The sequence below is a fragment of the Camellia sinensis genome, chromosome 1 (assembly GCF_055761805.1).
Source record: "Camellia sinensis isolate YWXY chromosome 1, ASM5576180v1, whole genome shotgun sequence".
NCBI classification, from domain to species: Eukaryota; Viridiplantae; Streptophyta; class Magnoliopsida; order Ericales; family Theaceae; genus Camellia; species Camellia sinensis.
The window spans coordinates 240101542-240328225 of record NC_138961.1 but is presented as its reverse complement, the minus strand read 5'-3'; the positions used below and the strand labels follow the sequence as shown (position 1 = coordinate 240328225).

Below are 226684 nucleotides of genomic sequence, written 5' to 3'. Positions count from 1 at the left end.
ATGTATACAAAATTAGTCGGAATGGACAGGGGTAAACAAAAAAATCTTAAGAGTAAAATTTATTTTTTTGTGAAGTTTCACAAAAAAATGTTTTGTTTCTGGCATAGCATGCATGAAGGCAAAGGAGGTATATATATATATATATATATATGTGAGCTCATTTTCTTTTGTAAGCTGATGAAATTAGTTTTACTTCAAGACTAGATAAGAACTTCCCTAACACATTTAATTTTTATTTATTTATAGATGATTCACTGTTTCTGCTAATTAAATTTGGTGGAAAAAAGCTAAGTGACGTGAGTAGTTCTTGACTTCTTAATCTGAATGTATTTGAGCTACCAATTATTAATATATGATGATGTTGCATAAGATTTGAACATAAAAAATTTATTTTCAAGACTAGATTAAATAAATTGAACCAAAGTGTGTACAAGTCAAATTATTTGTGCCTTACAAGGATTGATTATTTCTGTAGTTGTTTGTTTCTTTTCTATTTTGACTCTTTCTTAAGTAATTGTTAGTGTTTGGTTTGCAGATTTGTATTGTTAGACTTTTTTAAATGGTTGATTATTCAGTTTGATGTGATTGTATTGATATTTGTAAAATATTATATTCCCATACTGATTGATAACAATAAACTTCAAAAAAAAAAAAAAAAAAATCTCTATATTATGCTAATAAAATCATTTTGCTACAACATTATGGCCATCAAATAAGTTATTTCAATTTGCCTCCCAAAAAGAATTTTGGTGATCAAATGGTTTAAGCGACCAACATCGATTCATTGCCATTTTGTCACCGAACAATCATCAGTGTTGATTTTCAACGATCAAACACAATAATCGTCCTCAAACATTGAAACCTTTAGCATTAGTTTTGGATCATTGATAATAATCAAATTTATAATCGAGCCATTCCTTCAAAGTAAGAATGCAAAAAGAATTTGTGTTTCCAGTTTCTAAATAAAATAAAATAAAATAAAAAAACAAGAACAGACTTTGAAGACCCCTAAGCAAATCAAAACCAACCAAAGTAAAGTACTTTGGTGCCATAAATATTAAGTTGTTTGGAGGATCATTTTTTAGTTTGTGTCTATTTAATTAGGGTGGTCAATGGATGATAAATACAGTAGCAGCCCTCACAATTCACACCTTTTTTTATTAAAATCAATTTAATTTCATTGTCCCCAGACTTTTGTAATGACAAGATTAAACCTTTTTTTTCCTGCTTAGTTGTGTGGTTAACCCTATGAAATATAATTATTCAATTTTTTATTGCTCTTTGGAGACTTTGAGGCCAAGTTGTGATTATTCTATTCAACTAGGTCAATGGTTTAGATTAGGCATTGAATTGGGTAATTTAATCTGAGATTTGAGTTGTATTTGCACTATAGAATTAATTACTTAATTTTATGAAAATTTAAAAAATTGCTCATTTTGCCGCAACTTAAGACCAAGTTTTTTTTATTTTTTATTTTTTAGCTTAACAGCCTGCATTTATAGATATATCTTTTTATTTAATTTTTCCTAAACAAAAAGACCAACTTAAAGTTGATTTGCAAAAATTGTTTGTTTGTCATCCGTTAAAAAGATCTAATGTGAGATCAATTTTTTTACTTATAAAAAAAAATTATCAACTTCCTAACTAATTTTTTTAACTTCTAAAAAAGCCCCCCCGCCAAAAAAAAAAAAATTACTAAAAAAACTCTAATGCTGTGTTTGGTTGGAGATTTGGAGAAGGATTTGGAAATGGAAAGAGAAAAGGTGTGTGAAACTAGATGAAATGTAGGTACATTTTATTCACATTTTACCTAACTTTTCTCTTTCCCTTTCCAAATCCCTCCTCAAATCTTCTAATCAAACACAGCGTAAATGAGTGTATCATAACTATTTTAGTACGAATCATATCTAAGTCTTTCAAAGTAAGTAAAGGAAGAAGACTAGTTTAGAGATAATTGACTTAACCATGTTAATTTATGGAACCAGCCATCTGATAGCTGAAATGGATGTTTTGTAATGTATTACTTTAAGAAGATTATTTTAAGTTGCAACTATCACATATAAGCAACCATGATGGAGACATAAATGGTCAACTTAATATTCCATTTTCTTAACAAAATTTAGTAACAAATCAAGTGCTATCTGTTGCCCTGACTTATAATATTAAGACCTTAAAACATGATTTTTTAATATGAAAATAATTTTCATAAACAAGTGATAGTGTTTAACCATAAATGTTAAAGATCCTAAAAATTTTATCAAAAATTCTATATGAGTCCCACACCCATGTGTTTATTGTGTAAAAATTTTAATAATTTTGTTAAAATTCCTGTCATTACTCATGTTTAACAAGGTGTTAAGATACAAAACTTTAATACAATCTAGTTATTTTTTCATTTTTAAATATATAAAAAATGATATTCCATCTCTATGATGGCTTAGCGGTGTTTGGAAAGCCAAAAGTTAGCTTTTTTTGAAATTACAAAAAATAAAATAGGTTAAAATAGTCAATAAAACAAAATGTCACATTAAATCCATAATTGTTTTATTTTTCTCTCACAAACATGACATCCAATTACAAAAAAATCCAACTCTCTTTCCAAACACAATTATTTTATCCTACTAAAATAGCCAAAAACTAAAATAGTTAATTAAAATAGCTAACTTTCCAAACGAGGCCATAAATGGGCGAAAATTTGGGAACCCAACACCACAATTCATTATCTATACTATATATAGGGGTATTTTGGAAAGATGGTTAAAAATTAACTTTTGATTTTTTTTAAACTTTTTTAATGTTTCATGTGAGAGGTGATGTGACTCAAAATAGGTTAAAATTTGATTTTTAACTTTTTTAATATGTTGACAAAACACCCCATAAATCAAATGTCCTTCCAACATATTTAAAATACAAAATTACATAGATGAGGTTAAAACCCAAAGACTTTGAGCCTACTGCAACACAAGTATACTTTTAAATCTAAATCAAAATTGATATATTTCAATTTTAATAATACATCCATCGGCATCAGGTGGACAAACACCACTAATGTTTTGATAAATCTTACAGATAAATCAATTATGTTTTGAGTATTTTGAAAATTCAGTTAAAAGTCAGTTTTTTAATTTTTTGACTTTTTGAATTTTTAGATTTTTGGATTACATTAATTTTTTTACTTTTTTATATAATTTAAAAAAAATTAAAAAATTAATTTTTAACATACTTTTCAAAAGCCAAATAAGAACGTACTTTTTTTTTCAACTGGACAAATGATAGCTTACAGGGTAACCCAATAATTGCGTCTTTGGCAGGCTCGGATCCATCAAATCAAGCATATTCTCCCCTTAATGGGCTGCTAGAAATTCCTGGATTTGGGCTTCTGTCTAGAGCATCTTTGGGCTTCGGTATAGGATATGTTTGGTTCTGGGTTTTGATTTTGTATAATCGTGTTTGGTTCACGTGTAAAAACTTTAGTCAATCCAAAAATCACTCTATAATTTATTTATGAATATATTTGTATAATAAAAGTTAAATTAATAAAATATAAAATTTATGAATAAAATGAATTATTCATAATTAATAATTTATTTTTTAAAAAAAAATGAATTATTAATTATTTTTTGAGTAAAGTATAAGGGTTTATAATGTTGTTAATAATTTTCACTTATAATTTATTTTATTGACGACGTCGTTTCGTGGTTTAAGACCAACGGGGAAGTGGTGATTTGGTAAATCGACCGGGCTCCTCCATCCAACGAAGGCGGCGCGAGAATCCGGTTGAGAATTAATCTGTATTGTATGATTTTTGTTCGTCTGGGAATAATTTTATCGGCCATCTCTTTGAATCGATCGTGGTTTCGATAAGGGTTTCAAGATTCAATCGCCGAGAATTCGAAAGATGGTGGATCCATCACCGTCGATCGACCAGAGCTCCTCTGCCACAACCATTACGGATCTCAATATCGATTCTCTGGTCCACTGTGCTACCTACCTCAACCTCCGAGACGTCTCTAGCGTGGCCATGTCCTGCAAATACCTCAGAAGAGCCGCCTATTCTGATTCAATCTGGAAACGCTTTTCCAGGTCCCCCTCTCTCCCTCTATGTTTCTGTGTTTCAAAGATGAAGAGAATTTGCAATTGTTTACTGAAAGACGATTTTCATAAATGTATTGGACTACCTAGTTCATGATAATGAAAAGCATTGCAGTTTCAAGGACTCATAACAATCAAATTAAACCATTTGAAAAACTTACCAGAGATCTATATCAATATTTCGATCAGACACTTTAAGAAAATATAATGACTGATGCTTAAATGGGAACAAGGAACAAAATGTCTTTTTGTTTCCATCACCAGTGCCTAATGCTGTGTTTGGCTTGTGGATTTGGAAAAAGATTTAGAACGAGAAAGAAAATAGTACGCGTAATATGAATGAAATATACTACATTTTACCTAATTCACATATTTTTCTTTTCATTTTCTAAATCCCTTCTCAAATTCCCAAACAAGAAAAGCTCAAAACACAACGATATAATAAATTGTGTTATCATGAATTGGAACTCCTTATTTTATTGTATTAACCAAAAAAAAAAAAAAAGTAGGGATTTTTGGTGAAAAGCCCCCTTTTTTGTGTGAAGCCCACGTAATAAAATATTGGTTCCAAAAGTCTCTCAAATAAAAAAATATGGTGAAAAAACTGAAATATCCTTCCATAAATATCAAACTATGGAACTGTTTGTCACCCTCACTCTGTTTCATCACTTGAACTTTGTTGTTTTGAAAACAAATAACAGAAGTACACAATAATAGAGTAAAATTTTACTGTCATTGTATCCAAAAAAAAAAAAGAACAAAATAGACACCAGAGTAAAATTTTACTCTCATTATATCAAACAAAAACAGAGCACATACCAGAGTAAAATTTTACTTTCATTCTGTCAAACAAAAACAGGATTTCGTCAAACAAAATCAGATCATACGCAATAAAAAAAAAAAAAACACACTAATCAACAAATTAACATACCTGATTGAACTCAAACAATAATCAAACACGTGATTGAAACAAAACCTCTAAAACTCCATCAACACTCACGAATCTCAATGAAACTCTCTAAATCTGATATAGATTTGTACATATTTGAAACGCAATCTCTCGTTTAATTGAGAGTGTTGATCATTGATAGCGAGATCATGTATTGTTGACCAAGGACGAGATCTTTAGATTTTGAGATTGTCTTCATGGATTTCACAGATCCTCCTCACTGATTCAAATATATAAAATCCGTGTATACATGAGCTCAGATTTTCAAATATGTGATATATATATATATATATAGAAGGGCAATATGGTAAAAAAAAATACAAATTATAGAATGTCCTTATTGTGCCACGCGTCTCCTACTCAGAGGCTTTTTGAAGGAAAATTCATTGAGTTGTCCTTTATCCTGAAAAAAGGTCCAAAAAAGGGGGTTTCACCAAAATTTTCAAAAAAATTTTAGTAATAATTTATTTGACTATACTTAACAATTCTTTGCTCATTGCACCATTTACCTTTTGACTTTACAGTTGTTCCTTCGTATGAATGAGTAAATGAGTCTATGAACCTAGTATGCTTATTTAATTAGATACGTTTTAGTTTGTGTTTCTAAAAAAATTCATGTATATTCAAATTATTTTTCTCTCTTTCAAAATGTTTCTGAAATTGTTTCTGTGCTAGCCGAAACAACATATGGGGGAAAAAATTGATCCTTGATTAGAACTTAAGTAACCTCATAAAAAATCAAATGCTTGCTGTTTGTTGTGTTATGAAATTTTCAGGGAGCAGTGGCCAGAACAAATATCTTCTAGCTTTTCACAAACATCAAGCATGAGGGAAGCTTACTTGGCTAGGCATACTGCTTTGCATAAGTTTAAGTTTTCTGATCCCTTAGTTGCTGACTTCTATACAGAACCAAAACCTTACAACCATTTATTCTTGAACACAAATGAAATCATTTTCTCACAGGTATGAAATTTGCTTTCCTTCATGATTTTTTTATTTTTTATTTTTTATTTTTTAAGTGCAATTTAGAAGTTTAGTAAGTTGGTTGCAGCACAGGACATTGATTCAATGCTTTAAGATTTTTCTAATAAGCATCTATTATTTAAGTTGCTCTATACTTTCCTAAATCATCATTGATCTATAGGTTTTTAGTTTGCTGCAGAGGCATGTAAGTGGCTTGTCTTTGTCATTCTCTGTATTGTGTTTTGTAATCTGAATTTAAACAATAAGTTATACATTTATCTCACTCCCTTTTATAATGCGTTCTCAAAATTTTCCTAAATATCCTCCATTTTCCATGGTTCTTTCCAGCTTCTGGACTATTGATATGAAGTGCTTTTGAATAGTAGTTTCTTGCTGCAAGCCAAGTCATTTATTGTCCTGTTGTTTATTGTATGGCTTTAATATGTGCTACTCGATTTCTGAGCAGAGTTCACTGGTACATATGATGAGGATTGATAGCTTTTTGAGCGGAAAAGATTTCCTTGTAACACTGAGTGATCATCATGCTAGAATTACTTGTGTGAGGTGAGAAGTTGGATCATATTCTCTTGTTTCATTATAGATTTGTTTATATTTTGCATGTCGTTTACGTGTATTATGCAAATGTTGAGATGGTATGCCATGAGTTCTTCTAATCCCTGTATTCTTTTAATGGTTGATATTTTAACTCTCAAACTTCTTCAGTTGTAAGCATTTTGCTTAATTCTGACAGTTGCATGTGTTTTTTATTTTATTTTTTATGTGACTGTGTTAGAACTAAGCAAAATGTGTGCAATTCGATAACTTTGCCGGTTTCTTTTTCCTTTTCTTGGGCTACATCTATATTCTGTGTGCCTTCGGCCACTGTTTACTCAATAAATGATTCTTTTTTTATTAGCACACATACCTGATATACATCTTTTTTTGTCTCAAATCCCTTCATAGCATGCTGATTTGTTCTCACATGCCTAATATACATATATTTTCACATAGTGGGCATGAACAAGTGTTCTTTACTATTTAGTACGTGATGTGATCTTCATATCACATGTTCAATCTTTTGTGGGTGAAATGCATGTGTGTTACAGAGAAACCTAAAATTGGAAAGAAAATAAGCTTTCTTTGGCATAATTTGCATTTTTATTTGCCAATGTGATGCATTATTTTGTGACAATGGGAAGTCAAAAGATACAGAATCCTTCTTCCTGTTAATACGTTGGCTTTGCTTGGTATTAGTTTAATTCATTGTTTTGTGACAATTGGCTATGATGATACCATATGCAGATTGTTTCCCCTCTATGAAACATCTTTATTTCGAAGTGAGACTCAAAGAAATGAAAATGTTTTGGTAACATCAAGCTGTGACCATTCTATTCGTCTATGGTGGAAGGTATTGTGAAAAGTAATGTTTGGTTAAGCTTTTTAGGCATACTTTGTTCTTGGATTTCTTGTTGATTGAATTTGGAAGTATCCACATATGTGATGCATTGCCTTAAATCAACTGGATGGAATCAACAGATATGTTCAGTAGTACATTCATGCATAAACCTATATATGTTTTGGTGTAGTGGTACCATTACGTTTGTTGGTTTTGTTGTTTTTACTATTCCGAGTTTTGGTTCCAGTATAGAATATATAACTAATTTTTTGGTCATCACTTTACATCATTGCCATGTTTTGATTCTAGGGAAATTGCCAAAGGTGTTTCAGAGGTCATAATGGCCCTGTTTCCACCCTTTCAGATAAACTGTTGGGTGATGGTAGTGGAAAAATATTTGCCAGTGGAGGTGTAGATGCAACTGTTCGCCTTTGGTCTCTCAGCTCTAGTGGAAAGCGTGGCCAGCATGCTTTGAAGGCTACACTATATGGGCACGAGAAACCTGTAGTACTTATGTCAGTTGCTGGGTATGTATATGTTGCTCAATATAAGTTTATGCAGCTCTTATTATTCTAACAGTTTTAATTGTGAAAGATGGTTGTCAGATTTACTTATTCTATTTTAGCTGTTGATAGATAGATTGCTATACTTCAACAATGAACTAATTATCAAAGTTTCATGCAACTTAGCTGTTCACCTAATGCATGTTCCGTTTTTTTTTTCTTTCAGGCACAAAACCTCTCTTTTGGTGAGCATATCAAAAAATTCTAAGGTATCATCATCTTTTAACGCAGGTTCTGATTCATGATTTTTAGTTTTACTAGTATCAATCTTTAATTAATATTTAAATGTATATTCAAATTTTTTTCATATCCTTGGTGCTTTTGCCATGTTGTAGGTTCATAGCTTCTAATAGATCTAAATCTTTTGCTTTTTAGGCCTTTATTGTGTCTCACTCACTGCATAAGTGCCCTGCTAAGAGGGTGCGTGAGTGCAATTGTGTCCAATTTAAAATACCTAGTATTTTGTTAATATTTATTAAAGGAATTTTCATATCATTTTAAAATCCTTCTGCTTTGTCTCTCAATATATTTTCTTCCAATACGAATCACTTAGTTATACACTTATTTTAAAATCTGTAAAAAACTTCTTTATAAGCAAATGATGGAGATGACAAAGACGTTTTGAATGGATTTTCTTAATTGAAAATCAAGGAAGAATCATTTAACATTTTGGTAATCAAAACCCTCAGGTTGAACTCTCTATCAGTGGTGACATTGGCGTTGCTGGTCTGCTTTCTTTTTTACTCTAATTATGCTCAAAATTCTATCCTTTGGTGGATCAACTAATATTTTAAGGGCTTGGCATGTTTTCATCCTTTCTGAATGCTTCAAGTTTTCTATGTTTCTTAATGTTACATTTCTCTCCTACTCATCACCTTGAATACAGAATGTGACAGCTACATCTTGGATCTGTCTTATTAGGCAGTCAGAAGCACCTATGTGCATCGTTTCTGCGCATTTAACATATAAGCTGAGCAAATCAGAGCCAAGCTGAGCTTCTCTGGAATTTAGGGAGATAATATTGAGCATATCTGTAGGGTGATTGTTCAGTATTTGGCTCAGCTTGGTTGATCTACAGTCTATTTAGCCACAAATAGAAACTTTGGTGACGTTGATTACTGTGTGTGAGATAGTAGTAGTGCTAATGGCAGTGAAAGCACTAATTTTTCTTTTGGTAGCAGATGTGGATGTGGAGACTCCCAAATTGTGGTAATTGGTTGTATAGTGGTGGTGGCCGTGGGGGGGATGCTATCCATTGGTGAAAAAGAAAGAATAAAATATGAAATGGTGATTGGTTTTTCTTTGTTATGTATTATTTGGGGTGGGTTGTATTTTTTATTATATCTCTCACTGACATGTGGGCTAAGGCCTAGTCCCTTCTTTTATTTCCCATGCACCAAAAAAGATTACAGCTTCTTTAACAAATGCAGAACAAACATTAGAATATACATGTTGGTTGACCATAACAGCTACTCAACTGATGGGTGGACAGCATTGCTGACCATTAAACTGGAAGGGAAGTCAAGATGAGAGTTATTGGCAGTAGTTTCATGCCTCAGGAAGTGTAGTTTATAGACGTTCAAATTCTAACAAGACAAGGTGAAGCATGGCTATGCTAGCCCAATGCCTGCCATGGGGTGATCATTAAATCTAAGATAGGCAGTTTCCTAGAAATTTCTTTTCTTTTTTTCAGGTGTGCTATCAATAATTTGTTGGTTCATCTAATGATCTAACAATTCTATTGTCTCAATTAGGTAAGAGTTTGGGATACAACTGCATCATCTGCTGTTCGTTCTTCTTGCTGTGTGGGGGTTACTTCTGTGCCTGGTGCACCTGTGGGTTTGAAATGCCATGAATCATTGGTCTATGTCGCTGCCAGTTCCTCTGTTGTGGCAATTGATTTGAGGACGATGCAGAAAGTTTTCACCACAGCATTCTGTCAACAAGAATTGCATTCGTTTGAAATTATGCCCTCAAAATCATTAATCTGCACAGGTGGAACTGACAGGTAACATGCCCTCAAAATGATCCTTCATATTAATTTAACTGAATATATAGTGCTTGACAGAGCAGTATGACAAAAAAATATTCATGTAACTGACCTCACTGGACTGGGCCACACGGCATAGTTTGGTTTTGCTTGGTTAACTATATGTGTACATGTGCATCCACAATGTGTTGTGTACATCCTTCTGACCAATGTTGGATGTCACTGCTTCATGGTCATGGTGTTGTTTTGAAAATTGGAAGAGTTATGTATGCATTATGCAAATGAAGTTCATCGATTATGCTTTGAATTTGAGATCTGTCCCTGGTGTTTCAATTATTATCTAATCCATTGCATCTATCAACTTGTGTGCTCTAATGTTGTAGAAAACACAGTGACAGGTTCAATTTCTATTGACTTGAAGTGTTTTAATTCTACTGCCCTATGTAATTAGACATTTCTATTAAAATGTAATATTTTGTAAACAAAATTCATTGGAATTTTTTTTGCGTGTATTACTTCCTTTAAACCTTTCAAATATCTAGTAAATGTAATTGTTTGTTTGACGAGTTCTGTTTTTCTTCTTCTTTTTACCCCCTTCTTCTTCTTCTTTTCTAATCAGATAGTGGGTGATGAATATATCTTTTTATATGTATGATATCTTGTTACGTATAAAAGAAGCCTTCTTGATGGATTCTATAGTATTAGAGTTGTTGAACTTGGGACTGTATTTTTATTTAAAGATGTTCTAGATATGATTACTGAGAAAATAATTGCAATTTGCAAATTAATTCTGCAGAGCAATGCTTTGGGATACTAGGAGAAGCAGTGAACCAGTGGCGGAGTTAGATGGGCACACAGGTGCAGTAACACACTTGCACATGGATCCGTATAAAATAGTTACTGGAGGCCCAGAGGATTCTTACATTAATGTTTGGGAGACCGATACTGGTTTGCAAACAAATTCCTTGATTTGCTCCTCTCCTGATGTTTTGGGTTCTGGGCCTTCTGGCCCCAGTTGTTCCGCAATGGCTGTGAATGGGTGTCAAATTGTTACTGCTGGTTGTAGCGAAGAACAGGGTCTTGTACGATACAGGAACTTCACCAATGCGACTTGTCATGTTTCATCTGATGAGAGTGAGCTTGTTTTAAAGTTTTGGGGTCCACAATCTTATAGTGATAGTGATGATTAGATTTACTTTATAGGAAAATTAAGGTAGCATTCGGTAGAATTTTGTAAATATGATTTAATAATAGAGTTGTATTTTGAGTTTGTGAGTTTTGAAATTATGATTTGAGTGTGGAAAATTTGCTTGGTAAATGAGTTTTGAATTGAGTAGAGAATTTTTAATATGACATATTATATTTGATACAAAAAACTTATAACTCATAACTAAATACACAACTCAACATAGTATTCAAAGTTCATAAAAAAAAATTAAAATTTTGGAATTTTTTTATTTAAAATATAAAAAATAAAAGGTGGCAATTGTTAAAAAAAAAAATGTGCACTGTTCTGATCAACCAACCGGATGTCCGGGGGATGACCGGTTAGTCCAAATTTTCATGCCTTCAACAGAGTTTTAAAAAAATGAGTGTAGAATTAATTTTTGAAAGCTATAAACAAACACCACGTTCAAAATAAAGGGTAGAGCTAAAGTTTGAGAGCTCCACCAAACAGAACCTAAGGTTCTCTTTATTTTATGTAGGAATTAGGAAAGATGTTTTGTAAATGGTGGGTGTTGTGATTAGTTGTTGTCATTAACAATTAATACCATTGATAAACAACTCTACCAAATTTAGTTTAATGTAAAGTTCTTGTTTTGTCAATAATGGTTCAATTATTTTTAAATTTTTTATAGATAATTCAAGAAGACTTGAACTTGAAACCTTTTTTATTTGTGAGAGGAACTATGGAACTGAGATGTATTCCATGTCAGGTATGTCTGCATGGGTTATCCTCAGTAGCAAGTCAAGGTTTTCTTGAGTTATAAAAAATAGTTATTGCATATCCATGCCAATTATATGGCTTGAAAAAAAAGTAATGTTACACCAACACAAAAATAATTCTTAGTAATGTGAAAATTCAGCCGGCCATATTAGGAAATAAAAAAAATAAAAAAATAAATTTGACATGTATACACGGAATCATGTTTTTATTTTTCCATTTCATTTTCTGTGTCTTAGGTATGATATGTAATCCTTTCCCTCCCAATGTTTTCCTGACAAAATAAAACAGAAAATAAATGATATCACAAAAATCATGAACTGATTTCACAAACAATGATACAAATTTAAGACAAATATCACAAAAATCAACTTCATATAAATCAATAAATCACAAAATATTACAAAATTAAAACAATACCAATAGATCAATACAAATGTAAATCAAGATATCAAGGTGAACTCAATCGCTTGTGAGAGTGAAGGGAGTAGATCATAAACCTATCATCATTTATATTATTTTAGATCTTTGTTGAATTCATCTTTGATAGGATTATAAATTTGTTGTTGTGAGGCTCTACGTTATTTAGATTGTGATTTCACTATCATCATCTAGATTGTGATCATTAAGAGTAACTGTTATTCAAAGATTACAAGAATTATGATGAAAAAGAGTTAAAAGTTGTTAGTACCATTATCATCGTCTAAAGATTAAAAAGATAGTTGAAAAGTAAAGAGAGTAAAGAGATGGAAAGAGAAAAGTTATGAGAACGAGAGAATTCTCAAAACGAATGTTAAAACTTAAGAGTAATCAAATATTATGAGTTTAAAATGCAATTTAAACAAATGGTTAAAAAGAAGAATATAATTGTGCCAAAATCACATTTGCATATGTGAATTAACATTAACCCGCGAATATTTTGGGAAGATGATAAAAAGTAATTTTTTGATTTTTAATCAAATTCTTGACTTTTTTAGATAAATGATTTGAGAAGTTGGTAAAAAGTTGTATTTGACTTTTTTAATTAATATTTATTTATGATGTCAAATTATAATAAAATGATCAAATTATCCTCATTAATTTAAAATATTTATCATTTCACTAATATAGCGCATTTTGACTCATGAGAGATAGAATTGTAATTTTATCAGTTTCTCAAATAAAAAAAAAAAATACAAAAAAACTAACTTTTAACTTCTATTACAAATCAAAAAAAAATAACTAAAAGCCCACTTTCCAAAATTACCCAGGAATCGGGATTACACGGATAACCCTGATACGAATAGGATAGGAGAAATAGGGATTGCACTAGAGAGAGTGGAGAGCCAAGAGAAGCAGACTCCGCAACAGGCTGATGAATACCAAATTGACCTGCTTCCACTACTCCAAGAAGACTCTCTCACACACACTTGAAGTCTGCTCCTCCCCAAAACAATGCTTCCCTCCTCCGCCGTCTTCGGCGGCGCCTCCCTCCTCCTCCTTCTCCTCCTCACGACCACCATCTCAATCACCACCACAGCCTCCGCCCCAATCATTGGCCTTGACTCCTTCCTAACCCAACAAGCCCGCCTCGATCCCCAAGCTTCCAGCGACTCCTTCCTCTCTCTCTCCTCCTCCCTCAAAAAATCACTCTCTCTCTCCCACCACCATCCCCCCTCCATCTCCTCCCTCCTCTCCCTCCAACTCTCCGTCCCCGTCACCGTCAAACTCGTCGGCCCCGATTTCCCTTCGTCCGCCCCCTCCATCCTCCACTCCTTCCTCTCCGCCTCCATCTCCTCCGACAACTTCCACATCATCGCCCCTTTCTCCCCCCACCTCCACCACCTCTCCCTCACCCACTCCCTCCACCTCGATGTCTCTCTCTCCTCCTCCTCTCTCTCCTCTCTCCTCTCCGACACCCTCCGATCCGAAGTCGCCAAATCCCCTTCCTCCCTCCGATCTCCTCTCCTCTCCGTTCCTTACTCCTCAATCGACCAAATCATCAGACAAGACTTCGAAAAAGAGAAGCCTGTTCAAGGATTTTTCATCTATTTGCTCAATCTAGGCGCATCCAAATCCAAACCCTACGCTTACAGTTACGGTTTCGGTGACTCATCCCCTGCGTTTACCAAGTGTTTGGGGAGCGTTTGGACCGGTAAAGATCGTTACTTGTGGATCGATTTGGCCGCCGGTCCGGTTGATTACGGGCCGGGCTTGTCCGGCGATGGGGTTTTACCGAGGGGCGAGTTTCATCCGTTGGCGGCTTTGCACGGTCGACCTAAGTCTCAGAAAGCATTGCTTGCTGATCTTGCTTCTCTTGTTTGGAGTGCTTATCAGGTACTTCTTGTGCCCTCTTTGAGAATTCCTGTTCCTTTTGAGAATTCATTGATTATACAGTTCATACACATATATGGGTCGGATAGTAAGGATATAAATGGTTTGGATTTTAAATCGATTGAGAGGACTTTCATGGACGAGGTTAATGATGGTGCGTTGTTGTTGGGTGATCAATCATTGAGTTTCAAGACTTATGATGTGCGTTATTCTGAGTGTTCGATTTGTTCGTTTGCCATTTCGAGGGCGACTACTTCATATACTTCTAGGTACTTGTTTGATAACTATACATTGATTGTTAATGAGTACTTGGATTCGAAGCGTTTGCATCAGATATTATCAGAATCGACCGATGAGTTCAGGAGGTTGGCAGGGTTTCCAGAAGAGGATTTTGGGAGGGTTCTTCCTGTTTATGTTTTCGATTTGGACTTCAACACAATATTGTTGCTTGATCGGTATCACCAATCTGTTGCATTTAAAGATATGGTTGTTGCAGTCAGGACAAAGAATACTCAAACTGTGAGCGATTATAGTTGTAATGGTCGTCATGTGTTTACACAAACTCGGGAGCTTGAGAGACCACTCGTCGGTTCAATTTTACAGAGTATGTGGGGAGTTTCACCGACTCATCTATTGTGGAGCCCTAGGCACAATAGCACTTTGGTGGATTATACATGGAGTGTTGGGCAGACTCCATTTGGGCCATTCTCGGAGATTTCGTCGCTGTCTTTCGTGCAGAAGGATGCAGCTCGTAGGAATGTCCTCCTGACGTCGTTGAATTACAGTATTACTAGTGCCATCGATGTTCTTGAATCCATAGCATCACATGGTGGGGATAGAAAACTTCTTAAACAGAATCGGCATACTGAATTTATCCAGAGGTGGAATTTGTTCAAGCACAAGCTGGACAAAGCGGTTTCTGCCTTGTCACATTTGGATTTTGAGATGGCTTTGTGTTTCTTGAGATCTTCAGATCATGATCTGTATGCCATCCACTCTCTTATTTACCAGGCATCCCAAGAACTTGAGGCATCACTTGTTTGTTTCAAGGACCCTCCATTTCCATGGACATCAGCTTCAATGTCCGCAGTTGTTTTCTTCGCCATTATTTTTGCTTATGTGAAAAGAGACAAGTTATTTAGGAACAAAAGAAAGCAGTTTTGAGGTTCTAAAGCATCGGATGATTGTAATAGTTTAACATGAGGACATGTGTTTTCATAATAGAGGTAGGTTGGAAGGTCAGGAACCAGTTTTCAGTTTGATCTTAAAATGTACTCCAGTTTGAATTATCAAATTGGCTTCTGTTCATTTGTTTGGCAACTTCATGTAAATTTCAGGTTTGTGCTCTTAACTTTTCTGCAAATGTGCTTGCATTTGAAGTTGCATGGTACTTATGTCACATGTCTTTCTTCGAATGCTGATAACTTCTTTTTTTACTTGCCTTTTGGTTGCATATAAATCCATGACGTATCATATATCTATTCTTGAAGATTGTCCTGTTGATGCTTGAAAGAACATGGTATTCAGAATTTCTTAGTACTATTATTACTTCAGAGCCACACCAATTTTTATTTTTTTTTCTTTTTTTTTTGTGCGTGTGTGTGAGCATGCATGTCTTATTTTAAGTCAACATTCTTGGTTAGAGGACTAAAACCCCAATAACTATGTTTAAAGTTTGAAGCCCTGCAAGTGCAAGGTGGCTTAGGTAGTGTTAGCAAAAATCTGGTTTAGATGAAATCGATAGGGAAAAGTCGACAGACAAAATCAATTTTCACAAACAACCAACAATCAAGCAATGTGGTTGGTGTTCTTTGCCTTGACAGTTTGAAGGACTTTTTTGGAGGTAATCAACTGAGAGAAACAAACTAAAAACTAATATTGTATTGTTGAAATTGTTACTTGTTACAAAGATTTGAGCAAGAATAAAAACAAAAATACAAAAGAACCATAAAAAAGTTTATTGATTACAAGAATTAGAAAATAATTAGAGAACCACTAAATTAAAACTACTCCTAAAGGGAATAAACTACTCTTAAAAGTTAAGGTAATCTACTCCTAGATTAAGATAGACTACTCCTAGATAAAGAACTCTGATGAGTTTGATGTTTTGTTGATCCTTTATTTGAATTTGCCGTAGCCTATTTATAGGCTCATGTCCATGTTTCCTTCAACAACTGCTTCGGCAGTTCTTCCATGTTTCCTTCAACAACTGCCCTGGGCAGTTTTCTTCTTCTATGCATGTGATGTGGCACATGAGAGAGAGGATCCAGTGTAACTTCCATACCACTTTCTTGAGTAAACTTCTTGCCAATCATGTTCGATAATCCCATGAATCAATCCACATTCCTTGCATGAAGCCACACGTGTCCATCTTTCATTTTGTCACCAACTACTCCTGCACAAACGACAATAACAAAACAACATAATAATAATAATAATAATAATAAATGTCGCCATGTTTATTTGTGAAAAGATAATTCATGGTCTGAATCCGACAAACCATAATCGATAGGCCACAACCAATTAGATTAGATTTGGCCTATTGACAAGCCACAATCGACAGAAAATAAAATATAGTATCAACCGGTAGTAAAGGCCAAAGGGCAACTGGAGGCCAATTAAAGCATATCAACTCATCTTGCTCGTTTCCCTAAGATTCTAGGTCACCCTTATTGATCTCTCTCAGCTCTTTCAACTTAATGCATGCTATACAATCATATGAATGATACAGAACTTATGATCTTTCAAGATGTGTGTTGTTGATATACATTCTTTAGCTATGGAAAACTTAAATCGATAATACTAGTGTGAAAGGCAAAATCTCATTTAGTGACTTGAGACCCAAATTTTGGCCTTTGATGTCACAAGGAAATGAAACATATATAGGATAAGGTCCAACTATAATCTACTTTAACCCGTCAAAAAACATTGACCCAAATTAGTTACCCATTCATGACCCACCTAAAATTTAAACAATCCTCAGTTGGCAGATTTGGGTGGGGACTGATAGGTTTGAGTTGGGATTCTCTGACTTGTAACCTGAGACAGATTGACCTGTTTCTTGGGATTTTGAAAATGTGGTTGCTCTTACAAAACTCTGGTCACAGGGTTACCTTCTTCTTTTGTCTTTTTTTCTTCACGTGTATCCTATAATTTATTTGCTATGTCTAATTTTGAATTTGCAGAAAAAATGGGAAAGATATAGAAGGAAAATGCAGCGACTCAAAAAATACTCTTTGAAAATGAATGTCTTATCAATTATGTTTGTCCACATGTACACTGCATCACTCACTAACACCCACAGTTTACTCCCACCCACAGCTTCAGTCCTCCAGCCTCTGCCCCAGTGGGTGCAGCGCTGAACATGAGTGCTGGCCAGCCATGCTCGACTCCCTCAGCTTCACCTCCGATTTTAGTACACACGTGGCTCTTCGTTGCAGAAACAGAGAGTTGAAGAAAGGAGGAGAGGTAGAGATGGTACATCTTCCCTTTAGTGTATTCATCTCAGATTGGTTAGTGTTGCACCGTAGTTCCTTAGCAGAGACAATAGTCTTTTACAAAATCTGCATTTATTATAGTTATCCTTTTAACTTGATTTCAATTTTTTTAATAGTTTTCTAGAAGTCTTATTTTTCGTATTTTTTTGTTTTTAGTAAATTTTTTTAAGGCACTCGGGTCAAATATCTAATATTTAATTTTCTAGGTCTAAAGGTCCAAGCGCTTATTTTCTTTGTCAAAAAGTTCATACAAAAAAATCAAACTATCCACGTATATATATTATACAGTAGACAAAGCAAAACAACCCCCCCACTCTCTCTCTCTCTCTCTCTCTCTCTCTCTCTCTCTCTCTCTCTAATTCCACCATCACCATGTTGCCCTCGCCCTCACTGTTCTTCACTCTGCCGATGGCCTACGATCGCTATCCTCCATCACCGTGTTTCTGCCACTATCGCTGTCGACGTCCTCGCCAAAACAAATCCTCTGTCTTCGTTGCCGCTGCCGCCGCCTCCATTCCGATCAGTCAGTCTCAACTCCAATCTCTTCGTCTATTATTGCAAGCACTGCAGATCTCATGTCCTCATCACTGGTTTGCTTCTCTCTCTCTCTCTCTCTGCAATCGATTTGCTTCGGACATCATTGCTCTGGTTTCACGACCTCTAGATACAGCTTTCATGCTTTTATACGCAGGTCTATTGATGTAGATTTCGCTGTGATTGTGGTAAGAATGTTCTCCATTTCCATTTTTATTTTATATATTTTTTTAAAAATTTATTTATATATTAAATTTGTTGGATTTTGAGTGATTGATGAGCTTGTTAAGTTGTTTTTGATTTTGTGTCTCTGAAGGTTGATGATGCTTTCTTGGTTATTTTGGTTGGTTGTCCGTGCTGATCTTTAAACCTGATGAAGGGTTTTGAAATTAGGGCTTGTGTGGGGTCTTTGGATGAGATGGAGAGGTTGAGATGTAGGGTTATGGCTGTGAAATCAGATTATGGTGAACTGCTAGAGAAAGATACAGTTGATTCACATCTAAATCATAAGCCATTGTGGCAACGACAAAAAAGGACCAGATTTAGTTTCAATTGAACTTCGCATTAAAGAAATCAAGGGTGTGTCTAAACATGTTGAGTGTGGAGAAGAAGTTGAAGAGTTTTGAGGTGGCTTTGAATTTATTAGTAGGGAGGTGAGAATATTTGGAAGGAGAAGAGAAGTTGCCATGTTTAGAGAGAGAGAGGGAGAGAATTAAGGGGGGGGGGGGGGGTCATTTTACTGGCACAAAAGTGATCCGGACTCCTTTTTTTTTCCCACCTCCACGACCCTTTCTTGGATTGATTAGCCAGATTTTATTTATTTTTTAGGACAAAATAAGCTACAGGTGATAATGGAGGATCCATTTAAAATTTGTACAAAACGAATATGGGAAAAAACATGTGAAATTTGTTCTCTCTCTGTTGATTGGATGATGATGGGGAGGAAATGAAAATTTTGCACAGATAAAATTTTGACATAAAGAAAATTTACATAGAAACATTTAAACAGATATGAAATTTACATAGAAAAAATTTAAACAAATAGACAAAAAAAAAAAATTGAATAGATAGAAAATTATTTGAACAAATAATCAACGAAAAGCTCGATCAGATAAAAAAAAGTCAAGGGGTAAAATTAGAAACAGAATGTCTTCTAGGACTTCTTACCAAATTATTTCACAAACTGTGAACCTTTCATCAATAAAAAACAAAAAAGCACTAGACCTAATGCCTTAGACAGTTGCTAGAGTAGATTTTTCATCAATTTTCTCATTTTTTTACTATTTTAAGCAATTTTTTTTATTTTTTAGATACACAATATAAATATAATTGAAAAGTATAATATTTGTGAAAAAAAACTTTAGAAAAATCATTTAATACCAAAAATATGAAAATTTAATATATTGTTGTATTGTTTTGTATTTATTGATTTTTTAAATACATTTATGTTAGGTGTATTTAAAAAATAAAAAAAATTAAAATTAAAAATTGAAAACATTCATTAAAAATAAAAATAAAAATATATGAAAAATAAAAAATTAAATTTTTAAAAAATTAAATTCTGATAATTGAAACCAAATAAGATAATTGACTTTAGATTTTGATAAAATAAAAATAAAAAACTAATAATACAGTTCAAAAAATGGAATGATTAAGGCGCCAATTACGATAGATTGGTTAATGTGTACAACAGAGATTTGTTTGATCCCGAGTTTAACTCTTTTCCGATACTTTTTAGCAGCAATCTGCTTATGGTGAGTTCTTTTTTATTTTTTTATTCATAACATTCAAAACTGCCAAATACTCCTGCATCTTAGCCATTTAAAAATAAAAATAAATAAATAAATAAAAAAGCAACTTCAAATGGACTTTGTTCAGCAACTATCTGCTTTATTTTAAGAATAATGCTTGAGGGCCCGAAATTAGTGGCTCGAATTTGGCTCAAAACCCAAAACGACGTCGTTTTGGGTTTTGATTTTTGATTTTTTTTTTTTTTTTCTTCTTCTTCCTCAGTCTGAGAGAAAGAGAAAGAGAAGGAGAGAAAGAGAAAGAGAGGGAGAGGGAGAGGCCGTCGTCGTCGCCGATCGCCGCGCCTCCGCCTTCGCCGCCTCGCTGCTCTGCTCTGATCGTCGACGTCGCCGGTCGCCGATCGCGTCGCCGATCCGATCGCCGCCTCTGCTCGTCGCCTTCGCCGCCTCTGCTCGCCGCCTCCGCCTCTGCTCGTCGCCGATCGCCACCTCTTCTTCCTCCGTCTTCTTCCTCCATTTTTTAGGCCCCCTCCAGTCCTTCCTCCCCCTCCTCCTCCTCCTCCCCCTCCCCTCCCCTCCCCTCCCCTCCCCTCCTTCTCTTCTTCGTCTGCTGAAAAAAAAAAAAAAAAAAAAAATTTCGGGGCATTCGGGCCACCCCCTTTCAGGCCCTCTATCACTGCCGTTATTTTAAACATCAACTGAAGTGTCATAAAATGCAAAATTCGATGAATGGAAAAAATTCTAACAAAAGTTCAGATTCTCACATAATAACAATGGTTTGATCTCCATAGGGCATTCAAACTCTGTTTGGGAAGAGGTGTTTTGGGTTTTTTTTACTAGAATAGTCACAAAAAATAGAATAGGTTTTTTAATCCAATAAGATAAAGTATCACATCCAATCTATAATCATTACATTCTTTCTCTCACAAAAAAATCAAAAAAACAAAAAAAATCAAAAGCGCTTCCCAAACTAGGCTTTTTAATCCCAGGCTAAAATAGTCAAAAAAATAAAAAAATAACCTACTTTCCAAACGACTTCTTAGTATGACAAACTCCACTTTCCAACCAGGATAGTTAAAAGAATACACTTTTTTTCTTTTTTTCTTTTTTTTTTGAGCTTTGACCTTTCTCTTATACGTATAAACATTCAAGTAGTTTCCACCTACTAGGGGTGAGCAGCGGATATACCGATCCGCCAAACCTGACCGAATCGAACCGATCCGCCGCATTTTGGACGGATGCGTGATGACGAGCGGACGGTTGTGAATTAATTTTCTCCAATCCGCCAATCTAGCAGACGGATGACGGATTTTAGATTCCTTTGGCAGCAACCGAACCGCCAAACCGCGAGCACCCCTAGTAATTTATAAGACTTTGTGTTTTCAGTTTGTTTAAATATTCTGTTTATGTTTTCAATTAAAAAATAGTTTAAATATTCTATTGAAAAAAAGTTTTCAACTTGAATATCTTTTTTGAATTGAAAAAAAGAAACGTATTATTTATCTATATTTTTTTATTTTTAAATCTATCTCTAAAAATAATAAATAGAAAATATGATATATGCTGGTTGGTTTTTGTTTTCAAAAACAGATATAGATATAACAATACAGAGACATACAATTTCTACTACTGCTATGTTCATGGTTATAGCGATCCCGGGTTTTCCCCTTTGTGTACTGTGTACTAGACTTGGGTTCCGTGGTTGAGTATTGTTGTATATGTTTCATTTTCGTCCTTTAATTCTTTGTATATGAGTTTTAGGATGTGTTGGGCAGGTTTGTCACAGGTGGGTTGTGATTAAAAACAAAATGTTGCTGTCCAGATTTTTGTGTCTTCGCTCGAGCGAGGCTTTTGTCGCTCGAGCGAGCTCTGTGTTTTAGCTCCTTTGCTCGAGCCAGGGTTCCTTCGTTCAAGCGTGCGTCTGCGTCTAGTTCTGGACCTGAGAGTCGCATTTCTTGGCTCGAGCGAGTGAGGACTATGTTTTGGATTTCTTCGCTCGAGCAAGCTTTTCTTCGCTCAAGCGTGCTTCTGGGTTGCAGACCTGAAGATTCGTGTTGTTGGCTCGAGCGAGGCTTTCTGCGCTCGAGCGAGGTTTCCTTGTGTCTGGTCGCTCGAGCGACCACTCCTTCGCTCGAGCGAGCCTCGAATATATCAGTTGGCAACAGCGGGTTACACTTCACTTTTTTATCTCCTTTTTCTCTCAAACCCTAGAACATTTGCCTCTCTCTCTAAACCATCACTTCTCTCTACAAATCCATCTAGTTCTAGTGGTCTCCTACCCTAGTTCTTTTGTATAAAGTGTAGAGCTTGGTGTAAGCTTCATTTCAATCCGAAAATCTTTGGGTTTGGAGCATTTCGAGTTTCATCATCTTCTCCATTTGGTTTCTCCATTTGAGGTAGGGATAACCTACTCCTTTCTATAGGTTTTGACATAGATATTATGTATTTTGTATAAATGGTAGATCATGGTGATTTTGGGAAAGTTAGGGTTTGTTATGAGGTTATGAAAAGGAGATTTTCAAATGTTAAACTCCATGTGTATGTGAGACCTTGGAAAATGGGATTATTGTTGTTAAATTGATAAAATTGAACCTTAGGGTTGATAATGGAAAAATGGGGGAAATGCCCTAATTATGTTGGATAATTAATTTGAATAATTAATTTAGGGAAATATGCAATTGAGTAGGAAATTATGAAATCGGGAAATTATGAGGTTGATTGGTATAGTTGGATAAATTAATCACTCACCTATGAAAATGTTGTTATTTTATCTGTTGATAAATTTATTATCCGTTTAGAGATAATTGCTTTGGGCTATCGGTGAAGGATAGTCGTGATTGTTGTAGACACTGTATGTTGATTAGGGAAAACTGAAACTAATCACTTGGAATATGTCATTGAATATGACGGTTGGAATAATACATTGAATATATGTATTGATTGATCATTGTATATGGTTGAATATTTAAATATATTGTATATGTATCTTGTTTGGGAGGAGATAGGGGATGTACTCCATGGTTTGAGGGAAGATAGGGGATGTACTCTCAAACCTGTTTAGGAGGAGATAGGGGATGGACTCCATTGATAACTAAGTTGGCCGGAGTGTCTAAGGTGAAAGTCCCGAAATTCTAATTACGTTTGCATAACGTAGATAATTGAAGTATTGGAAGTGTTTTTGACATGAGTTGTAGTCTCATTTGAATTGTGAATAAAGAAAGTGTTTTAATATGGGATGTAGTCTCATTTAATTGTTTGGCCAGGTTCTGAGCCATGTTTATAAATTGAATTGGTTAAGTAAAGGAAAGTGGAATGAAACATGTACATATTTGTCATGGAACTGAATTGTGTTGTAAGTTGGTTTATAAGTGTTAGCCATTTATCAAATGCTAATGTTTTAGTTATTGCTCATATCTGGTTTAGTATATCTCTGCTGGGCTTTGACTAACCCTATATGGGACATCATTTTCAAGTTCAGGTGATATGTCACCTCCAAGGACGTAGCTTGGAAGGTTTTGGGAGTTGAAGACTCTTTTGGTTGTTTTGTTATTTTGGTATTACATGTAAATTCAAGCAAAGGGCTTAATGTGTATTTGAGTTAGTACTCTCTTTTTGTAACCAAGTGTTAACTTGGAAAGTTGTAAGCCCATAGGGCATTTACTTTTGTTGTCAAATACTTTTGTAATGAATACTCTGATAAATGGAGATATGCTTTATTCTCGTATGTCTATGGATATCTTGAATGTATGATTTATGGGTTTATTTTGAGGGCGTTACAATGGTTTTGGTGGTTTAAATTGTTTTTATATTTTAAGAACCACAGATTGTATTACTTTATGTAGATGAGGCATGCTGTGATTGTAGTATGTGGATGAGGCGTGCAGTGAATGTGATATTCTAAAGTTTCAAACTTTCTTACTTTGGATGATGCATGCAATGATTATAATATTTTTTTAAGTCATTGACTATAATACTTTCTTCTTCTTTTTTTGAGGAAGTGCACAAGTTGAATTATGTTAAAAATTTATAAAATTTTAAACCGCCAAACCGATTCGCATCCATCCGCCAAACCGCTCAATCCACGTCCGCCGGATTGGCGGACGGATGTGGATTGATTTTTTTCAATCCGCCAATCTGGCGAACAGATGGCGGATTGGATGTTCCGTAGCCACAACCGACCCACACCCACCCCTACCACCTACCAAAGGAAGACAACTTAACATAAATAATAATAAAAAAAAATTAATAATATATATACCTAATCCAATATTTTTGGAATAAACTAAAATCAACACAATGTCAAAATAGGGTAACACCAATTGATATTCTCCTTTTATATATTAGAGATCATTGTATATGTGTGTCATGGAAATTAAGATTTCTCACTCATTTTATAAAAAATAAAAAATAATAGATGAAGAGGAAAAGAAAACTAAAGAAATTATAATTAAAAAAATTGGAATAAAAAAAAGTGAGGTATTTATGAGGCAATTTAATAATGAAAAAATCGTGTCAAAATTTCACTAGTCTGTTTGCTTTTATATAATAGAATAATAAAATAGTTTAGTGTAGATAAAGATTTAGGTCAAGTTTGGCAAGTTGAAAAAAAGTTAAAAACTCAAAAAATTTCTCAAAAAGTTAAAAAGTTATTATTATTCACCAAAAGTCAAAAAGTACGGCTACACAATTCTCAATCCTAATTTTTCCATACACACTAATTTATACAAATTTTTAATACACATTTTTTCATAAAACGTCAAAAAGTTAACCCAAACAACCATATTTTTTTCCTCAACTTTTTAGTCTAAAAAGTCAAAAAGTACACTTATTTAGGATATCTCAAACAACTAAGGACTGGCACAAGATATTCATTTTTATCAGACATATTTTGAAATGTAGATTGATATAAGGGAACTTTTTTGATAAATCTTTTTTCTAAGAGTTTTATTCCATCCAACCCATATTCTTTTTTACTATTCCATTAGATCCTATTTGAGGTAAGAAGACTCTTTTCATCTACTTATGTTCCATTTAGTCCACATTATTTTCTTATGTTTCAATAAGTCCTATAGGTGACATAATTACCAAAATACCTCTAATGTGAATGTTCACATCCTATGGGTGACATAATTACCAAAATACCCCTAATGTGAATGTTCATATCGTCAATGTGCATGTTCACACTGTCAATGTGAATGTTCACACCGTCAATGTGAATGTTCCTATTTGAGGTAAGAAGACCAAAATACTCTTTTCATCTACTTATGTTCCATTTAGTCCACATTATTTTCTCATGTTTCAATAAGTCCTATGGGTGACATAATTACCAAAATACCCCTAATGTGAATGTTCACATCCTATAGGTGACATAATTACCAAAATACCCCTAATGTGAATGTTCACATCGTCAATGTGAATGTTCACACTGTCAATGTAAATGTTCATATCATCAATGTGTAGGGCATCGGCCTAGCCCGGGCCGGGGCCCAGCCCGGGCTGGGCTGGGGCCAACCCATGTAAAGCCTCGTGAGTGCTTGCCAAAATTCGGGCCAGGTTGGACCGGCCCACGAGCCAAAAAATTAGGCCTAGGCCCTAGCCCTGGCACAAAGGTATTCAGGCTTTGGGTGCCTCGGTGGGTCGAGCCAAGGGGCTTGGGCCTAGACTTGGGCTTGGGTCGGGCTTGGGTGAGCCTTGCCCTTTTCTTTAATTCTTTTTAATTTTTTCTCCCAAAATTTTATTATTTTCCACAAAAAAGACACCGGGCCTCTGGTGGACCGGGCCTCGGGCCGAACCTTAAATGGGCCTTATGCAGGGCAAGCTTTAAAGTGATGGCCCAGGTCCTATCCCAAGTTCTCGGGCTAAGCTCGGGCCCAGGCCCAAACAAGCTTCCCCCGGGCCGCGGGAGGGCTTCGGGTGGCCCACGGGCCGTGGACCAATTTTACACTCCTATCAATGTGAATATTAACATATCAATGTTAATATTCACATTGTCAACAGGTCGAACCTACTCCGGGCCGCGGGCCAATTTTACACTCCTATCAATGTTAATGTTAACATGTCAATGTGAATTTTCACATTGTAAACAGGCCGGGTCGGGCCCGGCCCACGGGCGGGTTTCGGGCCGCAGATCAATTTTACACTCCTATTAACGTGAATGTTAATATGTTAATGTGAATATTCACATTGGTAACGGGCCGGGCCGAGCCCGCCCCGGGCAGTCCACATGCTGTGGGCGGGTTTCAGGCCGACCACGGGTCGTAGGCCAATTTTACACTTCTATCAATGTGACTGCTAACATGTCAATGTGAATATCCACATTGTCAACAAACCGGGCCCGTCTCGGCCCAAGGGGGAGCTTCGGACCGCCCACGGGCCATCGGCCAATTTAACATTCTTACCAATGTGAATGTTAAAATATGAATATTTACAGCCCGCCCCGCCCCGGGCAATAGGAGGGCTTCGGGCCCCCCATGGGCCGCAGGCCAATTTTACACTCCTATCAATGTGAATGTTAACATGTCAATGTGAATATTCACATTGTAAGCGGGCCGGGCCGGGCCCGCCAGCGAATTTCGGGCCGCCCATGGGCTGCGGGTCAATTTTACACTCCTATCAATGTGATTGTTAACATGTCAATGTAAATATTCACATTGTAAACGGGCCGGGCTGGCAGGCAGGTTTCAGGCCGCGTACGGGCTGTGGGTCAATTTTACACTCCTATTAACGTGAGTGTTAATATGTTAATGTGAAAATTCACATTGTCAACGGGCCGGGCCGGGCCCGCCCCGGGCAACCCACGGGCCGCAGGTGGGTTTCGGGCCTCCCACGGGCCGCGGGCCAATTTCACACTTCTATCAATGTGAATGTTAACATGTCAATGTGAATATTCACATTGTCAACGGACTCGGCCCGTCTCGGCTCGGGGGTGATCTTCGGATTGCCCACGGGCCAATTTTATATTCTTACCAATGTGAATGTTAAAATATGAATATTTACAGCCCGCCCCGACCCGGGCAACGGGCAGGCTTCGGGCCGACCACGGGCCGCGAACCAATTTTACGTTCCTATCAATGTAAATGTTAACATGTCAATGTGAATATTCACATTGTAAACGGCCCAGGCCGGGCCCGCGGACGGGTTTCGGGCCACCTACGGGCCTCGGGTCAATTTTACACTCCTATCAACGTAAATGTTAATATGTTAATGTGAATATTCACATTGTCAACGGGCTGGGCCCGCACCGGGTTTCAGGCCATCCACGGGCCGCGGGCCAATTTTACATTTCTATTAATGTGAATGTTAACATGTCAATGTGAATATTCACATTGTCAATGGACCGGGCCCGTCCTTGCCTAGGGGCGATCTACGGACCGCCCACGTGCCACGGACCAATTTTACATTCTTACCAATGTGAATGTTAAAATATGAGGATTTACAGCCCGCCCCGCCCCGGGCAACGGCCCGGCTTCGGGCCGCCCATGAGCCGCGGGCCAATTTTACATTCCTATCAATATGAATGTTAACATGTCAATGTGAATATTCATATTGTAAACGAGCCGGACCGGGACCGCGGGCGGGTTTCGGGCCGCCTACGGGCCGCAGGTCAATTTTACACTCCTATCAACGTGAATGTTAATATGTTAATGTGAATATTCACATTGTCAACGGGCCGGGCCAGGCTGGGCCCGGCTCGGGCAGCCCACGGGCGGGTTTCGGGCCGCCCACGGGCCGCGGGCCAATTTTACACTTCTATCATTGTGAATGTTAACATGTCAATGTAAATATTCACATTGTCAACGGACCGAGCCCGCCTCGGCCCGAGGGCGATCTTCGGACCGCCCACGGGCCACGAGCCAATTTTACATTCTTACCAATGTGAATGTTAAAATATGAATATTTACAACTCGCCCCGGCCCAAGCAACGGGCGGGCTTCTGGCCGCCCACGGGCCGCGAGCCAATTTTACATTCCTATCAATGTGAATATTCACATTGTAAACGGGCCGGGCCGGGCCCACGGGCAGGTTTCGGGCCGCCTACGGGCCGCGGGTCAATTTTGCACTCTTATCAACGTGAATGTTATTATGTTAATGTGAATCTTCACATTGTCAACGGGCCGGGCCGGGCCCGCCCGGGCAACCCACGGGCTACGGGCGGGTTTCAGCCCGTCCACGGGCCACGGGCCAATTTTACATTTCTATCAATGCGAATGTTAACATGTCAATGTGAATACTCACATTGTTAACGGACCGGGCCCGCCCCGGCCCGAGGGTGATCTTCGGACCGCCCACGTGCCACGGATCAATTTTACATTCTTACCAATGTGAATGTTAAAATATGAGTATTTACAGCCCGCCCCGCCCCGGGCAACAGGCGGGCTTCTGGCCGCCCACGGGCCGCGGGCCAATTTTACATTCATATCAATGTGAATGTTAACATGTCAATGTGAATATTCACATTGTAAACGGGCTGGGCCGGGCCCGCGGGCGGGTTTTGTACCGCCTACAGGCCGCGGGTCAATTTTACACTCCTATCAACGTGAATATTAATATGTTAATGTGAATATTCACATTGTCAACGGGCCCGGCCCGGCCCGGGCAGCCCACGGGCCACGGGCGGGTTTTGGGCCGCATACGGGCCGCGGGCCAATTTTACACTTCTATCAATGTGAATGTTAACATGTCAATGTGAATATTCACATTGTCAGCGGACCGAGCCCGCCCCGGCCCGGGGGCGATCTTCGGACCGCCCACGGGCCACGGGCCAATTTTACATTCTTACCAATGTGAATGTTAAAATATGAATATTTATAGCTCGCCCCGCCCAGGGCAACGTGCGGGCTTCGGGCCGCGGGCCAATTTTACATTCCTATCAATGTGAATATTCACATTGTAAACGGGCCGAGCCGGGCCCGCGGGCGGGTTTCGGGCCGTCTACGAGCCGCAGGTCAATTTTACACTCCTATCAACGTAAATGTTAATGTCTTAATCTAAATATTCACATTGTCAACGGGCCGGGCCGGGCCGAGCCCGCCCCGGGCAGCCCACGGGCCTAGGGCGGGTTTCGGGCCGCCCACGGGCCGCGAGCCAATTTTACACTTCTATCAATGTAAATGTTAACATGTCAATGTGAATATTCACATTATCAACGGACCAGGCCCGCCCCGACTCGGGGGCGATCTTCGGGCCACCCACGGGCCACGGGCCAATTTTACATTCTTACCAATGTGAATGTTAAAATATGAATATTTACATCATAAAATTGCTAACCGTTCAAAAAATATTTGTAAGGGTATCAAAATTAAATATAAGGGCATAAGAGTCTAAAAAATAGTGTAAATCAAGAAAAAAGACTTTATGAAATAAAACTATACATACATGGTACTAAATGGGTTAATAAATTTCTTCATGGATTTTTTAGGTTAAAACACTTCTAAATGAGATTTATCAATAAAAATCTCTTGATATAATTTGGTTAGACAAATTAAGAGGGGAAAGGTTTCTCTCCGTCTAATTTAAATTGGAGGGTGTTGTTAGGTCTTTGTAGGCCCATCACATAATTCACATTAATAATCTGAACCGTCAATATGTAGAGCTCGTCGAGTACTTTATCTCTATTAAAAAATTACGTTAATCCGATATCGATAGCTATTTGATCGTATCACATTTGTGTCAAGTGACTATTAATATCTAATCTACTTGAATTTTTACAAAAATAAAACACTTGACAAGTCTTATATATTGAACAGTTTAAATAATCAATACGGGATCCGTCATACACCAACGTAGGCTCAACAAAATCCTCTAATTATGAAAACCAACTAGAGATAGGACTCTCTCAATCACTAACTAACTTAATAATTGTATCAAATTGATGATTTTAAATTCCAGAATCAAAATAATGTACTGAAAAAGTCGATCAATTTGGAGGTTGAATTAGTTCGACAATGGGATTATCAGATTTAAAAATTAAATAATTAAAAAAAAAAGAAGGCCACGTTCGGTTCTCTTTTAGAATCACAATTCCAATAAAAAAAATTTCAAAATTCATAACCAAACACACAATTTAAAACTACTCAAAACTCAATTTAAAAATTATTTTCAAAAACTCATAACCAAATACACAACTCAAAACTCAATTTAAAATTCTTTTCAAAATTCAAAACCAAACTCTTTTCAAAACACTATTTTAAAAGAAAAAATTCAAAAAAAATATTTTTTTTATTTTGTTTTTTAAAATTATTTTTAGAATCATGATTTGAGTGTGGAGTTGTATTTTGAGTTATGAGTTTTGAAAATAAAAAATTTGTTTGGTTATGAGTTTTGAAAATAAAAAATTTGTTTGGTTATGAGTTTTGAAAATAATTTTGAGTTGTAATTTGAGTTTTAAGTTGTATTTTGAAATTTTTTGGATTTATTTTTTTAATATTTTTTGAGTTATTTTGAAATTTTTTGGATTTATTTTTTTAAAATATTTAAAAATTTCTTAATTTTATTTTCTAGGGTAAATATTTTATATTTTAAGTATTTATTTATTTTATTTTAATGTGCACTATATTTTATATATTTATGTGCTGCATTTTTTAAAAAATATTTTAAAAAATTATTTTCTTATTTTAAATATATAATTTTTATTTTAAATATATTTTTATATTTTTATTTTATTTTATAAATATATTTGTAAATATTTTAATTTTTTTGTTATATTTTTAAATATTTACTGTGCAATTACCCATTAGGCTAAAATGGAAGTTTTATAAAACGGTTATTAGACCAGCGATATTGTATGAGATAGAATGTTAGGCAGCTAAGAAACAACATCTAAAGAAGATGAGTGTTACTAAGATGATAATGTTAAGATGGATGTGTAGCAAGACTAGAAAAGACAGAGTTAGGAATTAGTATATTGTACAATGGGTATGAGTAGTACCGATATAAGATAAGTTAAGGGATAATAGATTGAGATGATTTAGTCATATACAATGGGGACCAATAGAGGCAAAATGAAGAGATGCGATACAGTGACGGTAGATGGTAATGTTAAGGGAAGCGATAGACTTAGATTGACGTGAACTTGTGTAATAAATAGATATATGAATCTTCTTAATTTGACTAACGAAATGGCTTTGAATAGAGTCTAGTGTAAAAAATGGATTCATGTTGCCAACCCCATTTGATAGAACTTAAGACTTGATTTGGTTTGGTTTGGTTATGTGTTTGGTTACGATTTAAGTTTAAAGTTTTGAAAGTATTGTGCAGTTTCGAGTTATGTGTTTAGGAATTGTTTGGGATGAACTATATAAGTGCATTTTTTGACTTTTTGAATAAAAAAGTAGAGGAAAAAAAGATGGTGGTTTGGGATAATTTTTTGAGTTTTTACGACAAAAAAAATGTGTATTAAAATATTGTATAAAATAGAAAAATTAGGAAATTGCCCTCCCTGACACAGTCAGCATTACTGTGCTGACTTTCTATCTCTTTTAAAAATAAATAAATAAATTTATTTTTAATGGGAATGTGTGGCTTCAAGTGTGCCACGTTTTTTTTTCTTTTTTTTATATGAAGTTGTGGTTGCATAGTTTTGTGGCAGTACTGTTTTTATTTTTTTTCATCTGACATATTTCCCGCCAAAATAAAGGTAAATACTATATTTTTTTTTTTTAATGACTTTTTGGCTTGTTAGATTTTATAAATGATGTCAAATCAGTCCTTAGTTATAAGTTTTGAAAATAATTTTTGAATTGAGTTTTAAATTATGTATTTAGTTACGATTTAGAGTTGTGTGGAAAAAAATGATTCATGTTGCCAACCCCATTTTATAGAACTTATGACTTGATTTGGTTTGGTTTTATTTGGCTATGTGTTTGGTTACGAATTAAGTGTAAAGTTTTAAAAGTAGTGTGGAGATTCGAGTTATATGTTTAGTTATAAGTTTTGAAAATAATTTTTAAATTGAGTTTTGATTTATATGTTTAGCTACGATTTAAGTGTGGAGTTGTATTTTGAGTTTAAAATATTAGAATAAAAAAATTAAAATATTTACAAAATAAATATATATATATATATATATATATATAAAATTATATATTTAAAATAAAAAATAAAATTTTCTTAAACATTTTTTTAATATTAAAAAAAATAAATTCAAAAAATTCAAAATAAAATTCAAAATTTAAAAACTCAAAATTCAAAATACAACTTAAAAATCTTTTCAAAACTCAAAACTCCTTTAAAAATTCAAAATTCAAAATTTTGTTTTCAAAACAAATTTTAAAACTTATTATCAAATAATTTTTTTCGTTTCAAAATTCAACTTACAATTAAACACTTAGGCCCCGTTTGTTTTGGAGTGTAATAGATGAGAGGGGATTAAGATGGAGATGGAGTTATTTAGTGTTGTATTTGTTTGTAGAGTTAGGGAAGAGATTAGGATGGATGAGGGAATTAAGATGGAGGTTGTAAGAGAGATTGGGATAGAGGAGGTGGAGGTGGTATTAGAAAAATAGTGAGGGGACTAGAAATTTTTTTATTTTTTTTATTTTTTATATATTGAGAATTTTTATGTAAATATTAATGTTTAATTTTTTATATTTATTTTATTATTTTATATAAAAATAATTTAACAATTCCTACACTAATAACTATCATTAAAACAAACATAATTTTATTTAATTCCTTTACTATCAATTCCTTTACTTACAATTTTTTAATTATTAATCTCTTCCATTCTATCTCTAAAAACAAACGGACCTTAAATCATAGCTCTAAACTCAAAGTATAATTTTAAAACTTAAATCAAACGGGGCGGAAGTATTTTGTACATCACTCAAATTATTGTGGGTTTTAGTCAAACAACCTAGGACCAGTACACGAAGAAGACAAAGAAGTGGCCGAGGGAATTTGCAAAGCTGCGTTGGTAGAAAAGAGAGATACCGAATTTGCGCACCGCAAGGCTTAGAATTGTAGAGAGAGAGAGAGAGAGAGAGAGAGAGAAGGGGTGCATAATTGATAGGATAATTTAATGGCAGCATCGAAGAAATATGTTGTATTGATATGTATGTTCATAGCGGCGTCTTCGATTCGATACGTAGCTTCTTCGTCTTCATCAGCGTCTGTATGTACATCAAGGTGTAGTCCTCAATCCAATAAGTTTATCCACGATCTACAGTTTCAATGCCCCACTATGATCTCTTCTTCTTCGCCTCTTGAGGTATCAGCTTTCAATTTCCATTCTTTTTCTTTTTTCTCTTTTAATTTTGTATGTGTTTATGTGTATTATTTGGTTTTGAGTTCATAAATTTGATGAGCTTTTATACCTGTAAATTGAGCTTGACATACTTTTAAAGATGATACAAGGATTGTTCTTTCCTGTCATTAACATTTATTTATTTATTTATTTATTTATTGGGGGTTAAATATTAGATAAACTAAAATAGAACGACAAGAACACAAAAGGGGTTTTTGTTTCAGCTTTTCAGAGCTAACTTATGGCTTTTAGCTTTGCAAACGTTATTTTGGATTGTTTGGTTAAACTTATTTCAAACAGCTTCTGATTCTAACAGCTTATTTTAACTCAAAAAAGCTGATTCTGAGAAGCTGCTCATCCCTTGCTTCTGATTATCAGCTTCTGCTGTGGACATGTTAATTTATGGTTACACTCTTAAATTTTTTTATTTTTTATTTTTTTAAAAATAGAAAAAGACTCAAATGGACTATAGATTATTATTATTATTTTTTATGAGAAATGCAGACAAACAAAAAATAAAAATTAATTGAAAAAACTATTTCGCAGCTTATTTAACAAACACTACTCAGCAACTTAAATCTATAATCTAACAATTATACCAAACAGATTAACAACTTCTGATTAAAGTCATAATTTATAATCTATTAAGCTATAATTGATAAGCTGTTTTAACAGCTACACCAAACGGGGCCAAAGAGTTTAAAGTGGTTCGGCCAAGATTGGGTAGAGAGAGGGGGTAGAAGATACCAACCAAATCCCTTAGCTGTAAATAAAAAAATAGAAAAATCAAGATAAACACAAATCATAAGTTCTCTAATATGTTTGACATATGATCTTATCTTCAACACAATGCCTCAAGTTATTATAGCACGAAATGGTTGAAGTTGAAGTGTCCAACTTCAACTCAAAATTGTGATGATCATATAAAGTTGGTTGCAAATTTGCAATGAAGGTGTTGAAAAACGACATCAATGGTAATAACTCCCCCTCGAGAACCCTGAGAGAGAAAAATAGGCAAGGAATCAACAAATTGTGAAGGTAAGTCGGTAACAACAATGACTATAAGGATTGTGGTTTTTATTTAAAAAATAAATAAAATTAAGTCTATTATGGATTTGAGATTTCCACATGAATTGCTTGAACTACTTGACAACATGCAGATTGTTGGACTACTTTTTTTGTTTTTGTTTTTGTTTTTTGGGTGTAATTTCATTTTGTTATTTATTTACTTTCACAATTAATTTTGCTATCTTTGAAGATGGATGGGGAATCTCTTGACAGAGCTTTTAGCTCTGGTCATATACATGTATATACTGCCGTTTTGCTCTACGCCTCTGGATGCCCTTTTTCAAGTGTTGTTCAAACCAAGTTTGCTACCCTCAGTTCAATGTTTCCTCAAATCAAACATGTAATCATTGAACAATCTTCAGCCATGCCAAGGTGGGTTTTCTATTATTGTATTCCATTTTATCATTATTTGCTTATGTGGTGTGATAACCATCAAATTTTGATTTCGATTTTTTTTTTCATCGGGAAATTTTCATTCCTAAACACGAAGTAGATTTGGGTTTTTGGAATTAGTTAAGAAACCAGTAATTTAACATATGGTATGCACTGGAGGATCAATAAAAACTAACTATTCAAGGCAGTAACCAATCTTGATACTGTCCTAATAAAGTTGCTTTTATTTATCAACAAAAAATAATAATGAAAAAAAAATTACATAGAGGGAATGAGAGCATTGCTTTTCCATATCCTGCTGTTAACATTAATAATTTTGGCATTCTCATAAATTTTGCTTACCTGATTCGTGTGTCACATCTGCAATTTTGCAGTATTTTTTCGAGATATGGAATTCATAGCTTGCCCTCAATATTGATGGTGAATCGGACGACCAGGGTGCGGCATCATGGTCCAAAAGATCTCTGTTCCTTTGTGCACTTCTATAAGAGAACTACAGGTGGTGCTTCCAAGTAAATTACTTAATTGTGACCACAAAACCATTGGGGTGTCCTGTTGTTTTATTTTTATATATCAATAAAAATGTCTCTTCGCCTTCAAAACAATTTAACATTCAAAGGTACTCCTAGGATATAAATGAACCAATGTAGTGTCCTTCACATTTTTCTTGTGCCAGTTTCCTTTTCCCTAACGACTTCACGAAGGCTATGTTTGGATCTAGGATTTGGGTAGGGATTTGTGGAGGGAAAACAAAAGATAAGCTAAGTTAAATTTCATTCACATTCTCCTCGTCTTTCATTTTCTCTCCACATATCTCTACCCAAATTCTAGATTCAAACACAGCCTGAATGGGATTTAGATCAAATGGAGTACGATAGAATGATTACATTTACACTGGCTCTCCAGTTTTGCTCTGCATTTTATTTTTCAGGTAAATTAAATCATGGCTTTGCTCCATTCCCTTTTTCTGTTTCAGGACTTGACCCAGTAGTGGATTTGATTGAAGATCAAGGGAGCTACTCAGACAGTGGTCATAAACTGTTTCCCTCTTGGAAAGGGAACTCTTTAAAGGAGATATTGATGAGGGAACCTTACCTAGTTTTCTCAGTAATGTTTCTCTTTTTCAGGGTACTCCTATATTTCTTCCTAGAGATAATACATCATGTAATTGCTTTGTGGTCCACTTTCGTACCACATCTAAATGTGAGAATCTTTGGAGAGTCGAGCTAGATTTTGGGGCGTGTTCTCTACTTGATCGATGTAAAGAGAGTTTGGTGTAAACTGAAGCTGTGTAAAACCAGAAAATTCCATGATGGAGCTAGAAGTGCTCGGGTTTGGGCATCATCCTTGGCATCTGTCTCATTGGGTGAGACTTCGTCGCCAAGATTGTCTGCCTCGGTGGACTCCTAAAATTTGTATGAGTGGGCAAACCAACAAGAATGATGAACTTGGCTTGGATTGTGAGGAGGGTTTTCACTTTTTGTTTGTCATACTTTCCTTGCATGTTTCTTTTTCTTTTTCTTTTTTCTTGTATTTTCTTATAGTATTTATCTATATCAGAAAAAACTGAAGGTGTTACTTGTGTTTCAAAGCAATATACCAAAGATGTAAATTTGAGAACATTAATCTTTTGTGTATATTGTGTTGGTATTTGAGGAAACATATCCTTGTTTGGGAACAGGTTAATTTAATAACTTTTTAATTATTTGGCTAAAATATGAGCTAAAAAAAGCTAGTATGTTTGGGATGATTTTTTTGGCTTTTTACGAAAAGATGTGCAAAAAGTAGAGAGAAAAGAGAATCTTTGACTCTTTGGTATGAGTTGTTAGCTTTTTGGTATGAGTTGTTGACTTTTTGACTTTTTGATATGTTTAGTAATTTTTTGACTTTGTGACTAAAAAATTCGGTTGCCAAACGAGACCTTAAACCCCCCCCCCTCCGCGCCACTAGAACGAAAACAAGCTTGAAAGGAAAGAGAGGAAAGTGGACTTCTCCACATACATAAAATGGTACCCCCCCCCCCCCCCCGCGCCGCTAGAACGAAAACAAGCTTGAAAGGAAAGAGAGGAAAGTGGACTTCTCCACATGCATAAAATGGTACTTTTGTTAATACAAAATTTTAGGAGAAATTACATAAATAGTCTCAAGTTTTAACTCTTATAGCAAATTAAATCCTGCATTTTTAATTTTATCTAATAAAATTCTAAAATTTGTAGTCGTGTACAATTTTAACCATCTATCCTTGTTCCATTAACTTATCAACAAATTTTTTTTCCCAAGACATGGCAGACTATCATTTGCTCTTTCAATTAAATGTTAATCCTAAATGAAATCGACCACACTATATGTAACACCCCAACTTTCGAGCTGTTAAATACGTACAATAATACAACACAAATAGGATAAATAACTAAAGCATCTTAATATACATATATAATCGGGTGAATTACACTAATAGTCCCTGTAGTTTGGGACTTGTGTCACTTTAGTCTCTGACTTTTCAATTGTGACACATTTGACCATGAATTTTGAATCTTGTTCCAAATAAGGACAATTGAAAATATTATTAGATTTTTCAAGGGTAAAATCGTCAATTTGATAAAATATAAACTAATTTGACAAAAATAAATGTCAAACAAATATTTTTGGATTTTAAAAAATTATTTCTGCCCACTAAAAATAAAATTATGTAAAATTGATAAATCTTTTAAACATTTATTTATTTTTTTTATCAAATTAATTTTTATTATGTGTTTGGATGATGATCATGTAAAATTAATTCTAAAAAATTAATCATGTAATTTTTATTAATTTTTATCAATTTTACATAATTTTATCATTGGTGGATAAAAATAATATTTAAAAAATTAAAAATATTTTTTTGACATTTATTTTTGTCAAATTAGTTTATATTTTATTAAATTGACGATTTTGCCCTTGAAATTAAATAATGGTAACTTCAATTGTTCTTTTTTGGAACAAGATTCAAAATTCAAGATCAAATGTGTCACAATTGAAAAGTCAGGGACCAAAGTGACACAAGCCCCAAATTATAGGGACTATTTGTGTAATTTGCCCTATATAATTAGAGTTAATATTACAGATAATTCGTTTATATTTCATTACAGGATTACCAAAACATTGCCAAACCCATAGTCGAAGGGAAAAAAGAAAAACAACTAGTTTAAGTCTTCAAATGAACCACAGCTCCAGCACTTCATCTTATTTGCCTTCGAAATAACCTTCACCATTGTAAACTGCTTCATCACCTGACATGACACGCCATGAGCTTGGAATGCCCACACACCCTCACGTCTTCTATCAATCAGTCAACCATACATAGAACAAATCAGGTAACATAATATACAATCTTACAATAAGGATCTATGAATTAGTAGTTAGACTAGACATCTACAATCCCCCAAAGAGATCCTTCTACCCAACCACAAAGATTGAACACCGGACTATTCAGAACTTCCCCTTTCGCTGCTTTGTAGACCTTACCACCTATGCACACCTCCCGGTTATTTACTGGTCAGTGACATTGATAGACATCAAAAGGGATAGCCAAACAAGTGGGCTCGCTTACACCCAAATCGTGCCTAGGGCTCGCTTACACCCTGCACATACTATACCAAATCATGCCTAGGGCTCGCTTACACCCTGCACATACCATATCAAAGGGCTCGCTTACACCCTGAAACCACCGCAAAGAGTCTGAATACATCCGTGTCAACCTAGGGGCTTACTTAGACCACTTGCGCAAGACTTAACTCATTTGGTTTTAATCCCATCATAATTCATGTCATTCATATGTATAAATTATTCTACAACACTAGTGTGAACGTCACCCATTGCCAATCCCTTATCATTTTTTGTTTATTAGATCTTTTGTCAAGCAAGTTAGTCATATTCGGTAATTCGGTAATATAAAAGAGCATAAGACAAACAAGAGAGAGGAAATATAGTCCATGATAATCATACATAAGTATGGTAAGGCAAGCAAACAACATTAGGCATGCTTTGAAATACATGGAGACAAATAACACAATAAAACACCATTTTCAGCACTATTCAGTTCTGCAGGGCTAACAAGAATGCTTTGGTAAAAATACTTCCGGGTCAAATTAGGGGCTGAAATTGCACAGAAACAATAATCAACCTGTCTAGTTTCAGTTCCAATTCTCAGAATTTGCACAGCACCTCCAGAAATTCATTTACAAGCTATATTCAAAACATGTCCAGATTTGTCACCCTTTGGGAAAACTAGCTTTCCTCTCAATCTACCCAATGATTTTCACCCAAATAAATTCTGTTGGAAACAGGACTCAGAATTCTAAATTTTGACAGAAGAACCAACATGAGATGATTTTTATAGAATTTTATAAAATTGCAAGAAGTGGACTGTTTTTTAGAGACTCAGGACCAGATTTTTAAACAAAATATCTAAGCCCTAAAAACACACATTTAGGGGCTAATAAAATTATCACAAGCTCTAAACACACCAAATAGCCTACACTAAATTCAGATTTCAGAAATAAATAAATTTGACATTTCTTTTAAATTAGAGAAGTTACAGTAGTGCCTAATTTGACAAATTTGCAAGACAATGTCACTAGTTCATACCCACCCTTTCATACACACCAAAACCCTATTTAACATTAATATGCAACACAAGAGGGTATCTAAACAATAGGATGAGATGGTGAAAGAGATGGAGAAGACAAGAGGAAGAAGTGTTCTTACCTTGACTCAAGAAAGCACATTTTTTTCCTATTCTCCTTTTCTTCATTCTTCTTCTTCTTCTTCTTCTCTACTTCCCCCTAATCACACTCTCCTTCTCTCACCCTCTCCTTGGCTGCCTTAGAGATTAGATTTTATATTTCCTGTATTTTGGATAATCTTTTTGTATTAAGGAATTGATTTGTATTTAAAAACTTGAAGAATTTTATTTGTAACTATTATTAATATTTTCTTTTAGTGTAATTATTTGTATTTTGTGCTTAAAAATGATGTGTATCCGCTAGTTAAACCCTGGTGTATTGTTGTATTATGTTATCAAAATTTGGGGCGTCACACTATATCACCATTATCATTTATCAAAAACTATGGAGTGGATTACACAACATCACACCCATACCCCTCTTTTCTTCTATAGCCTAGCTTTTTATTTCCTTTTGATCACTTTATTCTCCTTTACCACCTCTTTTACATAGCTTATTATTCTTCTGCTCTCTATTCTAATGTAATGTCATATCTTCCTCTTTCCACAACCATATTCTCCCTCACTCTTCATTTCCTTTCTATTAACCACAATGGCATGATTGACAATGGATTTCATTAATTGATAACAACAACGAGACACTAGATCAATATCGACATTGGGAATCAACTATTATATCGCGATTAGTGATAGATCCCATGGATCAACTGTCACGACCCGCTTTCCGTACCCAAGGGTTAAGTATTGTGATGGCCAATAACTGAAGTTACCTCCGGCTAATTCTTGAATAAATTAATAAACACGAACGGAAATAATATTAAAGTGAGGGTACCAAAATAATCATCGGAGTTTTTATTTTTATTACAAAATTTATTGACCAAAAAGGCCAATATTTACATATAAAAATATTATAAAAGTGTTGTGTGTGTCTATTCCGCAACCTGACTTTCCAAAAGCTATTTATGAATTGCATTGTTTCCTAAAAATTGGTAAACAGCTATAAGCACATGGCAAAGTGAGAAATATTGTACCAAGAGTATAAATGACACAAAATAATCATGGATAGTTATGTAACTAAAATATTTAAGATAACTTAGTCTGAACAAATAATCATTTAAGTAGCAAAACTGAGATTATGTAAATAAATAACCATAACCACGGTACCGAACAGAACAGAACAGAGATCACAGGAGTGACAGTCAGAATAGAGGTACAGATTCAATAGGTGGCTCGTACGGATTATAAAGGTGGCTCTTACAATAGTGTAGCACTTATCTCTGCACAGAGCAGAGGTCAATAGATCCATGACAATAGAGGGTCACAAAGTGACCAAACAGAAGTCAATGGTTATTTAAGTCCCCTACGGCGTGAGACTCCCATGGTGGTGCTTATAAAACATAATTGTATATAAGGTCAAAGTCAAATAATCATTAAAAGTTAAACAAACGTATCCATGGGTTTCATTTTAAATAAATAGAGTTCAAAAATTAATCCACGTAATTGAAATATAAATATAATTTATAAAACACAACTTTTATAAAATAAATTATGGGTCAAAACATACGTAAAATATATTATGGTGACTCAAGGTATAATATAACGCACATTAACTTTAATACCTCACTCTTTCTTTCCACTATCAAGGCCTTATTTACTCCTAGTATTTTCTCCCCCCGTCTCTGTTTGTTTCTCCATGTTCTATCCATAGCATCACCGTTCCTTATATACCAGGGTACACTACTTGCTCATTAAGTTTTGAGTGACACGTAGTCACGCCACGTCACCTTGCCATTATTATGCCTTAAACTCAAGCTTATCCTCAAATGGATAAGTTTAAGTAATTGTTTTTTTTACCAATAATCTCATTTATAATTAAATAATACGAATATAAAATTTAAGGGACAACTTAAATTTTCGGGTTGTTATATCAACAACGACAATGAGACATTATATTAAGATTGATAACAAGAATCGACCATGACAGTGAATCATTAGGTTGATTTGATTGACAGTATCATCAACAAACGACTAATGATGTTAATGAGATTGGATCAATCATATGACTAGTGAAACTAAATCTATACTCTTTATCTTTGATTATGTTGATTTTTTTTAATTTTTTAATTTTTTTTTGTGGTTGATTCAATATGATTGCAATAAGTGGGAATAAGAATGAAAAAACAATGGAGGTAGTATTGAAAACAAAAGATGATGAGAGTGGTGCTGGAACGGGAAGTGATGGCATTGTGTTGGAACGATAATGCAATTTTATGACTGGCATTATAAAGGTGATGGGGATAAAGTTAGTGTTATAAACGGAAAGGCTTGAGAATATGAGTGATTGGGAGTATGTTGAGAAAGAAATGGGGATGAAGTAAGGTTGGCGTTAAAAATGGGAGAGACTGTGGTGGTGTTGGAAAGGAAATGAGATAGAGACAACACTATATATTGGTAATGGAATCAAGGTGGCAAAATGTGTATGTGCAATGACAATACTGTCCCTAATAATATGTAAAAAGACTATATTTTCTCCAGTAGTTTAGTTAACGAAATAACTATAGATGGTTAGAATTGTGCACAATTCAAAAGTTCATAATTTTAAATGCGGATCGATTTCCGCAATAGAGTGATATGGAATTTTGTGGACGAACCTTGGTGCACCAATGGGTGAAGGCCTACACAAGGAACAAACGATTAGGCTGCCCGACCAGGGATTAGTCGGAAACCCCTCCGACGGTCAAATCAGTCTCAGAATTTGGAATGGTAAAGGTAGAATATATGAGTAAGTTTAGAGTGTGAAGAGGTCGATCCCCTCTAAAGGAGAGTGAGGTTACCTTTTATAAGGACCGTTTAACTTGCTCACCAAGTTTCTTTCTTCGCCACCCGGCACTTAGTCGAAATGTTAGGTTGCTCCTTAATGGGAAGAGCAAAGAATCCGTTAAGCAATTCCGTTATTCACGGCAGATCAAGTACACCTTCCGTGTATTGGATGCGAGTTAATTTCCATGATTGGTTCGTACCAAACGCTTTTACAGTTGGTTCAGCGCCTTGATTCAAGTAGGGGTGCAACTCGGGCTGGTTCGGTCGGGTTGGGAGGTTGTCCAATCCTAACCCAAGTTGTGCTGAGACCTGCCCAAGCTTGCCCAAGCTCTAATTGTAACCCGAGGTTTCTTGCCCAAGCCCGACCTGAGTTAAATCCGAATTGTCCGAATTGTAAATGATTTTTTTTGTTTTTGTTTTTGCAACTACATTATTAAATTATTAAATTTTGACTCTATTTACATTTTTTTTTATATAGAAAATCATTAATATCATCAAAACAAATAATTTATATAATGTAATAAAGATGCCGCTATAGTAGTCTTTATAATTTATTAGTGAAAATAAAAAAAAGTAAGATTTTATATTATTTGTATATATAATATGTATTCAATATGATTTAATAATCTAAATTACTTTAATATCATGTAATGACCAATAATTTATATGTATATTTAATATTTTTATATATCTATATATATATATAATTCGGGTTACAGGTTGCTCGAGTTGTTTGACCTTTTTGCCCAAGCCTGTTCAAATTTAATTCGGACTTCTGAATTTTTGCTCAAACCCGACCCAAATCTGAAAATATTTTATTCAAGCCCTACAAAATTTCGGGCTGGGCTCGGGTTGTTCTGGTTGAGCCCGCCCAAATTGCACCCCTAGATTCAAGTTGGTCATCCTCCTTAGCTACGCTCGGCCCAGGTTCGTACTTGGGCTGCGTGGGTTGTAACGTCCCCAAAATAATACCAATAACCCAATTCACACGGGAAATAGATACAATAGAATTAATATATTTTCATTCATCAGAGTTTGAATTACAAAAGGTATTACATGCGCTATACATTCATAAATGTCCATCTTGAATATATGACATGTAATACTAGATAATGACAACAAAATAAATGCCCTACGGGCTTACATCTTTTCAAGACTTGCTTGGTTACAACAAAAGAGAGTCATAAGTTCTGTACATTTAATAGCTCTTGGCTTAAATAAACATGTAAACACAAAAGAAGAGCCTTCAGTCCCTCGGTCTTTCTAAGCTACGTCCTTTGAGGAAGCATGTCACTAGTACTTGAAAATGGTTTCCCAAGTAGGGTGAGCCAAAGCCAATAGAAACAGTCTATCACAATATATGAGATTTAACGAAGCTATAAGTTCAGCATACATATAAAATGTCAGGCGTAAAACATTTACGTCTTATATAATCATAAATGAATCAAGTCCATATCCTATTTCATTTCCTTTTTACTTATTTCAACAGATGAGCCAATTTTACCTATTTTCCATTAACACAAAATGAGATTACATCTCATTGGTTAGCAATCTCGCAAATGACATAAAACACTTCCACTGCCATTTTATGGATATTTTGTCCGCGGGATCGTCACCCATATATAGTTTTCAATTCGTCATTTTACGGATATTCCGTCCGCAAGATCGGCACCCATGTATAGTTTAGGGACTTTCACCCAAGACACTTTGGCCAACTTAATTATAATGGAGTCCAACCCCTTTCTCCTCCTAAATAATTATACATATGCAATGTATTTATACACATAATCACACATGGAGTGCATCTCTTTTTTTTCTCTCAAATAAACGTACATATACAATGTAGTTACATATCCCCATGTTCAATGATAATCATCAAGTGATTAGTTTCAATTTACCTAATCCACATGCAATTTCTACAACAATCAAAGCTATCCTCCACCGATAGCCCAATACAGATATTTCTAAACAGATTTGCAAACTTATGACAGATAATTTATTCGAAACTTTCAAGGGATGAGACATATCATCTATTCAATTTCGCCATCTATCTCCATATTTGTCCAATTCCATATTTACAACATCAATTTCATTTATTTGTACAAAATAAACATAATATCCATTCTAGGGCAAACCTTTCATTTTTCCAAAATCTCATCCAAGTACCAAAATCAACTATTTTGGCACCACAATAATTCATTTTTAAACTCCGTATTCATTTATTTCATTTCTATCAAAAACCCCTCTTTTACATCTCACCCAAACCCTAGGTTTGTGTTCGAAATACCTCTAAACCCATCATTGTTACATAACCACAAACGTCTAAGTTAAAAATCATAACAAGGTATAGAAAGAATTGAAGCTCCGAAGTCTAGTTTCTAGTGGTGGTGGTCTCATAAATTCCAACTATAAAAAGAGATATGATTAGGATTTTGGATCATATAGTAACACACTAAGTTCAAAAGAAGACTATCCCCTAACTCTTAAAACAAAATAAGGAAGCTCATAAGTTCTAACTTTTTGAACTACCACATGTATTTTTAAGTTTCACTCTAAGCATTTCTTATCAAGGCTACTAATGCAAGATGCAAACAAACAAACATGGATAATGTATGCTCATGTCATGGAAGAATGTCTCAGTTGTTACATTAATGCTATTGTTTTCAATTGAAGATTTTTGGAGATGAAATTGGAAAATGAGCATATGGTCGAGTTTACAAGGGTTTGGATTTGGAGTATGGAGACTTTGTTACAATTAAACAGGTTTCTTTGGAAAATAATTGCGCAAGAGGATCTCAATATTATTGAGAGAGAGACTTGTGCCGGACAGGTACGGCTGAGTTACGGTAACGCAGGTCATAACGGACCTTGCGAGAGCCGGGCTATTTCCTCGGTCGAGTGATTCCCCGGCCCGTCATCCCCGGCCGAGCTAGATTTTTCGACCAGAGCGCGGAATCAGGTGTGTGCCAGACCGGGCTGTGATTTGGCTAGGCATTCGGTGAGGTCCACAATGGTGTTCTAGACCGGGCCAAGCACAACCCGGACTGAATTTAGGCCAGGACAAAGGCCGGCACGCCTCACGGCTAGTCAGTCCGAAAAGACCGACTTCATACAGCTCGGCCGTGAGAATCATTGTTATGTTTCTTCCCAAGGGATAGGTCGATCATGGTATCCCGGTTTGGCGTACCACCTGGACCAATGGTGTAATGGAGGGAAAATTTACTCTTGGCACGCGTCAATACCGTTTGGCAGTTCCACGCATGCTGTTTGGGGGTTTTAGCCTTTACAAATGTAAGGTAGTGAGAGGAGAGCACGACCACCTGTCCAGGGAAGGACAACAGAGGTAGTGCGCGCATAATCCCTGAGGCTGCATGGCCAGCCTAGAAAAAGGAAGATGAGGGGACGTTGGAGGTAAGCAATTTTGAATAACTCTCTCTCTTTTTCTAAAAAAGAGCTCTCTACTTCCTCTTCAAGTGATCTGACTTGATCGTCGGAGGGTCTGTTCGGCAACAGACCGCCAGGCAACTCACCGTTTCTCTGTTTCTAGGTCAGACGTCGTTACGTGAAGCTTAAGTTCAAGGAGTACGGAAACCGAAGGATATTTCAACCCCGTACAATTGGCACCGTCTGTGGGAAGTACTTTGATATTCACACCTTGCTCTTCAAGCTTTTCCGATTGGCTCTATGGCCAACAACGATAAAACCCCGCTGTCCGTCGTCGATGGTGTCACACCAAAGTTCGCTCGACGGAGGGAAGGGCCCCCTACTATTTCAGCCATGGCGGGCCGGGATGCTTCTTCGAGAGGTGCGTGAGACAAACGCGCAAGGAGTACTGATCGCTCGAAGAGTCCAAAGGGCCGTCGATGGTGAGGGGAGTCGCACGCACAGCGTTTGGAGCACAAACTCAAAGACCAGGACGCCCTCATTTGTAAGATGGCGGCTGAAATGGAGGTGCTGAAACGCCAGATCAAGGGGAAGGGTGTTGCCGGAGAGGGCAACCTCAGTGAGCGCAGTACCCCGTCTCCTCATTCTGGCAATCGCTGCCAAGAAATGACGCACTCTCTTTCTATCACCAGGAGCTATGGGGTTGGGGACTCCGATCCACAGGTGGGCAAATCTCTCACTCGCGACAGCACCTACCGTCCCTCACGCCCATCGTCGACGTCGTGATACTCTTTTTTCGTCCATTCCAGAGACCTGAGGGATGTGTTGGAGGAGAGGGCTCGCCGTAGGAAGACTCAAAGATTACCGGCGTTACAGAAGCTAAGCTCCAAAATCCGTTGTAGTGAAGAAGTGGCAATGCCAGCGCCTAGAGTGGTGGCTCCAGCGCTTGTGCACAAAGAGCTGGCGAGACTTGCAGCTACGCCATTGTCTCTGGAGATCGAGAGTACACCACTCCCTGCCAGATTCCACTAGCCTAAGTTCACCTTGTACGACGGCAAGCCGGATCTGTACATGCACGTGAGCCATTACCGGTAAGTAATGGCTGGACACCGGCGCAATGACGCCTTGATGTGCCTCATATTCCCAGCAAGCTTAGGAGAACTGGGCCTGAAATGGTTCGAAATGCTTCCGGAGGGGAGTATCGAGGGGTGGCAGCAATTAGCGGAGGCCTTCGTCACCAGATTCAAAACCAACACTCGAACACCAAAGGAGGTCGACCATTTCCTGGTCGTTAAGATGGAGTCTGGAGGTTCGTTGAAGGCATACAATGCGAAGTACTGGAAAACTTACAATGAGATCCTCGACTGCCCCACTAATCTGGCGATCACTCAATACAAGTGAGGTCTCCTAGTCGGACATAGGCTGTGAAATTCACTTACAATGCACCCGCCCACAACAATGGAGTCCTTGATGCAACGAATAAATGAACACATCTGTGTGGAGGATGATGCCGCCTCCGCGATCGAAAAGGCTAATCTAGTCGCGGCGGACAGAAGAGTGGCGAGGAAGATTCACTCGGTCGGGCAGGAGGACAACCGCCCAAATGACCGATCAAAAGATCAACGTCGTGGCTCAAACCGCGATGATAAAAACAAAGGTCGCAGAAACGACCGAGCTAACGCTCCCCGTGATAAAGAGGTAGATGCCAGGAGAAAATTGAAGGCACGAACTAGTATCACCACGGTCTTTAAAATCCCTATTTACCAAATCCTGAGTGAAATCCGAAGTGAGCCTTTTGTCCATTGGCCGGTCAAGTTGGGAAGTACACAAAGAGGCTTCAACTCAAGATACCGGTGCACCTTCCATGAGGAATAGGGGCATCGAACGGAGGATTGATTGCCGCTCAAACAACATTTGGAAGAGCTGGTAGCGGCGGGACATCTGGACCAATACATAGATGGGGGGCATGAAAGCCGCTCCACCAGGACAAGCCGAACCGAATGGCCTAGCCGCCCTGGACGCAGCGTCACAAGGCGTAATCAATGTCATCCATGGCATCATTGAACCGGCAAAGGTCTGCAAGCTGAAAGGGATGATTAAGAAAGCCGAGCACATGAGGGAGGTGCTCTCCGTTCAGCCCGCTGTGAAGAAAGGGAAGACCGAAGAGAAGGATATCCTTACCTTTTTAAGTAAGGACTTGGAGAGAATTCAAATGCCCCATAACAGCGCCTTAATAGTGATTCTTCGCATAAAAGACTTTGACATCAAGAGGATTCTGATTGACCAGGGGAGTTCGGTCGAAATCATGTATTATGACGCGTTCGAACAAATGAAGTTGGAGGACAAGGACTTGACCCCTGCAACGTCTTCATTGGTCGGCTTTAACTCTTAACCAGAATGGCCGATTGGAAAGATCATACTGCCGATTAGAGCGGGATCAGTCACGAAGCAAGTGGAATTTTGGGTGCTTGAAGTTCCATCGGCCTACAACTTAATTTTGGGCAAGGGCTGGTTGCACGCCATGCAAGCAGTAGCGTCGACCTACCACTAGGTTTTGCGTTTCCCGGCACCGACCGAGCAGGTAGAAAAGGTTTGGAGAGACCAAGTAATGGCAAAACAGTGCTTCATTGCGGTGAATGGTAGCCGAGCCGCCAAGGGCTTCGTTCAAATGATAGAGGGCCTGGAGGGAAAGGAGGTCCTGGAAGACGTAGAAAGAAAGGCTGAGGAGAAATCAGTCGAAGATTTGGTGGAGGTGCGCGTAGACGAGAATGGCCCAAACAAGTTCTTTCTTTTGGGCTCATCTTTGTCCAACGCCGAGTGACTTGAGTATGTTGACTTTCTGATTTCCAATATGGAATCCTTCGCATGGACGCTTAACGATATGCCTAGCGTCGACCCTAATTTCATTTGCCACCCGTTAAACGTTTTTCTGAATGCACGGCCGGTCATCCAAAGGACACGTCGCTCGGCCTTGCACCATGCCGAGGTAGTGGCAGAAAAAGTCAAGAACTTGTTGGAAGCAGGGGCAATAGAAGAAGTGCAATACCCCCGATGGATATCTAATACAGTGGTAGTTCCGAAAAAGAACGGCAAGTGACGGGTGTGCGTTGATTATAAGACGGTCAACCGTGCGTGCCCAAAGGATAACTTCCCCCTCCCACGAATCGACCAGCTGGTGGACTTGACCGCTGGCCATCAGAGGTTTAGCTTCCTGGATGCATATCGCGACTACCACCAGATAGCCGTGTATGAACCAGACCGAGTGATCACTTCATTCACCACTCCAAGAGGCCTATATTGTTACAAAGTCATGCCGTTCGGATTGAAAAACGTCGGGGCAACTTTTCAAAGAATGGTAACCAAGATGTTCGCTCCCCTTTTGGGCCACACCATGGAGGCCTACATCGACGATATGGTGGTAAAGAGCAAGGAAAAGTCTCAACATCTCGCCGACTTAGCAGAGATGTTCACTACACTTAAACATCACAAGCTTTGTTTAAATGCCTCCAAGTGCGCCTTCGGAGTTGGCACCGGAAAGTTTCTGGGTTTTTCGGTCACGAACCGAGGAATTGAGGCCGACCTTTCCCAAATCAAGGCAATACAAGAGCTGAAGCGCCTAAACTCCACGAAGGACGTGCAACATCACAAGCTTCGTTTAAATGCCTCCAAGTGCGCCTTCGGAGTTGGCACCGGAAAGTTTCTGGGTTTTTTGGTCACGAACCGAGGAATTGAGGCCGACCGTTCCCAAATCAAGGCAATACAAGAGCTGAAGCGCCCAAACTCCACGAAGGACGTGCAACATCTTGTCGGGATGGCAACTGCACTGAACAGATTTATAAGCCGGTCTTCAGATCGTTGCAGATCCTTCTTCAAAACTTTAAAAACCAAGTTCTTCTGGGACGATGAATGTGACCGTGGATTGATGGACCTAAAAGTGTACCTTTGCTTAGCCCTTATCTTAGTTACACCAAAGTTGGGCGAAGAACTGTATCTCTACTTGGCAGTCTCTCAACATGCGGTGAACGCGGTTTTAGTCTGTGCTGAAGGTACTCGACACCTTCCCATCTTCTACGTAAGCAAGACCTTGCTCCCGGCTGAATCGCAAGAAAAATTAGCCCTGACCCTGATGATGGCTTCCAAAAAACTGGCACACTACTTTCATGCCCACACAATAGTTGTGCTGACCAAGTTTCCACTAAAGGTGCTCTTTGAAAAGGCAGACTTTACAGGGAGAATTTTGAAATGGGCCGTAGAATTGGGGCAATATGACATTAAGTTCCAACTGCGCACCGCTATCAAGGCTCAAGCTCTTGCGAACTTTGTGGCGAAGTTTGCCCCCGGAATGCATCCGGTTTGCCCGGTTGACTTGGCTAGTGCAGATTTGGCACAATCCATGGTTCAGGCAATAGAGACAAGTGTTGGATCACAAATGGAAGCAGGGCAAATGGCAGTCGAACTGGAAAAGTAGGATAATTCATCGAAAGACAAGCCCGACCAAGACATGGAAGGAGACTAGAATGAACCGACCGAAACCTTGGAGTTGAGAAGCTCCCAAAACCCATCAGATTGCTGGAAATTGTTCATTGGCGAGATGTGGAAACTCTTCGTCGATGGGGCCTCCAATAGACACAGCGCCGGGCTGGGTATCGTGCTGACTTCCCTGGACGGGCTGGTTATCGAGCAGGTAATTACGCTCGGCTTCCCAGCGTCCAACAATGAGGCGGTATGTGAGGCCCTCCTTGCCGGATTGAGAAGCATGTTGAGAATGAAAGCGTCGGCTCTTATGGTATTCAGTGACTCCAAGCTGGTGGTCAACCAGGTCTCTGGGGAGTATGAAGCTAGGGATGAAAGAATGGCCAAATATCAGGCGCTGGTCCGTGCAGAGATCAAAAAGTTCACCGCAATAAGAGTGGAACAAATAAACCGCGAAGAAAACAACACGGCTGATGAACTGACCGACCTTGTATCAACACAAACAGCTTTCCCAATCCTTTGATGATAGAATTCCTACCTCAGCCAAGCATTGAGGAACCAGAAGTGTCCGAAGTACTCTGCGCCGACCTGGGACCATCCTGGATGGACCCCATCATCGCCTTCCTAAAAGATAGAATTTTGCTAGAAGAGAAGAAGGCGGCCAACAAAATTTGGGCCAAATCAGAGCGGTTTTGGCTCTCTCCGTTCGCAGCCTTATACAAGAAGTCTTTTACTGGGCTGTATCTGAAGTGCGTCCACCCCGACAAGGTGGAAGCTTTTCTCTATGAGATCCATGAAGACATCTGCGGAGGTCATACTGGGGGCAGGTCTTTGGCTTACCGAGCGATTTCCCAACGTTAATGGTGGTCGTGCATGTAGGCGAACGTGCAGAAATACGTTCACAAGTGTGAAAAATGTCAGAAATTTGCTCACCAAATCTACCAGCCAGCCAGAGAATTGCTCCCCTTTACAAGTCCTTGGTTGTTCGCGCTCTGGGGGTTGGATATTGTAGGACCACTCCCAGTAGCTCCGGGCAACCGCAAGTTCTTCATCGCCACTACCGACTACTTCACCAAGTGGGTTGAGGCTGAGCTATTTGCAACCATAAAGGAAAAGGATGTGAAAAAGTTTGTTTGGCAAAATGTCATCGCTCACTTTTGTATACCGAAGGCCCTCATCTAGAATAATGACACTCAGTTCGATGGGAAACTCTTTCGCAGATTTTGCGAGGAGTTAAAGATCGAGTTCTACAACTCAACACTGGCTTACCCTCAGTCAAATGGTCAAGCAGAAGCCTCAAACAAGACCATCTTGGACGGGCTGAAGAAGCGGCTAGAGAAAGCCAAAGGGCAGTGGGACGAAGAACTCCCCAATGTGCTCTGGGCATACCGCACTACGCCGAGACGCTCCACCGGAGAAACACCATTCACCTTGGCCTATGGCATGGAGGCCGTCGTCCCACTAGAAGTTGGCATGCCAACCATCCAGTTTAAAAGTTTTCAGCCAGACTTGAACAATGAAACAGTGGCCTTGGAACTTGACCTAGTTGAAGAAAGAAGGGAACGGGCTCTGATCCATATAACAGCCTACCAGCAAGAGCTTTCCAGGAAATAAAACAAGGCCGTGCATCCAAGGCTGTTCAAGATCGGAGATTGGGTCTCGAGAAAAGTAATGGGCAACACAGTGGTCCCTGGCGAAGGCAAACTAGGTGCAAATTAGGAGGGGCCGTATAAGGTGACTGGCCTTGCAGGCAAAGGGGAATACCATCTGGAAGACTTAGATGGTAAAGCTATCCTCAGACCATGGAATGCAGCTAATCTTAAGATTTTTTACTTTTGAAATGTCATCGTTTTTTATACTTAGCCTTTTGAACCTTTAGCCTTTTGGCATTTGATGTAAATCGTTGATATGTAATCAAAGATAGCCCAACTTTTTTATATTATGTGTTTCTGTGCGATGACGTCACAAGAATATTGGGCCACTATGGATGCTAGGGGCAGGAAGACCAACTTTACACTAGATCGAACTGACTTTTTGTCGCGGTGTAGAGACAGGCCGTACAAACAGTTGGTTTTCTGTCCAGATTGCATGTAGGCCGGGTTGACTTTGCTCACCCGTGTAAAATGTTGGCGTTCTGACCAACTTGTAAGGGCCGAGTTGATTTTGCTTGCCTAAGTGAAATGATGGCGTTTTGACCAAATTGCAAAGGACCGAGCTGACTTTGCTCGCCCAAGTGAAATGTTGGCGTTTTGCCAAACTTCTAATTCGCCGAGCTGATTTTCCTCACCCACAAACTTTGTAGCCGAGCTAAAAGTTGGCGTTTTGCCCAATTTATGTAAGGGCCGAGCTGATTTTGCTCACCCACAAACTTTGTAGCCGAGCTAAAAGTTAGTGTTTTGCCTGACTTATGTAAGGCCCAAGCTGAAAGTTGTATTTGACAAACATTTCAACTTAAAGAAAATCTACACATTATAACCGAGACAATCACAATTGCACAGAAATGGATACATGGCGGGAAAAAAGTTAAAGTTTTCATTGATAAAGCAAGTTGGATTACAAAAGTGGGGCCAAGCCTGGTTACATTCAAAAAAAAAAAAAAATACAAAAGAAGATCAATCTAAATCTACAAGGGCATCTTGTTCGGCCACTCTCACATCGGCTTTATCTGTCACAGCATCAACCACCGCGACAACCTCCCGCTTGGCCTCATGATCCTCAGCAACTTCGGGGACCACAGAAGGATTTTGCTCGGTTGGTTGTACGGTGGATGCTTCTTCTTCGGTTGTCTGCTTCGCCTCTTCTATAAGCCTCTTCTGCGCGGCACTTGCATAAGCCTGCATATAGGCCGGAATGAAGGCAGCAGACGGGTTTTGGAACACTTTGGCGTCTTGACCAAGGCCAAGTTTTTCCATGGCGGCTTTCCAATCACACTGAAAAAAGATGTCCTTGGTCGTTTGAACCTGCCGCTCATAAGTCCTTTCACCCTCCGCGTACCCGCGGTCTTCAGCGTCTTCGACCTTCTTATCCACCTCGGCCTTGTGGGCGTCGCGGAGTTTGTGCAGCTCAGAGATGTAGCGAGTCTTGGTCATCTGGAGGGCCTTCTACTTCTCCTCATCAGTCCGGGCCAACCGTTCTGATTGTTCGTCACACTTAACCAACAGAGCTTCTTGCGCAGCCTTTACTTTTTCCAGCTCGGCCGTCTTGGCCTCGTTGTCAGTGATGGCCTCCCGCAGACTCTTCCTCATGGCTATCATTTGCTCATGGGCGAGATAGTTTTTCTGCGCGGCCTACAAACACATGAAGGTTGTCAGAATGGAAAAATCGAGCAACAACTTGATAAACTAAAGAGATTGCCAACTTACCAACACCATTGACTTTGCGGCCGAGCGGAGCACCTTCAGGTCGGACAACTCTTCGTGCTTCTTCATGTCGGCGGGAAGGAGCAACCCCTTGGTCATGTTGAAACCGAGAGAGTAATCCTTGTTCGCATAGACTGAGTCCGCAGTGGAGACAGCCCGGCCTTTGTATGATAACTCGGGCGACCAGACTGGGGGGGCACTGGATCGTGTGGATGGCCCGGTGATTGGTTGCTCGGTCTGGTCTCCCAAGTTGGTTAAAGCATGCTGTAGACGTCCCCGAACGTCCCAGTAGGGAATCCCCTCCCTCGTTTTGTTCATTGGGTTCACTACAGTTCAGGACTCAATGTCACAGTCCTGTATCTAATCTCGCAGAGTGCAATGCAAGACCAATGAAATCATTAAAGAGTCCAAATCCAACAAATCATTTTTGAAAACAGATTTTTTGAAAGAAGTGCCAAACATGGGCTGCTTTGCTAGATACAGAGTCGCCACCTGAATATTTTATTTTGGGAAATTTAGGAAACCCTGACTCGTTGCCTAAGGCCACGTGTCCGTCATCACCAAAGTTACCTCGGCTCGGGAACTTGGGTACGATTGGGGAAGGTCACTTCGTGAGCACCCCCGTTCGCCCGATCAAAGATCGGCCTCTACTGACCATGATATCAAGTTTTGAAAACATTATGTGATCTTATTCCGGTTATTAGCCTAGATTTACTACGTGATGCGCACAGCATACAAGTATAGACTGGGTCGCCTGAATTGGAACAAAACATTTCATGTTTGTTTATTTGAAAATGGTTTGATGGTGCTACCCGCAAGTACGCTAAGACGTGGATTTGCCACCCTCAGGTGGGCTTAGAAAACATGATGATTTACCACTCTCAAGTGGGCTTAAAACTTACAATTGATGAATTGTTCCAATTCCAATAACCCAACCTTCACCAACAGGCATTCAGGCAGTTATATCATATAAGCACATAGCCTCATGGTAAGCATGCTATCATGGCAGTCACTCACACATATGCAAGGATGCTAAAGTATAAACACTTACCGAGTACTCCAAGCCAAAACAAAAGCTATGTTAGAAATCAATGCATGATCCTAACTATGCTGAAATGCCTAATGCAACACATGCAAAATGCAACTAAGATAGGCTCGGCTATTCTAAACATAGCATATGATGATGCTACAGCTAGCATATATTCAATTTGGAATTGAAATACAAATGCAGTTAGTATGATGCGCCGAGCCCGGTGCATGCAAGACAGATGAATGAATGCAGACATACTATCATACCGTATGCTAATTGAAACATGCCCTAATCTAACCATCATAAGCTGGTAAATAAAAGGGAGAAAGACGTGGGGTTGGAAGACATACATCACACTCACGCACACTTACTACAATTGTGCCCTCGCTCGGAGGGTCCGAAAGAATAATACAGTCCGAATAAATAGTAAAGTCCGAAATGAATAATTAAATATTACAAAACCCTAATTAATTAACAAATTAATCTGGGAAAGCACGTAAATCGGCACGCAAATCCATGGACCGCCTCAGCTCTATTCCAAATGATGAATGATGCATGCTCGAGTTGCCTGGTGCGGAAATCCATTGCGATGCCCCGATTCGCCTCTGTTTGCAATTGTTTTTGGAATATTGCGCAACGCTCCAGAAGGTCGCTGATTTTTTGATTTACTGCAACAAAGAGCAACAAAGGGGCATGGCAAAGTATTTCACATATGTATGCATGACTGCTCTTCAGGGAGTGTAGTCTTCGATCCTCGTGCCACCAATCACGCATATCGATGCATGATGGCCGAGGAGCTGAATTACACAACTCGATATGAAATGAATGCACAGGAAAACACAACAAGACCTAAACTCCATCATGGGTAATTCGGAGTGTCGGTGATAGGGAATTGAGACACGTTCCGTCACTCGAAATACGAAACGTCCCTCGTTTCTCGTGCTTGGGTTAACTCCTATCCCAAACATAATGTAAATGAGATGGCATACACAATGCGACTAACATACAACCTAGCATACGCAATGCTATGAGATGGCATACACAATGCTCGATGTAATATGGCATACACAATGCTCTAACATGCAACCTAGCATACGCAATGCTATGAATTGAAAAGGCATACACAATGCATAATGGACTTACACCAACATGAGTGGACCTCAGCCACACTCACATCAATAGCCATTAGATGAAAATGAGACAACCGAAATGCGTGCACACTTGCACGCATACCGAGGACCGAACCTAAGGCATAAAATACAACTCTAACAAAGCATGGCAAGGCATGCAACATGGCATTCAAACATGTAAATTTCAGTATTGAAACATAATGCTAAATGGTCCCGAATCATGCAAACATGGCACCCGATGCATGGAGTAAGCCCTGAAACTCAAAACTAGACACATGTATTGACTTGTAGCTATACAAAGCATGCATTATTTGACCATGAAGCACAAAGATAGAGCCAAGGCAGTCCCAAAACATGAACATTTCTAGTTCAAAGTATGACCAAAAGATGCTAGCATGATGGACTAAAATAGCATGCAACTTTGACTAGCAAACATGGTTTATATGACATGCATATGAAGCATATGAAATCTCACCAAACCAGCAAAAATCAGTGAATAAAACATGACAAAATATGTCCAAATAATCACTGAAATGCAGCCAACATGTGCAAAAATGAGGGGCTTCTTTGGAAGGGCATACAAGGGGTAATTAAGCACATGCATCAATGACACTTAGCATGGCACAACCAACTCTGGAAATCAAATATGATAGCCCTAAAACTCACCAAATTGACCCTGAAATTGGTCTAGGAAACATGCAAGGAAAGACCTCTTTGAAGGGCCTTGAATGGGATTGGTCTACACATGCAACATAGACCTAAAATATGGCGAAATGGACCTCGGACAGAGCCAAGGCAGACCTCAAAACCCTCATAATGAGGCCTGGAAAGTGACTTCGATGCATGCAAAATAGGGTCCCTTTGAAAGGCCTAAAAGATCCCCAAACAAGACAAGGAGAGAGGGGGTCACCCCCCTCGAATTTTAGCCCTAAAAAATGCATCAAAGCCACTTAAAATCCACTGGATTTCAGTGGCTAAGAGGCCAAACCATGGCCAATGCAAGTGTTCTAATGCATAGCCTTAATCATGAAGGAATGAAGCATGCATAGGGGAAGATGACCCCAAACAGAGAATAGACCTTAATCAAACATAAAGATGACATCAAAATAAGATTTTTTTCAGTTCAGGTCGAGGTCTAAAATGGCTCACAAATAAGGCTAATGTATCATGCAAAAACAGCCCTAAAAGAGAGATTGAACAAACAGGCAGCAAAAGGCCTCAGACAGCAAAGAGCCCTTCAACAAAGTTTAAGAGGGGCTCAAAATAAGGTACTTCACAGTTTGGCTCGAAGCCCAGAAATGCTCAGAAATAGGGCTAATATATCATGCAAAATAAGCCCCAAAAGAGGGATAAAGCACAAAGGGGAGTAGAATACTTCAAACAGAGAAAAGTCCTTAATCAAATATGAAGATGAGCTCAAAATAAAACTGTTTTTAGTTCAGGCCGAAGCCCAAAAATATAAGAAAAATGGGCTAAGATATAGAACAAAATAGTACAAAAATTGGGAGAATAGGAGCTTACCCTTGTAGCCTAACTTTCCAGCAGCCTTTGGTCCAAGGAAATGAGCTTTCAACCTCTGCAAATGACTTCTAAGGGGCTGGAATGGATGATGGTGGTGTGGTGCTATGGGTTGTAGTGTAAATGGACCAAGGAAGTTAGGGTTTTGGAGCTTGGAATAGAAGCAATGGAGGTGGGAGGTGATGAGCCTTAAGCAAAAGTGTCTAACCCCTAGATACAAAAAGGAGGGCAAGCTTCTCTTGGAAGCTTCAAAGATCCTCCATACACGTGTATGGAGGATGCACCAAATGATCTCCAGCTGGCACAGCTGGATTACACTCAAAGAGAGGAAAAGCAATAAGCAGGCCGGCCAGTTCAAGTGGCCGGCCGGCCACTCCCCCTGGTCGGCCGACCAGGGGTCAAAAGGTTCAAGAACAATTGCTGGTTGGCGTACCCAGAAAGGTGGCCTCCTAGATGAGTAGAACACAGCCCTGTGGAGAAAAATCAGAAAATGTGACCGAGGAGAGAGAAAAGCTAGCTTTTAAGCAAGGTTTAAAAGGGTCAAAGTGAAATATTGGTCGGTCTACCCATATTGGTGGCCTCCCAGATGAGCACAACACAATGTGGTATGAAAAGCCAGAAAATATGGCTCAAAAGTGAGAAAAACTAGCTTTCGGTCAGAAAAACCGGCTTTTGGAGAGAGAAAAAAAGGAAACTGACTTTTCAGGGGAATAGGTGACCGGCTACCATCCTACTACTTCCCTAATAGTGAAAATAGGGTCCCTACCAAAAATGGACCAAAACGGATGTAAAACGAAGGTTCGGGTGCCAAAACGCGCGGTTCGAGACCCTAAAAACAGGCTGTTAGGCACCGGAAGTGGCGTACGACCACAAAGGTGGTCTCCAGGGCCACAGTGTTCCTCTAAAGGGAGGAAAAAAGATGTTTGCCAAAAATCGGAGCAAACGGAGGTAGTTAAGCGGTCCCGAACCGAGGCACATGGCCGACGGCTCGAAAAAATCGAAAACCGGGCTCCAAATGGGAAAAATGGCCTACGACCACGAAACGTAGTCTACGGCCACTGAGAGATGGTTTACGAGACCTCTCCCTCCCTTTGGGAAGAGAAAACAGAGAAAATAAGACCTGGTTCGCAAATCGAGGCAAAGCACAAAAGAGCTCCGAAGTCCGGAGGCAAGGCTCGCAGCCGAGACTCTGAAACCTCAGAACAAGAACAATATGCAACATCACCGAGCGCTCAACTGGTGACGTCTGAGTCTTAAGGTCGGTCAAAAATAGGATGTCTACACATGCTCGGTCGAATCCTCATCGGCCAGATACTGTTCGGTTTGATTCTTTCTTGGTCTCTTATTCGACTGACCCGCAGCTTGTTCGCTGACCAGAGCCAACACAACACCCTCTCCTTGCGCGGCCTACGTGGAAGAAGTCCTCCAGCTGCCTTCGGTGGCTGGGAGTCGCTCGCTTCGCCGGTGATCATTGACTTGATAGCTCGGATCTTTGCCATTTCTTGCTCGATTGTCAAAGGGACTAGTTTGATCGGTGGAAGGCTTGGATCTGGTTCTGGAGAAGGCACACGCAGAAAGTCGGTTACCCTGCTCTTGCGCGGCGTTGTGTAGTGGTAGGTCAGTTCGAAGCCAAGCCGCTTTGGTGATTCTCGCTCTTCGGCCGGATGACGCAGCAAAACCCTTATGGCTTCCTGGTTAGCGTGGGAGTAATCTTCTGCCAAGAGCTTATAATATACAAAAAGAAGACAAGTGTTAGATCGGCAAGAAGAAGACCAATGCAAAAAGAAGATAATACGGTTCGCCGAGATACTCACCGACACTCCCGAAATCTTTCCTAATGTACCAGCCCGGTATGGGTGCCTCGGTATCCTCGTAACGACCGGACACCCATTAAAAATCGTCATCATTTGTCTCTTTATCTGGATTACCTTCTATGAGTTTTGCTCGACCCTTTTTAACCTTCAAATACCAGCAAAGCCCACCTTTATTTTTGCTAAGACTGTATTGGTGAAATATCTCAGCAAGGCCGAGATTTAGACTGAGTCTCCTATTTAGCTCAGCCACACCGTTTATTATCTTGTAAGTATTGTTGGAGACTTGGGTCGGGCACAACGTGGTCGACCTTAAAAACTCGCAGATCAGCGGTTGGACCGGGAAACGCAGGCCTCCCTCTACAATGGACACCACCGTGAAGGGGCATTTGTCCAACTCGCCCCAGGGAGTGTCTCCTTTCTTGGCGAGCTCTAGGTGGACATCATCTGAAATGTTGTACTCTCTACGGAACTCAGCAAGGGCCCCGGGAGAACTCACCATGAACCGGTATTTCCCCATCTATCCCGGTTTTATTTATTGGGGTGATTTAGGTCGTATCTTGGTGAAAAGTTTTGTGTGTTTTCTCGGACTTTGAGCTTCACCGGTAGTAATGCTGAATGGGCCTGGTCGGTCCTAGTTTGTTCTGCATTATTAAGAAATAAGTCCAAGGGTTAGCGCGACATAAATTGCACGGCTTCTATGTGGAGTTCCTAGCTCGGTCGAAGTTTTCTGGGGCATTTGACCGGTCTGACTCTTACGTCGGCTCAACTATTTGGCCGATTTGGCCTTCCTAGTTCGGTTCCGATTTTCAGCTCGGTCTAGACCCCAAAGAGGGACCACAAACTAGTTTTTGCTCGGCCGAACCTCTATCTTTGGATCTAAGTGTTGGCTTTTCCTTGGTCCTACCCAGGGTTCGTTCTGTTCATCCAAAAAATGGAGTTCGTTCGTTCAAGCTAAGGGAAACCAGGGGCACAAAGGCCCCATCCGTTTCTTCAATTTCAGTTTCCTTAGTGTATACAAGTTTCTACGCAAAAAAGAGGGGATACTGGTAGGTTTCTAACGGTCCCAAGCAAGAACACGAAGAACAAAAATGAAGAAAATGAAGAACACAAGCATACAAATACGAGAGAGGGGCAAAGAAGCTTACCGATGACGAGTGCCACGCAGAGATTAGTCAATTGCGAGCTTGATTACAACTTCGGAAGGGACAGGAAAGGACGAAGATGAGGCAAAGAGCTATAACATCAATGACGATAGAAGCTTGGAGATTTGGAGGCTAGGGTTTTGACTCGAGAGATAAGGTGAACAGTAGGGGCGTGTGACCCCTCGTATGTGTATAAAAAGAGTGAAAAATCCAAAGGGCGGCAGCCGTTTGAATTTTGTGCGTGAGAGAGACAGCTGTGGGGCTGCACGGGTCCAATGACATGAAGCCACGTGGCAGCGAAGAGATGGTACTGTCAGTACGATTGTACGATCGGTGACAAGACTACTAGCGCAATTCAGAAGACTGACCAAATAGGATAGCTCGGTTGTGGTTGTAATCCCAATCACGCTCAGCTCGGATGGGATTAGGGGGTAATTAAGAGGAAGACTTGTGCCGGACAGGTACGACCCAGCTACGGTAACGTGGGTCATAACGGACCTTGCGAGAGCCGGGCTATTTCCTCGGTCGAGTGATTCCTCGGCCTGTCATCCTCGGCCGAACTAGATTTGTCGACCAGAGCGTGGAATCAGGCGTGTGCCAGACCGAGCTATGATTTAGCTAGGCATTCGGTTAGGTCCGCAATGGTGCTTCTAGACCAAGCCAAACACAGCCCGGACTGAATTTAGGCCAGGGCGAAGGCCGGCACGCCTCACGGGCAGTCAGCCTGGAAGGACCGACTTCATACAGCTCAGCCGTGAGAATCATTGTTATGTTTCTTCCCAAGGGATAGGTCGGTCATGGTATTTCGGTTTGGCGTGCCACCTGGAACAATGGTGTGATGGAGGAGAAATCCACTCCTGGCACGCGTCAATACCGTTTGGCAGTTCCACGCATGCTGTTTGGGGGTTTTAGCCTTTACACGCATAAGGTAGTGAGAGGAGAGCACTGCCACCTGTCTAGGGAAGGACAACAGAGGTAGTGCGTGCATAATCCTTGAGGCTGCATGGTCAGCCTAGAAAAAGGAAGAAGGGGGGACGTTGGAGGTAAGCAATTTTGAATAACTCTATCTCTTTTTCTAAAAAAGAGCTCTCTACTTCCTCTTCAAGTGATCTGACTTGATCGTCGGAGGGTCTATCCGGCAACAGACCGCCGGACAGCTCACCGTTTCTCTGTTTCCAGGTCAGACATCACTACGTGAAGCTTGAGTTCAAGGAATACGGAAAGCAAAGGATATTTCACCCCCGTACAATTATCATGCTACAATATTAGTCACTCCTACTATCTGTCCTTTTGCTTTCTTTCTTTCTTGATTATTTATGTTATGTTAGGATGTTTGGATTCGAAAAATGATTTTATTTTTCTGGGCATCTTGACCCTGTTGTTTCATTTGTATACTCAGTACTTGTCATATTTATTATTTATTTGGCTTAAAAACCTAGCTGAATACCCCTTGATGTTTATTATTGGGAATGAAAACTTACAACTATAGACTATTGTGGGATTTATGTATCTAACTATATCTATATATTTATTTAATTTCTCAAGTGGAGTTTACTTGATGACCATACCTCACCCACAGTCTTGTTTCGTTTTCTTGAAAATTGCCTTGTTGGCACGTTTGTATAATATCTTATTTGCGTCTTGTATTTGCATCCTTACTTTTTAGCCCTTTCTTTGGACCACTTTGAACACCATGTTGCTTGAACCAATGTACAAGAACAGAGATAGGGATTTCAAGATTGAACAAAAGATTTTTATTTTTAGATTGACCAGTCTTGAAGCAGTGAATTCATTAGGATTACAAAGAGGGTCTTGATTCATGGCTATAATTTAATTGTAAATATAGAAGGAGCTTTTTGGGTTGAAGTTAATAGGTCAAATTCAAATATGATGGTGGTTAAGGAATTTGAAAGGATTTAGCCTAATGGTAACTGAAGTGCCCAAAATGACATGGGCTCATTAATCAATAACAAGGTCCAAATTGAGGAGCCTTTTCATTCTTGGTGCGTAGTGCTTTGGGCCATGCTTCACAATGATAAAAAGGGTTTAGCCATTGGTAATATTGTGCATTACATTGCCATGCTTGGTAATTATTGGGCTTCAATGTCTTCTCTTCTCCTTTTAAAGGGATATTTTATTTTATTTTATTTTTAAAGATGATGAAACCCAAATCCAATTGGGTAGAAATGTAGACCTTGAGATGTTCTAACTTTTTCTCAAAGGTACAAGGGTGTAGAGATCAAAGAATCAAGGCCAAAATGTAGAGAGAGAGTATATTTTAGAGAGAGAATGTCCAAATATAGGTTTTTGGAAAGTTTTAGAGAGAGAAAGAACCGAAAAAGTGACATAAAACATCACTTTCGCGATATGATATACGCATAGTCTGCTCAAGCGGAGAAGTTGACGCTCGAGCGTCAGACACAAAGTTTTGTTTCACTCGAGCGCAAAATTGGCCCGCTCGAGCATAGAATATGCACATTTAGTATTTATTCAAACAACAGACAACCCGTTCGAGCATAAGGAAAGACGCTCAAGTGTCTACCCGCTCAAGCTTAGGAAATGCCGCTCGAGTCTGAAAAACACTCCTTCAGTACTTTTGCAGACGTGCCAAGTATTGAAAGTTTGCAACTTTCACTCGAGCACAAGAAGGCCCGCTCGAGTGGAGGACCAAAATTATGGGCAACAAAGTTTGGGAAAAACAAGCAACTAACCTATTCCAAACACAACCACAACAAACCCAAAGGCCAATTTTAAGAGATACAAGGGAGGCAAGAGGTAAACAACAATATGGAAACATTAAATCCAAGTCCGAAATACAACAATTGACGGGTTAAAAATTGAGATCGCTATAGGATCACTCGATCCGTTGGGCTTAAGATCATACTTGGTCTCTATGTTTGGTCCCTTGGTGGTTCTTTTCTGGTTCAAGTAAACGCTTGGCCCACACGATTTGGGCCATTAAACACTAGCTCGGCTCAAACTCGTGCTTAGGATTGACGATCTGATCTCGTAGAGTTACTAGGCCCAAGCGTCGCCTTTGGGCTTGCAGTCTTTCCCTTGTTCTGCTTATGCTTGGTGCAGAGTTGTAAATGACCCTCTTCATTTTATTTGATAAAATTAGGAATATAAAGTTTAATTTGTTATAAGGATTAAACCTTAGAGTTATTTATGTAAAATTTTCAAAATCTATTTTAACACTTAGATGTCAATATATTTAAATTAAACAAGAGGATTTTTCAAATCATAAGTATATTGTATTATATATATATATATATTATTTTTAGATTATTAATGATTTCATTTTGTATAAAAATATAACTTATTTCACTATAAAAAAAATCAACATAGGAAACAAAAAAATAAAATATAATTGATAATAGAAAAACATAAAAGAATCATTTAAAGGGATGAGAACTAATTTTTTATCCATATAACTCTAAATTATTAATAAAAAAATAAAAAAGAGTTAAAATATTATGTAAATTAAAATTTAAGAAAATTTAATATAATTATGTTAAATTTGTGGGGGCATATTATATTTTTTCAAAACCTATATAAAAATTTAATTTAATTTAATTTCATGTTGATTATATTATTTTTAAATTTTTAGTTAACTTATAAATTTTGTAAAAACAACTTTCGCACAAAGATTAGAATTAAAAGAAAATTTTAATTAAAGTAATTGATGCTTTTAAAATTTTAATTATTTTTGTCTCAACATAAAATAAAAAAAGAAAAAAAAAACCCAATTATGGAAGATTCGTAAAACAGGTAGAGATTAGGGTCAAAAAGGAAAAATCAAAAACCTTTAGCGGTGTCAAAGTGTAATTATAAAATAACACAGACTTCTCTGCAGCAGAAAGACGAAACAACAATTTGTACAAGCGAAAAAGTCGAAGAGCAAACCCTAACCGAGAGAAGAAGAAAAACCCTTCGCCGGAACTCGGTCGAAGCTTTGTCGGAGGTCGTCGATCGCTGTCTGGTATTGCTTCCTCTATCATTTTCTCTCTCTTTTTCCACTTCAATGGTTGCTCAATGTTACTGGTCTCACTGATGCTGTGTTGGGCAAGATACTTGGACATGATTGTTGATTTTTTTGTATATTTTATTTAAATATATACTGACTTGGCTCATATAATGCACTTGCATCTTCCATTTTCTGTTACATTTTAGTTCTGTATGCTTGTATGAAATAATTTTTAAGTTGTATGTTCATAGGATGTAACTGATTTTTCATATATAACTGTTACATCACATTTTCTGTTTGGTTTGGCTGCTAATAAGGTGATTGGTTAGGGAAAAACCCATCTTAAAGTTTTCCAATGGTGTATTCATGATATCCTGTGAGTATAAACTGTTTATGGGAAAATTTAGTCAATTTATTTGGGGTCAAAATAGGTGTTTAGGAAAGCAAAGAGTTATTCTGGTCAATTGGTTGATTTGGGTAAATATTTTGGGGATTGGTTTGAATTTTGAATTAATATACTTGTCTTGGTCAATTTACAAATAAAGGTGTTGGTTGTAAACACGTTTTTTTATTTATTTTTGGGCTAGGGGGTGTGATTAATTATAAACAGAAAGGCATTACGAAGTCATAGACAACTGATCTGAGTTGCCTTATCTGTAGATCCACTTTAATAGGATTATTTTTTTAGAGATTTTCTATTAAATTGATGGTATATAGCCTCATAATAATTATTTATGATGATGTGAAATAGGATTGCAGACATTTATATTAATATTTTTAATTGCCTTTAGGTTATTCAATGAGAATATATTGTAGTTAAGTTATTCATGGTAAATTAAATACTTGATCCATTCTTTAAGAAAGGAGGTTCTCAAAATATTTAAGGTTGTACAACTAAGGAATCTTCTACCCATAACATTGAAACTTCAGCTCCTCCCGAACAACGTTATTTTGAAGCTCGTAGAGTTGGATCCAAACAAGTTTGTACATCTTTGGTTAAAGATTTGAGTCTGCGACAATAAATCTGGGATTACTTATACCTGAGCTTGACGAGGTCAGACGTGCACATAGCAAATCTGGACTACATCAATTCAAGGCTCTGAAAACCAACCTTTGGAGATGATAAAAATGGCTGTAGCTTTCTAGATTCTAGGCTCTAGTTAGTTCCAAATTCGTTGGTTGGAATACTCTCGAACAAAAAATCATGTATTTTGCCTTCCAATCGGATGCCCTAGAGTTGCTGTCAATTGCTGCTATAATTTAACAAATCAATCTTAAGATATTGAGAAGACTGTTGAGAACAAACGTCTACAAACTGCTATAAATCACTTGCGTTGATGAAGCTCTTGGCTTCTTATAACTAAGCATTAAAGTGGCAACAATCGTATTGGAAAATGCTCCTCAAAATGCTTCTTAAAACCTGATTATTAGTATTTCTCTAATAAAATACAAAAGTTTACACCTCCTTTTATCCGATACTTATGGTTTGCAAGTGGTTGCACATATCTAGGGTTTACTCTGTAGGGTTGGGTCCAAATTGCGGGCTTTGGAGGGGTTCCATCCATTATATATATATATATATATATAATTGTGAGAGATCAATGATGGATAGTTGATGAATTTTAAGTCAAATCGAAAAATGATCCTTAAATTTTTGTATTGGATGTATGTGTTTATATCTAAATATATCTGTTTAGATACTATATTGATGATGTAATTCTTGTCTTAGATTACCTTATTTTTTTTTTGTAAAATTTGTTGTTATTGAAGAATTAACCATTATAATTTATTGTTCAGCCATGATTTCTAGCTTTAGGAATATAGTGGGAGAAAGTAGAAATTTTGGCTTAATGTGTGTTGAGTTCTTGAATCTATAGTTGTATGTGTAATGTGTTTCATGAGTTGTATCCTGGTTTAATCAATATTTCTATAAGTATGTATGGGTTAAGATTGTAATATATTTGGCTTGAATTGTATGAATTTTGAAAATTAACAACATCATAATATAGGAATGCAAAAGTTTAACCATGAATTTGTTAACAAAGAACTAGGGCTGACTTAAGCAGAAAGCCATTGCATAAGGCCCCCAATTATAAGAGCCCCATTTTTTCTAAGCTTTATATACTGTAATGCTTTGACATTTTATCAACCATTAGAAAAAAGTAGCAACTAGAGTGCAATAATAATCCGAACTCTAAAAATAAGGGATACTTTAATTAGCAAAAACTGGTTAAAGGTCATAAAACGAAGCAGTAAAGCTAATTGTTAAACAATATATGAGATTGAAAATTGTGAGTTAAATTAAATCTTATTCGACATGGCTATTTGGTATGATATATTTTTCGCTATGAATTTAATTAGTAAAAGTTTTCTATCAAAAGACAAGCGTATTGATGTTGCTAAATTAAAAGAGCTCATTTATTTTTCTGAGAAAATGAATTTACATTTGCTGTAATTTTTATCTAAATGATTGTAGATAAACTAAAAATAGAACTTATATTTCATGAAAACCATGTGATTTGTCAAAAGAAATAGCTTGATGAGAATGTCGATGATGTGACGACAAAATCGACTGAAGAATCTTTTAGAATAGATTATCCATAGTCTTAATCTCACCAGTTTTCTAAAACATGACATTTTTTTTTTTGAAATAGATAGTTTAGATTTGTTTTTTGAAGTAAATATTTTAAAAGAATTTATGCAGATAGGATAAAAAAGGAAAAACATCCCATTGGACGTGTTTGGATTAAAAGGAAGAAAAATGGATACCCAGGGGAGCGTGCTAATTTGCTCTTAATTGAGTTCCAAGGTTTTCATTCTTAAGAAGAGAGCAAAAGTGTTATGGAGGTGTGTCGTTTTTGCCATCTTTTGGGGCATTTGGTTGGAAAGGAATGCAAGAATTGTTGACGACAAATTCAAGGAGGCTGAGGTGTTGTGGGACAAAGTGTGTTACTGGGTGTTGATTTGGGTGTCTTCTTTGCCTCATTTTTAAAGGGGTCCCATTTTTTTCATTTCTAGAGTTGGAAACTTGTTTGTGATGTATAGGGTTTTTGTGGTTATTTGTTTTGATGTAATGGTCCTTGGTTCTTGGAGTGGACAACTTGTCAGTTCTTTGTAGTTTGTTTTTGCTTCCTCGTCAATAAAGCTTCTTTTGTTGCCGATAAAAAAGAAAAAGGAAAAAGAAAAATGAATACAATTTTTGCAAATTCTTTCTTCTTCATTGACATACTAGTATGTTTAATGGAATGCATAATGATTGACTTTGATTTCTTTTTCCAGTTGGTTTCCAGTTGGTCTGCCTAGTTAACATTGCACATCCAATTTTCTGGTATGGAGATATGCTCAAGGAATTCAATGTAAGTTCCAGGCTACGACATTTGGAGGGTTGACAAGTACTCATCACAACGAGGGCTTCAGCGTGTTTAAGTAATGTGGACAAATGTCTTCAAAATTGTATGATTCTTGCCTTGCCTAAGTTTATTATATGTTTCTTTTTCATTTCTTTAAAAAATAACATTGGATCCTATAGATTTTAGTGAGTTATATATTTATTTTCTTTCTGATAGGTATAGAAACTCATTGTATTGTGCCATGGGGGTATAACCCAAATGAACTTGGCTCATAATGATCAACTACTACAACGTGACATGACAACTGTTAATTGTTATATTTTGTTCACTTGCATATTTTTAGAACTAATATTCTGAATTAGAAAACTAAGAACTATTTAGAATGTTTTAGACTATTTTTTTGATCGGTTAAAAAATAACCAAACTAAGCCTTGTTTGTCAATTAGGTGGACACACTAATAAATTGAACCTAATTTAAACCACATAAAATAACCTGGTAATATAAATTTGCCCAAAATAAAACCCATGGCATGTCCAGCAAATATTGGCCTTGACTCACACAGGCCTACTAAACTCTAAAGTAAAATTATACCCGTAATCAATTAACCTATAGAACACAAAACAAGACTCAAATTTAACCCTAAATATTGCTATAAAATGTCCACGGTTTGCGTCATGTTAAATTCCAAATTTGCCCCATTTCTTGTTGGCTGCTATGCACCAAGAACACTAAAGTTATCTTATTTTTTCGCTCTTTTCGTGATGATTTTTAGTCAGGCCTTTTGAGGGGCCTGAAGAACCTGAATTGCAAGTTAGGTCAGAGTTTCAATATGTGGGGTATGAGATTAAGGCAAGTTTGGGGTATTTCTTGCTGCATAGTTTCATTCTGTTAATGTGGTCTGACTTTATTTTTATTATGCATGCTGTGACCCACTGATATGGGCGCTTGGTTATTGCTTTCGCCAACTTCTATTCATTATTTTTGCTTTTCATATTGACCAATTCTACAGGGAGGTTTTCATCAGGTATCGTGGTTTCAGTTTCTCCCTCATGAGTCTGATCTCAACCCTTTGCCTGATAAAAGGTTTGATTTTCGGACAATATGACATTTTCAAGTCTTATTGAATATTTTTCTTAATGTGGAATTAGAAATATATGCTTTGATACATTTTTAGTTCACTGTTAAAACTAGAATTTTCTTGCTATTTGGGCAGTGCGAAACTGGAGCAGAGAGATGCTGCTACTCTAGCGGTGCTTTCATCCCATATCCAGCTGCAGAAGGAGGGATTTCTCAGCACATGGACCAATTCTTTTGTTGGACCCTGGGATCCATCTCAGGGCCTCCACAACCCCGGTAAACATTATAAGTGGTGGTTTAAGACATGCTACCATCTCAAGGCTCTAGATCTCTAACTACTGATTGCTTGTATGAAATGCACAGATGAGAAACTTAAGCTCTGGCTTTTTCTCCCTGGGCGTAATTCATCAGTTGTAGAGTCTGCTCAGGCTGCTGTATCTAGATTAAGAGGTATATTTGTCCTCATAACTTCAAATAAAATTATAGATTTTTTTTGGATTTTCTGTTTTTTTTTTTTTATTTATAAAAGTTTCTTTTATTTCTGAATTGTTTCAAAACTTCTTCATGTTATTTAATTATAGAATTACACTCCTCTACTCGACTCAAATTAATTTTACAAAGCTTTATATTTTTTTTTGGGGAGGACTGCATTTTTTCCGTTCAGTTGTATCAAGTACTGATGTAGGACGAATAGGGACAGCGCTGTAAGGGCTGTTCTGGGGCGGTGAAAGTGCTGAAATTTAAGAAAGAAAGGAGGAGAAGAAGAAAATAGGCCTAGGAATCACTCATAGAATCACTCATAGAATCCCTTAGGCATCACACCTAGGGGTTAGGGTTGCATCACGCAATCCAAGCTTCAAAAGCTTTGAAAAATTCTCTAAAATATAAACTCTATTGAATTATAAGCATTACATGGCTTTATATAGAATTAGGAGACTTCCTAAATCAATTAGAACCAAAAAAAGAAACTATTATAATATTTTTGACTTCTAAAACTAATTTAAGACTAAATAAGAAACATAAATAAAACCTAATTAAATAACTTGACCCACAAGACGACTCATGCGCACCCCCTACAGCCCATGACAACAATAATGAAAATTATCAAAATACCCTTGACCTAAAAATCCTACAAAACATAAAAATAATCATAAAATAATACTCTAATAATACAAGAAACATAATTATATAAAATTCCTATCAGTTTCTTTATGAAATCATGCCAATGTCCTAATATCATTGCTTCTTTGAATTTAACATTCCTTGAGCTTCTTCTTTGCATCAAGTACCTTATGTAGTTTTCAAAAAGACATCTGAGTTAGTAATTGTAGCATTTATTTATTTTTAAAATTGTGGTGGAAGTTCTTGCATCTGGGCTCTGGTTGGCTCCTGGAGACTCAGAAGAGGTTGCAGCTGCTCTATCTCAGGCTATAAGGAATCGTATAGAAAGGTATATTTGTGCATTTCTGAGTTGTTATCATTATTTAGTTATTTCAATGGCCACATATTGACAAAAAATTTATTGGAATTGGCAGAGCCCTGTTGGGACTTTCCTACATGAGATTTGGTGATGTATTTTCAAAATACCGTCCATTTTCACAAAGTGAAGAACTTTACAGGTTTATTTTAATAGATGTCTTATTTTGAGTGTAAGGGGTTTAGTATCAATTATGATGGTTTCTATTGTTCAGAATTTTAATATTTCATTATTGTTTGAGTTTTTGTACTTCTAATGTCATCTACCTGCATGCTACATTTAATATGTTACACATGACATGTGCTAATCTACATAAAAAACTTTGACTCTTGTTCTGGGGTCAAGACTATGCCCAATGTTATTCAATAGGGTGCTGACTTGTGGCATTTCTTCATATCATGATCTGGAAAAAATTTAAAGCAGCTTGCTATTTACAGGGTGATAACTCTGATTATTGTCAGGAAATTTCTTGCTATTGATTTTAATGTGGTATTTGCTGTCATAGGACAAGGTTTTGGCAGTATGCTTTGGAGGTTGTCTGGTACATGAGAAATGTTTGGTTTAGTTTTTGAAAAGAGTTTTGAGCTATGAAGCACAGACACGGACACGGACATAGGACACGGGAATTTCTAAAAAATGGAGACACGGAGCAAATTTTTTAATTTTTTTATAAATATTTTTATTTTAATACACATTAATTATTTTATTTATTTATTATATTTTTTAAATAATGTGCTATTGTTAATTTATATTTTATTTTTAATTGGTATATATTTTATAAATAAAAAAATATAACAAATAAGGAATAATAAAATATGTTAAAATAAATAAAAAGAAAAATTAGATATTTTATTTTATAAGTTTTTTATTATATATGATTTAATTAGATTTCTTTTAAATAATTGGATGATTTATTTTATTTATTATATATTAAAAAGTTAAAAAATAATAATTTACAAAAATTATTATATATGATATTTTAAGAAATAACAATTAGATATTTTATTTTATGTGATAAAAATTATAATTTATAAATTTTATTATATATATTATATAACCAAACCAAACCAAACCAAACAAAACCAAGACTTAAGGCCCATCAAATGGGGTCGGCTACATAAATCCTTCTTCTCCACATGGCTTTATTAAATGCCATTTCGTTAGTCAAATTAAGTAGATCTATATCTTTATTTACAACGCTAGCCAATGTTAATCTAGGCCTATCTGGTCCTCTAACATTTTCATTCACTGTCACTGTATCACATCTCTTCACTACTGTCTCTGTTGGTCTGCGTTGAATGTGACCAAACCATCTCAATCGATTCTCTCTCAACTTATTTTCTATCGGGGTGCTATTCTTACCCATTTCCAAATACACTCATTCCTAATTCTGTTTTGTCTAGTCTTGTGACACATCCACCTTAGCATCCTCATCTCAGCTATACTCATCTTATTTACATATTGTTTATTGGTTGTCCATCACTTCATCTCATACAACATCGTTGGTCTAATAGCTGTTTTATAGAACTTACCTATTAGTCTAGTGGGTATTCGTTTATCGCGCAGTCTCCCAGACGCACTTCTTTACTTATACCATCCCGCCTTGATCCTATGGGCCACATCCGCATTAATCTACCACGTTGTTGTGATAATTGACCCTAAATAATGAAAATGTTCACTTTTAAGTAGTTCTTGGTTCTTAATCTTCACTTCTCCTCTTCTTTCATTGTTAGTGTTACTAAATTTACAATTTATATACTCTGGCTTAGTTCTGCTTATCCGGAATTCTTTAAATTCAAGTGTTTTTCTCCAAATTTTCAACTTTGTATTAATTTCTTCTCTAGTCTCATCCACTAGCACGATATCGTTTGCAAAAAGCATACACCATGGCACGTTATCCTGAATATTTGTCGTCAACTCATCCATAACTAAAGCAAAAAGATAAGGACTTAAGGTAGATCATTGGTGTAACCCTACAATGATAGAAAATTCATTTGTCTTTCCAGTAGATGATCTAATAGTGGTCACCACCTCTTCATACATGTCCATAATCACATAAATGTAACTTTTTGTCACCCCTTTCTTCTCTAACACCCGTCATATTATATCTCGAGGCACTCTATCATATGCTTTTTCAAGGTCGATAAACACCATATGAATGTCTCTTTTCTTTTCTTTATACTTTTCTATTACTCTCCTCAAAAGATAGATCGCTTCCATTGTTGACCTGCCAGGCATAAACTTAAATTGATTCTCTGACTTCTCTGACTTCTCTGTTATATCTCACAATTGGCGTTCCATCACCCTCTCCCACACTTTCATTATGTGACATATTAGCTTGATTCCTCTATAGTTGTTGCAATTCTGGACATCTCCTTTATTCTTATAGATTGACACTAAAATACTCTTTCCTCCATTCATCAGGCATGTTCCTAGACAACAAAATTTTGCTAAACAACCTAGTCAACCAAGCAACTCCCGTTGTACCCAAACACTTCCAAGCTTCAATAAGGATATCATCGTGTCCTAAAACCTTATTTGATTTCATCTTCTTAAGTGCAATCTCCACTTCAAAGTTCCTAACCCTACGATAGAATTTATAGTCTTGGTTTATCGTATTACTGGCTATTTTTTCCCTATTGACGTACCTCTATGTTTCTCATTTAATAGTTTCTCAAAATAGTTATTCCATCTTTTCTTAATCTCTTCATCCTTCACCAACATCTTAGAATACTCACTCTTGATGCACTTAACTTGATTAAAATTTCTTGTTTTCTTCTCCTGTATCTTAGCAAGTTTGTATATCCTCTTCTCTCCCACCTTTCTATCTAGTTTAGTGTATATGTCATCATAAGCTTTCAACTTATCCTCCCTCACTACTTTTTTGACCTCCTTATTAGCCAATTTATAGCTCTTAAGGTTTTTCTTAGTTCTATCATTCTGCCACTTCTTAAAGTACTCTTTTTTTGCCTTAATTACCGCTTGAACCTCTTTTCTCCACCAACAAATTTTTTTAGAGCTGGGTCTCGTTCCTTTCGACTCTCCAAGCACTTCCCTTGAGATTCTCCTCATACAATTGGCCATAGAGTTCCACATAGTGTTAGCATCATCTTCCAAGTCCCAAGTATTTTCCTTATCCATTCTATAATTAAATATTTCTAATTTATCCCTTTTTAGGTCCCACCATCTCGTTCTATGACACCCACCATCATTCCTAGCTTGGTATTGCCCTTTAAAATATAAATTCAGTACCAAAATCCTATGTTGAGAGGCTAGGCTCTCTTCAGAAATCACCTTACAATCATTGCATTTTAGGCGGTCCACTTTTCTCACTAAGAAGTAATCTATTTGGCTCTTAATTGACCCACTTTTAACGGTTATCAAATGCTTCTCCCTCTTCTTATACGTAGTATTAGCCACCACCAAGTCAGAAGTCAACGCAAAATCTAAGATACTCTCTTCAGCTTCATTTTTGTCACCAAAACCGTATCTATCATGCACCCTTTCATAGCCTAGTTTATCTATGCTTACATGGCCATTAAAATCTCCACCTATAACTTGGTTCTCTCTTACGGGTGTCTCATGTAAGATCTCATCCATTTGCTCCCTAAAATCCCCCATAGTCTGATCATCTAATCCTATTTGAGGGGCGTATGCATTAATAACATTCACTATATTCCCTCCAATACCTAGTTTAACTAACATAATCCTATTCCCTTTCCTAATGACGGCAACTACATTCTTCACAAAATCCCTAACAATTATGATTCCTACCCTATTCCTGCGCCTATCCTTATCACTAAAATATAGTTTAAAATCGGTATCTTTAATTTTCTTAACTTTCTCACTCGTCCACTTAGTTTCTTGTACGCAAGCTATACTAACTTTCCTCCTAATCATAACATCTACCAATTCCATCGTCTTACCAGTTAAGGTTCTTATATTCCAAGTGGCTACCCTAAACCTATGGTCTTGGACTAGCTTTTTTACCCGCGTTCGTTCAAAAAAACACGGGAACCTTTGCCCATTTTTTACTGCACCCAAGCGTCGATGCGGTGCCCCTTGCGCACTTTTCGAGACACCCGGAGGCAGGCGTAACGCGTCACTTGAGGGGAACGACCTAGCATTTAAATGATTCAAAGTAGGATTCATTGTCATGAGGGATCCGAGCGGCTTTTTTACGTGTTGGCTGTCGGCTACCTAACACACAACCTTTCTCCTTTACCCGGGCTTGGGATCGTCTCTGTTCTCTCTCTCTCTCTCTCTCTCTCTCTTTTATTATATATGATCAATTATCTTATATAAAGTAAATTATATGCAAACAAAGAGAAAGAGAGAGAGAGAACAAAGACGATCGAAGAGAGAGAGAGAGAGAACAGAGACGAAGATGATCGAAGCCCTCAAGGGACAAAGCCCTTAGTGATCGATGATCGAATCCCTCGGAAGATGATCCCATGGTGTGTCCAGATTTGGACACGCGTGTCCCGGCCGTGTCCCAAACAATTTTGAAAATTGATAAATCAAACATGGTCTTTGATTTTTTGATCCAAATGTTAATTTAAAAACTAAACCAAACAGTACCGAAATGTTTAGGGATTGCAAGAGTGGAAAAGGATTAACTTGTGGGTTAGATTTGGAAAGATATGGACTGATCAACTGGTTCTTATTGAGACATGATGATGGTGTTATAAGAAAAATGAGCAAAGAGCATGTTATTTGGACTTGCTATTGTAGGTAGTGCTGACTAGGTGACAGAGGGTCATTGGAGTGTGGAACATGTCATGGATGCCAAGGACAAATGAAATATCTGGGTGAGAGAGAGAGAGAGAGAGAGAGAGAGCACCATGATGTGAGCAAATGCACAAACTACGGAGCTCAGGGATGAGCTCTCTAGGGTTGTAGAAATCTCATACCTCCCATTTATTTTTTATTTTTTTATTTTTTTATTTTTTTGGGGGGGGGGGGGTATGCTAGCTTATTTTCTGTTCACCCCTCAATCAAAATATGCTACCTTACGTGTCAGATCGTATAAGTTTGTTGGATTTGTTTTTATCCACCAGTCTTCGTACACTACCCTAGTGGCGCAGTCTCCCTCTCATTAAGGTTGACTTAAGTTTGTGACACTCGTGGGGGCGAGATGCTGAGTGACACCTCTGTCTCTAGCCATCTAATCACAAGACCCCAAAGTCCCACGACCTTGCTGAAGATTTCAGTGTACCCAAATCGCGTGTCTTTAACTAACGCAATAGCTGATGCTTGCATGGCATGAACTCCCTTTTGGGATTTTATTTATTTGGGAAGAGGAACCAAGCGGGTGCCACCCATATACGTCATATAACAAGAACAACAAAACTTCTAGACATATGATGCATAATACTTACTAAAAAATCTCTACAAAATCCAAAAATTAGTTCAAGGATGATCATTAATACCCAAGAATTAACTGTACAAAAGGGATAGGAATCTATTTTTCAATTTTGAAAGTGGAACTTCCTTTCCATGAAAATTCCTTCTGTCTCACTCGTCTCAAATTATGAACATCAAACACAAAGGCACCAAAAACCAATTTCCCTTGGTGTTTTTTCTCTCTTGGTTGCTATGAAAAGAAAGGGGCATGCCTGTTTAAGTCTGAGTTTGAGGTTTCCAATAGAGAAAATTTAATTGGGGAAATGTAATGATGGTGGTTCCATATGAATCATTCTAAAGAAAGAGTTCGGATCCTATTGATTTATTTGCATTTCTTTACGTGTTGTTTGGGGAAATTTTCCCATTGATGTGCATATTTGTGTTTTTCTCTCTCCTTCCAATAGATTTCATAGAAGCACAGGTATGGAGGATTCTGTGCTTAGTTTAATAATTTTAACATTTATACATCATTGCCGTCTCTTGTTTTTGGAAAACATTTTATTCTTTTTCTTAATTTACACGTAGTTGATAAGCTTATTTTCAATTATTATCAAGGACAACGACGTCATTTATTTGTTCAATGTATTAATCTGGGGTTGTGTTCAGGTATCCTTACTTTATTTTTGGATTTGGTGGAATTATGGCCCTTTTTTGATGTCATTATGACCCTTTTCATTTTTTTTTTTTTGATGATTTTGTGATGAAGTTTGGTTTCTATTGTATTAATCACTTTGGCTTCTGATTTTAGCTAATTAATAGTTGGTAATCTTGTAGGAGAGGCCAGCCTGTGGTTGAGTTCATTTTTGCTGCCACTGAAGAGGCAATATTTGTCCACGTTATAATATCTGCAAAGTTCGTGAAATTTTCATACCTTTTATTGGTCATAATGGCATAGCATCTATTTGTATTTGAGGTTGATAAACATTTATGCTATAATTGGTGAATTAATTTGCATTTGTTCTACTTGTGTTTAGGCATATCCGGGCACTTTCAAGTGGTGACATGGAGAAAATATTGAATCATTCTTCTAATTACTCTGGTGACAGTCTTCCAGGTTGGTTTCTGTGTACGCTAGTTGGTATTGTCATGTGAACTTTTGTTTGAACACATAGTTCTTGGTCGGTAGAATTTTTTTTATGACTCTGTCAGCTAATTTTTCTGACTCTTTTTTATTTTTTACTTTTTATATTTAGTTTTTGCGTCATGGCATAAAATAAATACTAATTAGACAGGTAGTTTTTGACACAGAAAGTAGGAAGGAAGTTTTTTTTTTTTTTTTTTTTTGGGGGGGGGGGGTTGCTATTGATTTGAAATTAGAGAAGGTCGTATCCTGGCCATGAAGTTGGGCTGGTGCACTATGATCTGGCTTGGTCATAAAACAGCCTACTACCCGTCAACCCCAATGTTGATCCTATCAGTCTGCGGTGCTGGGATTCATGAACTTGAAGCATGCCTAATCGTCACACAAGCGTACACACAAGGCTAGCTGTTCCCGTACTTGGACCATATCATGCACTAATCTGTTTGAGCTAATTCTGTAGCATTGGAAGGGATTGTTGAATAATGCAATCACTTGGACCATACCACTTTATGATATAAAATGTCATGTCGTTGAGGAATTTGGTAGTCTATAAATGAGGACTTGTATCATAAGGATGTTGAGATGGTTTAGTGGCTATGTGAGGGATAATAATATTGTAAAAATGAGTGCATTTGGTACTTATTTGTTTTTTTAATTTTATTTTTATTGTTTTTGTTCTGTTTTGGGTAACCTGGAGGGGGGAGGGGAGCGAGTGAGCGGTTGAGGACAGGATGTGTAACAAAACAATGACTACTTCAATGAGTTGTTTGGTCCAAGTTGAATAACTAGATGACCCTTATGATAATATAAGGTTTGGCGACATGATTCTTATGATTTGATGGAAAACTTACCTTGAATTGGGTGTAAGAAGCCCATGTTTCGTATTTTTTGGTTTTTGTTTTTGTTATGTTTGTTTGTTTTTGTTTTTGTTTTTTTTTTTCCTTCTGTTTTTTCCTTTGTTATTTGATGTTTAATTTCATACTTGGCATTACTTTGTCAAAAATCTCACTGGTTAGTGGGTTAGATCAAATATGAGAAGTGGGAAACAATAGGAGAAACAAAAGTGGGAAATACAACCTAAAAATATGTAGGAGATTGGAAGTAGGTAAACAATTACAAATCAAAGGGAAATCTAATAGGAATTCTTGCAAAAACCTTTTCAAACTGGGAAAGGGAGCATTAAAAAAGCTTCGTGGAAAATTTAAACTTATATCAATACTTGAATAGATACATTAATAGAACATATCAGATGCTAAAATTGAAACATAAGGAGAAACAATAAGGAAACAAATGAGAATCATTTATGGAAATAATTATGAAATTTATTATAATTGTAAGGTTCTTTGGAGTAGTTACCATAGCGTTTTCCAGATTCTCCCTCGTTTCTTTGGAGTTTACCCGTAATTTTCATAATAGTATCATAACCATATTATAAATGCGCTTTTGTATGCATTTTCCCTTTCAAAGAGAGTTTCCTCGTAACTATAGGTTAGACCAAACTTAAGAAACATTGTTGGATGAAAGTAAGTGTTGGTGTGGTTTTGGTACTTGATGCATCAACTTCCATTGTCTGTTAGTTTCATGGGGTTTTAGCGCTTTAGCTCACGATGCAGTAGCTCTTTAATGCTAATTCTTATGTTCCGACAATGGGAGTTGATCTTGTTGTTGCTCCCTCAGCATGTTAGTTACGTACCTACTAATTTTAATCATTTCTGTGATTAAAAGATTCTTGGTATGGAAACTTTACTGCCATTCAATCTTTGTAGTGATTTCACTTTGTACTGTCTGTTTCTGCAGTAATTGTCTCACCTCATGGAATGCGTGGTAGGGTTACTGGATGTTGTCCAAGTGACCTTGTGAAGCAAGTCTATTTAAGGTTGTATTATTCTCTTATCATAAATATATTTTGTTTGATGCACTTACATACGTCTTCTTGTTCATGTCAAATAAATTACTCATCTTATTTAAGTACGAAGCTTGTGTTGATCTTTGTTTCTTCGTTTTATTCACATGGTTGAACAGTTCCAACAAGTTTAGGACTTCAAATGGAATCGTAGGTCTGCCAGGCCATGTTTCACAAGTTTCTGGTTGCCAGCTTAGAGGGCAAAGTTGTTACGTTGAAGTTACCCTTGGTTGCCCTGCTACTGGAAATGACAAGCCACTGCAACAGAACTCAAATTTGAAAAAGAATTTTCCCAAGCATCATATGACTGAATCTTCTGCTGTGATAAGTGGTGTTCAGAAGGGGTCGCCAGATCAATTTTCAGTTTGTGAAAGGAAATTCATCTACCCAACAGAGGCAGTGCTTGTTCCAGTATTACAGACGTCATTTGCTAGGTCTTCTCTGAAAAGGTATATATATATATATTACTGCATGCCTTTTGTTGCATTTTATACCAATAAACAATGCAGTGTCTTATAGCTTTGCCTAGATGAGGGCAGGTGAGTAAATTGGGGAGAACAGGTGGATCCAATCTAATTGGACTGATCAAATGAAGCTTAAGCCAATGATACAGGATTCAGTTTGGCTATCCACTTTGGGCTTCTCATGGACCCCTCTCCCTTCCCTGGTCGATCTGTCTGTGAGGGTAGACTAAAAGGTTGAGTTGTCTGATGCCTTTTGGTACCAACACCATTTGAGGTTCAATGTATTGAAGAATCCTTTTGTGGTCGGTCTACTGGTGAAACTGCCTGTTATTTTGTTGAGGTTCTAAACTTCACTTGTATGTTACATCTAACATTGATGTGGTTATCTTGCAGATTCTGGCTGCAAAATTGGATAGGGCCATCATTATTTGGTTCATCGTTCTATATGCATTGGTTAGTGCATTTATGTATCACTGTTTGTTCGTTGGTCATTCATGTGTGGTTCATCGTATAGTTAATTATGTTGGTGTTGAGAATTGGTCTCTGAAGTTTCATTTCATCCTCTCTAACTGCAATTTTGATTTCAACAGTGCCAGTGAGATAGATTCTGTGGATGGATCTTGGATAATACCCAATGGAATCCGCTCTGAACATGATTATCATAGTAGTAACAATAGTAATAGCAGTAGCATCAGCAGCATTAGTAGCACATCTAGTGATAGTGATTACAAGATGAGCACAGGAACTGGTGAGCTTGAGGCAGATGCTGATTCTTTAACATGTAGACAGTCAGGTTTATCTAGTGATCAGTTGCAGATAGATGGCCCCAAATCGGTACTGTATTTTTTTTTTACATTCATGAAAAAAATTTCAACATCTTATTTTTTGATGTGTACATGTGTCTTTTTACTGATATAGTTGTGCAAATGTGGGTGCATGCATTGTTATTTACTTAATTTTAATTTGAACGTGTTGTCTTGCATTAATTTTGGGAATTTCAACCTTAAATTTTTATTTCTTTGGAAAAATCACCTCAGAGGGGTATCAAATTTATGCCATAAATCTTATATATATGTTTGCCATATATATGTAAAAGTGATGGATGTAGTTCACTCTCTTATTAAGGCAAAAGTTAAATTGTTTAATTGAATTGAGAATAGTGGTATTTTTACATGGTTCCAGCAGTAGGATTCATAAGAGAGATGTCTTCTTGAACATTTTTTCACCTGAAATTTTATTTGTGAGAAAGGTCTATATGATATGATAGGAAGCATATACCATATGTGATGTGAGTAACTGAGGGAAGACCAAGGACTTGGAGAATGTTTTACGAGAATGCTTTTTCTGATCTGAATGCCAGGATTGAGTATTTTATTCCATTCTAATTCTTCTTTATTTGTGATAATTTATGGCAGTTGGCATATAAGATATCATATTCTCTCTGCAGGTTTCCAAGCGTCCTAGAACAGGGATGGCTGGGTCTTTTGGTCAAGCTGGTACGGTTGCAAATGCTCATATGCAAGATACATACCAGTCTGATTATGGTTCTGTTGAAGTTAACAATTCAGCGATTACTGGAGTTGCAAATGATGTTGGATCGCATTGGGATTGGGATGATGATGACCGAGGTGTCTGCATGGATATCCAGGCACTTCTCTCTGAGTTTGGTGATTTTGGTGACTTTTTTGAAAATGATGCTTTGCCTTTTGGGGAGGTAATTCCTATCATTACAGATGCAATGATGGCAACTTCTATTTTATTCAATATCTGTACAAAATTGTGGTTGTGGATCGTAGGTAGCCAAAATTATATTGCTTGTAAATTGCCTCTCTCTGTCTCTTGGGTGATATTTTCCACAAATGATCAATCATGATATCAAAATTTTTGAAACTTACTAGTAATTGGGATAGTTGATTCTAAACAGATATTGACCCCGTTTGGTAGAGCTGTGAGAAAGTGATTATAACTTATAGCCTAACAGCTTATAGCTTATAGCTGTGAACATAAGCAGATTTTTGACTTATAAATTAAGCTTCTCCTCCCCCACTCAAAGAATAAGTTGATTTTTGACTTACAAAAAGCTATAAGTTGTATTGTTAAGCTGAACCAAACACATCAAAATAAGCTTAAATTAAGCTAAAAGCTGAAATAAGCCCTACCAAACAGGGCCATTATGTTCTACTAGGTTCTTACATGGTTGATATACAATACATCTTCTGTAGCACATATTGTAATTTATGTTACAATACTTAATGGCCTGTGTTTATACAACTCTTAAGGCTTTATAGGTTTCCCCTATTTCATTATTGTTTTGAGGATGTGTATTTTTTGAATTTTCTGATTTGAATTTCCCATGCCAACTTAGTTCCACTTGATGAATGAACTGAATCCTGTTCCTCAATATTTTTCCTTTTGAATTCTTTGCTCTGCTGTTTCATCTTTGTAAGTTGTACTATATATCTTCTATTACTTTGATGTTTGGCTTCCTGTTTTCTTATTGATGTTTTCCTTTAGTAATGATATGATTTATCATAAGAAACTAATTATGATCCATTACTTGGTGAAGCCCCCAGGAACTGCTGAATCGCAGGCTCTTATGTTTTCTGTACCGGATTCTGGAGATGTGGGTAGCAGTCCTGGTACTGGGATTATGGATGTTGCAGATCAGATGCTTTTGCCTGCAGGTTTTCCATCTTTTGATATGTTTAATCCTCCTCCAGTGGCGACAGAGGAGTCTCTTAGCAAAAGTCAGGAAGCCCCAAAGAATCCCATGTCTTCAGGTGCAGTTAACTGTACTCCAGCATCCTCTACGGGTGAGTTTGTCCATTTAATGAAAGCTGAAGCACTGATGACATTTGCTCCAGAATATGGAGCTGTTGAAACCCCGACTAGTGAGTTCTCAACACCAATTTTCAGGAGCCCATACATTCCTAAATCTCGAAAAGTTGACAGTGCGAGTTCAAGCCCGAAATGTTATGTATATTGTGCAACACCACCTTCCTCTCCTTGCTTAGACGGATCTGATGAGAAGTCTGGCATGACTTTAAATACAAAAGCATGTCCCAGCAGGCATGATTCAAGTGCCACTCTCCATTCAAAGAAATATTATACTATTGTTGAAAGTAGGAAAGGGCAGCATGAAAAAAGGATATTTGCTTGCAACAATGGTGTTTCTAAACATGATGTGGCAGCGCCGTCTTCATTCCCTGGTTTCAATTCTACAAATGCTGTCAATTCCGTTCAGAAGAAAATGAATGAAGCAACATTTGGAGCAGAAAATTTTCTCATGTCTACGAGAACTTTGCTTGCAACTGAAGTTGAATGCATTATGTTCCAAGCTTCAATGTGCAGGATTCGACATACCCTGTTATCTTCTAGCAGCCTTCTGCCTATGGGCTTGAGTAGGTTAACTGGAAGTGCAGTTCAGAATCAACTGCATGGTGAACCAAGCACCACTACGGACAATGTTTTTGCTAAGTACGAGGTGAAAAAGAAAGAATCTATACCAATTAGAATAGCTGGTGATATTGATGGAGGACTGCTAGATGGTCCACTTCATGCTCCTGTAGGTGTTTGGCGCTCTGTTGGAGTTCCTAAAGGTGCAAAGCCTAATATGTCACCAAGTATGGAAATTTGCCCACCCTTACCACCCCATTTGTCCAACGAGGAAGGTATGCTTTCGTTCGGGATGAGGCAACCACTTCAGGAATTCCTTGATGGCTTGGCATTACTTGTCCAACAAGCTACTTCATTTGTTGATGTGGCGCTTGATGCTGATTGCGGTGATGGCCCTTACGGTTGGCTTGCATTACAAGAGCAGTGGAGGCGCGGATTTGCTTGTGGACCTTCTATGGTCCATGCAGGTTGTGGAGGAAGTTTGGCTTCATGTCACTCACTGGATATTGCTGGTGTGGAGCTAGTGGATCCACTTTTAGCTGACGTAAGCATACTTCTCCCCCTAAATACACACCCTCCCACCTGCCCATCACACACTGAGAAGCTTTCATGATGCAATAGTTCTTATGCAGAGTATCTTGATTTTTCAGGTTCATGTATCATCTGTTGTTGGTCTGCTGCAATCGGACATTAAAACAGCCTTGAGATCTGCTTTTGGCCCTTTGGATGGCCCATTGTCTGTCACTGATTGGTGCAAAGGCCGCAGTCAATCAGGAGATGCAGGAACCATGGGTGATGGATTTTCCGCTGAACTCACTGGAGGTGAATGTAGAGATTCTTCAAATACTGTAACTTTATCTGTTGGGGAATCACTAAGCCCATCCCAATCTTCTGTTGTTGGTTCTTCATGCCTCAAGGGTATGCATTTGCTTACATTATAGAATGATATTGTACATTTTCGATGTACTAACAGTTGGTCCATTGCTGCCACAGATGGAGCTAGGGTGGATGAGATAAGCCAAAGAAGATCAAGCCAAGAAAGCTGTGCATCAGAGTCAGAGCAGCAGCTGGGTTTCCGTCTTAGGCCAACCCTGTTTGTACTACCATTGCCTGCTATACTCGTGGGGTATGCATCGTGATCATGAAAGTCCTATAGTGGGGATTTACACATACTGACCATTGTTTTAATGTTACTTTTAATTTTCAATTTTTACAAATTTGTCAAGATCCAAGAATTAATTGAACATTTTTGTTTTCTCACTATATAGTAAAAGAGAATGCAACTAGTATGCTATTTATAGATGACAAAAGTAGAAGTTGGACATTACAATTGATATATGATAATGACACTCGGTTAAAGTTTATTAGAAGACTTCATGCAGTCTTTTGAATGTGAAAGACAAAAACTCCTTTAATGAATGAAACTACAATGTCTATCTTCATGGAAATTTGATAATAGTAATCCAAATTTTAGAAATAGTAGTAACTGATGACATTTATTAAGTATATAAAGGGGCAAACTCCATTTTACCCCTTTGTGGTTTGACCTTGGAGCACTTTACCGACTTTAAAAAATAGCCAAAAAGCCCCCACGTGGTTTTGAAGAAATAAAAATGATTCATGAGTGTGTCTTCTGGCTGTTTTGTATAGTTGGTTAGAGGTGAAAACTGATCCGGATATGTTTGGTTTTTTAGAGTTTTTGGATGAGGTTATGGGTTAAAGGGTGTGTTTTGTCCCCTTTGGGGTTTTTGTATTCTTTGGATCATCTTGTTGCTTTCTCAATAAAGTCCACATACTCATTTATCAAAAAAAAAAAGAAAAAAAGAAAAAAAAAAAAGAATGATTCATGGGTGTCTGCAGGCAAAACAGGACTAGGTAAGTCCCGTAGTTTCTATAAAAAGCTACAACTGCAGGAATAATTTAGAAAAAGTTGTTATGATTTATATTATGACTTAATTTTCTGAGTGGCTACGATTTAGTTGATAATGTTAATTGGGAGAGTATTGAATGATGGTTTCCATGACAGAATATTGCTTGAGGAAACCTATGTCTTGTTGCCTATGGTTGGATTTGTGAAGATTTTAGGGTTAGGGCTATATTAGGTAGGACCTTAGGAGAAAGCTTCTAGTCTTTCTAAATGGAAAATGGTGAAAATTGGCTTGGTTTGATGGATAATAGCTAATTTGCTGCTTTGAAGTATAAAATCAAACGCTAAAGTTATTAGGGTTAATTGGCGCTCAATAGGCCAAGGTCTTGGAGTTGAGAGGTGCTGTTTTGGGGCTGCAAATAGTGCCCTGAGAAAAATAACCTGTTGGTTTAGTGGCAGGAAGAAGAACCATTTGTATATCTGGTCTAGAATTCCTTGGAAATTACTCGAGTCTGTGTAATGCATCGCACAGTTTTAAACATGAATTCTCTGAATCTAACTCATCTATTGACTAGAATTATTACATAGATACTTATAGGTTGCTGGACTTTTTCTAATTTTTCTAGGATTAATACATGAAAACTATAAAATTCTGACCATTCAAACATTTTGGACCTAAATAAAATCACATGTAATGATTTGATAACATTCTTGACACATGAGATCCGTAGGCTTCATCTAGAACTCTTATCCAAATTATTTTTTTAAAACACATTTGCCTTAGATTACTTTACTAAAACCTAATAAAAACTGAAAAAGAAGCTATCCAGCAGCATACTAACCTATAAATTTCATAAAATGAAGACTCAACTTAACCCTAAACTCCACTAGAAGATTCCCTACATATGCTCCATGTAATTCTTTATTTTGTTGGAATCCATGTGAAATTTCAGATTTACCCTTTTCTTCCTTCTATGCTCTACATCTTTCTTGTTGCTTGCATATCTCTTGTTGTGTATGTTGATGGTTTGGTAACATGGCCTTCTTTCTGTAAGAGTTTACTGTAATTGCACATGGGATAAGGAAAAATATTGGTTTGTGCAATAGGTACCAGGATGATTGGCTCAAGACGTCAGCAAGCTCTCTGCAACTCTGGGAAAAGGCTCCTCTTGAACCATATGCTCTGCAAAAACCTGTAAGTTATATAAAACCAGTTGTGAAAAACAATTTTTTAGCACATTTTCATTATGATTTCTTTATATTCACCACTCAAGAGATCCTACTAAGTGGTGTTGAACATTTTTTATTTCCCAAGTGATTCTACAATGTTTTATTTTTATTTTTTCTAATTCTTCATTAAATGTTGCAGATGACTTACTATGTTGTATGTCCTGACATTGATCCCCTTACTGCCGCTGCTGCGGACTTTTTTCAGCAACTTGGCACTGGTTAGTGTGATAAAAAAGTTACATTTGTGCTTAAGTATTAGTGGTTGAATGTATGTAGACTAAATTAAATTTTGGTATTTTTATTTTTGTTTCTTTAAGTGAGAGAGAGGGCCATGCCATAGTCCTCTCACTATCTTGTCTAAGGGGTCAAGTCTTAACCAAAAATAGGTTAAATTTGCATGATGGATATTTTCATCATGTCTTCAGAGAATGGAAACTACTGAATGTTCTCCCTGAGGAAGGAGGGGAAAGCATGGGATATGGTGTTTACGTCTCCTCGGTTGCTAGGGATACTTCTCTCAAGGGGAAAACAGGGAAAAGTATGAAGTATGATTTTAATTGTTTTGTTCATGTCATTTGATCCAAGTAGACATTTTCTATTTATTAAAAAGTTCTTATACAAGTCGTTTGCCTCGAACATTATTTTTGGAATGCATGGTAAATATTTGCTGATTGTTCTATGAGTTCTGCTACTTGCTACTCCACTTGCACCTTAAGCTGTTGCATGCCTATGTATCTTCATCCTTGCTGAAACAGTTAGCACCTTATGGATTACATGCACACCTAATTTTTTAACATTTGGGATGATTGATAAAACTTGTGCTAGCTTTTCTTTAAGTTGCATCACATGTAGATCATGTAATACAAATCAGTGGTATGCTCTGTAAAATAATCAATGTATAAAGAGAAAAATACAGAGAGAATAAATGTATCTGATGAACTTATTATTGATTGATGTATTGTGTTGTTGTGTATTACAAATGGTGAGTGGCTCATTATATAGGAGAGGGTGAATGTAGTAGGTGAGGAGTAGGTGGTGGTAGGTGATGGTAAATTCTAACAGCCCCCCGCAAACTCAAGGAGGATAGAAACTAACCAACTTGAGTTTGAAGAGAGGAACAAAACAAGAAAATACAGAAAAATAAAAAAGGATAGGAGACACTGTATGGTCGTGTCAGACCATTGGTGAAGACACTGAATGGTGGTGTCATAACGTTGTAGATGACACTGTATGGGGGTGTCATAACGTGGTAGATGACACTGTATGGGGGTGTCATAACGTGGTAGAGGACACTGTTGTGACAGTTTACGGAGTCTTGCTGGACCCTTGTAGAAACTAACCGGAATCAATGTCGGGACAGTTTACAGAGTCTTGTCGGACCCTTGTAGAAACTAACCGGAATCTATGTCGGGACAGTTTACAGAGTCTTGTCGGACCCTTGTAGAAACTAACCGGAATCAATGTCGGGACAGTTTACAGAGTCTTGTCGGACCCTTGAAAAAGCTAACCGGAATCTATGTCGGGACAGTTTACAGAGTCTTGTCGGACCCTTGTAGAAACTAACCGGAATCAATGTCGGGACAGTTTACAGAGTCTTGTCGGACCCTTGAAAAAGCTAACCGGTATCAATGTCGGGACAGTTTACAGAGTCTTGTCGGACCCTTGTAGAAACTAACCGGAATCTATGTCGGGACAGTTTACAGAGTCTTGTCGGACCCTTGTAGAAACTAACCGGAATCAATGTCGGGACAGTTTACAGAGTCTTGTCGGACCCTTGAAAAAGCTAACCGGTATCAAATGTCGGGACAGTTTATAGAGTCTTGTCGGACCCTTGGAAAAGTGGCACCCTCAAAAGGTGTGCCCAATTTTGTCAAAAGGCGTGCCATCAAAAGGCGTGCCATCAAAAGGCGTGCCCAATTCATCAAAAGGTGTGCCGGACATGATGGCGAGGCACGTGGGCGCCTTGGCTTGCGTGCCCGTTTGTCGGCTGGTGGTAAGAGGCGCGCGATGCGCGTGGCGGCCTCGGCTATAAGACAGAGGCTGAGGCTGAGGCAAAAAACCTGCGAGAGATATTCTGAGAGAGATTTCTGAGAGAGATACTGTGTAACACTCTGGTGCCTAGAAAATGGCTTCATCGTCTTCCCGCGGGCTGCTCACCCTCTTTCCCGACCTCAACGAGTCAACGAGAGAGAGAACTGGTGCGGTGGCACTGGAAACTCAACCAAGCGCCCCGGAGTTTGCTCCGTTGAACTTTCCGATGCGGTCGGTGGAGCAAAGAATGGCAGTGCAGTCAGATGTGGAGGCCAATCAGTATACTTTGAAGGCATGTGTGGAAAGCATGACGGCGGTCACAAATTTGTCGAACCGGCTGCAGAGTAGGACAAATGAGGTGCAGCATGTAAACGCCCAACTGGCTCCGCTCCAACGCATGTATAAGGATGCGCGAGCAGAGATAAGTGTGCTAAAGGCGGAAAACAAGGAGCTGAAGCGGAAGGCCACCGTGATGTTCCGATTTGGAGGGCCGCCATATGCGGCAGTGGAGGAGCAGGCAGGAGGCAACTTGCTTGGTGGCCTAGGAAGCACGGAGGCAACACTGTCAAGGCCCGCTCAGGACGGAGGCAAAAAGAAGAGACCTGCAGTAGAGTAGAGAAGAAAAATCCCGCCTGTGGTTGTTTTTTTTTTTTTTTTTTTTTGATGTAAAAGTGTGATCGGGGTTGATCCCCTGATATGAATAAAAGGATGGGCTGTTGTGCAAATTTGGAAAGTGTGTTGTGTTTTTTTTTTTTTTTGGTTGAAGAAGAAGAATAATAAGAATAATAATAATAATAAAAAATAGATATCATGGAATGGGCGGTGGAAAAAATATGATGTAGAAAAAAAAAAAAAAAAAAAAAAAAAGAAAAAAGAAGGGAAGGTGGTGGAATGATGTGTTGTGTGAATAATAAAAAAAAATAAAAGGTGGCTCTTTTTTGCAAGCCAGGAATCTGTCAAAAAGTAAAATAAAAAAAAACAAAAAAAACAAGTGCACATGGAGGTGATAAGCTCAGTGGGTGGGAGTAAATAAAAAAAGAAGAATGGGATGTGTCCGTGAAGAGAGAGAGAGCCCGTGTCTGGTGAACATGGGTGATGTAAAAGGGGTGAAAAGAAAAAAATAAAAAAATAAAAAATAAAAAATAAAGGGAACAAGATAAGAGTGGATCTTAAAAGTATAAATAAAAGAAAGTGGTGTGCTAGCCGTGGGGTTGAAAGTGAGAGAGAGAGAAGAGTTATATATATATATATATTAAAATAAGAGAATTGTTAAATCTGTTTGTCTAAGTCATGAATTGGTAGAGAGAGGTCCAAACAAAACCACTACTCTTATCATCTCTCTCACTCGCACTCCAGCAACCAAGTAGAACAACCAGGAGAAGAAGAAGAAATGTCGGGTTCGGCTCTATTTGGTTCGAGAATGGTGGTCCTCCCAAACCCATCTTCTGGATTTGGTGGTGCGACGAAGGCGCCAGTTCCGAGGGTCGGCGGCGGAAGCTGCGGCGGTCTGGTGATAGAGTGCTCGTCTCGGCCGCAGAAGAAGGCGACGGCGCACCACTTGGGCCTATTGTCTCAACCTCGTCTTCACCGAACAAGACGAAGGCAGGGACGTTCTCGGTGAGTTCGATTTCTTTGGGACAGCGAAAGAAGGACCAATACTGTTTGTAATTGTCTGGGACTTTGTCGGCGGAGATGGAGCCGCCGGAGAGATGGACGATGATGGCTCTGGATCTTGCAGCGGTGGTGGTAGAAAGGAAATTTCAAGGTATGTGTGAAAAGTCGAGCGGACTAGGTTGAGGTCCGGCGGACGGCTAAGGTGAGGTTGCCGCCCGCCGGTGAAGCGAAAATATTAGGTTCTAAACCTGCTCTGATACCATGTAAAATAATCAATGTATAAAGAGAAAAATACAGAGAGAATAAATGTATCTGATGAACTTATTATTGATTGATGTATTGTGTTGTTGTGTATTACAAATGGTGAGTGGCTCATTATATAGGAGAGGGTGAGTGTAGTAGGTGAGGAGTAGGTGAGGAGTAGGTGGTGGTAGGTGATGGTAAATTGGTGGTAGGTGATGGTAAATTCTAACATGCTCTGATAAATTCATGCTTCTAGTTCAATAATAGAATGTCTTTATTATCTAGTGTCTGTGTGTAGACGTATCAGTTGCATATATGTGTATTTACTATGCCCTAACTTTTGTCATCGGTTGTTTCTTCCAGTTTATGAGACATGCAAACTGGGGACTCATTTGCCTCAAAATTTGGGAAACCAAATGGAGATAGACTCTGGAAAATGGTCATCATCGGGTTTTGTTCTACTTGACTGCCCTCAATCAATGAAGATAGAAAGCAACACAGCATCTCTTGTTGGCTCAATCAGTGATTATTTTCTATCTCTATCCAATGGTTGGGATGTAACGAGCTTTCTGAAATCTCTTTCGAAGGTTCTTAAAGCGTTAAAACTTGGTTCATGCTTTGCCTCAAACCCAAAAGAAGGAAATGGTGGTCCTTGTACGGTAAGTGGCAACTACTATCAACATAAAAATGTAGCAAGTACCATTCACCTTCATTTAGGCCTTGTTTGGGGTACTTTAAAAAAGTCAAAAAGTCATTATCCTATTTAAGTCACATCTTCTTATTTAAGTCACATCACCTCTCTACCACATTACTTCAAACCCAATCCATACCCAACCCATATTTCATAAAAAGTCAAAAAGTGTACTTGTTTAGATCATCCCAAACCACCCCTTAATTGTTGATTTAAAGATCAAAATTCACTATCATATTACATATCAATGAGCATTGTTCTCAATACTTGATTGATTCCAAATATCAATGTTAAATTTATCTTTATTTATTCTTGTTTTGTTTCTATTCTAACTAGCTTTATGTGTATTTTGAGTAAGGAGAAGTTGATGTATGACAAGTGTGATGAAGACTCTCCTACTAGTAGTGAGCCCAAACTCAATGTACAACAGCAGACAACTTAGGATTTGGGACTAATTTCAATTAGTTTTTATTGGCTGGATGGGTGGTAAAATATGGGGATTTTAGGGTTTCAATAGGTGCAACAAAGGGTAGAGTTTTGAAATGAAGATATTGAATTTTAGGTTGTTCTGGGACTATTCTAGGGGCTATGAATAGTACCTGGTGAACTATTACTTGGGGCTGTTACGTATTTTTTGTATGATAGGGTTAAGAAACTATGATGTTTGAGGGTTGAATAGGACTCAATACAGATATAGGTTTGTAGTTTAGAGGCTTAAACTTAAAGTGCAGAAAAATTTAAAAGAAGAAGAAAAAGCCTAGGGGATCACATAAACACCTATATTTCATATGCATCACACCTAGGCCATGTTTGATAACAGATATAGGTTCTTTGGGGTTTGACTGGATTTGTAAAACAATACAATTATGGACGAGTTTAGTATTATGTAGGATAATAGATGGGATTAGTAATGCTATGGGAGTTTTTGTACTATGTTTAATTAGGATAGCTTATATGTGTTGAATGACTTGATATACATTGTTGGGCCCATTTCCGAGTAGTTTAACCTTTTGTGGCAATTGGTGACTTAACAATAGGTGGGATAAGAGGGAGAATTATTTTTGACTATTGAATGGAGTGATGAGGCTAATCCTATGAATCCTATGGCCATGGGATTAACTATACCATGGGGGTATTGTTAGTCCCACCATTTGGCCGGATTGGTAGTCCCATGAGACTGTAAATTCCAAGGCTTTTGCAGACATCACAAAATATGTGTCCCATTGGGCCCCACATGTTTTTTAATCCTGGTTGCAGGGGATTGGAAGCCTCCATACGACTTGTCAAACATGGCCCTATGGTTAGAATTGTGTCACACAATACATAGACTTCCTTCACCAACTAGGACTAGGATTTTTAAAAAGACAATTACATGGCTTTTTTTTGGGTTTATAACTTAGGTTAAGTGTTTCTGTGTGCACATGTGCGTATGTTCTATTAACAATTGACGTGTTGTGTCTTTCATGTTCCTTTCTCGTGAAAATATGCATGATGCTTCTTCAGCCTCCTAAATATTCATATTGGAAATCATTTACTAAAACTGGTACGAACCTTCTAAAATGGGGAAAATTTGAAGAGAGAGCTTTCCTGGTGATTAAGATGATCAATTTCAGAATAGGGTAATCAAGACATAAGAAGATAGAAGAGAATGAAAAGCAAGAAGATTACATGTTACTTTATCAGCCCACCTTGCCAAATGGTAAGGGGGTCATTATGAATGATTGAGAGGTTTTCAGGTGTAGACTTGGTTGACAACATAAAAAAAACATCTATGAGGAGACAGCTTTATATGTTGTAGTGTCTAAGGATGACAGCCATTAGTTTAAGAGGGAATTACAGCACAGTGGGAATAAGAAAAAAAAATTACAGAAACATGCGGGGTGCAAGTGATTCTGTGATGAGGTGCAAGTAAAATGCTTGCACCCCTCCATATTTGTGTTTAAAAAAAAAAAAAAAACTGTCCCACTGGGATGTAATTCCCCCTTAGTTTAAATTGCTGAGGCATAGCAAAAGAAATTGTTGGTTGATTATGCCAACTTGTTTTCTTTATACATTTCCCTGCTTGCATTGACAAATAAAATTTACAGGGATTGCTCCAAATGCTCCATAATATCCACACTGATATTAGAAATGTTCATCTTTTTTCTAATTATTGGCATTTGCATCATGCCTTATTGGTAGTTAGTTAATTGTTGTTGTCAAACTGATCTCAAATCGCCTATATTTTTCTTTTTCCGGAGTTAGGTTATCTATGTGGTGTGTCCCTTCCCTGAGCCCATTGCAGTTCTGCAAACAGTCGTTGAATCTTCCATTGCTGTTGGATCAATCATTCTTTCATCAGATAAAGAGAGGAGATCTATAATGCACAATCACGTTGGGAAGGCATTAAGCTGCTCTGCTGCTGTGGATGAAGCATCAATATCCAATGTTTTAACACTTTCAGGATTTAGTATTCCTAAATTGGTACTGCAAGTTGTGACGGTTGATGCGATTTTTAGAGTCACAAGTCCAGCTCTCAGTGAGCCTGTCATTCTCAAAGATATTGCTTTTACTGTGTATAATAAAGCTCGGAGAGTTTCACGAGGATCCGCCCCTGATGTGGTCCAATCTTCGTCTATGTCAGGTAGATCTCATTCGGTTATGATGCAAACGACTTCTCCGATTTCAGGGATGTGGAAGGAGTGTATTGGTCCTCGAATTACAGGGTCTTCCCTTCCAAGAGAAGGTGAACTTGATCCTAGTTTGAGGTCTGGTAGTTGGGATAACTCTTGGCAATCATCAAGAGCTGGAGGCTTAGGTTGTGATCCACACAGAACTGGCGATTTTCTTCCTCAAGATGAAATCCGTTACATGTTTGAACCACTATTCATACTTGCAGAACCTGGTTCTCTGGAGCATGGAGTCTCACCTACAGTTTTTACTAATTTATTATCCGAATCTTCAAAGCCTTTGTCTGATGATTGTATTAGTGGAAACTTTGTGCAGAGTTCAGCTTCATCAGGTAGTGTAGATGCTGCATCAAACTCCCAACTTGATGGATCTGAGCCGGATGGATTTGGATCTGGCCATCAAAAGACACTTCCAAGTTTACATTGTTGCTATGGATGGACTGAGGATTGGCGTTGGCTAGTATGTATATGGACTGACTCTAGGGGTGAATTGCTTGACAGCCATATATTCCCCTTTGGTGGAATTAGTAGTAGGCAGGATACAAAGGGTTTGCAATCCCTTTTTGTCCAAATGCTGCAGCAAGGCTGTCAAATTCTTCAGGCATGCTCTGCTCCTGATAGTGGTGTTGCTAAGCCTAGAGACTTTGTGATCGCACGCATTGGATGTTTCTATGAGCTTGAGTGCCAGGGTATGTGATTTCCTTCCATCATCTTATGATCCCAACTTCTACATGTTATTTTTGTTTAAAGGAGTCATAATTTCTTGTTTTTCTTTATTTTATGATATGCAAGGTTTAATGGGTGTCTGCCTGATTTCTGTGTTCCTATTGCAGCAATATTTTCATTAAAATGACACTCTTTTTATAATGATGCATGACCTTTGAAATACTACACTTTTTGCTTGTAAGCTGGCATAGAAATTAGGCAGCCACTTGCGATTATCATTTTTTGGTCAACAATTTGGGAAAAGTAACAAGTGATGCAGTTGGTTGTAGTTGTTTTCTATTACCTTGTCAATTTGGTATTTGTGTTCCTTTCGCTAAACATCAAATGATCATTATAAACAGAATGGCAGAAAGCACTCTATTCAGTTGGGGGTTCCGAGGTGAAAAAATGGCCCCTGCAATTACGGCGATCAGCACCTGATGGGATGCATGCAAGTAGTAATGGGACTTCCTTGCAGGAACAAGAGATGAGTTTAATTCAAGAGAGAACCCTTCCTTCTTCATCTAGTCCTTTGTACAGCCCTCACTCAAAAGCTTCTGGTTACATGAAAGGTGGTTTGGGACAACCCTCTGGTAGAAAGCAGCTAATGGGTGGACATCCAGTCATAGACCAAACTAGGGGTTTGCTGCAGTGGGTGCAAAGCATCAGTTTCGTCTCGATTTCAATTGATCATTCCTTACATCTAATTTTTCAAGCTGATTCAACATCTCCTGGTAGTTTTTAATTTCCCTTTTTTACTTCATTCCACTTACACATGCTTTTATTGCATTTATTCCATATAAATCTTCATAATATGCCTACATGTTGAAAGCAAATAAATTCATGCTATAACAAATGCACATGCACATGTTAATTGACAACCATCGATGGTTGTTTGATCATCTGGCATGGATTAACATTTTTAGGAGATTTCACCATGGCAAAGAATTTAGGTATTTAAGTTGTGCAAATTTTCCTCATTTTACATCTGTAGGCCAAAATAAAAAAAGGTCCGTAGAACCTACAGTTTTCAAAATAATTAATTACCTTATTCGTCTTGTAAAGTTCATGTAATTAAGGTGCTTTATTACTTTTTTTTAACTTACAAATATCTTATATTTTTTCTATCATGACCTAAACTAAATCTAGTCTTCCAAATGTGTCAAGTAGCTAGCAGAAAATTCACCTACAATTTTGTCTGGTAATCAAATTTTCTCATGCAGTTACGGATAGGACATTCTTATTATGTTTCTTTTGTTTCTTGATTACTTAAAAGAAATCAAGTGCACTCTGTATTGCATGAATCATCATTTATCCTATTAAATAAAGGAAGAATGTTAAACAATTTGAATATTCAATTGTTTGATTGTCAACATGGTCTGGGGATTTTGTAAAAATGATCACTCGGAAACATATTTGCATTGTACCCTAACCAAGGAAACATAGCATCATGTCTATGTCTGACAGCCCGTACTGTGCCCAATATGTACTTACAGGGCATCGGACACAAGTCTTTTCTGGGGTGAGCATTGAGCACTTCTCCTTGGGAACTATATTAGAACACCTTTCCATGTTAAGGAGATGCTCAATGCATATATACATCACATGGAGTAGTTTACTTGAATTTTTTTGGGGATGTTTTCTAAAAATGTAGTTGTTGCTATAAGATTGATGTGGTAAAGTCAGATTGTCTAACTCATGCCAACTTCCTGATGTTACCACACTTCCCCTTAAAAGGGACAGAAATAATATATGTAGAAATTGCCACTCTTCAAAGTTTTTCTCTCTTCTACCTTAAATTGTATGTACAAGAGAGGAGTTGCTTATGCATGTCCTATTGTACTATCATCTGATCATTTGCAGGGGGTACTCAAGGTAGCAGCAATGGGAACGTGTCAGGTTATCATGAAGGGTTCACTCCTGTAAAGTCTCTTGGTACCGCATCTGCCTCTTACATTCTAATACCTTCACCGAGCATGCGCTTCCTTCCTCCGACTCCGCTGCAGCTTCCCACATGCCTCACTGCCGATTCCCCACCACTCGCCCATCTCCTGCACAGCAAAGGCTCTGCAGTTCCCCTTTCCACAGGATTTGTGGTATCCAGAGCTGTATCTTCCATGAGGAAAGACTCCAGGAGCAACTCAAAAGAAGAATGGCCTTCGGTTCTTTCTGTCAGTCTTGTTGATTATTATGGAGGTAATAACATTACCCAAGAAAAAATTATTAGGGGGATTGTCAAGCAGGGAGGGAGGGGTTTAAGCTCTGAGGCTAGAGATTTTGAAATAGAGACTCATTTGATCCTCGAGTCTGTAGCAGCGGAACTTCATGCTCTATCATGGATGACTGTTAGCCCAGCATACTTGGATAGGCGAACTGCACTGCCTTTTCACTGTGACATGGTTTTGAGAGTGAGAAGGCTTCTTCATTTTGCTGATAAAGAGCTCTCTCGATGGACATAAAAGATGTGAGTTTAGGTAATGAAGACGTATATCCTCCATGAGGGAACTAAGAGCATCCACCTTATAAGCTCAGTATTTGGACATGGTTTTGATCCGGTGCTTCTTGAATGTGCTGATGAAGAATTCTAATGATGGTCCGAACGTAATGAATCTAGGTCAAATGGAATCTTGTGGAAGCTGTATCCTCTGTATGGGATTACTTTGAGCAGCTATTTGATAGGTTGCTATTTTTGTCTGCCTGTATGCTTCTTTGTAAAATTAATTGTAACATGTAATTTGCACATAATTTAAACCTGCTGATTAGATGCAGTTTTGGATTTCCCAGAATTGAGTAGTCTGGGAAAGAAATATACAGATTTAGGGGTAGAAGTAGAAAAGTAGATCCCAAACTATGTATATAAACCTTCAGAAAAGTTATTCTTAACAAAGCATGATCTTGTCCCGTTCAAAAGAAAAAACAAAAAACGAAGCATGATCTTGTAGGTCTGATCAGTGTGGGGATGTCTTCTCCCAATGGTAGAAGGCATCTAATTGTAATGGAGGCATTTGAGTTTTCTTTTATCATTCATAAATACTATGTAAGCCTAGAGATATAGCTAATGATTTGTTATGGCTGTTTGTGTTTTTGTTAGGGAATGTTTGGTTACATGATTGCAGTGTATTTTATCGTCTTTTCTTTAGTAATTCTCAAGATAAGAAAGATGTGACCGCCTATATGTGTTGGTTAAATTAAGTGTTCTATATTGAATATGTTTGATTGGAGTAATTTACAAACAAGCTCATACTAGATGTTCTGGATTAGAAAAGTTTATGGTTTTTGGTTGTAGATTGTCCTGTGATCTTCAGCAACATTTGCAGAAGGATTTGAAAATTCAGGTATCTGCTTCATCGGAAATCACTGGATTTTTTATGCCAATCAGTCATCTTGCACTGCTTCGCAAGCTGAGCACCTTCTAGTGTGAGCAGCTGCATTAAAAGGGCCAAGTGAGGCCATGTATGTATTGTCCTGTGGTGCATTTTTGTTAGTTACACCTTATTGCGGAGGTAAGGCCTAGTAACACTTAATTTTTGTCTCACAAATTTTTCAGTCGAATGGTACGAGTTGTGTCTATCCGTGTTCATGTTTTTATTTAGCTAAATAACAATTTAACCTCCTATAGTTTACTCAAAAAATACAAAACCCTCTCTGTAATTTTATTTATAACACTTAAATCTCTAGATTTTATGGTATGTTGTAATTTTTGACAGACGTGATCAAAAACAAAAAAGAAAAAAAGAAAAAAGGGGAAAGAAGAGAGAGAAGGAGAAACATAAATATGAACATTGTATATATATACAGAAAGAAGAAGCCTATGATTTTATTTTCTCCAGTATCTAATAATCAAGAACCCTTTGGGTGGAGAAGTTATTTGGTGGTCTTGGATTTGGATATGGATTTGGGTGTGTATGTGTGTTTTCTGATCTCTAATCATTTCATATATATGGAAAAATATATATAAACATGTATATACATATACATATACAGGAAGAAGAAGTTTATGATTTCATTTTCTTCCATATCTAATATTCAAGAACCCTTTGGGTGGAGAACTTATTTGGTCGTCTTGGATATGGATTTGGGTGTGTTATATGTGTTTTTTAATATCTAATCATTCCATATATATATATATATATAGTTGTATAAACATGTATATATATATGCTCTCACTTCATATTTTTTTAACTCCATACTTGATAGTCCATCCTCCTACCTTATCTCAGACTCCAACTACATATTATTTAGAAGCCCATTTGAGCCAAAACCATAAATCTCCAACTATTTTTTTAGCTCAAGAACCTCTCCAAATAGAAAAGTGAAGTCAGCTTTCAGAAATTTCAATGAACATCAAACAATGGTAGGAAAAGGCAATGCATTTTCAACAACAAAATTATAACTTTTTGTAAATAGTCCATAGTTGCGAACACCCACCAACCTCATCTCATCTCCTCCACTCAACCAACACCCACCACCCACCACCTTTCCCTCTTACGGCACCCATGGTGGTAGCCACCATTACAATTTGAGTCTTGGCTTAGTTAATTGGGTATACATGAAGGATGATGGTGGTTGCTATGATAGAGAATGATAGACATAGATTTTAATTTATAGATTAACTTTATTTGAGTTAAGAGAATGATATACATAGATTTTAGAAAAATAATGAAACAAAAATGAAAAGGAAAGATGGAGAAATGAGGGAGATAAGCTAGAGAGAGAGAGAGAAGCAATTTAGAGAGAGAAGCAACGTCTTGGGTTTTCAAAAAACTTGGAAAGAAGAAGAAGGTAAGGAATTATCTAGTGTGATTGAGGGGGAAAAATTTTGGTTTTATGATCGTGCAACACATGCTCTGTTAAAATAAACGGTTCCGTCTGAAATTGCACTTTGATATGAAGTTCAGGAGGTTTAAGTGTTACAAATGAAATTATAGGAGAATCCGTGTTTTTTGGGTAAATCACAGGGGATTAAATTATAATTTACCTTTTTATTTATAGTTTTATGTCACTAGGAAACTTCACATGTTGAATATGCTAAACCAACCGTTTATAATTATATGATATGACCCCTATATACACAACAATTTAGTTTGTAATTTGTTATAATGGTTTTGATCATATGAGTTGCTAATATATATATATAGAATTGGTTGTTGAGTATAGTATTGATCCATTGTTCAACTGAAAGAATTTTAATCTCCACAAAACATGACAAATCACGACCCAAATTTCATGCTTGAAGTACCAGTTTTTTATTCTGTCCCCCCCCCCCCCCCCCCCCCCCCCCCACCAAAAAAAAAAAAAAATCTCCAGATTTTGATAGAATCTTGCGTTCCAATGAGGCGTTAGCTCATTTATTTGGTGTCACCATCACTTGATTATTTTCAGATGTTATTATTCATTGGATTGGCCCTGACGAGATCATCGAACACAAAAGGCGTAAAGTGACGTTCCTCCGGAGAAGGATGGAAATGTCACTCCCAAGCTTACCCTGTATCCATTCCCGAAATAAATGCAACCGTGGCTCACTGATACTCCACCATACACAGTGGCTCCAGTTTCCCGTGACCAAAGAATTTTTCCTGTTTTGGCGTTCATTGCGTATATGGGTCCTGTCCGATACGTGGAACCAGCAAAGAGGACTCCATTGGCGACAGTGACAGGGCCATAAGCGGTGGCATTGCTAGGATTTCCGGTTGACCATAGGATCTTGCCAGTGTTGGCATCCATAGCCACCCATCCACCGACAGTGGTGTTCTTCTTCGATGGTTTGAGAGTGAAGTTTTTGCCATCACTGTTGACAATGTTGGTGTACACCCTTTTCGCATCGGTGGCTGCTCCCCAGGTACCTCCTCCGCCAACACCACCTGGTCCAGCCTCCTACATCAATGCGCCTCTTAGCGTTAGCAACAATATTATGCATCTAGACAAAAATATTCCGCGAATCAAATTTATTGTAGGTATAAGTGTGACGTTTCGTTATACTAAATTAAATTTGAATATGCATCATACATTTTGAAAATATAGTCAAAATATATTAGTGGACTGAATGAATAACTTACCGTGGACCAGACTATAGTGCCATTATCGCGATCCAAAGCCCACGCAAACCCACTTTTCTGAACAGCCACGACGATATCACGCTTGGTTCCATCAACATGCACACTCAGCATCATCGGGGCTTCACCGAAATCAGCATCCACGCTGGGTCCAGGCGGGCAATTAGGGTTGGAACCAGAAGAGCAGGCAACGAACCACACGTCATAACCCCCCAATTGTCTATACCACTTGATCTCACCAGAGTCCAAATCCAGAGCCATCATAGAATTGGAGTGATTATCAGGCTCGATACACGGGTCTGGATGAGTAGGGACGGTTCGATTGTCCTGCTTTTCCTGGCATTGTCTTATTCGAAGAGGAGCGGAGTACAGGTTTCCGGTGGCGATGTATACAAGGTTTCGGCGAGTGTCTATGGAAGGGCTGCTTCCCCAGATGGCGGCACCGGAGTATTCTCCGGTGGAGCCGTGGTTGTCGGGAAGCATGAAGGTCTGCCATTGGATGTCACCTGTTCGGATGTCCAGCTTCGCAAAGCTTCCGCGGAAGGTGCAGCACTTCTCAACGCTCAGTAATTCTTCCAGCGATGATATTCCAACGTAAAAACCTCTGTTAATTTTTTTTAAGATAAATGATAAGAAGAATAATTTGTAAAAAACTCAAATCAAAATGTGACACTCACTTTTGATGAGTTTGTTTTTTGTTTTGCCAAATATATATTTAGCTAATTGATGATGAAATAATGACCTAGGCCAAGCCTAACTCAGTTGGTTATCATGATTTTGATGAATTCAAGTATCTTTAAAAGAGTTAAATTTAGGGAATAATTAAGGGTGGGAAGATTAATTTTCATAGGTGTTAATCTAACAATTAACTATTAATTTTCACCGATTAATAAGGGGACAAGCACTAAACACTAAGGTTAACTGTCATAGATGCTAATATAATAATGACTAACAACTGACCTTAAAGGGACAAGCACTAATCACTAAGGACGGGGAGACTAACTCCTATAAAGACTAATTTAACAACTAACAATTAACTTTCGACGATCAAAACAAAAAAAAAGAAAAAAAAGAAAAGTACAATGGCGTATGCCATTTTCAAGACAGACAAACAATTTGGATAATGAAGACTATAAGGGGCAGATATCATTTCATAACCTAATGGTCAGAAAATCCCACCTCATCGTTGTCCTAAACATTAATTAATATTTAAATTTTGTAGTATACTTGTAATCTTTTGACTTTCTTGTTCTTTTATATTCAATTTGGATAATGAAGACTATAAGGGGCAGATATCATTTCTTTATCTAATAATCGGAAAATCCCACCTTATCGTTGACCTAAACATTAATTAATATTTAAATTTTGTAGTATACTTTATAATCTTTTGACTTTCTTAATCTTTTATATTTGGCCTAGAAGGGATGTACACACTTACGAGTGCAGTTGAATATGATATTATGAGACCGCTGAGAGTTTATTATAACAAATCTAGTGTTTGTTTTCTTATAATTTATCTTATGGATATTTTTTTTAATAAAAAAGAAAACTTGACATCTACGCTGAATTTTCTAAAATTGAGTGTCTATGATATGCCCAGTTATAAGTTTGTGATATTTGATTGTGAATTTAAATATGACTTAGTTATGACTCATTGTGATAGTAATAATGGCTTGTAGTATTAATTATGACTTGTGATTATTATTTTAGTTATGATCGAAAAGATTTTAGTAATATTTGATTATAACTTGTTTTTGTGTTTTTTAATTATAATGAAAAGTGATTTAACGATTACATTTTTTTTTTAACAATGTATTTTAAAATGACCCAAAATAATGATAATATACGTGATGGTAATACAATTGGTGATGTGATTTGAATCTTGGGAATACACCCAATGCCAAAACAGAAAAATTATGAAACTCCATTCTATATTTTTACACAATTTTGTGCTACCATGAATGAATTCTGTTTGTAAATGGTCTATTGTTTGTCAAGTTTATTATAACAAAATTAATGACAATTCCACTCAGTAATTATTAGCCTCAGCTAGTGTCCATGTTTGCCTTTCCGGATACAAAAAAAATAAAAAAATAAAAAATAAAAATACAAATTGAAAGATCAGAACAATGAAAGAGAGAACTACATTTTCTGACTGGAGAAAAGAAGTGGCAAACAGTGAATATATTAATTGAAAAAAAAAAAATTTGGAAAAATGGCTACAAAAATATACATGTATGTATGCAGGCAAATTCGAATCCTAGAAAAAATAAAGAGTAATTTATATAAATTGACTCATTAGAGTGATTTTTTCGCAATTGAAAGGCATTTTGATGAATAAAAAAGGCGCTAAATTCAGCATAATAACTAATAACTAACCCCTTGTGAAATGTTCCAGACACGGTAACAACACCGGTGGGATGGCTATCAAGCGGGGTGGACCAGACAAGCTTCCCGGTGGCACGTTTAACGGCAACGACAAAAGCGGGCCCATATATGCCGAAAATGAGCAGATCATCGGCCACCGTCGGAGTGGATCTCGACGCCGTCCTGCTGAAATTGCCTTGACGCACAGTTGTATTATGAATGCCAGTTAGCTTTTGGAGGTCCTTTTTCCACACAACTGACCCATCCGCGGCTTTAACCGCATAGATGAAGCCATTCCAGCTAGGAAAATAGAGCGTGCCGTTGAATATTGCAGGTGTTGCACTTATGTCTTTCCCTGTTTTGAATTCCCACTTGAGACTTAGGTTTGAAACAGTTGATGGGCTGATCTTGGATTCTCCATGGGCATGTCTCTGGTTATATATATCACCACCATGGTTCAACCAATCTCCTGAATTTGAACCTGCAGTGAGACTCAGAGTGTGTAGACTAAAGATGCATAGGAAAAGCAACAAAAGATTCTTCTGGTTGCAGGTTTGTGTTGGTGCCATGTCAGTGGAAAATGAAATACTCCCTCATGATTTAATGTCTATCTATATATAAATAAATCTGCCGACACAGAATTGATCCCACCCCCCCCCCCCTCCCCCCAAAAAAAAAAAAAAATCACATAACCAATCATATAATAAAATACAAGTTTTATAACGGGCCCACCATCTACTATAGATGGTCAAAATTAATATAAAGTTTATGCATAAGGAAAGGAAAGGGTATGCTAATTGTTTAATTTTGAAACCTATCTTATACTGAATTTGTTTTTAAATGGTCCTAGTATCTTCATAGGTGATGTGACAAAAGTATATAAAGATGGATGTGAGGAATATTTAAAATATAAAATTAATAGATTTACAATTCATATATGTAACATATTGGAAATTAAAATATTATATGATGTATAAGTAGGCACGATCTCTTCAGGGCCCTGAGATTAGTCGAGGTGCGCGAAAGCTGGCCCGGACACTCAGTTATCAAAAAAAAAAAAAAAAAAAAAAAGTAGGCACGATCTCTCCATTTTATCCAATTAAATAAAGACAAAACATTTTAAATTTGACCACATTCAATGTTTTTTACTTTTTTATTTTTACATATAATATAGCTTTAGGCCTTGATCTTTTACTTTAAAAGATAGGATTAAACAGGCTCCACACTAATAAAATTTGCTGGTCAAATTATCCCCGATTCAATAATGAAGAGCTGTGAGCATAATTTAGGTGCTGTTTGGGAATTAGTTTTTTTTTTTTTAAAGTGATATTTTAATATTTTGACTAAAAATCAAGGTTACCCGATAAAGCCTAGTATGAAAATGGTAGTGTAGGCAAACAAAGACGAAACAAAATAACGTTCAGGCGCAGATAGAAGCTTAGGTCATTGTGTTGCTGTTGTGGCCGTTCTTAAAATCTATCTTTGTCAACCTTCACCTCTCCTTCAATGAGTTGGTAAACATAGACAACAACACGCAGGCCATCAATGTCCATGAGCACGAAACTTGGTTTCACATCATATGTGATGCTTCTGTGCAGCCCCGACCTTGAGATTTTTGGAACCTAAAGTCGATAATCAACTAATAAATATCACTAGATCATTTGGGGCCCTTTACATATATATATATATATATATATATTTTTCATTGAACGAAAAAAAAATCGAAGGTAAAGGATAAAAGATTTGTGTCAAAATCACAAAAAATACTTAGTATTACATTATAACAATTAATATGTATCACTTGATCCTCACTTTTCTTGCATTTTTAGAAGCAAATAAATCAATCATATTTGCATAATCTAGTTTTTTTCCTTTTTGTAAATCTAAACGGATAATTTCTTTTAAGAGTCATGATGAGTTGAGATCAAAATACTTTTTAGATCAAAACAAGTACAACAGCACCACCACCACTTAACAAATACAAAACTTTTAAATTATGTGATATGAACTATTAAACTTATGATGTTATAATAGCACAAGTGGCAAAAGATTAATTTTTCTTGATGATGCAGATTTGTATAAATACCAATATTATAATAGCATTTGAACAAAAGACAAGACAAATATTTAATTAATTGAATAGAAAAAAGACCTACTTGTGATGTGCTATTGCTCTAAATTCTTGAGAAATTCTTTAGTACTCTGTTGTGCCGCTTCTCTCAAATTTTTGGGAAAATTGAATTAAGAGTTTGGATTAGGAATTTAATTTTGTAATGAATCAATTTATTTTAAGTTAGTTTGGGTCTTCTTTAATTTTTTTGGACTTAAAACATACCTAATATATTACACTCAACTATAATAGGAGGGGGCCTTTTTTTTGGGTCTATTTTGAGAGGCTCTAAGCCGTGGCTTGGTAGGCTTATGTCTACGGCCGGCCCTGCTTCTGTATGCACCAGTCGCAGACCCGGGGTTTATGACAACCCCGCCCTTATGTTTGTAGGCCTTAAACTGATGGGTGTGACCACTAACAAGAATATACACATCTAACTGCCTTTGGAGCATGGCTAAATAATAGATGGATAGTAGTACGCCCCTCCTTCCTTTTCCCTCTTTGCTTCCTACATATCAAACAACAATAAGTACATCTATCCCTACCATCTTCCTTCACCTTATTTATTCCGTCCCTATCTACCCTCCAACCAAATGGACTCTTCAAGCCACTAAGTCTTGCCCTGGAGACTCCATTTGGCAGCATAAATAAGGGCTCAATAGTGTTTATGGATATTTATCTTGGAGTCCTAAGCCTTCAAACAATGTGTCATGATCCGAACCTGCCCCTATAGATTAAGGTCATAACTAGCCAGTAATCATGAGATTATCTACGGCCTCAAACATAAATCAATTAAAAATTAATAATATGGGGTTAGATGCGGAAGCAGACTTAAAAATTTTGTCCAATGACTTGTGCTTACATGGCAAATTAGAAAACATTTCCCATATACTTGATAATAACTCACACCATATATTAGTAGTTAACATCTTGTGCACCCAATATTATTCAAACACATAGTCAGCTATATCAAAACCTTATACACATAAATGGTGTATCATGACCAATGGAAATAGCAAAAGAAAATACAAAAGATCATAAACAAAGCCTCTTGCGTGAGGCACCTGGGCTGGCTTCACAAAATTCGGGTTCCTTTCTCAAATTCCACTAAGGCTGGGGTTAAACATCCTTTTACTCACCTACATACATATAAATAAGAGTGAGTTAACACCCAATGAATAATACCAAAGTAAAGGAATTATATGAATGAGATTCATATTAAGTACATCAAACCCGTAAATTTCATATACAAACGGCCTTAGGCCTATTCTGTGTTTTTGTTGTACATGTCAAACGGCCTTGGGCCCATTTTAAATCCTTAGCAAACAAATCAGACGGCCTTGGGCCTATTGTATAACTTGTCAGATTCATCAAATGGCCTCGGGCCCAATTCAAACATTTCAAACGTATCAAACGACCTCGGGCCTATTATTTCCATATTCATATTTATGCGCATTTCATATTCGTGATCATGATCACCTTTTCATTCAAACGGCCTTTGGCCCATTACATTCATATTCAAACAACCTTTGGCCCATTACGATATTCAAACGACCTTTGGCCTATCACGATATTCAAACGACCTTTAGCCCATCACGATATTTAAACGGCCTTTGGCCCATTATAATATTCAAACGGCCTTGGGCCCAAATCATGTTCTTCACGGAGCCTTATACAAAAATTAAGCATATAGAATATTCATTCGTAATTCAAATAAACAAATCCATGAAGCTTATACAGAAGTAGCATTTGAAAAATAACATATTTGAAAATATCTTTACTAAGATATTACTCACAGTGTTCGGAGTGTTGATTCGTCTTCATGGATGCTCCTACACAATTCATAAACATACACAAATTGGATCATCATGCAATTTAATCCACTCCTTAACTTATTTAATTCTCTTAGGCTCCTTTCAAACCTTTTAATTCATTTAGAATGTACAATGTATGCCTAAGAGTGTTCAAATCATGAACTTGCGTGGCTTATCCACAACTTCAAATAATACTTAGAAATTCTTTCAAAAACATAGATTACAAGGTTTATGCTCAAAGGATAAAATTCAACGTTCAAACCAAATGAATCTTTCCCTCTCTTTCCTAATCATTTACTTATGTTGTTTCTTAGCTTATTGGTCCTCAATAAGTCATAATTCATGCTTAAAAATATCCGGAAAGAGATGGGAACGAAGATATGTATTTAAAACATCTTTTGAAAATAAGCTGTTGCCTAGAGCTAGTTTTTTGTGGCTAGAGCCAGCTGAAGGCAAAAACTGTGCTCGCTCAAGCCACCATTTCTTCGCTCGAGCCAACTTTTGCAGAGTTCAAAATATTGGGAGCTCGTAATGTTGGCTCGAGCTACCACTTGGTCACTCAAGCTAGCTGCGAATATTTTGGGTTTCAAAACAGAAAATTTGAGTTCCAAAAATGCATTTTAACATGTAAAAACTTGCATGGCCATTCTAAACTCATGAAAACACTTTGATAATCATAAAAACATTTTAGAAAACTCAAATACAGGATCATATCCATAAATTATTTGCTCAAAACCTCATGAATTTACCAAAATTGAACTCAAATCTTCATGCATGTGAGGATTAATTTCAAAACTCTTTTCATGACTTTCCTAACATAAAATTAAGCTTCCAAGACTTATGAAACAATGATGCATGTGCAATATAACTTCCAATTTCATCATGAATCATAGAATTCAAGCCCAAAATGATAAAATTCTACATATTCATCTTCTAAATTCAACATGGATGACAAGGATCATGCTTAGGAGTATGAAACTCTTCCAATTCATGAATTCATGTATTTTAAACCTTGAAGACTTAGAAAATATGAATGCATGTAAGTGACAACTCCCAATTCCACATGATTATCAAAGTTCATGCTCAAAACTTGAAGAATCGAACCAAATACTTGCATGTATGTACAATTTCATCTCAATTCCTACAATCTTTGTTCAACTCACATATTTAACATCATTATCTTCTTAAATCCACAATTTAAGTGACTGAACTCCCAAATTGAGGTTGAAACTCTTACCTACTATATTCAATGAGGCTAGGTTTAGCAATTTCTTGAGCCTAACTTCCAAATTCTTCAATCCTTCAAGCCAATTCCTCAAGATTGAGCTTTTCTCTCTCTAAGATGAAGATTTCTCTCTCTATATAGCTTAATCTTAGCAAAATGGTGAAGATGAGCTCAAAATTATGAGCCTAGGCACTAACTCAACATATATATAGTGGGTGATTAGCTTAAGCTAATTAAGTATGATTAAGACTAATCAATCTTAATTTAATTCAATTTAATCTAATTAATTTGATCCAAATCAATTTTTAATTAAATTTCACCATAGGCTCTAAAAATTACGTTGAACACAATAAATTAATCAATTTTGGTTTCTAACGCCTCTATAGCCCTTAATTTCGGATTATAGCAGAAATTATAACAGATATGTCTACAATCAACGTATAGGCATCCAAAAATTACATAGGACACAATTAGCATTCAGATTCATATTAGGCATATAAACACATATATAATTAATGAATTAAAAGCTTAATACGTAATAGGGTTGTCACACAATGACTTCTTCTTATTCTATGTGTGTGTGTGTTGGGTAGGGGGGAGGGGAACTAGGATGCACATGTTGCTACCATGTTCGGCAAGCAAAAGATATTTAAAAAAATGGGGACACGACCAGACACATGTTGGCTCATGTGCTTCTTAGGCGCAAGACTTATCCAAGGCAATGCAAATGTTTTAAGGCTGAGAAATTGTAATTAAATGATCATTCTCTCATACGCACAAAGATGCACGATCCTAAGTAATGATAACTATTGTTGGGATAACATGGTGCCATTATTGGCACCTTAAGGTATGCAATGCATGCACAAATAAATCAGCAAATTAGAAGTCTTATTTGTAAGTCAAGGCACTTCTAAGCTTAGAAACCTATCTAAAATGATCTCAGCTATTTTGCATTTTATTATTGAAGGCATCCTCAATCTAGGTGGGATTAAAACACTAAAGCTTCTAGAGTGTACTATTTCTCTTGCCAACCAATCTACGATTATCATCTTGACTACCCAATTTCCTAATATGCCATCAAGCTACACACCAATGTGCCCTAATTGCAGGAATGATTAATCTTAGTTGATGTCAATGTTGTTTTGTTCAACTTTGTTTCGTCAATCTCAAGTCAGTACCATCATGGTTGTTCCTACCAACCTTACTGTCACCACCAACAATTGATTATCATGTTCATTCACCTTCTTATGCCAACAAAAGAATAATTAGGAAGATATGCCAAGTCCTTTAATTTATGATAAAGTAAATGTTGATAAACTTTATGCACATCAGACAACTAGTAGAATAACAGAGCTTCCATAAGAACTGAGAGAGAGGTTTGTGCCACACAAATGGGCCGAGCTAAGTCAGGATTTGGGCCACTGTTATGGGCCTTTCGGCTAGTTCGGAGAGACACCTAACGTTGGGCTGAGGTACTTAGTCAGCTTGGTCCAATGCTGAGGGCGATGAAATGGTGGTGTTGCTTCCGACCGGGATGAGGGTAGCTCATGACCTCGATCGGACAGAGGGATGACTGAGATCGGTGGCTCAGCTACTCTTGGGCTAACTGTGTCAGCCCTAGCTCAAGGCCGGGCAAGGTTGGCTAGGGCGAGTTAAAACGAGCTGTAGTTGGCCGGTTCGGCATCTTGGAGTTAGTTCGATTGGTAGAAGTTGCTTTTGGAATGGATAACCACACGCTATATTGCGGATAACTAGGCAGGAACTACAGCGTAGCCCAGTTGAAGAGCAGATGGGGGATCCCACTGTTAGTATGCGTCAATACCGTTTGGCTGTTTTGTTAATACTATTTGGCAGTATTGTCACATATACACATGTAAGACGAGGAGGGGATAATACATCCACTTGTCTAGGAGTAGACGAGCAGGGTAGTGTGCACACAAACTATATAAACCTTATAACACCTTTATGCAACATTTCTGCAATCTTCCTTACACTAAGCTATCTTCTTTTTTGTCCTTTTCTAAGGGTGCTAACTTGATCGTCGGAGGAGTTTTTCAACAACACACCCGTCGGGTAGTTCACCGTCATTGTGTTTTCAGGTTCAATAACATTGTTCGGAGAAACACGAAGCTTGGATGTAAAGAGTACAGAAGAGTGGAATATTTTGCTTCCTGTACAATTGACATCGTCTGTGGGAAGCCAAATAGACAAAATCTTGACCTCCAAGTTCGTCTGATCACTTTCCATAGCGACTGACGACATTCCGAAGTACGTTATCGATGGTATTACGCCAGAATCAATTTGGTAGCAAGATGACTTGCCCTCCATTCCGACAATGACTGGTTTGGAGACCTCCATGCGAGGACCCTTCAGAGACACGTGAGACAAACGCACAAGAAGTTCTGGGCGCTCTCTAAGCCTAAAAGAACGCTGCCGACAGCGAGAATCGTACACTCAGCACCTGGAGAGCAAACTGAGAGACCAAGATGTCATCATCAGAAGAATGGTGACAAAGATAGAGGCTATGAAGCGCCAACTGAAAGGAAAAGGGTGTTGGAGTAGGAAACCACAGTGAGTGTGTCTAGTCCCACCATTTAGGCAGTTGTAGTAGGCGGCCGACGCCTTCACTTTCCATCACTAGAAGGTTCAAAGCTGACGACTCCGTCGCGCCGGCAGAGGTGTCTTGTACTAGAGGCAGTAGCTATCGACTTTCGCGTCTATCGATGATTTTGAGATACTCCTATTCCGATTAATCAGGAGATTTGAGAGACATATTGGATGAGCGAGCGCACCGAAGGGAGGCATAGAGGGTGCCAGCATTGCAACGGTTAGCCTACGATGATCGTGCCAACGAGAAGGTTATAATGCCACCCTCGCGTTTGGTTGCGCACATACCACTAGATAGAGACTTGGCGAGACTAAGCACCATCATTTTTTTTTCCTTGAGATAGAAAACACGCCGCTCCTCGCCAGTTTTCACTAGCCAAAATTCATGCTCTATGACGAAAAAATCGACCCGTACATGCACGTGAGCTACTTTTGGCAGGTGATTGCTGGCCACAAGCGAAATGATGCATTGATGTGTCTCATTTTCTCATCGAGTTTAGATGAATTAGGTCTAAAGTGGTTCGAGAGGCTGCCAAATGAGAGTATCGAGAGGTGACAACAATTGGTGAAGGCGTTTGTCACTCAATTCAAGATGAACACCAAAACGCCCAAAGAGGTTGACTATCTTTTGGGAATCAAGATGGAACCAGGTGACTCTTTGAAGGTGTGTAACGCCAAGTATTGGAAAACATTCAACGAGATTCTTGATTGCTTAGCGAAAATTGCAGTCTTTTAGTTAGACATAGACTCAAAGACTCGCTTACCATAATGAACCTTCAACCATGGAGTTATTCATGCAGCGCATCAACGAACATATTCGAGTCGAAGATGACGCGGGTGTCGTTATCATAAAGGCAAATTCGGTAATAGTGGATAAGAGAATTATAGGGAAAATTCACATTGTCAGACAAAAGAGAAACTGTCCAGACAACCGTGGAAGAGAATAAAGCCATGGAAACAATCACAATAATAAGAACTGCAACTCCGACTAGACAAAATACCTTCGCGATGCCGCAAAGGATGCTAAGAGAAAGTTGAACGCCCGGATAGACATCACCACGGTCTTTAAAATCCCAATCTATCGCATCCTTAGCGAGATCCAGAACAAGGCATACATCTGGTGGCTAACTAAGCTGGGAGATGCCCAAAGAGGCTTTAACCCGCGATATCACTGCACATACCATGACGAGCAAGGACACCGCACAGAAGATTGCATACCCTTGAAGCAGCACTTGGAAAATTGGTGGTAGCTGGGCATTTGGACCAGTACATCGACGGAAGCATTGAGGTTGCGTCTCAACGCCAAGCTGAACCTAACGGCTTAGCTGCCTTAGACGCCCCGCCCTAATATATGAACAAACTTATGTATATTTGTGAAAACTTACACACTTGTGGAATCACTTATGGCTTTTGTGAAAACTTATTCATTTTTGTGTTATTCTAAATTACTTGAATCAAACTTACGCATATTTGTGAAAACTTACGCATTTTATGAAATCACTTACGGGATTTGTGAAAATTTACTCGTTTTTGTGTTGTTCTAAATTATTTGAAACACACTTATGCAGTTTTTTAAAACTTACGTATTTTTTGAAATCACTTACGAAACTTGTGAAAACTTATCTATTTTGAAACACACTTACGCAATTTTTTAAAACTTACGCATTTTTTGAAATCATTTACAGAATATGTGAAAACTTATCTATTTTTGTGAAAATTTATCAAGTTTTGTAAAAACTTATCTATTTTTGTGAAAATACTTACACGTATATTGTGAAATCTATTATTTTAATAGTTTTACTTGTAAGTTAACCTGTTTGGCAGGTCAACAATGCATAAGTTCAAATACAATTTTGTATAACTTCTAACACAAACTTGTATAATCCAAAAAACTTGTATAATCCAAAAGGAGAAATGTATAAGGACTTATATGCAAGGCATACTTAAATAAAATCTATATATATATATATATTATATGTACGATCCCAAATGTCCATCGCGCACAGTCACACTCTTTCTCACTCTTTCTCTCCAAATCCTAACCCTCTTTTTTTTTTTTTTTTTTTTCAAACTCACTCACTCACTCTCTCTCTCTATTTCTTTGACGTTGCTCCTCTTCCCTTTTCCATCGTTGCTCGAGCCGTAAGATCTAGATTTGTAGCTCTGTTACCTTGCGGCGTCTGAGACGTCAATCGCCGCGTCGCCATCGCTGTGGACCTCTGAGGACGATGATTCAAATGATTGCAGATCCAGTCACTCTCTGTACTTGGCAGACCTACGACGAGAGATCAAACATCCTCAAATGGTTCTTCGCCGTCTCTGTCGAAATCTACGCCGTCGACTACATCAAGGTTTGGTTCGGCTCTCTCTCTCTCTCTCTCTCTCTCGCTCTCTTTCTAATTTTAGAGCTGAACTTTGCCATCAATGGCTGCCTTAGAGACCGGCAAAGCATCGATTCTGCAATACGCATTTGGAAATGTTCTCTCATTTCTCATACTCCTCCTTATCTTTCTTTTCGCATTTTCGATCCGACTTTTCTCTGTGACCATTCATACACTGGGGTGTTTGGGAAGAAAAAAAATAGCTTAATTTAGGCTAAAATTCACAAAAATGTAAAATAGATTAAAATAGTTAATAAGACAAAATATCACATCAAATCTATAATCGTTTTACTGCATATGATTGTTGCATGATAGTAAAAAAGCGTAGTAGTTTGCCAATTTTCAGTCTTTTAATTGATCGTATGAATTTTGTTTCAGGTTATAAAACTGTGAGTGTGATTCATGAGTACAATCCTTATTTCAGTTACAAAGTTACTCAGATCTGAATACACAAATCTGGATTTATCCAGATTTGAATTTGAACAGATTTTTATTATTTGCTTGATTTTTTTTTTTGGGATTTGGCTTGTTGTTGTTGAATAATGTTATTATTATTATTATTATTATTATTTTTTTTTTTTTTGGCAACTAATAAAGAGAAAGAGATGTGGAGATAGAGAATTTTAATAGAAACTCTCTCCTCTAGCTCTCCTAACCCATCTCAACAGATCATCACCTCTTGCTTCAATAGATAAAAAAAAAATTTGAACAGATAAAAAAATTGAATAGATAATTTCAACAGATAGGAGAAAATAAAAAAATTTAAATAAATAAGAGCAAACATATTTACTTTTTGACAAATAGAGAGAGAGACAGATATATTAGGTTTAACAGATTGATACAAAATTAAAAAGATAAAAAAGATTTTTTGATAACAGATAGAGTTTGTTTAACATATAAGAACAAAATTTGAACGGAAAAGATTAAAAAATTGAACAGATAGGATAAAAAAATTAAACAGATAGATATAAATTTGAACAGATAAAAATATTTGAACATATAAGAAATAATTTGAACAGATAGTCTATGAAAAGTCAACAGATAAAAAACATCAATAAATAAATTAAGGAGTAAAATTAAAAACAAAATGTTTTTCAAAACCAACAAAATGACTTATCACAAAACTATTTCATAAAGTGTCAACATCTCACCAACAAAAAAAAAAAAAAATATCCACCTAATTTAATATCTTATATCTTCTTTAAATTAGACTTTTTAATAATTTTCTCTTAAAAGTAAAAACAATAAAAGTAAAATCTGAAAAAGAAATGCATCCATTCTGAGTAAAATTAATCCAAAAGTAACTCCGCAAATATATTATTATTATTATTGTTGTGTACTCCACCACACTATGTTGCCATTATCAGGATCTAAAGCCCAAGAAAACCCACTTTTCTGAACAGCGTGGACGATACCACGCTCTGTTCCATTAAGACACACACTAGTAAGCGCCATCGGAGTATCTTCAAGGAAATCAGCATCCACAATCGGGCCAGGCGGGCAAACAGGTTTGGAACCAATAAAGCAAGCAATGAACCACACATCACATCATAACCCCCAAATCGTCTATACCACTTGATCTCACCAGACTCCAAATCCAGAGCCATCACAGAATTGGAGTGATTCTCAGCTTCCACACACCGGTCCGGATGAGTAGGGACGGTTCGATTGTTCCGGTTTTGGTGGCACTGTCGTATGGTGAGAGGAGCTGAGTATAGGTTTCCGGTGGCGATGTAGACGTGGTTTCGGCAAGTGTCGATCAGAGGACGATTACTTCCCCAGACGGCGGCTCCGGCGTATTGCCCGGTGGTGCCGTTGTTGTCGGGAAGCATGAAGGTCTGCCACTGGATAGCGCCTGTTTCGATATCCAGCTTCGCGAAGCTTCCGCGGAAGGTGCAGCATTTCTGATTGCTCACTTCTTCTTCTTCTAGCGAGGATACTCCAACGTAAAAACTTCTGTACCCCCCCCCCCCCAAAGAAAAAAACACTGTTTTGTACAAATTCTATTTATATAGTAATTATTCGTAAGATAATGATAAGAAGAATAATTTGCCAAAAAAAAGTTTACACAACAAAATTCCAAATAATAATTTGACAGTGAAAAATTCAATAGAGAAGAGTGAAATTCAAATCTATGACTTTTTGTTTTTTGAATTGGAACCCAAGATTTAGATCTGACAAAAATTACTCTCATCATGAGACACATAATATGTAATAAAAATTTTATGTTATTTTTCATTTATTTGAGTTACACATATATCTAACGGATGGATAAAAGGCATCAGTTTGGATTTCAAGAACAATTTGGATCTTCCAAAAAATAAATTATATAAACTAACTCATCATAATGGAATTTTTGCATATTAGAAGGCATTTTGATGGATAAAAGCCCCTAATTAATTCAATCCAAGAAAACAAATGACAAGGTACTGTTTACATTGGAAATTCAGACAGTTCATTTCTTCAAACAAATTATTCATATAAAAATCAATTGATTGAACATTCAAAAAAATATAAATATATTTTCAAAATCAAACTTGCTATCTGTTTTATATATATGACTAACCTGTTGTGAAATGTTCCGGACATGGTAACAACAGCGGCTGGATGGCTATCGAGCAGGGTTGACCAGACAAGCTTCCCGGTGGCACGTTCTAGGGCAACAGCCAAAGCTGGCCCATATATCCCGACAATGAGGAGATTACAGGCCACAGTCAGAGCCGACACCGTGGCGGTGCCATTGCCAGGGTGCATAGTTGCATTAAGGCCAGTTAGCTTTTGGAGGTCCTTTTTCCACAAGACTGAACTATTGATGATTTTAACGGCATAGATGAACCCATCCGATCTAGCAGAATGCATAGTGCCGTTAAAAAATGCAGGCATTGCATATAGGTCTTTCCTCCCTGATTTGAATTTCGACTCAAGACTAGGGTTTGAAACAGGTGATGGGCTGATCTGGGTTTCTTCATGGGTATATATACCGTTATGTATACCACCATCATGATTCAACCAACCTTCTGAACATGTATGGTCTCTCCTTTTATGCCACTGCAAAGACAAAACATGTTAGTTTGAGAGAGAGAGAAAAAAAAAAGAAAAACAGAGAAAGAGACTTAACATGTGAATGCAAACTAGCGGGGAGACTGTGTAGACAAAAGACGCATAGGAACAGCACCAAAAGATTGTTGCAAGTTTGGGTTGGTGCCATGGAAGTGGAAGCCCTGATATTGAAATACATCCTCTATGTTGTCTATTTATTGTCAATAAGTCTACGGAGACATAATTGACAGAACAGACCACATAACCAACAAAATAAAATACTAAGTGAAGCAAGATTGAAACTATTTCTTTATAGCTAACCCCATAATCAAGGCTGACTTTTTCTTTATAGAAGTATGGTCAGAATTGTGATTTTTTGGCTGATTATATTGGTAGACTTATTGATATTATCACTTCTATAATAATGATGTACTTCTATAATAATGATATAGAGTTAATAGTAAATGTTGCATACTCACAAAATCTCAGTAAATATTTAAAATTTAAAGTGTGCTGATCACATATTTATTTTTAATGCGACTCATACGATACGATTACAAATTGTAATGGATTAAACACACTAGTGTTTATTTGGAGTTTCTATTTTGGGTGCAGATCCCACTGGTTTTGATTTTTGTGTTTATTTTGGGTTTTGTAAAAATTTGAAGGAGGGTGGGGGTGGTGGAGAGAAGTGGCTGGTGGTGGATAATGACAGACATAACCGTTTGGTTAAGGGATGAAGGAGATGATAGGTGTAACCTGTAGGGTAATTGTTTTTGATGTTGAAGATTAGTTAGGTAATTTTATATTTTCTGTTAATAGACAAATTTTGACGAGAGATATTTATAATTTTTCAAACCACAAAGAAAATTTTATATTTTTATTAAACCTCAAAGGGTGTATTTGAAATTTACTCTACATTTTTTAAATTATAATAATGGGTAAATTACACTGACACTACTTGAGGTTTGTTTACACTGACACTACTTGAGGTTTGTCTTTAATACAAGTACTCCCTCACGCTCTGAAAATTACATCCCCTCCCTAAGGTTTAAACTTCCATTGTAATATAATCATTCTGTTAGTCAACCATTAAGTCAACTAATAGAAAAAACTAATATAAGAAATTAATTTTTTAAATGCCTATTTTACTATTTTTCTTTTTTTTTTAAAAAAAAACAATTACTAGATGAGTGAAGAAAATCTGTAGGCAATGACAAAAATTCAATCCATACATATATTATTATACTAGTATTAAACATTTTGGTAATGTTATGGTCCGCAAGCTTTTGTAGTGTTAATTATCACAAATATTATATAATTAGATCACTTTCAATCATAACTAAAAGAAATAGTTATAACCAAACACTGCATGAAGTATAATCAAATACCTTCTAAATTATAGTCAAAATAATATTATAATAAATAGTAATAACTAACATAATAGGTCATAACTAAATACATGATTGGGGCATATAAAATTTTTCTAAATGGTAAATTGTTTATTAATTTTATATATGCCAACAAAGGTAAAATAGGCATTTTAAAAAAATTAGTTTCTTATATTAATTTTTTCCATTAGTTGACCTAACAGTTGACTAACAAAAGGATTAAATTGTAATGAAAGTTTAAACCTTAGGAAGAGAGATGTAATTTTCAAAACGTGAGAGAAATACATGTAATAAAGACAAACTTGAAAGGGGTGTCAATGTAATTTACCCTATAATTATAATTAGGTGTGACTATAATTTCTCAACAAAATATGCCAGCTAAGTTATCCCAAAGTCAATGATCAGTATAATTAATAACGCTGCAGACCCCGAATTTGTTGGAATCTGTAGGATGACTGTTTCATGCGAGCTTTGAATATGACAGATGTTTATATTACTAAAGTCAAAAAACTTCTGAGCTACAGTTCAGTATAAAATTAAACTCTCACCATTAATCAAGCACAAAAATCCACTTACCAGAAAGAGATTTGAGACAATTTAAACAAGAAGTAGGCAAGCAATGTAGGCAAACAAAGATGAAATAAAATAACATTCAGGTGCAGAACAAAAGCCTTGAAATACCAAAAGAAGCTTAGGTCATTGTGTTGCAGTTGCGATCATCTTCTTAAAATCTATCTTGTCAACCTTCACCTCTCCGTCAATGAGTTCATAAACATAGACAACAACACGCAGGCCGTCAATGTCCATGAGCATGAAACTTGGGTTCACATCATATGTGATGCTGCTGTATGCACCAGTCGCAGACCCGGGGTTTATGACAACCCCACCCTCGTGTTTGTAGGCCTTAAACTGACGGGTGTGACCACTAACAAGAATATCCACATCTAACTGTCTCTGGAGCATGGCTAGAGAATCAAGGTCTCCCCATGGGACAACTGTCAAAACATAAAGAGATAATAAGAATGGGTTAGAATTTATTCGTTATAAAGATACAAAATGAACAAGATAAACAAGTACAAATTCAGCAAAATAAATGTTCAATAGCAGTATACTCCACTTGGAATTCAGGAAAAATGATAAACCAGCAGAACTGGTGACTGGCATGGAAAACCACTGTGCTACTACTATGCTTTTTGGGTGAATCTGCTACTACTATGCTTCAATCACAAGAAGAGCGATAATTAGGTGACAACTACGTATTCCATGAAAAAACCCAAAATAGATGAGGAAGTTCTCCATTAACAGCTTTCTTGAAGTTAAGCTACCCAACCACTTCCAAAATTTGCAGGATCATGCAGCAAACTAAAAACTAAGCAAGCATGGCACTGCTAAGAAAAAAGGGCAATTCTAGTGAGAAGGCATATTACACCAACACTTCCTTTGGATTCGCCTGAAAATGAGTTTAAAAGGTCACTATAAGTTGTCACATCACTCTCTCTATTTTTCTGCATATCTTTTCGTAAAAAATCAAAAAGTTAATAAAATAACCTGTTTCCAAACGAGGCCACTCCATAATTTGAGAATGTATTTGCAACAATTAAGGACACCTTGATGGCACTTCTCCAACACTCTTCCAATGATCTATCTGGTGCAAATACCTCTCACAGAGCAATGTCTGACATTCTTGGAAATGTGATCCGATGGGCATGCACTAAAGACTGCAATGGACAACAAAACTCGAACATGCAAAGGGAACTTCCAGTAGATGAAAAGAATGTAGTTGCAAAGAATATAACTAGAACAGTGCTGTTAGCACTTATTGTATAACTAATGACATTTGTTGAGCTTCATTATTCATGTTAAGCATTTGTCAACATAAAAATTATGATAAGTTGTCCAACTTACATGGATGAATACATCAAATATTTGGCAGAATTATGCAGGTGATCATATGAGATTTTGTGAAATCAAAGATGATATGGCTAACAATTTCCTAGAAAGTGACATTCCAGTACAGGAAAGAAAGCTACCCCCCGTTACAATGAATCAGCAGAGCTTTGTTCAAAGCGAAGTACCTATTTGTCCTTCATTCTCATTTATCAGAAGGATTACCAATAGCACTACCAAATCTACTCTCTGGAAAACCAAGCACAGCCTTACCACAGAAGGCTCACAAACAGAACCAAAATGATGTAATTGAAGCTACAGTTAAAAACATTAAACATTGAAGGATTGCATCATTTAAAACCCCTGTAAAAAGAGTAGCACTTGATAGAAGTACAAAACACAATGATACTATTACCAAACGATTTTTACTGGTATAAAATCATCGATATCTCAGACTAGATGCCTACTAGAATTATATTCTTCACTATATGCTGAAGCAAATATACTTTTGAGGTTCAATTAAGAAAAATTACATTCATGCATTTAGATCAAAAGAATCAAAACTGGTCACCATCCCAAACCTCTTAAAAATAACGATAGAAGGAAAAGTAAACCTGATGACCATGGCACAGCCCAAGCTTGAATTGTCCAATTGTAAGTGTTTTGGTTTCTGGATAACGGGCATCTTCATCATATTCACCGTGAGTAATATGCAAGCCAGGGCAAAGGCTCTTCAAGTAATCATGAACTTCCTGCTTATGAAAATACAACAATATTTGATTAGAGAATGGTGCACATGGTTTTAGATAGACAGGAAGAAATATTGTAGTATTGTGTGCCCAATCAGATCAACAGCATAACCAATATGTAATATTACATCTAAATTGACAAAATACAAAAAAAAAAAAAAAAAAAAACCTTCAATTTTATTTTATTATTTTTAAAAAAAAGTAATTTTACAATCACTAGATTTGGGTTGAGGTTCAAGTAGTGTGTGAATAATGCCATTTAACCTTTATGATGTAATATTACCGGAAGCCTATGCATTGTTTGTCTATGACTAGGCTACCACTAACTTAAAATTCCAAGACAACAAAGTAGATGATATCCCAAAGGCAAAATACATAAAAAGCATACTTGTAACCATTTAAATTCATTCAGAAAGAAATTAAATATATTGTCCAAAATAAATTTATACAGAAAATGACCAAACAGCCCTTCAGTAAACCAAAAACATTTCCATCTCTTAAATTTTGCTTCATTTACAGGCCAAGAGATTATACTGTAAATCAAAACAAGACTGATCAAAAGCATAGGGTGTTGCGCATATAATTTGGTGACTAATTTCCAACATCATTATGTATATGACAAGGAAGCACCATAACTCCAAGCAGATTAAATTTAATAAAATTAACATAAAGGAAATCAGTCAGTAACTCAGAAAAGAAAAGAAAAAAAAAAAAAATGAGAGAACAGAATTACTTTGATACAGAGATTGCCAGTGCAAATAATATGCTGAATCTTGCCAGGAACAAGCATGGATTTGAACTTAGGAGGTAAATCTGGTGCCCTGTGTGGGATGTGAAGATCCCCAATTGCCAACACTAACACCATTCTCGGATTTTACAACAACCCCCCAATTCCTCAAATTGCATCACTCATCACAATCTGCAACATTTTTCATAAACACTTCATATATAAGCACACGTATCGTCAAACAACATATATGGTTTAAAATCTTTGAAGGGTTCTGTAAGAGGGGTTAATTTGAGCCCACTAAATTATTTAGGCCCAATAGCCCAAGATTAGTGGGCCCGAATTTATCGCAAGTCCAAGAATCGGTGGGCCCAAGATTTATCGCCATCAAACGGATTGAATCGCTCTAAGCCTCGAAAGGGTTCGGATCCACGAACCTAGAAACTTACTCAGGCCCGGACTCGAAAGGGTATTAGGCAAGCCTAGAGATCCGAGGTACTCGGACTCGAAAGGGTTCGGATCCACGAACCTAGAGGTCCGAAATACTTGGCTTCGAACGGATTCAGACGCAATCTAGAAGTCGCTCCGTTAATGAGTCCCAGAACACTTGCGGGCTCGGAGCTTTCCGGGATCTACGCACCAGAACCATAGGCGTAATGGAGTCCGAACAAAGGACCCGATCCCGAGGACGGTGAGTGGAGATAAATTCACTCTTCGGTTAAACTAGCCTATACCCGGGTCGAGGTGGCACGACCCCGGGGGGTCCATGAGACTCGGCAATATTTTGCGGCAGGACGTCCTCTGGGACTACCCCTGACCCTTTGGGATGATTGGGGATCATTGGTTAGGTGTGGCTAAGAAGAAGGGTTCGCCGAGGGAGTGATCTCCTCTTCGGGGGTTTTCTCATCCTCGGGGAAGTCACCTCCTCGGAGAGGTCACCTCCTCGGAGAAGTCACCTCCTCGGAGAAGTCACCCCCTCGGACAAGGTGGTTAGAGAGAATATCCCCCATGTGCCTTGCACATGGGCTCCATCCTACATCATGAGGTGCCTATAAATAGCACCCACCCATAGCTTTACAAGGGATGGATTTTGGAGATTTTTAACTCTTGGGAAAGAACTAATTTCCCTTCTCCATTATCAACCTTGAGAGTGAAAGTGGGAGATCAATGGGAGAGCCTTGCCATTATTCTATTCTCTAGCCATTTTGCCTTCTTCTTCACCCAATCTCTTATCTCCATCATCTCCTTTGTTGTTGTGTTCCTAAGTTGAGATTATTGAAGAATCTAAGCCTCTCATCATATTCTAGAGAATTCGAAGTTGTTCTTCAAGGATCTTTGAAGATCTTCGAATTTTCTAACTCTTTTCTCGAACCCTCTCCTACATTTTGGCGACTCCGCTGGGGAGGCGGATTGGTTAATGGTCTCAACGAGATCTGGAATCCACACAACTCCAACAAGGATGGCGGGAGAAGATGAAGTTCACCAACAAGGATCCTCTAATGGTGGTGATGACAGAACCATGACTCCAGATCAACCACTTTTGCTTGAAGCCATTCAAGGACTTCAGAATACTCAGCAAGAGATTCTTACCACTCTTCAGAATCTCACTCACACCATGTTGGTGATGAGTTCTAACTTTGCACCGGCGCCAAACGGAAATCAAACTGGTGGTGGAGTTATTCCCGCCGGAGCGCAAAATCAAATCCAAGGAGAAGTAGGCCCCAATCAGCCTATGGCTCATGGCAACACGGCCACAGTAACACATGCTCAAACCACAGTAGGCGGCGGCAGTTTGCCCATACCCGGGCTCCATGGCGTGCCAAGCCAAGATCCAATGGTGACTAGGGGAGTTTCTAGTGTAATGAATGGTGCTCCGGCGACTGTTGGTGTCCAGGAAAACATAAGGAGCGTGATGGCACAAAAGGGAGCTCTGCCCGTACCTAATCTTGTCACGCCACCAGTAAATGTTACCCAAGCACCAAGCGGGCCTCCTTTGGTGCCGACAACAAATCTGCAAGCACAACCCGGTATAGCGGCGCCGTACGGTGGACTTTACGGGCCTCAATTCAATATCCCATCACCAACTGGCTTGTCTATAGGCGCTGATGGCCAGTATCGTCAAATGTCCTCACCAATGATGAATTCGCAGCACCAGAATGGCCAAGACGCCCCTAGCTCAGTCTTCGGGTACATAAGCCAAGTCCCGGGAATACCACCATCAAACTCTCTCCCTCAACAGTTTCTCACTCTCGCCGATGTGCAGGCCATGTTCGATCTCGAACGGGGCAAGAGGACCTTACCCTCTTTGCCTGATCCAGACGTCAAGCCGCCTTACCCCATTGAGATGCTGAGCTATCCATACCCTGAGGGGTATACAGTGCCGAAGTTCATCAAGTTCGACGGCAAACAAGGAAATGCCCGAGAACATGTTGTGCGATTCATCGAGACTCTAGGTATTCATGGTTCAAACCACGTCCTCCGACTGAGAGAATTCTCTAAGTCCCTCACCGACCGAGCATATAGTTGGTATGTTAATTTGGCCCCAAACTCTGTCCGAAGTTGGGAGGAAATGGTTAACAAATTCCACTCCAAGTTCTTTCAAGTGGCGGAGAAGGTGACCACACTTACATTGTGTAAAGAGAAGCAACAAGAAAGTGAAGACATCCTTGACTACGTCAAAAGGTTTCAGGACAAGGCCGTGGATTGTCATGAAGCAGTTGAGGAGAGTTATCTGGTTCAAATTTGTCTAGAAGGGGCATTGAGCAGGTACAAAATGTTTCTAATTAACCACAAGCTACCCACCTTCTCGGCATTAATAGAAGCAGCTCGGAACATTAGCATTCCTCAGGCTCAGGAGTCCGGATTTAAAGCCAGTTACAAGACTAGTTTCAAGTCATCTCGTGGACCTATCGTTGCTGCTGCCTCTGCCCCGGATACCCGAAATTCACAAGGAGGAGGTCATAAAGGCCAGAAAAGAAAGCAATATAATGGTGAAAAGGGGAATGTTTCTTATCCATGTGGAATCGAGGAAGTGAAAGCTCTAGTTAAGGAATGGGTGGCTGACGGAGAGCTAAAATTGCCTTATGTTGAAGAAATGCCATCAAAAAAGGACCGTGAGAGCCCTGAATTTTGTGTCTACCATCGTACATTGAAACATCCGACAGAGAAGTGTTGGACCCTCAGGAAAATCTTCAGAGATAAAGTCGAGGCAGACGAATTGAGGTTCAAAAAGCAAGGGACTCAAGACATCCGAGAACAACCATATCCTCAACACCGAGACAAGGGCAAGAATGTTGCTATGATAACTTATGAAGGCCCGATGATCGAGGCTATCGCCAATCTCGATGACGATGATTGTTATCTGGACGACATCCTCGAGCCAGAGGGTGGGCAAGTTTACTATGGAAGTGCTCTCGATCCAGAGGGCAGAACATTTATGACTCATAGCGAAGATCCCTTTGATCCAGAAGGAGGAGCAGAGTACTACGGAAGAGGAGGACACCATGTTTATGTGGCATCGTATTTTGAAGAGACCGAGGAGATGGTTAACTACGAGCCTCCAAGAGTGGAAAAAGATCTGGATCACTATGCCAAAACCCTGCAAGACTGTGTAAAGTTCAAGCAGTTCTTTGACCAGCTTGGACTTTCCAGGGAGGCAAGAACGGAAATCACCAAGTCTATCATTAATATAGCCGAGGCACACCATGAGGAATGCATGTCGACTGAGGGGTCTATCCCGAGGAAGGCAAAAGAGCAATCTAGTGCCATTACTTTCTCCGAGGCTGATCGGAAGTATCCTTTTTCTCACAATCGCCCGCTTTATGTGACTGTTTTTATTAACGGGGTTGAGTTCAAAAGGGCCTTTCTAGATAGTGGAGCCTCTATCAACATTATGACTCGCGCTACTCTAGAAAAAGCTAGAATCTCTAAAGAACGCATTGTGAAGCAGCCGATAGTCATCACTGGCTTCAGTGGAGAAAGGAGAGTTACTATCGGATGCGTAACAGTTGATTTAGCCGTTGGAGAGATTCGCTCGGCCACCAAGTTCCATATTATCGATTCTGAGGCAAATTATCACATCATTCTAGGGAGGACCTGGATGCATAGATATGGGGCTGTACCATCGAGTTATCATCAGTGTGTTAAGGCTAAATGGGGAAAGAAGACGGTGACAATTCAGGCTACAGAAAGGCCTTTCGAGGTCCATGAAGCTCATTATTCTGATGCCATCTACTTCACCGAACTGGCTGTCGAAGAAGTTCCCACCACCTCTAAGCCTCGGGGGGTCAAAATTCCTCGTTGGGAGGATATCAAAGATGACAAGGAGCCGATGACAGAATCAGGTAAGCGGGCGATGTCTAGACCAGAAAGTCCGCCTATTCCTCGGAAGGTGATGAAAGTTCGAAAAGGAGGCAAGATGGTGTATTATTTATGAAGGTGCGGGGAGTCGGTTTCTTCAGTCACCGACTCCGAGTCAAAAGAAGAGCCTCCTGACAATGATATAGTAATAAAGCCTGAAGTGGCTCCAGAATGTATGCAAGATGGGCCGAAGCCTCAGCCTGAACAACTTATCGAAATAGATCTGAGTGATGGACAAGATACACCGAGGCCGGTATTCGTAAGTTCGAGCCTTAGCCCAGAAAAGCGGGAACAGTTGTTAAAGTTGATAAGCCGATACTCAGATGTGTTTGCTTGGTCATATAAGGAAATGCCCGGACTAGATCCTGACCTAGTCTCCCACTATCTTGATGTGTTCCCAAACTCCAAGCCAATTAAGCAAGCTGCTCGAAAATATCATCCAGATCTCGAAGAGAAGATTAAGGAGGAGATTGAAAAACTTCAACAAGCTGGTTTCATCCGGCCAATACAGTACCCCACGTGGTTAGCAAACATCGTGCCAGTAAAGAAGAAGAATGGCCAAATCAGAGTATGTGTAGACTTTCGAGATTTGAACAAATCTTGCCCGAAGGATGAATTCCCTCTTCCTCACATCGACACCCTCGTGGATACTACCTCGAGACACCAGATGTTCTCATTCATGGATGGATTCAGTGGATACAATCAGATTAAGATGGCTGAAGAGGACGCAGAAAAGACTGCTTTTAGAACACCTCTCGGAAACTTCTTCTATACAGTCATGCCTTTCGGACTCAAGAATGCCGGTGCAACTTACCAAAGGGCTATGACTGCAATCTTTCATGACATGATCCATCATGAGATGGAAGATTATGTTGATGATCTAGTGGTGAAATCCAAGAAAGAAGAAGACCATCTCCGAGACCTTGAGAAGGTATTCAAGAGGTGCCAGAAATTCAAAATGAGGATGAATCCTCTCAAATGTGCTTTCGGGGTGACGGCCGGGAAGTTCCTCGGGTTTCTTGTACATAGGCATGGTATCGAGACAGATGAAGACAAGGTCAAGTCTATCAAAGCAATGCCTCCCCCACATTCTCAGAAGGAGTTAAAGAAGTTCCTCGGGAAGGTGTCTTATATTCGGAGGTTTATCCCAGCACTGGCAGAGATCTCTGCACCTTTCGGCTCTTTATTAAAAGGAGATGCCAAGTTCGAGTGGAACCAGGAGCACCAAAAGGCCTTCGAGAGAATCAAGGCAGCCTTGACCTCGCCTCAGACCATGATAGCCCCGCAGCCCGGGGTGCCTCTAATGTTGTACTTAACTTCAACCCCCAAGTCCATAGGGGCACTATTGGTCCAAGATATAGATGGAGCAGAACGCCCGGTGTATTACATCGGCCGGAAGATTCGAGGAGCAGAAGTCCGATATACTCCGATAGAGAAACATTGCTCAGCTTTGGTATTCACCCTTCCGGAGGACTGGAGAGGAGAAGTCCTCGAACAACTCAGAAGCAAAGTTGGAAAATTGACTATGGCCAAGCTTGCCCAATTCATAATTATTCAAGGTGAACTTTATTTCCGAGGAGGTACCGGATTCCTAGCCTGGTGTGTTGGCCAACAAGAAGCAAGTTTCCGACTACAACAGATCCATGAAAAGTCTTGCGGGGATGTGGATATCAGTCTGTACAGAAAGATCCAAAGACATAGCTATGATGGTATATGACAGCCATAACCCGAGCAGCTGGTGAAAGCTTTCCAAATGATTTTGCAACTCTAGGGGCAAATGTCAACATTCCGTGGAAGAAGTCTATCTATGACATTTACAGTTTGCATTTACTGCATTGTCCATGAAGTTCTATCTTTCTTATGTTATGAAGAAATTTATTTCCTCCATATTATGTATCTCCATTAAAATTTATTTTCTCTACATTGTATATCTTCATTGTGTTACGTTGCGTGAAACAGTTTTCAATTTTTGTTGCCCCTCAAAGAAGAAAAAGGAATGGTAGATTCAGTTACCAACCTGAAGGGAGTTTTCTTGACACAGTAGAAGTATACTTCTACTCGGACCTCCGAAGAGCAGCCATGGCTTCCATCAATGCAAGCTTTGAGGGTCTTTCTTGCTGAAGTAGAGTGTGTGCTCCCACTCGGACTTCCGAAGAATAGCCCTTACTTCCATCAATGCAAGCTTCGAGGGTCTTTCTTATTGAAGTAGAGTGTGTGTTCCCATTTCGACCTCCGAAGAATAGCCCTTACTTCTGTCAGTTCAAGCTTTAAGGATCTTTCTTGTTGAAGTAGAGTGTGTTCTCCGCCTCGACTTTCGAAGAACAGATCTTGCTTCCATCAGTGCGAGCTTCGAGGGATAGCCTTTGCTTCTATTAGCTGCCGAAGTAGAAGTGCGCATCCACTCGGACCTCCGAGAGACAGCCTTGTTCCTGCTCGGACTTCTGAGGGAGAGCCTTCCGAGGGACAACTCTTGCTCTCATTAGTGCGGGTCCGAAGAACAGCCCTTGATTTCATCAATACGAGCTCCGAGGATCTTTCTTTTCAAAGTAGAGTGAACTCTTACTCGAACTCCCGAGGGATAGCCTTTGCTTCCATTAGCTGCCGAAGTAGAAGTGCGCATCCACTCGGACTTCCGAGAGACAGCCTTGTTTCTGCTCGGACTTCTGAGGGAGAGCCTTCCGAGGGACAACTCTTGCTCTCATTAGTGCGGGTCTGAAGAACAGCTCTTGATTTCATCAATACGAGCTCCGAGGATCTTTCTTTTCAAAGTAGAGTGGACTCTTACTCGAACTCCCGGGGGATAGCCTTTGCTTCCATTAGCTGCCAAAGTAGAAGTGCGCATCTACTCGGACTTTCGAGAGAAAGCCTTGTTTCTACTCGGACTTCTGAGGGACAGCCTTGTTTCTGTTCGGACTTCCGAGGAACAGCCCTTGCTCTCATTAGTGAAGATTCTGAAGGCCTCGAGGTTGTGGATTTCACACAAAAATTTATTTGCCTGAAATAGCAAAGCCGACAACTAAGATGAGCAATATCAATTTCATATCATGATTCAGGCGTTATCAGAATGGGACAACATCAACAAATAATAATGATCTATTTAAGCTACAACAATTTTACTCCTCCGAACAAGTTCATGAAAATGCAACAATCATGTCTTTGTCTCTTCGGGCCGGTTCCTCTCAAGCCGACATAAAGCAACAATGTTCCAACAAAAGTCCGGCATCAACATTTTATTTTCTCCGAGTGTCCACAAAATCAGCACACATCAATATATGTTCTTATTCTCTGTTACATTAGTTTATTCTTCCAAGCGAAACATTCACCGAATATAGATATCGGAATTCATTCATCAAGTATATAAAGTTCAACATCGGATTTCACTATTCTCGGAGCCACAACAATCAATTATCCGACAAGAAGATATATATACAATATGAGAGACTTATTTCCTCGGATTTATTTTGCAACAACATTTATTTACTCTATAAATTTCAAGACGAGCAAGTCTAACAAAATTTTCAGTAGCAACACCAATCCTTCATTTGCCACAAAAATATATTTATATATATTTAAATATATTTACATTCGGAAGAGGGGGCCGAATTTCATACTTACAAATTTGGGCAGTTAGAGAGATGAAGTCCGAAGCCGATACTGGAAATTTAAGCTGAAATCAGAGAGGCTTTACAGACTGTAATCAACAAGATTGGGCTAGGCTTGAAAGGACCACACACGTTGCGTTGAGTGGGCGAACGTGCGTGGTCGGCGTCGGACAAGTTGAAGCCGGAAGCAACGCTGGTACCACAGAAGAGTCGGCAACCACACACGTCACGTTGAGTGGGGCGATATGTGTGGTCAGCATTGGACCGTCGAAGCCAGAAGCAAACCAGCAGAGAGAGGCCAGCGGTAGGTATTGTCTTCACTAGTTCAAGATTGTTTGCAAGCCTCAAGACTGAAATAAATTATCACCAGAATTCCCAAATTAGAAAAATGTATCAGTGCATATTTATTTTGAGCACAAAAGTCCATCAAAACAATAAGAAGGAATACCCACAGATCCAAAAATATAATAAGAATGAGAAGAGGGTTTCGGGAGAAAACAGTTTACAGATCTGAATCAGTGTAGAAAAAAAATAAAAGATATGGGCAGAGTAAGCACTGTGCAAGCAAAACTGAGTTGTGTGGTCCGATTTTTGAAAGGTATTACTGGGCCGAGAGGGGGACGAGCTGAACGGCGTTAAGCAAGGCCACACGGCGCGTTGAGTGGGCGACGTGTGGTTGGCGCTGTGCAGCTGAGGCCAGAGGCGAAGTTTCGGCAAAGAGAGGCTGACGATAGGTGGGTTTGGCATTGGCACAAGGCATCGGGTGAGAAGGATAGGTCAGCCAGTAGCGAGCTGGGCTGGTGTCGGCATGAACCGGTGGCTGAGATGCGACGCTAATGGTAGCCAAAGCTGTGGCGGCGGACGGCGTGCACAGTGGTGTGGGTCTTCGGCAACGGCCTTGCTTGGAGCTGCGATGGAGGCCAGTGCACTACACAGAAGCGGCCTCTGGTGTTGCAGAAATAGAGCTTCATTGAGGAAGATGCTAGGCTGGGTCTTGTCTCGGTTTGCTTACAGATAGTGGGCTGAAAATGAGTTTGGCAGAAAGAGAATAAGGCCAAGGGTTATTATCCATTGTTTGGAAAAAAAAAAAATTTTGGTTATGGCGGTCCCTCAGATATTCTACAATATATATATATATATATATAGAAAGGGACAAGCATTTGATGGATTTTTTAATTTCAAGAAAGGAATTCAATGGGTTTTCACCGTTCTAGATAAAAGAAGAAGCTTGGTCTCAGTCTCTCTTTTTAGGGAGAGAAAATGTGCCTGCCGAATAGGTGTTGCCTCCTAAAAGAGAAATATTAGGGCTTTTGTCCTTATCTCCAAAAGGAAAAAAAAAGTAAAGCAAAAAGTGAGCTATCAATTAGGTTTTTGGTCCCTTTTCTTTATATATAATAAAAAAAAATGGTGTGATGCCTACATAACAGCCTGCCGTTTGCTTTTTTTTTTCAAATCAAAAATAAAGGTGCATGAACCTTACCTTTTTAGGCTATAAAGTGAAAAGTGGGCTAGCTGTATTCTAAAAGAAAAAGTGTGGCTTATCTTGTCAAGAATACAGAAATTGATTTTTTTTTTTTAGTTCTTATTTCTTTGACTTGGAACAAAAAAAAAAAAAAAAAAAAAAAAAAAAAAAAAAAAAAAAAAAAGAAAGAGTTTTACGTTTTCCAATACTTGGAGAAATGAAAATGTAATTATCAATATTTTGAGTTGTAAAAAAAAAAAAAAAAAAAAAAAAAAAAAAAAAAGTACAAAAAAAAATTTTTGCTTGTCAATTTTTTCTGTAAATTGAAGTGCGTCATCAACTTTATCCATAGGCTCTGTCGTGACAAAACATTTTTTTTTTTTTTTTTTTTTGGGGAACGTGATGCGAAACAAGGTCGAAGAAATGACAGTATGCATGTCTGAGAAATTTAAAATTTCTCATACACGCAAGGGGCAAAATGTAAGAGGGGTTAATTTGAGCCCACTAAATTATTTAGGCCCAATAGCCCAAGATTAGTGGGCCCGAATTTATCGCAAGTCCAAGAATCGGTGGGCCCAAGATTTATCGCCATCAAACGGATTGAATCGCTCTAAGCCTCGAAAGGGTTCGGATCCACGAACCTAGAAACTTACTCAGGCCCGGACTCGAAAGGGTATTAGGCAAGCCTAGAGATCCGAGGTACTCGGACTCGAAAGGGTTCGGATCCACGAACCTAGAGGTCCGAAATACTTGGCTTCGAACGGATTCAGACGCAATCTAGAAGTCGCTCCGTTAATGAGTCCCAGAACACTTGCGGGCTCGGAGCTTTCCGGGATCTACGCACCAGAACCATAGGCGTAATGGAGTCCGAACAAAGGACCCGATCCCGAGGACGGTGAGTGGAGATAAATTCACTCTTCGGTTAAACTAGCCTATACCCGGGTCGAGGTGGCACGACCCCGGGGGGTCCATGAGACTCGGCAATATTTTGCGGCAGGACGTCCTCTGGGACTACCCCTGACCCTTTGGGATGATTGGGGATCATTGGTTAGGTGTGGCTAAGAAGAAGGGTTCGCCGAGGGAGTGATCTCCTCTTCGGGGGTTTTCTCATCCTCGGGGAAGTCACCTCCTCGGAGAGGTCACCTCCTCGGAGAAGTCACCTCCTCGGAGAAGTCACCCCCTCGGACAAGGTGGTTAGAGAGAATATCCCCCATGTGCCTTGCACATGGGCTCCATCCTACATCATGAGGTGCCTATAAATAGCACCCACCCATAGCTTTACAAGGGATGGATTTTGGAGATTTTTAACTCTTGGGAAAGAACTAATTTCCCTTCTCCATTATCAACCTTGAGAGTGAAAGTGGGAGATCAATGGGAGAGCCTTGCCATTATTCTATTCTCTAGCCATTTTGCCTTCTTCTTCACCCAATCTCTTATCTCCATCATCTCCTTTGTTGTTGTGTTCCTAAGTTGAGATTATTGAAGAATCTAAGCCTCTCATCATATTCTAGAGAATTCGAAGTTGTTCTTCAAGGATCTTTGAAGATCTTCGAATTTTCTAACTCTTTTCTCGAACCCTCTCCTACAGGTTCAAAAAAAAAAAATATCGATTTTTGAATTGATTTCTCCGTATCACTTAACTCCGTATATACAGAAAATTTCGACCAATTTGTTAGTTTGGAATGGCAGACAAAAGATTTTCACAGTCCACAGATCGCTACAACACTCATCGTTAAGGTCTACATTGAAAGTTAAAATTGCATTTGCATATATGTGAGTCTATATATGTATATATAATCAACACATTGAAATGAAATTACCAGCAAAAGAGATTCAATTAAGTGAAGAGTTTATGAACATAAAAATAAATCATTGCACTTACCTTCAAAATCCCCTAACCTATTATCGATGGTGAGTTTGAAAGTTACGGAATGAAGATGCTATGTGTTCCTGACAAAGTACTCGTAACGACTCCTTTTGGTGGACATGACCTTAAGCTAGTCGTGGATCCGGGTTAAAAAAGGGCAGAAGATTACCTTACACTTCTTTAAATTTAAAAAAAAAAAAAAGGAGCATGAATTTAACATAATTATATTACGTTTCTTTTGAAGTTTTAATTTATATAATTTGATTTATTTTTTATTATAAATTCATTAGTTGCATTAATAAAAAATAATATTATAATTTCTTTATATTAAAATATATATTTTACCTTCTCTATCTTAAAATATTATCATTTGCATTAATTTTGATATGTAAATCTTACTAGAAAGATTGTTAGTGTAATTATATAAAAATTATAAATTTTGTTATATTTTTTTTCAAATCTAAAAAAAAAAGAGCGTAATTTACACTTAAAAAAAAGACCTTCAACAAAATAAATAATGTTATAAATCTTGATTTTTTTGTTATTTTGACAAAGATCAACTCAAAGTATTCACTCCTCGAATTACTCCCAATTTTGTATGGATATTAAGTAAAAGTTTTACTTGTTTTTAAGTCGTTTTTGTGGAGAAGAATAAAAAAGATTTGATTTTCAATGAGAGCACAAGAATAAAACAGAATGAGTCAAGAGGAAAAAAAGTGGAAAAAAAAAATATTTTAATAAATTCAAAGAAAAAATCTATTTATTTGTAATTTTTTTAATAAAACTTATTCTTTACTAATTTGTAATATTTTGTCTAATATCAATCTTTTGTTATTTTCTTAAAAAACTCTATTATACTAGTAATTAATTTTTTAAAGAATAGGGGTTAGGCCCCAAAATTTTGAACTACATGACACAAATTTTATAAGTTATTTTTCAAATTTTACATTAAGTTAATTAATAGATAAAAAATAATTATTAAAAAAATCATGTTTATCCTTTTTAAAAATGAGATTAGGGTAAAAACAAACATTTGAAAACTTTTATGGTGTGTTTGGTTGGAAGATTTGGGAAGGAATTTGGAAAGAAAAAGGGAAAAGGTGTGTGAAATTATGTGAAATTTAGGCATATTTTATTCATATTTCATCTACTTTTTTCATTTCTCTTTCCAAATCCCTGCTCAAATTTCTCAACCAAGCACAACATTAAGTGAGGGCAAAAGTGTAAAATAAAAAACATTTACAAAAACTAAAGCAAAATGAAAGGGAGTTTCTATTTGCACACACTATATCTTCTTTTTTCACACACTTAGGCCTCGTTTGGGAACAGGCTAATTTAGTAACTTTTTTGGCTATTCGACTAAAAAGATAAGTAAAAAAAACTTGTATGTTTGGGATGACTTTTTGATTAATTACGAAAAGATGTGCAAAAAGTAAAGAGAAAAGAGAATCTTTGACTTTTTGGTATGAGTTGTTGACTTTTTGACTAATTTAATAACCTTTTAACTAATTAACTAAAATAGTCTTTTGCCAAACAAGGCCTTAATAAGAGAGTGTGTGTGGAGGATGTGTACAGAGAGAGAGAGAGATATATATATATATGCGTGTAAATAGATGCTCCCAAAATGAAACCGTTGTCAATATGTGATAAGTGAATGAGATTGAAACGAAGCGTTAAAAAACCCAAACGAAATCGGAGAACAAGACAAGCCCTAATCCAGAGTCGAGAGAGAAGATGATGAAGAAGAAGTAGTCACTGGTCAGAATCGGAGGTCGGTGGAAGCTTCGTCGTCAGTTATTGATGTGCCTGTCAGGTAATTGCTGTTGTGAACTTGTGATTTTGATGCTGCATTGATTTTGATCCTAGGGGTTTTGTTTGCACAAGCTGTGCTGATTAATGATATACAAGAACAACATTGAATATGCCGATTCTCATTCTATAAGCTAATTAAATGATATGCATGAATAACAGTGAATATGCCAATTCGCTTGCCACAATCCGCATAGGTGATGTGGTCATTAGGGCTGTGTCTGGTTCAAGGTTTTGGGGAGGAATTTGGAAAAAGGAAAAGGAAAGGAAAAGGGACAATATAGGTGAAATAACATAGTTTTGCACACCTTTTCTCTTTTCATTTCTAAATCCCTCCCCAAAATCCATGACCTAAACACAGCGTAAGGGCTGAACATAGAAGCTTCATTATAGGATAATTTTTGAAAGTCTCATGTTAGATACATAGAAGCTTCATTATAGGATAATTTTGAAAGTCTCATGTTAGATTCTCAATGGGTGCGAAAAAATTCAAGCTCGTGTGATTTGCAGGTTATTATGCGTATTCAGAGTTTGAGTTTATTCACGAGGCTTTGTATACGCTAGACACTCGCCCCACTCCGCATTTCCTTAGCTGCAAGAGTGGGAAAAGAATTATGTAAGAAAATGCAGCTGATATAGTATTTTCTATGGTATTTTTAAATATGTTATGCAATGTAATCACATAATCTAGTTTATGCCAGTGAAGGCAGGGTAGAAAACAAAATTTCTGAACTCCTCTTATTGGTGCAGAGCTTGCGTACACCATGGCCGTGACTGAGCAGTGGGATGTTTATAGCTTTGGGGTGGTGGTTCTAGAAACAATAATGGGAAGGTATCCAAGCGAACTACTTTGTTCAGTGTCATCATCATCTGCTCAAAATAGTCTGCTGAAGGACCTATTAGATCCCTGCCTGTTGTCTGCTGTCAATCAACTGATTGCTCAAAATTTGGTTCTCTTAGCAACAATGGCAATGGCATGCTTAAGTCCCAATCCGAGATCTCAGCCTACAATGCTGCAAGTGTTTTGAGTGTTTCTTGTTCACACACCGCTGTTACCAAAGCCTCTGCAGGCATTACAATGTGGGAGCTGATGAATCAGGAGATATATAATTCCATGGACGAAAATTAGGTGAGGTTGATATATAATCCCAGATAGTGTATGGTTTATTCTAGTTTTTTATTCAGTTTAGTGAATGTTTATTTTGTGCAGAACTAGCCTACACAATGGTTGCAACTGAGAAGTGCGATGTTTATAGCTTTGGAATGGTGGCGCTAGAAACGATCATGGGAAGGCATCCAAAAGAATTCCTCTCATTACTGGCATCGACCTCTGCCCAAAATATAATGTTAAATGATGTGTTAGAACCGCGTCTTTTGCCTCCAGTTGATCCGCTAGTTGCAGGGAATGTTGTCCTTGTTGCTGCACTGGCATTCGCATGCTTGCATTCTGAACCAAGATCTCGGCCAACAATTCTACACGTTTCTCAAAAGCTTCTCCCTCACAGCAACAGGAGGCCTCTAGCTACACTTCTTCATTCAATTTCACTATCTGAGTTACGAAATCAAGAAATGGATTTTATCCAATAAACTAATAAAGTAAAAATGATGAATAATGATTTAGAGGATGGCTAGTATCAATCGTTATAACCAATATGTATATGTATATAAACATTGTTATATCAAAGTTCATAATTAATTTTGATTTTGTGATTTGTTATATATTGCTGAACTCCTTCACTGATTACGTGGCTAACCATCTTAAGCATAAATGTGTCCATTATTTCTGCCTCTTCTCTCTCGGGTATGAGGTCTCCCTCTTTCTCCCTCTTCTATTCAGACTTGAATAAACAAAAAAACCGTAGAAAGGACTTCCATCATTCTCCTCTTTATTGGAGGGAGATCTGTAAAGAATCTATTTGGGATTGTTTTTGTTCTTTTTGTGAAAAAGAGATCTTTCAACAAGTGATTTGGGATCTTTTTGAGAACACTAAAAAAGCTTGATGACTTTGCAAGCCTTTATGCATTAGCCTCATTTGTAATATCTGAGACAATTCTTGAGTTAAACAAATAACTGTCCTATCTTAGAATTGGGAACCGAATAATTATACTTACTGAGGACTTTGAATTTTTTAAACTGGCAGTTTGTTTTCAGATGAAATATTGGTATATGGATATGATTGAACAGTCTCAGATGCACTGAGTGGAGTATTTTATTTTATTTTTTTGGCAATAGATAGAGAGAATTTACTATTAAATCATTGAAATACATTAAACTGAAAATTAAAAAATCACCACAAATTCAAGACTTAAAAATTAGAAGAAATCTACTCCCAAAAAGGTACTAAACTTTTTTGTAATGTATGTTGTGACATTTTGTGATGAAGTTACGAATATTGAATTTATGATGTAGATTCTAAAGTTAGGAATGAAAATATTATGACACTTTATCATATGTAATAAGAACATCCATCCCCAAGACATGCATATTAAGACTACAGCAGCTACCCAGGGAGTAAATCTCAATTTGTCACAGCAATTTAGCCCCGTTTGTAATCTCTGAGACAATTCTTGAGTTTCCAAGAACAAAGGCTTGACACATAATTTTAAAAAAAGAAAAAAAAAAAAATACACATAAAAGAAAAGAGACTGAGTCATCAATTCAATCACTCAAGTCATGATTTCACATTCAGGAATGTAGAAGGAAGGTTCATATATTTGAGGTCACTTTATATCTATATATACATGTATTTTATTTGTCATCACAATGACTATACTGGCTTGACTCTCCATGTGCTTGGGTCAAGATTGTGAGTGACACCAATATTTCAGAAAGATACTAGAGCTTCGATCCAAGGATGCATATTTAGAAAATCCATACATTCATTCAATTATGAGTATAATAATATGTTGTCTGACGTTGGTTCTGCTGTACTCATAGCCATGTGCACGGCAGCTATTATTACTTCAGCCATAGTTTTCCTTACCTTACTTGCATTTGCATGCTTTCAACGTCGTGAGACCCAAAAACACCAAAATGAGGCAAGAGCAATAAAAAATGGGGATATTTGCTCAATATGGAATTACGATGGAAGAATTGCATATGAAGACATCATCAAGGCAACAAACAACTTTGACATCAAATATTGTATTGGAACTGGCGGTTATGGTAGCGTATATAGAGCTCAGTTGCCAAATGGAAAAATAGTTGCCTTGAAGAAACTCCATTGTTTCGAAGCAGAGGAACCAGCTTTCGACAAGAGTTTTAGAAATGAGGTGCAAATGTTAACTAATATACGGCACCGAAACATAGTGAAGCTTTATGGGTTCTGTTTGCACAACAAATGCATGTTCTTGGTGTATGAGTACATGGAAAGGGGAAGCTTGTTTTATGCCCTAAGAACGGATGTCGAAGCTGTTGAATTAGGATGGACTCGGAGGGTAAACATCATTAAAGCAATAGCTCATGCTCTATCCTACTTGCATCATGATTGCACACTTCCTATTGTTCACCGAGACATATCTAGCAACAACATTCTATTGAACTCTGAATTGGAGACTTTTGTCTCTGACTTTGGCACTGCTAGACTGCTATATCCAGATGCATCGAATCAAACAGTAATTGCAGGCACTTATGGATATATTGCCCCAGGTAGCAAAGTAATACTTTTTTCTTTCATACGTATTTATGCTTTCAAAGAAAGAGGGGAAAAATAATCTAAAATGTTTAAATATTTTAGTGATTATCAAATTTTTTTTTTCAAACTCAATTATTGATGATAGATTCAATATTTCAAAGAATCACACTTCATTAATTTCATAAAAGAGAAAGTGAAGTCTATGATATTTTTTTTATTTATTAATTTTTTGTTTTTGCAGAACTTGCCTATACTATGGTTGTGACTGAAAAGTGTGATGTTTATAGCTTTGGGGTGGTAGCACTAGAAACAATCATGGGAAGGCATCCAGGAGAATTCCTCTCATCATTGGCATCACGACCTGCTCCAAACATAATGCTAACTGATGTCTTAGACCCGCGCCTTCCGCCTCCAACCAATCCAGTGGTTGTAGGGGACATTGTTCTAGTTGCTATGATGGCATTTGCATGTGTGCGTTCTGAGCCGCGATCTCGCCCAACAATGCAATGCGTATCTCAAGAGTTTCTTTCTCGAATGAAGACTTCAGTTACACCTCTTCATGCAATTTCACTTTTACAGCTATGGAATCGAGAATTGAGTTTTATCCAATAAATGAATAAACTCGATGCTTGAGCTTCCCGTAAAAGAAAAAAGTCCATTTAGAAATGTTGAGTATCATATTTTCTTCGGGACCTTGTTGTTACAGGATTGCTATATATTATCAAACCTCAACTGTTATTTTTTTTATATATTTTTTTAAAATATGTTTTCCCTGCAGCAATCCCAAGCCACAGAAAAGAATGTTCCCTCTAGATCTTGTAGAATTTGAGTTCTAGTAATCTCTCCTATTTGAACAAGATGCAGCAATCTCGCATACATCCATATTAACAACTCTGATTTTTACTACAATTGGTATGCTTCCACCGCATTTCATAATAGAACACAGTACACAACCCAGTTACATGGGTGTGGGACACCTCATGTGATAGGGTGATCGATTTCTGTATTCATAAACTTTTACTATGAAAAAGAACAGAAATGAAAAAAAAATAAAATTAATGCATATGAACTCAATGTTTTAGTTGACACGTTATTACAAGTGAATTTAGCAGTGATATTTTAAAATTTCAGTGTTGTCTACTGTTTCTAGCATTTGGGTTGACCCCAGCCTGTTTGACTTCCATTGCCATGAAGGTTGGGATCTTCTAATAACTAGTTAGGATCAGTTTTTAACAATTTAGAAATTGATTGTTTTTAAGCCTCTATATATATACTAAATTGATACAAAAGATAAATTATAATAATCGCGAGAATAATTTACCTGATTAAAAAATACAAATACAAGAAATGAGAATGAAGAAAGAAAAGATCAAGCGGAAGCGAGTCATGAAAATTTCGAAGATGTGGATGGATGAGTTGCTTTAATAAAATGAAATGCAACTTGTCCAAATTATTGTGCCGCTCATGTGTGGCTTGGGGTAAGATTTTGTATGGATTTTTTTGGGTTCAAATTTTTAGTTTTAAATTAAGTTAAAATGTAACTTGTCAAAAATTAATGTGATTGTTAGTGTGCCAACTGTCATTTTTCGACTCATTGGTAAGGCGAGTTTTCCACCAAACATCTTGCAATTCTTATCGCATCACTTGGGTTGGATTCTTGGACATAATGCAAGCATAGGTACACAGTACCACTCGTGGAGCCCACTTCTCTAGATTATTTGGTCTTTTGAAAATTTTATAATAGTGTTGTGTACACCCAATTGAATAGGTACATGACTCAAAAAAATAAGAATAGAGGCTATTTTCAGAAGTAGATATTTTTTTTTTGACTTATTGGATTTTTTTAAAAAAACATACAAAAAAGTACAGAGATGTTGTGATCTCAAATAAGCCAATAAGCCAATAAATTGATTTTTTCTTGCCTTCCCAAAAGAGGCCAGAGTGAATTACACTGATCTCCCATCACAAACACATGGACTTCATTTATTTTAGTTTTTGAAAAGAGTTTTGAGTTGTATTTTGAAAAATAAGTTGTTGAAAATTAAAAATTTGTTTGGTTATGCGTTTTGAAAATAATTTTTTGGATGATTTGTAGTTTTTTATTTATTTTTATTTTTTTTGTAGTTGAATAAATAGGTGAGAAAAAATTTAATTGATTAATATATAGAATATCAGAGAATGAGTGAGGAGAGAGGAAAGAAAAAAAATTGATTTATTTATTAATAAAAAAAAAGCAGAGAGAAGAGAAAAATAATAATTTTAAAAATTTATTAATCAAATATGTTTTTTAATTTTTTAATCTAACTATTAATTTAAAAACTAAATCAAACGCTACCATGATGTTGGGATTGTTTGTTACAGCTTTTGGGGTGATTATAATTTATTTTGATTTTGGAGTCTGTGTTGTGCCAAATTATTTAGTGTTATAGATTATTAGGTAGAAATAACTTAAATAAGTTAAAAAAATTTAATTTTTTAAAAGGTGAAATAAGAGTATTTTTAATTTTTAGTTTCTGATTATCAAATTTTAATTTAAGAAAACTCCACGAAACATGCCGTCGTCAAAAACTAAATAGTATGCGTAGCATAGGGGTTGAAGCGAGTACGATTTAAGTCGTCAATTGTGGAAAAGTCATTCCGTTGTTGATACGTTGCTGAACTTGTGAATAGATACTTAGACCCAGTACTAGTATATAGGAGACCTTTCATAAAAATTGAAGTGGATGCAATCGGAAAAGAACACACACATTACTGTGAACGTTCCTTGGGCATACATCATGATAGAAAGTGGATTAGTTTTTCTCTTGTTCACTTTGGCCTAATAATTGAATTGTGTCACAGTAAATACTAAACAAAAAGTTTTTTACAAAAAAATCATCCTAACTATGAAAAATCAAATCATATGAAAAATAATAACCACGTTGTTACATATATACATATATATATATATATAATAATGCATTAGAGTTGAAATATTGATGACTCATCACTATATATAAGCAAACTGCTTATTTATAAAGAATCATCGACAATAAATTAAGCGCATTATTTATTTATTGTTATAAATCAAAAGCCAAGAACAAAGGTTGATGAATCTGGGTCATTGGATTTTACTTTGTATTTGGTCAAGCATCCTTGATGAAATTAGTATTCAGTCCATATACTTTCAATCAAAATCAGAGAAAAAAAATATATAGACTGATAAATTTTTTAAAAGTAATAAAGTTTTGGAGTAAAGAATTTACTCCATGCCAACAGAGTGAATTTTCTTTTTTGGAGAAAAAATTCACTTTGTCCTTCATTCAAATTTACTCTAAGGCCTCGTTTGGGAACTCTCTTTTTTAACTAAAAAGTCAAAAAGTTACTAGGGCTAGTTTGGCATGTACTAAATAAGCCAAAAAGTCAAAAAGTCACTATCTTATTTAAGTCACATCATCTTATTTAAATCACATCACTTCTCTAAAACATCACATCAAATCCAACCCAAACCCAACCCAAACCCACCAATAAGTCAAAAAGTGCATTTTCTCTCTACTTTTTGCACATCTTTTCGTAAAAAGTCAAAAAGTCATTCCAAATATATTAGTTTTTTTTAGTTCATATTTTAGCCAAATAGCCAAAAAGTTACTAAATTAGTCTGTTCCCAAGCGAGGCCTAAAGTGAGAAAAAAAAAAATTTAGGGACTAAAGTAAATACATAGCCCAACGTAAAGGGAAAAAAAAAGAGTGTAATTTATCCGAAACAGAACTAGTCCTAAAATAAAAATTGAAAGTGGTAGTTTACATTACGGTGGTGCTATATGCATCAATTAATGTATACATTAATATACCAATTAGTGTTATATTATTATTGTTGACCCTACCTATTATACAAATTACAAATATCTAAAACTTTTAAAATTATACCATGTTATCTATTAATATACTAATTAATACATTAATTAATACATATAACATTATTCTTTACATTATTTTCATTGTCCTGAAAACGACGGTAGGAGAGCAAATTCCATAATTAGGATGACTTTCGGTGTGGAGACTGAAATGCAACTTGTCCAAATTAATGTGATGGGTGTGCCCCTCCTAGGGGTTGAAGAAAAACTTTATTTAAAATTTGTCAAGAAAATTGTTATGAATAGAAAAGTGCAATTTATGTACAGAAAACTTTAATGTTTTAAAAATGATATATAAATTTAATAATTGTGTAAATATATGTTTTAATAATGTGTAAATTTAATAATTGTGTAAATATATGTACAGAAATAGTTGATGTTTTAATAATATATAAATAAGATGATTAAAAAATATATAAAAAAGAGTTATCTCAGATATTTTAATTAATTATCAAATAATTGAGTTTGAAAATTTAATATAGTTTATGAGCTAAAAAGTGTCTACATTTGATAATAATTGAACTACACAATGGAAATGGCTTAGAAACATTATGGTGAACCATACTTGAAATAGGGCCGGCCTTGGGCTAAGGCCACTAAGGCATGTGCTTAGGGTCTCAAATTTTGGTCCAAGATAAGATTCCAATTTTATTAGTTTTATATTAAATTAAAAATTCAAAACCCAATCTTTTTTTTATTGTTTGAGACCCAGTCTAAAATGGCCCCTCAAAAAAAATCTGTTGGGCCAAATTAAATATATATATATATATATATAATCATTGTTAGGCCCAATTAAAATTTTATGCAATTAGTCCAAACAAATATATATGATATAATGAGTGGTGTTTTGGAAAGATAGTTGTAACGCCCTCAAAATAAACCCATAATATATATAACATTAACATGCGTTAATAAAAGAAAACAAACCATTATACCATTCATCAGAGTATTCTTATTGAAAAGCATTACATGTAACATCAAAAGTAAATGCCCTACGGGCTTACATCTTTCCAAGCCAACACTTGGGCACAAAATATGAGTACTAACTCAACTACAAATTAAGCCCTTGGCTTGAGTGTTTACATGTAATATCAAATAAAATAAATAACAACTAAACTAAACAAAGTCTTCAACTCCAACTCCTTCCAAGCTAAGTCCTTGGAGGTAGCATATCACATGAACCTGAAAATGATGTTCCCGTATAGGGTTAGCCACAGCCCAGTAGAAATATACTAAACCAAATATAAGCATTGAATAAAGCAATAGTATTCAATAGATGGTTAACACAACTATTCACTTTCCCAACATACAGTTTCATGACATTAATGTCTATGACACGTTTCACTTTCCATTATTTATTCAACTTTCCATTTATATCAATATGGCTTAGAACCTGGCCAAACTATAACAGTGAACTAAATATCACATTAACATTTCTTCCAATATCAACAAAACAAATGAGACTAAGGCTCATACCAAAACACTTCCATACTTCTCGAGTGATACACATTTTAGTGCTGTATCAACAACATGCAAAAACACTTCCATAAATCAATAAGCACACATATAGTGGTGCTAATGGAGTCCATCCCCTATCTCCTCCCAAACAAAATCCGGTTTAAAGGTCCATCTCCTATCTTCCCCTAAACCGTGGAGTACATCCCCTATCTCCTCCCAAACAAAATGCATATACAATGTATTAAACACTTGGCATATACAACACACAATCAATACACGTATTTTCTGTATTAATTCAACAGTCAAAATCAATGACTTAACCAATGTGATTAGTTTTAGTTTTCCCTAATCCACATGCAATGTCTACAACAATCACGACTATCCTCCACCGATAGCCCAAATCAGTTATTTCTAAACAGGAAATAAATGAATCAACCAATATAATTCCAACATTTTCATAGGTGAGTGATTAAACAAATCAACTACACCATTTAATCAATAAATTCCTCAATTTCATGAACTCAACTAAATTCCCCAATTTTCCCTAAATTAATTATACAAATTAATTTATTACAACAATTAGAGTTTTTCCCAAAATTACCAAACAACCCCCAACATATCAAAATATCAAAACTTAGAACAAAACTTATAATATGGAGTAGGAAATCCCTACCTCGAAGTAAATAACTCGAATGGAGAAGATGGAGATGATAACCCAAAATCCAAAGTGCTCCAAACCGCCGAACTCTCAGATTAAAACGAAGCCCTCGACCCACTCTATCTTTTTAATAAAGAGCCTAGGGTAGAAACACCCTAAAACTAGAGGAAACCTAAGAGAGAAGGTGAGTGGAGGGAGAGAGAACTCGGAACTAGGGTTTTAGGATCAAAAGAATGTGAAAAAATGTTTTAAAAACCGCTGCTGCGTATTTAAACCCGACAGGCTCGCTCGAGCGAAGGATTGGTCGCTCGAGCGACTAGAAACAAGAAATACTCGCTCGAGCGAAGAAAGTCCCGCTCGAGCCAAAAACTCGATGCTTCAGGTCTGCAACCAAGAAGCTCGCTCGATCTACAGAATTCTCGCTCGAGCAAAGAACTCGAAAACATACACCTCGCTCGCTCGAGCGAAGAAAATCTCGCTCGAACGAAGAAACACAGCTCTCAGGTCTATACTAGACGCAATCGCTCGCTCGAGCGAAGAAACCTTGGCTCAAGCCACCAGACACAAAACTCAAATCTCGCTCGAGTGAACAAACCCTAGCTCGAGCGAAGGTCCAAAAATCTGGACAGCAACACTTGGTTCCAAACCCAACCAACCTGCAACAAACCTGCCCAACACATCCTATAACTCAAAAATAAGAAATTAAAGGACGACAACACAATTATATAACAACGGGATCTACGGAACATAAGTCCGGATACAACAACCGAATGGGAAAAGACCGGGGTCGCTATAATAGTAAAAAGATGACCTTTTGACTTTTTTAGCTTTTTTCCACTGTTTTATGTGAGTCCAGATCATCTGCCATGGTTTCCTACAGTGGTTCCTGCTGTGGTCTCCAAAACAACGTCGTTTTTCCTAAAACGACATCGTTTTGTTCGGTGTTTTTTTTTTTTTTTTAAATTCAAAATTTTCATTTGGGCTATTTTCTCTTTTCTGTATCATCTTCTTTACTTTGCATCGTCGATCTATTTTAGTTAGTGAACCCTAGCAGAGAGAGAGAGGCAGAGACGAGAGAGGTGACTGAAAGTCGGAGTGAGGAACTGAGAGAGAGACGGAGAAATGAACGCGAACGGAGAGAGAAATGAACTGAGAGACGAAAGAGATGGCGGAGATGGCGAAGGAGCAACAAAAAGGATAACGGGCGACGGTGAATCCGGCGGAGACGCGATGACGGGAAGACGAGATTGTGGCGGTGACGAGGTCTATTTCATCATCATTGTCATCTCTTGTTGTTATATATATATATATATGATTCTTGGGTTAGATTTGTTATTGATTTTTGAAATGGGTTTGATTCTTATGTTTGATAACTGATCTGTTGTAGTTAAATTTGTTGTTATATATATATATATATATGATTTAGATTTTTAGGGATTCATATATAAATTAAATAGGGCCGCTTTGATAGTGAATCACATTTATTTGTATATATTATTTTCGGGGGATTCATTTATGATTTTCTTTCATTATATATATATATATATATATTTGATTCAGATTTGTGCAATTCACCCCCAGTACCTGCAATTCAATATAAATGTGGTTAAACCTTGTTGTTATAAATATGAGAGCTGTGTGAAAAATAGCAAGAACATAGAAATTGATTTGCAGTATTAATGCGTAGCATAGCAAGGATGAAGCACATATAGTATTGTTGATGTGAGAGAAATTGATTATTCCAACTAACAAGGTTGAACCTTGTTATATGTATGATACTGAAATTGATTATGAATGACCTTGTTATTTGTAGAAAAAAATAGCAAGAACAGGGATGGATAAAACTTGTTATTTGTAAGATACTGAATTGCAGGTAATGCAAGAAAATAATATTGTTAATGAGTTGGCCAATTGTGGTTGGAAGCTAAAATTGGGAATGTCATTTGACTCTGAACAAGCTGCATATGACTTTTACAATACCTATGAGGGAAAGGTGGACTTCAATATTAGGAAGGCCTATGCAAACAAGAACAAACATAGGAAAGAGATAACTTCACGGACGTTTGTATGTTACAAAGAGGGAAGTCGGGGTATTGACAAACGAGATCCACTTGTCAAAAATCTGAGATAAGAGGTAAGATGTGGTTGTGGTGTCCGATTTAGTATCAAGTTAGATAGAATTTCAGGAAAATATATTGCTTATGATTTTCTTGAACATCATAATCATGACCTTGTGCCTCAAGATTGCATTCATATGTTGTCATCCCAAAGAAAAATATCTACCACCCAAGCAATTGAAGTAGAATTGACTTCAGAATTTGGAATTCCTCTTAGGTCTGCTTTATGGGCTATTTGGTAGGGAATCTGGTGGAAGAGCATCACTTAGCTTCATGAAATTGGACCAAAAAAATTATTTGAGATCGAAGAGACAAAAAGATTTGGAATATGGAGAAGCGGGTAGTGTGTTGCATTACTTTCGTAAGAAAACTCTAGAAAATCCATCATTTTTTATGCAGTCCAATTAGATTGTGAAGAGCAGATAAGTAATATATTTTGGGCCGATACTCAAATGATCATGGACTATGGTCAATTTGGTGATGTAGTGACCTTTGACACTACTTACAAATTAAATAACGAGCATAGATGTAATAACCCGACCTTCATATCTGTTTCCGGTATACTTTTAGTCCCTCATTCTGTGCATTTAAATGCCTAATGAAAATTCCTCAAGAAATTCAGTTTAAGCACATGGATCTTATGATTTGAGACCTATATCTGTTTAATAAGAAAAACATCTGTTACAATTAAAATGTTTGAGTCAGAAATTGAGAGCCTTAGAGGCTTGATAATCCGAAATTGATTTTATATTTGAGATCAGTATAATTTTTAGGTAATAATAAGCGTTTCTGTGAAATTTCAATTTGGGATGCTTAAACGATTGAATTTTGTCTTATTCACCCCTTATATAACTCTATCTATATATCTCAATGCTTTGACTTAGAAGCCTCCATGAGAAATATCTCCTGGAAGAAGGTTTAGAGAAGGGTTAGAGAAATAGAGAGGCAAGATCATCAAAGGAGTAGAGAATTGTAAAATTGAAGGGACATTTAGGAAGTGAAGCTTAAGGTAAGGCTAATTCCCCTAATTCAATCCTTTCTTTTTCATTTGGGGAAAGAATTTCTTTATATTGTGTAACCTAGAGTTGTAATGGAGGTTTGGATGTAGGTGTGGATTTATTGGTAAGAGGATGTTACTCCTTGATTATTCTAACCAATTTGTACCATCTAGAGAGGAATCTACACCTTGTTCCTTGACTTACCATCTTGGAACTCACTTGTGCACAAATATGGCTATATATGTGTATTGTGTATGTAAGAGTGATGGTGTGTAATTGAAGAAGATCAAATGCATGTTCAAATGGTTATGTGTTTGTACCCATATTTACATGATTTGGGAACCATGTTTTAGCGTTTAAAGCATCTAAATAGGTCCTTGTTGTTGATCACCAAACATGGGGTTTTGTATGATTTTCGGATTGTCAAACAGGGCCTAGGCCGCACATGCGGATAAGAGGGAAAAAAATAGGTTTTCATTCTGCTTTTGGGAGCTCGAGCGGTCGGGATCTTCCGCTCGAGCGGAATTGGGCCGCACGAGCGGCCAAGGTGGGCGCACGAGCGGCCATCCCTGTTTCAGCATATATTGGGTAACTTTGAATAAGCATATCTTTTGCATCCGGACTCCGTTTTGAGTGATTCTTGAGCCTAAAATCAAGCCCCGGAAGTCTATTTTCCAATGGTGGTGGTATCACTCCCAAATGTTAACTACAAAAATAGTTATGTTCAAATTAGTAACGACTGTTCACTTTCTGTTTACTGGGTTTGTACTGTTTCTTCATCTGAACCTTTCTCCTATCGATTCCTCCTATCTTATGAGGCATGGATTATAACCTATGAGGACTAATGAGTCTAGAACCACCATAGCTATTGAGTAAGGAATAAAAAGTGATTGGTTTTATTCTCATAATCTGTTATGTGCATTGTATTTGTAGGTCAAGAGAAGGACATCGTTCCACTGCTATCAGAGACCTACCACTGTGAGTAATAGTACGACAAATGTACATTTTACTTACCGTTAATGACTGTGGTTACTAACGCTCTGTTCTGTGTAAATGATTACATTAACATTTATCTTGGTTGGGAATCAGTGTGAACTTATATAAATGCTGGAAGATTTGCATACATCGGTATGACTTTGGAACCTTTCTGCTCTGTCACTAACGAATATTAACGCTATGTTATCGATAAGCAAACTACGTCATCCTTAAGAAATATATGGAACTTATGTTTATCCAGAAAGGATGGTATTTGTGTGAATCGAAGATTATTCGGGACCTATAATATGAACACAAAGGTCTACCACCGTTATATGACCCACGTTTTGATATGAATTATTCTGTTTCTATTGACCATACTGTCCTGATACATGCGTCTTCCGTTAATAAATGCTATTGATACTCTGTTATCTGCAAGATAGCTATATTGATTCACAACGAATAAATGGAACGTATGTGCATTATGGAACTATGGTATCTCTGTATCTCTGGAATGTGTTACCTTTTGCTAACAATTATCAGCAACGTTTTGTTAAACTTATATTACCGATGGTAATTCATGTGAATAATGGGAAGAATGTATGTACTTTCTGTATGATGCTGAAGTTAATCTATTTTGATGATTTCTGGTATGGAGCAAAGTGCTGTACGGAACTAAGTGCTACACTTTGGTGGGAGCCAGTTCTAGAATCCGTACGAGCCACCTCTTGAGTCTATACATATATATTTCTGGGCCATTAGGCCGTTCTGTTATTTCTGGGCCGATGGCCGTACTGTTATTTCTGGGCCGATGGCCATTTGATTATTTCTGGACCGCTAGGCCGTTCTATTATTTCTGGGCCGATGGACATACTGTTATTTCTGGGCCAATGACCGTTCTGTTATTTCTGGGCCGCTAGGCCGTTCTGTTATTTCTGGGCCGATGGCCGTACTGTTATTTCTAGGCCGCTAGGCCGTTCTGTTATTTCTGGGCCGATGGCCGTTCTGTTATTTCTGGGCCAATGGTCGTTCTGATATTTCTGGGCCCATGGCCGTTCTGTATCTATTAGGCCTATGGCCGTTCTGTACATTAGTGGGCTTTAAGCCATTCTGTTAAGAAAACTGGACCCATGGCTGTTCTGGAAGTAATTACAGAATGTAGTTAATCATATGCCTCTACAGTTATATGCTTTATTATTCAAGTTAAGCATTATATTATTTATGTACTATTATTCACTGAGTTTCACTCATTCTGTATTTTGTCTGTTTCTGTAGGTAATCAACTAGGAGACCAGTCCTAACCCTTAAGGCTCGTCTCCTTCTTGTCAACCTCGATGTGCCCAGGTACTTAGCTGAAGCCCGTGCATTTTGTAAAGTGTTGTTAGTTTTTTTGGCGTATGCTTTGGTTGTCTTTCATTAATATTTTTTATTATACGCCCAATTGTGGGGCTGAGTCGAAGTATATGTGTGTAAGTTTTCTGTATATTATTTACCTAATGTGATGTTGTGATTCTGGCATAATAGTGGTAGCTCAATGGAATAGATTTTTGTTATCAAGTGCTTCCGTTTAGGCCCCATACGTTACATATATCGGTTTTATGTCTGTTTCTGATGTAGTCATGCCCAAAACTTTTAGGGGCAGTTTTGGGGTGTGACAATAGACTTTTAGGATCATTTGTTGGATTAAATCATCATCGAGAAACAGTTATATTCGGTGCAGCGTTGATGTATGATGAGACTGCCGAATCTTTTACATGGTTATTTCAAATTTTTCTGGAGGCAATGTCAAACAAAGATCTAAAAAATATTTTCAAAGATCAAGATGTTGCGATGGCTAAGGCCATTCCAATTGTTACGCCCGATACAAACCACCGACTTTGTATGTGGCATTTGATACAAAATGTTGTCAAGCATGTAAGTTCTATTTTCAATGATGTAGGGGTCAAGGCTGTGTTTTCAAAATTTATGCATGACATTGATGATGAAGAAAAATTCCGAATACAGTGGGACCAAATGCTTGATAAGTATGATGCACGCAACAATCAACGGTTGGAGTAGACTTTTCGCTTGAAGGAGAAACGGGGATAGCCATATATTATAAATTCTTGGGCAGCTGGAAAGAGTACTACTCAACTTAGTGAATCCTTCAATGCATTTTTGAAGGATTATCTGAATTATGACCATAACTTGATGGAGTTCTTCATGCATTTTGAGAGGGTGCTCTATAAGAAGAGGTATAAGAAATTGAAAGCCAAGTATAAATTGTCCCAAAAATTGCCGAGGGTTTCAATTCCAACTTTGATGTTAAAGCAAGTGGCAAAGATTTACGCCAATTTTTTTTTTTGAGGAATTCCAAAATGAGTATGTGTAGTCCATTGAAGCATCCATTATAGGCACTATTAATGATGGTGAGAATACCATATTCACAATAAGAACAGTGGTAGATGGAAATTAAAGATAAGAATGTGACAATGAATAGAGATGGTTCTTTGAGTTGTAATTATAGGAAATTTGAAGTGAAGGACATATTGTGTCGACATTGTGTGAAGGTGCTTAGAGATATATTCAATGCAACAAAACTTCCTCCACAATACATACTCAAACAATGGACTAAAAAAGCACGGGCTGAAAGTGTGAAAGATAGATGTGGGTATGAAGTGAAGGCTGATGTGAAACTACATCAAAGCGACCGATATCGCTCATTAATGACTATGTTTAGAGCAATAGCGAATAGAGCCACTGAAAGTGAAGAAACTTATCATTTGTTAGTTTCAAAAGGTGAAGAATTGAGTATAATGGTTGAAGATAAATTAAGTGTCCACATTTGTGGTCAAGTGGAGGTAACTGATTTGAGAAATTCATCAAGTAACACATGCCCAAAGAGTGATGAAGTAGATTGTCCAATCTAAGCTAAGGGACTCAAGAAAAGAGAATCAGCTAGTAAGGAAAGAAGGAGGACTAAAGGCGAGATGGAAAAATCTATTGCAAAGAAGAAAAGGATGCAATCTATTCAGGTAATTACATGAAAAATTGCATATGATTAAAATACACTAGATTAATAAACTAAAGCAATGATTTATTTATTTATTTATTAATGGCCCACTTTCATTATGGTTTTTCATTGTATGTAGGGTGCTGCTGTTTATACTCCCCAATGTCAATCTCAGCCTCCTTTCGACATGGGTAATAATCCTATTCAGGTAATATTTAATAGTAATGTAGTCTTTCCATGGTTAGTTTTATGAATTCCTTTCATTGAGTCCTCTTACTAGTTGTATGAAATTATGAACTATCTGAATACTTTTAATTTTTCTTATCTTTAATTGGTCTGCCTTGCAATGTAGTTTGGTGCTACTGTTTATAGTTCCCAAGGTCAATCTCAACCTCGTTTCGTCATGGGTAGTAATTCTATTCAGGTAATATTTATTTGTGTGCAACCTTTTAAGAAAATGTTAAATAATGTTTCTTTTTTCTTTTTTTTTTTTTTCAAAATTTTTGTTTGCTTACTTTATGTGACAACCCCGTTCTGTATTATACTGTTAACTCATTAATTATATAAGTGTTAATGTGCTTGATATGAAATTTGATGTTAATTATGTGTTTTATGTGATTTTTGAATGCCTATCTATTGATTGTAGACATATTTGTTACAATTTCTGCTATAGTCCGAAATTGAGGGCTGTACAGGTGTCAGAAACCAAAATTGATTAATTTATTGTGTTCAGCGTAATTTTTAGAGCCTATGGTGAAATTTCATTAAAATTGATTCAGATCAAATTAATTAGATTAAATTGAATTAAATTAATTATGCTTAAGTAGCTTAAGCTAATCACCCACTATATATATGTTGAGTTAGTGCCTAAGCTCATAATTTTGAGCTCATCTTCACCATTTTGCTGAGATTAAGCTACATATAGAGAGAGAAATCTTCATCTTAGAGAGAGAGAAGCTCAATCTTGAGGAATTGGCTTGGAGGATTGAAGAATTTGGAAGCTAGGCTCAAGAAATTGCTAAACCTAGTCTCATTGAATATAGTAGGTAAGAGTTTAAACCTCAATTTGGGAGTTAAGTTGTGGATTTAAGAAGATAATGAGATTAAATGTGTGGGTTGAACAAAGATTGTAGGAATTGAGATCAAATTGTATATACATGAATTCATGTTTTGAGCATTTGCTTTGATTCTTCAAGTTTTGAGCATGAACTTTGATAATCGTGTTGAATTGGGATTTGTCACTTACACGCATTCATGTTTTCTAAGTCTTGACGGTTTGAAATACATGAATTCATGAATTGGAAGAGTTTCATACTCTTGAGCATGATCCTTGTTATCCATGTTGAATTTAGAAGATGAATATGTAGAATTTTATCCTTTTGGGCTTGAATTCTATGATTCATGATGAAATTGGAAGTTATATTTCACATGCAACATTGTTTCATAAGTCTTGGAAGCTTAATTTTATGTTTGGAAAGTCATGAAAAAGGTTCTGAAATTTATCCTCACATGCATGAAGATTTGAGTTCAATTTTGGTGAATTCATGAGGCTTTGAGCAAATGATTTATGGATGATCATGTATTTGAGTTTTCTAAAATGTTTTTATGATTATCAAAGTGTTTTCATGAGTTTGAAATGACCATGCAAGCTTTTACATGTTAAAATGTATTTTTGGAACTCAGATTTTCTATTTTGAAACCCAAAATATTCACAGCTGGCTTAAGCGACCAAGTGGTGGCTCGAGCCAACATTATGAGCTCCCAATATTTTGAACTCTGCAAAATCTAGCTTGAGCGAAGAAGTGGTAGCGCGAGTGAGCTCAGTTTTTGCCTTCAGTTGGCTCTAGCCATGAAAAGTTGGCTCTAGCCAACAGCTTATTTTCAGCATGTTTTCAAAAGATGTTTTAAGTACATATTTTCGTTTTCATCTCTTTTTGGGCATTCTTAAGCATGAATTATGACTTATTAAGGACCAATAAGCTAAGAAACAACATAAGTAAATGATTAGAAAAGAGAGAAAAGATTCATTTGGTTTGAACATTGAGTTTCATCCTTGGAGCATGAACCTCGTAATCCATGTTTTTGAAAGAATTTCTAAGTATTATCTAAAGTTGTGGATAAGCCACGCAAGTTCATGATTTGAACCCTCTTAGGCGTACATTGTGCATTCTAAATGAATTAAAGGATTAGAAAGGAGCCTAAGAGAATTAAACAATGAGTAGATTAAATAGTATTGTGATCCGATTTGTGTATGTTTATGAATTGTGTGGGAGCATCCACGAGGACGAATCAACACTCCGAACATTGTGAGTAATATCTTAGTAAAGATATTTTCATGTATGTCCTTTTCTAAATGCTACCAATGTGGTAATTTTTCGAACTCATGAATTTGTATTATGAATGAGTATTCTACCTATCTGACTCGTAAAAGACTTGAAATGTAATTGATAAGCATGAAATTATAAGATTGGACCGAAGGTCGTTTTGTATGAACACACAATGGGCCCAAGGCTGTTTGGTATATTTGACACGGAGACAGATTAGGCTTGAGGTCGTTTGGAATATTTAACAAGAGACTAAAGGTCATCTTATATATGAATTGGACTGAAGGTCATTTTGTATGATTGTTAAATGGACCAAAGGTCGTTTTGAATAAGGAATCGATTGGACCAAAGGTCATTTTGAATATGAATACGGATGTGATCATGATCATGAATGTGACTGTGCGCATAATTATGAATATTAGAATGTTGAACCCAAGGTCATTTGGTATTATGATATGAAGGACCGGTGGTCATTTGTATATGGATCCATTAGACCTGAGGTCGTTCTATGAATGAGTATTGGACCTAAGGTCGTTTTGTATAGATGGACCCAAGGTCGTTTTGCATACAATGGACCTGAGGTCGTTTTGTATATGAGTTGGACCTGAGGTCGTTTTGTATATGGATATGATGTATTGGACCCTAGGTCATTTTGCTTTGTTATGATCTATAAATCTGATATGAATGAGGATAGTAGTTCAAATGTTTAAATTATAAGTATGATTTATTTATGTACGAATCTCATTTATTAACCTCTTTACTCTGGTATTATTCATTGGGCATTAGCTCACTCCGTATTTATATGTATGTAGGTGAGCAGTGTGATGTTTAGCCCCAGCCTTAGTGAGATTGTGAAAGATTCTTAAGATTTTGGAGTTAGCAAAGGTTGCATCATGCACTGTGACACCCTAATTGTTTAATTAAATACCACACACACACACACACACACACATATATATATATATATAAACATAATTATGGTGGTATGTGATAATATATTATTAAATAAATAATAATAAATAATAAAAAATCTAATTTGGCATTGGGTTATCAAATATGGGATTAATTATGGATTATTATTTGGGGCCAAATTAACCCAAATATGGAATTATAATACTAGTTAGGCCAAATTAGAGTTAAAGATAGTAAAAAAATAAATATAAAAGTACGAGTAAAATAAATAATAAATTTTCTATTGGTATGCGATAAAGTGATTTAATTAGGAATTAATTTGTTTATGGGCCAAAGTGTAATTATCATAAATATTCATTAAGATAAGTATAAATCCATGGTGATTTATGATCAAATCTGGGGAGGGATTTGAGTTGTGCCACGTGTTGGCCTTATGGTGCTTTTACCTCCCTATAAATAGGGAGGAGTTGGACAAGATCTGTGGAAAGAAAAGGAAAAAAAGAAGGAGAGGCACGCAAGATACTGGAGAAGGTTGTGATAGTGGAAAGTAAGGCTAAGGGTCAATGTTAAGGTGAATTATATTATATCTTGAGTCACCATAATATATTTTACGTATGTTTTGACTTACCATAATTTATTTTATATAAGTTATGTTTTATAAATTATATTAATATTTCAATTACTTGGGTTATTTTCTGAACTCTATTTGTTTAAAATAAAACCCATGGATATGTTTTTATATATTTGACTATGACCTTATAAACAATTATATTTTGTAAGTACCATCACGGGAGTCCCACGCCTTGGGGGACTTAAATAACCATTGACCTCTGTTTGGCCACTTTGTGGTCATTTGTTTGTCATGGATCCATTGACCTCTGTTCAGATTGTCACTTTTGTGACCTCTGTTCTGTACTATGGTTATGGTTATTTATTTATATAATTTATGTATTTCAGTTTCTGCCACTTAAATGATTTATTTACCAAATTAAGTTATGAAAATGTTTTTGCTTCACTACAAGAAAACCTGGCAAATAATACGGAGGTTTTTGTGACGGGATGACTGCCGTCAGATACACGCCGTCGCAAAAAATTGTTTTTTGCGACGTATTATAGTTGCCGTCGCCAAAAAAGTCTTTTGCGACGGCGTGTATTTGCTGTTGAGAAAAAATGGCCTTTTGCGACGGGGCTGACTTCCGTCGCTAATAATTGTAAAAGAAAAATGCAGGAACATTGGTGACGCACAGTATACCATCGCAAAACGTATTATTTAGCGATGGTAAGAAGTTACTGTCGCAAATGGTGGACCATCTGTGACGGCAGAAGCCCATCGCAAAAAACTATGGGTAAAACGACGTCGTTTCATTTGTTAATTACGATCATTTGCGACGGTTGAAATATGCCGTCGCAAAAAAATGAATATTTGACATCTCGCTATTTCTATCCCATTCGCGTTCAAAGTCCCTAAAATCCCCAAAATCCTCAAATCAAAATCTATCTGAAACCAAAATCCCTAAAATCCCCAAAATCCCAACTATTAGAACCAAAATCCCCAAAATCCTCAAATCAAAATCATTCAAAATCAAAATAGTGGTGAACGATGGCCTTCGCAGAGTGACGAGGGTGAACAACGGCCTTCGCCGGAGTGAGGAGCAACAGCGACTGTGAACGATGAGTGACGAGCGACTGTGAGCGACTGTGAGCAAAGTAAGTATTTGTTCTTGTGCTTTTTACTCGTACGTCTGCACTGTTGATTGGAGTAACTCTTGCCTCAAATCCAAGAAACATAACACATCGGTGAAGAGAATCGGACCTCTAACCTATGAGTGGGTTGCATGAACTCTTGGTTAATGTGCTAACTTTGTAGACATTAAAATATTCAAGTTCTACAAATTATGTGAAAGAAATGATATATCTATTCCAATAAATGTACTTGGTTCTAATGTGCAAAGAAATTGATGAAAGATTACAACACAATGTCAAATATTGGGTCCAATAATTAAAAAAAAAAAAACTATGGAAGTTAGTAAGAAAACAAAACTTGAATTTTTTGGAGTGAAGTTAGTAAAAAAAAACTATGGAAGTTAGTTAGATGTAAAAATGTTTTTCAAAATTTTGTTGAAGTGGCTTCAAACCAATAGATCATGGAGTTATTTATTTACTTAGTGGAGCCGTTTCTTATAGACCAAGGCAAATTAAAAACCAAATGCATGAATGGTCATTTATGTAAATGGTATTTCAAATGTAAAACCAAGTACTATAATTTCAAGCACTTCCTCTTTGTTGATGGTACCATTCGGCTTGTCTATTATCATTTGGCTACTGAACCCATGAGTAAATATGTATTACAATATCTCTCCCATTCCTTTACTGAAAGATTGCTCTTGAAGTAGAAATAGTCCATTTTTATAATATCAGATAAACTGTTAGCGAAAGAGTTGCAATGGGGTTTTATTAATTGGAGCATGTGAATCCATAGAATAATACCAATTAAGTTTTCAAACTTGATGTTATCTTTTTAAAGTGAATTTTTTATTAGAATCAGTACAATTATTTAGCCACATAGGAAAATAGAGAATGAATTTTATTTTATACTTGCTGGTTTTACAATCTTGCATATTATCATTCCCAATGTCATCATTGCCTTCTTTGCCTTTGAGGGATATTCTAATTTTAGAAGATGAGGTTTTAACATGCCCATTTATGTGCAATATAGCTTTGAATAAATAAAAGTGGCATGAAATGAAAAAAAATTCCACCTTGAAAAACTTTATGAATCTTATTTAACTTAGTTTGCAAAGCTGTTATTTTGAATTGCATTGAAAGGAGTCTCTTGTTACATGTAAATTTATAGTTTATCAACAGTAAATTTATATAATCATAAAACTGAAATGCAGAAAGAGAGAGTTACCTGAAAGAGGCTTCATATCAGCATCTGTTATGCAATTGCAACATTTAATATTTAGAGACTCAAGCTTCGTTAGGCCTGCAAAAGAAGTAATCCATACATAAACCAGGTATTTGATCTTTTCTTATATATTCAACAACAGTAAAAAGTAGTATAACTTGACAGTCCCATGTGCATTCTACATTTCTCTAGCCAATGGGAGATGGTAGAATGCACAAGTGACCGAAAAATAAATGACACCCATAATCACAGAGAAGTTGTTCATGCAGTTCCTCAAAAAAATAAAATACAAGGCACAATTAAACTGAGAGTAATGGAATAAATTCCAGTTATCTGTGAAATCACAACAAAGATATATGGATCTTAACAGGATAGAATTATAATAAGGCTTAACATCTTATTTATAACATTATACGAGCATCACATGAATCATCATACAGACCACCCCTTCTCTAAGGCATCAAACAACTACTTGCATCATTCAATATCCCCACAGCCATTGCTTTGCACAATTAGAAAACTTGGATTGCCAAGAATGGAATGTAGGCAGAAATAGGGGGGTGGACGCTTCATGAAAGTAAAACCAGATAGAAGACTGCATCAAATTTTACCCTTCCTAGCACCACAACTTGACTAGGAACAACATTTGGGTAATTGTACGGGGAGCAAATATTCCGGCGTGCCCGTATTCCTTTCTTCCGAGCTCCGTCGATATCCGATCATCTGCGAGCAAATAACGGTGAGCTACCCGGCGGTGTGTGGCCGGAAACACCCTCCGACGGTCAAATTAGCACACACCTTAGGATGGATAGAGAGAGGGGAGAGAGTGTTTGAGTGTAAGGATTTCTTACTGAGATGTTCGTGTTGCGTATGGGGGGCGCAGACATGCTTATATACCTTCTGAGCCCCATATCCACTCCCAGTCATCTCCTGACACGTGGCTCTGCTATCCCATCTGTCAGCATAAACCATGCCATTCACCACCTAACCTCAACTGCCTGACTTCACAGCTGGAGCTCGGCAGCCGAGTTGCTCTATGTCACACCCCAAATCCGGGCATGACCGGCCGTGGCCCACAGGGACTTAGCCCAAGGCACACGTAAGCCTAAACACGAATCCAATCACATTGAACAACTGAACAATAGTCCAATAATAAATAACCAAAACTCAATCCAGACATGCCACAATTTTGAACGGCAAAATCAACCGTAATCAAAAGCCATCCAAACTTATGGGATATAAACAACCCACATATCAAAAATAATCCTAAATGAACTTCGATAAGAATAAATATAAATATGCACAAACTTAACATAACACTCTAAACTAAAGGAATGCCCTAGAGGTCCATGCAATTGAGTCCCCGCTATGCCATGAGTCCACTCTAAGTCCTTCTAACACCTGGAAGTGATAAAAACTAAGTCAGCTGATAGCTCAGTGAGTAGCAACATGGATAGTAAATACAGTTTTGAAAACAGGGTTCAATTCCAAAATAAGATATATATCACAGAAACTAGATTGGCATACAGTTTGGTAAATACAATCTGTTTCAAAAAGAAGGTTCCACAGCTCAACACTTAAAATACTCATGTCTCGCAAGAACATGATAAACGACATTTTTCACTTAAAATAGATTATAACATGAACACCAATACTTTTCTGGGTACCAAGAAAAACAAATAATCTGCCACACATTTCTCAGGCTATAAGCCCCGTTGGATCCAATACCGAACTAAGAGTCATCCTCAGGGTGGCACCTGGGCCTTTTCTCAAAGACGATCCGATTGAAGGTCACCTAGTTGTTTTTAAAGGTCTGTTCCTTACAATCGTTGAGCACTAGAGTCATCACGGCCTAACCCGGATCTGTTCCCTAGTGGCCAGAGTCACCACACACAGTGGAATAATTTCCCTGGACTAAATACACACATGGTCCCAATAATCAATATACATCAGTTTCGCAAAACATGGTAGTTCATCATTATAAACATGCGACCAAAACAAATAGTTTACAGTATGCCAAGTTCACACATGTTTCAGAAATAATTTGATTCAATTGATAATATAATAATTTATCAAAACAGTTTTATCATGAAACAACAATTTAATTTTCCAACAGTTCAGGGTAGGGGAACATTTATAAAAATACGTAGCATGAAACTACTCACCTGAAACGCAATAATATAATCCTCGAATAGAGTATGAAAGTCCAACTAGTGCCCTGAACCAAGTATAAAAACTACACGTCACTACAAATTTAAAAATATTAAAGAATACGAACTAAGTAACCCCAAACTAAAGCGCACTAACACGGCTCAACCCAACTCACCGTTACTCCTAAATATTACCTAAGTTCATGTTCTTCAAGGTCTAAAATCACCCAAGACATAGGTTCCGATCGAAACTTAACTAAAAATAACGTTAAGATGAAACAGTGTTTTAAACAAGTTTTCCCAATCTATTCGCTAACTTTGAAAATTACAAAACCCACTCCACGCTATTCGAAAAATTCCAATAACCTCCAGATATGATCTAATATATCCTAAGTTTCAAACCCAATTGGTTTCACTTGATTTGCTTATCAAAATAATTTTTCTACAATTTATTATATCCAAACAGGTTGTTTTCTGCAGCACTTTAAAGAAATTGACGGTTCTCTTAATATACACGAGCAATCAATGCAAGGCCAAAAACGTACGAAACTAGACTCATAACCGGTTCTAATGACACTAATTTGATAATTTTTGGATTTATACCCAAAGAGAACAACACTCCCGAATTTACTGTTTCGGACTGGTTTCCTGGACAGATTTGAATACCTCAATTTATATGGATTTCGACTCCCAAAAATTATGAAAAAATTCAGATATGCAATTCAATGTGTAGTTGATCTACTGTAAAAATTTCAGATTAAAATTCATCCATTTGATATGGTTTCTTGATTTTTAAAATTTGTGACTTTGTACAGAATTTTTGGACTGAAAATTACACCCAATCTTTACACATAAATTTAGCTCCTCAAGTTTCTTAATAGGATATCTATATACACAATACATAAACCTACAACCTCTCCATCAATGAACAAAATAATTATAGAATAAGGATGAAGAACAAAAAGAAGAGAAGAAAACCAAGGAGGGCTAACCTTTGATGATCACACACAACACAACACACCCAAAAGTTCTTTGATTGCAACATCTTCTTCTTTTTTTTCCTTCTCTCTAACCCTCTCCCGTGGCTGCTGTTGTTGCCCTATGTGGTGAACAAATAATAGAGTAGGGTTTGTGTTTATTTTATTTTATACTAGTGGTGGGCACACATAGGTCAAATAAATAGATAAATATACAAAACACATGTATAAGGTACATGCAACTCAAATGGTAGGAGTCTTATATATTAACCTTGTGGTCTAGAGTTCAAGTCACACCCTCCTCTCTCTCTCTATATATATATATATTTTTTATAATAAATCTTGCCTCTAAATTAAATGCTTTCACCACAAATTTATTTTAAGTTTAAAATTAATTAAAACATCCTCCAATAATATTTAATTTGCACCTTAGAATTCACCACAAAAATATTTGAGATTGTAATATTATTATTTAATTATTTACTTAATTTTTATATTCGGGTTCTCACATTCTCCCCCCCTAAAAAAAAGTTTCGTCCTCGAAACTAACCTGAGTAAATCATGAGAATAGATGTTGGTACTTCTCGCGCATCTCGTCCTCGCATTCCCAAGTCGCCTCTTCAACTAGATGATTACGCCACAGTACCTTAACCAATTTAATGGCGTTTGTACGCAACATTTTCTCTTCTGAATACAAAATCTGAACAGGCATCTCCTCATACGAAAAATCCTCTCTAATCTGAAGCGGCTCATAATCTATCACATACGACGGACTGTGCACATATTTTCTCAGCATAGACACGTGAAACACATTATGCACTCCTACCAACCTAGGGGGTAAAACAACACGGTACACAACCTCACTAACCTTCTCTAGTACCTCAAATGGTCCAACGTATCTAGAACTCAACTTTCATTCCTTTCCAAACCTGATGACTCCTTTCCATGGTGATACTTTCAAGAATACCATATCCCCCACATGAAACTCTAAATCTCTCCTATGATGATCAGCATAACTTTTTTGTTTACTCTGAGCAGTCAATAATCTCTCTCTAATGATTATAATTTTCTGTGTAGCATCCTCCACCAAATCAAGTCCCAACATTTGCCTCTTACCAACCTCATACCAGCACAAGGAGACCTACACTTCCTCACATACAAAGCCTCATAAGGAGTTACTCCCAAACTAGAATGATAACTATTATTATACGCATACTCCATGAGCGGCAAATAATCATCCCAATTACCTCTCCACTCCAAAGCATAAGCCCTCAACATATCCTCAAGGATTTGAATAGTCCTCTCCGATACCCCATCTATCTAAGGGTGATAAGCTGAACTAAAATTTAACCAAGTACCAATAGCTGACTGTAACGCACCCCAAAACTTAGACACAAAACGAGGGTCCCGATCTGACACTATTGACACAGGTGCACCATGCAATCTAACAATCTCCTTCACATACAACTGTGCAAATTGAGCTAGAGAATAGGTCATCCATACTGCAATAAAATGTGCTGACTTGGTTAATCTATCAACAACTACCCAAACTGCATCGTGATTACTACTAGTACGAGGTAAACCACACACAAAGTCCATGGTATCATGATCCCACTTCCACTCTGGTATAGGCAAGGGTTGTAGTTTCCCCGCAGGTTTCTAATATTCTACTTTAACTTGTTGACACACCAAACACTGAGCCACAAATTCTACAATATCTCCCTTTATACCATTCCACCAAAAATGTTCATAAAGATCCCGATACATCTTAGTACTTCAAAGATGAATGCTATAACTATAACTAGAACTATGTGCCTCTACCATAATCTCCTTCCTCAAATCACCACCAGCAAGAACACAAATTCAGCCACGGAATCTAAGCAACCCATCATCACTAACCACAAAGTCTATATGCTTACCCTCTGCCATCTCTCCTTTAATACGCTCACACTGGGGGTCAATCTCCGGTGCTATACGAATCCGTTCTCTAAAGGTCAGCTGAACTTTCAATTGACTACAATAAGCCCTATCACCAGGCGTAACAACCTCAAGCCTCAAACATCTCATGTCTTTCACCAAACAACTCTCAATAGACAAAGCAGCTACATCTTCGACTACTACTTTCCTACTCAAGGCATCTACCACCACATTTGCCTTTCCCAGATGATACAAAATATTCACATCGTAATCTTTTAATAACTCATGCCATATATATATATATATATATATATTTTGCCTCAAATTTAATTCCTTCTGTGTGAAAATATACTTCAAACTCTTATGATCAATGTAAATCTCACATGACTCCCCGTAAATAATGTCGCCAAATCTTAAGAGCGAAAATCATTGCTACTAACTCCAAGTCGTGCGTAGGATAATTTCTCTCATGTACTTTCCACTATCATGATGCATAAGCAATCACCTTCCTATGCTGTATGAGCACACATCCTAAACCCTATCATGAAACATCACTATAAATCACAAAACCACCACCATCAGTAGATAAGGCAAGGATTGGAGCTGATGTTAACCTCTGTTTAAGCTCTTTGAAGTTACACTCACAATCATCATTCCACTCAAACTTTACCCCTTTCCTAGTGAGATTGGTAAGTAGCAAGCAATACAAAAGAATCCTTCCACAAACTGTTTGTAATATCCAGCAAACCCTAGAAAGCTACGTACCTCTATCACAGAAGTAGGTCGTGGCCAATCAACGATTTTCTACCACCTTTGTGCTATCCAGAAATACCCCATCTTTACTTACCACATGACCCAAAAATGATACAATGCTCAACCAAAATTCACACTTCTTAAATTTTGCATACAGTCTCTTCTCCCTAAGGATCTAAAATACTACCCTCAAATGCTGCTCATGCTCCTCCTTACTCCTCGAATAAATTAGGATGTCATCAATAAACACTACCACAAATTTATCCAGTTGGGGTTTAAATACTCTGTTCATTAAATCCATGAATGTGGCTGGTGCATTTGTGAGACCAAAAGGCATTACCAAGAACTCATAATGCCCATAACGGGTTCTAAAAGCTGTCTTGGGAATATCTTCATCCCTTACTTTCAACTAGTGATAGCCTAACCTCAAGTTAATCTTAGAGAATACCTAAGCTCCCTGAAATCGGTCCAACAGATCATCAATGTGTGGCAAAGGATACCTATTCTTCACTATGACTTTGTTCAGTTCTCTATAATCAATACACAATCTCATAGACCCATCATTCTTCTTCACAAACAACACAAGTGCTCTCCAAGGTGAAACACTAGGCCTAATAAAACCTTTCTCTAACAACTTCTATAACTAAGTTTGAAACTCCCTCAACTCCAATGGTGCCATTATATAGGGGACTTTAGAAATAAGTGTTGTGTTGGGACCAAGTTAATGAAAAATTCTACCTCGCGATCTAGAGGAAGTCCAGGTAGATCCTTTGGAAATACATCAACACAATCACTCACTATAGGCAACTCCTCTAACTTCTATTCTGACAGTTCAATACTCACCACACAAGCTAAATAATCATTACACCCTTTACTTAACATTCGATTAGCCTAAAAGGAAGAAGTAAAACAGATAGAAGACCCTTTCCTATCCCCCTGGAAGAAAAACTCAAGTTATCCCAGGATAGCAAAAACTACCCTCTTTCTAAAACAATCAATAGATGCATGATGCTTCGTCAACAAATCCATCTCCAAAATCACATCAAAATCCTTCATCTCTAAAGAAATCAAATCCACCAGAACAATCCTACCATCCAAGTTTACCTCACAAGATCTACATACATCTCCTAACACTACTATTTCTCCTAATGGAGTACACACGGTAATACAAACATCAAAGGCTCACAAAGAATCAAAAATCCGTGTAAATATCTAGGTACCAACGCTTAACCTTCAAAATGAAATCAAGAACGATTCAACACAAGCTTAAACAAAACTAACTTAACCAAACACTACTAAGTACTATAGGGACTCGGACCTCGTCTAAATGATGAAATGCAAGGTATGTAACTTGATAAATCTATAGCTCTGATACCACAATTGTCACACCCCAAATCCGGGCATGACCGGCCGTGGCCCACAGGGACTTAGCCCAAGGCACACGTAAGCCTAAACACGAATCCAATCACATTGAACAACTGAACAATAGTCCAATAATAAATAACCAAAACTCAATCCAGACATGCCACAATTTTGAACGGCAAAATCAACCGTAATCAAAAGCCATCCAAACTTATGGGATATAAACAACCCACATATCAAAAATAATCCTAAATGAACTTCGATAAGAATAAATATAAATATGCACAAACTTAACATAACACTCTAAACTAAAGGAATGCCCTAGAGGTCCATGCAATTGAGTCCCCGCTATGCCATGAGTCCACTCTAAGTCCTTCTAACACCTGGAAGTGATAAAAACTAAGTCAGCTGATAGCTCAGTGAGTAGCAACATGGATAGTAAATACAGTTTTGAAAACAGGGTTCAATTCCAAAATAAGATATATATCACAGAAACTAGATTGGCATACAGTTTGGTAAATACAATCTGTTTCAAAAAGAAGGTTCCACAGCTCAACACTTAAAATACTCATGTCTCGCAAGAACATGATAAACGACATTTTTCACTTAAAATAGATTATAACATGAACACCAATACTTTTCTGGGTACCAAGAAAAACAAATAATCTGCCACACATTTCTCAGGCTATAAGCCCCGTTGGATCCAATACCGAACTAAGAGTCATCCTCAGGGTGGCACCTGGGCCTTTTCTCAAAGACGATCCGATTGAAGGTCACCTAGTTGTTTTTAAAGGTCTGTTCCTTACAATCGTTGAGCACTAGAGTCATCACGGCCTAACCCGGATCTGTTCCCTAGTGGCCAGAGTCACCACACACAGTGGAATAATTTCCCTGGACTAAATACACACATGGTCCCAATAATCAATATACATCAGTTTCGCAAAACATGGTAGTTCATCATTATAAACATGCGACCAAAACAAATAGTTTACAGTATGCCAAGTTCACACATGTTTCAGAAATAATTTGATTCAATTGATAATATAATAATTTATCAAAACAGTTTTATCATGAAACAACAATTTAATTTTCCAACAGTTCAGGGTAGGGGAACATTTATAAAAATACGTAGCATGAAACTACTCACCTGAAACGCAATAATATAATCCTCGAATAGAGTATGAAAGTCCAACTAGTGCCCTGAACCAAGTATAAAAACTACACGTCACTACAAATTTAAAAATATTAAAGAATACGAACTAAGTAACCCCAAACTAAAGCGCACTAACACGGCTCAACCCAACTCACCGTTACTCCTAAATATTACCTAAGTTCATGTTCTTCAAGGTCTAAAATCACCCAAGACATAGGTTCCGATCGAAACTTAACTAAAAATAACGTTAAGATGAAACAGTGTTTTAAACAAGTTTTCCCAATCTATTCGCTAACTTTGAAAATTACAAAACCCACTCCACGCTATTCGAAAAATTCCAATAACCTCCAGATATGATCTAATATATCCTAAGTTTCAAACCCAATTGGTTTCACTTGATTTGCTTATCAAAATAATTTTTCTACAATTTATTATATCCAAACAGGTTGTTTTCTGCAGCACTTTAAAGAAATTGACGGTTCTCTTAATATACACGAGCAATCAATGCAAGGCCAAAAACGTACGAAACTAGACTCATAACCGGTTCTAATGACACTAATTTGATAATTTTTGGATTTATACCCAAAGAGAACAACACTCCCGAATTTACTGTTTCGGACTGGTTTCCTGGACAGATTTGAATACCTCAATTTATATGGATTTCGACTCCCAAAAATTATGAAAAAATTCAGATATGCAATTCAATGTGTAGTTGATCTACTGTAAAAATTTCAGATTAAAATTCATCCATTTGATATGGTTTCTTGATTTTTAAAATTTGTGACTTTGTACAGAATTTTTGGACTGAAAATTACACCCAATCTTTACACATAAATTTAGCTCCTCAAGTTTCTTAATAGGATATCTATATACACAATACATAAACCTACAACCTCTCCATCAATGAACAAAATAATTATAGAATAAGGATGAAGAACAAAAAGAAGAGAAGAAAACCAAGGAGGGCTAACCTTTGATGATCACACACAACACAACACACCCAAAAGTTCTTTGATTGCAACATCTTCTTCTTTTTTTTCCTTCTCTCTAACCCTCTCCCGTGGCTGCTGTTGTTGCCCTATGTGGTGAACAAATAATAGAGTAGGGTTTGTGTTTATTTTATTTTATACTAGTGGTGGGCACACATAGGTCAAATAAATAGATAAATATACAAAACACATGTATAAGGTACATGCAACTCAAATGGTAGGAGTCTTATATATTAACCTTGTGGTCTAGAGTTCAAGTCACACCCTCCTCTCTCTCTCTATATATATATATATTTTTTATAATAAATCTTGCCTCTAAATTAAATGCTTTCACCACAAATTTATTTTAAGTTTAAAATTAATTAAAACATCCTCCAATAATATTTAATTTGCACCTTAGAATTCACCACAAAAATATTTGAGATTGTAATATTATTATTTAATTATTTACTTAATTTTTATATTCGGGTTCTCACACTCTACCTCGGCCATGTCATGCTTCATACTCATGCGCCTAGCCGGGCAAACACGCGGAGGACCGGGCTAGGCGGCATCTCGGCAAAGCCTAGCCCGGGCACCTCCTTTGGTTGGCCTACCTGCCGGTCAATCAACTACCTCGGCTGACCGCGCCTTTCCGGGCGCCGGTCTCTCAGTCTGTCTGGCTTCGACCATCCTCGGACCGAGCACCCTGGTCTGACCGGTCACTTCCTGGCCGAGCAGTTTCTGTACGGTCCGGGGTGGCACACACTCAGTCCCAACTCTGCCCGGCCCAAGTTCTGGTAGCCCATTTCCGGGCGGATAGTTGATCAGCTCGGCCCCATACACCGTTGGGCCCTCAACCTGCTCGGCCGTCACCTCGGCCCAACTCCAGATCATAAATTACCCTCTCAATTGCCCCTTAATTCCGTCCACGAAAACGTGACTGGGATTACTCACTTCGACCGAGATGACGCTTCCCCGGTCATGTTCCTCGGCTTACAGCCTTTTCGTCGAAAGTAGCTCGGTTGGCTCTTCGTCTCTTCATCCCGTCGCTTCAATCCTGACGTAGCCATAAATGGGGACACGTGGCGAGCTCCCATTGGTCATCGAGAAGCCAACCCGCCATTCTTGTCAGATTTTGAATTTGGGCGGTCTCTTTCGCCTATACATACCCGCCCCCCATCGTTCCATTTCTTCCTACTGCTGCCTCCATTTCTGACGATTCTAAAGCTCAAGCTCGACTGCCATTCTTCGTGATTGTGGGATTAGGCCCTGCCCTTTTCTGGTAAGTCATTCTACCTTTATTCTGTTGCCATTTTCTTTTATATTACACACTTTAGGGCACAGAAACGTAGCTTTTAGGGTTTAGACCATAGAAAACGTCCCAAACCTCCCACTGTTCTTGGTGTTCTTCGTCTTCCTGAAGAACGCTGAAGAACTGGGGTGAACCGGGCTCTGGGCCTTCTTTTGATCCAAAAACCAACCAAACCGGGCAAACAACATGTTTGTTTCAACCATGGCAAAAGCCGAGATAACAAAAGGACTTGGTCGCTCATCCGGCCTAACATCTGGTCTGCTTGGGCGACCGGGCTCCTTAGATAGGGTAGACAACCGGGGTGGTTTGGCACTTTTAATGACCGAGCTAAAATCCAGCTCCTTTTGCGCGACCGCGCTCACACTTAAACTTGCCATCCTTTTCCTGCAGAGTCCAAGGGGACCATTGTCGTTCCTGAGTCTCTCAGAACCGAGCAGCAACCAATTACCACAGTGCCAAACCACTCAACCGGGCTATACCAAGCCGGCCAGAAATGGGGAAATTCCGCTTCCTAGTGGATACTCCGGCTGCGCTGGCTGCTTTCAGGGAGGAGTACGGCGTCCCGGCCGATGTCCATCTGGATCTCGCAGAAGAGGAGACCACACCTTGGGGTAGGGAGGAGTGCCCCTTCACCGTGCTGTCCATTGTCGAGGGGGGCCTCCGTTTCCCGCTCAACCCTCTTATAACCGAGTTCCTCCGCCGCACCGGGCTGGCACCCACACAGGTGTCCACCAACACTTATAGAATAATCAACGGCGTTCACGAATTGAACAATCGGCTAGGCATCAACTTCGGTCTAGCCGAGATACTGAGGCAATACACGATGGGCCACACCGGTGATGGCCTAGCTTACTATTTGAAAATAAGACCGGGCAAGGAAAAAATCATAACCGGCACCCCGGATAAAGACATGCACGACGACGATTTTTTCTGGGTGTCCGGCAACTACGAAACAGCCGAGGTACCGGGCTGGTTTATAAACAAAAGCTTCGGTTCTTCATGTAAGCCGCTCACCTTGCTCGGTTGGTCTAACTCTTTACTCTGCAACTAACCGGTTTTCCTGTTTCCTTTGCAGCAATCCAAGCCTTACAAGCCAACTACCAATTTCCAAACGTCGAGGCAATTCGGACCGTGCTTCGGTATCCCCACCGAGATTGCAATGACTTACTCGGTTACACCCCGACTTACAGATATTCTGCTCCGCGCCGGAGTAGAGTAACTGACTTCCTCAGAGTTTCTTCGCCACCTCCAGACCCTACCCTTCCGAACGTTCCTCTCATCCGCCTGACCGAGGAGCAAGAGATGGCCAAACGCAGCAGAATCAAGAATCTTCTCACTGCCACCCCCGCCGAGCTGCCAAGCGTTGTAACCCGGTCGCCAGCCGCCGGTCAATCCAGTAGCGCTGTGGTCGCCCTCGCCTCTCCATCCGCCGGGCAATCCAACCGAGAACCCTCTGCAAGGCGCGCCGGGAAGAGAGCTCGGGCAGACCCGTCCGCCGAGCTAGTCACCGAGCTTACCACTGAGCACCCAACAGACGCGCCCGCCCCAGTGCCGGCCTGGCGCCCACATTTGAAGCACCGGGGTCAAGATATCCCGGCAACGGCTTCGATCAAGGCTGACAAAGAGCATCTGCTCACCTTCGATCTGTCCAAAGCCCTGCTACTACCGTGCGACGTGGTCGGCAGCGACCACGTTCCTGACACTCGGTTAGTCAAATCGTCAGTGAAGTCCATGGCTAGGGTAAGTCGACGTTTTTCTGAAAATTTCACAAGTGTTTGCCCGGTTCCGTTTCTAATCAACTTTTCTTTTTGCAGGCCATTCAAAAACAACATCTGGTTTTGGAGCGCATCCACCGGCTCAGGCAGAAAGCCAACGACATGGCCAGCCAGGTCGAGAGCCTTCAAGCCGAGCTCGGCCGGGCTAAGGCTTCACTTGAGATGGCCAACACTGATAATAACAAGCTGCTCGGTCAACTGGATGCAGCCGAGAAAAAACAAAGCGAGCTCCAGACCGAGGTGGATACCTTGAAGAAGTCGGAGAAGAAAGCTTGCCGGGCTGCCAACAACGCGGGTTTCAACGAGGCCGAGAAGAATTACAAGAAGCAAGTCTTTGCAACACAAGACATATACTTCAAGGCTGGCTGGAAATCCGCTTGCGAACAGCTCGGCCAGGGCTCTGACACCGACGTTTTTGCCAACCCTCCCAAAGCTTCACTACCGGTCTACCTCGTGCCATATGCCAACGATGTTTTCAGCGCTTTACAGGCTGAGGCCGAGGAGGGACTTGAAGATGGGGACGGGGAGACAGACTCTGAGGAAGAAGAGGCCGAGGTGCAAGAGCAGCCCGACAATGAGGATCCCGGTGCCCAAGATACCGGTCCAACCATTGACCTTGAAGCCGGCGAGGACGAATTCACACATCTATCCCCTCTAGTTTAATTTTCTTCTTTTTTGTATTTTTGCTTTCAACACTCTGATGTAACCGGGCTTGGTCCCCACCTTTTGTAATGAATTTCTTATCAATGAAAATTTCAAATTTTTGCCAAGTGTTTGCACGGCTGTAATCAGTTCTGTCTTCAGCAAGACATCTCGGTATAACTCATAGCTTGAACACTTTGTCGACCGGAATACATAACACGGTCGAAGCACTTCAGCAGAACAAGACAAATACATGAACTGAAATAACCACCTCGGTTGTAACACAATCGGACAAATCAACACTTCCAACCGGAGTATAACATCTCGGTTGGGCATCCTATGTTGGACAAAACACCAACTCTTCCAACCGGAGTGCATCATCTCGGTTGGGGATCCGAAGTTGGACAAAACACCAACTCGTCCAACCGGAGTACATCGTCTCGGTTGGGAATCCGAAGTTAGACAAAACACTAACTCTTCCAACCGGAGTACATCATCTCGGTTGGGGATCCGAAGTTGGACAAAACACCAACTCTTCCAACCGGAGTACATCATCTCGGTTGGGGATCCGAAGTTGGACAAAACACCAACTCTTCCAACCGGAGTACATCATCTCGGTTGGGAATCCGAAGTTGGGCTAAACACCAACTCTTCCAACCGGAGTACATCATCTCGGTTGGGAATCCGAAGTTGGACAAAACACCAACTCTTCCAACCGGAGTACATCATCTCGGTTGGGAATCCGAAGTTGGACAAAACACCAACTCTTCCAACCGGAGCACATTATCTCGGTTTTAAACATTAAAAGAACAATCCAAGTGCTAGTGCTAGGCGAAATTACTTCTGTAAATTGACAACAAGAATTACATTCTGCTTTGCAAGCCAAAAAATTTCTTTACAAAAAGAGGAAAGTAAAAGCTTAAAAATAATACAGTTTCAAGTTGGCCGCATTCCATGGCCGGGGTATGGCTCTTCCCTCTAGATCCTCCAAGTGGTAAGCCCCCTTGCCAGCCAGACCAGTGATCTTGTAGGGTCCTTCCCAATTTGCCCCTAGTTTGCCTTCTCCTGGCACCAGGGTGTTGCCCATAATCTTCCTCAAAACCCAATCTCCAACTTTGAACGGTCTGGGGTGCACTGTCTTGTTGTACTTTTTGGAGAGCTCTTGTTGGTAGGTGGCCACATGGATAAGGGCTTTCTCCCGGCGCTCTTCCGCTAGGTCGAGCTCCAAGGCAATAGCCTCGGCATTTAGCTCGGGCTCGAAACTTTCGCTTCTAAGGGTGGGCATTCCAACTTCCAAAGGTATGACCGCCTCCATGCCATAAGCCAAAGCAAATGGAGTTTCCCCGGTCGAACGTCGCGGGGTTGTTCGGTACGCCCAAAGGACGCTAGGTAATTCTTCAGCCCATTTGCCCTTAGCCTTTTCCAGCCGTTTCTTCAACCCATCTAGTATAGTCTTGTTTGATGCTTCGGCTTGACCGTTGGACTGCGGATAGGCCGGGGTGGAGTTGTAGAATTCTATCTTCAAATCTTCACAAAATCCTCTGAATAGGCGACCGTCAAACTGGGTGCCGTTGTTAGAGATCAAAATCTTGGGGACGCCAAACCGCGTGACAACGTTCTGCCAGACAAATCGCTTCACGTCTTTCTCTTTGATGGTTGCCAAGGGCTCAGCTTCAACCCACTTTGTGAAGTAATCTGTGGCCGCGATGAAGAATTTCCGGTTGCCCGGTGCTGTTGGCAGTGGTCCCACTATATCTAGCCCCCACATGGCGAAAGGCCAAGGACTGGTGAGGGGAAGAAGTTCCCTAGCAGGCTGGTGGATCTGATGGGCGAATTTCTGGCATTTTTCGCACTTGCGGACATACTTTTGTGCGTCGGCCTGCATGCATGGCCACCAGTATCCCTGCGAAATAGCTCGGTATGCCAAAGACCTGCCCCCAATGTGGCTGCCACAAATGCCTTCGTGAATTTCAAATAAGAAGGCATCCACACTATTCGGGTGCACGCACTTGAGATAAGGACCGGTGAAGGACTTCTTATACAACGCGCCTGATGGAGAGAGCCAAAACCGCTCTGACTTCACCCGGATTTTGTGTGCTAGTTTCTTGTCCGTTGGAAGAGTCCGGTCTTTGAGGAACAAGATCAAGGGGTCCATCCATGAAGGGCCTAGCTCGGCGCAGAGTACATCCGGCTGCCCGGTGTTTTCAATGCTCGGCTGCGGAAGAAAGTCAATCAACAGGGGGTGTGGAGTCGTGCTATCTACCATGGAAGCGAGGCCGGCGAGTTCATCAGCTCGGCTGTTTTCTTCCCGGCCAATCCGTTGGACTCTGATTGCCTCAAACTGCTTGATATGGTCCCTGACCAGAGCTTGGTACTTCGCCATCCTATCGTCCTTCGCTTCATAAATCCTCGAAACTTGGTTAACCACAAGCTGGGAATCACTGTATACCAGGAGCTCGGCAGCCTTCATTTGAATTGCGCTCTTGAGCCCGGCGAGAAGCGCCTCGTACTCAGCCTCGTTGTTAGACGCCGAGAAGCCAAGTGTGATAGAATGCTCAATGGTTAGGCCATCCGGGGATATAAGAACAATACCTAGGCCGGCACCATGGCGGTTGGACGCTCCATCAACAAAAAGCTTCCACATGTCCCCCACAAAAAGCTTCCAGCAGTCAGATGGGTCCTGAGAGTGGCGAAGGGCAATGGGATCACAACTGCTCGGCTGTGCGGTGTCAAGTTTGGTGTTGACCGGTTCAAATTTAGTGCCCCTTGGTGATTCGACACCGGACTCAGCAAGTATGTCTGTAATGCTCAAGTCCGTAGGCGAATCATCAGGTTGCGGTGTGAAGCCGGCCGCAGGTTCTGAGCTGTCTGGAACCATTCCTTCCCCCCTTGATGATTCGGCACCGGACTCAGCAAGTTGGTTCAGAATGCCCAAGTCCGTAGGCGAATCATCAAGTTCTGAGCTGTGTGGAACCATTCCTTCCCCCCTTGGTGATGCGGTACCGGACAGAGTGGATGGGTTGGTGATACACAACTCCGTTATCGCATCGCCGGGTGGTATTACCGTGCAAACTGAGGGAACTTCGATGGTGCGCGCTAACTCCGCGGCGCTACCTTCTTCAGCTGGTTGTTCCTCGGTTGGCATTGTGTGCGTCTCATCATCTGCCTCGGCAATGTCGACCGGGCATACCGGATGAGTGCCAGGTGAGAACTCGGCAACAAAATCGGCCAAGGTTTGGGCTTTGATTGTGGTGCGCGGCTGGAACTTCACATCGAACTGTCCCAACTCGACCGCCCATTTTAAAATTCGGCCTGAAAAGTCTGCGCACTCAAACAAGGCCTTGAGGGGAAACTCGGTCAGTACGACGATGGTATGGGCATGAAAATAATGTGCCAATTTCCTCGAAGCCATCATCAGTGCCAACGCAAGCTTTTCCAGCGGCAAGTACCTCGTCTCAGCCGGCAGCAAGGTCTTACTTACATAAAAAATTGGGAGGTGCTTGATTCCTTCAGCTCGGACTAACACCGCACTTACTGCGTGCTGGGAGACGGCAAGGTAAAGGAAGAGTTCCTCACCGGGCTCTGGTGTAACCAACAGCGGCGGAGAAGACAAATAATCCTTGAGCTCGGCCAAAGCTCGGTCACACTCGTCATCCCATGAGAATTTTGACTTCAATGCTTGAAAGAAAGGGCGGCAGCGATCTGATGACCGGCTTATAAATCGATTAAGCGCGGCGGCCATCCCGGCCAGATGCTGCACGTCCTTAGCCGAGCGGGGCTGCTTCAACTCTTGCACGGCTCTAATCTGAGTAGGGTCTGCTTCGATGCCTCGGTTCGTGACTAAGAATCCCAAAAATTTCCCGGATCCCACACCAAAGGCACACTTCGAGGCGTTCAAGCGCAGCTTGTGCTTCTTCAGAATGGCGAACATCTCGGTTAAGTCGGACAAATGGTTTGCCTCATGTCGGCTCTTTACCACCATATCATCGATGTAAGCCTCCATTGTCCGACCGAGCAAAGGAGCAAACATTTTGGTCACTATCCTCTGAAAGGTTGCCCCGGCGTTTTTCAAACCAAAGGGCATAACTCGATAGCAGAAGAGTACCCTTGGAGTCGTGAAAGAGGTGATCTCTTGGTCAGGCCCATGCATGGCAATCTGGTGATAGCCGCGGTACGCATCCAAGAAACTGAGCCGATTGTGTCCAGCCGTCAAATCCACTAGCTGGTCAATGCGCGGCAAAGGGAAGCTGTCTTTTGGACAAGCTCGGTTGACTGTCTTGTAGTCGACACAAACTCGCCACTTTCCATTCTTCTTAGGCACCACTACCGTGTTGGAAATCCACCGAGGGTAGTGCACTTCCTGTATTGCTCGTGCCTCAAGCAAGTTCTTTACCTCCTCTGCTACTACCTCGGCGTGATGCAGCGCCGATCTCCTTGTTCGCTGGATGACCGGCTTTGCTCCAGGGAAGACGTTGAGGTGATGGCAGATAAAGCTTGGGTCAAGGCCAGGCATGTCGTAGGGCGACCATGCAAAGACTTCAATATTCGCCATCAAAAACTTAATCATCTCGGTTCTCTCCATGGCCGAGAGACTTGAACCGAGCAAGAAGAATCTGTCCGGCTGTTCGGCATCAATTCGCACCTCGACCAATTCTTCAACAGCCTTGTCTTCGGCTTTGGTGCCAACATCATCCAAGACACTCCGGTCCTCCGGTCCCTCGATCATTTGAACGAATCCTTTGGCAGCCCGGCTCCCGTTGACCGCCACGAAGCATTGCTTGGACATGACCTGATCACCCCAAATCTCCTCGATTGCCCCCATAGCCGAGGGGAATCTCATCACCTGGTGGTAGGTCGATGCTACGGCTTGCATGGCGTGAAGCCATCCTCTTCCAAGGATAAGGTTGTACGTTGAAGGCACTTGTAGCACCCAAAACTCCACTTGCTTGACCACGGATCCCGCTTTGACCGGCAGGATAATCTTTCCCAATGGCCACTCCGGCTGCGAGTTAAATCCAACGAGTGGCGAAGTGGCCGGAGCCAAGTCTGTCTCACGGAGTTTGAGCTGTTTGAACGCATCATAATACATGATCTCGACCGAGCTTCCCTGATCGATCAAGATCCGTCTTACATCAAATTCTTTGACGCGTAGTGTTACTACAAGAGCATCGTTGTGCGGCGTCTGGATACGCTCTAAATCCCCTGAGGTGAAACTAATCACGTCTTTCTCTTCTGTCTTCTCTCTTTTGATGGCAGGCTGTACTGACAAAACTTCCCTCATATGCTCTGCCTTCTTGATCATGCCCCGGAGTTCGCAAACACGCTCCGGTTCCACGATGCCGTAGATGACATTAATTACTCCTTGTGGTGGTGCATCTCGGTCATCCTGTCCCCTGGGATCGACCGGAACCTGATTCGGTTTCACGCCGCCATCAATGTAAAGGTCCAGATGCCCGGCCGCAACCAGTTCTTCCAAGTGTTGTCGCAAAGGCAAACAATCCTCAGTCCGGTGGCCCCTCTCCCGGTGAAACGTACAACGATACCGCGGATTGTAGCCCTTTTGTCCATCGCCCAACTTAGCAGGAAACTGGACATACTCCTCGTCTCGGATTTCACTAAGTATGCGATAGATTGGAATCTTGAAGACCGTGGTTATGCCAGTCCTCGCCTTCATTCTTCTGTTTGCGTCCTCAACGTCATCTCGGGGGTAATCATCCCGGTCATTCTGACGTCCTCTACCCTGGTTTTTACGATTTGAACCTCGGTCTGATTCCTCTGCTCGGTCATTTGTGCGGCTGGACTCTTGCCCAACTGCGTGCACTTTGCCTGCTGTCTTCTTGTCTGTTCCGACCGGACTGGCTTTCACGGTAGAAGCCGTCGCGTCATCCTCTACACGGATGTGCTCATTGATGCGCTGCATGAGCTGGCCCATGGAGGTCGGCTGGTGCATGGTAAGCGAGTCCCGCAGTCTATGTCCGACCGGGAGACCGCGCTTATACTGCGTGATAGCAAGGTTGACCGGACAGTCTAAGATCTCGTTGAAGGTTTCCCAATACCTTGAATTGTACGCCTTCAGTGTGTCGCACGGTTCCATCTTGACACTTAGCAAGTGATCGACTTCCTTTGGTGTTTTTGTGTTGGTTTTGAAGCGCGTAACAAACGCCTCGGCCAACTGATGCCACCTTTGTATGCTCCCTTCCGGCAACCTCTCGAACCACTTTAAGCCCAGCTCGCCTAAACTTGACGGGAAGATTAGGCACATAAGTCCGTCATTGCGCCGATGTCCGGCCATAACCTGTCGGAAGTGGCTCACATGCATGTACGGATCGGTTTTTCCGTCGTAAAGTGTGAACTTGGGCTGGTGGAAGCCTGCCGGAAGCGGTGTTATTTCTATTTCCAGGGAAAAAGGAGTGGCACTCAGTCTAGCCAAGTCCATATCTTCAAAGAGTGGCACTGCTTGGCGGGGCGGAGGCATTCCGACCTCCTCACTGGCGTCAACCCCGTAGGACAGCCGCTGGAAAGCTGGTATTCTCTGAGCTTCGCGCCGGCGAGCACGCTCCTTTAATACCGCCCGTAGATCCTCTGACTGAGCAGAATAAGAGTATCTCGACGTCGTCGCCGGACGTGAGGGTTTGTAGGTGCTGTCTTGCGCGCTAGACTTTTCTGCACGCACGTCGGAATCACCAACCTGGTAACTTCTGGTGATAGATATGGACTGAGTATGTCGTTGACTCTGTCCGCCTGAACGGCGGGATGGGGTGCGCTCACTGTGGTCACCCACTCCAGCCACACCCTTCCCTTTGACATGCCGCTTGAGATCTTCCATCTCTGCCGCCATTCGCCTGATGACAGCATCTTGATCCCTCAACTTGCTTTCCAGTCGCCTGGCGTGTGAGTCTCTCCGCCGGTGACCGTCTGGACTCCGTGAATGACCATGACTCCTTCCGCGCTTATCCCGCGCGTCCCCTGACTGTCCTCCAGTGGGCGTCCCCAAGTCAGCCATTGGATGGACGGCAGGAGGTCCCTCTCTCCTTCGGGTATACTCCGGGGTGGCTCCGTCGATGGCGGACAACGGGAACTCGTCGTTGTTCGCCATGGACGGCGATCAGATGAACCTGGAAGACAAGGTTTTGTCTAAAACGTTCCCACAGACGGCGCCAATTGTACGGGGAGCAAATATTCCGGCGTGCCCGTATTCCTTTCTTCCGAGCTCCGTCGATATCCGATCACCTGCGAGCAAATAACGGTGAGCTACCCGGCGGTGTGTGGCCGGAAACACCCTCCGACGGTCAAATTAGCACACACCTTAGGATGGATAGAGAGAGGGGAGAGAGTGTTTGAGTGCAAGGATTTCTTACTGAGATGTTCGTGTTGTGTTTGGGGGGCGCAGACATGCTTATATACCTTCTGAGCCCCATATCCACTCCCAGTCATCTCCTGACACGTGGCTCTGCTATCCCATCTGTCAGCATAAACCATGCCATTCACCACCTAACCTCAACTGCCTGACTTCACAGCTGGAGCTCGGCAGCCGAGCTGCTCTACCTCGGCCATGTCATGCTTCATACTCATGCGCCTAGCCGGGCAAACACGCGGAGGACCGGGCTAGGCGGCATCTCGGCAAAGCCTAGCCCGGGCACCTCCTTTGGTTGGCCTACCTGCCGGTCAATCAACTACCTCGGCTGACCGCGCCTTTCCGGGCGCCGGTCTCTCAGTCTGTCTGGCTTCGACCATCCTCGGACCGAGCACCCTGGTCTGACCGGTCACTTCCTGGCCGAGCAGTTTCTGTACGGTCCGGGGTGGCACACACTCAGTCCCAACTCTGCCCGGCCCAAGTTCTGGTAGCCCATTTCTGGGCGGATAGTTGATCAGCTCGGCCCCATACACCGTTGGGCCCTCAACCTGCTCGGCCGTCACCTCGGCCCAACTCCAGATCATAAATTACCCTCTCAGTAATGGTCTTCATGTTAACCAGCTTCCATAATTTTTAGAACAACATTATAAAAATTTCCCTCATTTAGGTCTTTCTTAACAATCTCTATTCAAACTTCCTTGTCTTTCTCATTTTACCAAACTTCTACTCAGGCCCCGTTTGCTAATTTGATTTTTTGGCTAAAGTAGCTACTGAAAAAAAAGTCAATTATCTCAATAATTCACTGTTTTCAATACAACTAAAGAAAGCCATTGTTCAGTAATTCACTGTTCAATCCAATACCTGCATAGTCTAAATGCTTCTCTACCAAGCATCTCAATTTTCTACCTTAGATCGATAGAATCTAGTCTCAAAATTGTTCCATCTTTCTTCACGTGGAAATATTTGGGCCTGTTAAGCATTTTAAAGTTTGCATCTACGGAGTTCTTGTCATATATGCTTATTGGTTTTGCTCGTGCTAACATAATACAATTACTTTTTCTCAATATAAATCTATGAAGGAATAGACAGTATTTTTTTTTTTTTTGGAGAAGGGACCGAGTATTTTGATTGTTACCCTCAATATTATTCTGAAGTGAGTAAGTAAAAGTCTCCACATTGATTACCACTCATTAGAAGACTGTGTTTGAATTTCTTTTTCTTTCTTGGGAAACAAAGCAAGCAAAAAAACAACAGCAGTAGCTGAGCTTGTTTGAGTCAGTCAACACTCAACAGTAAACATGTTTTACCAATGCCTTAAACACCATTCTTCGCAGAATTTTCTCATCATGTATAAGCATGTCATATATGAAATTCTCACTTAATTTGAATTTGTGATGTGATTTGGGTTTCCAATCCCCTCTTCCCTTATGATAATTAATATGTGATATTATGTCTTGTAATTATATTTTTACCCTTACATCTCATTATGACTCTTACATTTGTTGTAATTATATTTTTTTCTAGGGCATATTTGTTTTGCATGTGAGATGTATATCTCCCAGTAAGTTTGCCTGAAGCAAATTAATAGTGGGAAACACATATGCATGTGGAAAATGAATGGCATTTAAATATATTTATATATATTGTTGAGAAGATTACAAAAGAAGTGAAGTGTACATTTGAGGGAAGTACAGATGATGGATAAGAGTTGGATTGATTTGCCAAATAGGATGTCGAGGGAATACATTAATAGAATTGATCAATTCCTTGTATTTGCCTACACCAATAGGGATGAAAGTTCGATAATTAGTTGTCCGTGTATAAAATGTGAGAATCGATACCATCTTGTACGAGAGGGTGTACGGGAGCATCTAATTTTGAATGATTTTTTAAAAAAGTACAACCATTAGATTAATCATGGGGAATCTTACGTATCTCTGCATGGTAATCGAGAGAATGAAACATTGGCTAATTTAGACATTGGGAGCGATATGGTTGGAATGATACAAGGGGCTATGGGAAATCCACATACCGGTACAAATGTTGGGGGTAATGAACCACAGGGGCCTGATGCCCATGCATCTGAACCCCAGCTCGGTCCAAATGCAGAGACTGCAAAGTATTTCAAACTTCTTCAAGATGCACAAAGTGAATTGTATCCAAGTTATCAGAAGTTCATATCTTTGTCATTCATTGTTCGATTTCTACATTTGAAGGTCCTTAATCAGTGGACAGACAAGTCTGTTGACATGTTGCTTGAGTTATTGAATAAGGCGTTCCCATTGGGTGTGAAACTCCCGGACTCATATTATAAAGTTCAAAAGGTCACAACAGATTTGGGCTTCACGTATGAGACGTGGGATGCATGTCCCAACAGTTGCATGTTGTTTCGAAATGAGGACGCCAATCTTGATAAATGTGTCATATGTAGCAGTTCAAGATGGAAATCAAATGGTGATGGTGGTTCAAATGGTCCTCACAACGGTGGCAAACGAATAGCTGCAAAACAAATTAGGAATTTTCCTTTAAAGCCAAGGTTGCAGAGGTTGTTTATGTCATCCAAGACGGCTAAGTTAATGAGATGGCATGTAGAGAAACGAACTAATGACGGTGTCTTTAGGCATCTTGCAGACTCCCTTGCATGGAAAGATTTTGATCGCCGGAATATTAACTTTAGTAATCATTGCCGAAGTGTAAGGCTTGGCTTAGCATCTGATGGTTTTAACCCATTTAGGACGATGAACATAGTTCATAGCACTTGGCCTGTTGTACTCATTCCATACAACTTGCCGCCATGGATGTGCATGAAACAACCATTTCTAATTTTATCTTCGCTTATTGACGGCCCGAAAGGACCTGGTGACAAGATTGATGTGTATATGCAACCGTTGATTGAGGAGTTGAAAGAACTATGGAATGACGGTGTCTCCACATTTGATGCATGTAATAACCCTCACCACTGCTTACCGAATGAACACTGATTACCGTTAAACGGAACTGATTATGACTGATAATTGAACTGATTAAAGTACTGAACTGACTGATTGAAAACTGAAACTGAATTGACTAAGTGCATCTGTTTGAATTGCATTCTATCTGTTTGATTGATTATTTGATCTGTTCACGTTTTATGTTTAAACTGCTAATTGAAGGCCTTATCGGCGGCCGAACCAGGAAGTGATTGATGTTTTATGATCCTCATAATTAATGTGATTTTATAGTGTATTTATCTAAAATGTGATTTGGTATGACTAAATTAGATTAAATATTAGTGAATTGCAAGATTTGGACGTAATTACCGTTTTGCCACACTTAGTGGCCACTACTTGGACCTTCTTGAGACTTGGTTATACATTGAATCAAATATCTCTTCTCCCGTTTCTTGTTCTTGCCGACTTGAGAGAGTGAGAGGTAGAGAGAGAGACTTGAGTCCAATTTGTAGATTTGCTTGGAATTGTAAGAATTTGTAGAAGATTTGCCTACTTGAGCCTCTAGACTTGCATTCAAGGAACCTAGGTATGAATTTCATCTTTTTGATTTTGTCTTTAAGTTGATTCTTGCATGGTTCATGTCTAATTGTAGAGCTAAGTCATGAATTGGTTCATTAATGGTGAATTGAAGCTCATTTCATGCATGCATGTTTGTATTGTAGATGTTTGAGTTGTTTTCATGGCAAAAGGTTACATGCATGTTCATAATTATGTTTAAGTCCATGATTTCATCATGTTTTGAAAACAATTGGCTCCTTAGAGCATCAAATTGGAGCTTCAAAATGATTTGAATTCATGCATGTTTGCATGTTCTCCATGTTCATGAAAAATGGTTTGAAATTGAGTTTAAATTAAACATCCTTGGGCTTTGATTTCTCAAAATTGAGCTTTGAACCATGTTATCCCATGTGTTTATAAATGTTTTCCAGAAAATGGGCCCAAGAGGATTGGTTTTGAGTGCTTTGAAGCTTGGTTTTGGCTTGGAGGTGCAATCTGGAATTCCCAGATTTTGCACTTCCGCTCGAGCGGGGAAAGTGGCGCTCGAGCGTGGAATCTGAGCATCCAGTATTTTTCTGCACTGTTTTACAGTCCGCTCGAGCTGAGTATTTGACGCTCGAGCGGATATTTCACACATCCAGTACTTTTACAGTACGCTCGAGCGGGAAAGTTTACGCTCGAGCGTGTACCTTTGTTGCATGTCCGCTCGAGCTGGGAAACCTGCGCTCGAGCGGGACTCTGTTTTTCTGAAAATTCTGAAACTGTTTTCTGATCGCATCTTTGCATCCTCATCTCATCCTAGGCATGTTTAGGCCTAGTTTAAGGCATCTTGTTGAGGATATAGATGTAGAACACACCGAGGCATTAGGGGTTAAGTTATTATCTTTCCCTGCTGTGTAGCTTAGTGTGTTCAATCTGTTAACTGTGTAGGATTGGCGACTGCGGAGACACGCTCTAGCTTACTGTAGCCCAAACTCTGTGAGTAACGATTGTGTAAAGATATGTTCACAAATGATTATTTTCTGAACAACTGAACTGTACTGTTTTCTGAACTGATTACTGTTGATTGAATGAATGTATGTCCTATATTCTGAACTGTATTGTGGCATCCTTAGCACCTACTGTTTACTATTACTGTGACAGAATTCTCTATCGGTTCCCTTGTTGGAACCACCACTGTTTACTGACTGATGGCCATCATTACTGTTCGGTCTTTTAAGACCTACTGTTTACTGTACTGTTATGCTAATGGGTGTACCACATATGACTATACTGACTGAATGACTGAAATACTGTATAAATGAACTGTTTTCATACTGTAAGGACATTCATTCTTAACCTCTTTACGCATTATGTTATTCACTGGGCTTTAGCTCACTGCTCATATATATATGTAGGTGTTCAGGCACCAGACCGTGGCTAGGAGCGTCAGGGTTACTCCCGTTTTGTCAAGCCAGCCTATGTGCCTCACTGCGAGGTTCCGAGCCTATCGTGTTAAGGTTTAGCGGCGTTTTACAATTCCCCCTTATGTACTGTCTTACTGTTCTGTATAGACTGAATGTTTACTGTACTGTTATGTAGGGATTGAGTCCCTAGTCTGAATGATTGTAAATATTGTGCATACTGTTCTGTACTGTTTATGTATAAATGTATGAAAAGTTTTTTTGCATACAGACTGTCACAGCTCATTGGGCATTGTTTATTTACTGTTTTGGCTTTCGCCTGGCCCTGTACTCTGTTTTACTGTATTATTGTTCTGCAGGCCTTCGGTAATCTCGGATTACTGGCCGGTTACGGTGCTAAACCCATTGGGCCACAATGCATTAACAAATCAAATGTTTCAAATGCATGTAGCTTTACTGTGGACAATTAGTGATTTTCCTGCATATGCAAACTTGTCAAGATGGAGCACTAAAGGCGAATATGTATGTTCTTGTTGCAATAGGGAAACTACATCGTGTTGGTTGAAGCATAGTAAGAAACAATCATACTTGGGTCATCGCAGATTTTTACCTAGTGGCCATAAATTCCGAAAGGATAAAGTATCATTTGATGGTAGTCGGGAAGTCAGATTCAAACCAAAATTGTTGTCTGGAATTGAGATGCTGCTATAATTAGAATCTGAGGGTATTTTAACCCAATACAAGAGGGATGACCTTAATGAGAGGTATATGAGACAAGTAGAGAAGGAGAAAGCTAGATATTGCACCCACAGCTGGAAGAAAAAGAGTATCTTCTATGAACTACCATATTGGGAGCACAATCTAATAAGACACAACCTCGATGTGATGCATATAGAGAAGAATGTTTGTGACAATGTATTGTGGACAATATTAAGGGTTGCAGGAAAATCGAAGGATGGTGTTAATGCTCGGCGTGATTTACAAGAAATGAATATTAGAAAAGCCCTACATTTGCAGTTAAGAGGGTCAAATAAAGCTTATTTACCACTGGCACAATTCACGATGACCAAGGATGAGAAAGATTTGTTCTTGAAAGTATTGAAGGAAGTTAGAGTTCCTGACGGGTATTCATCCAATATATCGCGTTGTGTGCGCTTACATGATAGAAGTATTGGGGGTCTTAAGAGCCACGATAGTCATATTCTGATGCAACAACTAATTCCATTGGCCATTCGAAGATCGTTACCGAAGGATGTAATTGAACCTTTGATTGAATTGAGCAATTTCTTTAGAAAATTGTGTTCCAAAGTGAATCGTACGAGGGATTTGCAATATATTCAAGATCGTATCGCCGTAACACTTTGTCATCTAGAGAAAATATTTCCTTCTACTTTTTTTGATATAATGGAGCACTTGCCTATACATCTAGCTGACGAAGCATTATTGGGTGGAGCGATTCAGTTTCGATGGATGTATCCAATTGAGAGGTATCTTCTTACTTTGAAGCAATATGTGCGTAATAGAGCTCATCCAGAAGGTTCAATTGCTAAAGGATATCTTATGGAAGAATGCATGAATTTTTGTGCACAATATATCAATGATGTGGAAACCAAATCTAATCCACCCATGAGGAACTACGGTGGGGATGATAATCTGGGTCGTGCTGTTGGTGAAAGCACAAGCTTTTATCTTGATAATACTTCTTGGGTACAAACTCATCGGTATGTCTTATTCAATACGTCCGCGGTTCAACCATTCATAAAGTAAGTTATGTCACTCACTCAATATTTTATTATGTTTCATTGAATTTTGAACCAAATGTTTTTTTTTTTTTGATAAAATTTCAATCTATACAGCAAACACCTTGAAGAACTTAAGGTCAAAATGCCTCATGTTGACGATCATCAGTTTCGGCGTGAACACTTTGAAACTTTTCACATTTGGTTCAAGGAACATGTATGTATTTATCTACAGATTCTATTTACCTAAGTCGAACTACATTTTAAATTTTACAATTTTTATTTTTTAAAATAGGTTCAAACTTTGCGAAGGACTAGTGATGTCATATTTTCTAAAGAGATTATTGTATTGGCAAATGGTCCTCATAACCTGGCAAAGAGGTTCAACGGGTATATAATGAATGGGTTTCGGTATCAAGTAAAGGCCATGGATGACCATCAAGCCACACAAAATTGTGGTGTAGCTTTGAAGGCAGATGCCATAAGTTATTCTAGTCGGAAAGACAAGAATCCTTGTGTGGGGTCTGTGTACTATTATGGACAATTGACAGGTATTGTTGAGATTCGATATTCCAATGAGAAGAAGCATGTGTTGTTTAAGTGTGATTGGATTGACAACATTCACGGCAAAATACAAGATGTCTTCAATTTCATGTTGGTCAACTTCAATAATTTGTTGTACCGAGATGATCAAATTACCAATGAACCTTTCATCTTGGCATCCTAAGCAGAGCAAGTTTGGTATGTTGCAGACCCGTTAGAACCAGACTGGCAAGTAGTGGTGAAGATGTCTCAAAGAGGCTTATTTGATATGAATTCGACTGATCCAGAAATCGAGCCATATATGAGCCAACAATTAGAAGAAAACATAATGCTTCGTGATGAAGAAGTTGGTTGGGTGAGGGAAGCCGCAGAAGGAGAAACACTTGATGTGGAAGTAGACTGATATATAATAAACATTAGTAATTGAATTCAGGCCAAGGTTGTAGTTAATGTTCAATTTCTTAATTTACTTTGTCTTTGTAATTGTATTAGTTCAATTAATGTCATACTATAGTTGATTCAAAACCATTCTCTACGTTTCTAATGTCAATTAATGTCACGACACTTGCAGATTATTATGGAAAGGAAAAGGAAGCTTGATTATCCCCGAAGCATGATGTCCGATGTGGTACGTAAGACGGCATCAGCGGCACCACTATCAGAGGAGGCATCACATCGACCACCATCAGAAGGGCCATTAGTGCCACCACTATCTGACCAGCCACTGCAGCGACCACTATTAGTGGCACCACCATTAGAGGAGGCATCACAGCGAGCACCATTAGTGCCACCGCATCGACCACCATCAGTGGCACCACAACAGCTATCATCTACTCAGCCTCCACGCCTACCATTGGTGCGTCCACCATCAGTGGCACCGCAGCAGTTATCATCCCGACTAGAGTCATCGGCTTATGAGCCATCCGTAGGTATATAAATTTGCTTTGCTTTGTATGAAAATTATTTAAATATATATTTATTTGTTCTCATTACATATAACTTGTTTATTTTCATTGTATTTTTCAGACCCTTCGACTTCTTCACAGCCTACCTAGGTATAAGAAATTGATTTGTATTGACATTATTTAAATTTGCATTTGTTTATTATCATTGCATATTGTTTATTCTTATTGTATCTCGCAAGTCATGTTAGTTCTTCATTAACCTCGAGTAGGCATGGTAGAGGATGTGCCAAGGGCATTAGGGAGTGGGGTACTGGTACAAAGTTAGACATACAATTTGATGAAAATTACTGTCCAATAGGGGATAACGTGTCTAAGTTAACTATTTAACTTGGCATTATTGTGCGAAATGGTAACATTATTCCTCTTACTTTTCTTGACTGGAACACTGTGCCTGATGATATTCTTGATGCTATCTGGAAGGATGTGAAGGTAAAAGTATATTTTTGTCCAAAAATTTAAATTCCAAAATTGTGTTATTATTATTTAAACTTTGAAATTGTGTTTTATAGGACAATTTGAATATATGTCCAGAGGAGTCCAAGCCAATCTGTATAAAAAACTGTAACAACATATGGAAGGATCACAAGAATAAGATTAAGTCTAAGTATTTCAAGCCTAGAAGTTCTGATCCTAATCTGAAGGATGATGTTCCTTTGTGCATTGTGCCAAGCCAGTGGGAAGAACTTGTGGAGTATTGGCGTACTTCCGATGCTGAGGTATACAAATAAGTTATATGTATGATATGTAAACAGACAAATCATATTTATATACTTACATTTGTTGAACCTGTTATAGAAAATTGCAACTAGGAACGCTAAAAATCAGCGAGCTCACGGCATAGCTCATACCACAGGGCGTACTACTTTCGTTCAGATATGACATGAGGTTTATATTTTATTGTTTTATTTTTGTATATAAATAAACATTGTATATTTACAAATTATTTGGATTCTAATTTTCATATTTCTAAAAAAATGTAGATGACCAATAAGGGAGAGTCTACTGATAAGATGAATGTTTGGCTTATGACACGTAGAGCAGATGACCTAGAGGTTATCCAGATCTTGGTAGTTTCCAAACACCTTTGATTGTATTTAAAGTTTATTTTTTATTTTTTGTGTGTCAACCATCTTAATTTGGCATATACTTGTATGTCTTATTCAATACATGATGAGTTTAATGGCCAACTCTCTATGCTACCTGAGGATTGTCGGACTTTGGAGGCTAGGAATGCCATTTTCCATGAGTTGATAGGTCATGACAGACATGGATATTCTCGCACATACGGGAGAATTGTGCCTCGGAGAGCAATGTATAAAGATGGTGCTGGGCCATCACAGTGAACACCCCAGCCATCGACTATTGTTCAGATCACCCAGCAAGTTCGTGCGGAGCTAAAGGATGAGTTGAGGGAGGAGCTGAGGGAGGAGATGCGAGCAGAGTTCTCTACACATTTACAGCAGTTGAGAGCTGAGATGATGGCCTTTGTGTCACATGAGGCAAGTGTGGATCCCAATAGACAGGTTCGATATAAATTAAATTGTTTGATAGTTAAATTTTCACACAACATTATGTATAAAATTTAAATATGTTTAACACATTATGCATTGACTATCATAGGCTCCTGATGCATCGAGTGGCCACCGGGCATTTAGGGAATCTGCAGAAGACGAGAATCCATATACACCACCACCAAAAGATCAGGTATAAAATGTATCTTTACATTCTAAACTAAAATGTATCTTTGCATTCTAAGCTAAGAGACTTGTGGGAGAAGACGGGACTCAAATCGGGTTCCTGGATTAAGAGTTAGAGACGGATTTCACTCTAGGCAAACTAGTTCGTTAAGAAACTTGAATTCGAGGTGTTGACACCCAAAAATCACCAAACAGGGTCGGATTGGCACGAAACTTGGCACACACGACCGCCTAGGCATGAGAGACTTGTGGGAGAGGACGGGACTCCAATCGGGTTCCCGGTTTAGGAGTTAGAGATGGATTTTACTCTAGGCAAACTAGTTCCTTAAGAAACTTGAATTCGAGGTGTTGACGCCTCAAAATCACCAAACGGGGTCGGATTGGCACAAAACTTAGCAAACACGACCGCCTAGGCACGAGAGACTTGTGGAAGAAGATGGGACTTGAATTGGGTTCCCAGTTTGGGAGTTAGAGAAGTATTTCGGTCTAGGCAAAGTAGTTCCTTAAGAAACTTGAATTCGAGGTGTTGACGCCCCAAAATCACCAAACGGGGTCGGATTGGCACAAAACTTAGCACAAACAACCGCCTAGGCACGAGAGACTTGTGGGAGAAGACGGGACTCCAATCGGGTTCCCGGTTTGGGAGTTAGAGCCGTATTTCGCTCTAGGTAAAGTAGTTCCTTAAGAAACTTAAATTCGAGGGGTTGACGCCCCAAAATCACCAAACGGGGTCGGATTGGCACGAAACTTGGCACACACGACCGCCTAGGCACGAGAGACTTGTGGGAGAAGACGAGACTCCAATCGGGTTCCCGGTTTGGGAGTCAGAGCGGTATTTCGGTCTAGGCAAACTAGTTCCTTAAGAAACTTGAATTCGAGGTCTTGACACTCCAAAATCACCAAACGGGGTCGGATTGGCACGAAACTTGGCACACACGACCGCCTAGGCACGAGAAACTTGTGGAAGAAGACGGGACTCCAATCGGGTTCCCGGTTTGGGAATTGGAGCCGTATTTTGGTCTAGGCAAAGTAGTTCCTTAAGAAACTTGAATTCGAGGTGTTGACGCCCCAAAATCACCAAACGGGGTCGGATTGGCACGAAACGTGACACACACGACCGCCTAGGCACGAAAGACTTGTGGGAGAAGACGGGACTCCAATCGAGTTCCCGGTTTGGGAGTTAGAGTAGTATTTCGGTCTAGGAAAAGTAGTTCCTTAAGAAATTTGAATTCGAGGGGTTCCCGGTTTGGGAGTTAGAGCAGTATTTCGGTCTAGGCAAACTAGTTCCTTAAGAAACTTGAATTCGAGGTGTTGACACCCTAAAATCACCAAACGGGGTCAGATTGGTACGAAACTTGGCACACACGACCGCCTAGGCACGAGAGACTTGTGGGAGAAGACGAGATTCCAATCGGGTTCCCGGTTTGGGAGTTAGAGCCGTATTTTGGTCTAGGCAAACTAGTTCCTTAAGAAACTTGAATTCGAGGTGTTGACGCCCCAAAATCACCAAACGGGCTCGGATTTGCACGAAACTTGGCACAAACAACCGCCTAGGCACGAGAGACTTGTGGGAGAAGACGGGACTCCAATCGGGTTCCCGGTTTGGGAGTTAGAGCCGTATTTCGCTCTAGGTAAAGTAGTTCCTTAAGAAACTTAAATTCGAGGGGTTGACGCCCCAAAATCACCAAACGGGGTTGGATTGGCACGAAACTTGGCACATACAACCGCCTAGGCACGAGAGACTTGTGGGAGAAGACGGGGCTCGAATCGAGTTCCTGGTTTGGGAGTTAGAGCAGTATTTCGATCTAGGCAAACTAGTTCCTTAAGAAACTTGAATTCGAGGTGTTGACACACCAAAATCACCAAACGACGTTGGTTTAGCACGATACTTGGCACATACAACCGTCTAGGCACGAGAGACTTGTGGGAGAAAACGGGGCTCGAATCAGGTTCCCGGTTTGGGAGTTAGGGACGGATTTTTGTCTAGCCAAAATTATTTACTTAACTATCTTTGTAATTATATAGTAGTTAATTTTTTATGTGTTTTTGTAATTAAAATATTAACACATAATTATATTGTTATTAGTTATTTTTATTTTTTATTTTCAGATATTTCCTGAGTAGCAGTGTTCTTCTTGTGGAATGCAGGCGTGTGAAGATTGCGACAAACTTTTGTTTTTGTAACCCACAGAAGAATTATGACGAAAACTTTTATTTTTGATTTACGTTATTTAGATTTGTGAATAACATTATATATATATATATATATATTATGCAACATTATGTGGTGGGATAATTTTGCTGATGTGTTATGAATGGAAGAATACTTTAATTATGGATGAATTTTTATTTATATACAGGAATTTTATATTATTATGTAATTATCAGTTTTTTTTTTTTAGTTATTTTCATTTAATACAGGTAATTTCATATTTTTAATAATTTTATTGTAATTTTTTTTTTTTTTGAGACGGCACCAGACTGTCTCAAAAAAAAAATTAGAACCAGGTTTTTTGTGACGGTATTATAGCCGTCGCAAAAGATATTGGCATTATTAATTTGTTGAAATTAAAGGCCTTTAGCGACGGTATTCTTCACCGTCGCAAATAATATTTTTAGAGATGGCATGTTTGCGGTCTCAAATAACCATTAGCGACAGTATTTTTGCCGTCGCAAATAACCATTTTAATGACGGCATATTTGCGGTCTCAAATAAACATTACCGTCGCAAATAACCATTTTAGCGACGGCACAAAGTGTCGTCTCTAAAACTTCCGATTTCTACGCATTATTGCCGACAGTATTTTGCCGTTGCTAAAAGCCATTTTTGCCGTCACCTATATTTTGCGACGGCGTTACACCGTCGCTAAAGGCCTTTAGAAACCCCCTTTGTTGCAACCCCCCTCTTGCCGTCGCTAAAAGCTAGTTGTCGTCGCAAAAAACTTTTGAGACGGCGTTTTGGGTATTTACGACGACATTTTGCCGTTGCAAAAAAGCAAATTTTTTGTAGTGCTTAACTAACTATCCATGGTTATTTCGTATTCCCTATACTCTTGGCATAATATTTCTCACTCTGCTGTATGCTTATAACTGTTACCCTTTCAGGTGATGAGATGTAAGGAAGGCCCATAATCTCGTGTAGTGGAATCTGTGCAATAAATTGATGCGGATCCGTTAATTTGTTTTTCTTTTCTTTTCTTTCTGTCGTTTTTTCTGATGGTCGGTCGCTGCATAATAAAATAATAAAAGCCTATGGATGTACTTTTTTTTTTAGTAGAATGAAGTAACTTTCTATTTAATTATTTTATTTCCGTTTGCCTCCGTTTGCACGGTTTAATTTACTACAATTAGAATAAGTTAGTAAGTTGCGATTCTATCCTTAAGCCCTTGGGGTTGGGTTGTGACATGCACGAGGCTTTTATTTGATTCTTTTGCTTACTTTTGACGGTCATGTAAGACCAGGCCTGTATATAAACCTTGGTTCTTAGTTGCCAGTTTCTGAATGGTCCTGGATATGTATAATATTTTATGTTTTGTTGGGTGTGATTGATTATATAAGTGGAAAGTTTTTATTTTGCCATATATGCACAGTTCATTGGGCAAAATTTATTGTTCTGCTTTCGCATCCAGCCCCATATTATTAATTTTTAATTGATTTCTGTCTGAGGCCGTAGGTAATCTCATGATTACTGGCCGGTTATGATCCTAACCTATAAGGACGGGTTCGGGTCATGACAGAGTGGTATCAGAGCATAAGTTAATAACTCACGCACTTGTCCAAATGAGCCATAAGATGTCTAGAAAAGACTTAAGGTGCATCCATTTGATAAGTACATACTTGTATGCATTGAGAACATCTGGTTACATGAGATATGAATTGTTATGTTAATGCATACCAGCTAGTTTTGTTCTGTTATAATGCAAGTATATGAACATGTGAATCATGAATTGTTGCTTATGTGCATTCGATTCTGCAAATGGGTGTATATGTGGAATATGAATATAGTTAAGTGTGCAATTATCTAGTAAGTGTTCAGCACGCGATATCTGATAAGTATGAATATAGGTGATTGTTTGTGTCTTGACGATACGTAAAATGTGAATATGAAACAATACGCCTATGTGTATCTGTGTTTATTTCTATACTGGGCATTTCTGTACTTGGCATGGCTTAATACGAGTCATGTAGATCATGGAGAAAACAAGGGCATATGAGTTGGCAGACTCTTCCATAGCCCGACTTGATAGATTGGAAAGAATAGTACAAGAAATGGCAGAGATCTTAAGACAACAACATCAGTTACCGCTACGACAAGAACCTTTGCCACCACCAGCGCAAGGGCACCACGTGAATGTGTTGGAAGTCACAAAATATGTTGAGGTGCTAGACCGAACACTGATGACTGATGCTAACATGAAACGATCTTCTGAATGGAGAAGCAAGAGGCAAGGCTTTTTCTCAAAGAAAATATCATTTAAAAAGCAAAATACGGGATCATCGCGCACTTCAAACTTTACAAGGAAGACAACACCAACATGTAACGAATGTGTAAGAAACACCGAGGAGTTTGTTATCGAATTTCCGGGGCTTATTATAGATGTGGTGAAATGGACCATACGGTAAGGAACTGTCCCTAAACTGAACAAAATGTGAATAGACCCGTTGTCTCAGCTGGATTCGTACCAATGGCAAGAATTGCTAATCAGGATAGAGTAAATGCACTTATCCCAGAAAACACTCAGAATACTAAAACCGTTATCCTATGTATCTATTCTGTTTATAAACGAATGTCTATGTATTGATTGATTCTAACTAGTGTATGTGTACATCTTTGCTTGGGATATTATTTGATTCGGTTCGGCGTATTCTTTCATATCTACTACATGTGTATCTAGATTGGTTAGACCCACTGGATCAATACCTTATTTATTATATGCATCTGCTCCATTTGGAAATTTGTGAAATACGTATTGGGGATATTGATTGACTTTGTACATGCACATGTATATATATATATATATATGTACGAGCAAGAAATAATGTTCTCATATAATTCTATTGATCAAGTCTGCGCTCCTCAAAACGTCGTCGCTTTACTCCCTGAAAACACAAATGTGAGTTAGCCGGCGGGTGTGTGCCGGATACCTCTCCGATGCCTAAGTCAGTAAAATAGACAAATAGACAAAAGCTCTGCGTATTCGAGAATCAAAGTTGTGATACCTGTACATAGGTTCTGTTGTGAGCCTTTATAGTTTTTGTGTGGCACAATCCTAGTAGGACTCTTATTTCTCAATGTAGAGTCCTCCTAGGAATTACATTTGTAAAAGATAATGCTTATCCCTTAACACCCTTATCACTGCTTTAACCAAGTGAAATGGTTTTAGTTCGGTAGTATGACAAAACGACCGAGCTAATATTGCCATGCTTAAGCGGTAGATTTGACCGAGCGTCGCCTAGCTCGGATCTTCCCTTCAATGCTTGTACCTCGGTTAGGCATACTCCAACTGGGCTATTTATTTAAGACCGAGCTAACTAGGCCCAACGACGAACTTAGCTCGGCGCTTCTATGCATAATGCCTAGCTCGGTCCCCGCCCTACCTATACCTCGGTCGCCTCTGATTCAGACTAACAAATACAAGGTCCAAGTTGTGAAGCCCACTCATCTCGGCCCATAGCTCACTAGTTTTACGACCGAGCTACCCCAGCTATTATTTTGGCCCAATGCGCAGCCCAGTTTCCAAAGAAGATTCTTCCTTAGCTCGGCTTAATTTATTTATTAATTACCCTCTCAATTGCCCTTTAATCCCATCTGCATCTCATTATTTGGGATTTATTCTTCTCCAGCCGAGCTAGAGACATTCAACCTAACCGAGCTCACTCTCCACCGAGTTATTGATGAGGCCGGTCCATAAACGTCTTTTCAAATGCTTTGTACGTCTGAATTGTTTTCTATTCCTTTGGACACGTGGCTGGCTCCCATTGGCCAAGTGTAGCTGTCACAACCATCTTCGTACTTTGCAAAATTTGAACAGTCCTGCCCAAATCTTTGCTTTATACAAAAACCCTACTTTTTCAAATCAAACACTCCACTATTCATCTTCTTTTATTTCCCTTTCGGAATCTTCATTTTCGCATCCATAGCGCCTGATAAGCTCTTGCTCTAGCCTGGCATCTCCAACGCTTTGATCTTCATTGTTGAAGCTGGACTAGAATATGCCTAACCCAACTCAACACCAATTCTTACAGAATAATAAATGGCATCGCCGAGCTAAATCACCGGCCTGGCCTCAACCTCAGTTTAGCCGAGCTATTTCACCAATACTCACTTGGCCAAAATGAAGACGGCTGGGTATATTATTTAAGAATAAGAAAGACGCCAAGAGAAAATAATCAAAAACACACCGAACAAAGACGTGAACGATGACGACTTTTTTTGGGTTTCTGGTAATTTTGAAGACCAGGAAGCCCCAATACCGGGATACAGAATTAACTGGAATAAGGAGTAGCCGATATGAATACCTCGGCTTAACTTGTCTGATTTTTGCTCTTGTTGCTTACAACTTCTACACCGTGCTAATCGTTTTCTTTCTCCATGTGCAGACTTGAACCAACTAAAGTCACAATACCAATACCCCAACTTAGACGCTCTCCGTGCCGCACTTCGATATCGCGACTGAGGTTGGGCCGAGCTACTTAACTTTGAACCAAAATACACATATACCGGAAGGAGGAAGACCAGGGTGTCAGACTTTCTCCTTGAGCCTTCTCCTGAACCAGATCCCATACTTCCTCAAATTAGATTGATCCCAGTAACAGAGGAACAAGAGATGGCTAAGAAAAGAGCAGTCAGAGCACTCATCACTGAAACAACTGCACCAGCTGTCGGGGACCAAACCGTGGTACCACAAGTTGGCCAAACACATGAGGCCGTGGTACCGCTTCCAACAGCCCGGGCCTCGTCATCTTGGCCCAATAAATGTGCTCACACCTTTGCGACCAAGCCACGTCTTGTTGATGAAGACGACACCGTGCTCCCACCGTCCACACAACCGAGCCTAGAACCAGTGCGTTCTGACCGGGCTAGCCCTTCAGAGTGGGTGCCAAAAGTGACCTTTAAGAACCGAGCTATAACAAACACGGATTCAGTGGTCGCTGAAAAAGACTACTCGCTCGCCTTCAACCTCGCTAAGAGCGTATGCTTGCTAGCAAACATGGAGCATCATGATCATCTGACCAAGCTGAAGGCCATCCACTCGGCAACAAAGTCGATGGTGCTAGTAAGTTTCTCTTCTTGTCTTTCTAATTTGTATATCTGTTTGCGCGATTTTAACCATAATTGCTATCTCTCCTTTTGCAGGCCATGCAGAAGAATCATGTTGCCCACAAGCGCGTGTTGGAGCTGCGTAAGATCACACGGCTAGCCGTGACAGAGGCCAACGCTAAGACGGCCAAGCTAGAAGAATCTGCTCGGAAAATGGCCGAGCTTGAATCTGAAGTTTCCCGGCTCACCAGGTTGGTTAACTCGGCTGAGACAGATATGCAGAAGCCTTTGGCCGAGCGGAAAGAAAAATATCTGCGCGAGCTAGCCAAGCTTGAAAAAAAGAAAGATGTTGAGATCGCCAGGCTAAAGAAGAGTGCGGAGGATGCGGAAGACCGCAGTTTCAAGGAAGGAGAAGCCACCTACATTCTGCAGTGCGAAGCTTCGAAGGACATATTCTTCAAATGCGGATGGAAAGCGGCTTTGTCATAGCTCGGTTATGGCCACGAAACTGAGGTCTTCCAGAACCCTCCTCCCCACTTCATTCTGAGCTATATGACGGACTATACCAATGCCATTCAAGAGAAATTGCTCCAAGTAGGGGAGGAAGATGAGGCATCCCCAGAACCAGAAGACGCCCCAGCTGCTACCAGTGACCCCGGTCTCTAGACTGCTCAGTCAGCTCGGGTTGATCCACCGGTGCCCATTACTGTTAAAGATGTGGCAGTGACCGACCTACCTGCCAACACCGGGCTACCGAGTGGTGAAGCTCAGGTTGATTTGGATGCCGATCTGGATGACCTATTTGCTTAATCATGTATTTTCTTCTTTTAACTTTTTCAAAGAATTTGTAACCGGGCTGAAGCCCTACCTCTTGTAACTTTGTTTTGAATCTTGAATGAAATCTACTTCTTTTGCTCAGTTTATTCCATATCTGCATTTATTTTTCAACTATGATTTGCATGAAGTTTAGCATTTTCTGCCCGAGATACCTATCTCGGTCTTAACCTTGTAATCTTTTTGGTCATACCTGCCAACCTCTCTTCAGCCTAGATCCTTATCTCGGCTGAAGAGTACTCAAAGTTGGTTATTCCTGCCTACCTCTCTTCAGCCTAGATCCTTATCTCGGCTGAAGAGTACTCAAAGTTGGTTATTCCTGCCTACCTCTCTTCAGTCTAGATCCTTATCTCGGCTAAAGAGTACTCAAAGTTGGTTATTCTTGCCAACCTTTCTTCAGCCTAGATCCTTATCTCGGTTGAAGAGTACTCAAAGTTGGTTATTCCAGCCAACCTCTCTTCAGCTTAGATCCTTATTTCAGCTAAAGAGTACTCAAAGTTGGTTATTCCTGCCAACCTCTCTTCAGCCTAGATCCTTATCTCGGCTGAAGAGTACTCAAAGTTGGTTATTCCAGCCAACCTCTCTTCAGCCTAGATCCTTATCTCGACTGAAGAGTACTCAAAGTTGGTTATTCCTGCCAACCTCTCTTCAGCCTAGATCCTTATCTCGACTGAAGAGTACTCAAAGTTGGTTATTCCTACCAACCTCTATTCTGTTGCCCCTAGCTGACAATGACTGAGAATAACTTTTACAATAAGAAGACTTTTTGCTGAAAAAGTAAACTACTTGTATTATTTGAAAAAAGGAAAAACTACACTTAGTCTAAGGAAAAAGCTAAAAATAAAATAACTTGAGATTGACAGTATTTCACGGCCTGGGAACAGTCTTGCTGTCTCCATCTTCAAAGTGATATGCCCATTTTCCTACTAAGCCAACCACTTTGTATGGTCATTCCCAATTAGGCCCTAACTTGCCATCTCTAGGTACCAAAGTGTTTCCCATTACTTTGCGCAACACCCAATCTCCAATCTTGAATTGCCTCGGATGTACCGTCTTGTTATATTTTCTGGATAACTCTTGCTGGTATGAGGCGATGTGAACCGGTGCTCTTTCTCTTCTGCTAGGTCAAGTTCCAAGGTTATGGCTTCTCTATTTAAGTCTGGGTCAAAATTTTCACTTCTAATGGTGGGGAGGCCTACTTCTAGTGGGATTACTGGCTCCATGCCATAGGCCAAAGAAAAAGGTGTTTCACCAGTTGACCGTCAAGGTGTGGTGCAGTAAACATGAGGAAACTCCTCAGCCTACTTGCCTTTTTCTTTTTCCAACCTTTTCTTCAAACCATCAAAGACAACTTTGTTTGATGTTTCTGCCTGGCCATTTGCTTGAGGGTATGCTGGTGCAGAGTTGTAGAATTTTATCTTGTATTCCTCGCAGAAGCCTCTGAAGATCTTGCTGTCGAACTAAGTGCCATTGTCGGATATCAGAGCCTTTGGTATGGCAAATCAGGTTATGATATTCTGCCAGACGAACTTCTTAACATCTTTCTCCTTTATTGATGCGAGTGCTTCAGCCTCTACCCACTTCGTGAAGTAATCCGTTGTTGCGAGCAAAGAACTTTCTGTTGCCGCGTGCTGTTGGAAGTGACCGCACTATGTCCAAGCCCCACATCGCAAAGGGCCATGGGCTAGTTAATGGTAGAAGCTCTCTAGCTGGTTGATGTATTTGGTGTGCGAACTTCTGACATTTCTCGCACTTCTTGACATACGTTTCTGAATCTGCTTGCATGTAAGGCCACCAATATCCTTGTGAAATTGCTCTGTAGGCCAATGATGTTCTCCCTTGGTGGCTTCCGCATACGCCTTCGTGTATCTCGAATAAGAATGCCTCGACCTTGCTAGGATGGACACATTTCAAGTAAGGTCCTGTGAAGGATTTTTTGTATAACACCAATGACAGAGAGAGCCAAAATCGCTGTGACTTTGCTCTGATCTTGTTGGCCTCTTTCTTCTTTTCAAGTAAGATGCCGTCTTTTAAGAATATAATAATGGGATCCATCGATGAAGGGCCTAGCTCGGTACAACATACCTCTGTTACTTTAGGTTCTTCAATACTTGGTCTGGGTAAGAAGTCGATCAATAATGGATGTGGGATAGATGTGTCTGCCATGGAGGCAAAACCTGCCAGTTCGTCTGCCTTGTTGTTTTCGTCTCGGCCGATCTGCTCTATTCGCACTACTTCGAACTTCATGATCTCCTTTTTGACTAACTCTTAGTACTTAGCCATCATCTCATCTTTTGCCTCATAGTCGTCTGAAATCTGGTTTACTAGTAACTGGGAGTCACTGTAAACCATTAGCTCGGTGGCCTTCATGAAGAGTGCTGATTTTAGGCCTGCTAGAAGTGCTTCGTACTTTGCCTCATTGTTTGATACTGGGAAGCCAAGGTTGACTGATTGTTCCACTATCAGGCCATCAGGTGAGATGAGGACTATGCCAAGTCCTGCACCGTGCCTATTGGATGCTCCATTCACGAAGAGCTTCCACATCTCTCCAACGAATAGCTTCCAGCAAGTGGAGGGATCGGATGATGTCTTGGGGTCATAAGTGTTGCTGATGTTTTCTTCCAAGTCCATGCCTACTGTTGGGGTTTACTCTTCACTATCTGACTGTACCAAGTTTTTACTTGTTGATGAGTCTTTACCGAGTATAGCACGGTCTGCCTCTTCCTCTTTTTCTTCAATTTGGTATGCCTTGGGATGTGGTTGGGTATCTTGTTTTGGGGGTTGCGTAATTCCTACGACACTTTCCATCCCCTTTTCGGTTGTATTAGTTAAGTCAACTAGGCAGATGTAATGGCTTCTTGGTGTGAACTCAGCCACAAAGTCTGCCAGAACTTGGGCTTTTATTACGGTTCTAGGTTGAAACTTGATGTCGAACTGTCCCAATTCCACCGCCTATTTCAAGATTTGTCCAGAAAAGTCCGCCCTCTCAAACAAAGCTTTTAAGGGAAAAGCTGTTAGGACGATTATGGTGTGGGCGTGGAAGTAATGTGATAACTTCCTTGAGGCCATCATCAGAGCTAAGGCCATCTTTTCCAATGGAAGGTACTTGGTTTCTGCCCCCAGCAAGGTCTTGCTAACATAAAAGATAGGCAGGTGTTGGATTCCTTCCGCTCTAACTAATACTGCGCTGACTGCATGCTATGAAACTGCTAAGTACAAAAAAGTTCTTCTCCAGGTACTGGGGTTACTAGTAATGGAGGAGAAGTCATGTAGTCTTTCAGGTTCTCTAGGGCACGATCGCATTCTTCATCCCACTCAAATTTGGCCTTTAACGCTTGGAAGAATAGTCGACATCTGCCTGATGACCGACTTATGAACCGGTTAAGTGCGACAGCTAGGCCAATGAGATGCTGCATCTCTTTTACTGTGTTGGGCCTCTCTAGATCCTGGATTGCTTTGATCTGAGAGGGGTCTGCTTCTATACCTCGGTTGGTCACCAGGAAGCCTAGGAATTTGCTTGATCCTACGCCGAACGCACACTTAGATGCATTTAGACGCAACTTGTTCTTCTTTAGGATTTGGAATATTTCGTCTAGGTGCCTGAGATGGTCTTTCTCAACTTTTCTTTTGACCACCATGTCATCTATGTAAGTCTCCATTGTTTTGCCTAACAATGGTTCAAATATTTTGGTGACCATCCGTTGGAATGTGGCCCCTGCATTTTTTAGGCCAAAGGGCATGACCTTGTAACAATACAATCCTCTAGGTGTTGTAAAAGATGTGACCTCCTGGTCTGGCTCATACATAGCGATCTAATGGTAACCTCTATACGCATCAAGGAAGCTAAGTCGATTGTGCTCTGCTGTCAAGTCTACCAGTTGGTCTATCTTGGGTAAGGGAAAGCTATCCTTTGGGCATGCCTTGTTGACTGTTTTGTAGTCCACGCAAACACGCCATTTTTTATTCTTCTTTGGCACTACTACAGTATTGGATATCAACCTGGGATAGTGTACTTCTTTAATGGCTCCTGCCTCTAGCAAGTTTCCCACTTCCTCCGCCATTATCTCTGCATGGTGGAGTGTTGATCTACGAGTACGCTGTATGATTGGTCTAGCAGTTGGGTGGACATTCAGTTGGTGACAGATAAAGTTTGGGTCAATGCCAGGCATGTCGTATAGTGTCCATGCAAACACTTCGATGTTAGAGGTTAAGAATTCTATGATCTCTATTCTCTCAGTGCTGGACAAAGACGAGCCGAGCAAAAAGAACTTTTCTGAGTTTTTTTCATCTATCCTTACCTCTGCCAAGTCTTCCACTGCCTTCTGTTCTGCTGCCTTGCCAACATCCGCAAATAGTTCATTGCTCTCTGGCTCTTCTACCATCTGTACATATTCTTTTGCAGCCCGACTGCCATTTACTGTGATGAAGCACTGTTTTGACATGATTTGGTCTCCCAAGACCTCTTCAATTACTCCGGCTTCGTTGGGGAACCGCAGTGCTTGATGGTAGGTTGACGCTACCGATCGCATGGTGTGCAGCCAGGTTCTTCCCAGGATTATGTTGTAAGTGGAAGGGACCTTCAATACCCAAAATTCTACTTATTTAGTCATGGTCCCAGCTTTGAACGGGAGGATTATCTTGCCTACTGACCATTCTGGCATTGAGTTAAAGCTAACTAGGGGGAATGTTGTAGGGGCCAGGTCTTTGTCCTCTAGTTTCAGCTATTTGAAGGTTTCATAATACATTATCTCGCACGAACTTCCTTGGTCAATCAGAATTCACTTGATGTCGAAGTTCTTGACGCGTAAAGTTACCACCAGTGCGTCATTGTGAGGGCAATGTAGCCTTGCTAGGTCCTTGTCTGAGAAGGATATGACGTTCGTAGCCTCTGTTTTGCCCTTTTTGATGGCAAGTTGTGCACTTAGTACCTCCTTCAGGTGTTCTGCCTTCTTTATCATCCTCATGAGTTCACATACCCGCTCAGGTTCAATGATCCCATGAATAACATTGATTACACCTTGGGGTGGTTCGTCCACCGGCATCCCGTTTGGCCCGTTGAGGTCCTGGGGGGCTGGCTGTGTTCCCCCTTCAATATACTGGTCTAGGTGACCAGCAGCTACTAATTCTTCCAGATGTTGCCTCAGGGGTGTGCAATTTTCAGTTAGGTGCCCCTTCTCATCATGGAAGGTGCAGCGGGACCTCTCGTCGTAGCCCCTTTGTGCTACTCCCAACTTGGCTGGCCGCCGAACAAAGGGTTCATTCTTTATCTCACTGAGAATTCGGTAGATGGGTTTATTGAACACGGTGGTGATGGCAGTACAAACTCTTAAGCTCCTTTTTTCTGGGTCCTCCCTGTTGGCTCGCCTGTCTCGCCCATTCTTGTTTGGTTGTTCTACTGTGTTGACTTTTGCTGCAGTCTTTTTGTCTAGCATTACTGTTGAGCCAGATTTTTCTTTAGCCCAAGCGCTATCTTTCTCCACGCGGATATGTTGCTGCACCTTCTCCATTAGGGCCTCCATCGTGAGGGGTGGCATCATAGTAATTGAGTCCCTCAATTTGTTTTCGACTGGTAAACCCCTTTTGTATTGTGCGATGGCGAGATTTGTAGGGCAATCTCCTATCTGGTTGAAAGTCTCCTAATATCGACCGTTGTAGGATCTCAACGTCTCCTTGTTGCCCATGTCAATGGAGAGTAGCTGATCGATCTCCACTGGTGTCTTGGTGTTTGTTCTGAACCTAGTCACGAACGCCTCTGCCAATTGTGCCCAAGAGGCGATGCTGCCTTCTGGTAGCCTTTCGAACTAGGTTAGACCTAGGTCGCCAAGGCTGGATGAAAACATGATACACATCAGGGCCTCATTCTGCCGGTACACTGCCATAACCTGGCTCAAGTGGCTCAAGTGCATGTAGGGGTCTGTCTTCCCCTCATAAGTGGTGAATTTGGGCTGGTGGAAGCCTGAAGGTAGTGGCGTGTTCTCTATTGCCAAAACGAATGGCGAGCTCTGTAGCCTTGCTAATACTTTGTCCGCTGGTTCGTAAGCAAGGCGCGACATTGGTATTCCTACCTCGACACCCTCACGTGTCCGAGGGGCCAATCGCTGTAGTGTTGAAACTTTGTGTGGGTCGCGAGCCCTGGTGTCTTCCTTACATTGGGCCCTTTCTTCTAGTACTGTTCACAAGTCAGATGATCTAGGCAACTCCGTGTGCCTAGATGTCGTCTGGTGCATGTGCAAGGTCCGCTATGTGCTTCCCTCAGTACACGACCTCTCAATTCTCGTTCCCTCAGACCTGGAGTAACGAGTCCTGGAAGTCCTCGATTGAGTGTCTGTAGACGTGCCCAAACGTCCCGGCTCCGTGCGCGAAGGCGCGAAATCTGTTTTGTTCATCGAACTACTACAGTTCGGATTTAATGTCACGATTCTGAATCTAATCCCGCAAAGTGCAATGCAAGACTGATAAATCACCAAAGAGTCCAAATCCGGAAAATCATTTTGGAAAACTGATTTTTATAAAGAAGTGCCAAATATGGACTGCTTTGCCAGATACAGAGTCGCCATCTAAATATTTTATTTTGGAAGAATTTAGGAAACCCTGACTCGTGCCTAAGGCCACGTGTCCATCATCACCAAAGTTGCCTCGGCTCGGGAACTTGGGTACGAGAGGGGAAGGTCATGCAATGAGCACCCCCGCTCGCCCGATCAAAGATCGGCCTGTACTAAGCATGATATTTTGTTTTTGAAAACACATGTGTTCTTATTCTGGTTTATTAGCTAGAATTGCTAAGTGATGCGCACATTATACAAGTATAGACTAGATCGCCTAAATTGGAACAAAACATCTCATGTTTGTTTGTTTGAAAATGGTTTGAAGGTGCTACTCATAAGTAGGCTAAGACGTGGATTTGCCACCCTGAAGTGGACTTAGAAAAACATGATTTTGCCACCTCAAGTGGGCTTAAAAAAACTCGCATTTCAATAAATTGTTCCAATTCAAGTAATCCAACCTTCACCCGCAGGCATTCAGGCAGTTATATCACATAAGCAGTTAGCCTCATGGCATGCATGCTATCATGGCAACACTCACACTCATGCGAGGATGCTAAAGCATAAACACTTATAGTGTACTCCGAGCCAAAACAGCAACTAGTTAGAAATCATGCATTATCCTAGTTTATGTTAAGATGGCTAATGCAACACATACAAAATGCAACTAAAAATAGGCTCGGCTATTCTAAGATGGCATATGAGATGCAACTTGATAATTATGTATTCAAGTAGGAATTGAAATACAATGCGGTTAGTATGATGCGCCGAGTTCGGTGTGTACAATACGAATGAATGTATGCAAACATGCAAGCATAGGAATGCTAATTGAAACATGACCTAGAACTAACCATCGTAAGCGGTTAAGTAGAAAGGAAAAAGACGTGGGATTGGAAGGCATTCACACACTCACGCACACTTATTACAAAATTCACTCTCTCGACGGAGGGTCCGAATGAATCAACTAGCTAGTTACGCTATACTAATTAATTATTACAAAACTTTAACTAATTAAGAAAATTAATTAAGTTACAAAACCAACTAAGTAAGAACAGAAAGAAGCTAAAACAGGCTGCCACAATCCTGCCTCTAAATGATGAATGATGCATGCTCTGTTAGCTTTGCTCGAAAATCCGTTGCCATGCCTCATGTTGCCTTTGTTTGCACTGTTTTGCACCTTTGAAAACTGTGCCAACTTCTGTGATGCTTCTGAACCACCTCATGGCCACTCTGAGAGGTCATCGGCCAAATGGTATGGTCATCGGCCAAGGGAAAGGGGTCATCGACCACTTTTGAGTCCATCGGCCAAATATTGTTAGCCGATTGGCACACTAGATAGCTGATCGGCCATCTCTTCCTGCAAACTGCTCCTTTTGCTGTAGCAGAGTACATACAGAGGAATGGCAATACATTTGCAAGAAAATGTTGTGCAACTGCACCCCTTATCATGTTTGAAGCTCAAAGGAGTGTAGTGCTCGACTCTCGAGCCATCAATCATGCATTTTGATGCATGACGGGCAAGGAGGCCGAGTTGCACAATTCAATATGAATGAAATGCACAAAAACACATAAGGGACCTTAATCTCTATCATGTTTGATCAAGAGGCAAGGCATGCACACACAATGCAATGCAGCAAGCATGCAAAATGCTATACAATGCAACATGATTGACTTGTCAAAACTAATGGCATGCCAACTCAATGCAATGCAACCTAAGCATACAAGCAAAGCTAATGCAACATGAGTATGCCAACAACAATGTCATGCAATGCAACTAGTATGCAACAACATGCAATGACAAGCATATTAAACCAATGTAATGCATGCATGATTAACTTAACAAAGCAACACAAGCATGCAAATATGAGGCCATATAACAAGCATGCAACAACATGCAATGCAATAGGCATGCAACAACATGCAAACCACATACTCAATGGACTTAAACTAAAAATGGACAGACCTCAGCCATGCCCAAATCAGTTGCAAAAATGCTATGGAAATGAAGTACAAAAGCACATGTAAGCATGCATACGGTTTGGTTCATAAACAAGGCATGAAGATAACAACTCTCAAGCATGAGCAAAGAGTGAAAAGCATGGATGTGTGACAACACTATAGGCCTTGAAATCATGTATGGAATGATGCCAAATCAACCAAACAAAGTAAGTATAGCATATCAAGAGGCTCAAAGCTCAAGGCTAGCAAAGGGACTTACACCATAGCCATACAAAGCAAGCCTCAAAGGGCCAAAGGCAACCAAAATAGTCTCAAGGCAGGTCAATAGAAGACCAAAAGCATGCTTGAACCTAGTCAACACAAGCTAGAACCAAAGTCCAAAAAGCATGAGGCATGCAAGGCTAACAAGGGGTATTACACTACACCTATTATAACTAAACATGGCATGACTTAACGAATAAAAATCAGAGCTATGGCATGTCAAAATAAGCCCAAAAAACCACTTAGATGGCATCCCAAAGGCCTAAGCATGGTGGCATACACAATGATCCACTCTTAAGGCATAAAACCCCAACTCTTCAAAGCATTGAAAGAATGACAAATTTGAGGGCATGGTAATAGAACATGCTCTGAAATTATACAACAAATGATGCCAAATCATGAAAGTAGCCCAAGCAACGCATGCTAGTGGCTTGGAAACTCAAAGCTAACAAGCTAGAATGTACTATGGCTATATAAAGCATGGCATATATGATCAAGACAACACAAATTAGAGCTTAAACATGGTAAAACAAGGCTAAAAGCTTCTTGGAGTTGAGCCAAAATATGAAAGAATGATAGTCCAAATGCATGATGCATGTTAAGGCAAATAAGAGGATTGCACTACAAGTGCATGATGCATGCAAGATGCTATTAAACAAACCTTAGACAGAGGTATAGCATGGCAAAATAACACCAAATACTTGCTGAAATGGAGCCAAAACAAGCTTAACAAACATGCCACTATTAGCCATTTATACTAGCATACAAAACACAAGGAGAGGGGATGACCCTCTCCTATTTGGGACCTCAAAACCACCTTTCCACCACTGAAAATCTTCTGGATTTCAGTGGTGAGAAGGCCCAAACAAGGTAGTCCCAATGGCTTAAAAGGAAGGCACAAAACAAGGCCAAACAAGGCCTAAGAAGGGGTAGACTACCCCAAACACAAAAGTGACCTTAAACAAACATCACAAGCATGAAAAATAAGAACTTTTTATAGTAGAAAGTTAAGCTCAAATCAGCATGCAAATAGGTCTAAAAGCTTAAGCAAGAATGAGGGATTAAAAGGTTAGTTGCTCACCCTTGAAGAACACCTTCAAGAACACAACTCCAGCACTCTTTTTGAGCTTAAACCAATCCAAAAACACTAAAACCAACTCCTCATTACCTCAGCAACAAAAGGATGGTGTTCTAGTAAGTGTTTGTGTGCAATAGTATGAAGAAATCACACTTTTGAGTACAAACAAGAGCAAATGAAGAGAGAAAGGTAAAATATAGAGAGAGATATATAACTTCTATATCAAATTCTCAGAATCTCTGGAAAGGGAGAGGGGCCTCCCTTCTTATAGAATTTCAATTCTCAAGCTTGTTAAACAAGCTTGAGTCTTGATGCAATTCTTCCATACACGTGTATGGAGGATGAGAATTGTGCTCATCAGCTGTCACAGCTGGCAGAAAAATATCTGCAAAAGCAGGTGGAAAGGTCTCGGCCAGAAAATATGGTCGATCGACCAAAAAGAGTGCCGATCGGCCAACACTTATGGCCGATGGCAAGAAAACATGGCTGATGGCACAAAGCCTTAGCTGATAGGTTGAGGGGATGGCCAACAAGCCACCCTCTTCCCTTAGAAGCAAAACCACAAGTCCTTGGTCCACAACCAAGCACAAAAACAAAAAAGTTGAGAGATCCTAAGGCAAGGTGCGCAGCCGAGACCTTCGGGAACTCAAAATGAACACGAGCATGGATGATCATCGAGTGTTCAAACGATGACGTCCAAGTCATGAGGACGGTAAAAAATGGGGTGTCTACAGTGTCGCTTGTTCTAAGGCTCCTACTTTCTGCTTGTGATGGTGTGGTATGCCTATCACGATCCTCCGAGTGGCGAGGGGGCATGTTGCCTTTGCGCCCCTCTCCTGTCGCCACCCCTTTCCCTTTTATCTGGCGCTTCATTGTCTTCATGTTTGCCGCCATCTTCCTAATTTGCTCGTCCTACTCCCTCACGCAATCCTCCAGAACTTGAAGATCCAACCTCTGCCTCTGTCTTTCGGGACTTTGAGAGCGACGGGGTTGCCGCTTCGTCTCCCTTTTGCATCCCTCCGGGGGTTCTGTCGCTGGTGTTCTAAATCTGCCATGGGAGGGATAGAAGGCAAACCTTCGCGCCTTCCACCCCTCTCCGGGGTTTGCCCATCAATAGCTGATTGCGGCAAGTCCTCATTGTGCGCTATTGCTTCCAACTAAAGAGGAAAGCTTGATCAAGAGGTTTTGTTCTTTGTGGACTTCCCATAGACGGCGCCAATTGTACGAGCAAGGAATAATGTTCTCGTATAATCCTGTTGATCAAGTCTGCGCTCCTCAAAACGTCGTCGCTTTACTCCCTGAAAACACAAACGTGAGCTAGCCGGCGGGTGTGTGCCGGATACCTCTCTGATGCCTAAGTCAGTAAAATAGACAAATAGACAAATGCTCTGCGTATTCGAGAATCAAAGTTGTGATACCTGTACATAGGTTTTGTTGTGAGCCTTTATAGTTTTTGCCTGGCACAATCTTAGTAGGACTCTTACTTCTCAATGTAGAGTCCTCCTAGGAATCACATTTGTAAAAGATAATGTTTATCCCTTAACACCCTTATCACTGCTTTAACCAAGTGAAATGGTTTTAGCTCGGTAGTATGACAAAACGACCGAGCTAACATTTTCATGCTTAAGTGGTATATTTGACCGAGCTTCGCCTAGCTCGGATCTTCCCTTCAATGCCTGTACCTCGGTTAGGCATACTCCAACTGGGCTATTTATTTAAGACCGAGCTAACTAGGCCCAATGGCGAACTTAGCTCAGCGCTTCTATGCATAATGCCTAGCTCGGTCCCCGCCCCACCTATACCTCGGTTGCCTCTGATTTGGACTAATAGAAACAAGGTCCAAGTTGTGAAGCCCACTCACCTCGGCCCATAGCTCGCTAGTTTTATGATTGAGCTACCCCAGCTATTATTTCGGCCCAATGTGCAGCCCAGTTTCCAAAGAATATTCTTCCTTAGCTCGGCTTAATTTATTTATTAATTACCCTCTCAATATATATATCTAAACCTATGCTCATGATGATTTGTTATATCACTGTCTTCATTGACTAAACCACCGGGACTATGACTCTGTGATTGTATGACTAAGTTGGGCACCTTAAATAATGAACTTTATAATTTGTGAGACTGTGTACTTTGATTGGTAAAAATTGACTGGTCTATGTGATTAGACTAGACTCGTAAACCTATGCTTTTGAGACTGTATAGCTGATTTCGAACTTCTGCATAACGAATCCTATATTATGTGCAACCGAGGAAATTTGTTTGATGCGTTACTGTGTACCATATACTTACATGTAAGACTTATTTGGGAACTGCTATATTGACTATGATACATTCCTCCTGATATGAACAACTGCATGTCTGTATACCTACATATAAACTTATGTGGACAATGCCATATTGTACATGACCTGAAACACTTTGATATGAACCGTTGTGATGTTTGACTCTAATATGACTATGAGAACTGATAAGTTTTGACCTTAAGCTACGCAGCTAGTCATGGATTCGGGTTAAAAAAGGGTAGAAGATTACAAATAATTATAAATAAAAAAAGGATAAATTATACTTTGCTTAAAATTTGAAAAAAATATAATAAATTTTACAAATTTGACATTGAATTTCTTTAAAAATTTGGATTCATAAAACATTTATTAATTTCTTTATCATAAATCCGTTAGTCGTATAAAAAAAATAATATTATCATTTATTTATATTAAAATGTATATTTCATCTTGCGTATCTTTTATTTTTATACTATTTTATATTAATTTTGGTTTGTAAATTTTATTAGAAAGATGATTAGTGTAATCATAAAAAAACCATAAAAATTATTGTATTTTCTTCAAATCTCACAAAAAATAACATAATTTAAACTTAAAAAAAGACCTTTGACAAAATAAATAATATTATGAACCATGATTTTTTTATTTTTTAACAAAGATCAACTTGAAGTATTCACGGGTCGATTACTCGGTCAATTTGTGTGGGTTTTAAATAAGAGTTTTACTTGTTTTCAAGTCATTTTTGCATAGAAGACTGAAAAAGATGTGGTTTTCAATGACAGCACAAGGATTAAATATATCATCAAATGAATTTTGCATTTTTTTTTCAAGTTGCAAACATATGGTGTTGAAGCCTCAACTGCTAAAAAGTTTCTTATATTTTCCTTGCAGCAAGCCTGTGCCACAATGAATAAGAATGTTCCCCTCTAGATCTTGAGAACCGCAAAAAATGATGCACATAAACTCAATGTTCTGGTTGTCTGATAATTGCTTTTGGTGAGCGGTGAGGATAATAATTCTGGTGATATGGAGAGGCATATGGGTCGTTTGGTACTGCGGATGGTTGGTTGCCCATTTTTTGGTGGAAAAAACTTCCGAATTTTAAAATCTCACTCCTAAATTTACCTTCAATGATATAAATCGATATATATCAGTTGTTGATTCATGTATAAATCAAACACCTATGCTGCAACTCCTATCACGCCATTATGTGTGAATTTAGGAGTGATAATTATTTTAGAATTTCAGTCTTGTCTGCCTGTTCCACTTCCATTGCCAGGAAGGTTGGTATCTTCTAATAACGAGTTAGGTTCTTTTTTTAACAATTTAGAAATTGTTTATTTTTAAGCCTTTATACGCATACTAACCACGAGAATAATTTACCTTATTAAAGAATATAAATACGAGAAATGAGAAAGAAGAAAGAAAAGATAAAGAGAGAGTGAGGCAGGAAAATTTCGAAGATGTGGATGGATGAGCGCACTTTAATAAAATGGAATGCAACATGTCCAAATTAATGTGATGGATATGTGTGCCCGTCTTTGCGGTTGGAGTAGAATTTTGTATGATTTTTTTTTTTTTTTGGTAAATTTTATAAATTTAGTTGTTTTAAAGTTTTATAATTCATTAATTATATAAATAATAAAATAATATTGTGATTTTCATTACACTAAAATTTATATTTTGTATTATTTATTTTTATATTTTCATACCATTTAGATTAATTCTGACCCATCAGAAACACATGGTGATGTTGTCAAAAACAAAATAATTTAGGCAAAATTACAAGTCAGTGCATTTAAAAAAAAATCAATGATAAATTTTATAAATATTAATAATTAAATTCATATTTTTTTTTTATTAGTCTATAAATCTACTACTATTATTATTTATTTTAAAAGTGTGAAGAACCTATTATCTTGTCGACTTTTTTCTAAATTTCAATTTACCCTCTCAAATCTAGACTTTGGGCTATTGCTGTGACAAAGTTACAACAATGATCTGCTGTGAGTTTGTGGGGGTTTTTTTTCGAATCTTTTTTGATAATCTGAACTGTTTATATTGTAGGGTTCGTCGAGTATCTATACAAAAAATCAAGTTAATCAGAAATCCGTAACCCCATGATCAGATTCAAAATGTTTTACAAAAATTATCAAGATAATGTCAACCGTTCATTTTTAAAAAAAACAAATGTGCTCTTGTTATAAAGTTATAGATTTCCAATTAATTTGATTTTTTGCATGGATGATCTATTCAACAAATCCTACAATATGAACGGTTCAGATCTTCAAAAAAAAACTCGAAAAAAACTCCACGGGCTCACAGCAGCACCTCCAGGTTCCTCAAATCTATTATGTTTTCTAAAATTCATGAAAAGCCTTATATAAATTGACCATCTCTTTATTTTTAGAGTTGAACACTAAAAAATGATATATTTACTTCAAAGAGTCCTATATATATATACACACACGTAAACAAATCATCTCCCTTCTTATAAAAAAAAAAAAAAAAAAACCGTCTAAACTACCAATAGGTTCTAATAGTTTAACTTAATTCCCATCAAGTCTTATAGAAAATAAGTCCTAATAAAATCATAGTTAAAAATAATTTTTTGTGATGATTTTTTGCATCTATTGCTAAAAATTGACAATTAGTGACTTTTTTTTTTTTTTTTTTTTTTTATCATGGATCTTATAAATTGTCACTAAAACTTATTAGTGACGCTTTTCTGTGATGAATTTTTCAATCGCTGAAAGTTAAAAATTCATGACCTTTTTTTGTGACGATTTTTTAAAACTGTTACTAAAACTTATAATTAGTGATATTTTTTGTGACAATTTTTAAACTATCGCTGAAAATAACGATTAGTGACTTTTTTAATAATGTTTGATGAAAAATGTCATTAATTCTCACAAGACCTATTGAATAATAAGTCCACCTATTAAAACCTACATATAAGTCCCCTTTATTTTTTATATTGATGATGATTGAAGAACAACAAAATAATTACTCTTTCTTATTTTCTGTCTCTGCTTCTATACTGATATATATATATATATATATAATATTTACAATTGTATATCATAGATCAAATCGGTGTGAATAATTTTGGTTGAATTTTAAAGTTGTATGCATCTATTCAAATTAGACAGAGGAAAGCACATACATTTTTAAAACAGAGATTTGTGTTGCATCTCAAAAATTTGTAGGTTATATTTATACACTTTCTTTTTGTTTAGATTAGATTTCTGAACTGTAATATTTTACATGGTACTTTAATAACCAAAGTATGATGTCAAAATTTTAAATAAGAACCACTTTCGTTAGTTTCATTTTTTAAATCTGTTTTTCAGTTTTTGATTTTTCATATTTTTGTTGTTTATTTTTTATATTTTCTCAGTTTTGATGATTAATACTGAAATTTCTTCATATTTTATATTTAAATTATATTTTTACATGAATATCTAATATCTAATATTCTAAATAGAATTAAAAAGTAAAACATTGATAAAAATATTTATAATTTCGAACATATGCTAATTTTTTATTATTACATTTTATTATTATTATTATTTAATATCAATATTTTTTTTCAAAAAGAATACACAACAAATTACTTTCTAAGTGTATTTAGATTAATTGAATCTAAATCTAAAAGCAAAATAAAAAAATAAAAAAATTATTATTAAATTAAGTGAATCTAAAAAGAAAATAAAAGGGTTATTAAAAGAAAAAAGTGTCAAAGATAAAAAAATGAAAATAAAAAAATTCAAAACAAAAGTTTGAAAAAACAAACCAAATCAAATACTGCAAACTTCTCTTTTTTAAAATCTTTCTTCACTAATATCTAATTTTACACAAATTATTCACAAATTCTTTTTAATTTTTATGTAAATTTAATAATCTAATTAAAAAGGGTAAATTACACATACATCTCCTGATGTTTGGGTTTAATACATATCACCCATTAACGTTTGAGAAATTGCACTAACTCCCTTGTCATTATAATTATTTAGACGAAATGAAAATATTGAACTCACGCACTTTTTCTTTTCTTACTTTGCTTTATTTGCTTTTTTTTTTCTTTCTTTTTTTTAATGTAATTTTCTCTATTTTTCTATTAAAAGTTGTTACCTTTCATATAGATAATGGGATTTGTGAAATGAGACTATTAATCACAAGAATAAAATTATAATTTTCAAAATGTCAAAAAATAAGATATAATTAGATCAAATTTCAAGAGATGTCAATGTAATTACCTTGATAGAAGGTGAGTAAGAGAAAAGGTAGTCCACTTTCTCTCCTGATGTATGCCTACGGAAGGTTCACGTTGTGAATTTGTTGTTTGATTTAACTCTCAAAATATAACTTTTTAAAAAAAATTTCTATATTTTGTTTGGTTAGAAATTTTTTGAATTTTTTTTTCAAAATCACTTTCTCTCTATCACATATTAATCAATCACTTTTTTTTCTGACATATATTTACTCAACTACAATAAAATATCAAAACATCCCAAACTCTCATACTCTAAAAATATTTCTAAAATATACAACCAAACAAACTAAAAAAAAATTTATAAACTTTTTCCCCAATTTTTTTTAAAAAAATTTATCTCTAAAATCAAGTCAAACGCACCCGTAGTCTCTGGTGCACTTCAATTATTATCAGGGTCTCCTCTGGGTTATCTATCTATTCATAAGTGTAGCAGTGAATGTATATACAACGGACTGACTTTTCGACGACAAGTGACTTATATCTTACTCGCTCCAACCCCCTACGCCACGCATAAATTATTGAAAAAATTACATATCAATGAGAAAATACTAGCGGTTGGCAGGTATGTTGACGCACGTGCTTTTTTATCGATGGTTAAATATTATAATTATATTTGTTTCTTAAATTGATATATATTATGTACAATTTGGCTAAGTAACTCAAAAGATGGGAGATTCGAGTGGCTCGAAATCCAAAACGACGCTGTTTTTTTTTTTTTTAATTTTTAAACTCTCAAGTTTCATAGAGAAGGAAGAAAGAAGAAGAGAGAAGAGGAGAGGAAGAGCCGAGAGATTCAAACCCAAAAATTAAAAATCAAAATCAATTAGACAAATCAAACCCAAAATTCAAAACCAAAAATCAAACCTACAAATTAAAATCAAAAATCAAATCCAAAGAGATTCAAATCAAAACCAAAAATCAAACTCAGAGAGATTCAAATCAAAACTATATATGTGGAAGAGTGATGAAATGAGAGCCATAATAATAGAGAGAGAAAGAGAGAGTGTTATCCATGCATTTAAGAAAGCGTGGCCTACATTCAGGGTGTTTGTTTCAGCTTTTCAGAGCTAACTTATGGCTTTTAGCTTTGAAAAAGTTATTTTGGACTGTTTGGTTAAACTTATTTCAAACAGCTTCTGATTCTAGCAGCTTATTTTAACTCAAAAAAGCTGATTCTGAGAAGCTACTCACCCATTGCTTCTGATTATCAGCTTCTGCTGTGGGCATATTAATTTATGGTTATACTCTTAATTTTTTTTATTTTTTATTTTTTTGAAAATAAAAAAAGACCCAAGTGAACTATAGATTATTATTATTATTTTTTATGAGAAATGTAGATAAACAAAAAATAAAAATTAATTGAAAAAGATATTTCACAGTTTATTTAACAAACACTACTCAGCAACTTAAATCTATAATCCAACAGGTACACCAAACAGATTAACAACTTCTGATTAAAGTCATAATCTATAATCTGTTAAGCTATAATCTATAAGTTGTTTTAACAGCTACACCAAACGGGGCCATTGATGGCCATTGAATGCTTCACCACCCAGCTTACCTAAACTTCATTAATAAGTAGCTCATCAATTTTCCTCACCTCTATCACTGTGGTATTTGACCATAAGTGTCCATTCCATACACTCCCTCCTAACACACAGACACACAAGACCAAGAGAGAAAAAGAGTCTCATCTGTGTGTATTTTCGAGGCAAGTGTTTTTCGAGCTACGAAGTATTTTCTTATTATGTATATAAAGTATGAAGATTTATATGGATAAATTAATTTGTATTTAAAATATAACTAAAGTAATAAATGAATACATACTCAGTTGAAGAATTTAAATGATAAATAAAAAATTTATATATATAAATATTAATTTATAGATAGATTGTTCAAATTACAATCTTATCTTAAACAATAAATAATAAGCAAGTCCTTTAAATATATAATGTTACACAAATTTTTTTTCTTTCAATTTTTTACTTCAATTTTTCATAATCTGTACCTATAATACAATTGAAGGTATGAAATTAATTGCACAATTACACAATTTTGTTTAATAGTTCATCTCATAATACAAATTCATTGAATTCACTATTGCATATTATTTGTATATTATTGGTGTAAGAATATATTAATATTAATATGTAATATATTTTTATATATCAAGAGTTGTTGAGTCTCGTTTCATTTGCCACAAATATCTTGCATAATGAAAGATATAATATTAGTCATTAGTATATTTTCATTTATGTAGAGAATATGGAATAGTTTTTTTTTCTAAAAAAAATAGAATGATATTGCACCTTAATATTTCGATCAATATAGGAAATTCATAATTGTTTTCACGATATTTCTAACTCTATACTTATAAGTGTTTGCATGGTCACTTTCATAAAATTATCAAGTTACATAATTTATTATGTCATTTGTTAGTAATCAGCATATAATAAAGACTGATTGAAACTTTTTATTTGATGTACTTATTTTCTGCATTATTGAGTTGCAGCGATAATGTTTGGGTATCATTTGATTTTTTTTTTCCTTGTAATTTGACTAAAATATGTACATGAGGTACATTATTTTTCTTGAACTTCACAACAGATAAGACAATTACTGTTTCAACACATCTAACTTTGTTTCGAGAGCATGTTGCAATATATCTTCTGTAATTATGTCACTATCTTGTTTTCTTTCTTACTCACCATTATAACTCATTGTAATAAAAAAAATGTTTGAATGAGTAAGAGTTTAAGGCGATATCATATTGTCATGAATTTCAAAATACATTTACCCTCAATAATTTGATTTTTTCTGTGAAGGAAAAAAAGGGTACAATTATTGTCGTGATGGAAGTGTTTTACAAAATCTTAATTTGTTATTGAAAGTGTTTGTTGTGGACACTTATTTGTATGACATATATATATATATATATATATGTATTAAACATAAGTTGATAGGAGAATAATATACAATTCTACTAGTTTTTTCCTAACAAACATAACTATATTACTAAAACGATACATGTTAGAAAATTAAAGTATTCGATGATAATATAGCATTACAAATTGACAATGTATGAATACATCAACATATATAAATTTATATTTATATGTTTTTTTTATATATTTATATATGTAGACACTAGCATATATAAGATATCGCAGAAGTATTATATGAAATATTTTGCAATGATATAATATTGGTAATAATGAGTAAATAATTATTTATAATTAAATAGTTGGTTGTAATATAGATGTTTGTGTTTTTTGTGTGTATACACTATTTTTTAATTTTGTAAATTACACTGACATCCCTTGAGGCTTGCTTAAATTACCCTTGTAATTATTAATAGTCTCATTTTACAAATCTCTCTATTTATATAAAAAGCAACAACTCCTAATAGAAAAATAGGGGAAACTATATTGCAAAAAAAAAAAAAAAAAAAAAGTAAAGCAAATGAAAGGGAAAAAAAAGAAGAAGAAAAGAAATAAAGTAAAATAAGAAAAGAGAAAGTACATGAGTTTAATGTTTTTGTTCCGTCTAAATAATTACAATAATAGACGAATTAGTGTAATTTCTCAAACTTCAGAAGGTGATATATATTAAATTCAAATCGCAAGGGTGTATGTATAATTTAACCTTAAAAAAAAAATACTCTAGACATCCAAGCATTTTTTTTGATAACATGGGACCCATGTCATTTTAGTAATGTTGGATTCATTACATAGTATAATTGTAATTGTGTCACGTTTAATTTTAAGTAAAAAGTTCAAAAAAAAAAAAAAAAAAAAAAGGGATCATCCTAACTATGAAAATTCAAATGACATGAAAAATAATAGCTACATTGTTACATATATATAGTTAAGTTTTAAATTTATTTATTTTTAATGACAAACACAATAAATTAAATATGTTACAATTATTAGATCGATTTAATTTTTTTATATAAAAGATATATACACAAAATATTCGAAAAAATAAACGATTCAAATCCTTTAAGGGAACTTGTAATGGATCAAAGAAGTCCAAACAACAATGGATTGGAGGCAATATTCCACCTCCTACCCTACATAAGCAGACTGCTTGCTTGAGAGAGTCGTCAATAACACGTTATGCACAAATTCTGTCTTCTTTTGTTTTTATTTTTATTTTTGTTTTTAATTTGTTGATAAATCAAAAGCCGAGTCCAAAGGCCGATGAATCTGGACCGTTGGATCTGCCTAATTGATTCAATGGCTCAAGTCGTGATTTCATCATTCACGAAGGTAGAGCGAAGGTTCATACATATATATTTGTGGTCCAATAACTCTGCAAGCTTGACTCCCTATGCCTTGGGATCAAGATGTCATCAACAAAAATAATTTTAAAAGGCCTCCTGAGCTTTTGATCTGAGGATTACACTGCATACATGCTCTCATTGTTTTAGAGCTACAAAATCCATGCATACCTCAATTACGAGTGAAAATAACATGACATTCTTCGTTTATTATGTTGTACTCGTGGCAACTATAATTATTATAGTGCCAGCATCTGCAAAACCATCATCGTTTTCACTGTCAATGGAAGCAAAAGCTCTACGGATTAGTGGTTGGTGGAGCGGAAACATCTCTTCAGCAAATCACTGTGAGTTGCAGGGCATCACTTGTAATGAGGCAAGAAGTGTCACTCGCATTGACCTTCACTTGTCTTATACTTATCCATCCAGAAAGTTGGAATACATGAATTGGACTTCATTGCCAAACCTTGGATATCTAAATTTGAGCTATTGTTTCTTAGCTGGAAGCATATCTGACAACATCGGTTCTCTGTCAAAGCTCACCTCCCTAGACCTCTCTTCCAACTCTCAACTTGAAGGTGCGCTTCCTTTAACCTTGGGAAACCTCACCCAACTGGTAGAACTTAACATATCTGGTACTCAAATCAGTGGTCCCATTCCTTCAGGTATTGGTCAATTAACCAATCTAATCTTTTTGGATCTCCATTCAAATCTACTAAACATTTCCATCCCTTCAGAAATAGGGAATCTGAAGAATTTGGTTGTGATGGATATGAGTTCTAACATCTTAAGTGGTCCAATACCTTCATCAATTAGTAAATTAACCAATTTGACTTCTCTGGATCTCTCTACAAATCAAATAAGTGGTTCTATCCCTCCTGAAATAGGAAAATTAAAGAAATTGGTTAAGTTGGATATGGGAAAAAATGCTATAAGTGGTTCTATCCCTCCTGAAATAGGAAAATTAAAGAATTTGGTTAAGTTGGATATGGGATATAACATGCTTAATGGTCCAATGCCTTCATCTATTAGTCAATTAACTAGTTTGACTTCTCTCGATCTCTCTTCAAATATTATCAGCGGTTCCATTCCTCCGGAAATAGGAAAGCTAAAAAATTTGGTTAGCCTAGATATGGGATCAAATATGCTTAGTGGTCCAATCCCTTCATACATTGGTCAATTGACCAATCTGATCCTTTTGTATCTTTCTTTAAATCGATTCAATGGTTCCATCCCTCCAGTAATATGGAAGCTAAAGAATTTGCGAAAGATTTCTATGCATGATAACTTGTTTAGTGGTCCAATCCCTTCATCTTTTGGTCAATTGTCCAATTTGATCTTTCTAGATCTCTCTTCAAATAGAATTGGCGGCTCCATCCCTCAAGAGATTTGGAAACTAAAGAATTTGCAAGTGATTAATATGGGTCATAACATACTTAGTGGTCCAATCTCTTCATTTTTGGGTGAATTGATAGATTTGACATATTTAGATCTTTCTTCAAATCGACTTAACGGTTCCATCCCTCCAGAAATAGGAGATTTGACGCACTTGTCTTACTTGGACTTGAGCAGCAACTTCCTCGCAGGTCGGATTCCATGGTCTCTAGATCAATTGACAAATCTTTACTCTCTTAATCTGTCTGCAAATCAGATGGACGGAATGGTACCACCTGATCTTGGGGGTTTGCCCAGCCTTAGTGAGCTTGATTTGTCATCGAACCAACTTTCAGGCCACATACTAAACCTCCAATTCACCAATGCAATTCAGTATCTAGACCTCTCGCAGAATCAGCTCATCGGGCCTCTCCCTGAGAAGCTAGGACAACTCAGCAATTTGTTTTACCTAGGATTGAGTAACAACTATTTGAATGGAATAATACCAACTGGATTAGCATCTTTGCCGTTAGAGTACTTAAATCTCTCCCACAATAATCTCTCTGGTGAAATCCCCATTGGTTTTACCGGAAGGCATGGATCTGTTGACTTGTCAAACAATGCTTTCGAGGGTCAAATACCACATAGATGTCAACATGCACATCTAAAGAAGGAAGAAGTCCTGCATATTCTCTTCATTTCCCTTCCCCTTATTGCAATTTTTCTTGCGTTAATTGGATTTATGTTCCTTTGTCGGGCCAAGGTTAAATACAACCAAAGCGTGGCAAGAGTGATTAAGAATGGAGATATGTGCTTGATTTGGAATTATGATGGAAAAATTGCCTACAAAGACATCATCGCGGCAACAAATGATTTTGACATTAGATATTGCATAGGAACAGGTGGTTATGGCAGTGTTTATAGAGCACAATTGCCCAGTGGCAAGGTATTTGCATTGAAGAAACTTCATCGTTTTGAAGCTGAGGATCCAAATTTTGACAAGAGTTTCAAGAATGAGGTGCAAATGTTAACTAAAATACGACATCGAAATATAGTGAAGCTTTATGGGTTTTGTTTGCACAACAAATGCATGTTCCTGGTGTATGAATATTTGGAAAGGGGAAGCTTGTTTTGTTCCTTGAGAATTGATGTTGAAGCTGTTGAATTGGGATGGACTCAGAGGGTAAACATTATTAAAGCAATAGCACATGCGTTATCCTATTTGCATAATGATTGCAACCCACCTATAGTTCACCGAGACATATCGAGCAACAACATTCTATTGAACTCTGAATTGGAGGCTTGTGTATCTGACTTTGGCACCGCCAGGCTGTTATATCCCGATTCATCGAATCAAACAGTAATTGCAGGCACTTATGGATATATTGCCCCAGGTAATAACAAAAGTACTTTTTCCTTTATATGTATTTTTTTAAAGAAAAAAAGAAACGTTTAAAATGTTTAAATTTAAGTAACTAACAATTTTTTATTTTTTTATTTTATTTTTAAAATCAATTATTCATGATAGATAAATATTTCACATAATCACTCTATGGAAATATGGCTTCTTTCATTGATCTTTTTGTTTATGCAGAACTTGCCTACACTATGGTTGTGACTGAAAAATCTGATGTTTATAGCTTTGGGGTAGTTGCACTAGAAACAATCATTGGAAAGCATCCAGGAGAACTCCTTTCATCATTGGCATCGTTGTCTGCACAAAATATAATGCTAAGTGATATCTTAGACTCACGCCTTCCGCATCCAACTAATCCAACAGTTGTACGGAACATTGTGCTAGCTACTGCGTTGGCATTTGCATGTGTGCATTCTGAGCCGAGATCTCGTCCAACAATGCTATTTGTATCTCAAGAGTTGCTTGTTTGCAAGAAGACTTTAGCTACACCTTTTCGCGCGATTTCACTACGACAACTATTGAATCCAGAATTGGATTTTACATGAATAAAGGAATAAAGTCCATGCATGAATTTCCCATTGAGAATTTTTTTTTTTTTTTTTTTTGAAATGTTGAGTATCATAAATATCTTTTTCAATAATGCTATACATATCATTTTTTATACTACTTTTCATATACCACCTTATGTGTTAACTCATTATTGGTGTAATGGGTTTCACCACTTATATTTATGTCAAATGATGTGCTAATCAACACATAGGGTGGTACACAAAATGTGGTACAAAGAAATGGTAAGTGTAGAATTACGCTATCTTTTTATTATTATTATTAGTTTTGGGTGTTATAACTGTTATGTATGACGCTTGCTATGTATCACCATTTGAATTTCAGCAACTGTTTTTCAAGTCACATAGTGTTTTAACCTCAATTGCTTAAAATTGTGTTTGGATCTTGATTTTTAGTAGGAATATGTGGAGGGAGGGGAAAAAAAAATGTGAGAAGAAAAAGGAAAAAAAAAAAAAAAACTTTTTGTTTGGATTACATTTTCAAAAATTATTTTTAAATGGATTTTTGTTGGTCTTTATTGAATTGTTTCATATTTTAGTTAATTTTTTTAAAAACTTTTTAGATGCATTTAGATTAAATGTATTAAAAAAAATAAAAATTTAACTAAAATATTAAAAAAAAATTCACTAAAAGCTAACAATAATCTGAACAAAAATATATACTCATATTTTTGTTCACATTTTCATTTATTTTTAGTGATATTTTAAAAATATTTTAGTCAATTTATTTTACTTTTTAGATGAATCTTGATTAGTTGCATCTAAAAGAATAAAAAAATGATTAAAATATAATAATAAAATCACTAAAACTAAACAAAAACTCATCTGAAAATAATTTTCAAAAAATCAAACCAAACAGATTATTTTTTTTTTCACATTTCCCTCCTATTTTCTTTCTCTTCTACAAATCCCCACTCAAATAGAAAATCTAAACATAGCATAACAATTTCTTATATTTTCCCTATGCAAACTCACACTACAATGAAAAGAATGTTCTTTTATCGACCTTGACAATTGGAGTATCAGGTATACTCCCCCTCGAACTCCTTGTTTAGTCAAGGCAAACTGAGCCATCAAATGTATGTTCTAACCCATGAAAATAATATGAACATAGAAATTTTCACAAAATGCTCTTAACTCTTCAATCTAAGGTTCATTTTGATGTTTGGATATTCATATTATAAGCTTGTGTTGATTCAGGAGGTGCATTATCTCTGAGATTTCATAACATCACCTTTGGCACAAAATAACCAAAAAGGATCATGGTTGCAAATGTCAGGAAATCCATCTTTAGAACATTATCATCAGTTGAGTACTTCATATTTTTGAAATTTTAGTAATTTACACCTCAAAATTATAATGATTTGCAACTCCAAATTATTTACACTAAAAAACTTTAAAAATAATTTTCAAATTAAATTTTATCAAATATTAAATTTTACATCAAGTTAATTAGTAATATACAAAAAAAAAATTATTTTAAATTTTGTGTTTATTCTTTTTTAATTTAAAATGAGATTAGGGTGAAAAAAAACTTGAAAACTTTAAGTGAGGGCAAAAGTGTCAAATACAAAACATTCACAAATTATAAAGCAAAATAAGACCCTTATCAGTGTGACAAGTGAAGGAAATCGAAACGAAGTGTTAAAAAAACCCAAATGAAGTTGATGAAGAATAAGAAGCTATCGCTCTTCAAAATCGGAGGTCGGTGGAAGCTTTGTCGTCACTCATCCTTCGTCCATCGCTGTTCCTGTCAGGTCCACTATTTCTGCCCCTTTTTTTTGCATCATGATCCTACAATCACAATTACATTAAGAGTGTGTTTGTTTGGACGGACTAAATAAGGAGGATTGAAATTTATTGGACTGTTAGTTCTGAGATACATCATATTTGTTTATGTTGGTGGGAGTGGGGTGCAAACCACTGTTGGTGATTCACAATGAGAGGTTTAAAAACTGAACCAAACTGAAATTCAAATTCACTCAAAATAATTATGAGGAAAAACATAAACAAACAGAGCACTCTATTATTTTCTCTCTCCCACACATTGAAACCTTATAATAACATAGTTATATATAGATAAAAACATATAATGTGAACGCATTTATTGCAAGTACAGCTATCAGTATGAAATAATTTAATGTGTATACGGCTATCAACCAATGCATTGAATGCAGCAACCAACACATTGAATTTCAGCCTCCATTTTTGACAAACAATCAAGATTACTTCACAACATCCCCCCTTAATCTTGATTCTTCATGCTGCTTCATCCCGAGCATTATCTTCATTCTGTTGAATAGATCATTTTTCAATGGGTTCGTGAAAATATCTGCAAACTGATCTTGAGATTTGCAAGGAAATAATTTCACCTCTTTATTTTTCATATGCTCTCGGATGAAATGATAGCGGGTGTCAATATGCTTACTTCTTTCATGATAAACTGGGTTCTTTGCCAATGCAATTGCTGAGAGATTATCAACATAGATCTCAATGGGTTTTTCTTGTGGAAATCCCAAATGCTTCAGTATGTTCCATAACCATATTGCATGGCACATAGCTAAGTTGGTTGCAACATGCTTAGCTTCACAAGTTGATAATGTCACAATGGCTTGCTTCTTGGACTACCATGTGAAGGTCGTATCTCCCATAAAGAAAGTAAATCTCGTAGTACTTTTCCGTTCATCCAAGTCACGTCCCCAGTCGCTATCTGAGTAGCCAACAAGACTGAAATTATCAGTTGGTTTATAGAATAAACCATCATCGACTGTACCTTTGATGCAGCGAAGAATCCTCTTTACTGCATAAAGGTGTGACTGATCCGATGTTTCCATATATCTGCTAATCAGTCATACTCCATAGAGTATGTCTGGCCTGGTGCAAGTAAGATAGCGAAGACTTCCAACTAGGCTCTTGAAATAAGTTGGATCCACATCACCTGTCTTCGTACCTTTTCTGAGCTCCGCTCCACTGTCTACAAAAGTGTTCATTGGATTGCAATTCTCCATTCCATACCTCTTGAGAATTTCCTTGGCATAGCCACTTTGGGAAATAAAAATTCCATCTTTTCTTTGTGCCACTTCAATGCCGAAAAAATGAGCCATCAATCCAATATCTGTCATTTCAAATTCTTGGACCATGTTTCTTTTAAAGTTTTGAACATGGTTGGATTATTTCCGATGAAGATTAGATCATCAACATAAAGACAAGCAAGCAACATGCTTCCATCAGCTTCCTTCTTCAAATATAGTGCGTGCTCATATAGACATTTTTCAAAACCATTGTCATGAAAATACTTATCAATTCTAGTATTCCATGCACACGGAGCTTGCTTTAATCCATAAAGTGCTTTCTTCAATTTGTACACTTTGTCTTCATGCCCATTTTGAACATACCCCGAAGGTTGTTCAATATAGATTTCTTCTTCAAGGAAACCGTTAAGAAATGTAGATTTCACATCAAGTTGATAAATCTGCCACTTGTGTTCGGCAGCCAAAGAAATCATTAGCCTGATAGGCTTCAATCTGGCAACTAGAGCAAACACCTCTTCATAGTCAATTCCAGCTCTCTGCTTGTAACCTTTTGCCACTAATCTTGTCTTGTAGCATTGCACTTCTCCTTGTGCATTCCTCTTTGTCTTGTATACCCATTTCACTCCAATGGGTTTGTGCCCCTCCGGTAGACTGGTAAGCTTCCATGTGTCATTTTTCTCAATGGCATGAATTTCTTCATTCATTGCTTTCTTCCATTTATCTTTTTGGATAGCTTCTGAGAAGGTAAGTGGATCACTAGCTGCGAGTAGGCAGAACAAATTCAGATCTGCTTCTTCTGTAGCTTCATATATCTTCTGCAGCTTCATATATCTTCTGCAAATTTCTCATTGGTCTTGGTTGTTTGAAAAAACTATCATCTGATAATGCTGATGATGATGATGATGCAACACTTCTGTGAGAAACTGGCGATCTAGGTGCAGGAATTCTATGTGGAAGAGTTTGTGGCTCATCTTGAACTTCTCTTGTAATTTTAACTGGAGCTTTTGATGTTTCATCTTCAAGAATGAGTTCTGTATTTTTAACAACTTCATCTTGATTCCAGTTCCAAGCTTCTTCTTCTTCAAATATCACATCTCTACTCATGATCACCTTTCTGGTAATGGGATTATACAACTTGTATACCATTATTCTATCTCCATATCCGACAAGGATACATTTTTCTCCTTTATCATCGAGCTTGGTTCTTCTTGCTTCTGGAATCTTGGTGTACGCAACAGACCCAAATATTCTAAGATGGTTGACACTTGGCTTACGTGAACTCCAAGCGTCTTCTGGAGTCATAGAATGAAGGCTCCTGGTTGGGCACCTATTTAGTAGATACACAGCACATGATACAACTTAAACCCAAAATTACTTAGGCAGTCCCTTTCCTTTCAACATGCTTCTTGCCATATCTAAGATTGTGCAATTCTCCCTTTCAGCAACACCATTCAGCTGTGGCGTATAGGATGGTGTTGTTTAATGCTTGATTCCATGCTCTTTGCAATAATTCTCAAAAGCATCTGATGTATGTTCTCCACCTTGATCTGATCGCAATGTCTTGATGTAGTAGCTGCTTTACTTCTCTACAAAAGCTTTGAATTCCTTGAAGATACTGAACACCTCTGACTTTCTTTTAAGAAAATACACTCATGTCTTCCGGCTATAATCATCAATGAAGGTGAGAAAATATCTATTCTATCCATTTGACATTGGCTTCAATGAACCACACACATCAATGTGCACTAGCTCCAGCGGCTTTGTTGCTCTCCACTTCACTTCTTTGACAAAACTAGTTCGGTGATGCTTGCCAAGAATGCAGCTTTCACAAACTTCATTAGTATGAGTAATATGAGGGAGCCCTTTCACCATATTCTTGCTTGACAACAGCTTCAAGCTTTCAAAGTTGAGATGTCCAAACCTCAAATGCCATAGCCAGTCTTTGTCTTTGATGATGGCACTTAAACACTTCGCAGCATCATGTTGGATGTTCAATGCAAACATCCGATTCTTGGACATTCTTACCCGAGCGATCAAATTACCATGATTGTCTTTGATGGTAAGATAACAATCTTTCACGCTGATGTTGTATCCTTTCTCTAGTAGTTGTCCCATACTCAAAATGTTGTTCTTCATGGTAGGAACATAATAAACATTGGAGATGTAATCATGATCTCCATTCTTGAGCTTGATCAGAATATTACCTCTTCCTTTCACTAGAGTCTTTGAAGAATCACCAAACGAGACTTGTGCTTGTACAGTCTCGTCAAGCTCAACGAACAGCTCTCTTTTACCACACATGTGATTACTGGCTCCCGAATCTAGATACCAAACATTGTTTTGGTTTGAGTGTCTCCATGGTGGACAAACAGGACTGTAGGTCCAACTTTATTTGTTTCCTCCTTGGCAAAATTTGCTTGCTCTCCGGCTTCTGTTGTTGCTCTACTTTGGCATTCATTGCTGTAATGCCTGAACTTGTGGCACTGGTAGCACTGAACATTGCTTTTGTCAACTTCTGGTCGGTTGTTGTAACCACCTCCTCTACCTCTTGCTCTTCCTCTTGGAGCAAAGTGTGGTTGACTTATTCCTCCTCTGGCTGGACCTCTTCCGCCTCTTTCTTGAAAACCGAAACTTCGGTTATTGTAACCACGACCTCTTCCTCGGCTTCTTTGTGATGTCCCCACTTGCTCGTTTATGTTATCTCTGAGAGACAGCTTTGATTGAAGAGCTTGCTCTAGAGAACTTGAGGGAGTCTTCTTGTTGATCCTTTGTTCATGAATCTCAAGTGTGCCCATCAACTTATCGGTGGTCATCGCACTGAGATCCTTGGACTCTTCTATTGCTACAACCACGTGCTCGAACTTGAGACTGAGTGATCGAAGAATCTTCTCTATCACTTGAAGAGATTCCATCTTCTCTCCATATCTTCTCATCTGATTAACAATGGTCAATGTTCTGTTGAAGTACTCAGAAATTGACTCATTCTCATCCATGTGCAACATCTCAAATTCGCCACGTAACACCTGGAGTCGAACTCTGATCGTCTTCTCAATTCCACGATGTGAATTGCGAAGAATACTCCATGCCTCTTTAGAGGTTGTTGCTGCTGAAATCTTCTCAAAACTTGACTCATCAATGCCTTGATAGAGTAGATACAAGGCATTTTTTATCTCTCTTCCTTGAATCTTTTAATGCCGTCTTCTGAGCATCATTTAAATTTCCTTCATCTGCGAGAGTAGCTAGTTCGTCATATCCTCGATCCACTAACTCCCACTAGCTAGTTTGTGAGGCTAGTAGGACTTGCATTTGAATACTCCAATTTTTATAGTTCTCCTTATTGAGTTTTAGAAACTGGGGCTGAAAGAAGTTGTTTGTGTTGGCCATTGGTTGTCTTTAAAAAGCTGTAAATTTTCAGGATGGAATTTTCAAATTCTGACCGTACAGATATGTCCGGAATACTCCAAATAATTGGAAAGCACTATTGGATCACCAGAAACAGACTCTGAATGGCTCAGATCAAGACAAAACAAGTTGAACAGTTCAGATCTGTGGCTGCACCTTAGCCACGTCACACTGGAGTAATCATCGGCGTGCTGATGTCAGTGGCTCGATCAACGGCGCAGTCAATGCGGCTTGGTTAGCGGCAATACTCAGGCTCGGCTCGGTCAGCGGCTCCGGTCAACGGCGGCTCAGGCAGCGGCTTGGCTCAGCTTGGTCAAAGCTAGTCAGCGGCTCAGATGACGTCAGTGGATGATGTTAGGTCTCTGGTGCGCGCGCGTGTGGCGTGTGCTTGCGCGTGGGATCAAGTGTCTTCTTCCTCCGGCAGTGCGTGTGGTGTGTGGGAAAGTGGGAGCATCTGAAAACTGCGTCAGGAGGCGTGTGGAGCGCGTGCGGGGCCATCTGATCTGAGTTTTCGGCACAGTTTTCACGGTTGTGCTTGTCTCGTCGGGAGATTCAATCTGATGTGATCAAAAATGGAGTTGAACCACTTTGATTTCTGAGCAATTTTTGAAAACACTCTATTTTTGAAAATTTTGCATAATGGCTGCAAATTCAAGCTACCTTCGACTCTGATACCAATTGTTAGTGGGAGTGGGGTGCAAACCACTGTTAGTGATTTACAATGAGAGGGTTAAAAACTGAACCAAACTGAAATTCAAATTCACTCAAAATAATTCTGAGAAAGAACATAAACAAACAGAGCACTCTATTATATAGATAAAAACATATAATGTGAACGCATTTATTGCAAGCACAACTATCAGTATGAAATCATTTAATGCGTACATGGCTATCAACCAACGTATTGAGTGCAGTAACCAACGTATTGAGTGCAGTAACCAACGCATCAAATTTCAGCCTCCATTTTTGACAAACAATCAAGATTACTTCACAACAGTTTAGTCATGGAATTAGATGTCAGGAAAAAACTATTTGGTTGAATAGGATATGAATCCTATGTTTGTTTGGGATATTATGGGAAAGGATAAGTGTTCAAATCACTATTTTACCTTTTTCAATTATTTACTAAGTAATAGCAATATTAAACATATCTTTAATATTTTAATTATTTTTAACTAGATTAAATAAAAAAAATTATTTTATTTTCTACACAATTAAATAAATTTATTTTTTTTAAATTAAATAAATAAAATATCAATAAAAATATATGTTTTTTTAAATTAAAATTTAAATAAATTTATTTTAAAAAATAATAATAATTAAATAATGAAATTAAATAAAACACCAATTAAAATTTAAATAATGAAATTAAATAAAATATAAACAAAATTTTAAAATAAAACATCAATAAAAAATCTATAAAAAAATTATTTTAAAAAATTAAATAAATAAAACATCAATAAAAGTTAAATTAAATTATTTTATTTTTAAATTGAGACATTTAAATTTTATTGAATTTTACTAATTATAATACATAATTAAATAGTAGAGAGTCAAAATGGTCATTTCACCACCTAATCCCATATCTCCCCTTATCCCTCCATTTGTGTCTCACCCCCAATGGGACACAATAGTCCAATGCATTTGGAACTAATAATCTTATGCAAAATTTTTGAACCAAACAATAGTCCAATCTCACCCCTCAATCCCTCAAAACAAACACTACCTAAATTCATAATCTTTTCTGTATCGTTTGAACTAATTGAACTCTATTCAATCTTTATCATTTTATTTGTGTATGCGATCACCCATTTCATGGTGAATGTGATTTTTATTTTATTTTATTTTATTTTTAATGTTTTTGTTATTTGAAAGATAATGATATGTGCATTTGAAATTTTCATGCACTCCGTAGACCAATTAAAAGGGGAGCTTGTGATAACCTTACGGATAACTAATTCTAATTTAAATTCCATTACCAAAATAATATTTTTAGTCATCTAATCATGTTAGTTTCCCATTAAAAAGGGGTTAATTAAAATTTAATCCCTTCACTTTCAATTGTGTTAAATTGTAATGTTATCCTTTCATCTATATGATATTAATGAGACTAACAAAAATCGGTATGTATGCCACATGCTACTTTTTTTTAGGACAATTAAAAGTGGAACTAAACTGGGATTTTAATGAAAATGTTTAGTATGAAAATGAGAATTTTATGAAAAAAATGAGATCGATCAAATAATCGTAGTCTTTTTATTTTATTGCATTTGCCTGCGAAGAAATGGATCACAATTGTGTTTTTTTTAAGTAGACCATCTATTTTTTTAGAGACA

The 226684-nt window shown here is 38.1% G+C and overlaps 13 protein-coding genes and 3 long non-coding RNA genes across 25 annotated transcripts; 10 read left to right on the top strand and 6 right to left on the bottom strand.

Annotated features, from left to right (window-relative positions):
- Positions 1 to 3646: 3646 nt before the first annotated feature.
- On the top strand, positions 3647 to 11271 carry LOC114294824 (uncharacterized). The gene is made up of 8 exons (XM_028238989.2): positions 3647 to 4083; positions 5818 to 6004; positions 6471 to 6568; positions 7307 to 7412; positions 7710 to 7927; positions 8130 to 8172; positions 9718 to 9971; positions 10750 to 11271. Exons 1-8 carry the CDS (start codon positions 3899 to 3901, stop codon positions 11141 to 11143), a joined length of 1485 nt encoding a protein of 494 aa, XP_028094790.2. The 5' UTR covers positions 3647 to 3898; the 3' UTR covers positions 11144 to 11271.
- A 1907-nt stretch (positions 11272 to 13178) lies between these two features.
- On the top strand, positions 13179 to 15574 carry LOC114294832 (uncharacterized). Its single transcript, XM_028238994.2, has one exon. The coding sequence runs from the start codon at positions 13333 to 13335 to the stop codon at positions 15373 to 15375; it is 2043 nt and encodes a 680-aa protein (XP_028094795.2). The 5' UTR covers positions 13179 to 13332; the 3' UTR covers positions 15376 to 15574.
- A 17208-nt stretch (positions 15575 to 32782) lies between these two features.
- LOC114294827 (5'-adenylylsulfate reductase-like 5) lies at positions 32783 to 36320 on the top strand. Its single transcript, XM_028238991.2, has 4 exons — positions 32783 to 33197; positions 34492 to 34673; positions 35069 to 35193; positions 35671 to 36320. Exons 1-4 carry the CDS (start codon positions 33009 to 33011, stop codon positions 35922 to 35924), a joined length of 750 nt encoding a protein of 249 aa, XP_028094792.2. The 5' UTR covers positions 32783 to 33008; the 3' UTR covers positions 35925 to 36320.
- A 13892-nt stretch (positions 36321 to 50212) lies between these two features.
- Positions 50213 to 50617, top strand: LOC145822927 (uncharacterized). Its single transcript, XM_082921496.1, has one exon. It carries the CDS (start codon positions 50213 to 50215, stop codon positions 50615 to 50617), a length of 405 nt encoding a protein of 134 aa, XP_082777622.1.
- Positions 50618 to 50697: 80 nt separating this feature from the next.
- On the top strand, positions 50698 to 51708 carry LOC145822922 (uncharacterized). The gene is made up of 3 exons (XM_082921487.1): positions 50698 to 50905; positions 51107 to 51221; positions 51315 to 51708. Exons 1-3 carry the CDS (start codon positions 50698 to 50700, stop codon positions 51706 to 51708), a joined length of 717 nt encoding a protein of 238 aa, XP_082777613.1.
- A 12195-nt stretch (positions 51709 to 63903) lies between these two features.
- GCT (RNA polymerase II transcription mediator) lies at positions 63904 to 96328 on the top strand. Of its 2 annotated transcripts, none has more exons than XM_028238984.2 (23): positions 63904 to 64069; positions 67334 to 67507; positions 68415 to 68488; positions 68619 to 68758; positions 68846 to 68932; positions 69845 to 69932; positions 70018 to 70101; positions 76140 to 76217; positions 76340 to 76419; positions 78244 to 78322; positions 78469 to 78798; positions 79207 to 79266; positions 79404 to 79647; positions 80261 to 80527; positions 81380 to 82753; positions 82860 to 83031; positions 83203 to 83335; positions 85184 to 85271; positions 85446 to 85524; positions 89558 to 89853; positions 92130 to 93243; positions 93622 to 93993; positions 95123 to 96328. In XM_028238984.2, exons 2-23 carry the CDS (start codon positions 67484 to 67486, stop codon positions 95716 to 95718), a joined length of 5859 nt encoding a protein of 1952 aa, XP_028094785.2. In that variant the 5' UTR covers positions 63904 to 64069; positions 67334 to 67483; the 3' UTR covers positions 95719 to 96328. The 2 variants fall into 2 exon arrangements, with proteins under 2 accessions (XP_028094785.2, XP_028094784.2); XM_028238983.2 differs by having other exon boundaries at positions 82860 to 83127.
- A 2062-nt stretch (positions 96329 to 98390) lies between these two features.
- Positions 98391 to 102363, bottom strand: LOC114294823 (uncharacterized). The gene is made up of 3 exons (XM_028238988.2): positions 101692 to 102363; positions 99316 to 99916; positions 98391 to 99133 (listed from the first exon to the last, which is right to left on the bottom strand). The coding sequence occupies exons 1-3, from the start codon at positions 102246 to 102248 to the stop codon at positions 98675 to 98677; spliced, it is 1617 nt and encodes a 538-aa protein (XP_028094789.2). The 5' UTR covers positions 102249 to 102363; the 3' UTR covers positions 98391 to 98674.
- Positions 102364 to 111433: 9070 nt separating this feature from the next.
- Positions 111434 to 114865, top strand: LOC114294821 (uncharacterized). The gene is made up of 2 exons (XR_014366073.1): positions 111434 to 111786; positions 114417 to 114865. It is a non-coding gene; the product is annotated as an uncharacterized LOC114294821 (long non-coding RNA).
- On the bottom strand, positions 113106 to 131048 carry LOC114294820 (uncharacterized). Of its 8 annotated transcripts, none has more exons than XM_082924274.1 (7): positions 128023 to 128717; positions 127584 to 127920; positions 126754 to 126963; positions 119616 to 119801; positions 118748 to 118885; positions 114383 to 114864; positions 113106 to 113772 (listed from the first exon to the last, which is right to left on the bottom strand). In XM_082924274.1, exons 4-7 carry the CDS (start codon positions 119745 to 119747, stop codon positions 113187 to 113189), a joined length of 1338 nt encoding a protein of 445 aa, XP_082780400.1. In that variant the 5' UTR covers positions 119748 to 119801; positions 126754 to 126963; positions 127584 to 127920; positions 128023 to 128717; the 3' UTR covers positions 113106 to 113186. The 8 variants fall into 8 exon arrangements, with proteins under 8 accessions (XP_082780400.1, XP_082780407.1, XP_082780408.1 ...); XM_082924281.1 differs by having other exon boundaries at positions 128128 to 128717; XM_082924282.1 differs by having other exon boundaries at positions 128176 to 128717.
- On the bottom strand, positions 116630 to 117934 carry LOC145824501 (vacuolar protein sorting-associated protein 29-like). The gene is made up of 2 exons (XM_082924294.1): positions 117795 to 117934; positions 116630 to 117241 (listed from the first exon to the last, which is right to left on the bottom strand). The coding sequence occupies exons 1-2, from the start codon at positions 117817 to 117819 to the stop codon at positions 116943 to 116945; spliced, it is 324 nt and encodes a 107-aa protein (XP_082780420.1). The 5' UTR covers positions 117820 to 117934; the 3' UTR covers positions 116630 to 116942.
- Positions 131049 to 132472: 1424 nt separating the features above from the next.
- LOC114294819 (MDIS1-interacting receptor like kinase 2-like) lies at positions 132473 to 137124 on the top strand. Of its 2 annotated transcripts, XM_082899640.1 has the most exons (5): positions 132479 to 132712; positions 133219 to 133324; positions 133459 to 133837; positions 133919 to 136357; positions 136585 to 137124. In XM_082899640.1, the coding sequence occupies exons 4-5, from the start codon at positions 135613 to 135615 to the stop codon at positions 136953 to 136955; spliced, it is 1116 nt and encodes a 371-aa protein (XP_082755766.1). In that variant the 5' UTR covers positions 132479 to 132712; positions 133219 to 133324; positions 133459 to 133837; positions 133919 to 135612; the 3' UTR covers positions 136956 to 137124. The 2 variants fall into 2 exon arrangements, with proteins under 2 accessions (XP_082755768.1, XP_082755766.1); XM_082899642.1 differs by lacking the exon at positions 133219 to 133324 and having other exon boundaries at positions 132473 to 132712.
- Positions 137125 to 148885: 11761 nt separating this feature from the next.
- On the top strand, positions 148886 to 149350 carry LOC145822919 (protein FAR1-RELATED SEQUENCE 1-like). The gene has a single exon (XM_082921481.1). It carries the CDS (start codon positions 148886 to 148888, stop codon positions 149348 to 149350), a length of 465 nt encoding a protein of 154 aa, XP_082777607.1.
- A 6478-nt stretch (positions 149351 to 155828) lies between these two features.
- Positions 155829 to 159208, bottom strand: LOC145804724 (uncharacterized). The gene is made up of 3 exons (XR_014347071.1): positions 158720 to 159208; positions 157743 to 157795; positions 155829 to 156978 (listed from the first exon to the last, which is right to left on the bottom strand). It is a non-coding gene; the product is annotated as an uncharacterized LOC145804724 (long non-coding RNA).
- Positions 159209 to 162667: 3459 nt separating this feature from the next.
- LOC145804723 (uncharacterized) lies at positions 162668 to 165357 on the bottom strand. Its single transcript, XR_014347065.1, has 3 exons — positions 164861 to 165357; positions 163884 to 163936; positions 162668 to 163119 (listed from the first exon to the last, which is right to left on the bottom strand). It is a non-coding gene; the product is annotated as an uncharacterized LOC145804723 (long non-coding RNA).
- Positions 165358 to 214617: 49260 nt separating this feature from the next.
- Positions 214618 to 218225, top strand: LOC114264167 (uncharacterized). The gene is made up of 2 exons (XM_028204770.2): positions 214618 to 217325; positions 217526 to 218225. Exons 1-2 carry the CDS (start codon positions 214721 to 214723, stop codon positions 217891 to 217893), a joined length of 2973 nt encoding a protein of 990 aa, XP_028060571.2. The 5' UTR covers positions 214618 to 214720; the 3' UTR covers positions 217894 to 218225.
- Positions 218226 to 223267: 5042 nt separating this feature from the next.
- On the bottom strand, positions 223268 to 223939 carry LOC145822916 (uncharacterized). The gene has a single exon (XM_082921469.1). The coding sequence runs from the start codon at positions 223937 to 223939 to the stop codon at positions 223268 to 223270; it is 672 nt and encodes a 223-aa protein (XP_082777595.1).
- Between the last annotated feature and the right edge of the window lie 2745 nt (positions 223940 to 226684).

Coding starts and splice junctions, on each gene's coding strand:
- LOC114294824 (XM_028238989.2), top strand. CDS start 3,899: ATGGTGGATCCATCACCGTCGATCGACCAGAGCTCCTCTGCCACAACC. Junction 6,569..7,306: donor GCTAGAATTACTTGTGTGAG/GTGAGAAGTTGG, acceptor TACCATATGCAG/ATTGTTTCCCCTCTATGAAA. Junction 8,173..9,717: donor GCATATCAAAAAATTCTAAG/GTATCATCATCT, acceptor TGTCTCAATTAG/GTAAGAGTTTGGGATACAAC.
- LOC114294832 (XM_028238994.2), top strand. CDS start 13,333: ATGCTTCCCTCCTCCGCCGTCTTCGGCGGCGCCTCCCTCCTCCTCCTT.
- LOC114294827 (XM_028238991.2), top strand. CDS start 33,009: ATGGCAGCATCGAAGAAATATGTTGTATTGATATGTATGTTCATAGCG. Junction 34,674..35,068: donor CAATCTTCAGCCATGCCAAG/GTGGGTTTTCTA, acceptor GCAATTTTGCAG/TATTTTTTCGAGATATGGAA. Junction 35,194..35,670: donor CTTCTATAAGAGAACTACAG/GTGGTGCTTCCA, acceptor TTTCTGTTTCAG/GACTTGACCCAGTAGTGGAT.
- LOC145822927 (XM_082921496.1), top strand. CDS start 50,213: ATGTGGAAACTCTTCGTCGATGGGGCCTCCAATAGACACAGCGCCGGG.
- LOC145822922 (XM_082921487.1), top strand. CDS start 50,698: ATGGACCCCATCATCGCCTTCCTAAAAGATAGAATTTTGCTAGAAGAG. Junction 50,906..51,106: donor CCATGAAGACATCTGCGGAG/GTCATACTGGGG, acceptor TGGATATTGTAG/GACCACTCCCAGTAGCTCCG. Junction 51,222..51,314: donor AAGGAAAAGGATGTGAAAAA/GTTTGTTTGGCA, acceptor ACTCTTTCGCAG/ATTTTGCGAGGAGTTAAAGA.
- GCT (XM_028238983.2), top strand. CDS start 67,484: ATGTGGACAAATGTCTTCAAAATT. Junction 69,933..70,017: donor ATAAGGAATCGTATAGAAAG/GTATATTTGTGC, acceptor TGGAATTGGCAG/AGCCCTGTTGGGACTTTCCT. Junction 85,525..89,557: donor TTTTCAGCAACTTGGCACTG/GTTAGTGTGATA, acceptor TGTTTCTTCCAG/TTTATGAGACATGCAAACTG.
- LOC114294823 (XM_028238988.2), bottom strand. CDS start 102,248: ATGGCACCAACACAAACCTGCAACCAGAAGAATCTTTTGTTGCTTTTC. Junction 99,917..101,691: donor TCTGGAACATTTCACAAGGG/GTTAGTTATTAG, acceptor AAAAATTAACAG/AGGTTTTTACGTTGGAATAT. Junction 99,134..99,315: donor GCACTATAGTCTGGTCCACG/GTAAGTTATTCA, acceptor GCATTGATGTAG/GAGGCTGGACCAGGTGGTGT.
- LOC145824501 (XM_082924294.1), bottom strand. CDS start 117,819: ATGGAGTGGCCTCGTTTGGAAACAG. Junction 117,242..117,794: donor GTGGCCTCGTTTGGAAACAG/GTTATTTTATTA, acceptor ATGTTTTGACAG/TTGTCCCATGGGGAGACCTT.
- LOC114294820 (XM_082924273.1), bottom strand. CDS start 119,747: ATGGTGTTAGTGTTGGCAATTGGGGATCTTCACATCCCACACAGGGCA. Junction 114,865..118,747: donor GGCTGTGCCATGGTCATCAG/GTTTACTTTTCC, acceptor TTGTCTTTGCAG/TGGCATAAAAGGAGAGACCA. Junction 113,773..114,382: donor TCCGGAACATTTCACAACAG/GTTAGTCATATA, acceptor GGGGGGGTACAG/AAGTTTTTACGTTGGAGTAT.
- LOC114294819 (XM_082899642.1), top strand. CDS start 135,613: ATGTTGTCTGACGTTGGTTCTGCTGTACTCATAGCCATGTGCACGGCA. Junction 136,358..136,584: donor TTATGGATATATTGCCCCAG/GTAGCAAAGTAA, acceptor TTGTTTTTGCAG/AACTTGCCTATACTATGGTT.
- LOC145822919 (XM_082921481.1), top strand. CDS start 148,886: ATGGAAATTAAAGATAAGAATGTGACAATGAATAGAGATGGTTCTTTG.
- LOC114264167 (XM_028204770.2), top strand. CDS start 214,721: ATGCATACCTCAATTACGAGTGAAAATAACATGACATTCTTCGTTTAT. Junction 217,326..217,525: donor TTATGGATATATTGCCCCAG/GTAATAACAAAA, acceptor TTGTTTATGCAG/AACTTGCCTACACTATGGTT.
- LOC145822916 (XM_082921469.1), bottom strand. CDS start 223,939: ATGGATGAGAATGAGTCAATTTCTGAGTACTTCAACAGAACATTGACC.